This window comes from Lynx canadensis, chromosome B3 (assembly GCF_007474595.2).
Source record: "Lynx canadensis isolate LIC74 chromosome B3, mLynCan4.pri.v2, whole genome shotgun sequence".
Lineage (NCBI taxonomy): Eukaryota > Metazoa > Chordata > Mammalia > Carnivora > Felidae > Lynx > Lynx canadensis.
The window spans coordinates 120,971,123-121,258,719 of record NC_044308.2 but is presented as its reverse complement, the minus strand read 5'-3'; the positions used below and the strand labels follow the sequence as shown (position 1 = coordinate 121,258,719).

The following is a 287,597-nucleotide window of genomic DNA, read 5'->3' as shown; positions in this document are numbered from 1 at the left end:
TTCCAATTATGTATTTATATGAGGCCAAGTTATCCTCAAAAATTTCAACACAAACAATATAGTTTTTGTAGATTTATAAAAATGAAGAACGTCATTCATCTTACTATATTTATCTTCCTGCACTTATTTTCTATAAAAATATGGTATTTATATTGATATAATGGGTTTGTAATTATTTTAAATTAATTAATAAATAATTATCTTTAAAATTCATTTTAATCTATAAAATGTTAACTATGATACCCTACTGATAGATATAATTCCCTGAAACAAAAGCTCTTTGAGGTCCTCCATAGTTTTTAAGACTGTAAAGGAGTTCTGAGATAAAAAAGTTGAGAGGTGCTGCTTTAGAAATCACTCTTACAAGGAAAAGTATATAAGGAAGTTCACATGGCATTGCTTGAAATAGTGGGAAAACTGGAAAGAACCTGTTTTTCAGCAAGAGAATGGAGGAACTGTCCGGTGATATAATGTCATATAAATTTATTTTAATGTATTAAAATTTACATGTATTAAAAAATATGCATGGGGGGGCATCTGACTGGCTCAGTCAGTGGAACACGTGACTCTTGATCTTGGGGTTGTGAGTTTGAGCCCCATGTTGGGTGTGGAGCCTACTTTAAAAAAAATGCACGGGGATGATTTATATCACTTTCAAGATAAAGATTCCTCTGAGTACAAGTAAGAGAGAAAAAGATGAGAGAGTGAGGCTTAGACTATATAACGTTATAACATTTCTTAAAAACTCAAAGTTCTAAAGCAAATGAGCTAAGGTACATAAGAATTCAGGGTGCCTGGGTGGCTCAGTTGGTTGAGCGTCCAACTTCGGCTCAGGTCATGATCTCGTGGTCTGTGGGTTCAAGCCCCGCGTTGGGCTCTGTGCTGACAGCTCAGAGCCTGGAGCCTGTTTCAGATTCTGTGTCTCCCTCTTTCTCTGACCCTCCCCTGTTCATGCTCTCTCTCTGTCTCAAAAATAAATAAATGTTAAAAAAAAAAAGAATTTGTTTATATTGTTTTCTATAATTTTCTGTATGTTTCAAATCTTTTGCAGCTGAAAACAAAGAATCTTTCTCCTTTTCAGTAAATGATTTATTTCAGAATAGAGGTGTATAATTTTGTTCAGTAGTAAGTACCAGCTGCTCTCTGCTTACACTAAATCAGGGTTAAATGTGTACTTATGGGGCGCCTGGGTGGCGCAGTCGGTTAAGCATCCGACTTCAGCCAGGTCGCGATCTCGCGGTCCGTGAGTTCGAGCCCCGCGTCAGGCTCTGGGCTGATGGCTCAGAGCCTGGAGCCTGTTTCCGATTCTGTGTCTCCCTCTCTCTCTCTGCCCCTCCCCCGTTCATGCTCTGTCTCTCTCTGTCCCAAAAATAAATAAACGTTGGAAAAAAAAAATGTGTACTTAAAGATTGTCAGCATAACCCGTGTTAATTCTTTCTTTGCCTGGGGAACCCTTACATATTTGTGTGGCCTTATGATCGGAGAGAAGAATGTATAGGGGAAACTTTCACTTTCATTGTTTTGTTTTTTTTTTAATTAAACTCTGTACCCAGCATGGGACTCGAACTCACGACCCTGAGATCAAGTCACATGCTCTACTGACTGAGCCAGTCAGATGCTTCAGTCTGTATTGTTTGAACTTTGTACTACAATTATATTTTTCAGGAAAAACAATTAAATAAGTTTCCACTGGAAAATAGTAAAAAGTTGTGTCTGTATTCAACTTTAAAATAGTACTGAGAAGGGCGCCTGGGTGGCTCAGTCAGTTGAGCGTCCAACTTCAGGTCATGATCTCATGGTTCATGGGTTCATGCCCCGCATCAGGCTCTGCACTGACAGCTCAGAGCCTGGAGCCTGATATGGAAACTGCTTTTTCTCATTAAACCTGGAATGATTTTTTTATGTCATTAGTTAATTTTCAATATCACTATTTTCCTGCGTACCTAATATTCCACCATACAAAGTGCAGTAAGTTTTGAAAAATCATTCTTGTGTTTTTATTCACTTTGGCTGCTTCCAGTTTTTTGGTATTATAAACAATATTGTGATGCATCTCCGTTGTATACAATAGTCATCTTGACTTTTGATTATGAAGGAGTTCAGAACCTATCACTCCAAAATATACCACTCTGGCATAGCGACTATTTTGAGTCAAAGGCACTTGAAAAACAGCAAATGTAAGAAACACATTCTGACTTTCCCTCTTTTTCTTAAAAGCAGGAGATGAATTCCCATAGGAAAGATGTCTTTCCAATACCAGTAGAAAAGTAACATTCTTATCATCAAGGACAAGAAATTGAGACCCAGAGAATTCTATCCAAACAGACCTTGTTAAAATAATTCCACTTTCTTTAGCCTGCCCACATAGTTGTGGCCTCATATAAAGCAAGTAAGTTTCAACATTTCTTTGGGCTTTCACTCCTGATGGGGGCTCCCATGTCACGTAACATGTGCATTAAATAATTGTATGCTTTTCTCCTGTTGACCTGTCTTATGTCAACTTAATTCTCGGGGCCAGTGGAAAAGAACCCAAAATAAAGGTTAAAGTTGCTTGCTCTACAATTATTTCCTGAAATCTTAGCTGTGTAACTTCCCTTGGGCAAAGAATTTAGCCTCTCTGAGCCCCAGGCAGGGTCAGAATCATTTCTAACCAGGGGCGATTTCTTCCCCCTGGGAACACATGGCAATATCTGGAGACATTTTTGTTGTCACAACTGGAGGAGGGAGAGGCTGGCCCAGTGGGCCAGGATGATGCTGAACATATCATACACAGGACAGTCCCTACAATAGAGAATGATCTGATCCAAAAAGTCAGTGGTGGCAAAGATTGGAAACCCTGGAACAGAATGATCCCTAATGTGCCTTTCTGCCCAGGGTGAGTCTAATGAAGACTCAGGTTAGAGGGGTGGGTCCTACCAGCTCCACTATAGAATCCCAAAGGGGCTTTCTAAGCAAGGTTGGGGGTGGGGTTCTGGAATCTGGGTAGTTTTGTTGTTCAAGTTCCAAAAGTGATTTTGATGAAAGCGGCTTAAAAGTTTGCACCAGCTTTGGGGCGCCCGGGTGGCTCAGTTGGTTAAGCCTACAACTTTGGCTCAGGTCATGATCTCATGGTTCACAAGTTTGAGCCCCGTGTTGGGCTCTGTGCCGACAGCTCAGAGCCTGGAGCCTGCTTCCGATTCTGTGTCTCCCTCTCTGCCTCTCCCTTGCTCATGCTCTGTGTCTCTCTCTCAAAAATAAATAAACATTAAAAAAGAATTTTTTTAAAAGTTTACACCAGCTTTGGGAGATATCTGTGGGAGTTTCCTGGGCACTCATTCATTCATTCATTCATATTCAAGGTGCTAGGATTAAAGAGAGGAGTTTGGGTTTCCTGGGTGGTTAGTCGGTTAAGCGTCCGACTTCAGCTCAGGTCATGATCTCATGGTTCGTGAGTTCGAGCCCCGTGTCGGGCTCTGTGCTGGCAGCTCAGAGCCTGGACCCTGCTTCAGATTCTATGGCTCCCTCTCTCTCTGCCCCTCCCCCACTCTCTCTCCCTCTCAAAATAAACATTAAAAAAATAAAAATAAAAAATAAAGAGATGAGTTAGACACAGAGTCCACCTTTAAGGACTCAAGATCTAGTAAGGAAGGTAGACCCACTAGCAACTCATTAGCAATTCAACTGCTAATGTGACAAAAGTACAAGCAAAATTCTTTGAGCACAGAGGAGGGAGGGACCTACCGTGCCTGAGGACTTCAAGGAGGAGGCTGACCTTTTGGGTCTTAAAGGAGAAGAAGGGAACCATAGGGAGGAAACCGTGCACTTTTTTTTTTTTTTAAGAATATCACTTTTTTTTTTTTAGTTTATTTATTTTGAAAGAGAGAGAGAGAGAAAGAGAGAGAGCATGAACAGGGGAAGGGTAGAGAGAGAGGGAGAGAGAGAGAATCCCAAGCAGTCTGCACTGTCAGCGCAGAACCTGATGTGGGGCTCAAACCCTCGAACCTCGAGGTCATGACCTGGGCCAAAACCAAGAGTTGGACGATTAACCAACTGAGCCACCCGGGGGGCCCCAGAAGACATACATTCTTGACTGCACCAACAGTGGAAGGAGATCCCTTAGCAGAGAGAAGAGACAGCAGGTCCAGAAAGGACGGGAGGGAACTTGCCCCCTTTTGACTCAACATTTGCCAGAGCTACACAGCACGGCTGCATTTTCAAGCAACTGGGTAATACAAACAATGCGAAGTCTTGTTTGTCCAAAATTTGAAATAATGCAGATCCTACTTTATGTCTATTTCTGTAGGAAAATTAGTCCTGAATGCACCTCTCACATAAAAACTGGCCTGCTGGGAAGCGAGCACCGGCTCAGGGTTCCAGAGAAGCGTGAGGCCCTGCCCCATCCTGGAGGAGCTCACGGCCAGGTGCACAGCCCCCGTCCTCCTCCCCACCGGTGGCGACCTGTGATGCGAGTCAGGTGGGTGGAAAGGCAGGTAGAGGAAGCTGGGAGGAGTCTAGCAAAGAGAGGCGGACGGGGGCCAGGTGGAGACAGTATGGATTGCTGAGGGAGCTACATGGGCATTTTAGAGCAAGGGCATTTAGAGCTCTGTCCTCCAGAGCAAGGACAATGGGCAGAAGAGTTGGAGTGACCTGCCGCTGGAAGCCACAATCATCCCTTCCCGTCCCACTGTACCATAATACCTCTGTTCTTGTCCTCTCAGCTTGACTGTTGGTTGCTTAATTCGGTCAGGAAGTATCTATTGAGGATTGTTCTATGTACTAAGGCCACACCAGGGAACAAAGTATACCAAAATTCCTGCCCTCATGATGCCTACATTCTCGAAGGAGACAGATCATAAGCAAAATAAACAGACAGTTTACATAGTATAGCAGGTGATAAGTACACTGTGGGAAAGCACAGCAGCAAAGGTGACAGTGCATGTTGGATGTCTGCGCATGCATGAATTAAAAAAAATTTTTTTTAACGTTTATTCATTTTTGAGAGACAGCGGGAGACAGAGCATGAGCGGGAAAGGGGCAGAGAGAGAGGGAGACACAGAATCTGAAGCAGGCTCCAGGCTCTGAGTTGCCAACACAGAGCCCGACGCGGGGCTCAAACTCATGAACTGTGAGATGATGACCTGAGCCAAAGTCGGATGCTCAACCGACTGAGCCACCCAGGTGCCCCCCCTTTTTTTAATTTTTAATTTTTAATTTATTATTGTTTTTTTGCACATGCACGAATTTTATTTTTTTTCAATATATGAAGTTTATTGCCAAATTGGTTTCCATACAACACCCAGTGCTCATCCCAAAAGGTGCCCTCCTCAATACCCATCACCCACCCTCCCCTCCCTCCCACACCCCATCAACCCTCAGTTTGTTCTCAGTTTTTAAGAGTCTCTTATGCTTTGGCTCTCTCCCACTGTAACCTCCTTTTTTCTTTTTCTTCCCCTCCCCCATGGGTTTCTGTTAAGTTTCTCAGGATCCACATAAGAGTGAAACCATATGGTATCTGTCTTTCTCTGTATGGCCTATTTCACTTAGCATAACACTCTCCAGTTCCATCCACATTGCGACAAAGGGCCATATTTCATTCTTTCTCACTGCCACCTAGTACTCCATTGTGTATATAAACCACAATTTTTTTATCCATTCATCAGTTGATGGACATTTAGGCTTTTTCTACAATTTGGCTATTGTTGAGAGTGCTGCTATAAACATTGGGGTACAAGTGCCCCTCTGCATCAGTACTCCTGTATCCCTTGGGTAAATTCTTAGCAGTGCTATTGCTGGGTCATAGGGTAGGTCTATTTTTAATTTTTTGAGGAACCTCCACACTGTTTTCCAGAGTGGCTGCACCAATTTGCATTCCCACCAACAGTGCAAGAGGGTTCCCATTTCTCCACATCCTCTCCAGCATCTATAGTCTCCTGATTTGTTCGTTTTGGCCACTCTGACTGGCGTGAGGTGATATCTGAGTGTGGTTTTGATTTGTATTTCCCTGATGAGGAGCGACGTTGAGCATCTTTTCATGTGCCACACATGCACGAATTTTAAAAGGCTGTCCGGGAGGGATCCTCTTTGAAATCTCACATAATTGTCTCAAGTCACATTTACGCATGTATATTTGTATAAGTGACTTTTTTTGCCAACAAAACCATAAACTTTGCTAGGGGCAGAAACTATCTTGCTTGTCTCTAACATTGTCCACGGGACCTAGGACAGAGGTGAGCCCTTCATGAGTACTTAAAAATACTTTCTGGAGAGACGGATGAAAAAGAAATTAATAAATAAACAAAAATGGAATGAAGGAATGAATGAGTGAAATAGAAAGAGTCCTGCTGTCCCGCTGTCTTGAATTTGGGCATCAAGCCCAGATGTCACAGAGTCTTTGCTTATGTCATCCTGGCCCTCCCTCTTCTGGTGGAAGGAAAGGAGGTACCGAGGGAAGGGGAGAGCCCAGGGTGGGGGAGGGGAAGGGTTGGGCTGGGCTGGAGGGTACGGTGGGATGGGGTGGAGTGAGGTGGAGGGGTGGAGAGGAGACAGTAGAGCCCAGTAGAGCTGGAAGAACAGGAGGGGAGAAAACAAAAGATCAATAAGGACCATCAGGGGGTGACAGCCGCCAGCCAGGGAGCGCTCCTCCCTTGATTAGAATTCATGAACTCCCCTCTTACATTAAGTCTTTATATGACACCTGGCCTTTAATGCAAAGCTGGCTGCGAACATTAAAAATTAAAAGCCGAAGGTAGGCTACATCCATCTCTGATAGCGCAGCTCCCCTCCTATCTGAGGTCTGCACAAAGCTATTACACATTGATAAATTATTTTGGGTAATAGCCGAGATATTACATTGTTTCTGAGTGAAGGTAAAATCTCTCCCTGACACGGGCATTTATCAGGAGTGCCTTTCATCTTATTTATTATGGGCCAGGTGAGCATGGGACTGTGGCCAGCTGGGGTGTGGGCTGGACCCCCTTTCCCTCCCCTACCTCTCCTCCCTCTCCCTCTGTCTCTCCCTCTGTGGGGTATTGGTGAGCTCGTGACAAGTTAATTATTAACTAGAGATATGAAGTTCACCTGAAAAGGGGCAGGGGCTCCTGGGGAAGAGGGAAGTTGGTTACTGAATGATCACAGCCTGGTCTCGACCCACCCTGATCCCACCTAGTAAACCTGACTCTAGGCCCATCCCTATGCTGGGCCGGCACCTTACCTGGGAGGAAACTACCTCCCTTCCATCTTGTCACACCCCCAGGCCCTCTCCACCCATTCTGACAGCGGGCAACCGGTCAGAGTTGCTGACCACGTTGGCTCTGTGAAGGGACAGAAGCCTTGGAAGTCTTCACCTGCAAGGCTCCTCCCAAAACTCGCACACCAGAGGTACATCCTGAGAAGCCACTGCCTCCTGTTGTGGAGCTCCCAAACTGGTAATATCTGCTCCTCCTGCCCTTCCTTCCCCTTGCCAGCCTCCACACCCTCACCCCAAACTCCTTCATTGTGCCCTCCATGCTAACAGTTCAAGGAAGATAGCCTTTGGAACCTGCTTTGATTGTAGTCTAGTCATTCAAACTTTCTGAGTCTCCATGTCCCCAGCTGTCATAGGAGTGTAACACTAATGCCGACTTCTCTGGGTTGCCATTGTAAAAGGTCAGGTCGGGACTGGAAGGACGTCAGTGTAGGGGGCCTAGTGGCTGGTGTGTGTGAAGTTGTGGGTTGACATACGTGGTGGACGCCATGCCATGGAGAGTAATAGCTAACTATGTGGACCGTTTGGTTTGGGGCACTCAGGGGTCATCTACCCACATTCCCTTTTGGAAAAAGCGTTTGTTCTAGAAACGACTGCCAAGTGCCTTCTGTTTTCTAGGCACTGTGCTAAGTGCTGACTAGACCAGAATGAACATAACAGACCCAGCCCTTGGTGTCCAGCTGTTGGCATCTCCCGGAATTGGCCTGCTGTTCTCCAGAGGGGAAAAGCAGGTGCCCGGGATGATTTTGTCCCCAAGGGATAAGCTGGCTCGCTGGACTTCCAGCCTTGGGTCTGTTAGCTCCGTCAAGTGCTTGGCACACAATCAGTGCTCAATAACCATCTTTGGAACAGATGAATGGATGGCTGAGAAGGCCAATGTCGAGTCCCAGGTGGACAGCTGTAGCCTGCTGAGCCTCACTGGGCCAGAGATGTACAGACAGCTCTGCTTTCTAGCAAACAAAGACTGCCAGCTCTGCTCAGGGGAACTGGCCATCTCAGAGCCCCAGGCAGGTAAGACAACCTCCAGCAAAAAGGAAATTGCCCATTGTTGTTGGGTGTAAGCTACGCACTAAAGTCCCTACTGCTGCAGGGGGAACAAGAGTGATTGTCTTCTTTCTGGAATTTCTGCCTGGGGACCAGACATCCAAGGTACCCACCAACACACCAGAGGAGTAGGGAAAGGTCACCCCAGGACACACACACCCTCTGGGCCCCACTTCCCACTCAACCTGGGAGGTAGCCCAGTGTGCAGGACAGGGGGGTGCTGGAGGAGGCCTGGCGCAAGGTGTAGCTCACTGGCTTGCTCTGCCAGCCTGGCCAGTGCCTCTCTAGTTGCTCTGTGTCCCTAGCCCACTCTCTCTCTTTTTTTTTTTTAACGTTTATTTATTTTTGAGACAGAGAGAGAGCATGAACGGGGGAGGGGCAGAGAGAGGGAGACACAGAATCTGAAACAGGCTCCAGGCTCTGAGCTGTCAGCACAGAACCCGACGCGGGGCTCGAACTCACGGACCGCGAGATCATGACCTGAGCCGAAGTCGGCCGCTTAACCTACTGAGTCACCCAGGTGCCCCCCTAGCCCACCCTCTTGAACTTGGGTGGGACCATCTGACTGCTTCTCAGTTTTGGCTTCAGCCTTGCTGGCTGTCCTTCCAGTCTCCCAATTCCATCCCTCCAGCTCCACCCCTACACCCAGCCATGCTTCTCAAAATCCAGGAAGGATGCCTGGACCCCGAAGGTGGATGCACTTGGGCATCGCCAAGAATATGCACACCTGTTTGGCTTCTTTGGGGATTTGGTTGTCAGGCTGAACCACCTTCTTCTCGACAGGTGTTTTCTTATTAGGGGAACCACGAGTCTGAAATGATGATTCCCAGCCACTGTTGCGAGTTGTTTTCCCTTCTTCCCCACGCAATGTACCCTGCTGGCCAAACTGTGAGTCACGGCTGGCTACTGCTGAGAGTGGGTCTTATTCAACAAGTGCGATGAGGCAGAATAAAGGCTGAGAGTCTGCTCTAAAGACAAGATTGTGTAAAGTGAAATGGAAAGAAACACCTTCTAAGATACGCCCAATGATAGAGTGATTGTTATCGTGATTATCGTCATCATCATGATCATATTAGCAGCGAACACTGAGTACACACTACATGCCAGGCCCTGTAATAAGGATTTTGTGTGCAATCTCTCATTTAGTCTTCATAAAAACCCAGGAAGTTGGTTCCAGGGGCTCAGAGGGATCAACAGTGAGAGGCAGAAACGAGATTGGAGCATTCTAGACCGCATGCTCTTAACCATTACTCTGGAAAGGATCTTCGTGACCAGCCACCCCATCTCTTACACAGAGAAACTTTATTTCCTTACTCTCTAGAGAGGGAAACCCATTGCCTGGAATCTGGCAGAGCAGGGACTGAATTCTGAGTACCCTAATTCCAAATCCAAAGCTTTTCTCTACTGCGCCACACCGTTCACTAGGATTGGCTCTCCCTTCCTGTCTCCTGTCCCTTCAAGACTGAGGGGGGTCATAAAGACAGAGAGAACCCAACGCCAGGAGAGCTGGGCACTGCCTGGAGTGTCTGGGAGCTCCAGGAAGCTGGTTTGAGGGACAAAAGCCAGAGTCAAGCCAGAAGAGCAGCTGGAGGTAGAGAGTATACAGCGACAGGAGGGCCCAGGTAGGTCAGGGTTCAAGAAATCCATGAAGGCAGTGGCCATGAGGCTTGCATATTGAGGGCACTTTGGAACAGAATCTGGTAGAGCCAAGGGTTTGCTGAGGCAGGAAAGATCTCAACAGGCTTGAGTTAGAACCACCAAAGAAAAAAGGTGTCGGCAATAGGCACAGGCAGAGATTTGGGGGCCGTGAGGCTCCGTGGTGAAAGGAGGCAAGTGTCCTAGTTACTAAGAGGAGAAACCATGGAGGCAGCCACGTTTGTGGGATGGGTGGCAGTCACAGGAGTGGTGAGCCCGGGGTGGCGGGCTGGGGTCTGTGCAGCAACCTGAGCCTTGCTCCCAGGCTTGGAGGGCTTCTTGGTTTAGACTTGAAAGTTAGGGAAGGACGACGATGTCCAGAGCATCTCAGAGGTCTTTCCTGAGTGTCAGACAAATATTTTCCCTTTGTTATTTTCACAAGTAACTGCTATAAATATTTAACTTGTATTGATCACTTTTTTGTCAGACTGTTTTTTTTTTTAAATGGAAATTTGTGTTGAGACTAGATCACACCGGAGCTTGAATTTTTAAGGGCTGTATTTGAAATCAAGAAAAAAAAAAAAAATCAAAGGTAATAAAAGGACGTGGTAATCGTATAGCTACTGCTCCCTCTCTGCATGATGTAAATTTAAAACTGATTTTTTTTTAATGTTGGTAAGGAGGGGTGCCTGGTGTAGGACATCATTTCTCTTGAATTTGCCTCTCATTGGGGCTTGCCAGGGTCCTCAAAAATCTTTCCATCTCCAGAAGGAGTGCTACAGCCAGGTAGAAAGTGAGTTCCCCGCTTCCCACCTTTAAGAATGCACAGACTGGCTTGGAGAGGGAGATCCCTCATCAGATTGGCAAATGAATTGCAACCACTCTGGATGCATAAGCAGGCTGGTCTTGCATCTACAGTCTTCACTAATTCTGCACATTCCTAATCTTGGCAATATTTCAAGCAGCTGGGCTTTAGACTTGGCTATTTAGAGTTAATGTTGCTGGGGGGGAGGAGGGGGGGTCGAGGAGGGGTGACGAGTTCCTACAAACCCAGTGCCTCTGCACCCAGATCCTGGTAAGGGGGCAGTGGTCAGAGGGAAACAGAGGGAGAGAAAGATATCAAGTGTAGTAATCAGAATGAAAAATGGAGCCGCGGTTACTTTAAACAAGAGCTAATTCATCACAAGAACGAGTGGATAAGTAGCTGAGTTTCAGGCGTTCAGTAAGTTCCCCGTTCTGCTCCAAAAATTATTCCACCCCTGTCTGCATGCTCCCATAAATCATCCCTTCTTCACATCAGCTCCGATTACCAATTACTCCTGCCTGTAACACGCTTTCCTTGCCCAACACCATCTGATGGGGCCTTGCCTTTTAATTTTACAAATGCCTTTTTTCCCTACTTTTTCTTTCCTCTTTCTCCTCCAGTCTCTCCCCTCCCCCAGCCTTCCGTTCTCTCCCTCTCTCCTCCTCTCCCTCTCCTCTGTCATCTCTTCTTTGCACAAGGTCCCTCCCCCTCCCCGGGCCCCAGCCCTCCTGGCCATCTGCAGTGGTCCCCCGGGAAGGGAGGGAAAGCCACCTTGGGTAGCAGTGGCCCCAGGAAGGTCTGGGACGAGGCGTGGGAAGGGGACAGGTCACACCCATCCCGGCCTGCTTCTTGGTCTGCAGACCCTGATGGAGTTTGAGTCTACAGTTCTGACAACCTGTTGGAAAGGGCTATCGATGGATCGTCCTTCCATCGTGGGGACTCTCCAGCTATCGTGGGGAGCTTTACACTCCCCCAGGCACCTGGCATGATGACAATGGTCTCTGTAAATATGTACTGCAATTTGTATTGGCTCCTGGCTATGTTGGAGCACAGAGGTAGAGTCTGCAGGGCTGAGGTCCCTTAGAAGAAACTCTGCCTTCTTGTTTCTTTTTTTAAATAAAGTTGATTTATTTATTTTGAGAGACAGAGAGCATGAGCAGGGGAAGGGCAGAGAGAAAGGGAGACAGAGAATCCCAAGTGGGCCCTGCTCTGACAGTGTGGAGCCCTACATGGGGCTTGATCTCATGACCTGAATTCTGCCTTCTGCCCCACCTTCCGCTCCTGACCCAGAACCGCCCAGCCCTGGGATTCCCAGGCTTCATTACGACTGTGTCGCTTTCACGTTCTTGGCCACACTCCGGTGCCACATGGCTCGTGTGTTCTTAAACTCAACTGTCAATTGATTTTGAAACTTAACTTTGACCTGAGCAAAGATTCACAAGCTCGTGTGTATGAAGGGATCGGTCTATTTTCCCCAGGACCTATGAAAGTAAATGCTTAGCTACTAACCAACGAACGTGACCATACCAAGCAGCACCCGGTGCATGCACATTATGCGTTGTTACAGCTTCATTCTCTCCTGTATGCTCAGATACGTGCCATGATGGCTGACACAGGACGAAGACACAGAAGTCAAAGCAGCTCAGACCTTGGAGAATGTCACTGCCCATTCCGGGCCCACCTCCAGAGACTGAATCAGGAGGCAGGGCACAGGCCCAGAAATCTGGAGTGGGAAAAGTGCCCCTGGGGGCCTCTGCCCCTGCTTTTAGAAATACTGGTCTAGCCTGTACTTCAAGCCTAATTTGCTTTGTGGCCTTAGGAAAATCACTTCTTTCTCCATATCCTCATTGCTTAAGCTGGGAGAACCCTAGCTGTCCTTCCTACCTTACAGAGGTCAGAGAAGACCCAAACCTGACAAACTAAATACAGGATGGATTTTGCAAGGTGCCCAGCTCTGTTCAGGTGGGACAGGGAGGCATGGCTTGCTTCCTGCAGCAGCTGCATGGGGACAGGGACTCAGTCCCACCTGCCATGGACTTCTGTGTGCTGGCCTTGTATCCCCACTTTGCCATCTGTTTTGATTGGCTTTGAAAACTACGGATTCCTGGAGGTTTGAGGACCCCAAAAGTGGATTCCATGCCAGTTTCATGGTGGTCATTTAAGTATAATTGGGTGTGGGGTATGGAAATATGAAAAATCACCCAGAGGCCCAAGGTAGGCAGCAGAGTGCTACAATCAAAGTATCTAATGAGCGACATTCAAAGAGGCACCTACTCTCAGGGGCTGACCCTGCTCTTGCACAAACCTGGGAGTGAGGGCCTCCTTAAATTTGGTCCTCTGGTTGTCTGCCTGCCTCCCCCTAGGGCTGGCTCTGCAGAAGTCACGGTGTTGCTGGACCTGAGTCCTTGCAAGGCAGGGTGAAGTCAAGAGAAAGAGCCTAGAACTAACTGAACATCCACGGGAAAAGGCACTATGCCAGGTGTGTCCACACATGTCACCTCCTTCAGTCTCTCAGGGCCCACAGTGGGGACATCATTAATTTCATCTTACACCTGAGGGCCTCAAGGCTTAGCGAGGTGGAGGAACCTGCCCAAGAAAAAGAAAGGAAGGAAGGAACCGACAGATCTGGAATTTGAATTCAGAACTACCTGTATTCTTTCTACTTTCCCTTTCTCACCCAGTGTTAGTTAAAATGGGATTGATTCCACCTCACAAATGAGTCTGATGAGACCCAGACCACTCATGTCTTCTATGCATTTAATAATTGATCACTTCTTTTTAAGTTTATTTATTTATTTTGAGACAGCATAAATAGGGGAGGGACAGAGAGAGAGAGGGAGGGAGAGAGAGAAAGAGAGAGAGAGAGAGAGAGAGAGAGAGAGAGAGAGAGAATCCCAAGCAGGCTCCATGCCATCAGCACTAAGCCCGGTGCTGGGCTTGAACCCACCAACCGTGAGATTGTGACCTGAGCCGAAGCCAAGAACCAGACACTTAACTGACTGAGCCACTCAGGCGCCCCAATAATTGATCACTTTTAAATCACTCATTGCCCCATAGGGCTTTAGATCACTGGTGCTCGTTTAGACGTCTCACATCCGTCCACGCATGGAACACGACTGAATAAGCACGCACACACAGATGCAGCAGGGAATTCAAGCTTCTTTTTGGGGACCCGAGAAACCAGTTGGGGGACCAAATTAGCTAGTGATAATAAATGAGACCGAAGAAAGTAAAGAAAGAAGTGTCTCATGTATAATCAATGGTAGAGAGACTTACTCCGGAAAACTCAGGCTGAAGATGATTGTCAGCAGACGACAGAATTCAACCCTGAGCTTCCCTGGCAAATATGGCGGCTCCTGTTAACCAGCGAGAGCACCCCCGCTAATCGGATGAGAGATGCTTTCTCTACACTAAACCATAAGCATAATTTGTTGCTGAGCCTCTCCACACAGGGGGCACTGACAGCAGCAAAGCCAAAAATAATAATGTAGCAATGATAATGGCCACCACTTATTGAGCAGGCGCTTCCAAATGTTACTGAATCGAATCCTCAACAGCTACACCATGGGCGTTATTATAACCCCGTGAGAGTGGGAAACGGAGCCATCAAGCAACTTGGCCACCGTCCCACGGTCAGAAGTGGCAGGTAGGATGGAGAGCAGGTTTTCCCAAAGTGGCTCCTTCTACACTGTGTCCCTCAGCTGCTCCTTCTACGAGGCCAAAGCCTCCGGTCACAGGAGGAAAATCACCTCTTCCTACTGAAGGGACGTATTAAATAAGTGACACAGACATGGCTAATTAACTGTTCAGCCCCCTGCCCTTTTATTTCATAATCAACCTTGGCTTATAGAAGGCAGAGTTTCTTCATGCCCACTGTTTTATTCAGGCCCTCTCTTCCTGCATGTTTGGGATCGCGTAGGGCTGTGTGGGGAGAGCTCCCACGAGGGAGGGGTGAGGAGAGACACAGAGGATCCAGGTATCCTGGAGCATCTGCATGATGAGGTGAGGCTTGAGGGAAGCTGCCTAGGGCAGAGGTTCTCAAAGTATGTTTGAGCGGCAGGACCTGGGAGCTCATCAGATACGTAAGCCTCGGGCCCCATCCCCAGACCTGCTGAGGAAACTGGGGTGCAGCCCAGCCATGTGAGGATTAACTGGGTTAAGTCAGTCGTTTTGAACTGTGGCTGAGCACCACATCACGTGGAAAGCTTTAAGAAATACCAGTGCCTGTGTCCTACCCCAGGGTAAGGGATGTAGCCAGGCCCTGGGAGATTTTAAGTTCCCCAGGTGATTCTAGAGTGCAGCCAAGGTTGAAAAGCCCTGGCTTAGAGGTCAGAGGACCCTAGACTTCACCTCGGATTGGTGACCCTCAATGACAGGATGGGGGTAGGCTATCCCAGGGTCTCAAGACTTCCAAGTGTCACTTTGCTCTGAAACTCTTCTCAGCTTGAAGGTTGAAAATTAGGCACTGGGAGCAGGGAGGTAGGGTGCTATCAAGAAAAGAATCTGGAATTGGAAAGACTTTGGAGCCTTTTGAAAATGAACATACACCAAAGATTAGCTGTGTGGTCTCTCCCAGCCTGACTGTGACCTGCTTCCACTGCTGTTCATAAAACACGAAGGGCAGTGACTGTCGGTGGGGTTGTAACTCATTAAACAGAAGGCATGTTTTTCTTTTTTAATTTTTTTAATGTTTATTTATTTTTAAGAGAGAGAGAGTGTGAGCAAGGGAGGGGCAGAGAGAGGGAGACACAGAATCTGAAACAAGCTCCAGGTTCTGAGCTGTCAGCACAGAGCCTGACGTGGAGCTCGAACTCACAAGCTGTGAGATCATGACCTGAGCTGACTTTGGACGCTTAACCGACTAAGCCACCCAGGTGCCCCCAGAAGACGGTTTTTAAAAAATGGGAAGTGGCCAAAGGGAATCATGAACGTAGGGGATTCTGCTATGACCCACAAGGTCAGGGAAAAGGAGAAAACTGAATGGTGATGTTACAAGTAGGGAAGAGGCTACCTAAAAGGATGAGAGGAAGGTAGACTTGCCTCTGTCCTGTGGTGGTAGAAGGGTTCAGGGGAGAAGGGGTCCCCTGGAAACTAGACTCAGTCCTTGGCAAGGTGAGGGTTGGAGACAAGACCAAGCAACAAGCAGTGTATGAAAATGTGCATCCTGGCAGGAAGAGGAAGATGTAGCAAAGGGACCATTGGGATGTCCCCTCCGGGGATGGGGATCCCAGTGGGAGGGATCTGGGGATCTCCGCGGATGGGGATCCCAGTGGGAGGCAGCCAGGGTCTGTCTGCATCCTGAGATGCAGGAAGAGGGCTGTCAGCACCCGGAAGACACAGTGACCAGGAATGGACTCCAGAGCTGCCAAACTAGGGTTTTCGATAAAGCTCTAGTCTGTCAATAAAGGCAAGACAAGACCCTAGTGCAATGGCATCGGGAACCCAGCCAAGAGCCTGTGCCCTTGGGAGCATTTGCAGAAGAAGAATATGACACTGTAACCTTGGTTCAGTTTGCCCACCACACTTGTTAGGTTAGTTTGGGGTGAAGCAACACATGTCTTAGCAGGCTTACCTTGAGCCCGACTCAACCCTTCTCTCTCCTGCTCTCTCTCTCTCTCTCTCTCTCCTTTCCCCAGGAGGCCAGCGTGAGCCCAAACTGATGTGAGGTTGGGGGTCAAACCTGTCCTCTTCTTTAACACAACTGATGCCCCTGTGAAGGGATTCAGCCTCCCATGCCTTGCTCCCTGTGTGACTGCACCCCTGGCTGCCCCACCCCCACGGGGCCACTTAGCTGTGCCCTGGGCTCTGGTGGTACCAAGACCGTCTCTGGGCAGGGCCAATGTCAGGGGCCCACAGCTCAGGTGGTCAGCTGCTGCTACAAAAGACAGTCCTGCTGCCGACCTGGCCTTACCAGACCAAGGCCCCAGCGACACCCACTCCAAGCCTCCTCCATGCTGCAGAGCCTGACGGAGCCATGGAGATGTGTAGTGACCGTGAGCCCGGCTCTTTTCCGTGGCTCCCAAGGCCCACGTCCACCTCTCCCACCATCTGCCTTGGGAAGTCAGACTTCCTGGGGTTCTTGGCTCATTCCATGCCCTTCCCATCTCTATTCCTTTGTTTGGGGTGTCTCAGCCACATGATATGCCTTCCCACCCCACCCACTGCTTCCTACCTCTTCTTCCAATCGATTCCTGCCATTTTAAAGAGTCTGCTCAAACCCCACCAGGAGCTCTCCTTGACTCTTCCATATTGTGTCCTTGGCATTTCCCAAAAACCCTTGCAAAAATAGACCATAAGATACGGATACAAATTACCAAATCATGGCAGTTCATTAGAGCTGGTGACAATCATTCTGAACCTGGCAGGTGTAAATGGTGGCTGGGAAAGGATGGAGGTATTGGGTCTTGGGTGATCTGGGAGGGAAATGCTCTTCCTCAGAGATGGAAGGCAAACCAGAAATGGACAGGAAAGACACAGGTGTCCTGCGGGTTCAAGGGGTGCTCCGGGCATGGATGGGGAATTGGGAGGCTCAGCCCCTCACGCAGGCCACTTGTGCTCAGAGCAGTGGAACCTGGGGGAAGAGTCAGGTCATCGACGTTTCCAAATGCTTTTCCAAGGGAAATGTTAGGGAAGCCTTACACTCCCTGCCCCCTTCTTTCCATTCCCATTTCGGATGTCAAGTTCAGGCTCTTGTCATTCATTGAATGACCTATTTATAGCCTTCCTGTGAGTATCATCCCTGTGCTATTTGAGTTCACCACAAGCCTGGTTTGTTCTATTGGCTTTACGTGTATTAATGTGCTTAATCCTTACAAAACCTTTGTGCGTAAGCACTGTTATTATGCCCATTTTACAGAGAAGGAAACTGAGGCACAGAGAGATTAAATAACTGCCCAGGATTTCACAGCTGGGTAGAGCAGAGATTCCGATGCAGACTCTCTGGCTTTGGAGCTTAGTTGTTAACCACTCAACTAAACCTCCTTCAACCACCCATTCATTTCTGCCAGGCAGAGCACTTGGCACAGGGCTGTAGCAGACACTAATAGCTGTCCACCTGGTATCTAGTCTCCATTTCATCCTGGCCACTAAAGCCCTGATTTTATTGAGGACTGCAACTTATCACATTAAAAATACTCATTTTCCCAGATTTCTTTGCAGCTAGAGCGATCACGTGACCAGGTTCTAAGTAGTGAGAAGTAAGCTGCAGAATAGGGCTTTGAGGGGGACTATTTCCATCCAAAAAGATGCCCGGCAAGACTAAATGGGAACAGAGTCAGCTGGCACAAGCCTTCATGCCTTTGTTCTTTCTGCCTGGAACATGGTAGAGAAATCTGGAGGTGCAGCAGCCATTTTACAACCATGAGGATGAAAGTCACATGTCAAGAGGATTGGAGCCTGGGTTTTGGTGATGTCCTTGGAAGGTGCACTAGCTAGCCCTGACAACCCTTCTCTGAACTTCTTGTTACAAGAGGAAGATAAAAGCCTGAACTGGCTGAGCAATTGCATTTCGGCTTATAGGCTTATAGTCTATAGGCTCCCCTTAATGGTCAGTCTTTTATTATTTTAAGTTTATTTATTTATTTTGAGAGAGAGAGAGAGAACCAGTGGGAGAGGGGCAGAGAGAGGGAGAGAGAGAATCCCAAGCAGGCTCCACACTCTCAGAGCAGAGCCTGATGTAGGGCTTGGACCCATGACCTGAGATCATGACCTGAGATGGCATCAAGAGTCGGACGTTAACTGACTGAGCCCCCCAGGTGCCCCAATGGTCAGTCTCAATATTATCGACAGCAGTGTCCTTAAACTTGAGCATGCATCAGAATCACCTGGAAGGCTTACAAGAAACTTGGTTGCCGGGCTCCACCCCCAGAGATTCTGATTCAGCAGGACTGGCACAGGGCCTGGGGATTTGCATTGCATTTCTAACAAAGCCCCCAGGTGATGCTGATGCTGCTAGTGCAGGGACCCCACCTTGAAAACCACCACCCTGCAGAATGGGGCTCAAACCACCACTTTAGGGCCCTTAACAATCTGACCCCAACTGTTCTTCCAGCCCTGTCCCTGACTCCCCATCTCCCAGTGCCCAAAGCACCCTATTCTCCAGCCACGCCAGGCTGGACAGTTCCCCCAGCACCCCCACACATGCTCACCCCTCCAAGCCTCTGCCGACGCCAGTCCCTCACCTTGCAAAGCTCAGTCTTCTCCATGACTTGCTCTCCACCTTCTCCCGAGGATGAAATATTCTTCCCACGGAGTCCCCCAGCACTTTGCTTTTATCCGTTCTAGCATTTGCTTTCATTCTGCCTGGAATTATAGGCACGTGCTGCTTGCATGTTGCTTGCTGGCTCTCCCCAAGATGAGAGTTCCATGAGGCGGGGACCAGATAATAGTACTCAGCCCTGTAACCATCCCCTTTGACCTGGCTCCGTGCTATGCACATAAAAGTTACTCAGAAAATAATCGGTAACATGAGAGCATTTGGATGGAAAAGAGCCTTTCCCCAAGCATAGTTAGTGCTTACAAAGCACAATAAATGTTTCCTAAGCACTTGCTGGACCTAGTCTACTTGCACTGTCTCACTGAGTCCCACCATGCGGTGTTAGAATAGATTCTATCGTCCTCCTTCTAGATGAGGAAACTGAGGCACAGGGAATTTAAGAAACGTCCTGCAACTAGAAAGTGGTGGAGGCGGGATTTGAACCAAAGCCCGTGCATTTAACCAGGCATTCACCTGCCTCTCAAGTACAAACTCCAGACCCGTCAGGTCAGAGACAAAGAAATATTAGCGAGAAAGGTGATCCATTCCTGAATGACTAGGAGGTGAGTGACATTAATCAGGGTCCTTAAGTGGCAGAGAAATGAACTACCTATTAAAACCTGTCTTTAATAAGAAAAATAAAGTTAGGAAATGGGTGCAATTAGTAAGTCATAATAAAAAACAGGTAAAGGGTCACTTAGAAAAATTAAATGCTAGGGAGATACATAAATCAAGGGGTCCTATGGCATGCAAACCGAAAGGTCTGGCCAGAATTAGCTAATGAACTTGAGGGACCCTTGACGTCTACTTTCAGAAGTGAGGGTGAACCACGGGGGGCGGCACAGAGAAGAAACAGAGAAGAAAAACGTGGGACTGTACTTGAAAAACAGGAAGAAAGCCGATTCCAGCAATTTCCCCCCAGGGAAGCCATAAGTTCCGTTTGTAGGCGAGCCATAGAACAAATTTTATGATTAAAAATTTACGATAAATCTTATGAGTAGAAAATCCAGTAAGCGGCTGGAGGGCAACAGAGGCCTGAGCCATAAACTGAACTGGCAGGTTTACGCAGAAGTCATGCCGGGAAACCATAACGCTGTTTTATTCTAGCTAATTTGTAATATTAGTGGGAAGAGGGTCCACCGAAGATTTAGTGCTTTTTGATTTTTAGAAAAGCCTTTGATTCAGTGTCTCATGAAATCTGACTGGCAAAATTAATTTAAATTGGCATGGACAGGGACCGTCTCAGGGATGGGGTTCGGCTGAAAGGCTATAAACAAAGGTGTGATGAATGGGAGTCACAAACTGAAGGGGCGAAGGGGCGGGCCCAGCCACTGTTGGCAGCATGAGTGGAGCAGAAGCAGGTACCCCATCACGCTGATGGTCTCCCTGGAGATGAGGTTAATGACTGATCAATTAAGTCTGCATGTATAATTTAACCAGGGTGACACAAACGGGGCATTGGCAGCCGGGGGGCTGGGGCGGGGGGGGGGGGGATACTGAGAGACATGAGAAGGACAGAATTATTCCCAGGAAACAAGTGTGTGCCATGTAGCAGTTACCTGAGACCTGAAGACCCAAGGCCCACCTTGCAGGAGAAATCTACATCCAGGTAAGTTTCTAGCAAGATCCCCAAGGGGTGAGGGCACACACAAGTGGTCAAAGCTGGAAGGGGGTGCAAGTCACAGAAAATCTGCCTTGAGCAACAAAGAAATTCATCTCGCATGTAGGAATTAGAGACATGGCGTCAGCTTCAGGCACAGGATGATCAAGGCTCTGACTTAGTTCCTTTGCCATTTTCTGACTCTGTCCTCATGTTAGCGTTATCCTCAGGCTGGCTTTGTTCAAGACGCTGCGAGGTGAGTGGTGCTTCCCAAAAAGATACGTTCATGCCCTGGTACCTGTGAATATAATCTTATTTGGGAAAGAGGTCTTTTCAGATGTAATTAAGCTAAGGATCTTGAGATGAGATCATCCTGGATTGGCTGGGTAGGCCCTAAATCCAATGACAACCGTCCTTATGACAGAAAAGGAGAAGGCATAGGTGTGGAGGAGGAGACCACGCAAAGACAGAGGCAGAGCTTGGAGTCACGTGGCCACAATTTGAGGAGCGCCTGGAACCACCAGAAGGAGGGAGGGGTCCTCTCCTCGAGCCTTCGGAGAGAGGGTAACCCTGCCAGTACCTTGATTTCGGACTTCGGGCCTCCGAACTGTAAGAGAATACACTTCTGTTCTTTTAGCCCACCAGTTTGTGGTAATTTGCTACAGAAGTTTCAGGAAATGAATACAAGGCATGCTAGGAAGCTGTGTGCTTTCTCGGGCTCGGGCAGACTAGGGCTGTGCGGCTCTCTGGTAAGAGTGAAGAATTTACTTTCCCATAAGCGCCCGGCAAGCCTCTCGTCACCTCTCATTGGCTAACCTCATTGGCAAGCCCCGCGTTGCCCCTGAATCCGTCACAGACGAGGGGGTGGAGACGCTACCGTGGGGCTTCCACTCACTTCCTGGGTGAAATGGGGTGGCAGCCTGTGGCTACCTTCTAGGAAGCCGAGCCTCACAGCCTCCATCTCTTGTGAGAGTGGGGTGGGGCAGGAGACCACCAGCCTCTGTGGCAAACACGCAACGTGAGTGAGAAAGGATCCCTTCCTCTGTACCTGGGTACCGCTGAGCCCTGGGGGCTGGTTGTTACTGAGGCCTCCCTGACTGATGCAGAGGGGGAGATCACTGCATTACCTGGAAGGACTGGCAGAATTTGGACAGGAAGATGAGAAAGACGGTCCAGGCAGGCAGAGCTGCATGAGCAAGAGACGTGGAGACAGGCTGTTCTGGGAAAGGCGTGGCAGGGAATGAGGGAACCATTCCCCGGAATGGAAAGGAAGGACAGGGCCCGGCCAGCCAGCGAGAAACAAGGACTCTCCAGTACAGTTTGCGTGTGAAGCAGAGGGAATACAGGTGACAAGATAAATCTAGAAGGCGGTTGCCAAAGTCCACGTAAGAATGAACAGGACCTGAGCCAAGGGGGGCAGTGAAAATAATGATAGTGATAGTGATAGCTACCATTTATTAAAGCCTCGTGATGTGCCAGGGACTGGGCACGCTTCTGTGGCCGGAGAGAGAGCCTTCTGGCAGGTGTTCACAGTAGGAAGTCACTGACGTGCTTGGAGACTGTGAGTGCAGGGGGAAATGGGCAGGCTGTTGACAGGCTTCTGCTGTGGACAGTCCCCAAGGGACAATGTGAGGCTGTTACCGCCGCAGAGGACGGGAATGCAGGGCAGGCAGAGAGAGCCGACATCTTCTGTAGCCAAGCTCCTGACGGAATGCACCCTCGGCAAGACAGGGAAGAGGACTTCGGATGCCACCCGCCCCCAAATTCATGCATGTTTCTGGACAGAACATGTCTAAGTTTCACTGGACTCCCAGACAAGATTGGATCTTAATTCTGGAAATATTAAGAACCATTTCTCTAAGGCATCGACAGAGAAAACTGAAGGATTCACCCTAATGAAGATCGATGATAGATCCAAACACCAATCGCTAATCACTAATGGTAGAATTTCAGGCTCCACGAGAGTTGTTCCCAGGGTAGAGATCCTTGGGAAGAGGCACCTTACCTGTCTTTGGCGCCCCACAGAGAGTCAGTCATCCTCGATGACTAATCACATATAAGAATCATTACCAACTTTGGATCTTTTAATCAATAATTTGTAAGGCAGGTTAGATGAATAAGTATCGTCTCACTTTAAAGAAGAGAAGACTGAAGCTCACAGTGGCCACACAGCAGAGCCAGACTCTAACCCCACTTACCTGACTGCAGCGAGATTCCCCTGTTGCTGTCCCACATGTGACAAAAGAAACTGGCAAAAAAAGTGCCTGGCGATGGGACTTGATCCCTCCAACTCAGGGCGCATTCCTTCAAGACTTTTCCCGTTGCCTAAGCCTTCCCCTAAATCCAGACCCCACCCAGGGCTGCCGTCAGAATGGTAAGGGGCAGGGTAGGAGGAAAGCTTGGGGCCCCCAGGAGCCCCTATTACTAACAGAACACTGTTAGTAATAATGGCCACCCAGTCATGAGGAAAACAGGAGAACATATGTCTCACAGAGTCTCTAAACGCATCCAATTATTGATTTTGCAGTCACCTGGTCGAGCATTTTTGTCTCTCTGTGTCCACTTCTATACACACAAGGCAAAGTTCCCACATGTCCCAGAAGACGGGATCTTTCTGGGTAACAGGTGCACCTCCGGGCACTCATGCTGGCATGCTGTGCCTACCCTAGATCAAACCACCCAGTTAGTTCAACTCAGTTCTCCAACCACCCAGTTAGCTCAACTCAGTTCTCCAACCACCCAGTTAGCTCACCTCAGTTCTCCAACCACCCAGTTAGCTCACCTCAGTTCTCCAATGTCAACGTTCAGAGGACAGCTGCATCTGAGGCCAGGCTCTCTGAGGATGAGTCCTGGCTCTGGGCTCCCAAGTTTTATGATCTTGGGCAAGATTCTTAGCCTCCCTCGCGCCTTTGTTTCCTCATCTGTAAAAGGCAGACGGTAACGGTACCTAGCTCTCGGATTGTTTTGAGAATTCAATGAATATGAATAAAGTGCTTAACACTGGCACACAGGAAGTATTCCATAAATGTTAGCTATCTGGATGATTAACAAACGCTCTAGAGGAGAGGCCACTTAAGACTCGTCTTTATTCCTGTGCCATCAACACTTGGTGAGCAGACTCACCATGTCACCACGGTTCTCCTACCCAGCTGTGGGTGAGAGATGCCAGGCTGGGGAGTGAGTGTCCTGCATAGAGAAGTTTTAGACTTGCTTACATGTCACTCCCCAAAGGGGGGAGTGTGGGCAGACTCCTTTAGTTCAGCTGGGCTCCTGGGACAGAAGACAACAGCCAGCGACCCCTGCCCCCCACCTCCAAGAATTCCTCAAGAGGAAACTGCCCTGAGCTGACGACAGGACTTAGGTTAGTGATCTGTCGGGTGTGCTTTGAAGCGTCCTTCCCTGAGAGTCTTGAAGATGAGCATGGAGGTCGCCTACCCCCACTGGGGACAGCCAGTTATATTGGGGGGTCATCACCCTTCCTACCTCTACCCATCCTCCCGAATCTTGCCTGGCCTGTTTTCTTTCAGGGCAGAAGAATCTCACTATTTTACTTGGTCTTTACAATAGCCCTCATGAGGTGGGTACTGTTTTATCCCCATTCCAGAGTTATAGGAACGGGAACACAGAGAAGTTAAATAACTTGCCCAAGGTCACACAGCTATTAAGTAGAAAAGTCGGGCTGCAAACCCAGGTCTGTACATCCAGTGCCAGAACCCACGGCTAACCAGTAGCCAAAGAAAAGAGTGTCTGCAATGCCCTTGGGGGGCTTCAGTGGTCTGCTCATGAGCAATCAGGACATGAGCTTCCTCATTCAGATCCCGAACTCAGCTGCTCTGATTCTGCCTTGTGTGATTGCTATCACGTAGGAAGCCCCAGGAGAGCGGGAGCTCCAAGCTTCCTGAATTTTGTTAATGGGAGAAGAGATCACAGGAGTTCCCAAAAAGGTTCCCACTGAGATGACCCAGAGATGGTGGTGATGCCATGGAGGAGAGAATCAAATGCAGAAAGAGGAAGCCAGATCCAAGAGCAAACTTCCCACAAATTGTGTTTGCCAAAGACTGGCTAAGACTGGCTCTGCCGGGGCCCCTTCCTTCCCAGGCATCCCCTTCCCAGCCTCCCCAGCCTCCCCGCCCCCAGCGCCTGACCAGGATGCAGCATCACAATGGGCTGTTTTTAATCCTTGCTAGATCTCTTTTATTTTTTTCCCCCTTTGCTGGGCTTCCTGGGCTGTAATTTTTCCCTCTGTGTCATCCATCACAGACACAACGTCGCTTGTGCAAATTAAAATGCACCTCAGAATAATAAAAAAGGGGCCTTCTTCCCCCTCCTTTTCCTTCCCAGCAGCAACTTCTCAACACAAAACATTTGTCTCTGGGCAAGAGCAGGAGCATTAACCCTGCATGTGCCATCACCAGGCCCATACGGTCCTTGCAGCCACATGCAGTCAGTGATCAGGGCCAGGGAGCAGCTGGAGAAAGGCAGAGGCATGACCCCACCGTGTGCTGACTGTGTGCCGGGCATTGTTCATACATGGCCTCTTCTGTCCTCTCTATACCCTGCCCGGTGGGGGTGGGGAGGCAGGAACTACTATTGTCTTCGTTTTACGAATGTAGAAACTAAGGGTGGTCAAGTGACTTTCCCATCTAGTTGGTCCCTGAGCTGGGATTTGAACACTGTCTCACTCCAAAGTCCATACCCTACTCTTGCTACTCAGAGTGTGGTCCACAGACTAGCCGCATCATGGGCATCACCTGGGAGCTTGTTGGACCTACAGAATCTTGAGCTCCAGCTCAGACCTACTGAATTAAGCCCACATTTTTAACAAGAGACCCAGGTGATTCTTGTGTACAGTAAAGTTTAAGAAGTGATGCTCTAAACCACCAAGCTATAGCTACTCTCTTCTGCTCTCCATTCCTACCGCCTTGATGTCCTCACCTTGACGTGCTAAAAAAGGGCCTTTTCTGGGGATGCGTTGGGAACTCCAGTGGACTCCTTTCCTCCTCCACGAAGCTGGGCTCCAGGAGCATCTGACCAAGTGTAGCACAACAAGCATTAACAGGTAAAATAAGTATAATTGCACTATTTACCTACCTGCCTACTTTCTCTCTCCAGGGTGAACTTCCCAGGGCTGGATTTGTGCCTTATTTTGTTTTGTGTCTACACTTCCAGTACAGTGTAACCAAAAGGCTGACAGCCATGATGTGCCTATATCTTTTTTTTTTTTAAGTATATTTATTTTGAGAGAGAGAGAGAAAAAGCACGAGTGGGGAGGGGCAGAGAGGGAGAGAGAGAGAATCCCAAGCAGGCTCCGTGCTGGCAGCACAGAGCCCAATGTGGGGCTTGAACTCACAAACCATGAGATCATGACCTGAGCCAAAGTTGGATGCTTAACCCACTGAGTCACCCAGGCTCCCCACAACATGCCTATATCTCAATGCTCCCAAACACACACACACACACACACACACACACACACACACACCCATATACATTCTCACTTTTTTCCTAGTTTGCTTCTGGGAAGATTGACTAGACATACATTCCCCTAGCACTTCCACTAAGAATAACTAGAAACTCTGGACATTATACACAAAACAAAAAAGATTCTGAAATGTGGAAGAAGTCACCAGGGAGGGATGTTTAGACCCTAAGAATGACATAGTGGTGAGTTCAGTGAGTTTTCTTTTTGCTTCATATGCCCCACACTTGAAGCTGATGCAGCTGGCAACCTGGAAACACCAATGGGCACAGATTTCAAAAAGCCCAAAGAAAAGACTGCTCTTTCCAGCTGAAGGATCAGGAAAGGGGAGCCTTGCAAGACAGAAAGATTTTAGACTATAACTGCTCTATTCTAGCCAAATGCTACAGGAAAAAACTGAGGCTGCACACCCCCAGCAGCGAAGACCCAGTGGGGAGTCTAGGTTTCCATCCTTGCCAGGTTATGACAAGGCACCCTAACCCCTCCACGAGGGTGGTGTCAGAGAAGGCCACATAGGGATCGGGGACTTTCATCCCCACCGGTCAGTAATGAGACCCCTCATCCATAGTGTCAGTGGAGTCAACCTGAAGAGCAGTAGTGGGGTACTCCTACCCTCGTGGCCAGGGAGGGACCGGTGGAGGCTTGTGGGATGCCAAGCTCCCATCCCCACTCAGTTGTAAGGGAGAGCACCATCTCCCACCCACATTTGGCAGTATAAGGCAGCATCTCCTCTCCCCCTGCCAGAGTAGAGTCAGAAAAAAGTAGCTAAAAGAGATAAATAAGATCCAGAGTCTTATAATACCAACAATGTCCAGGTTTCAATAAAAAATTATCATACCAAGATCCAGGAAGATCTCAAACTGAAAAGAAACAAAACAATCAATAGATGCCAACACCAAAATGACAGAGATGTTAGAATTAGCTCACAAAGATTTTAAAGGAGCCATCATAAAAAAAAAAAAAAACCACCTCAACAAGCAACAAACCTTCTTGAAACAAATGGGGGGGGGGCAGGGAAGAAAGAAAGAAATGAAGGAGAAGGTCTCGGCTAAAAAAAAATAGAAAGTCTCAATAAAGTCTTAGTAAAAATAGCAAGGAAAACAAAGTAGAAATTTTAGAACCCAAAGGTACAATAACAGCAGCAATAACAAACCACTCAACAGAAGGGAGGGGACAGACAAAAGAACCAATAAACTTGAGGATAAAACAAGGAAAATCACCCAGTCTGAACAATTGTCCTAAAAAAAAAAAATGAACAGCCTCAAGGACTTTGGGGACTATAACAAAAGAGTTGACATTTGTGTCATCAGAGTTCTAGAAGGAGAGATGAAGGGGAGTGGGGCTGAGAAAGTACTTGGAGAAATAAGGAGTGAAAGCTCCCCAAATTTGGCAAAAGACATAAACCTACAGATTCAAAAGTTAACCAAACCACAAACAGGATGAACCCAAAGAAATTCGTATCAATACAACACAGTCAACTTCTGAAAACTAAAGACAAAGAAAAAATCTTGCAACCAAGGATAGAGAAATAGCACCTTAATAGGGGAAAAACAGCTTAAATGACAGCAGATTTCTCATCAGAAACCCTGGGGCCAAAGGAGGTGATACAACAGTTTTCAAGTGCTCAAGGAAAAGAACAATTGATATAGAATCCTAGTTCCAGCAAAAATAAAAGGGGAAGTCAAGATACTTGAAGATGAAGGAATGCTGAGATATCTTCTTGCCATTAGACCTATCCTACAAGAATGGCTAAGAAAAGTTCTCTAAACGGAAAAGAATAAAAGAAGGAATTCTGGAACATCAGGAAGAAAGAACACAGTATGCAGAATTGTGGGTCAATAGCACAGACTTTGCTTCTCCTCTTGGGTTTCCTAAATTATGTTTGATATTTGAAACAAAATTTATAACATGCTCTGATGTGGCTCATTTAAGACAATTATAAATTATATAATAAATAATGGAGGGTAAAGGAACAGAAAGGGAGGTAAAGTTTTTACACTTTGAACTGATAAAATGATGACACCAGTAAACTGTGATAAGTTATGTATATATAATATAACTAGAGCAACCACTAACAAAGCTATACTAAGAGATACACTTAAAAAAATTATAGAGAAATAAAAATGAAAAATTTGTTCAAGTAACCCACAGGAGGGCAGGAAAAGGAGAACAGAGAAACAAAACCCAGAGAGAGCAAAGAAAACAAAAACTTAAGCCCTCACACATCAATAATAACATTAAATGCTCCACAGCACCACTTAAAAGACCGAGTAGATTTTTTGAAATGACCCAACTATCTTATTTCAGGTTACTATAACAAAATGCCATAAACCTGGCAGCTTAGACAATAGAAATGTATTCCTCACAGTTCCGGAGGTAGGAAGTCCAGATCAGGTGCCAGCATGGTCCTGTTCTAGTGAAGCCCCTCTTCTGAGTTGTGGACAGCTGACTGTTTATATTTCCACATGGTGGAAACAGAGTCAGCTCACTCTCGGGCTTCTTTCCTAAGGATACTAATCAAATTCATGAGGGCTCCACCCTCATGACCTAATTACCTCCTAAAGGCCCCACCTCCAAATACCATCACATTGGGATTAGGATTTCAACATATGAATTTGGGAGGGGACACATACATTCAGTCCCTATCGCTAACTATGTGCTATCTACAAGAAATTGGGCTTCTATATAACAGTATAGGGAGGTTGAAAATAAAAGGGTGGAAAAGATGTGCCTTACAAATATTAATCTGAAGAAAACAGAAGTATCTATATTAATATCAGATAAATTAGATTTGAAAGCAAAGAAAATTACCAGACAAAAGTGGCACATTACAAAATGACAATGTTAATCTACTAAGACATGGCAATCCTAAATGTGTAAGGACCAAACAACAGGGCTACAAAATGCATAAAGCAAAATTAGACAAAAATGAGCAGCGAACAGGAAAATTCATAATCTGCTTGGAGACTTCAACACCCCTCTCTCAACAATTGATAGAACAAGTAAAGAGAAACCCAAGCAAACAGAATCTAACCAACATTTATAGAACACTCCACAAAGCAGAATACACATTCTTCTCAAGTGCCCATGGAACATATACCAAGAGAGATCATCCTGGACCATAAAATGAATCTTAACAAATTGACAAGAGTTGGGATCATTCAGAAGGTACCTGATGAAAATGGAATCAAGCTAGAAATAAAAACAGAAACATAACGACAAAAAAATCTCCAACAATTTGGAAACTAAACAATATACTTCTACATGATCTATGGGTCAAAAGAGAAAATTTCAAGGGAATGTAAAAAATATATGGAACTGGGCACCTGGGTGGCTCAGTTGGTTGAGTGTCTGACTTCAGCTCAAGTCATGAGCTCATGGTTCCTCATTTAAGCCCCGCATCTGGCACACTGCTGTCAGCACAGAGTCTGCTTCGGATCCTCTGTCTCCCTCTCTCTCTGCCCTTCCCCCGCTCACACTGTCTCAAAAATAAATAAACATTAAAATATATATATGGAACTGAATTAAAATGAAAAAAAATAGTATATTAAAATTTGTGGTTTCGTAGCTAAAGCCATGCCAAGAGGGAAATGTGTAGCATTAATGGTTACATTAGAAAAGAGGAAAGTCTTAAATCCATCATCTAAGCTCCTACCTCAAGATCTTAGAAAAATAAGATCAGAATTAATTCAAAGCAAGCATAAAGAAGGAAATCAGAAAGATAAGAACAGAAATTAGTGAAATTGAAAACAGACAAAAATTTTTTTAATCATTGGAAAAAAGCTAATTCTTTGAAAATATCAATAAAATTGACAAATATCTAGCAAGACTGACAAAGAAAAAGAGAGAGAAAATGCAAAGTACCAATACAGGAATGAAACAAGAAATATCACTGTAGATGCTGCAGATGTCAACAGCATAATGAGAATACAACAAACAACTCTACACACATAAATTTGACAACTTAGATGAGATGAATCCATTCTTTTAAAAAACACAAACCACCACAAATCACCCAATATGAAATCATTTGAAAAGCTCTAGACCGTTTTCTTTTTTTTTTTTTTTTGAGGTATAATTAATATGCGGTGTTATATTAGTTTCAGATGTACAATATAATGATGCAACAATTTTATACATTTATTCAGTGTACTCTTAATTCCTTTTATTTCACCCATCCCTCCACCCACCTCCCCTCTGGCAACTACCAGTTTGTTCTCTGTATTTTTTTTTTAAGTTTTATTTATTTTGAGAGCGAGAGAGAGAGAGACTGTGAGCAGGGGAGGAGAATAAAGAGAGGGAGGAAGAGAGAGAATCCTAAGCAGGCTCCAAGCTGTCAGTGCAGAGCTGATGTAGGGCTCAATCCCAGGAACCATGAGATAGTGACCTGAGCCGAATTCAAGAGTCAGGTGCTTAACCCACCGAGTTATTTGTATTTAAGTGTTTGTTGTTTTGTCTTCTTTCCCTTTGTTTCGTTTCTTAAATTCCTTATATGAGTGAGATCATATGGTATTTGTCTTTTCTTTATGACTTATTTTACTTAGCATAATACCCTCTAGGTCCATACATGTTGCTGCAAATGGCAAAATTAAAGATAGAATTGACATATTATCTAGTAATTCCATTACTGGGTCTTTACCCAAAGAAAACAAAAACACTAATTCAAAAAGATATATACACCCATATGTTTATTGCAGCATTATTTACAATAGCCAAGATATGAATAGTCCTATAACTTTTGAGGAAATTGACATTGTAATTTAAAAACTCCAAAAACAGGGGCATCTGGATGGCTCAGTCGGTTAAGCGTCCAACTCTTGATTTCGGCTCAGGTCATTATCTCAGTTTCGTGAGTCTGAGCCCCACATGGGCTCTGCACTGATAGCAGGGAGTCTGCTGGAGATTCTCCCTCTTTCTCTGCCCTTCTCTGCTCACACTCTCTCTGTCTCTCTCAAAATAAATAAATAAATAAACTTTAAATAATAAATAAATAAAAACTCCCAAAATAGAACTCTCCAGGCCCAGATAGCTTAACTAGAGAATTCTACCAAATGTTTAAAGAAGAATTAACACCAATTCTATAGTAATCAAAACTGTGGAAATGGCAGAACGATAGAGACATAGGTCAACATAAAAGAATTAAAAAAAAACATAAATAGAACTCCCACAAACACACCCAACCTTAATTCCCTTTTGTTATGTAATCTAACATATTCTAGGTGCCAGGGTTTAGGACATAGACACCTTTGGGAAGAATTATTCTGCCTGCACAAATATATTTAAAGAAGTCAAAGTTTTAAAATAAGACCAAGGGGGAAGTGAAGGCCATCTGGATGTGACATCTATCACCCCGTTGATCACCAGCGTTGATTCAGCTGATCAGGCTGGCTTAAGCAGGTGTCCCCTTCCTTCCTCACCACTCTATGTGCATCCCCCCTGAAGCTGCGTCCTCCATCGAAGAGGATGACCTTCCCTGACAGAGGACCATTCTTGGGTCAAGGCTATATGAGTAGCTGTGCTCTCCTGCTAGAACCAAACAAGCTCTCAGGGTCCACTGGTAGGAGAATGTAGGGTAGTCAAACTTCCAAGGCTCTGGACACATCCAAATGAGGTGCTGCATGTGGCAGTCTACCTTTCTTTAAAATAATAATAATAATAAAATAAGACCAAGGAATATGAGAGCATAAAGAACAATTAAGTGGATGAAGAGAAAACAAATGGAAGTTGTAAAAATAGAAAGCATTGTAATTAAAGTCTCAATGGAAGGATTAAACAAAAGGTTAGATGCAACTGAGGAGAAAAATATTAATAATAGGAAAGACAGAGTCAAATATTTCCCAGAATTTAGTTCAAACAGACAAAGACAGAAAATATGAAAGAGATGTTACAGAAGCACAGAGAGCAGAGTGAGAGGGTCTGAAATAAACCTGACTTGGAGTCAAAAAGGAGAGAAGGGGGAAGGGGAAGAGGCAATGTTTGAAGAGATCATGCCTGAAGATTTCCCAGAGTTGTTACAAGGCATCAAGCCTACATCCTGGAGGTCCAATAAATTCTAAGTATCATAAATTTAAAAAAATTCATATATGGGAATGCAAGCTGGTGCAGCCACTCTGGAAAACAATATGGAGGTTCCTCAAAAAACTAAAAATAGAACTACCCTACAACCCAACAATTGCACTACGAGGCATTTATCCAAGGGATACCAGTGGACACATGCACTCCCATGTTTATAGCGGCACTATCAATGATAGCCAAAGTATGGAAAGAGCCCAAATGTCCGTCGATGGATGAATGGATAAAGAAGATGTGGTATATGTATACAGTGGAGTATTACTCAGCAATCAAAAAGAATGAAATCTTGCCATTTGCAACTACATGGATGCAACTGGAGGGTATTATGCTAAGTGAAATTAGTGAGAGAAAGACAAAAATCATATGACTTCACTCACATGAGGACTTTAAGAGACAAAACAGATGAAGATAAGGGAAGGAAAACAAAAATAATATAAAAACAGGAAGGGGGACAAAACAGAAGAGACTCATAAATATGGAGAACAAACTGAGGGTTACTGGAGGGGTTGTGGGAGGGGGGATGGGCTAAATGGGTGAGAGGCACTAAGGAATCTACTCCAGAAATTATTGTTGCACTATATGCTAACTAATTTGGATGTAAATTTAAAAAAATAAAAAGTAAAACAAGTTAAAAAAATTCATATGTAAGAGATGAATCACTGGGTTCTATTCCTAAATCCAAGACTACACTGTATGTTAACTAACTTGATTTTCAATTAAAAAAAAAATTCATACCAAATGCATCACAATAAGATTGCAAAACATCAGCAAAAAAGAGATTTTTAAAAAGAGTCAGCAAGAAGGCATCACTTACAGAGGAACAGCAACTGTGATGGTTCACTTACCAGTAGCAATAATGGAAGCTAGAACACAGTGATGTTTTATCTTCAATATGTCAACCTAAAATCTATATGCAGTGAAACTATCTTTTCAGAGCTCAAGTTAAGTAATTCATTTTCACATGATTAAAGACTGAGTTTACTTCCAGTAAATATTTTATTAAGTGCCTTCTATAGGCTAGGCATGCTATCTGAACCACCACAGTCTTACGAGGAAGGATCATAATTCCCATTTTATACATGGGAAAATGGAGGCTCAGCGACACTAAGAGACTTGCCTGGATCTCTCTGATTCCAGAGTCCATGCCCTTTACCCTATATCAAGGAGGTGCATCTTAGATTGACAGTGGAACTTCCAGGATCCTTCTGTTCCAAGGTTGAATTCAGGATGGACATTTTGAAGTCAAGAGGCTCTCTATTTGAGGAGAGGGAGATTCAAACTTTTAGATCTCAAGAGTTTACCACTTCCATCCAGAAAATTTGGATAAGTCTGTGTAAACAAGTGATTAGGGCTTGGGGAGGAGCTTTCTACACATGGTGATGTTCTGTGCAATGCCATGGGGGCAGGGTACGGGGAAGACCAGCCCAGTCCATTCTTCTGCCTTTTCTCTCCTTCTGCTTTGCCCTCCTACACCCACCTTGACCTTGTAGGTCCCATGCTCTCTAGCTTGGACAGTCCTTCCATGGTAGTCGTCATTATTTAGCCTGCATTGTTGTCATGAAAACTAAGTGAACAAACATCCAGGAGAGCATCCTCCAATGTGTACATCCCATCACGGTTACTCTTCTCCTGTCTGTTTGATGCCCATCTCCATTGGCAAATTTGATGACATGTTCCATAACTGGCACTAAGAATCCAGTGACAAAAATGTCAGAATGGGATGACCATCATGGTCTTACCAAGACAAACATCTTCCCAGTCCCTAATGGAAGAAATAGTCAAGGAAAACACCATAAAGAAGCAAACATGTAGCTTTTCTGTGGGAAGACAGAAAAAGAAAGTAGGGGGAGAGATGGGAAGAGAAATGGAAATATTCATTATTCTTAATCATTACATGGTGCATTAGAATAATATGAGTATTCGTTGGCATTCTAATTAGGCTTAATGAAGAATAATGGGTGGGAGAAAAAGCCTGGAACATATATAGTTTTATACGGTATATGTACCACTCTCCTCAGCCCCCAGCAGGGAAGCACAAGGACCCCATATCAGGGCCCCAGGGCTCAGAGACTAGAGCAAGAAGCAACCTGGGCCAGCAGGTATCCAACCATAACTTATAATGGGTTCGGTTGACAGGATTGGTATCCAGGGAGCCACGTTTACTCAGTATGTCAAAGAATAAACAGTCCTTGGCAGGTGACTAGCAGAGGGACATTTTGTGAGCCGTTAGTAGTATGGACTCTTGCTGTAGAAGGCAACAGACAGGAGGCACAGGTGTGATATTGTGTGAGTTGTGACCCTTTCCCCCCATGAGATGTGTATACCTACCTATAAAGGGTATCTCAGGATACATATGAGCTAGGAATGGGGCAAGGGTCATATTCAATAGGTAAATGCCCTAGGAGTTTTCAGGATCCCCAAACAACTGACTACATAGAAGACAGAGGGGAAAACTACTCAGCCCTCCCTTTGCTATCTGAGGTAGTGCTGGTCTGCTTTCATGATGATGAACTCACCATGGACTTCACAGTTTTTGAGGCCATGTCTAAGAGCTGTTCAGCTGGATTCCTGGTTACTAGTATGATGGTCTTCCTTCCTTCTCTCTGTCTTCCCTCTCTCCCTCCCTTCGTTCCTTCGTTCCTTCGTTCCTTCGTTCCTTCCTTCCTTCCTTCCTTCCTTCCTTCATTCCTCTCCTTCCTTCCCTTCTTCCTTCCTTCCCCTCCTTCCTTCCCCTCCTTCCTTCCCCTCCTTCCTTCCCCTCCTTCCTTCCCCTCCTTCCTTCCCCTCCTTCCTTCCCCTCCTTCCTTCCCCTCCTTCCTTCCCCTCCTTCCTTCCCCTCCTTCTGTCCTTCCTTCCCCTCCTTCCTTCCTCCACTCCTCCCTCCTTTCTCCTCTCCCCTCCATTTCCTTCCTTACTTCCTTCCTTCCCCTCCTTCCTTCCTTCCTCCCCTCCCCCCCTTCCCTCCCCTTCCCTCCTCCCTCCTTTCCCCTCTCCCCTCCACTTCCTTCTTTCCTTTCTGGGTGAAAAGGGGACTGTTCAGACTAAGGGCAACATGGGCCAAGAACCAGGCCAGAATGACGACAGAAGGGTAGAATATAGTTTAAGCACGGTCTTTTAAGCCCTGAGGGGCTGCATGAGTTCAGATGGCCTAAGTTATGTCAGATGAAAACATTCAGGAGCTGACTATAACAAAGGCTTATTCTCATTTATCTTACATATTATTCACAGGTCAGCTGGGGGCTCTACTCAGTGTTGTCGTCACTCCAGGACCCCAGTTGATAGAGAAGCTGCCATCTGGATTATTGCAGGTTGTCAAAGCAGAGGGAGAGAGAACTCTGGCAATTAGATGCTTCAGCTTAAAAATGACACGTGGTAATTCTGTTCATAACTCATTGACCAGAATGATCACATGGTCCTTACCCAACCACAAGGAGGCCAGGAAGTGCAAACCTACTGTGTGCCAAGCAGGTGGGAAGTCAGAAATATGCAAAGAACAGCACTAATGAGTTGAAGAGGCCCATGGTCCCAAGCCCATTGGTCATACAGTTTCCCAGACCTGTGGCCATCAGCTACTCAGTCATTAAATGTTTGCTGAGGGCCTATTCTCATTCCAGCACTGGGCTGGGGTCCTGGGGCTACAAAGGTGAGTAAGTATGGCCTCTGCCTTCAAAGACCATAAGGACAGATTTGGCAGGTAGACAGGTAAACAAACAACTGGGACCCATTATTGTAAATGCTATGATAAGTAAAGTCAGGTGCTGTGGGAACATAAGACCTAGACTGAGAAGTCTGGGCTGGCTTCTTGAAGGAGATGACGCTTGAAGATCCTGAGGAGTAAGGAGGAGGGAGACAGAAGAAGAAAGGGAAAGGCATTTCAAGCAGCAGGTATGGTATGTGCAAAAGCCCAGAGGCAAGAGGCTTTCGGGAAAAGAACAAAATATGGCTGGCATGTAGGGTATGGAATATAATTGGTAAGAGATGATGTTGGAGAGGCAGGCAGAGGCCAAGTCATGAAAGTACTTTTCTGCCATTCTGGACTGTGGACTTCACTCTGTGTACAGCCAGAAGACATCAGACATGGAGCTGCATTTTGGAGAGCCCTTTGGCTGTTTACGTGGAAAAAAAAAAAAATCACTTAGCTGGGACGAGACCAGAGTCAGGGAGAACAGTTAGGAGATGACGGCGGACAGTAGGTCAGGTGAGAGATACTGATGGCCTGACCCAGGCAGTAGCAATGGCGATGTGCGATGGGAGACAGAAATGGGTAGCTTTAAGCTACCTGTCAAGTGGGTAGGATTGGTTGACCAGTGGCACAGGGTAAGCCCGTTGTGAAAGAAGGGCCACAACTCTTTTTGTGCAGGTCTGCTCTGTGTTGTCTGCTTTATTTTCTAGAACAAGGCAGGGGATAAAATTATTATTTAATCTGTCAGGACTTCCTATTTGCTGGCGGTGCCCTAGACATTCTCCGCGCCTGGAGAACCTCACTGCCTCGTGACAGGTCCTCACGCAGCCATGCTGCGCAGGGACAGGGCTAGCCTGCAGCAGTTGTGGGGGGCAGGTTCTAGACTTCCTTGCACAGGTGCTGTCCAACTTCATTTATCCCAGATCCACCTTCACAAAGTTCCCCAAACCCACGTCCCACTTATACTGTTATTTCCCTAATGTCTTCGTGGAAGCCAACTCACTCTTTTAGCCCTATGCATCTACTTTAGTTTCTTCCCAAGCAAAATACCTGTAGATCATATATTTGGATACATCAGTGACATATCATCTAACATACATTGAAATAAAACAAAATGGAATTTAAAAGTAAAAATGTTTAAATGTCCAAGTGCCACCAGAAAACATCTTGCAACCATACCTTGAGAAACACTGTCCTATAAGGAAGGGCCTAGATAAGTCCAAAGTGGTGATTTTTTTTTTTTTTTTCCAGACTTACTCCCTACGTGGCCAGATGACTCCCTTCAGCATTGTTATACTCAAATCGTTTCGGCAAAGATGCAGTCCCTGGCCTAGCTCTAGCTCAAGTTCTGTCCAGCTGCCCAAGGCTGCAGACATTCAACAATGCAGGTGCTAAGGGCTTCCTGGGGGCAAGGCCCACTCTGCAAACCCAAGGAGGGCACCGATGGCTGCTGCTTTGCTGACTCGTTAAATGCTCTTGGACAGTATTCAGTCAAGGGCAGTTGCTGAGGTTTTGTGCCCTGCTGATTTACCTGGCCCCATGCTGAGACAGGGAGCATCATTCAGGTCGCAGGGGTACCCACGTTTGGGCGTGGGCCTGGAGGAATTCACTTGGCGCGAAGTGCCAGGAGTCACTGACCTATATGGCATGCTCTCGGCGGGCCTCGAAGTTCTGTTCTCCGAGAGCTTCCCAATTGTGGGACATGTGCCTTTTTCTCTCAGGAGGCAGGCAGTGAAGCTCAGCGAGGTTATGCCCTATTTCTCTATTAAAAGGCTCCTTAGAGGGCGCCTGGGTGGCTCAGTTGGTTGGGCGTCCGACTTCCATGCAGGTCATGATTTCTCAACTCGTGGGTTCGAGTCCTCGCCTGGGGCTCTGGTGCTGATAGTTCAGAGCCTGGAACGTGCTTCAGATCCTGTGTCTCCCTCCCTCTTTCTCTCTCTCTCTCTCTCTCTCTCTGCTCCTCCCCCGCTCACACTCTGCCTTTCTCCCTCTCAAAAATAAAATAAACATTAAAAAAAAAAAAAAAAAGACTCCTTAGGAGTCAAGAGGCAGCTTCACTGACAAGTTGGCCTGTGTCCTCTGCAGTCTCTTTCTGATCCTGGATTCAGGACTCTAACAATCTATCATTGCAAACTCCAGGTACTAATCCTGGAAAAAAGGGGATTTTATTACAGCAACACTGGAGAGTTTGCAGAGCTAGGGAGGAGATGGGCAATGCGACTTCAGGTGGGCAGGAACCTGCAATAGGTAGGGAACCACAGCAGATTCCTTAGGGTGCTGCCGTCATGTGACCCTGTCTCAGAGTCTGATTGGCTGAGCTCAGATCCTGGTCCCGCCCCTTGTGGGGGGAGGACAGCATGGTTGAGGGGGCCCCGTGGAAAGGGAACAGAGAAGTGGGGTGCTGTTATTATAAAGAGAAAAAAGGAATGCTAAATTGAGAAAATCCAGATGTCCATTTCCAAGTTGCATGAGGTACAACAGAATGAGAAAACTGGAAGGTGACTTAAGGCTCATTTACTCAATCCAACAAGTTGGAAATTAGGAAATCAAGACCCAGAGAGGTTACATAACTTGCTCGGGGTCCCTGGCTCTTTCCGTGGCAAACTGGGCCCCAAATCCAGACTTTCGGTGCAAGGCTTCTACTTCACACTGTGTGGACAAAGACAGAAAATGTGTGGCAGTTAAGTCTCTGAGATCTTATCACCCTCAGCAGGTATGTTTCCATCTGCTCATTCTTAGAGCGCCTTTACTTTAATATTTAGTGCTCTATAAAAGAGGGCAGGACAAATGCCCCACAACGTAAATGGAAGGCAACACCATCTAGTTGACCCCAGGCATGGAAGAGTCCAGTAGGGTCACATGAGACCGCTACTGCCCTAGGAAGGGGACACTGAGGAGGACAGATGGCTCAGGTTGACTTCCTGCCTTCTCGCTAACCCCAGGATACCCATCTCCCCCAGTTGCGGAAGACACCCCAAGGAAGATGAATTGGGCTGTTGACTGAGCAGAAGGAGACCAGGAGCCTGTGCCTCTTCCAAAAGCAAGGCACTGCCTGGTGCCTGCATCTTGGAATGTGCTGGCTTCATTGCTCTGACAGCATGAAGGATGTTTGGTTTTGTTCCCAGCGCTGTTATCATTTATCATCCTTTTGTAAAAGCTGGCACCCTCCACCTGTCCCCTCTTCCTTCTTACTCTCTCCCAACCCCCACCTCCAATCCAATCTCCCCATTCTGCCTGGACCCCCTGCCACTGAGGGGAGCCCTCTCGCATTTACCCCGGGGAGAACGCTCCCGTATTGGTTCCTAGAAGCCCAAGAGACACCCCCAATTGAATTCAACTCAAACATTTGCTGAGCAATTCCTGTGAGCACTGTAATGGGCCTTAGATGGTGAAAGACAAGTCCTTGACTTCAGGCACCTCGCATTCCAGTAAGGAAATCACGATGAAGTCCCCGGCATGCACAGGGAGTGAGGGAGGAGAGCCACACGTCTGGAAAGTCTGGGAAAGGCAGCACCAAGAGCCTTTCAAAGAGCAGAGGCAGCTGGGTGGAGGATGTTGGAAGACGAAAGGCAGGGATAGAGGCTGAGTGGGGAAGAAAGCGGCAAATGCATCGAATATCTTTGGGAAAAGATGGCTGAGAACCCAAAGAAGAGATGAAGTCCCAGCCAGAAGAGGAACTGTCCTATGTGAGCTGGTTTGAAGGTCGGGGAGGAGGAACCGGTGGAATGAATGCGCAAGGTTGAGGATCAAATAACTGATGGTGCAAAGGCCCAAAAGCGGCTGGTGAGGCAGGGCCGAGACAGGCTGGCCACGGAGGGAAACACCCGATTTCAAGAAATAAGAAAACATCTTATTTCAAGGGCAAAGGAAAGGAAGAATTGGTATGTGACCATGGCGGGGGAGGGCAGTGGGGGGGGGGCAACTTGGTGGTAGAAGGAAGAAAGTAGTGGCTGCATCTTCGTAGTGAATCAGGAGGTGATGTCACCTTCTAAGGATGGGCTTGGTTTGAGGCGTTAAGAATGCTGGAAGCTGGACTCTCCGCTGAGGATAAAATAAAAATGTAGATGAAAATCTAAAATAAAAATTCTGAGCAACAGAAGAGCTGTTTAACATTAGGGCTGCTGCAGAGATTTATTTTCACCCCCTGGGCCTTTGCACATGCTGTTTCCTCTACTGGGAGCGTGCTGCCAGCCATTCTTTACACGGTTAGCATGGTCTCATCTTTCAGATCTTGGCTTTAAGGTTGCCTCTTCAGAGCAGCCTTCCCCACCCCATTCTTCTCCATCTCGGTTCCTTTATCCCTTTCTAGCGCTCACGCTTGTAATTACTTTATTAGCTGCTGCTGCTTTTTCTTAAATATGTCTCACCCGACTTGTACGTAAGCCCCAGGGGAGCAGAGACCACACCTGTCTGGTTCACTACTGTATCCTCAGTGTCTAGCCATGGGCCAGACACATAGCAGGGACTCAACAGATACCTGTTGAGCACAGGAATGAATATCAAAGAACGTGTGTTTGCTAAAGGAGCTAACAGCCAGGCTGAGGGGGGCTCCCCAGGGTGGAAGTCTGCAGGCAGAAGCTAAGGAGATTTGGGAGTGCAAGAAACTTATTGGTGGCGAGAGGTAGGGGGTGATCTGTGAAAGATAAAAGAGACAAAATCATAGCTTGTGGCCCAGAAGGCGAACCGGGATGGAGTTGGGGAGGGGGGGAGTGGAGGTGGGGGAGAACTGGGTGGAAACAAAAGGAAAGCGGAGGTAGGCTCAACTCAGGAGTCAGGGATTCGATGTTTGCAGAAAATAGAATGGGTTGTTCAGGATGCGGGCAGGCCACAGTTTGCAAATAAAAATACAGGGCACCCGGCGAACTTCAAATTTCGACAACAAATTATCCCATGTAATATTTGGGACGTGCTTATACTACGAGATCATTCCTTGTTTATCTGACATTCAGATTTAAGTGGCCATCTTAGATTTTTTTTCTGGGACTCCTACCAGGATGATAAGTTTCTGTCACTGAAGGTGTCCAAGCCGAGTCTGGAACACCACACAGAAGGCTCTGGTCTGGTGGGTGGGCTTGGGTTTAAGAGCCCCCCCCCCCCCCCGGGCATTCAATTTCTGCAGTCTCCCTGGGGCGGAATGTTCAGGCAAGGAGTGTCCTCCTGGCTCCCCGAGAGGATTGAATTCTCTGTCCCTGGGCCTGGCAGCTCCTTGTTGAGAGCTCTGTCTTTCAGTGGCCTGCATCCCACACCCCACACCCCGCATCCATGAGCAGCCTGGGGAGGGAGGGGGTGGTGGTGCCGGTGGCCGAGCTCATCCCTACCGCTGGGCTGGGTGCAGATGGGGACCCACTGACCCGACCCCGGGGCTGGGCTCCTGCCCCCACTGCCCCTCACCAAGCCCCTCTCCTGGGTGGTGAGCTGTCACCCGCCCCTGCGCTGCTCCCTCGGCCTGCCATCATCACACACACTCGATTAGGGGATGGGATCGAGTGACTTACAGGGGCTCCTTCTCCCCAGGGTCGGCATTTGCATAGGGTGATGGATGCAGAGATGTCATCTAAACACATCTGCACTTTGCATTTTAAACAAAGCAATTTCCAGAGGAAGCTGGGGGAGCTTTGTCTCCTTCCAGGAACATTTCCTCTGAGCCAAATTCTCTTTCCTTTGGCCGGCACTTTCCACATCTGTCCTGGCTCGGTCCCTCTCCTACTGGCCTCCTGCTCATTCCCGGCATCCCACCCCACCCCACCCCCACAGTAGTGACCCCAGTGTGGAACAGGGGGTGGGGTTGCACGTTCCATAGGATGAAGAAGGACGTAGGTCCCTGGCCAGGGCCAAACAGACATCGCCTGGCCCCCTCTTCTGTGCCTGACACCGGCACCCCCCCCCCCACCCCCCCACCCCCGCCCCTGCCAGGCCCACTCTGCAGGAGTCCTGTGACTTGGAGAGTAACCTTAGCCAGGACCAACCACCTGTGCAACATGATTTGAAAGACACAAAATACCTGCTCCACCTCTCCCCCCACTCCGCCCCCGTCCACCTCCTCCTCCCAAGATGCAAGCTAAGGGTCGCCCCTAATGTCCTCAGTGTTCTGTCTGGGGACACAGGATTCCTTCTCGAAGCTCTGACCTCTGATACCCTACAGCTGAGACCTTTCCTCTCAAGGAGTCTAAGCCTTCTCCCCCAGAGACCTTTAATGTGGATGATAAAAACGTCACCATAATATTGGTCCACAATGTGAGGCTGATTTTTTTTTTTCCCTCCAAAGACAAGCAGGAAAGAGTAAGGCAGGAAGTCCCTGGAATCTTGTCCCCAGTAACATGGTCTGAGGGCCAGCAGCGTCATGCCAGCTCAGTCACTTATGAGCTGACCTGGATGGACAACAAGCTGTCCTTGGCAGGGGTGAAGGCGGACATCTGGGGCTGGAGATGGCCCTGTGAGGCCGTGGGGTTCGGGTGGGGGGAGGGGAGGGAAAGGAATGGACACGTGTTGAGTATCAACGGACACCGTGTGTCGGGCCCTTTAGATGGCTGGTCTGAGATACGGCATGGCAGTTAAGAGAGGGGACTTTGAGCCTGTACAGGTCTGGATTCGAATCTGAGCTCTATGACTTGGGGGCATGGTGGTTAAGCTTTCTGAAGCTTTAGGCTCCCATAAAATGAAGACCGTAGCGTTTACGTCAAACGCTTGCGAATGGAACGGAACGATATGTGTTAAGCATCAGGGATATAGCTAGCATCCCGCTAATGTAAACTTTCAGCCTCTTTTGCAGGGTGTGATCGGCCCCACTGTGCAGATGGGAAGGGAGGTGGCGGGCCCAGGCCCACACTGTCAGTGAGGGCAGAGCAGGGACTTCTGAGCCGAGGCCAGTCTGACTCCAAAGCTCATGCTTGGCCAGGTAGCCAATCCGCTGAGGACAGAAAGCTTGAACCACTGCATCTCAGTGGGAGACAGACCTGACGATGTTCCTCCCTCACTTACAACGCTGCCAGAGTTTCCCCTTTGTTCTGAGACAGAGAGCAATGTCCTGAATAAGGCTGACCAAGCCCAGTGCAGTCGGGTCCCTCTGCCTCTCCTCTGCCACCCACCAACCCAATCGGGCGGTCTTTTCTTCCCGTCTCTTGAGCAAGCCCCTCTGTCTCTTTCTGTCTGGGCCTGGGCCCGGACAGCTTCTTCTCTCCCTGAAACACCCCCCACGGCCTCCCCTGGCTCCCTCCGTTTCTTCAGATCTCAGCCTCCACCTGCTTCTGCAGGACGATTGCCGTGGCCAACCCTCCCCCATCAAAAGGCTGCGTCGCTTCCCTGTTACCGACTCCCGCTCCCATAAGTTGCTGAAAGTCTCCTGTGTAAGCCGCTAGTTCAAAGTTTATCTTCTCCACGAAAGCAGGAGCCCTCGCCACGCTCCCCAGATCTCGCCCCCCTGCCAGGTGATGAACGAATGAACAAAGAGAGTCGGCCCAAGTGACCGGAATCCATCAGGAAAAACGAGGGCAGCACACCCTGGATCGGGAAAGAGTCGCCTCTCGGTGTCTGCTGAAATAAGACTTCACGGCAACTGCCAGCCTGTGAGCCTGGCGGTGGGTCCCCACAAGGGCACGTCCTGATTCTGTGGAACTGCCAATGTGCCTGGCAGAGCCTGAGGGCAGGGGAAGGACGGCTCCCTGGGATTCCGGGAGCCTCTGTTCTTGGGGAGCTAAGTGAATCTATACCGGAGACAGAAGAAAATAGCCGAGGTGGCGAGGTTTTCCGTCTTCCTCCGCGGCCCCCACCCCACCCCTGCGCGAGAGAGGAGATTTCGCCTCTTGGACCCGCTTTTGGCTCCTCTCTAGCTTGTGCAGAAGAGTGGAAGGAAGCTGGAGAGGCTTGGCGGGGCCAGCCTGGGTAGTGAAGAGAAGAACCCAGGAGAGGAGGGCTGAGAAGGGGTGTCTGGGAGGCCGAGCTGGGGAGGCTGGGGCGATTCGGCGGTGCGCAAGAGAGCTTTGCGGGGGCGGCTCTGCATGGGAGAGGAGAGAAAGAGGTGTCTGACAAAGTGTTGCAATGCGTTACTAATGTGACACCCCGCGGATGGCGTGGACAACGCTGAAGGTAAAAATGTGGCTCCATTCTGGTTATTTTGTGGCTTGCTGGACTGTTTCTTTGGCAGTGACCGGGCGCTGGGGCTCTGTCCAGGACTTGCATTTAATGGGGGGCCTTGGGAATGGGCCCGGGTTGGAAGGGCAGTCCATGTGGCCGCTGGGTCCTTCTCAAGTCTTCCTGGGAGCCTGGCCGCCCCCACCCCCCCTTCTGCCCTCTACTGGCCTCGCTCCAAGCTTGATCATGTCTGCCTGTGGGAAGGGTGGACGGGAGGGTCTGGCTGTCCCTGTTCTCCACAGGGGGGTTGGGGAGAGACTCTGCAGCATCCAAGTGAGAGGCCCAGTGCCTTCCCTTTGCCTTGTGACAGCCGCCAAAGGGATCTTTGCACAGATGGGCTGGGCGTTTGGCTGACAACGGAGGGAATGTCTGCAGAAGTGAGACCAATTTCCCAGAAAAACTAAGTAGGAGAAAAGGTCTCTAAAGACTCCTCCCCCCTAGAGAGGAAGGCTGGCTTCTGACCACCAGACCCTGGGGTCTGAATAACTGAGCCACGGGCCCTCCAGCCCAGCCGGGCTAGGAAAGGAAGTAATGAGAAAATGCACGGAAGGAGCAGAATGTGGGGACAGTCGTGGGTGTGGGCCACGGGGGACGAGGAGGAGGTGAATGCGGAGTCACCTTTGTTCTTAGCACCCCTAAACGGGGAGCACGCAGGTCTGCCAGAGGGGTCCCCGGGAAGCCACAGGTGCTTTCCCAAACCTCAAGTTTCTCTGTAAAAGGAAACGGATTGTGACCTGACCGCTGAGGGACGGTAGGAGCGGGCGCTCCCCTCTTGGGCTCGCTTGGATCTGAACAGGAGCCACTCATGGAGGGCACGGATGTTTGCCCTGGATGCATGTGCTGGGGTCAGAGGAAGACCAGGCGGGACAGAGATGGCATCTGGGAGCGGGAAGAGCTTAGTAATATGAGTGGAAACGCCCAAATTCTGTTCTGTGGAACCCTGAGTGTTTTTATCTTGATGCCCAGAATGTGTGTAAATCAGGATTTCTCAGCCTCAGTCCTTCGTTGTGAGGGCTGTCCTGTGCCCTGTGGAGCGTCCCTGGCCTCCACCCACTAGATGCCAGGAGCACCCCCAGTGGGACATCTCCAGACACTGCCAAGTGTGCCCTGGGGGGCACAGTCACCCCATTTGAGAACCGGTGGTCCAAACCAAGAAAGCACCTGTGCACCTTCCAGGCTAGCGCCCCACACTGTTCTTGAGAATCGAGGGCAAGGTTAGAGTCTAGGCTCATTTCTCTCAACTGTCAAATGATAACGTAAAAAGGTGACCGCTGAGCCCCTTCTGCTCCAAAAGCCTGTCTCCAAGCTGAGTTTTACCGCCTCTGAGGCTAGAAAGCAACAGAGGGGGTTGGCTGGGTATGAGAAGGAATTCACGGCTGGTAAAGATCCTCAGGGTGAACATCTATTACCAACGAAGTTCATACCCCGATCCCTACCTGGCCGACCCTATGGCCTGTCGCCTTCTTGGCATCTCCCCCTGGACATTCAGTAGCCTCTCCAACAGTGTGGTTGGTTCTCCCACCCGGCCCCCAGACTCTGGCCTTCTGGGGCCTTCTCTGGGTCTTTCCACCTCAGCGGATGACAACCCTTCTCTTCCAGCTGCTCGGGCCAGAATCTTTGAGATTGCTCAGGTGTCTTCTCGTTCTTTCACATCCCACTTCCAATGTGTCAGTGAATCCTAGTGGCCTCCGACTGGGGCCAGGACCCGAGGGCTTAATACCTGTTCTCCTCTGACTCTGGCCCAAACCAGTCACCTCCTCAGTGGTCTCCGAGTTAGTCTTGCACCCTGGCCCTCCTACAGCTTAATACAGCAGGCAAAGGCTCCTGTTGAGACGTGCAATCGTGTGTCCCTTTATTCAAAGTCTTCCACTTAGAGCGAAAGCCTCACTTCCCATGGCCTCACGTCCCTACATGACTTGCCCCACTCGCTCCACTTCAGCCACACTTGTTTCCTTGATGTTCACTGAACACACCTGACACACTGCTACCTCAGGGCCTTTGCACATGCTGGTCCTGCTGCTCGGAGAGCTTTTTCTCCAGACACCCACATTGGCCCTCACTTTCAATAAATGTAACATTCTCTCGGAGGCTTCTCTGACCATTCCTTTTAAAATTATATCCTACCTCCCCATCCCTGATCCCCCATACCCTGCTTTTCCCCTCCTAGAACTTACCTATGTAATTTGATTTATTGTGCTCATTCCCTCTCTTCCTCCCACTAGACTGTGTGCCTAGAACAGTGCCTGGCACAGGCCAGACCCTCATTAGATCTTTGTTGAACGACTGAGTGAGTGAATGACCTTTAGTTGTGTTTCCCCCTTTCACTTTTTTGGTAACAAAAAGGGGAGAATATTCGGAGAGTGGATGAAGAGACAGACAGCTATCAATGAGGTTTAAGTCTTTTTGAAAATGAGCTATTAGCTAGTCTGATCACAATTACCTGCACAAACTAGTACAGAAAATCCTAAAATACAGATGTCCAGTAAGTCTTTCTGTTTCGATTACGTTACCTGATGTTATGGTTGATTCTCTTTCCTGATTATTAAGGTGGCAGCTGTGTGTGTGTGTGTGTGCACACGCACGTATACACGTGCCAGAGGTAATGAGGGTAAATTGGGAAATTACCTAAAAATAATCTACAAACTGGGTAGTTTCATTCCCACAAAACATCCCCTTAATACGTTTCGTGCAGAAGGCTTGCTAAGTATGGAGTTCAAAGACTGTGAATGTGATCTTCCAAGAGCTTCAGGAAAACTTATAAATAGCTCAGTGAAAGTTGACCAGAGCCTGGGCTGTCCATGTACATGAATTCTGTGGGCGCCATGGTTGATTGGTTGTAGTCCAGTCTTCCAAGCCAACCCTTTATAGCAGCTGGACAGTTACATGGGACTAGTCCCCCCTGATGGTCACAGTGGTCCCTTTAGGGATAAGCAAAAAGCCACTGAGGTCTAGAACAAAGCTATTTTCTATGGTTGTAAGAAGAGATGCTTCTTCTCTCCTTACAATGTGAAGATAAAAAGCTGGCAGCCTTCTTGCTACTATGCAAGAGGTTGAGGACAAAGCAGACAGCAGAGGGCAGAACTAAGAGGAGCAGAGCCATGGCCCTACTGACTTTGTGAACCTCCGGATCAAACCCTACCTGATGCTTGCCCCACTTCTAGACCTCACATAAATCCAAGACAATCCATTAAGCTGATATAAACCGGGCTTTTACTTGCAATGAAAGGCATCCTGATAAGGTGTTCTTTTTTTCCGGCCATCCCATCTGCTTCTCACTGGTCCCGAGTGTGGATGACACATGGGCCCTCTGTGCGGTCAGCACTATGCGCCTGCATTTCAGGATCCTAAGGCAGTGAACGATTTTTGGTTCCCATACATGTGATGTTCCATTTCTCTGGCATCGGTGAAGATTAGAGTGCTTCACATTAATGTCAAAAAGTAGCAGGGGGCTTCTCAGAGCTGTATCCTACTTCTCAAGTGGCCCTCCTGAAGTTTTGCTGCTGAACATGCTAAAATGACTACTTGAACGCCCAGAAAACTCTGAGGCTGGGCTGGTGCTCCCGACAGCCAGGCTTGGCCATCGGCCATCGGCCTGAGGGCAATGCTGTCCGGGGGACAGCAAGCCCGGAAAGGTAACGTGAAGAAACTCTCCAATGGGCTGTTCCTTATTTATTAGATTCCAGATACATGGGACCAGGACGGAAGAATCCTAGCGCATTTGATTTACATGGGGTGGGTGGGGGCTTGGGGGAGAACACGTACAGAGGCGGAAATGCGTACAGGTGGACAATGCCATGAGGGACTACCATTTTAAAAAATATATACATCTTAAGAAGCCATTCCAGCCTTTTAATCATTATTCGAAAATAAAACATTCTTTCCACATAGTGCTTTTCTTTGGTGCTGTTCCGCGGGCATGGGCCCCTCTGTCTTCTTGTCACCAGTTTGTCACTGCTCCCCCCCACCCTTGACTTCTCCCATCTGCACAGGGGGAGGGGAGAGTCTGGAGGAGCGGAGAGTCTGGAGGAGGGAAGGGTGGCCCCTGACACAGAGGCGGGTGCAGATTCTGGGTCCTAAAGCCCTGCCTGGCCTCCCAACCAATGCCCCGTCTGGTCTCGAGATCCTCCTACTTGGTTTCTTCAATTGTGGCCTGGGAAACAATCCAAGTTTCCCGTGTGCAAAACCTGGGTGCCACTACCAAGGTTCACATCGTGACAAAAAACAGTCTAGAAGCTTTAAAAGGGTCAGGACACGGGGACCAAACAAAACCCAGCCAATACCACCTTCTCCGTGGTTGGATTTTCACATTTTATTTCTTGGTTCATTTCAATGACCTGTATCATGAGAATACAAGTGGGAAGGGTGATTTCCTCTTTACAGATTTTCCAGGAACAGCAGATTTGGGGGCAAACTTGAGTTCCATCAAGTACCCCGTCTGGGGTACGGGGCATCCTAAACTCTCCTCACTTCACCATCCCCCACCAAGTCAGGGCCCCCTCCCCCCGCCTCCCACGGAGGCCCCAAAGCTGGCAAGGCCTCCAGCTAAGAAGCTGGCCTAGACTTTTTCTCTGAATGCCCGTTGGTACACACCAGGGCCTTTCCCACCGGATGAGTTCCCGTCGGACCACTTCCTGTCGCCACTGGAGCTCAAGTGTGAGAGTAGTGCACACCTCGCCGACACAGAGCCCCTGGGATCACCAGCTCCCCTCGCTGCTAGAGAGAGGCTCTAGAGGCAGGACCCTTGCAGGGGCACCAGATCCATCCCAACACCCACCCACCCCAAACCAGTTGTACCGTTAGCTGAGATCCTTCCCCCTAAAAAGGATGGGCTGCAAACCCCAGCTGGGGCGCAGCCCCCTGCCGTGGCGGACAGCTCAGGTCCTCGTGCTTGAGCAGGAAGGGACACCCGGGTGACGAGATGCCACCCTCAGCCCCACCTCCTCAAGCACACAGCACGATGAAAGGCTAGGGGAGGCACCCACGGAGCAGACCCCAACTTCTCTCACCGTGAGGTCCCTCGGGTTCGGACCTTAGGGTGTGGTTGTCAGACTTGGGTCTTTGCCCGGGTCCCTTGATGCTGAGGTGTGGGTGTGTCCACCCAGATTGGGACTTCCCAGAGACCTAGGGATGAAGCATCTCGGATGATCATTACAATGCTGACTGTCCCCTGGCTTTGGCCTTGGATTTCCCACCGGCTAACAGGAGAGGAGCGCAAGTCACTGGGCCATGAAGCCTCCTGGAACCCGTGGTATTTTCTACATGAGGACATCAGACAGCCACTCTGCAGCTGCTGGGTCTCGGCCAGCCCTCCTGCCTGGGGTGACCTCAGCAGGTCCCAGCACAGAAATTCAGGAGCGTCTGGGGTGGAGAAGGTGGCAAGATGACATCAGCCGCAGCCGCCTTACGCGGAGAGCTGCGGGGCTTGGGAGCGAGCACCCGCCCCCCCCCCCCGGGTGTCCCAGTGATGGGTGAGCCGCCCCGCCTGCCTGTGCACGTGTGCGTTCCCCACAAGTGTCCCCGGTAGGGCTGCCCCGAACCCTGCTTCACAAGGCAGCTGCGTAGGAGGGGCTTTTCCCATCACACTGAACCCTCCCCCCCCCACTCCATCCCTGGGGGATCGTCTGAGCAGCCACCCGCTAACCCGTGTGCAACCACACGAGGTGCTCAGGGCTGCCCTGAGCGGGTTACAACCGACTTTTGAGGCCACCCACAGAAATCAGAAGACAGACCGTCCCCATCTGCCTGGGACTGAAGGGTTTCCCAGGACACGGCCTTCAGTGCTAACACCAGGAATGTTCAGGGCCAACCAGGGTGGTTGGTCAGTCTACACAGCAGCCAGGAAAACCGGGGGCTCCTACACAGCAGCCAGGAAGACCGGGGGCTCCCGCCAGAGAGCTGGGCCTTCTCAGTGTCCCCAGGGACCTACGTCGCACCTTAGTCCAGGGTGACAGGAGCACCCCTCCTGTGGCACTGATTCGCCCAACCCTTTGGAATGCAGGGAACGGGGAGTCCTGGTGTCCACGTCCCCAGAAGCCAGGACGTAGCAGGCTGGCAACCTCCCCTGAGCTCCCTGTCTTTGGGGATCCCCTGCCTGCTTACTTCTAGGCCTTTCTGTGTTCGGCAAAGATTGGTTCGAGCCTCCCCCATCTTGCCCCAATCCTCCCAGGACCGCCAGCCTGAAATCAGTGCCCAGGGTGCCCTCAGATGGGGCCAGGTCCCTACACTCCCTGCCTTGCCACAGGCCCACCTGCTCCAGATCTGCCCTGAAGGCTGAAAGGGCGGGAGGTGAGAAGCAGGCAAGAAGCAGGAGCTCTGGGGAGTATCGCCTGGACCCTGCTCTTTTCTGAGCCAGTGCGGTTCCCAGCTGTGGACCCGGAAGTCACCTTGGCTGGCTGAACCCACTGAGTGAGCTCTGAGGTAGGGGCAGGAAGTAGCAGGGATTTCCCGGGACAGGAGGGGAGGAGGGCAGGTGGGCCCCAGCACAGCGGGGACAGGCAGGTGGGAGCACCCAAGGGCGTGTGCCCGGGAAAACGCACGAGCTCTGCCAGCTGCTCCCTCCACGGCGAGTCCCTAACGGGAGCGGAGTGTGCCAAACTGAGAGGAAGGACGGAGGGTGGGAGCCGTCTGGGTCTGGACCGGGGAAGGTACGCAGCCTCCTGAGGGGCCCCAGAGAACCTCAGAGTAGGCGGAGCCTCTGGAAGAAAGCACCTGCCGTCTGGGGAGGGAAAACTTCCAGGTGGCACCTAGCCTGGGCCGGGGGACTCCTAGGCACTGAGCACCGGCCGCCCAGTCCACGAGGTGGGGAGGGGGGGTGGGGGGGTAGGAAATACGCTGCTGTCTCTTGGTGGTTTGGTGGGAAAGACGGGGCTTCCTCCACGGTCTCTAGTCTCAAGGGAGTCAGCCCTGGGCCCGGGCGTCAGCACTGCCCGTGGAGAAGGAAAAACATACCAGAGGAAAAGCCAGTCACAGGTGAGCCCACGCCCTGCCCTCCCATCCCTGTTCCCCGGCCCCGCTGCACCCAGGACTCTGCACGCAGCCGGGAGGCGAGAAGCCCCTTCCTCGGGGACTGCTCGTGGCCATGATACAGGGCTTGAAGGTCGAGGCTGGTGGCTGTGGAGGTCTCCGCGTCGGGTCGGTCGGTCTGTCCGCGGGTGGGAGTCGGTCCATGTGCCGGGCCATCAGACCTTGGCCTCCAGCATCTCCAGGAAGAGTTTGTGCATGGGCACCTTGCCCTGCAGTTTGATGCTGTAGAAGTGCTGCACGGCCTTGGCAGCCGTCTGCCGCAGCAGGGGCAGCGTCAGCAGCAGCTTGCCCGTCCTCCGCGGCTCCTCGTGGCGCTGGCTCAGCTCGTAGTCCTGCAGAGCCTCGTGCAGCAGGTCCTGGAGCTTCTGCACTGCCTCCAGATCCTCGATGTACATGGAATCTGTGGGCACAGGGCTCGCGTCAGCGGGTGTGGCCGGACGCCCCGGGGGATGGGCTCCACCCTGGGGCCCCTGGGCCTCTGCGGGGTGGCCTTCCAAATCCTCACTCTACAAAGAAGGAGACTTGAGGCTCACAGAGCATAAGCGGCCAGCCCGAGGTCACGGAGGCCAATGACACAGCGGAGGCTTGGACCCCGGGAGCGATCTGTATCTAGGAAGGTCATCTCTCGAGAAACCACCAGGAGGTGGCGGCGGAGACCCTGAAGGACTTGAATGTGAGCCGACCCGTCACTGCCCTGGAGGTGCCAGGAGGATTCTGGAGCCAGCCTGGTGGGTTGGAATCCTGCGTCCGTCACTTGCCAAGCTGTGTGACTTTAGGCAAGTCATTTAACTTCTCTGTGCCCTGTTTTTCTCATTCGTTAAATGACGTAACAGCCATACCTACCTCAAGAGGTTGAATGAGTTAAATACAGGTCAAGGGCTGAAAACAGTTCTTGTCCCGAAGGAAATGCCCAGCCGGGGGCATCATCACCAGCTCATCTTCAAGGACATCACTAACCTGACAGAATGCCGGGTACGGAATCCACACACAGAGAAAGGGGCTGGGCTCTGCGTGGAGGTGCCCTGTGCTGGGGGACCGAGATGGCCTGGCCGGACGCATGGGGCACAGTGACGGAGGGTGCCGTGGGGAGCTCTCCAAAAATCCTGAGGAGGGCTTTGGATTCAGGCAGGCACTGGGGGTCCAAACACAAGTTACCTAAATCCCAGCAGGGCAGGTGCTGACAGCTGGGTTACAGCGGGGTCGGGGCTGAAGCAAAGGCAACGTACTGGAACTCATTCCCCAGCCTCGGGGAAAACACCTAGCCTTCTTCAGACACTCCTTAAAGCCACCACACTGAACCGCAGTGTCTGATGCCTGCCAGAGGCGGGAAGTAAGGGTGCATCTGGGTCAAGTGAGCCGAAGGCTCTGGGGAGGCTGCCAGGAAGGCGGGGCGAGGCCCCAGAGTTCCTCAAGAGAGCAGGGCGATTCGTGCGCGTGCTGGGTTAGTTTAGGTACCAGACTGCCAAGGGCAGCTGTTCCAACTGGCTGACCCCAGTGACTCCTTCTGACCTCCTGGATCCACACTCAGCCCATGCCTCCAGGGTCCTGCCTTCTCTTGGGAGAAAAGCAGAATGAGGAAGGCGAGAGTCTCAAGTCCTAGATGCTGTGTTATTTGGGCCAAGTTAGGCTCTCTGAGACTGTTTCTTCATCTGTAAAATGGAGCAAATACCTCCTACCTCATAGGGTCGTGGTGAGGGTTAAAAGAGATAGCACATTACCAGGCACTTAGAAACCACCTAATGAACGTAATACCGTCATCACGGTGAGGACTCAGCCGGGGGGCAAGTGCCTTTAGTGCGCTGGGGCGTTACTGGCCCCATACCCTCCACCTTGTTGGAGCAGCGAGGACTCCTTCTCCACTTGGAAATGGAGCGTGGCTCCATTCCTACACTCTCAGCTGTTTCCAGAATGTGCACTCGAGATGCGCTGGTCCCTGTAAGGCTGGGACGTGGCCATCCAGACTCCCTGCCTCCCTCCCGCCAGCTTCCTCTCCCCATCCCCCCACCCTCCCCAAGGAGGCCAAAATTGGCAGCTGCCTTCGACCAAAAATGAAATAAAATAACATTGCAAGATTAATTTCTCTGCAATCCATCAGTGAGTCTGTATCGATGGCATTGATAAACTGTTAATTACAAAATCAATGGCTATGAATTTTTTCTGCTGTCAAGGAGCCTTGGAGATGGGACTTGGGGTGAAAGATGGCCGGCAGGCTCCCGAGGGGCTGTGGTTTGGGGGCCCCGGCCTGTCTCTGATGTGCGTCACTCTTCTGCCTGGAGCCAGCCCCCGAGCCCCACGTGAGTGGTCCCATCCCATGCCCTCAGCCTGAGCAGTGGCACCGTGGGCCACCACCAGGACCACTCCAGCCACCTCCTGGCACCTGTCTCTCCTCCAGCTAACACACTGTTTGGGGGATTTTCCTACCTTGTTGTACAACCTTTCGTGGCTCCCTGGACCGACCCTGTTGCACCCCAATCCCTTCCTACCCCCTGCCTAGCCCTAGAGCCTCTGGTCTGACCCCAACCTACTTTTCTGGCCTTACTCATAGCAGGCCTAGGCTTTCCCCCATTTCCTGCCCACAGCTGACTGCTCGACTATGCAGCCAGGGCTGTGAGCATCACAAACTCCTCCTTCTCTGTTCTGAACTGCTTGGACCGGCACGTAAGCCACAGGATGGCCTGGGAGGTGCCACCAGGCCAGAAGCGCAGGTTCCTGGAACTTTGTCCCCCATGACATGACAGTGCGTACTCAGGCGAAGCTTGATCCAGCTGAATCTCCTGATGGGCTCGTGTCACTAAACCACTGTCAGTCCCCAGGTGCTGTGTGCGCATGTGTGCTTATGTGTGTGCCTGCGTGTGCACATCTGCATGTGTGTGCACGCGTGTGTGTCGTATTTGTGAACATGTGTATGAGTGCATGTGTCTGTATGCATGCATGTGTGTTCGTGTGTGTGTAACTGTATGTGCATGTATGTGTACCTAAGCCTGTGTGTATGTCTGTGTGTGCATGTGTGTCCATATATGTATGTGTGCATGTGTGTGCATGTGTATGCATCTGTATTTGCACGCACACGTATGTGTGCATGAGTGTATGCATGTGTGTGTGCATGTATGTGTGTGCACGTGTAGGTGTATTTGCATGCATGCCTGTCTTCACACGCATGTGTATGTCTCTGAGACTGTGTGTGTGCACGCACGTGCCTGTGAGATCAGGACGAGAGCCGAGCTACGGAGCCATCTGAATGCCGTCACAGCCTGACATTGAGGGGTGGCATAGACGTGACAGCGGCACCCCACCTCTTCACCCTCCTCCTCCCCGCATGGGCCAGCCCGAGCTCGAGGTCAGGGATGAAGTGTCAGGAGAGTCTAAAAGCAAAGACGTGCCCTCCAAGGCCCGGCAGCCTTGCGGGCCTCGCTGTCCCCACACTGTGTCCTCTGCGTTCACCGAGTCCCCTCCGCCCACACAGACCCCCAGCCCCCTGCAACGGCTGGCTGAGGTGCTTCCCTCTCAGTAGGTGGCACAGGCTCACGAGGGGTGGGGCCACTGTGTACAGTAGGGACCGGCGGGGGGCGGGGGGCAGGGGCTGTCACTGCCCATTTGTCAAATCTATAGACCCACACAACACAAAGAGTAAAACCTGGATGGCAACCAGGGACTTTTGTTAATAATAATGTATCAATAGTGGCTCATTAATTGTAACAAATTGCCACACCAGTACAAGATGTGAACGACAGAGGAACCCGTGCGGGGGTGGGGGATGAGGGTGGGATGGGTGCCTACACCGTAGTGCCACCTGCTCAGTCGTTCTGGAAATTGAAAACTACTTTTAAAAAACCCAACAGCCCCGGCATTCTCTAACAAAGAACACACTACCATTTTGGAATCTTAATACGTAAACGGTCTGGGCGCCTGGGTGGCTTAGCCGGTTAAGCGTCCGACTCTTGTTTTCTGCTGAGGTCATGAGCTCACGGTTCACGGGATTGAGCCCTGAGTCAGACTCTGCGAGGCCAGCACGGAGCCTGCTTGGGATTCTCTCTCTCTGCCCGTCCCCGCCCCCACTTGCCTACTTCTCTCTCTCCAAATAAATATTAAAAACAAATTTTTAAAAGATGTATAGGTTACGTATAGAAGCATGTAAAAGCTTAATCATTCTCTTGCATTTGTTTATTAATAAAAGGGAGTTGCACTAAAGGAAATGCTTCCCTCTCTACACTAGATCAGGATCCCCAAGAGCAGAGCCCAAGGCCAGGGTCTGGGTGCACAGATTTTCTGGAGGGTGTGCTCTCAGGAGAAAGGGAGGGAGGGAGGCAGGACAGGGTGAGGGTGGGAACAAGCAAGGTGAGGACGTGGCCTCCGCTTTGGCCTGATTCACTAGGGCTCTGATCTCGCCCTGCCAAGAGTCCACCCTTTTGTTCCCCTGTGTGGGTCGCCATTAGTTGATGGTGCCAAGGTGCCTGACTCTCCGGGCACGGCGGGTGAGGGCAGATCTTGGCCGAGGGGGCAGCTGTGAGCTATCAGCAGCACAACTCAACAGCTGGGGCAGGGGAGCACGAGCCCAGTAAAGGGGGGCTGAGCAGGGCAGCGGCAGCACCACTGCATTCTCTTTGAAAACATTTGTTAGGGGGACCACGGTCTCGGTTCGCCAGGGACTGAGGTTTCCTGGGACACGGAACTTACTAAAAGCTGAACCGTATCCCTGCAAACCGGTCGCTTACCCTGTTTGTACTGTCTCCGCCTGGGAACCAGCTGTCCCTCTTCCCTGTGCGGATAACACTCTGTTTCCTCTAATATTAATAATAATGATAATAATTAATATTTATTGAACATTTGCTCTAGGCCAGGCACTGGTCTAAGTGCTGTATCTTCAGTCGGTCATTCAAGACCAAAGTGCTTGGAGAAGGTACTGGAATGTCCCCATTGTACACACAAGGACAGGGCTAAGGAAGGTTGCCAACCTGCCCAGGCCACACTGCTACTAAGTGTCAGAGCTAAAATTTAAACTTGGGTCCATGTGACCAGACTTGAGCAAGGCACACACACTGCCCTGGGGAACCGTGTGTGCCTGCCTGACAGTCTCTCTTTAGGACAGGGAGCCTGATTTTCTCCTGCATTCTCCACCCCCTGCCTGGCACAGTACCCCGCATACGGTGGGTGCTCCCCAAGTGTGGACACAGATGACAGTCCAGCTCGCTCACCTGCATCACGAGCGCCCAGCCCCTGTCCCCAGAGATTCCAGCCAGGAGCTGCAAGGGGCTGAAGGAAGGGAGGCGAAGCCTCCTTTTTAAAGAGTTTTATTTTACTTTTATTTATTTTTTATTTTTGAGAGCGAGCGAGTGTGCACAAGCTGAGGAGGGGTAGAAGGAGAGGGAGAGAGAGAATCCCAAGCAGGCCCCCTGCCCAGTGCGGAGCCCGACACGGGGCTCGATCTCACGACCCTGAGATCATTGACCCGAGCCAAAATCAAGAGTGGGACGTGAAGCCCTCCTTCTTTTTTTTTTTTTTTTTTTTTTTAATTTTTTTTTTCCAACGTTTATTTATTTTTGGGACAGAGAGAGACAGAGCATGAACGGGGGAGGGGCAGAGAGAGAGGGAGACACAGAATCGGAAACAGGCTCCAGGCTCTGAGCCATCAGCCCAGAGCCCGACGCGGGGCTCGAACTCACGGACCGCGAGATCGTGACCTGGCTGAAGTCGGACGCTTAACCGACTGCGCCACCCAGGCGCCCCGAAGCCCTCCTTCTTAACGACAGACCAGACCACTCAGCTGGGAAGGTTTTCTCTCTCGTGCCTGAGCGATCTGACTGGCAGATTCAAGGAGTGGCTACAAGCTGGGGGTTGATTTTGCAACGAGAGGGCCTTGGTTTGAGTCCTAGCTCTGACACCCTTTGACAGTGTGGCCCTGGGCAATTTTCTCCAAGCCTCAGTTCCCCCGTCTATAAAATGGGGTAAAAATCATGAGCCCCTTGCTCACAGGGTTGTTAAGAATTAAGTAAGTTCACAGCTAATTTATTTAGCAGGTTCAACGCTTACTGTAAGCCCAGCGTGTTGTGAGTGTAACATAATGATGTACAAATAAACCTCCTCCACTGTCTGGTGGGGGAGGGACTCTGCATTGTTCCCCTTTTACTGATAAAGAATAGGAGGCACAGAAGGAAGCGACTTGCCCAAGTAGCAGAAGCAGGATTTGACTCTCAGCGACTGCAGAGCCTCTGTCCTTAACCGGTGTGCTGGGCTAGATAGCAGAGGCTCAGTTCGTAGAATGCCCTGCAAATCAAGGGCTCAGGAAGCACCTATTGCGGGCCTTGGTCACCGCCCTTTTCTTTTAGCTCCAGGCCAACCCCTTGCACAACCGTTGGTGACAAGAACCTCGGGCATCTTCACGCCACCCTGCCTCTCACGGTGGCCCCGCTCACGAGCTCCGGGGCTGTGCCCCCCGGGGCCCAAGGTCCCACCGTGGGGCCCGTGCCCGCCCTTACCTGAGTTGGCCAGAGCCAGGGCCTTGAGTGTCACAAACTCCTCCTTCTCCACCTTGAGCTTCTTGTACCTGCGCACCAGCTGCAGGATGGCCCGGTAGAGCTCCAGCAGCCCCGCGAGGCGGGAGTGTTCCTCGTCCATGATGTAGTCCTCAGCATACACCAGCTTGTCCTCGTAGGGCAGCGAGCGGTACACGATGCCCAGGATGAGGATCTCCATCCAGGCGCTCTGCAGCAGGCTCATCTGGTCCCCGAGAGAGAGGTTCGAGAAGCCTGCGGGAAGAGGGGGCAAGGAGGGCAGCAGCAGTCAGGAGGGCTGGCTGGAGGAGGTGGTCCCGGGCCCCGATCCTGCCCCTCTCTCCGTACCTGTGAACTCCTCGTCCTTCCCTTGGCCAGTGAGTCAGACGGGGAATTCACGGAAAAGACTTATGTAATGAGAGCTCGGTCAATGTTGACAATTGTTATTATCACTCTTGTTGTTAGTTCTGTGCTATTTTCAAATGTCTGGAGAGGTTTTTTTTTTTTGGTTAATTAAATGTGTTTGTAATTGAAGGGGTTTTTAAATTCATAATAGGATCAAAAGGCGGCAGTACTGGGTCCCCTTCCCTCTGGGGACTTTCCAGATCCCTCTCTCTGCTCAACCAGGGGACATTTTGGCGTTTTAACGTTGCAGAGTCTCAGCTGTGTGTGCCGACCCAGGGGCCCAACCGGGAGAGAGGAATCAGCTGTTCCCAGCCAGTGACCCCCTAGTGACCACAGCCCGGGCTGCTAAGAGCTCAAGAGCCCCCAGGGTCAGGGGGCACTTTCTCACAGAGCAGCCTCTCCTCCAGGGGTCAGACCCCTGCCGTCCTGGCCATCACTCTCCACCTAACGATGACCCTAGCCGTCCTGCATTCCGAGAGCTTAGAATCATGGGAGTTTCCCCCTCCCTGCTAGTAAGGAGGCTGACCCCAGCGCAAAAGGAGGTCGGGATGGGGATGGCTCCTGAATTATGACATGGTCTTGTCCAATGTGCTCAGGAGATTGCCTGGGCCTGAACCCTGACTCCCCATTTCCTAGCTGCAGGCTGACCGTGTGAAAGTTGTAACTGCCCCAAACCTCAGCATCCCCTTCTGTGAAATGGGTATAACTGTTAACACCTGGTTCAGACTCTCCACGAGGTCTGAATAAGACAATGATTATGGGACATACAACACGTTCACTGAGCTCGTACTATTGCTATTAACAATGAGATGAAAAGTCTTCATGTGCAAAATGAGAAGTGTCTGGAATTGCTTTATACATGTACTTAACTCAGGCATGGAACAATGAACATCTTTTTTTTTTTTTTTAAACTCTTGCCCATCGCGGGGCTCTAACTCACAAACTGTGAGATGATGACCTGAGCCAAAACCAAGAAGCAGATGCTTAACCAACGGAGCCAGGCATCCCGGAACAATTAACATTTTGATCTGAGAGGAGGGTAGAGAAGAAGGAGCGGGAGGAGGAGGAGGAGGAGGAAGGAGAAGGGAGGGAGGGAAGAAGTATTTTCAAACTTCTCGGTCACTAAACACAAGGTGGTAACTTCGGCCAGAAATTCCAAGATTGGCTCCCAGACGGACGCCGCCAGACTGACGGAAAGAAGGAAGAGTACCCACACAGCCATCTGTATGTACCATGCATCCCGGGCGGCCGGGTCTGAGTTTGCCCATGTGGGTCTCCGCTGCATTGGCGCCCTGGCCCTCACCCCGTGTGGGTGCGGTGCTGCTGCGGGGGCTTCGAGGGTGAAGAGGTGGCTTTCAGACAGGCTCCCTCTGTTCCCTACACCGGCGGTACCCGGCGAGCCTGACCGAGGGGTGATGCCCGTGGCTGTCGTTACTGTTTTTGTTGTTATTAGCACACTACTGGCATGACTCTCTTCTTCCTTCTGGGCACAGCTGGAGGCCCGGGGTGGTCCTGAGCTTCTCGACAGGCCCATCGCTCTGGGTTTCCGTGGAGTCTGTCCCACCCCTCACCTGCGGTCCCCCGAGTCTAAAACCCACGGTCCCTCTCCATTTTCCAACCAGTGCGCGAATGTTCAACCTTAGGGGGCACTCCTGGCTCACCACCTGGCTGCTGGCACCCATCAAAAGAGCTGAGCGATGACACTGATGGACGGGGCAGGCCTGGATTGACATACCTCCTTGGGGAGAGGGGTCAGGTGTATGCGTGCTGTCTGGATCCCAGCGTGAGAGGGGGTGTGTGGCAGCCTGTGGTGGCAGGGAGAGCCGGGAGGTAATAAAAGGCAGATAGAACGGACATCCAATTTCCCTTATCGGGCCTCTGAGCGGGAGAGGGCTTGGGCGACATTAATTAACAGATCCCAATCAGCCAGCTCATGAGGGTGTGTGCACGCAGGGACGTGGGGGCTGCACTGGAAGCAGACAGACCGGGAGGGAAGATGTAGGAGGTGGACGGGGCAAAATTAACAGACAATTGCAAAAAGGGAGGTGAGGTAAGAGCGAGACTTCTGGAAACGAAAGAGAAGGGACCCCTGTGACGCCCATCACGAAGGTACCATCACCAGAGGCAGGTTAACAGCATCTTTGGTCTCTTCCTTCATCCAGCACCTCCTCACTGGGCACCTGCTAAATGCCAGGCCCTGTGGGCAGAACGGTGAGCTTCAACCAGAAGGGGTCCCTGAGTGCAAGCGCTCGCGGTCAGGAGGGAAAGGCATGCCCCGAGCACCGAGCTCTGCCGTGACCCTGAAATTGGGGCAGTGAGAAGAACAAGGGGGGTGGAGGGCTCTGAGAACTTGGCCCAAACAAGAACGTGCCGAAGGCTTTGCAGAAGGAGACTTGGGGCTGAACCCTGCAGGGTAGGAGGGGCTCTAAAGAGGGTGGCGAGGGCCCCACTGGCGAGCACACCCCAGGGTGCGGGAATGAGCTGCTGTCCCTCTCCCCACCCCCACTGCCAAGCGCCGGCTGGGACAAGGGAGATGAGCAGTGCATATTCCCAGCACAGAGCACAAGAAATGCCATTGGACCCTGACTCCTAGGTGACAAGAAAATGGGCCCAAAGAACTCGCTGAGACCCTCTCAGTCCTTCAGCCACGAGTTTGAATTTTGGCACCTTTTCCCATCGTGCAGAAGCCAGAGACACAGGCCTGCCCTCTGGGAGGAGGGGAGCAGGTGGTGGGAGAAAGGGGACAGCGCCTTTGAGAGTTTGGGCCACCATCTGAGGATAGACCTAGGCCTGTGTGCGGACCTCTCTGCAGTGGACTTGGCCCTCAGCCCCTGACCTCTCTCCTCCTTGAGTGGCTCCGAAAGGAGCTGGAAGGGGCTTTGAAAATCCAAATGTACTCTCCAAAGTGCTGAATGGTATACAGAGGCTGCTTCTCTTTGTGCAAGGTAGGGGGGGAAATATGTGGTATGTCCTAATATTTTAAAAAGTTCAAATACTTTCTAGTACTTCAAAAAAAGACACACTAGAAGGAAGAACGAAATATAAAAACAGCTCTAGGAGGAAGGAGGGGAGCGACAGGGCTGGAGGGGAAGGCTCTGTGTGCACATTTCTACCTAGTTTTGGTCTTTGAACCTGTCCATATTTAAGATGTCCCAAAATAAAACTAAATCCAGCATAAAACAAAAGGCATGCTTCCTTCAACCTGGAAATTCCACTGCTAGGAATTTCTCCCAGAAAGAAAAGGATGCACAAATACACACAGATAAATGTGAAAGGGTGTTTTGTTCCATCAGTCTATAATGGCCTCAAGCAGGAAACAACCTAAATGTAACTAATGTGATTCGTGTAATTACTATATAAACATAATTATTAGCTAAACGAATGGCACGTTAGAAGCCACCAGAAAGAATGAGGTAGAACTATTTTTGTGGGTGTGGAAAGACACCCATGAATATAAGGAGGACTTAACTATTAAGGACACAGATGCCACGATCAGACCCTAGAATCCTAGCTCTGCTGACCACTGGCTGTGACGCTGGGTATGTCCACTTCTGTGTGCCTCAGTTTCCTCATCTGTAAAACGGGAATAATAATAACACTTCCCTAACGGGACTGTGTGGATTGAATGAGCTAACGTGTGGAGTACTCGGTACACTGCCTAGCACAAGGGAAGTGCTACCATGTTATAGAATTCAATGAAAAAAAGCAAGACGTAGAGCAGTTGTTCTAAATGGTCTCATGGTGGGGAGAGAACATACACACACACACGTACACACAGAGTGGCTGTACGTGCACAGGAAATTCCCAGAAGGATGTTTAAGAAAGATGAGGGATTTGGAACTCCTAATTTCCAGCCCTCTGTCCCTGCCCGTCATCTTTGGTAAAAGCACATACTCTTTCTTTTATTTAAACCCAGACCAAGGGCTGAAGCACTCCTCCCTGTCCTTCGGCCAAGCACCCTCCACATCTGCTTTTCTGTGCTGGGCTGGGTCTCCTCCTCCATCGAGCAATTAGCAATTCTAGGACAGGGTGGCTTCCGGGAGAGGCTGGTGTGGCCCAGGCCCCTGGGCGAGAGCACTGCCTGCTGGAGGTCCTGCCCTGCCCCAGCTGGCTGTCCCTGCCCGCCTCCCCTCCTGGGGCCCTGCTGCCCACCCCCACAAAGTTGCTTTATCTGCACCAACTGATCTGATAACAGTCAGGATCTTCCCAAGCCCCCATCCCCCAGTGGTTTGACAGCATGAGCTCCTAGAATTTAAGGGAAAAAAAAAAAAAAGAGCACATAATTTGTGGCAAGTGGAGTTCATAATCTGTTAATTTATTATCGTTTCTGTCGACCTGGAGGGCCATTAGCAGAGGTAATAAAGGGAGATGTAATTATAGGATCTGAGGCCACTCCAGACACAGCTGCTGTCACTCGGCAGCCCATATTTCATCGGCCGCTGGCATTCTTCTCTCCCCAGCGAGAGCCAGACGGTGGCTACCTGGGAGCAGGGCCGCTGAGGAGCCCTCCGTGAGGAGGCCTCTGGGGGGTCCCCCCCGCAGAGGTGTGCACGTGTCACCCTGGCCTGGGAGGGCTCCCCTGGCTGGCGGAGCCTCCAGGCCACCTGGGGTGACAGGACAATTCATCAAGCGATACCCACTGCCTCTTAAATGCTGCTGCCCCTTGCTCGAACCTGTCGCTCCCGGGGAACGAGGGGTGGGTGCTCTAAAGACTCGGGCTTATCCTCTGGGCAACCCAGGACTTGGAAAGTTCAACTCCAGGTAAAAGCCTGCATGTGTGCGGGGTAAGGCCACTGCAGACGGACTGAAACAAAGGAATGGCTGCTATTCTGAGTGAGCCGCAATCAGCCCGAGCTCCCTAGGGAGCTCACCCGTGTGAAAGTGTCCTGTGTGTTCAAACATGTGAGTGAAAGCCGGGGGTGGGGGGAGGGGGGCCTGCTGAGAAATGAGTTTTGTGCTCAAACGATCCTTCCTACTGGCCAAGCGGGTCGCTCAGCGCCTGTGTACATATGTTAGCTTCTGGCCTGCAGCCTGAAAACTTGTGTTCGTGGCGCCCTGCTGCCCTTCTGGGCTTTTCCTCCATGGCCACTGCCCATCAGTCCTGAAGGCCTAGCTCAGCGTCTGCCCTCTGCCCCCGCAACCCATGGCATCCCTCTGTCCCGTGGTTCTCCTTGCTGCCTCCTAAGTGTGCAGGAGATGGGAAACAGGGTAGAGGTAAAGGGAAACAGGCAGTGGGGTGGTAATATTGAAGCAAGTGTCATGGAGGTTCCTCATGGAGGTCTGGTCTATTTTTGTACGTTTAGAATTTCTCATGAGCAAGTATTTTGTTGGGGGCACCTGGGTGGCTCAGCCGCTGAAGAGTCCGACTTCGGCTCAGGTCATGATCTCACGGTTTGTGAGTTCAAGCCCCATGTCGGGCTCTGTGCTGACAGCTCAGAGCCTGGAGCCTGCTTCCGGTTCTGTGTCTCCCCCTCTCTCTGCCCCTCCCTGCCCTGCTCATATTCTGTCTCTGTCTCTCTCTCTCAAAAATAAATAAACGTTAAAAAAAATTCTTTTTAAGGAAAAAGTATTGGGGCGCCTGGTGGCTCTGTCAGTGAAGCGTCCAACTTCAGCTCAGGTCATGATCTCACTGTTCCGAGTTCGAGCCCCGCGTCGGGCTCTGTGCTGACAGCTCAGAGCCTGGAGCCTGTTTCAAATTCTGTGTCTCCCTCTCTATCTCTGCCCACCCCCCACTCGTGCTCCCTCTCTCTCTCTCTCTCTCTCTCACACACACACACACACACACACTCACAAACATTAAAAAAAATTTAAAAAGGAGTATTTTACTAAAAACAAAATTATCCACCTTATTTATAAATGAGATCCTTGGGGCAGAAATTAATCTACTTCTTTGTATCAGCCACAACTCCTAGCAAGAGACCTTACTCAATAAATGCATGCAAAGGCAAGTATGAGGTGCCCTCTGTATGCCAGGCTATGGACAGATACTGAGAGGTTAGCTCGTACTGAGTCATGAGACGTGGTCTCCCGTGCTTAAGGAAAGTGGGCTGGGCTCTGCTTCAGAGTGCTAACCTGAGCGGTCTTAAGGAACCTTCTGCTGTCCAGGAACCAGGATGGACAGGAGCTGACGTCAGTCCCAGGGTGGGACCCTGGCTTGCATCTACCCTGCTAAGAAAACTGGTCTCTTTCTGGCTCTCTCTCTCTCTCTCTCTCTCTCTAAAGGCCAGTGAGCAGGTCTTCAGGGGAGTTTTCTGTCTAATCTGAGATGGGATTAAGTCGATTAGTTTAAACATATCAGGCACTTGATATGTCATCGCCCCTAATATGAGGTTTACATGCAGTGGCAGGAGACGCTATTAATTAATTTTACCTTAAACACTAGAAGGTCAGGCCCAAATAATTCAGCATGCAAATTTATGCAAAATAGGCAAATTAGTGTTTCAGACAGACAAATGAGCCCCTGTGTTTATTTTATTTTTTAATCAAAAAGAATCCAGCTCTGGACAAGGGAAAAGGAAGATGTGAAAGGAAGCTTTTAATACTATTAGCAAAGACAATGACACAGTCACGGTCCCTGCCACTTATCAAGCACCCACTGTGTGCGGGGGCTGGGCTGATGGCCCTGTACCATCTATTACGATTCCTAATTCACAGGCAAGGACACTGAAGCTCAGAAAAATGAGATCTCTTCACAAGGCCAGTAAGGACAGAACTTGGATCAGGGCTCGGGTCTGTCTGGATCCAAAGTCTGGGCCCCTAACAGCCACTCTGCTCGGCCCACCTCCCTCGTGGTCGGGCACAGATGGGAGATGGCGCTGGAGGGAGGGGAGACAGGAGAGAGGAACGGATGCAAGGGAGACAGCGCCTCCTGGTTCTACGCCTCCCCTTAGAGGTGGCAGGAGAAGGAAGCGGTGACCTGGGGGACCGCCAGGCGCCACCCCTGAGCCATCGCTGGGATGCGATGGAAGAGGAGCGTGTGATGGCGGGGAGGGCAGGATGTGAGGGGCAGGGGGAGCTGTACCGGATTCGGCCCCGGGTCAGTGGAGCAATCCGGGCTGAGGTGTCTTACGCAGTGGCCTGACCCCACGTCTGTGCTAAATCAGCACAGGCCAGATTCAAAATTACTGAGTGTGTAATCCCAAGAGGCTGAGCTCCTTAGTAAGGGCGTCCAGCTCAGATCCCCGGTGAGGCCCTCCCCGAGTCGGAACGCCAGGGGCCATCTGCGCAAGGAATGCTACGCTTCCTGCCAGCTAAGTGATACCAGCATCAGCTCCCGAGCCCTCGTCCGCAGGAAGACTCCTTCATCTAGGTTGTGCACACATGCGTGTCTTCTATACAAACATTCTGACTCCCCCCAGTCAACTGCGGGCCTTGGCATCTAAAGTCTCAGACACCTTTGCTACACCACCGTGCGTGCTACATTCATTTTTCAGAGCCCGCGACACACACAAAGAGGACCTACAGACAGGAAGATAAACTGCCCCGTGTCACATCGCTAGTAAGAATCCGAGTCCGTGGTGGATGACTGCCAGAGGAAAACAGGATGTCCCCACCACACTATGAGACAAGCTGTAGAAACCTTACGAGGCACAAACTGCACAGGCTTTCGAAAGCTCCCCAACACGTGTGTAATGCAAAACACGTGGGTATCGGCGTCTACAAAAATAAAATTAAAAACCAGCTTCCACTGTCTGTCCAGACGGAGGATGCTGAAGGAAGGGTGTGGGCCACACGCAGCGAACAGCCGTATCCGGAGTCCATTATCACCTGAAACGTATTTATTACATGCACCTTCCACGCCACCTATTAAGAGATGGGCCTCCCGTAAGATCAGGCAAGTGGCAATAGTGAGCTGGCAGTGAACGTGAACATGGACCACACATCACACTCATCCTTGCATTTCATCCTCACGGCAAAGCCCACGAAGGAGGTACTGCTATTATTCTCTGTTCACAGAGGGGCCGGGTGACCTGCCCAGGGTGACACAGCTAGTGAGCCGCAGACCCAGATGTTGAATCCTTTGAATCCCAGACTTTGACTCCCCAGCCCATGTTCTTAACCACTCCAGTCCACCAGCCGCTAAAGGAAGCAAGAGACTCAAATTCTCTGCTGCATTTTCCCAGCACATTTCCAATAAGGTCCACAAGAAAACCCTTTGGCCTTGAAGGACTCAGAGAACTTACTCTTTGAATCTCACCTATTGTAAGAAGCAATCAGCAACCCTCGAGAGTGATCACTGATTCTGAAGAGCCCCCAGCAGTTCAGGAATGTTACTGGACCTCCCAACACCTGCTTACCTCCAATCCCACGAAGAGAAAAGGAGCCCAGAAGAAAACACGGCTCCTGGGTCCCGGGGCTCCCATGCATCAGAGCCACGGTGGTGGGGACAGTGGCTGAGAGTCCCTGGCTATACCACCCCTGCCCGGTCCTACAGGACTCACCTGGGATGTGCTTGGCCCAGCCAATGATGACCACGAGCTCCCTGTCTGCCAGGTCACAGAGAGTGGTCAGGGCCTTGATGTCGCCCTCCGGCATGCCAGGGGGAGGCATGGCATAGAGCTTGTCCGGCTCGGCCACCAGCAGGTAGGAGACAATCTTGGTCACTGCCAACAACCAGAGGAGGAATGTGAACGTTGGGGGAGGAGGAGGGGCCGGGGTGGAGCCTGCAGTGGCTCAGAAAGAAAAGTTGGGTTCTGAGGAGTCTCTCCCCTCCCCCTCCCCTTCTCACTCCACAAACTTGCTGGCCGTGTTGATTTGGGCTATTAAAAAATAGCCCTCCAAGGGAAGTTGCTGGTGACTTCTCTTGAGAGGAACCTGCTTTGAGTGGCAGGTGAGGGCGACACGTTCCGGATGCCGGGGCCCATGCCTTCTTAGGATCATGCTTCATTTGGAACCACATTCTGTAAATCCCACATGGAAAGGCCTTCCGAATGAAGCCTGAAGCACCCGACACCCAGCCGGCCACCAATGCCACCTCCCCAGGATCCACACTGTCTCTAGCCAGCAGCGGGAAGGTGGCATCTCCCCAAGGGGGCCAGATGTCCCAGGTACCCATGCTGGCAGAAGGAGCATGGACTGCCCTGACACTCACATGGCTTTTTAGCGGGTGGAGAAATCTGTAAGCTCAGGTACGGGCTGCTCTCAGAGTCCAGCCGTCGCTTGTATTTCTGGCGGCCTCCACGCACTCGGTCAAGGCGCACACCTGTTGGGGAAGAAAGGGGCAAAGTGTCAGGCTGTTCAGCATCAGGGGTGTTAGCACTAACTCTGGAATCGCAACACTGGCTTCGGCCCCCACGACTAGATGGGTTTCCAGCTGCCCCATGGCCAGCTCAGCCAGGGAGTCCTGCAATCCTAAAACAACTAACGGTAATGACCCATCCCAGCTGCCCCGGGCCCGGCCCTGCCTCTGGATTCAGCATCCTCCTGACATCTATCCTGAGCAACCCACAGCTTGAGTCTTTTGTCTCCAAAGGGAAAGCACAACGTAAGCACTCCTCTAGACGTTAGGGAAGGAAGACTCATTATTTTAGATCTGCTGTGAATCTAGGGAGGGTTGAGTTGGCTTGCAAGACGGGAAAGGACCTCTCTGCCACTGGCAGGCACCTCCAAAGAACAAGAACAAGAATGTTCAGCCTTTTCACGTAAGCAGCATCTGAATGGGTGTTCATTACAGATGTCAATTTCTGGGTCCCACTTTCAGAGACCGTAGGATGGAGTTCTACGGTCTGTCTTCTAGACTAAAGGGAGTGTGAGGACTGGTCCGGGCAGTGGTAGTACCCTCAGCAGCAGGGGCGTGGGTAGCCGTGGACCAGACTCTCCTGGATGGGGACGCAGGTGGTCCTGGCCACACCTGGAAAATGAACTCCTCAAAGTCTCCCAGCAGCAGGTGCAAAAGCAGGTGTGGCCACTCCACACTGACATCCCTTCCCAGGATGAGGCCCGATCCTACAGAGATCTGTTATTTCCCTGCGTCGATACGGCCTCCCAGGAACCCACCCCACCCTCAGCAACTGCAGTCTAGACAGACATGTTCGTACCATTTGACATCCCTCACCAGCCTGCAGGGTGGACAGGACCTCAAATAGGTTCCTCATCCAAAGGCACACAAGCACAGACTGGACACCAACCTATGTGGCCTGCCCTGAAAAACGGGTGGGATCCAACAAATTAGCTCCAAAGTATGCACTATTACAGGAAACAGAGCGGCTCCCTTAAGCTTACCATGAAATGGGCCTTGGTTAAAATGCATAAAAACTGAGAGAAAGTGGGGCGCCTGGGTGGCTCAGTCGGTTAAGCCTCCGACTTTGGCTTAGGTCATGATCTCACAGCTCATGGGTTCGAGCCCCACGTTGGACTCTGTGCTGACAGCTCAGAGCCTGGAGCCTGCTTCGGACTCTGTGTCTCCCTCTCTCTCTTCCCCTCCCCTGCTCACACTCTGTCTCTCTCTCTCAAAAATAAGTAAACATAAAAAAAAATTTTTTTAATAAAAAATAAAAGTAAAAAAGTAAGAGACAGAGTCCTGAGAGGAAGAGAGCTCAGTGGCCACCTTAGCCTCTGAGGTGACAGGTCAAGTTCAACTTCCTGTTCCTTTCCCCGAAGGTCAACAGCATCACCCTCAGAGTCCTAGTAGTTGATCTTCAAGGCACTTTCTCGCTGCCACCTCCTCCTGCCTGTCCTCCTAGCTTGGCAGTGGCGGCAGCTCAGGCCCTTCCTGGGGAGAGGCCAGAAGGCAGCAATATGGGTGACCGAATGGAACGAGGATTTAGATCCCGTTCAGGCCAAGAGTGATTTGCTGGCTGTTTCTGAGGATGTACAGCTACTACGGTTAATTCCCTGGGACGCGAGAGGAAGTTTCCGGGGCAATGAGAGCCATAGAAAGTGAAATCACTTTGTTTGCTGAATAAGAGGGACCAGCCTTTCAACTGCTAGTTGCCCTAAGGGAACTGGGGTGGGGAACTGGCATGGTACCGTGCCCACGTGCTCCCAGTCAAGGGCTCAGACCTCCTCCTCCTTCAGGGCAGAGGGCAGGGAGGATGTTGTGAGCCACCAAGACAGATGGCCCAGGGGGACTCTATGTGGGGCCAGTCACTGCTCTGCATTTTCATCAGCAGCGTCCTTTTCACCGCCCCCCCCCCCCCGGTCTGACATTCCTGTACTTGATGCTGAACATGGCTGCAGTAAACTTTTCTGGGGGGAGACGGTCTACCCAGCATCCCACCCCTGTTTCCCGCTTGAAGGTAATTCCCCTATTGTGGGTCATCTCACAGTGGGGGGGCCTGTGCCCACTCCAAGTCTGGGTATCTAACTCGACCCTCTGGAGGCTGAAGCATGGGCTGGTGACTCAGGAACAGCTAACGGGAAGCTTTGATCAAATGGCACCAGAACGGAGGGGGGGAGCTGCTCAGGGCTGCAGCGGTGGTCAGCAGCGGGGGTGTGGGCACCCTGGGCCACACTCTCCTGGCTACTGCATCTCTCGTGCCTAGGCTTTCTGGAGCTTCCCTTGGTCCTTGTCTGGCTTCTAAGTGTGGTCCTTGAGCCTCCTGAGAAGCTTCCAGTGAACTCCCCTGCCGCTTTGAGGGGTAGAGCGGATTGCAACTGACCACGCCTACAGTTGGGTTGCCTTGGACCAGACCCTGTGACAAGGAGAGTTTATCTGGAAGGTGAACCCAGGAAGAAAGCCAATCACGAGTGTGTTCCTGAGTAGGTGAGCAGGTTATTGCCGTTGCTAGCTGAGGCTCAGCCTCCCTGAAGACCCTGGGAGACAGGGCAGGACACTCCCCGGTTACCCTGCTGCAGATGAGGGCCTTGGGGCATCCAACCGCCCCTCCTGGCAGTCACCAGCCCTTCCCCGACCGGGGCTGGGCGGGCTGTGGGGCCCAAAGCAAGCCCTGGGCACAGCTGCGGTCACCAGGAGGCAGTTCAGTCAGCATGCATGTGACAGAGCGCGGAGTGAAGGCAGGTGGGACACCGGCCACTGCCCTCCTTCTCAAAGGGTGGTCCAGGCCAGGCATCATCCGGGAGCTTGTCTGAAATGCAAATATGTCAGGCTGCCCCCTAGGAACGGGAGTCAGCACTTCAACAAGGTGACTCGGAGGCACAACGGTGTTTGGAAAGGGCTGCAATATAGCATCCTACAGACCGGCAGTGGCCCGGACCTTGAAGGGGACAGAGGAGGCCCATCCGGTGCAGGAGCTAAACCCACATGCTGGTGGGGCTCTGGCTCCCAAACGCCACCCCTCCCTTCTGGCCCCCTCAGTGAGGGCAGAAGGAGCAGGCACACAAAGGCAGGAAGGATGGCTCCTCCTTTGAAGGTTTTGTGGGGAAAGTCCTGTTTTCCTGACACCCTCTAGTGATACAGCTACAAAGCAGCTCCCCCCCCCCCCCCCCCCCCCCCCCGCCTATAACACCGACACCGGACGTCGTGAGCCAAACCCTCCACCAGGCTCTGCTTTGTCTTAGAAAGCTGGTAAGACTAAAAGTGAGAATGCCCGACTTCATTCACACAGGATGAGGAGGGGGCCCATTTCCTGTGCACCTACTGTGTGCCGGGGTCAGACCAGAGTCCAGGATGAGCCCTTCCCCACTTCACTGACTTTTCTCTCCTGAGGCCAGTCTCACAAGCTCTCCCCTACACCCACCCCGGGTGGTGTAGCAGGAGTGGGAACTGCTCAACAAAACCCTGAAAGAGGCATGGGTCCCTTAGCAAGGCAAGGAGATGGGCAGTTGCCACTTCTGTCACAACCTCCATCTAGAATTTTCTTTGTCCTGATATAGGGCCTGGCCTGTAGTGGGTGTTCAAGAAAGTCTTGATGCATACAGGAACGGCTGGGCCTCCTTCCCTTGGGGGCTGGGTGCTTCTTCCAGACATCCAAGCTCCAACAGCATCACTACAACCAGGGGCTGCTCCCCGTCCCATTACAGGGTCTGTCATGGTGCCCAATGCCCAACGGATGCTTAGAAAGCCAGAGCTGGGGGCGCCTGGGTGGCTCAGTTGGTTGAGCATCTGACTTCAGCTCAGGTCATGATCTCACAGTTCATGGGTTCAAGCCCCACATCAGGCTCTGCCCTAACAGCGTAGAGACTGCTTCAGATCTTTTGTCTCCCTCTCTGTGCCCCCCCAACCCCCTCAAAAATTAACATTAAAAAAAAAAAAAAGCTGGAGCTTTTACTATCACCATCATCATCACCATTATTATAACCATTTTTCCCCAACAAGTATATACAATTCTCTGGTAAATCACAGTAATAACAAACATGAGAACAGCCTAATTTGTGGAGGACTTTCTCTGTGTTGCCCTTTGTAATCTACAGCATATAAAGCAGTCACAATTATCCCCATTTTACAAACGAGAACAACCGAGGCTCGGGTGACTGAGTAATCTGCCCAGTAAAAGAGCCAGTACCTACACTCTCTGCTACTCCAGGGTACAGCTCCCCTGGGCCCGGTGGGTGTAATCTCTCCTCTAAATTTTCTCCTTCAGATCTTCACAGCAGGATGGTCAATGGCTCCAATCAATACATGCATCAGTTATCAGCTTATTCTGTTTTCTTAAGAAAAGTAGACTGCTGGGTTCGATTATGCCTCAATTGATGTCTGGTATGAGCCAGGTTTGCATCCTGGCTTCCTGCCTGCTTTCCCAGATCTTCCCCCAGCCACAAGCCCATAAGCACTCCACCCCATGGGATCCCCTGGTCAAGGTCCCAGACCCGTCTCAACGGCCTCGGCCCAGTTGGCTCTCATAGCCTTGGTCTCGTTATCACCAGGTACGGGGAAGGAGGCAATGGTAATATCAACTCTGCTCACCGAATATGGCTCTTGTGACACCAGAATGACACAACAGCAGGGAAAGGCTTGGTAAGTTGGCAGTGGTTCAACAGGCCAAGGGAGGCCGTCACTGCCACTGCCCCACACGGCAGCATTCACTGCACTCTGTGTGCCACCTCGCACTTTTTTCCCTCTGTACCTATCCGCTTTTCAGTTCCTAAGGGAAAGGGCCCAAGTCAGCTCCATTTTCACCCAGCCGGTGGTAGGCAGTCAAGTGTCTGAGTGAAACGATGCACCAGTTCAAATGAAGCCCTGCAGGCTTAGGAAACAAAAGACTCTCAGGGTCTTATCCTTTTCCCAGCTTCCATCTGTTCCCTCCAGCCTCTAGAAATTCACTCCCTTAGGACAGCCCATTCCTCATCAAAGTTTCCCCTTGTATTGAGCTAAATTCTCTGTCTCTAGGTCACTTTCTACCTACCCTCCACCCCATCCAATGAGACTACCCCCTTTCACAAGACAACCCCTCATGGACTTGAACATCCTTGGGCACCCTCCTTCTGTGGCCAAGCACTCCTTATTTTCTATATTCGTACAGTGTTTTCAGGCCAATCACCTCCCTGCCTTCTACGCATTTGTCTTTATTGATGTGGTCTGCTCTGAACTGAGAATGGTCAGCTTCTTCAACACAGAGACAGGGGACAGAGGTCTGAATTCCTCTGCCCTCTGCCTAAACAGACGCTGGTCAACTGTGTTTGTACGTATTATCTGCCAATGTGTTTTTATACTTTATCTAGAGTACACTGCTCACAATTTTAGTAAATGAGATAATGGCATGGACTGGGTTCTCATCCTGAGCGCTGCAGCAAGATGCTGTACCATGAATCCTTTAAAAACAAATCACCAGATTCTAACGGTTGGGTCTGGCAGACATTATTAGTTGTCTACCCAACTAACTTTTCATTCCCTCTCTTTCATGCTAACAGAACCTGGGTTTTGTTTATAGAAACATCCTACCCCTAGCACTATAGTCCTACCAATCCTGGTTCCTACTTTCCCAGTTTCTGTGGTAGCAAGTGCTGGTCATATGACCTGGTTCCAGACAATGGGCTGTAAGGGGAAGTCCATGTTGGGGGCTTCCGGGAATGGTTTTGCTTTTCTGGTAGGAAATACAGATATGTTTGGTGCAACTCTGTTGCCTTTCTCCTGCCCTGACCTGGAAGGTGAAGGTTAGAGCTGTGGCAGCCAAGTGAGGACGTCAAAGAACACCAAAAAAAGACAGAAAGAGCCTGGGAAATGCCAGCAACTGCTGATCTCCAGAATCCCTGGTAGGTAGGGAAATCAATCTCCTTTATCGATGCTTAAGCTACTAGCAGTCAAGTTCTCCGTAACTTGCAGCAGAAAGCAGTTTTAACTAATAAAATGGACAATTACTTCTTAAATTAGGATGCTTAAGTCTTACAAACACCAAATGGGAAAAAAAAGAGAGAGAGAAAGAGAAGGCAACTTGAACTTGAAGAGTTGGCTTATTGTTTGTGTTCTCAGAGTTTTAGCAAACTATCTAAAAAAGTAGGCTCAGGGAGTATATTAAAATACTAATTAATTTATAATCGCTGTCTGGGATTATTAGATTCCATCATCTTATTGATACTTTCTGAATTTAAAGCATTCATAACACTTACACGTGAGCTATTCCAGATGTCTAAATACCGTAATGAATACACACCCTTTGTTGAACCACCGTTCAACACTGTTAATCCCTTAACACGTGCAGGCCAAAATTTAAGCATTCACAAATTTGGTAAGAATACAAAAAGATCAATAATCCCTGGAATCCTGTGCAGGATGTTCCTGTGCAGACTGAGTCCTGTAGTTGACCTCAGGACTAGACAGGGAGCCAACATGACAACACCCCTAAATCTTGTAGACAAGAATGTAAGGAGAAGGTCACATCTACCGAGCAGCCGTTACTTGGTGCTGCCCTCTGCTCTGAGCATTTCACGTAGGGACTGCAACAACCCTAGAGGGAGATTCTATTAGCCCGTTTTACAGATGGAGAAATTGAGGCGAAGCGAGGGTGAGTAACTTGCCAAGACCACACAGGTAGGAATGCAGTCTGACTTTGACCTCTGAGAACAGCTACAATTCCCACCTTCTCGTTCAGGCAATTCCTGCCAGATCTTTTCAGGCTGGCACTGTTAAAGGCTCCCCACTGTTGCTAGTCCTGGGGTCCATCACCACTTCTGACTGGTTCCCACGATCACACTCACCCCTCTGTAAATAGTGCCTTCGTTAAATCCTCTTTGGTGGCCTGTGAGGGGACATCGGCTCCTGCCCAGCCCTGACCAAGACAATGGGGAGGTGAGATGTGCTCAGTCACCCTTGCAAGGAACAGGGGGAAAGGGAGTGTGAACGGGAGAAGGAGCCAAGTCCATGCTGAGATGTTTCATCACAAGGCCTGAAAGCAAAGACCCAGAACCTTCCTGGCTGCAGCTTGCCGGGCATGCCTGGTGACTCTGTTTGGAGGGTAGCAACTGTATGGGGGTGCACAGAGGTCTGTGCCTCTAAAGCAGAAGAAAGAAGCCCTCGCCTCAGGGTCAGACCTGGATGGAATCGCTGATTCTACCCCCCCAGTACCTGAATGACCTGGAACAAGTTTCTTCACCCTTCTGGGCCTCAGTTTCTACACCTGTACTAAAATAACAGTGTGGCACCTCATAGGATTGTCGTTCAGGATTGAATGAGTTAATACACGTACAGCACCGAAGGTGGTGCCTGGGTGGCTCGTCAGTTAAGTGACTGACTTTGGCTCAAGTCATGATCTCCCTGTTCATAAGTTTGAGCCCCGCCTCAGACTTGCTGCTGTCAGCACAGAGACCCCTTCACGCCCTCTGTTCCCCTCTCTGTCTGCCCCTCCCCTGCTCATGCTCTCTCTCCCGCTCTCTCAAAAGTAAATAAACATTAAAAAAAAAAAAGTTTAACTAAAAAACTAAAACTAAAATAATAAAGCACTTAAAATATTGTAAATGGCACCTAGTAAGTGACCATTAAGTGTCAGTTAATATTCTTATTATTAAAAATACTTTGGGGCGCCTGGGTGGCGCAGTCGGTTAAGCGTCCGACTTCAGCCAGGTCACGATCTCGCGGTCCGTGAGTTTGAGCCCCGCGTCAGGCTCTGGGCTGATGGCTCAGAGCCTGGAGCCTGTTTCCGATTCTGTGTCTCCCTCTCTCTCTGCCCCTCCCCCGTTCATGCTCTGTCTCTGTCTCAAAAATAAATAAACGTTAAAAAAAAAAAAAAAATACTTTGCCCTTGAAACTGTTCCCTGTCGTGACTGTATCAATATCAACATCCTGGCTGTGATACCACACCAGTTTTCCAAGCTGCTACCACTGGGAGAAACGGTATTACTTCTGACAACTACATGTGAATCTACAATTATCTCAAAAATAAAAAGATTAATTAAAAAAAATTTTTAGCTGCTTGCGGAGATACGAAATGGTGCAGCTGTTGTAGAGAACAGCTGGGCAGTTCCTCCAAAAGTTAAACTGAATTATCAGCCGTGTCTTATGATCCAGCAACTTCATTCCTAGGTATGTCCCCAAAAGAACTGAAATCAGGAAACTCTAACAGGTTATTTGTATTTCAGTGCTCATGGCAGTAATACTCACAGCAGCCAAAAGGTGGAAGCAACCCAACGATCTATCGACAGACGAATGGATAAGCAAAATGCGGGGTCAAACATATAAGGGAATATTACTCAGTCGTAATAAAAAGGAATGAACTCTCGACACCTGCTACAGGATGGAGGAAACCTGAATACATTACACTAAGTGAAGGAAGCCAGACACAAAAGGAGAGATGTTGTAGGATTCCACTTATAAGAAATATCTAGAATAGACAGAGAGCCGATTGGAGGTTACCAGGGCCTGGGGGGGGGGGGGTGGTGAAGAGACTGGGGGTTACCGTTTAATGAGTACAGGGTTTTCTGATTGGGATGATGAAGAAGTCTGGGAAATGGAATCGCTGTGAATGTGCTTAGTGCCACTGAATTGTGTACTTAAAAATGGTCTTCGAAACGGCAATGCACTTTAATAAGCAGTGAATTGTATCTCAACTAAGTTATTAAAATTTTGTAAAATACTTCTCCCTTCTCAGGTGAGTAGAATTAAGTAACGTAAAATGCGTGAAAGTAACAAAGTGCTTGGTACACAGTAGGAGCTTCATAATTTCTTTCCTTTCTTCTGCCTATGGAAGGTGGTAGGGTCTGGCAGGAACCGACTGCCTTCTTGGAAAGAGAGAGAAACACACCCCCTTAGTTATAACAGCATGAATCAGGTTCGTTAAACAAAACCCTTAAGGAACTTAAGGAACCCTTAAGGTTCAGAGAGGTTGAATAATATACCCAGGGGCACACAGCTCCCCGCGTTCTCTCTTGAATATGCCCACAGGGTGGAGCGCTGCCTCTGTCCAACCCGGGACACAGGTTCTGCCTTGGCTGCAGCTGTAAGGCTCCCAGCCCCCACCAGGCTCGTCACCAGGCTGGGATCCCTCCACCCGCCGTGTCCCATTACTTCCCAACTCAGGGCACAGGAAATATTAAAGAAGCCGCAGGGCCACTCTGGGGCCTAAAGTCCTTGCAAGGAGGGATGGCAGGCCCCCAGACCTCCTGATCCCATGCCCATCTGCTGACCTCTCCCACCCACCGCAGGTGCATCAGCGTCCAGAGGCAGCGGCTGCCACGTCCTGGATCAGATGTCCACTTGCTGACTTGGTAAGATCAGCCTTCTGGCTTTTTTCTTAATGGAAGTAAAATAATTCCTGCTTCCCTCCACCTCCCTCCTTTCTTCTCATTTTCCCTCCCTAAGCTGGACAAGATCCCAGTCTTTCGGAAGTAAAAATAGCCACGTGTGCAGGGGGCACAGCAGCCAGGGACAGTTCAAGTTTCTTTCTTTTCTAGCCAGGCACTAAAAATAACCAGCTGAAGCTCTGAAAAGCGTGGCCCTCTGCACCTGGCCCAGAGCCTGGCCCAGGCAATGCCCCTGTCACATTTCTCCTCCCACAAGAAAGGCTCACACCAGGCTGAAGAGAGAAAGGCCCCCAAGCCTGTGTCCTCTGGCCTCCTCTGCAGAGCTGCTATCCATGTCTAAGGGCAGGATCTCTCCTGACATGGCCAAGTTTTTCATGGTCAGGACCCTTCCCCTCGCCTTACCCAGAAATCCCACCCTCCCAGTCCACCCCACCTCAATTCAGTGTCCCTGGTTTATGAATGATGTAAACAGGTGCACATTTGTGCAATGCTTCACAGTTTACAAAGCTATTTCCAAATCTCATTAACTCTGCATAACAATATTGAGGGGGGAGAATTATTATGTGGAATATTATTATTGTTATTATTCCCATGTGAAAACTGAGGCTCAGAAAAGAGGGGTAACTTGCTCAGGGTCACACAACCAGGAAATTTTGGAGGGAGGATCTGAATCTTGACCTCCAAATCCTATCTCCTTTGCTTTGAACTTGAGGCCACCAGTCTGTGGGATCACTGGGATGCCCTGAAAAGCCCTGGAACAATACAGACTTTGACTACTTACTGCTTTGAGGTTCTGAGTCAGTAGGTCTGGCATGATGTCCAGGAATGGGTAATTTTTCAATGCTCCTCCAGTGGTTCTGATGACTTTCCAGATCTGGGAGCACTACACTAAACCTGTTTTAGTCAATACTTGATCTGACCAATATTCTTCCTTGGGGACTTAAGGGTTGACTCTGCCTACAAGTTCTACAAAATGACAGCTGACTCGTCTCTAACAGGGAAAACCACCGAGAAGGTGATGTGGGTATCCAGAAGCTGCAGGTCATGGGGGCATGCTGACGGGTGCCCCAGCAGAGCAGACGAGTACCCTAAGCACTCGTCTACACCCCTTGCATATGGGGGGGCTTCCTTTAGCTACCTGTCCTGCGGGGAGTTCTGGGTGACGGGTGAGCTCACCTTGCTGCCTAGGACAGGATGGCTATTTGGGGCTGCCTCTTACCCTGGTGCCAGATCATAATGGTGACAGCCTCACGCCTGACTCACTAAAAGTCAAGAGAGCCTCGTGAGTGGGTAAACCCACGTGCTACCTAATGTTCTGGGATTTGTGCCAACGGTCCCTGGTGGGTACCATGGCACTGAGCGAGGAGCCCCGGCCTCCTGTCTATTAAAGTATTCATCTCCTGCTGCTCTCTCCCCTGGACCCTTCTCACTCGGGCCATCATGGGCCCAAGGACATTTCAGCAAGCCTGGGGTGGTCCTGCATTCCGAGCCACCAAAAAGTCTCCAACACCGTACATGTGACAGGGCCAGGCTATTTAGACTCAGTCTCTCTTTCCTTCCTTTCCCTTTCTTTTTCCCTTTGAGGAAAAGCTATAGGCTTTGCTACTGGCCAAACCATCAATTTTGAGTTGGGATGGGCTTCTTACAAGGAATTCTCACATAACCAAGGAGACTAAATACCACCCAGCTCTGTTATTTACTAGCTGCGTGGCCTTGGACAAATTAAACTCAGTTGCACCGTATCAGACATGGCAAATAGCTGTTGGCTGTGCCGCTGCCTTCCGTTTCCTAGTCTGTGGCAGACATTGCTAATAGGTCACAGCCCTCTTGCCTACTGATCCCAACTGTGCCTAAGCCTTTGGATGACGTATCTAGGTGGCCACTCCCCCCGCCACAGCTGTCAGTCTAATGGTAAAGGCAATTTACCATCCGGGAGACTGAATTGTTTCTCAGGTTCTTTCTACCTCTAAAACTCTGATTCTGTAATAACAGGTCTTAATCTGACTCCGGGAACCTCTGAGGTGGGCTTCAGGGGTCCTGCGAAGCTCCTAAAATCGTCTGCAAAATTTTATGTGCAAGTACTTGCGTATGTTTTATGGTAGAATTCCCACCGGATTTTCAGAAGAATTCATGAGCCCCTAAGTCAATAACCACTGGGTTAGAGGCTGTCACAGTAAACATCATGCAAACGAATGACTAAATAAGATAATTTCAGATTGGGAGAAGTTCAGTGAGGAAGTAAACAAAGGGGTATGATAGAAACGAAGTGGGAAGAGAAGCCTTTCCGAGATGACATTTAAGTTAGATCTGCAAATATGAGGGGACAGCGTTCCAGGCAGGAGGAACAGTTCAGAGCTCCTAGGGTAAGCAAGAGCCCATCATGCTTGAGGATCGAAAGTCAGCCAGTGAGGCTGGAGGAGAGTGGGCAGGAGTGAGGGGGCAGGAAAGGAAGGGGACGAGATGACACTGAAAAGGTAGGGAGGGGCTAGACCATGCAGGAAGGATCTTGAAGATCAGACTACAGTGCTTAGACTTTATTCTAAGTACAATGGAAAGTCTTTGAATGACGTGAAGCAAAGTGACAGAATCATATTAGTGCTTTAAAAAGATCCCTCTGGCTGCTACGGGGATTGGATTCAACACGAAGTGGAATCGGAAGTCCAGTTAGGAAAGTGTTGCGATGGTCCAGGAAGAAGATGGCACTTCCCTGGATCAGGGTCATGGCCATGGAGATGAAGAAAAGGGGGAGGATCTCAAATACAGTTTAGACACTGACTCCAAAGGAGTCCAGGATGACTTCTAGGTTTTGCTTGAGCAAGGAGTAAATAGGGGTGCCGTTCCTGAGATGGGGAAGACTAGGGTTTTGGGGGAGGGGTGGGGCACAGCTAGATGTACCCTCTGGGTGTGTTGAGTCTGAGATGCCTCATAAGCACGCCAAGTGGGCATGCCAGCAGGGCAGTCAGGCACTAGCATCAGAATGCACGGCAGGAGGTGGAACTGCAGGTCTAAGACTGAGAGTCAATCTGTATCAAGTCTTGGACCTAGAAGGGATTGCCTGCAGGGTGCCGGTGAAGAAGACCTTGGTTCCAAGTCCCAAATAACACCAACATGTAAAAAGCAGGAAAGAGAAGCATTTGCAAAGAAGACTAGATAAACAGCACAGTGAGAGAGGTAAGGAGAAAACCAGGCAAACAGGAGGGCAGAGAAGCCAAGAGAAAAGGGCACAAAGGCTGGCCACGTGTTTGGAATATCGCCGAGAGGCTGAGTCAGGGAAGACGGGACAGGTTCGGCCACCCAGGGGGTATGGGGGCAGGCTCAGGGCTGTGGTCAGGGGTTCGGTGTGACCAGGGCAGACTGAGGGTAAAAAGCTCATCGTACTCAAAAATTGATCCCAGGGGCGCCTGGGTGGCTCAGTCGGTTAAGAGTCCGACTTCTGCCCAGATCTTGATCTCATGGTACGTGGGTTCGAGCCCCACATCAGGCTCTGTGCTGATAGCTCAGAGCTTGGAGCCTGCTTTGGGTTCTGGGTCTCTCTCTCTCTCTCTCTCTCTCTCTCTCTCTCTCTCTCTCAAAAATGAATAAATATTAAAAAGAAAATTAAAAAAAATTGGTTCCAGCAGGGTCTGAGATCTAACAGGTAAGGCAGATGAGGAAAGCATCTTTAAGAAAGCAGGCCAGGAAAATAACTTTTTGAATAACGTAAAAGTGCAAACCACAAAGGAAAAAACAGATAAATTCAATTTATTAAAATTACTAACTTCTGGGGGCGCCTGGGTGGTGGCTCAGTCGGTTAAGCGGCCGACTTCGGCTCAGGTCATGATCTCACGGTCCGTGAGTTCGAGCCCCGCGTCGGGCTCTGTGCTGACAGCTCAGAACCTGAAGCCTGTTTCAGATTCTGTGTCTCCCTCTCTCTGACCCTCCCCCGTTCATGCTCTGTCTCTCTCTGTCTCAAAAATAAATAAACGTTAAAAAAAAATTAAAAAAAACTTACTAACTTCTTTTTTATTTTTTTTTTCAACGTTTATTTATTTTTGGGACAGAGAGAGACAGAGCATGAACGGGGGAGGGGCAGAGAGAGAGGGAGACACAGAATCGGAAACAGGCTCCAGGCTCCGAGCCATCGGCCCAGAGCCCGACGCGGGGCTCGAACTCACGGACCGCGAGATCGTGACCTGGCTGAAGTCGGACGCTTAACCGACTGCGCCACCCAGGCGCCCCAAAAAAAACTTACTAACTTCTGATCATCAAAAGACTCCATCAAGAGAAGGAAGCCACAAATGGGGAGCATTTTACAACACCAACAACTGAAAAGTGACTAATAAAATGACCAGAACATATACAGGTTTCTACAACCAATGAGAAAAAAATAAAGGAGAAAAACAGGGAAAAGACTCAGACAAGCATCTCACAGGAAAGGAATCCCAAGTGGCTAGACCACATATGGAATATGCTTATCTGACAGTGAAGAGAATACATACCAAAGCGATAAGAAAATACTAGTTTACACACACTAAATAAGTGTTGGCGAGGATGGGGCAGCTGGGTGGCTCAGCTGGTTGAGCATCCTGCTCTTGATTTTGACTCAGGTCATGATCTCCACGGTTCGTGAGATTAAGCCTCGCCTCAGGCTCTGCGTTGAAAGCACAGAACCTGCTTGGGATTCTCTCTCTCCTCTCTCTGCCCCTCACCCTGCTCTCTCTCTCTCTGTCAAAAATATTAAAAAAAAAAAAAAAGTGTTGGTGAGGATATGGGACAACCAGGACATCCGAGCACCAGTAGTGAGTCAGTATAACGAAATAAAAAACAACTTCCTATCATCTCATAAAGCTGAAGACGCACATACCTGTGGCCCTTCTACCCCCTGCCTGAAACCCCTTATGCATGTGCACTGGGACTCAAGGCAGCACTGTTCCCTCAGCACTAGAAAGGAAAAACAGACTCTCCCAAACTCATCCAGTGATACTCTAGTTCAGGAGTTTGCAAACTAAGGGCTGTGGGCTAAACCCAGTCCTTTGTCTGTTCATCAGAACACAGCCCTGTTCCTACATTTCTATACTGTCTGTGGCTGCTTTCCCACAGTGGTGCGAGTTACATAGCTGCAACAGAGACGTTCGGCTCCCAGAGCCTAAAATATTTATTTTCTGGTGGACTCCTGCTATAAAGAAATGGAAATGAATGGATTATAGCACTGTGCAACAAGAGCATTCACCTCAGAAAAATAATTTAAGTAGGTTCCATGCCCAACATGGAGCCCAACACGGGGCCTGAACTCACGACCCTGAGATCAAGACCTGAGCTGAGATCGAGTCGGATGCTTAACCAACTGAGCCACTCAGATGCCCCTCATTTCAGCAATAAATATACACAGTATAATTTCATTTAAAACAACAACCCCCCCCCAAGATATTAATAGAGATATAAACACATGCTAAAACTATTAGGGGCACCTGGGTGGCTCAGTGGTTAAGCGTCCAGCTCTTGACTTCAGCTCAGGTCATGCTCTGCCCCACATCTGGCTCAGCGCTGACATCGCAGAGCCTGCTTGGGATTCGCTCTTTCTCTCCTTCTCTCTATGTCCCTCCCCCCCCCCCCACCACTTGCTCTCTCAAGATAAATAAACTTTAAAAAAAAAAAAACAGTACTACATTAAAAAAAAAAAAGCTATTTGAAAAAAGCAAAGGCAAAATAATGTGAAACCAGAGTAAGTTACCTCTGAGGATAAAGTTACCTCTGAGGGCACAAACAGAACCTGAAAAGGATAGTTTTTTTTTTTCCTTACATTGGATGGAAGGTACCAGTATTCTTTATACTTTACGTATATTTTTGGCATGTAACAGTGTCTGCCCACTTAAATACATTTTTTCATTTTTCCATACCAGTAGAGTTTTAGCTGGACAAATGGCATCCCAGCTAAAGACTACAATTCCCAGACTTCCTTGTACAGGTGTCGCCATATGACCAGATTCCACCAATGGGCTGTGAATGGGAGGAACAGGTTCCGTTTCTGGGTCCCATCTTTCCAATGATCTGGCTAGGCTACACTTCCTCTTGGCTGCCTGAAAAGATGCTGATAACTGGGTCCACCTTCTATAAGAATGGCCAAGCTGCCAACCAGTCCCAGATCACCTTTGACCTGTGGACTGTTACATGAGAGATGAGAGAGGAGTACACTTCCATCCCGCTTAAGCTTCTGCTTTTTGTTTGTTTTGAGAGGGGAAGAGAATCTTTTTTTTTTTTTTTAAAGAAGCTTAGCCTTATCCTAACTAATATACTCTAAATATTTTTGTGAATCTACTCGATGTTTGCTTTTTAAAAAAAAACATTTATTTTTAAGACAGAGAGAGACAGAGTGCGAGCAGGGGAGGGGCAGAGAGAGAGGATGACACAGAATCGGAAGCAGGTTCCAGGCTCTGAGCCGTCAGCACAGAGCCTGACATGGGGCTCGTGAACCGTGACATCATGACCTGAGCCCAAGTCAGATGCTTAACCGGCTGAGCCATCCGGGTGCCCCGATGTTTACTTTTTAAGGAAAAAAAAAAATTTTTTTTTAAGCAGGTGGGGTAAAGAAGTGGATGTAATAAGTGGGGAAATTTTGTTGAAAAGGGGAGCAACGGAAAAGTAGCAGTGAAGGGTCAATATATAGTTGTGGATTTTTTAAAATTTTATTTTATTTTTATAAAGGGAGAACAAAAGTAGGTTTGGTGTGTGCGATGAAAATGATCCAGTAGTGAGGAAGCGACTGATGATGCTGGAAGCAGAAATGATACTCCAGGACTGAAGTCCCTGATAAAGAAGGAGAAAGAGTCAGAGCACAGGTCAGGAGACTGGCTTTTGACAGGAGCAGAGATCGCTCTCACAGGGGTGAAGACCGAAAACAACAAGTAGATTTGTGGATCCAGCAGCAGGTGGATGAGAAACTCCCCCACTTGCTTGTTTCTACTTTTTCAAGAAAATGGAAAGCAAGGTCATCAGCCAAGGATTGGGAAGAGAGGCTATGGGAGATTCAAAACTCCCTTCTGGATCACAGAAGAAAATCAATTATATCACATGATGCAGAATATCCATCTCCAATCCTACTTTGTGGTACCACTCCAAGGGCCTTCCCTGAAGAGTAGAGAGCATGATGAAAATGGCTATGATTATGATTCCCATTTTACAGAGGAGAAAAGCAGGCTTACAGAGGTTTAAGTAAGGCACCCAAGGAGCTGATTAGCAGTGACACTGGGGACTCACCGGGTCTGTATGACCACTGAACCAATTATTCAACGTTCTGGCACACCCAAAGTCCTGAATGAACAGTAGTAAGATTTGGCACAGACAAGATCATCCTCTATGACTTCATTCAGTCAACATTTCCCCAGCCAGAGGTCATCGGGTCATCGTGCCTGAGTGGCCTAGACGCTTCAAGGCCACACGGGAAGATCTCGTGAACTGTCAGACGTGTGCGTGCGTATGCATCTGTGTGCACGCGTATGAGTCGGAAAGCGGTCCGAGGGAGATACAGATACATATCGGCATTCTTGGGCTCTAGTTCAAACTATTCTCCGAAGTGCTGGAGAGTTGGTTTGTCTCAGAGCACTAATGCATTTTGGAAAAGAGAAATAATTTTTAAAGGCAAGCCATCTCTCATCCTCTTTCTTCATTCACAGGGCCAGAAAAGTGGTATTTCTGGCAGGGGCTAGAGGCAGAATACTCTATAAATACAAAGCCATTAAATCCCATGCAGCGGGAACCTGATCGGAGCCTCCTTTTAATTTCCTGACATGAGCTGGCCACTAACCCAATTACCCAGAATCCCCGGAGGAGCCCTCCGCCCTCTCAACAAGCACAAAGAGAGTGAGAGCATATTGCATGGATGTCGGCCCAGCTTTCACTGAAATCAAATATCTTTTAGAAAACACTTGGGGAAAAGGCAGGCAAGGGCTGAGGGGAGGAGGAAGTGGAGCGGGACAGGGAGGCTGCTGGCCCGAGGCAGGTGAAGTGAGGTGAGGAGAAGGTGATGTTCGCAGGACAGGCCTTCCAGGGAGAGCTGCTGAAAGCCCAGAGCGGTGCTGAAGCGTGTGGGCTTCCTGTGAAAGGCAGCAAATGGTTTTCCAGGTTCTTCGGCTCAGAGGCTGGCAGGCCACACCCCAGCCAGGCGGGGAAGCCCAACTATCGGGGGAGAGCCGCTCCGCTGCTGTCCCGAGGGGACCTCTCATCCTGACTTTACACCCCAGACAGGGGGCCAGCCCCAGACGGAGGTCACCCCTGAGATGCCCACCAGCGAATCCAGGAGGAAGATCAGGGCGGCCAGTATGTCTCACCTCAAGCGAGACCGCCTTTGAACCAACTACTCTAATAACACGCCCAGAAAGGTGACGGCTTAAAGCAATCCCACGGTGGATTTCACCAAGGAGTCATTCCACGTGGTCCCCCCGCCCCACGTGACCTGCAGGTGTCAACACCCCTGCTCCCCAGGTGAAGACATGGAGGCCCAGGAGTGTGACCCAGAGAGAGAACGCACACGGCAGGATTCCCTCAGAGCCAGGAGCGAGGGCGCGGGCCCCAACCCTCAACCCAGTGTGGATTTTGTGTCTGATTTCTTATGAAGAGAAAAGTCACTTTTTTTCTCTGAAAAAGCAGACTTTCACACACTGGATTTGCTTAAAGTGAGACAGACCTGGGTACTGCCTACGTGGAACAGTCGATGATGATGATTCCAGAGCCGACGGCGGCCCCAAGGCAGGGGGGAGGCTGAGTCGCAAGAAGTCCCATCACCAGAGTTTCCCCTCTCTCCCCCACCCCCACAGGTGCTGGCCCCCAAATTACGAAGCAGTGTCTAAGGTGTTTTACTTGCGAAAAGAAAAACTGTAAAAGACAGGGGCGCCTAGGTGGCTCAGCGGGTTAAGCATCTGACTTTGGCTCAGGTCACGGTATCACGGTCTGTGGGTTTGAGCCCCGTGGCAGGCTCTGTGCTGACAGCCTGCTTTGGATTCCGTCTCCCTTTCTCTCTGGCCCTCCCGCCCCCCCCCACCGTACACACGCTCTCTAGAGCTGCTGGACAGAAGATAGGAAACAGCTTAAGATGTGCAGGTGAGGTAGGGAGGAGGGGGAGCGGACATTCGCATCCCTTCTCCAGCCTCCTGCCACCCCCACACTTCTGCACAAGACCCAAGACCCGGGACCCCGGCCCCTGGTTCCTCCAAGCGAGGCCCACCCCAGATCCTTCAGGAGGAGTGGCTCCCAGGGAGGCTGCAGCCTGCATCTCAGAGTCGGGCCAGAGTCTGGGGGAAAGCAGAGGGAGGGCAGGGAGCCTGTGCCCGCCCCAGGGGCCCAGGCTCCTGCTCACGAGGTGGTGGGGGGACAACCAAACAAAAGCAGGAGCCGGGGCAGCTGCCAAGAGCCCCCACCTGGCAGGGGCCCAGGCTCCTCAATGAGGCATGCTCCTCCTCAGGGGGCTGGTCCCCGTGGAGCTTCTGATGGCAGGATCCCGCCAAGGCTCTGCACTGCAGGGGACAGAAACTAAATGGAGGCACTCGGCTTTGTCCGCTCCGGGAGCCTTTGTGTCATCCTGTCCCCTCTGGATTTAGAACTGCCAGCACTGGGGCGGCGTGGCGGAGGGGAGGGTTCTGCAGACGGCCCCTCCTCCTCCAGTCAGAGCTCTGGAAAGGGCCTCTCCAGGCTGGGCCCAAGGGGTGTCAGATGCCCCTTGCTGCCACCCTAGAGAGAAACCATGCAGGGGTTTCAAGTGGTGGTCCCTCCCTTTTCCCTCATCTCTCCTTCCCCTTCCCACGCTCTTCAGCTCACAATCCCGGGGTGAGGGTGGGGTGGCCTGGGGTTGGGGCAGACATGGCACAGAGCATGGGGAAACTCCAGGCTCTGGGCCCAGCTCCCCACACAACGGCAGAGACTGAGGGTGGGAAAGACCTTGAGCCCCAAGCCCTACAGGACTCAATTCTGTCATCGTTAAAATTCAGGAGCATACTAATAGCACGGCAGCTCCCCTCTGCTCCAAGTTCCCCAGATGCTGTGAAGTAAGTAATGAGAGTCCACAAACTACAACAGAAAAGGCCAATGCACCGCTGGCCCCCGGCCTGACCCAGTGCCCTCACGCCCAACTTCCAGAACAAGGCGGTAGCCCCCGTCCCCAGGATTTATGAGCTAGCTTCTCTAAGACTTAGAAACCCTTAGGCTGGCTTCCAGCAGCCCTCGGAGGAGGAAGTCTAGAGGCCAGCACTGAAGCATACTGCTGAGGACCTCTGTGCCTCAGTTTCCTCATCTGTGAACCCCAGGATGCTCTGGAGGAGCAGAAAGAGCCTGGTGTAGCAATCAGGGGACCCTGGTCAGTCACTAACTCGGGTCACACCCTACACAAGGGTATGACTCAAATCGTGTAGAATCAAAATGAACTCACAATCTTTCAGGAGGTCTAACACAACCCACTTTTAGTCTAGAAAGAAGACTGTTCTTACTTGACCACCCCTCCCCCCCAACGAAGCAGCTGGCATGTTTCTAAATAACTGAGTGGCTTCACCATCTCAAAGGTGTTAAATGAAGAGGCTAACGAGAAATGTGGTTTAAAGGGCAACATGCTATGTAGACACCGGGGTAGTTGAGGAACTGCTTCAGGAGCATGTTTAGAGGTGGGCACGCTGGGCCAGCTGGGGTGGTGCACGCGACGGAGACCAGAGGTCTCTTATTTCCCCAACACGGCAAGGTCCAAGTTGTCCTACTGACAAAGCATCAATTAAATTAGCGCCTTCTTCCCCAGGGATGCAAGGAGAGGAGGATGAGAGGAGCGCTGGGCTTCCAGAAGCTCCCTCTCAGGAAGGGACTACATTCGAGACCAGCCCATTCCTTTTCACTCCCAGCCCCTCCCCCATCACACAATCTTCAACACGCACCTCTTTTCCTGCCTCCTCCCCCTTCTGGAAAGGTTCCAGGGCCCAGAACCATAAAAGGGGATGTGTAAGAACTTCCACCAGCTCCCTCGAAAGTTGCAGAAGGGGAGAAACACACACACACACACGCACACACACATGTCCCCCAAGATGGACCTGGGCAAGGGTCATCAATCTGAGCAGATCAAGAAGGAAGGGGATGAAGGGGAGCCCAGAGAAGTGTTGCCCAAAAAATGAGAAGCCTACCCTCCCAGGGTGGACCAGGGGCCTCGCCCCAAAAGGAGGGCCTTCCCCAGAGGGCCAAGCCAGCTTTCTAGGGCCCAAGTGGGGTCAGGATTTTCCAGAGGCTCCTTAATGCGGAACTTCTGATGCCTGCCCCGTGTCCCCCTCAGCAGTGGAGCTGTGAGGCGGCCGTAAACCCGTGTTCAGGGTGCGTGTGAGAGAGGAAAGGGGGGCGTCCCAGGGAGCAGGGGCCCCACCTGGGATGCGTGCAGAGACTTTCCGGTCTGTGCCGCCCGGGGGGCAGGGACACAGGGGTCCGAGACGCCCAGTGAGAAGGGACCCCGGGCCTTGGTCGGAGCACGGCGTGGCCGTGCGGGCCTCTTACCTTCCTTCAGCATCCCCACTTTGAGGCATTTCATGAAGCGGCAGGCCTGGCAGGACTTGCGCCTCCGTTTCGTGATCTCACACTCATTGGTGGCCGGGCAGCTGTACTCGATGTTTCCTGTAACCAGACACAGACAGGCTTGCCACGTGCCCTCCCGGAGCCCCGCCCACCAGCCAAAGGCCGGATGGAGATGGACCAGCGGGACCTCCGACTGCCCCTTATCCCGAGGTTTCCGTAGGGCAGTGGCTCCCACGGTGGGTGCTCGGAGGTCCCCGCCACGATGTTCCCGACCCTCTTAAATGCTTAGATCCTAGACCCGGAGGGCGGGGTGGGCCAGGCAGCCACAGCTTTGAAGAAGGGGAGCCCACGGCTTTGAAGGCCCCACTGAGCTGGCATTTTACCCCAGGCACAGAACACCTCCTTGCGCTGACCAGAATGTCAGTGCAGGCCACCAGCCCCTATGCCCTCCAGCCGGGGGCCCCAAAGCACGGGCAAAGCCTCCTGGAAGCTCTGCCCCCCCCCCCCCCGGGCCCAGGGCCTGTGTTCCGTGTCCCTCTCTGCACACCCGGGCCACCGCTTGCTGACCTTGAGAGAAATCACTTTCCTCTGAGTCTCAGTCTCCTCGTCTGCAAAGCGGTGTGTAGGATCTCCCACGTGAAAGCAGGAGCAAGGGCATTAAAAATGCTAAAGCACTGGGGCGCCTGGCTGGTTCAGCTGCCAGAGCACGGGACCCCTGATCTCAGGGTGGTTGGGTTCAGGCCCCTTGTTGGGCACAGAGCTCACTTTAAAAAAAAAAAAAAGTAAAGCACTACTCAACGTAGCCGATTACATAACCATGGCCCTACTACAGAGGGAATTGGTGACCGTTTTCTGGTCTCGCCCCTTGAATGCATTCTAATAATGGCTGCCATGAACCTGACCCATGCTCCCAGGAGGCTGTCAGCCCCTCGAAGGCAAACGCTTGTGCTGTTCACCACTCAGTCTCCCAGATACACCGAGATCAGCCCCTGCCATGCAGAAGCCATGCAAGAAAAACTTGTGGAATGAGTCACCGACAGAATCCTCATGGCAATCACGCGAGGTCGGTATTGACACTGCCCCCATTTTACAGGAAAGGCTGTGGCTGCCTTTCTAACACAGGGCATAGCGTCTCTCCCACGTCCTCTTACCTGCCTATAATTACTTAACAAATAGGCGTTGTGTAGCTATAAATGTGAAGAGAAAGGCAATGGGAAGGAAAGGGAGGTCCAGTGGAGTAGAGGAGAGAAAGGCAATTGGAAGGTAAAATGCAGCAGTGACCCAGTGCTGTTCTGTTTTTATCTGGTCTTCTCAGCCCCTGTCCCAACTCTGGGAGGCCTGCCAGAGCCTGCGGTTTTCAGAGAACAGACTCTGGACTAGTGCAAACTCCCCTTGCCCACCCCCATCAGATGCCCACCTGAGGGAGCAGGGAGAAGGCTGCCCTCCTAACCCTCTCGTCAGGCCCAGGGACACTCCTCCGAAGCAGGGGTGCTTGTGGGCCCACCTCGCCTGGCAAGGACACTGCTCGGCATGGAGCACCCTCTGAAAGGTCACTCCTGGCCTGAGACAGAGCTTGAAAGGTTAGTTCCAGACCTGCCTGGCCTCCGAATCCCCCCTCTCCCCCCAGCCCCATCCACATTAGCAGTTCCAACAGCTGCCTTTACTGCGCACCTGCTCCTGTGCATGATCCACACGGGTGGTCACTCCTCACAAGGCCCCTCGGAGGTGGGCCCACCAGTGCCCCATTTCACAGGCCCAGCAACGAGACTAGGGGGTGCTGAAATGAGTTACTGAAGGCCACAGAGCCCCTGTGCCGCCCCTGCACTCCACAAGAAGCTTGGGGAAACCAGACAGGCCCCTCCCTGTTGCCACCCCAGCAGCTGAGGTGGTCTGGAGGAAGTTGGGAGGGTGCTGTCTTTCAGAATCCCTGTGCCTCAGCCTCCCCCTGTGGCCTATGGAAAATACTGACCGTTGGATTTTCTGAGAGCCAGCAGGAACCAAGCTGTGCCCCTGACAAAGGGCTCTGAAGTCATAAAATTGTAGCGCCCCCGATTACAAGGTGAGGGCTCACAAGAGCTTGCTGAGTATTCTCAGCCTCATTTAGTACTGGGGAGGAGACATGACTTGCCTGGGGCACCATAGATCTCCATCTCTCTACGCACCTCTCTCTGAATTCCAGCCGCCATCACCTTATCACCTTTCTCCCTCCCATTTCTTGCTGGGCAGGGAGGAGGGTCTAAAAGTCCCCCTCGGTGCAGCAGGGTGGGAGAGGGCAGGAAGGGGAAGGGATAAGGATTCTGTGAGCCCCTCCCCTCTTATCCAGCCCTAACCATTTCTTAGGTCACTCTGGCTTGTGTGGCTTCTTGGCAAATAATTTCAGTATTTCCAGAAGCACAGTAAACAGGAGAAAAACACAAATATGAATTAATTCATCCAAGTCTATCTTGGCTTAGGAGGCTCTGTAGAGTTTGGTCCCTGCCACCATCCCACCCCCACCCCTCTCTCTCCAGCCTCAATATCCCCCCCCCCCCCCACTGTCCCGCATAATCATCAGTTCCTGGAACTCAGTGATAACACAGGCTTCCAGGCCTTTGTTCCAGCTGCTTAGAGCAACCCCAGTAAGCTCCCTCCACCACCTCACCTGGCCCGTCTACACCTCCAGGTCCCATGGATACAGGTGCTACTCCTCACCGTCACCTGACTCCTAGACCAGCTCCTCTGGAGTCCAGGCGCTCGGCACACACAGGAGGCGCTCAGTACACGCCGAGAGCCAACACTAACAGGTGCTTCCCATGAAGCAGCTATTGGTGTGCTTTTCACATACTGCACCTTTAATTTTCCCAACAACTCTGGGAGGTAAACATCTTTTCCTCCACCTTATAGATGAGAGCAGAGTCCAGGATGAGTCAGAGCAAGGACTTGAACCCAGATGGTCTGGCTCCAGTCTTGCTCGGAACCACTGTGCAGTGAGCTCACAGGGCCCGTGGCGGCCCTGCGTTCACCTGGCAAGGCAACTCACGCAGCCTCGGGACGCCACTTGCATGCTGCTAGCCGTTCACCTTCACTGGTCTCGGCTGCACAGCCAACCTGTCATCCCTTGAAGGAGGACCGATCCCGGGTTTGGAGGGGCTGTCGCTCCAGCGGGGGGTCAAGAAATGCCTGCGATTTGGCACTGGTGCTCTCCCAGGACAAGAGGGTTGAGCATTAACAACAAGGATAGAACGGTGTTCCTGACCCTGCGCGTGCGCGTGCAAGAGAGAGAGTTCTGATTTTATTTATTTATTTTTGTTCCTTTCAATTTGTTTTATGGCCCTAGCGGCTGGCCGCCAGAAAGCCAGGCTGTTGGCCTTGCCTTGTAATTTCTGTAAGTGCCTCCTTGATAAAGTGATGAGATTAATTCATCAGAATTTCTGTGGTCTCTGGAGGGCAGTCTAGGAGAGCTCAGGAGCCAGGGAGGGGCATCTGTGGAACACACACACACACACACACTCACCACCAGCTGAAGCATGGCAGGTTTGGAGGTGGGCCCTCATAGGACAAGGACCTAGCCAATGACTAGCATCAACTCAGAGTTCTAACACAGGAGTGTGCCCAGGACAGGCACAGGCAGACACTACTTCAGGTCACCTAACCTCTCTGGGCCCACTTCCTCATCTGTAAAATGGGCATATAGCACATGCCCGTCTTACAAAGTTGCGTGATACAGGGACAGAAAGCACGCACAGGGCTCAGCAGAGTCAATGTGTGGGCAAGCAAGGACTCAAGGCTGCGGTGCTTATTTGTACACGCAGGCAGTGCTGCCAGGGTAAATTCAGCAGAAGACTCCGGGTACGTCTTTGACGTGAGGCCAGCCACCCATTCTGACATTTAAGAACACTAAGACTGGCGACCTCCGAGTTGGTGCCTCCGCACTTGTGGTACGGAAGGGAGGAAGGAATGCTCAGAGCCTGACCTGGACTTCTGCGTGACCTCTGGCCTCGAGGCAGAGGGGAAATCCCCACCATCAGCTCCTTTGATCCTGTGCCCCAGGAAGGAAACCCCAAGGGCGTCACCATCAGCTGTCTCTGAACAGCTGCAGGGAGTGGGCAGTCCTCTCCCGGGGCTCAGGGGCTCAGGGCTGGGGCCGCAGAGCTTAGACAGGGGGCTCCTGGGGGACGCATGTCTCAGAGGCCGCTGGCTAACATCGGAGCCCGAATGCCCGCCATTTTAGGTCACTGCCGTGGAAGGGCTGGGCCAGCAGTCACTTGGCTCCACTTCCCTATCTATCTCACTTCTGGGGGACACAGGCCATCTCCTTCTGTGGGGCCCACTGTCCTCAACTGTCCACCCTTCCCTCTTCCTTACCTCCTAGCTCCATGATCTCATTCGTGCCACTGGCCTGGGCTATCACGTACTTGGTAAGGATGAGCAGCAAGAGGCAGGGCCTGTGCTCACACCCTTTCATCCATCTGCCTGCTGGATATTTCCACCTGCAAGTCCCTACGGTTCCTCACACCTCCTCAGCTGAACCCATCCTTACCCAGCCGACTCCTCTCATTGTGCTCCTTGTCTCAGCAAAACAATCACTAAACCGCCCCTACCCCCATCCCCACCTAGATCAGAAACTGAGGCGCATCCTGGATTCTTCCCTCTCCTTTATTCCTTTAAGGTCCTTCTCATCCTACTTCATTCACATTTTGTCCCTCCTTCCCCTATGGCCACAGCTCATCAGTCCCCACACTCACCTCCAGGCACTAGCCTCCTCTGTCTCTAGTTCCCTTTCCAGTCTGACCCCCACACTGCCCCTGGAGGGACGTTAATAATCTTTCTGTGCAAAACTCCATCATGGCACACCCCCTGTCTGCACACACATCCCACAGCCGGATAAATGGCAGCATGGGGCGGGAAGTGCCACAGGAGAATGGACAAAGTAAAACCCAGAATAGCCAAAGATGACAAGCCATCGCTTCTCCGCCTTTGGGCTAAGATCAAGTGTAGTATCTAGATGACAAGCCATTTGTACTGCAGAGCCTCAGAAAGCCTCAGGCACCGAAGGCTCGAGATACGGCAGAAGATGTGGTGGGCTTTGGGGCCACAAACTGGGGAATTTGCTGGGAGGACTTGGCTACCATTCCACGCGGCCATCTAGGAGTCCTCCACAACCCACCCAAGAGAAGCCAGCTTCATCTCTGGAGGCTGTGAGCAAGTTAAGTTCTGGACTCAAGGACCCACTCTACTTCAGGCAGAAGGGAAGCTGAAGCTAAAACTAGGATGCCTGAACAGTGGGACCACCCAGCCCACCCCAAGCCCACTCCCTGAATCCTAGCAGTCTGCACACTCCACACCCCACCCCAAGATAGGAATTTGTAGGGTTCTTCTCTGGGAGAATGCACAGCATCAGAAAGAAGTCCAGCAGATGAAGATCAACAGAAGGAATGCTCCTTCTACCCTCTTTATCCCTATTTGCATTTAAGACAGACAGCCGAGGATTACAAATACATTTTTAAACCTCACAAAGCAATAATCAACATACTATCAACTTGAGAAGAAAAAAAAAAAACACACTGCATTCATGAAACAAGAACAGCATGCAATAAAAAGTTTAAAATGTATAAAATGGAGCTCCTAGAAATGAAAAATATGAAAGTCACAAAAGATTCAGAAGAGCTGAGGAGCTGCTACTCCAGAACAGAACAAAAAAATCCAAGAAATGGACGAGAGACTAGAAAAGATGTAAGAATTAGACAACGGATGCTAGAAGCTCCGCATCAACCATCACAAGTTTTTAAAAGAGAAAAAGGTGGGACAGGAGGTCGTCATGAAGGCAGAAACTGAAGAAGGGAGGGAGGGGGTGGAGGGTGGAAATTTCTAAGACCTGAAGAATATGAGTTTACAGACAAAAAGTCCTGCTGAAAGCCCAGCAGAATAAGTGAATAAAGATCTGGATAAAATTACAGAGGTGAAGAACAAATGAGTAGCTGCCAGGGGTCAGGGAGAGGAGAGCAGGGGCGGTGGTCATGGTATAAAAGGGTAAAACCAAAGCTCTTCTGTATCTTGACTGTGGGATGGTCACAGGCGTCCATGAAGTGATACAACTGCATAAACTACACACACACACACTCAGAGTGTGTACAACCGGTAAAATCTGAATAAGGTGGGCAGATTCCATCAATGGCAATTGCTGATTGTGATACTGTACTGTAGTTACGCAAGATGTTACCTTCAGGGCAAACTGGGTGAAAGGTATTCGGGATCTCTCTGCATCATTTCTTAAAACTGGGTGTGACTCTTCAATGATCTCAAAACAAAAACATGAAAAAATAAATAATAAAAAGACCTACAACACACAACAGAGGCTTGCGTCGTAAAATTTCAACCAGAGAGGGCAAAGAAAGAAAAGAGTCTAAAATTTTTCCGGGAGAGTAACAAAAAACAAGTCAAATACGGAGGATCGAGAATAAGACCGGCCACCATATCTGAAACCATAAGGGGAAAAAGTCCGAAACACACACACACACACACACACACACACACACCCCTGTGCGCATCGCCACTTTTTTTCGCTTTGGCACTCATCATGTGACTTCATTTATTTATCTGCTTTGTTCACTGAAGTTTCCCCAGCACCCAGAACCGTGTGCGGAAGTATGAGGTCTCTATATACAGTCTCTAAATGACTCCAACTTCTTGACGACAGCACCAGAAACTAAGAAAAGGAGCAACACTGTCATGGGGGAGGGCGGGGGTGGTGGGGTGGAATCACTTAAAGCCAGAATTTTATACCAAGCCAAGATAGAAATCTCGGGGGTGAGGTGAAGGAATGAGTAAGGATATTTCCCTGCTTCCAAGGCATCAACAATTTTACCTCCCCTGCGCCTTTCCAGCACGTGCTCCCCCCAAAATGGAGGAAGCAAAAAGAGGAAGAGGCAGAACCCAGAAAACAGGGGATCCAACCCAGGGGAAGAGTCAAGGACAAATGGAGAAAGGACTAGCAGGAAGCAAAGACATTTAACCAAAAATTGTGAGGTAACCGTATTCTGACAATGGGAAGATTGGAAATGTGTGTGGTTGGATGGGTTGTATAATTGGAACAAATTCTTCATTGTCCATAACAGGAAGTCAAGAAATAATGCCCAAATTGCCAACTCAGTAAACATGGCTGTAAAATCACATTAGCAACTAAGAAGATAAACGCTAGAAGAAAGTTTTTCTTAAAGGGCTAACTTTGGATCATGAAGGGAGGAAAGAGAATATATGTGAAGGGCCAAGGACTGTCACTTTTCATTAGGAGACTTACTTACATTTCCATCATACTTTTTTAAACTGCGTGCACACATTGCTTTGATAAAAAGCTAAAAGTTACCTTAAGAATTAAGTTTAAGAAATTGTCCAACAGCTCCTTATCACATAAAGAATGAAATCTAACCTCCAGGGCAAAGCCTACCAGGCTCGTTATGATCTGGCCAACTCTGACCTGTCTGTCCTCATTTTCCTCAACCTGGGCCCTAAGGTGGTAGGTTCCACTAATACCTTTGGGGCCTCCGATCCCTCGCCTACCTCCCTCCACCTGAAACCCTTCCTGGTAAATTCTCCCACAACCTTGAACCTCAGCTCATGATACCCTCTTCCCTTCTGCCCTGGGTAGGTTCACAAGCTCCTTCCTGTTTGCCCTCATAGGTCACACCCGCCACCTTCCACTTGAAGCAGCCAGCTGGGTGTTGCAGAATCAGGATTTTGTGTGTTGTCCTCCTTCTGAGCTACGTGCTTCCTGGGGATAGAGGTTACTGGGTCTCTCTCACTTTTGTATCTCAAGTACAAAGCAAATAAATTGATGGGGTGCCCAGGTGGCTCAGGTGGTTGAGCATCCAACTCTTGATTTCGGCTCACGTTGTGATCTTCTGGTTTGTGGGTTCAAGCCCTGCGTCAGGCTCCTTGCTGATGCAAAGCCTGCTTGGGATCCTCTCTCTCCTTCTCTCTCTCTCTCTCTCTGCCCCTCCAGTGCACGAGTGTGCTCTCTCTCTCTCTCTCCCAAAATGAATAAAGAAACTTAAAAAAAAAAAAAAAAAGCAAATAAATTGAAAGCAAAACCTCCACTTAGAGAATCCTAGAACTCAGCAGTGATCCGTCAGTTGTCAAATCCAACAGCCTGTTCCAGGCCCCCTATCCTGGTCCTTCCCAATGCAGAGAACACCTAGCTCTTAAGATTTCATCTCCCTTCCCTCTGCAGGGACTCTTACGAGGTCTCGGATCAGTTCTCTATTCACCACATTGACGCCAAGGTGCTTCTGGTGGTAAGAGTGCATCATTATTCTATGTAGCATCAAGAAAGGAAGCAATTCTGCCAATCAAACTACAACTGTGCTTCCTTGCCACTAGCATTTCCGTGTGTGTTCGCATGAAAAGATCTCTTTGAGATATACTTAGAGATATGATCGTACAGCATCCTTGTGCATACACGGAAGAGAAAATAGAAGAAAAACAAATCAAAGGTGTCACTAAAACTTCTCCAAGTGCAATTCTCCTGAAAGATTCTTGATCAAAGTCATTGTTTTTGTGTTTTCCCACAGAATCGTCCTCTCTGCCAATAAGGGAGCCAACCATGCTGTGCTTCTGAAGAATGTCCATTATCATCTCGGGGGTTACCTCCCAGGTCACTGGCCCCTTTCTGCAAGTTCTGATGTGCATGTGAGGGCAGGGTCAACCACATGGAGTAACCAGCACATAGCCCAATTCAGAGAGGTTGGGGCGGGGGGGGGGGGGGGGGGGGAGCAGTGCATGTTGAAACCGACGCAAGATGGTACTTCTCAGTCTCCTTCCAAGGCTCTTACTTCCTTTCCCTTCACTAGGTCCTTCCTCTTGCCCCCACCCCCACCCCCACCCCTGGCCCCTCTCCTTCAGAAAAGCTTTCTCTAGAAAAAACTCCCCTGGAGGGCATGTTGCATCAGATGGCTTTGCCCCACCCCCCACAGTCTCAGATTAGCAACCTGGGTGGGGCTGGAAATTTGCATTTCCAGCAGGCTCCCAGGTGCTTCTCCTCTGGGGACCACACTTTGAGAGCCACTGCTCTAGAGGATCTCATTAGATCCCCAAACCCCACTCAGCTAACACTCTGGAGCCCTAGGCCCAGAGTTCCAACTCTCTAGAGTAAAACCTGTGAACTGATCAAACTCAACATGTCCCAAACTTTGTCCATTGTCCCAACCCCTTGCTCCCGGCCTATCCTTCTCCCACTAGGAATATTCTTCTTTCTTGGTTTCCTTGCCGTCAAATAACCTCGCCAGCCCCCTAGCAGCCTAAATTTGAAACCTAAGGGGCAGTCTCAATCCAGCCACTGTTCATTTTATACTGAATCCACTTCCAGAAGTTTCTCAAGTCCAACCTCTCCTTTTAACCCTTCTGCCACTGCTGGCTTGGATGCCTCCAAATGGATGGGCTATGAGAATCCGCTTCCTAACCGGACTGCCTGCCCCTAGACTCTCCCACGTCCAGACCATCTTCCCCGAATTACCTTGCCAGAATTAACTTGCTAAAATGAGATCTCATTAATTCTCTGCTCAAAAACCTTCACTGGCTTCCTGTTGCCAAGCACAAGCAGCAAAAACAATTATTATCTATTTAAGAGTTATATGCCAGGCACTAAACTAAAAACTTCACGTGCATGACTCATTTGATGTCTGCAATCTGCAATGACGTTCCGGCACCAGAACTGCTTATCAGCCCCATTACTCCCATTTCATTGACTGGGAAATTAAAGCCCAGAGAAACTATGTAACTTTACCAAGAAGACCAAGAAAGAAATTGTCAAATTGGGATTCTAAGACCGGTCACACACCCTCGAATCTTGGTGTTACTCCATACTCTTCCTTCACAAAGCCTCCGAAGCCTGTGCCATCCAGCCTCCCGCTGCTTTCCCCACCAGCCCGTCCTCTGCCACAGAGCCCCCCCCCCGCCCCGCCCCCCAGCAGAGCACATCTGCTCCTCTGGGCCCCCGACTCCTGTTCTTTCTGCCAGGCATGCTCACCTTTCCCTCCTGTTTGCATGGAATTCGTAGGAGATGCCCTCCACCCACCCACCCACCCCCAGGCTCTGTCTCACCTGACTTGCACTCTGGCTGTGATGTGGTCTTTCTCTCATTTCCCCCAGTGCCCTGCAGACAGCAAACTGTTTGCAGGTTTCATTGACTCTTTTCGTACAGATGAGGAAACTGAGACCAGACGACACAAGTCCCTGCCCAAGGTCAGCCGGCTGGTCAGTAGCCGGGCTGGAATAGCGACCTGGTCCCGACCCCCACTCACTCCTAGCTCTGTCTCTGCAGCCCCCTTGCCTCGTGTCCCGTGGGATCCCCAGCCTCATTCTCCAGGACAAAAGGCCTGGAGGTGGTCCAAGGCAGGATAACCCATCAATCATCTCCCTGCCCCTTCCTTGGGGAGTTTCCTTCCAAGTCTGCATCTGGGCCCCTGGTGAACAAACAGAAGCAGCGCCTGCCAGGCCTTCTTTCTTACTTGCTCTCATCTGAAGTCACAGACCCAGGAGCTGCTCCAGGGGCCTCCTGGTGACCTGCTAAGTTGGCCTCATGCCCTGGGGGCGTAGGGAGGGCTACAGGGTGGCTTTACCCTCCCCTCAGCAATGTGCGTTCACTTATTCATCAGTGGCTTCCACTCCCAGAAGAAAATCCAAGTACAGCATGCACCAAGCCTCCCCCCACCACCCAGACCCGGGACTTGGCCAGCCTCCCCTCCCCAGCCCCATCTCCTTCCCTGTCTCCCTCACTCTCACCAGCCACACTGGCTCTCTTTCTGGTCCTTAAGCACATCAGCTGTTTCCTCCACCTGGAGCGCTGGCCCCAGGATTCTTCCACATGCTTTGCCTTATCTTAGAAGTCATCTTCTCAGCATGGCCTTCCCGATCTTCTGTCTAAATTAGACCCCTCTCGTCTCATCATTGGCTCTTCTCTTTCACAGCACCTGCCTCAAGTCTGTCATGATGCATCTTTACCCACTATCGTGTTTTCTGTCTGTCTTCCCCCAGACAGCAACCCCACGGGGTAGGGGCCCTTGATCCACTCTCAACCCAGCTCCCAATACGGTGGTTGCGACTCAACCAATATTCAACAAAGAACTGAGTTAACGGCTTCATAAGCTCAAGCGTAAGGCAGGCGTGTCCCCCAAACACTGTCCTTTAGAAAAGAAGTCACTTAATATCTGAGACTTTGTGACATCTCAGAACAGAGGTGCTATGTCCACCACCTTATATCGACCAACTGCTCCAAGACCTCAATCAATGCTCATCATTCAACTGAATCAGTAACAAGGGGGTAAAGAGACTTCACACAAATTTAGTTATTCCCGGGAATCTGACCTCACATGTTGAGTGTCAAAAGCAGTCGAGTACCTCATACACTGTGGAAATCGTGCTTATACATCGACACAAATAGAAAAGAACTGCTCTGATGGTCTAGCAACTATACTTACAGCTCCAAAATGACATTTTTAGAAGCACACACATACTCCTAAAGTTTTAAGTAACTAAGACAGGAGTAAAGACAGGGTGCTCTGAAACACTGTTGAATGACTCAGGAAGTGGCCCTAGAAAAGGCAAAGACAGTTTAGTCAAAGGTCTGTGTGACAAGTTTGATAACTTCGCTTCACAAAATGTGAACAGAGGGGTGCCTGGGTGGCTCAGTCAGTTAAGCGTCCGACTTAGGCTTAGGTCATGATCTCGCTGTCTGTGAGTTCAAGCTGTGTCGGGCTCTGTGCTGACACGTCAGAGCCTGGAGCCTGCTTCAGATTCTGTATCGCCTTGTCTCTCTGCCTCTCCCCTGCTCATGCTGTCTCTCTCAAAAATAAAAAATGAACATTAAAAAAAATAATAAAATATTTAAAAAAGCAAAACGTGAGTAGAAAAAAGTTTTTCAAAAATTACGGTATTTTTACATAATGTGATTTTTTTTTTTTTTTTTTTTAATTTTTTTTTTCAACATTTATTTATTTTTGGGACAGAGAGAGACAGAGCATGAACGGGGGAGGGGCAGAGAGAGAGGGAGACACAGAATTGGAAACAGGCTCCAGGCTCTGAGCCATCAGCCCAGAGCCTGACGCGGGGCTCGAACTCACGGACTGCGAGATCGTGACCTGGCTGAAGTCGGACGCTTAACCGACTGCGCCACCCAGGCGCCCCTTACATAATGTGATTTGAAGTATACAAGTATAACTAAAATTAACACATTGTTTTAAGTAGACATTTGACTATTTTATCTAGGTCCCTGCAAGTTTCCATAGGCAAACTGGCCAAACTAGTTTGTCCTTGTGGGGAATACGGGGGATCGCTTTGGGGGGACCACCTTCCATGTGGACACACGGAGAACTTCCACCAGGCACTGTGGGAGAACATGGGGTTTGGTGAAAATCAAAGAAAACGTAACCCCTGTTCCCTAGGAACTTAGCGTCTCCTTGGGGACCCAGTCAGATCATAGCAAGAACCATGCAGTATGGTAACTGTTGTCGATGTGCTGGCAGAAGGTATCCAGGAGCACCCAGGAGGGGCACTATCTATGTCAGATGAGAGGGCTCGGAAGTGGAAAAAGGCTTCCCCAGAGGAAACGCCAGCTATCTGGAGACCTAAGGACAAAAGTAGGGCCTGGAGGTTCGGGGAGGCAGAGTAAGGAGAAGAATGTATACAAAGTCTAGAAAGTGATGGTGTGTGACGAGGTCTGGGAACTGGAAAACAGAGCAGTCAGGCGGACCCGCAGCCCACTAGGGAGCATGGCAGGGGATAAAGTTACCAGGACAATGTGGGGCAATCCCCGAGGACATCCTCAATCACGCTCTGGAGCCATGGCTTACCCATAAGCAAGACAGGAGACGGACACGTTCAGACATTGGTTCAGAAAGGTCTCCCAGGCAGCACAGAAGAAAACAGACTGGGAAGGGGCGATCCTGGCAGCCAGGAGACCAGACTAGAAGCCACAGTGGTCGGTGGTGGCCCGGAACAGAGCAAGGCGAACAGAGAGACGCATTAGGCCAACGGACATGAAGGAAGGAGATGGAACTGGACACGACTGTGGGGACGTTGGTCTGGGATGGGGGGCAGGAAGTCGAGTTCCGGGTTAAGACCCACTTCTGGCCTGCACACCAGGGAACCGACAACTGGGACACAAGGAGAGACGTCTAAGGGCAGGTAGGACTTGTTGCGTTTGGGTGCTTCCAGAACATCCAAGTGGAAATGTTTTGTAGGTGCTGAAGGCTCTGGAGCGCAACGGGGAGGCTGAACTGGGACTCATTCATCACAAGCCCAGGCAGGAGCAGATACAGATACAGGGCAGTAAAGCGGGTCATGAACTGAGAAGAGAAAGGGAAAGGGGGGCTGGAAGCTGGAAGTTGAGAGGGTGTGGGTATCGTTTTGTTTTCTTTGTCTTAGATTGCAGATACCACAAGTATTTCAATGCAGAAGGGAGGAGGCTAGGAAGTGAGAGGGTAAAAGAGAGGAGATAGTGGGTAGGAGGGTCTCCAGAAGTGGGGCGGGGATGGATTCACCCAGAGCCTGGGGCAGGAGACCATCCCTTGCAAGGGGCAGTGGGTAGTTCGGCTGGCAACAACTGAGGACATTCCCATCGAGGGCTTCCAGTTTCCCAATGGAACAGGAGGCAGGGTGACAGGGTCAAGGTTTGGGGATATGTCTTGGAAAAGTCCCCCAGGTGGCTCCCTAAAAGGCCACTTCATCAGTTTGGTACTCATTACAAAGGTTTTCATTACTGTGAGGTCAGTATCATAGTCCAGAAAGGAGCTCCATCTCTCAGGGCCAGACTCACATTGGCCAAATTCCAAAACCTGACATATAAGCCCAGGGATACACATTCAAGTACAAAGGGAAACTGATGTGCCTAACCTACAAGATCACTCTAAGCAGAAGACCTGGGGGGGCGGGGAGGGGGGGTGACTAGATCATAATCAGAAAGATGTTAATCACATCAACTGAATGTTTAATGACATCAGTCTGTCCCCAGGCTGACTCCCTTTTGGTAGGAGTGGTGCCTTTGTCAAAGTCTGCCTCCTTTTTCCACGCCTGGGGGGGGGGGTGGGTAGGGGGCTGATCAATCCTCTTTGATGAGCACATTTTTTTTCCCCCTTAGATATGCTAGTAAATTCGGTCAGGTTGAGGATTATCTCCTTAGCTGTGGAGCCACTGGGTCCCTTCGGGAAGGTGCCTTTTTTGCGTCTAAGCTCATCTGTTCTTGGTGTCCTCACCATCTCCAGCATGGACGACAAACTCCCTTTCACACAGAATCGGGCAGGCAAAGTTGCACTAAACACTGAACGTGCACTACTAGGGGTTTGATCCTAAGCCCCAGAAGGACAGAGGGACTGTACCTACCTTGTTCAATGCTGTAGTGCAGGAGAGCACACATTTTTTCTGTAAAGGGCCAGACAGGAAATGTTTTAGGCTTTGTGGCATCCTGCTGTTGGAGCACCAAAGCAGCCAGGTTCTACGTGAACGAATAGGTGTGGCAGTGTCCTAATCCAACTTGATTGACAAAAGCAGGCTTCAGCCTGTAGGCTATTCTCAGCCCACCTCTCCCGGACCCTTCCCCCAGCCCCACAGTGCTCCCACCTAGCACAGCCAAGCACGCAGAGCGTACTCAATAAATGTTTATAGAAAAGAAATGGCTGGGGGTCCCTGGCTGGCTCAGTCGGTGGAGTGTGCGACTCTTGATCTTGGGGTTGTGGGTTCGAGCCCCACTCTGAGTGTAAAGGTTAAAAATAAAATCTTAAAAAAAAAGAACAGCTGTCTGAGGGTTTTTTCCTCAAGTCTACCATGACATCCTTGTTTCTATAAACTTCTTTCCATATTGATGTAAGCATGGAATTGAGAGACTGAAGGGATCTAAGGAGACAGAATATGAGCTAGCATGACTTTAGAGCTTTGTCCAAGCATTTATATCAATTAGTGAATGGATCGGATCGTTCTGTGATGAGAGGCCCTCAGTCCAAGTTATCAGGCTTTTAAAACATGGCCTGAATATCCTCTTTATTTTTTTTTTTTCAGGTTTATTTAGAGAGAGAGTGGGGGAGGGGCAGAAAGAGAGGAAGAGAGAAAGAATCCCAACCAGGCTCTGCGCTGTCGGCCAGGAGCCTGACGTGGGGTTCTCACTCACAAACTGTGAGATCATGACCTCAGCTGAAGTCAGACACTTAACCGACTGAGCCACCCAGGATGCGCAGACGCTTAGGGGACTGCACCCTGATTTGGAGCCTTAGGCTAGGCCTGCAAACTCACTCAGCTCTAAGCTTTAGACGCCAGGGTCTGGAGGGCAGGTGCTATGGTCTTTCTCTCCTGCCCCCCACCAGTACCTCTCTCAGAACACTCACACGGTACCCGCTGGTCTTTGTGAGGCTGTCCAATTATTGGTCTTCCTCTTTATTCTTTAACTATGTTTCCACATTTTCTACAACCATTATGTCCAGAAACAACAAAGTCAAAATCCACGTTAGAACAAAACCAAAGACTTAATGAAATGACTAGAGCAAACCATCAGCTTTACAGTGTACTTTTCCGGGTTCTAAACAGAAACCTCTTCCCGGTTCTAAAGGAGAACCAGAACTTGTGACAAAGAGACAAGAGCAGCTGAGCTCTGAATGCACGAAATGCTGCTCTTTGTCCTCTGACTTCTAGGAAAAGATCATTATCCTCTTTGTGGAGCAAATAATTAAGACTGTTTACAAATCCTTCAAGTGGGCTTTTGAAGTGCTGAGGGCACTCTCAGCGCCCGGGCCTCTGCGGAGGGAGAGCAGGGTTTCTGAGTCTGCCCCAGCCTCTACTTTCAGAAAATCTGATCCAGAACCCTCCAGAACCCTCAGTGAAGAACCACATGGAGTGAAGAAAACAGGATTGTCTCCTAAAAAGCAATTTTTCAAAAGCTGACCTCAAAGAATCTAAAAAATCTTACCGAGACCATTTCCTGATCTGGGAAGAAAACAGTTGCCGTCTCAGTGACTTAAATTGGTGGAAACATGTCATGTTTATTGGTCAGATATCCAATGATACAGACTGGCTCTCAGACTGGAGGTTTTCAACCCTGGCTGAGGCCGGAGACTCACAATTAATCACACAGTGCTTTTCAAATTCCAAGATTCCAGGGTGTCCTCCCAGACTCAGGAGTGTGAAGCTGGCAGGGACTGAAATGTGTGCGCGCACCGTGCTAGAGTCTAGCACAGTGCCTGATGTGAACACAATCCGTAAACACTCGCTAAAAGCAGTGCGTATCATGGCTCCTTCTCAGGAAGGTGTAAAGAACCCGAGTCTGGGGTTCTAGGAAAATGTAATTTTAACTGCTTCACTCTTTGGTACTGGTTGAATTTTTACCTTTTTTTTTAAGGGTTCACTTAAAAAAATAACTATTATCTGTAACTAAGATAGCCAAAATAATTTAAATCCTAAATCAAAATATACCGTTTTACTTACATCTATGTAATTACAAAAGCCTACCATGTACGATAAAACAAAGTGTGTGTGTCTTAGTAATAATACCGTCGTAAGTAATATGGTAAAAGTGAAAATCATACCTGCAAGCATTTATTTAGCACTTACAAAGCACCAGGAAATATTATAAGTGCTTTGTACATACCAACTCACTCTTCTTTTAACATCTCTATGTGAAGAAGGAATGAGAGCATCGCACCTTACCGAGAAGGACATGAACCCAGAGGGAAACCGAGGCAGCATGCCCAGGGGCATCTAGCCGTAACGGATGGTGCTGTCTGATCCAGGAACCTGCTGGACAACCACTACACCACAACGTCTCAACTAACAGGGAGAACTGGAAACACGGCCAATCTTAAGGCCCTCAACTAATTTAATGAATAAATAGTCACAAGAAATTTAAACAAATATTTGTTGAACGAAGACACGGAGAGTCATCCCAGGAAAGCTCAACCTGACTCTTCCAAAAATGAAATGGGAAAGGGGGGGAGGGAAGACACCCTGAGGACAGCCAGGCAGGGCCAAGGGACGGGACAGGTGTCCCTGGGTTTGGTCCAGTCTGGCTGCAGTTTCTGTCCCAGTGGAATGGCATCACCCCACTTCAGTTCCATGCACGAGGGGGGCTGTTTGTCCATCCACAATCAACAGCACCTACAGCAATGGCTGGTGCTTAGTGGGTGCTCAGTGGACTCCTGACGAAACGAATGGCCCAAGTGCTCTGCCCATGGCCTCCTGCAGTAACACCCTTGGCTACCATGTGCCAGGTTCATTCCTCTGGCTGGACCCTGTGCCATGAACTTGATAACAGCTCTGGGAGAGTGTTCTCATCATCATCCCCCATTTAACTCAGGGTGACTTTCCAGAGGCTACCCACCAAGGCTCTTGCACACCTTCATAGGAATCAATCACTCACATACCCTCTGAAAGAGGCTGCCACCCTCGCTTGTGGCCATCAGAACACGATTCAGCTGCCACACAGGCGCACTGCAACAGCCCTTGAAGACAGGCCATGCGGCGATCAGACAGGGTGAGTGGGTTTCCCTTGCTCTGATGGCCTGGCTCTTTCCCAATTGAGAAAATATTTGTGTTTCATTTGTGCCCTTAAAAGATCAAAACAACAACTCTTTCTATAGCAAGGAGTCTGGAACTGCAGGGTAAAATAACAGATTTTCTCCCCCAAAAAGCAGCTCGTTAGGGACACGCTCTTGACCGTGTTCCCCACACCAGTGAGAGGCCCATGCACAGTGCATTTGTGTGGGGTTTCCCGGGGTTTTCTGGGGCACCACAGGGGAGTACCTGCGTGTCAAGACAGTGCTGGAGTTACAGTCTCCTGGGGAATCCCGAATGAGAAACCCTGAGAGGCAGGAAAGGGGCTCTAACAAACCCCTGCTGTAGCCACGCGGGGACCGACCCGGCAGCTGACGGGAATCACCGGGTTTCCCCGCTGCACCTGCAGGCAAGGGCGCCCCTGCCCGCGCCCACCCAGCCCCTGCCCTGCCTTCACGCACCTTGGATGGTCCTCTTGAAGAAGGCCTTGCAGGCCTCGCAGGAGGCCACGCCGTAGTGGTAGCCGGAGGCAATGTCCCCGCACACGAGGCACAGGCGCTTGGGGATGGCGTTGAGCATGTACTCGCACTTGATGGCCGAGTCCTCCATGAGGCCGCTGGCACAGTCCTCGTAGCTCTTGCGGCACGGGGTGCCGCCCAGCCCGGCGCCTGCGAACATGGGCGGCGAGTCCAGACCGTTGGCGTGGGCGCCCAGGGCCAGGCCGAAGCCCCCGCTGGCGTCGGACGAGCCGCTGGGGCTGTGGTGGCTGAGGGCGTCGATGCCCGAGGACGGGCTGGACGGCTCTGTCTTGATGAAGGAGCCGCAGCTGGAGCCCAGGTGCCGGTCGTCCGCGGACATTCTGTTCAGCAGCCTGCGGACACAGAGCACGGACAAGTCAGCTCGGCGGAGGGTGCGGTGGGTGTGACGCCGGACCCAGGAATTAGCTCTGGGCTCCGGGCACCGAGTGGGCGGGGCGGCTGGGAGGGGCTCAACGCTAAGGCGTTGGTGAGATAAAATGCTGGCCCAGAAGGTCAACTGGTCAGGACACTGCACAGCCCAGAGCAAGTTTCTGGCATTACCCCCCAGAACCTTCTGAGTCCTCAAAGAGAAAACTAGGGTTTTATTTTATTTTACTTTATTTTATTTATTATTATTATTATTATTAATTTTTTTGAGAGAGAGAGAGCACAAATGAGGCAGAAGGAGAGGGAGACAGAATCCCAAGCAGGCTTCACACCCAGGGTGCAGCCTAACGCGGGGCTTGATCCCCTGACCGCTGAGATCATGGCCTGAGCCACAATCAAGAGTCTGACATTCAACCCACTGAACCACCCAGGCGTCCTTTAAAAAACTACGTCTGTTGGGGTGCCTGGGTGGCTTAGTCGGTTGAGCGTCCGACTTCAGCTCAGGTCATGATCTTGCAGTCTGTGAGTTCGAGCCCCATGTCGGGCTCTGTGCTGACAGCTCGGAGCCTGGAGCCTGCTTCGGATTCTGTGTCTCCCGCTCTCTCTGCCCCTTCCCCGTTCATGCTCTGTCTCTCTCTGTCTCAAAAATAAATTAAAAAAAAAAATTTTTTTTAATAAAAATTAAAAAAAAATAAAAAACTACATCTGATCGATAAACTTTAGATTAGGCACCCCAGCTTCTCTGCAAATTGCTGGCATAAGGGTGACAGACAAAATAGCTGGCCAATCTTCCTGCACAACAAAAGTACGTGGTGGCCGTGGCTGGAAGTCTGAGCGTGCTAGGCCCTGGCCCAGACCCCCTCAATACTGTGACCTGATAACCCCTTTCACCCAGCTCCACCGAGGCATTGGGTAAGTCCAAGCTTGGTGCTTCCCCAACATGCCGCCATCACTGAGACTGGGACCAGACACACCACCAAGGCACCTGGCCAGGGCAAGAGGCAGGGCTGGTGGCAAAAGCTGCTCTCTGGGGTTTGCCTCTGGCCCGGGGCACATCTGGAAGGTGGCTCCAGGCCCCCTCCCCCTCCCCGTCCCTAACCCTTCAGCAGGCTGGCTTCCCAGCCCCACCCGGCCCCAGAGACTGTGTCTCCAGGAAGTGACATGAGGGGGCCCCTTCCAGCCTTAGGTCCTCGCATCCCCAGCAGTTTCTTCACCCTAAACTTCAAGCTCTGAGCGTTCCTACCTCACCCACAGAGGCAAGGGAGCATTACCAACATGACAAGGTCACTGTGAAGGGTCCTAAAGGTTACCTAAAATGAAAGTCCCTTCTCCCAGAACCATGCTGGGTCCACCTGTCCTTGACCTGGCCTGGCTGTGTGGAGGCAAGGAGCTGGCCAAGGCTTATGCCCGTGGAGCAGGTGAAAGGAAAGAGAGAAAGATCTTGGAGAAGGAAAAGGGCTGAATGATCAGTGGTATGGCCGCATTAGCAGAAAGATGGAGGGGTCTCAGTACCGGAGGGTCCGCTGGGTAGCAGCCATGGTCCAGCTCTAATAATGCCCAGAGGGAGCCCCTGTTTCCTGAACGGCCCTTTGAGGAAAGGACTGGTCACCACCAGGGAAAGGGCTGCTTTGCAGCACCCACAAAGCTCACCCCCACACCACCAAATGCAATCTCACGATGGGAGGGGCCGCCGTCCCCGGTGTCACTAATGATTTCATAGTACACCTCCCGAGGGGTTGTCCCATCCATCTACATTTGAACATCTGCAGGGACAGGGAACTCATTGCCCCACAGGTGGTTCTAATCAGAAACCGGGAGCTGCAGATAGAAAGATAAAAGATCCATGTGAGGTTACTACTCTCAAGTTTATCTACTGGAATGCAGCGTCTAAAGATAGAGGCTCTCAGGTCTCTTCTGTTCCGAATGTAACGTTCCCAAGTCCCCTGAGACGCCCTCCCACAAGCACCGTGTTTCCCTTAGACCGGCAGAGGGTGCCCTAGTTGAGGGTCTCCTCTGGGTCCTTTTATAGCTCTGGCTGGTGCGCTGTGATCGTCCTGGGTTCCATATGACCACCTGCCTCCCCTCCATCCACCAGCAGGTCCCTGGTATGTCCACAGGAAACGCCATCAGCCTGGCAAGGCACAATCCAAGCAGAAAATCTGCCCCGGTAGGCACCTTTGGGTTACCTCCCCACAGCGTCTCTGCACAGGGCAGGCAGGGAAAGCTGACCAGGGGTCCTTCCACCTGTAATTCTCTCCTGCCCACTGCTTTAGGCTCTGCGGGTCACAGGAACACCCCAGGCCCACAGTGACGAATCCTGCCGAGGAGATGGCTCCCAGACTCCAGCCCTCCCCCCCCACCCCTCCCTGAAACTCAAAAGAACTCCAGAGGTTTTGGGAGATACACTTGACATTAATGGTAATTACAGCAACAGCAGTAGTCCCCCTACCCCCTTATCTGCAGTGTCAGTTACCCGAGGTATCACCAGGTCAACAGAAGCCTAACACCACGTCACAACGCCGACGTCATCCACCTCATTTGGTCTCTCTCTAAAAGTAGGCCTTTTATCATCTCATCCTCGGAGACTCCAGGGCTGAAGGAAGCAAACTTGACCCTGGCCTCTGAGCGGCACAGAAGTCCAGCCACTACTTTACTGCCCGCATCCCAGTTGTGTGTGTTTGGACAGGGGCAGGGTCCGAGGACTTCATTCCTCTTCTCTTTCCCACGACCAGGATTTTGGCACCCCATCCCCACCCTGCCCAGGATGTCTTATCTAGGGAGAGGCCACACCTATTCCAGCCACCTGCTGTGTGCCAAGTGCTGGCCAGAGGACAGGAAAGGTCACGACACACACAGCCCACAATCTCAAGAACTTTGTTCTCAGGGTGCCTGGGTGGCTCAGTTGGTTAAGCGGCCGACTTTGGCTCAGGTCATGATCTCACAGTCCGTGTGTTTGAGCCCCGCATTGGGCTGTCTGCTGACAGCTCAGAGCCTGGAGCTGCTTGGGATTCTGTGTCTCCCTCTCTCTCTGCCCGCCTCCACTCACGCTCTGTCTCTTTCCACCAAAAAAATGAATAAACGTTAAAAAAAAATCTTAAAAAAAAAGCTCATTCTGTCTCAGGAAGAGCAGACTAAACAAACACAAGTGTGCAGAGCACCAGAAAGAGCCAGGGGGTACTACCCTCACAGGGGCGTCCTTCCCCCCCGGCTCCCGCCGCTGGCCCCACCAGTCTTCATTCATTCACTTGTTCATTCATTCATATTTGCGGACTGAATGAACACCCCCTCCAGGGGGGGCACAGCTTCTTTTCTGTGTGGAAGATTCCTTCCAAACTTTTCTGTTTTTTCAAGCTTAGGAGTTGCCGGGTCTGTCCTCTGCCCCAGAGGCTGGCCTAGACCAGTTTAGTGGCCATCCACCAAGGGCGGTCACACTCTGGATGCCTCCTTTTCTACCACAGCCTTTTAGTCCTCACAGCCTGTCTGCCAGACATTATCATCCCCACTTTACAGAAGAGAAAAGCTGGAGCTTGAAGCTTGTCCCAGGTCACCTGAGGGACAGGAGAAGCTTGGACCTGAACCGGCCCTGTCTGACTACAGATGCAAGCTCTTTCTTCTGTGGTGCTCTGCCTCCCGTCAAACCAGGCCTCTGAAGGACCTGCCTCCAGCAAGAGCCTCAAGCTTAAAGCCCTCAAAACCTGCAGAGAAGAGCTCCAAAGCCCAGAACCTTCCTCACGGCCATTTCTTGACCTGCAGTGTGACAGTCGAGAACTCTCTGGGGGCACAGAACCCTTCTAGGCTACCGGGTCCTCGATGCACCAGGCAAGGGACAAAATTTGCTGGAGAGGCCAGACCCTCCACAAAAACCTTGTGTCCAACTCTCCTGACCTCCGGCACATCGTTCATGCATTCCAAAGCAAAATTTAAAGGATGGGAAAGAAAGAAGCCCAGGAGGTGGGGGGAGAAGAACCAGCCAGAGGAGCTAAAGAATATAAAAAGCATTTTTTTTTAATGTTTATTTATTTTTTGAGAGAGAGAGAGAGAGAGAGAGAGAGTGTAAGAGTGCAAGCAAGGGAGGGGCAGAGATAAAGGGAGACAAAGAATCTGAAGCAGGCTCCAGGCTCCGAGCTGCCAGCACAAAGCCCAATGCGGGGCTTGAACCCTTGAACCGTGAGATCATGACCTGAGCCAAAGTCAAGACGTTCAACCAACTGAGCTACCCTGGAGCCCCTATAAAAGGCATCCTTTAAAACGCTTTTTAGGGGCGCCTGGATGGCTCAGTTGGTTAAGTGCATCCTACTTCAGCTCAGGCCATGATCTCATGGTTTGTGAGTTTGAGCCCCATATCAGGCTCTCTGCTGTCAGCACAGAGCTCCCTCTCTGCCTCGTTCCCCTCCCCCTCCCCCTTTCTCAAAAATAAACATTTAAAACAAATAAACTGCTCTTTAAAGCATGCTTTAAAAAGAGTGTGTGTGTTGGAAATGCAATGAGGAGGGGTGGCAGCAGGTCATGTGTGGCTACAAGGTCAGCGGAGATCAGAATGGGCAAGCGTCCACTGCAGCGAGCAGTCAGGAGGAGGCAGGTGATGTCGCCAGGGAGTGTCAAGGCTCAGTGGGGATGGAGACCACTGTACCGTGGCTGGAGGAGGTCGTGAATGCAACAATTCTTTCCAGAAGTTTGGCTGCAAAGGGTAGAAAAGGATGTGAGAGTGGGGTGCCTCCTGGCACACCTTCAGACCTTCAGGCAGCACCATTCTCTTGAACTTGGGATCATGGGGGCAGATAAAGAATGTTTTGTTGTTATTGTGGGTAATTGTTGGTTTTCTTTGATGAGGAGGGGCATGTGTTAAGAACACAACCAACAAAACTAAAAGGAAACCTTTGTATGGGAGAAGATATTTGCAAATGACATTATCAGATAAAGGGTTAGTATCCAAAATCTATAAAGAACTTATCAAACTCAATACCCAAAAAACAAATAATCCAATGGAGAAATGGGCAGAAGATATGAACAGACACTTTTCCAAAGAAGACATCCAGATGGCTAACGGACACATGACAAGATGCTCAACATCACTGATCATCAGGGAAATACAAATCAAAACCACAATGGGAGATCACCTCACACCCATCAGAATGGCTAAAATTAACTCAGGAAAAAACAAATGTTGGTGAGGATGCGAAGAAAGGGGAATGAACCCTTCTGCACTGCCGATGAGAATGCAAACTGGTGCAGCCACTCTGGAAAACAGCATGGAGATTCCTCAAAAAATTAAAAATAGAACTACCCCAAGATCCAGCAATTACACTACTAGGCATTTATCCAAGGGATACAGGTGTGCTGTTTCAAAGGGGCGCGCGCACCCCAATGTTTTTAGTAGCACTATCGACATAGCCAAAGTATGGAAAGAGCCCAAATGTCCATCGATGGATGAATGGATAAAGAAGATGTGGTGTATATATTCAATGGGATACTACTCAGCAATCAAAAAGAATGAAATCCTGCCATTTGCGACAACACTAGAGTGTATTATGCTAAGCGACATAAGTCAATCAGAGAAAGACAAAAATCATATGACGTCACTGATACATGGAATTTAAGAAACACAACAGACGAACATAGGTGAAGGGAAGGAAAAATAAGGTAAAAACAGAGGGAGGCAAACCATAAGAGACTCTTAAACACAGAGAACAAACAGGGGGTTGCTGGACGGGAGGTGGGGGGGATTAGCTAAATGACTGGTGGGCATTAGGGAGGGCACTTGTTGGGATGAGCACTGGGTATTAGATGTAAGAGATGAATCACTAGGTTCTACTCCTGAAACCATTACTATACTATATGTTAACTAACTTGAATTTAAATAAATATATTTAATTTTTTTAAAAAAAGAATGGAAGGAACTTAAGGTTTTTTTGTTTTTTTTTTAAATTTTTTTTTTTTCAACGTTTATTTATTTTTGGGACAGAGAGAGACAGAGCATGAACGGGGGAGGGGCAGAGAGAGAGGGAGACACAGAATCGGAAACAGGCTCCAGGCTCTGAGCCATCAGCCCAGAGCCTGACGCGGGGCTCGAACTCCCGGACCGCGAGATCGTGACCTGGCTGAAGTCGGATGCTTAACCGACTGCGCCACCCAGGTGCCCCGAACTTAAGGTTTTTAAAAATTATGGGATCCACACTTTGCAGTTTGCCTTGGGCGATCCTGATCCTACCTGCTAAGTACCCATCGCCCCCGCTTTACTCCCCAAAGTGGGCAATGAATTGCATGGTGACTCTACGTTCAATGCTGATGGTAAAGAACAGATCAAGATGCACAGACTGAAGATATAAAAGGTAAAAAATGTCCGCTTTTCCCAAATTCCAGTTCAATCTTCACCAGAGTCAACTGAGGTGCTTGCTGAACAGGTGGCTGCCTGGGCCTGACCTGACCACAGTCATAATTTGTACATGCATCTCTGCAAGGGGGGCCCAGAAGTCTGCATTTTCAGGTTGGCTTGTTTCAGCAGCCCAGTTGTGACTTTAGGGGCATCAGGTTTGAGTGCCATAGGAATGATGTGGCCAGGGGGCCTGGCAGAGGTCTGACGTGAATCTGGAATGCAGGAAGAGAAAGGAGCTGAAGCAGTAAGGGGGGTGGGGGGGAGGTTGGCCGTGCACAGGGGAAGTCTGTGGGTGGTAGGGGGAGACCTGAGAGCCCTCGCCTCTCTGTCCCCTCCACTCAGTCTGTGAAGGGAGGCACAGGGAGTGAAGGCTACGGGCAGGAAGTCTAGGAAAAGGAAGAGAGTTTGCAATAGCAACTGGGAGGGGGGTGGTGGTGGGAGGAGAGAGCAGAAATCAGGGCCTCCAGGGTTCACCAGGCCCCTTCGCTCACATTGCAGGGGCACCAACGCAGGGGGAGCCCCGTCTCCTCCAGCAGCTCAGATCTGGGTTTCTCAACCTGGGCGTTACTGACATCTGGGGGAAAGGACTTCTTGGTTGTGGGGCCATCCTGTGCACCGCAGGGTGTTTAAGAGCATCCCCGGCCTCTACCCACTAGATGCCCCAGCCAGGGCAACCCAACCCTGGAAGAGACATTGCCAAATGTTCCCTGGGGAAAAAAATCACCCCAGAATGAGAACCACCGCCATAGATGTATGAGGAAAGAGGGAGCGCGGGGCGGGCCACAGTGGGGGGTTGGGTGGATGAATGGTGCAGGTCTGGGACAGAGGGGGTGAAAGCAGAAAGTGCAGAAGTGGAAGGAAACAGGGGGAGGGACCAGGAACAGGGTGGACTCCGGGACTTCAGGCTGAGGGAGAGCAGAGGAAGGAGCGAGAAAGTCGGGGGATTGCAGATGGGGTCAGGGAAGATGTCAGAGGTGGAGGCTGCGGGCCAAGGCACGGGTGGGGGGAGGTGGCCACAGGGTGGGTGCCGCGATGGCGTGCAGGGAGGGTGCAGCCTCGCGATGAGGGGACGTGGCAGACGCTTCAATCTGGGGAGGAGGGGGTCACACGGAGTCCATCATCTGTGGTTGGCTGGGACCCAGTTCCCGACTGGGTCAATGACTATTGACTGTATGGGAGGGACAGAGGCCCCGTGGAAGCAGCCTCTGCAAGAGCAGAAGTCAGTGGCTGCAGGCCCTCGAGGCATCATTCCCCGCCCCCCCCCCCCCCCCCCCGCGCGATCCATGAGGAACAGGAGCACAGCTAGAGCTGCCCTGGCCTCAATTTCACCACCATCTGATTCGGCATGGCCTCCCTCCCACCCCAGCGCGCTCTCTGCCCCTGGCCCTCTTCACATCCAGCGTGGAGCCTTGTGCCTCAGAGTGGCCTGGCCTCCAGGGGTGCCTGAGCTCACTGGAGGAGCGGGGTGCGTGGTGTCTCTGCTTCTGCTGGACAACGGAGTGGGTTGAAGATTTTCTTCATATGGAGACCAAAAAATCTTGGGGAACTCTGAGTGAAACCCAAACAGTTGAGCTATTTTGCCACACATCTGTCGAGGAAGAGAAACTCCCGCGTGCCAGCAAGAGACAACTCCCAGGGACCTGGCCCCCTGAGGACGGCCTGCTGGGCAGACAGCAGGAGGGAAGCTTCCAGAGGGAACAGCTCAAGGAGGGAAGCGTGTTTTGAACTGGCCTGGCTTGCTTTCCTCTGTGGGACAAAGCCCACCTCACCGCGCACAACACAGCAATCCGGGAGGCCTGCAGAGGGCTGCGCCCACAGCCCCCTTTTGGCTCTGTGCTGAGGCCACACTTGTAAGAGCAAAACCAGTAACTGTCACGTAAGGGTTACAAGCCTGCACGCTGGCATCAGATGAGCCAGTTCTGCCACGTATCAGCTGCTGACTCTGAGGCCAGCCTCAGAGTGCCCATCTGTAAAATGGGCCCAATCACCTCCTTCATAGGATTGTTCTGCGTGAGCATAAACTAGTGTATGCAAAATGTGTAGCCCGAGCTGGTGCCCAGCAAAGCACTCTGCAGACGCTGGCTTACTGTTGTGATTCTCCCCGGAAGCCCCTTCCAGAAAACTCATCATCTGGCCGCCTGTGGTCAAACCCAGCAAAGCTCTTCCCTCAACTAAGTCCCCAGATATAGAATGCAGGATGATTCCACATGGAACTTGCCATTTACCAGGAGGGAAAGTGGTTGGTTAGGCAAATTAAGAGGATAAATAAGCCTAAAAATGGCAATCCACTATACAGAAGAAAAATGGTTTCTGAACACTTGAGAGACTCTTATGTACATTTCTATAATTAATTCGTTAGCCAGGGGCCACCAGAGCGATTCATTATAGCAGACCCTCAGACCCTCCAGCAAAGCTTTATTTGTTATGAATCAGCCCCTCAGGGAACCTCAAAGTAGCCCAGCTAAACTTCCTTTAAAAGTCTCCGGGTGCCGGTGTGGCTCAGTCAGTTGAGTGTCTGACTTCAGTTCAGGTCATGATCTCACGGTTCATGGGTTTGAGCCCCGCATCAGGCTCTGAGAGGCTCTGTGCTGACAGCTCAGAGCCTGAAGCCTACTTTGAATTCTGTCTCCCTCTCTCCCAGCCCCTCCCCTGCCTGTGCTCGCTCTCTCTCTCTCTCTCTCTCTCTCTCTCTCTCTCAAAAATAAGTAAACAAAAAAACCCTTTTTAAGAATACAGGGGCGCCTGGGTGGCTCAGTTGGTTAAGTGTATGATTCTTTGTTTCAGCTCAGGTCATGATCTCACAGTTCATGGGATGGAGCCCCGAGTCAGGCTCTGTGCTGACAGTATGGAGCCTGCTTGGGATTCTCTTTCCTTCTCTCTCTGCCCCTCCCTGGCTTGCGCTCTCTCTCTCTCTCTCTCTCTCTCTCTCTCTCTCTCTCCCCCTCAAAATAAATAAATAAATAAACAAACATAAAAATTTGTTTTAAACATTAAAGAATATAGAAGGAGCCCTTAATAGGGGATGGGATGCAGAGGACCACATGGCTAAATGTGAATAATGTCCCCGCCTCCTGTTGGGATAGGGATTCAGGCGCACTTACTACACAGGAGGAAGGGAGGAAGCAGGGAAGGGAGGGAGAGAGGGTGAGGTGGCCAATGATGACAAGTATTAGGAAGCAAGGATTATAATTAATCCAATCCTATACATATGAGGTCCAGTAATTATATAATTTTTTCTTAAACTCACGTATTTAATTCAAATGGACTTTCCCCCTGAGTAGTCTAAATCACCTATTTTAATATGTGAAGTTCTTATCAGTTGTATGTGATTGAAACCTTACATATGTGTATCTTTCAACAGTAGGTCTGTTTTCCTGGACAGACACACTAGCACAGCTGGGATCAGTGGCCTGTAAGTTACAGATTCTGCTGTCCACCCTGGCGACCTACAGATGAGGGACTAAAGCCCCGAGAAGCTGGGACTCACTCCAAGTTACTAACTAGAGAGCCAGGCTGGTTGGGGTTGAGAGACATAGTGAGTAGTGGTGACCCCCCCACCCCGGGAGAAGGGGCTTACTCTGGCAGGGCCCCACCTGCCACCCTCCATTGCCAGGATGCTACCACAGCACCGCTCTTCTGGTGGCTCGATTTTATCTGGTCCCCTCAGAATACTTTTCCTAACACTCCTCTTTCTCCCCTTGGGGCCCTCTCTGGGACCGAGGACTGCAAAATGACCCAAAACCAAACTGGCTTCAGCCAAGAGCCTGCCTCCCCCTGTGTGCTGAAGCTATGGCAAAAATCTGTAATTAAGCATCTTGTCTTAGAGAGATTAGTCAAAACCAGACTGGTCCCGGACAACTGATTGAAATCTCGTTCCACACAAATTACGGCATGGAAAATAATGATGGGTAATTAGTGCCTTTCAATCGGGGCTTTTTATCCATGATTTTCCAGGCCGCATCCATCATAATGAGAAGAGAGAAGTTCTGCCGAAGCAGGGGGAGATGAGCGGATGCAGAGTGGGAGTGCCCCGGGACAGCTCGGAGTGTCCATCGACCAGCCGAGCTCTGGCCCGCAGCGGACAGCCTCTGTGGCTCTTACCGTGGCTCTCCGCAAATTAGACTAAGGGGCCCCTCTGGAGAGACTGATCCCAAACCTCGGCCTTCACCTGGGTCCTCTTAGTGGAGTCCCCTCAAACAAGACCCAGAGGTGCCTCGTGGCTCTTCCGTGAGTCCCCTTGGCCAACTCTGGGCTCCGAACACCACAAAAGGGAGTGTTTAGAGAAAGGGCAACATCGAAAATTCAGAATATGCCCCCAAACACACCGCAAGGATTCTTCCTTTCAATAGCTACCGGAGATCTGACATCTACGAATTGATCTTAACTCTTGTGGAATCTGGTCTTATTTTCACCTTGCATCAAGCCGCGATGTGGTATAAACATCCCACCTACTGTCACTGAATACACCTGGCAATTTCTAGATGGTACTTGATTCTCACAGCAGCCACGGTGCTGGGCCACAGATCTTAGTGGTTGGAGCTGGACTGCCTGAGTCTGAATTCCAGTTCTGCCTCTTCCAGGGTATTTAACCCTTCTGTGCTTCAGTTTCCTCATCTGCAAAATGGGGGTGCTGATTATAGTGCACACCTCAGAGGGTGGTCTTGAGGATTAGCGAGTTACTACAGAAAAGGGCTTAGAACAGTGCCTGGCACACAGTACGTGCTCAATAAGTAAATGCTGCCGGTTATGACAGCAGCCCTTTCTGGGTAATGACATGGCTTCCAATAGGTGCCCCTTAAACATCAATCTCACCGCAAGCAAGACTGTTTACTCTCTGTCTCCCAGCGTTCATCCATCCGGGCACTTTCCTATCTACCATTCAATCACGAATCTGTGTACCTCTCAGTGTGCTGGAACTTCCACCAAGAAAGTCCCTTTTTAGGACATGGGTCTCCTTATTCAGGTACTACCGGAACCAATTGTCAGAACTAACTAGCCTCTCTCCTGGGAGCTGACACCTCACTCCAACACTCCGTCTCTCACATGCATGCTCATGCATGCACACACACACACACACACACACACACACACACACACAGAGCTCCATCCCGCGGGAACTGCCACATTCTCACAGACCTCCACCCCACTGGCCCAGCTGATTGACCCAGGGGTGTGCAGCCGACTGGCTGGGCCAGTGAGTCTCTCCCATGAGACATGTGGTGATGGGGCTGCCTCTCCAGGGACAGATGCAGGAAGAGGGACAGCTCAAGAAATGAGCAAGGTCACACTTTGCATCAGTGTGCAGCAAGGGAGGAAGAACTTGCAGCTGGCAGCGGAGAAGGGTGCTGGCCAGGGGCAGAATCCCCAGGGTCTTAGTCATTGTTGGAAGCTGTTCCGAAACGCAGGAGCACTCTGCTCAGGTGAGCGAGCACAGCTTGACCCCCTGACGCAACCTCGCACAAGGGGCATTCTGATACTTAACCAAAAGGGCAACTCATTCATTCATCCACCCCTCCTCATTCGTTCATCCACTCCCTCCCTCACTCAGACATTCCGTCACGATCCCTTGAAGATCTACAGTGTGCCGGCCACTATCCTAGCCCTGGGGATGGATCGGCACGCCAGGTGGACAGTTTCCTGCCCTCAAGGAGTGACAATACCATATCTCACTGACCATCTTTTCGTATTTTAGCATCTTGGCAATCGGAATGCATCTTGAATCGATGGCATGCTATAGTTTAATCTGATTAGCGGTTCCAAGAATAATGGTGTCTTGAACAATAGATGATGACATAGATTAATGAAATATGATGAACAAGTCTAGCTGAGGCTGCTAGGAGTTCACCGAGAGCAATTTCATTTCTTCCTAGACATCAGGGAGACTACATTTCCCAGCCTCCTTTATGGGGAGCTGTGGCCATCAGCGAGGTGCTGGCTAATGGAATGCTGGCTAGTGGAATGTGAAATGATGTAAGTCACTTTCTCTCTGGCCCAGAAGAATCTCCCACGGTACTCCCCACGCTGCACCCCCTGCTCTCTCTGTCTCCCCCCACGGGTGGGCCACACAGGATCCAGGCAGAGGATCCAGGAGAGAGCCCCAGGGCCCTGGGGGAATGGTAGAACCACACACCAGAAGGAGCCCGAGCCCATGAATGACCTCATGAAAGGCTACCTGTCGAACGCCCTCCCCAAAATGTCATATGGACAAGATGGAAACTTCTGTTGTGTTAAGCCACTGAAACTCTGGGGTTGTACGTAATAATAACTAGTGGTATCCAGCCTAATACAATAATTAAATGACCAAAATAGTATCCATTCAGTTAGTGATTAGTGCAGGGGAAGGGGGTATAAGGGAGGATGAAGCAGGGCCAGATAGTGTGGCCAAAGAAGGCTTCTCAGAGGAGGTGACATTTCAGCAGAGGCCTGGAGAAAGAGAGGGAGGGAGGCATGTGGGGAAAGCGCTGAGTTGGAGGAACAGCAGGGAGGCAGGGAGAGGCAGGCAGGGCCCTCTTCCAGCAAGAGAATTCTGACCAGGCCAGGACCTCAAAGTGCCTCTGATCTGTCCTTGGCTGCCTGCCTTTGCTAGAGACCCCAGGGATGGGGAGAGTCCCAGTTCAGGAAGCAGCCATTCCCATCCTTTGGCCACTCAGAGTAGTTTTTTTAAAAAGTTATTTGTGGGGTTCCTGGGTGACTCAGTCAGTTGGGCGTCCGACTTTAGCTCAGGTCATGATCTTGTAGTCTGTGAGTTCAAGTCCCAGGTCGGGCTCTGTGCTGACAGCTCTGAGCCTGGAGCCTGCTTCAGATTCTGTCTCCATCTCTCTCTGCCTCACCCCTGCTCTCACTGTCTCTCTCTCTCTCTCTCTCTCTCTCTCAAAAATAAAATAAAAACATTAAAAAGAATTTTTTTAAAGTTATTTGTGAAGAGTCAAAATACTTCTTCTCTCTGCAACTTCCAGTTATAGTTTATACAACTCTTTCCCTCAGGACGTACAGAACAAGTCTATACAACAGCCCTCTTGATTGCTGAAGGCGGCCTGCCTTCTGCTCCCTGGTGGCCCTGTCCTCACCAGGATCAGCATATCCCCTGGTCCTGGGGTCGCTCCTCCTCACACTTTGTCCTTCTTTCAGAATAACTCATCTGCTCTGTTTACTTCTCACAAAGACGAACATCAGAACAGAGCACAGCCTTTCAGGTACGTTCGGGCAGGTGCTGAGCAGAGCAGTATTGACACCCTTCTCCCCCTTAGACACTATACCTCTGTTGATGCGACCCGAGACTGAATCAGCACATAAGGTGTGTGGCTCACACTGCCGACCTCCCCTCTGCTCCTTGTACAATCACACACCTGGGTCTCTTGTGTGTGTGTGCTATTGCTGGGCCTAAGTCCCATTTCCCTCTGTGTGTTCCTACAGGGCAGTGTGCAGACCCAGTGAGGGGGACGATGCTTCCATCCACCACCCGGTCAAGGCAGCGGTCCTTCCTGTGTGATCTTGTGCACAGAGAGGATGACACAGGAGGCTTGGGGCTCCCAGCACCCTTTTCTCTTCCTGACTCAAGTTTTCAGTCTCTGTGCTAATGGGCGGTCTGGGCAGATGACAAAGACAAACATCTTAACTCAGGTGGGCAGGTGGGGACCTGGCTCTGAAGCCAACTGGGAACCTGCTTCCCACCTGTGTCGTGACAATGAGAGTGCCCGCTGGCCAAGGGCTTACTCCCTGCGGGGCTCAGGGCCACATGCATCCTGTCACTGGCAACAACCTGTTGAGATAAGTACTATCGTTTCCCCCATTTTGCTAAATACCTCGGCAGGGGTCACACCCAGAAAGTGCTGGAGTGAGTTACAAATAAAGGGGAGTAAGTCACAATAGTCCTCTGCTCAAAGCAGCCAGGGGCCCTCAGGGTCTGACCCCACCAGCAGAGATGCTATCCCCTGCCCACTCTGCCCCGTGGTCACTCTGTGCCAGCCACACTGGCCTCCTGACCATTTCTTGATGACACCCCCATGCTCCGACCACGGGGCCTCTGCCCCCTGTACTTGAGGGCAGGGTTGTGTCTTTCTTTCCCGCTGTTTCCTGTGTCTAGAACACTATAAACACAGGCTCCATAAACATTGGTTCATGAACAAATGAATGAGGAGGTCTGAGAGTTGGGTGGAACAAGAATTCTCAAGGCCTGCACTCTCTTCAGGATGGGACGGTCCCAGGCCTGAGCCCGGGACAGGACCGCAGTCAGAGTGAGGAATCCAGCCGGCAGCGTACGAGCAGAGCCCAGAGACCCAAGTCCAACAATTCCCAATGAAAGGACCCTAAAAGATCAACCTTGCCACCGGTTCCCATAGAATTCTGCTGATCCTGGCTTTAAGACTTTACAAATGACATACGGGTTTTTCTTACTTTCTGGGGGGGTTTTTGTTTTTGTTTTTTTAAGCACCCAAAATCATACGAAGTGTTTCGAAGAAACGTAGAGAAGCTAACATCTCAGACCCACTCATCGAGAAATCTGGGTTCAAACTGTTCAAAAAAAGGTATTTTCATACAAAAAAAAAATCAATGTAATTTATAAAGCCTTCAGGAACTGGGGCTGCAAAAAGCTTGCTTTGACTTCAGAACCCTGACTCTGTACAACTGGAAAGGGTTCACTGCCACTCCCCGACCTCGGGGCCCAGGCGCAAGGATTCTGGGCCCAGACCATCTGGGTTTGGATCCTGGCTTTGTCACTTACTGGCTCTGCCACCAGCCGCTTAGCTTCTCCGTATCTCAGTTTCCTCATCTGCAAAATGGGTCACATAAAGACACCTATCTCGTAGAGTTTCTCTGAGGGGTAAAAGACACAATCAATGTAGAGCACCCACCGCGGCACCTGCTCACGGTAAAGTGCTCAGTAAACACAAGGTGTTACTGTTAGCTCCTCTGCTCTCTTGGGTGCAGGTCCTTCCAGGCACAGCAAGAAAGTTCTGACAGTTTGGGTCTCAGTCGTCTCCTCTATCAACTGGACATAAGAAGAAAATGGGGAAAAGGGAAAGCAGAGGTGGGGGTCACTCCCAGGCTCCTCGGCCCGCCCCTAAGCTGAGCTGTTGGGGGTCAGGTGGATTCACCAGGCTTGCCCTTGGAAATGCTGTCACTTATCACACTGACTTCTCCAGATGGGGCATTTTGACTATTGATCTGATAAATAAACAGCCTGCTGGCTCGATCAAAATGTTATTTTGCATTTCAATCACTGCTCACTAATGCAACCTTCATCCCGCCAAGATGCTGCTGGCAATGACACCAGCCCCGTCACTGGCTTGAGAGGTGGAGCCACCCCCTACCAGTACCCAACCCGACTGGGAAGTCTGATCAGGGGTGGGGGGCACAGCTGTTCTTGGGGAGAGGGGGGAGAGGATGGAAAGAAACGTCCTTGTTGAGCGGGGATCCGGAGGGCCAGGTGCTGCCGTCAGGCCCGTGAGAAAGCTCTTATGGCTGCAGGTGTGTGCCAGACTGGGACATACCTGAGCGAGCCAGCAGCCCCCTGGGACCTCAGGGTCAGGCCTCGACGTGCCCCCCCCCCCCGCTTTGTCGGATGGCGTTGGCATACTACTACCCTTGTCTGCATCTCAGCGGCTGCCCTGGTAAACTGGATCCAAGAAAACTACCCTGCTTGGCTTGGGTTATTGTAAAGACTCGGTGAGAAAACAGATGCGGAAGGAAGGCCTTTGGAGAAAAAGAGGACGTTAACGCTGCCGTATTATTTAATGGAACCGGAAGACTAAATGTCCTTTCTGTGCTAAACGCCTACTACGTGCAAAGTGCTCTACACACACAAGCTTACTGAATCCTCGCAATAACTCTGGATGTTTAGTCCACTTTTACAGACGGGAAGACCCGTCGAAGCATGAGGATGTTGAGGCACACAGCTTCTAGACTCAGGTCTCGAGCTCTAATCCACCCTCACACCCATGTCTGGGGATTCAGCCAGCCCGGGGGCCCTCACCCGAGGGAAGATCAAGGCCAGCCACTGGGACCAAAAGGAAAGGGGGCAGGTGAACACTCTACCTGCTCAGCAAGACACGAGGCTGTTCAGAAACCTGAAAACCCGGGCGATGGGGAGTAGGCAGAAGAGGTGTCACCGAGAACTAGAAGCATTACCAGGGCCCCGTCATCTCTGTGCAGAGCTCTGAGGGGCAGGGAGAGGCCTGGGAGTCCTGAATACAAAGTTCAAAGCAGATGGAACTGGAACCCCCAATATCAAGGGGATGAATGGCAGCTACAGGCCCCAGGGTCCCTTTTGGAAAAGACTAGCCACCTCTCCAATGTGTGTGTGCCTTGGTGGAATTAAGGGTAAATTTCAGCCTTTTGGTCTAGGTGCCAAAACTGCTTTGTATTTTCTTCTTTATAATACACACACACACACACACACACACACACACACACACACACAACCCTCTCAAGAGTAGAACTACATATTTATAGTTTATATTTCTGGGTTTTTTTTTTTTTTTTTTTAATAAATAGCACAAAGGTCTCCTGAGTTCTTATGATACTTTGTAAACAAAACAAACAAACAAAAAAAGCCCGGAGACTAACTGGTATGGCTTCTGTCCCAGCTCTGAGGCTATGTGTCCTTGGGACAGTTACTTGCCTTGTCTGGGCTCAGTTCTATTTCCTTTTCAGGAAAATGGAGACAGCTTTAGCGATCTGCCAGAGAGGGACGACATATGACACAGGAGGTAACACAGTGGGCCCTGAGATTTCCCTGGGAAGCTGGACGCCAGTCATGAGCTTTTTGCTCATGTTGGTTTCACAGATAACTCAAGGGTTAAAAATGAAATCACCTAAAGAAAAAAAAATCCACATTACAAAATGAAACACTGCCTCTAATACAATGGCCTGAGATCAATATGACACATAAAGACTGGGAATCCATAACTCTCCAGTCTCCTGCCCTGATGTGTCTACCAAACCAAATGCCAACCCTCCTACCCCCACGACAGTACCTTCCAGACCACAATCAGAAAAGGGGGGCTTCTCCATGCACATCCCCCTGAGAGCTGCCTGCCCATCTGCTAGCCAGCTCAGCCAGGCTATGCTGGGAGGAGCACCAGATCTGGGTTCTCCCATGTCCAAGTTCAAGTCTCTGCTCTGCCCCTTCCTCCATGACCTTCAGCAGGTTCTTGACTTTCTCTGGGCCTTAGTTTCTTCACCTCTAAAGCAGAGAAAACCCATCTTTGCTGCCTCAGGGAGTTAATGTAAGGATCAAATTAAGATCTTATTTTCAAAAGCTTTTGCAAAGTGTCAGCCTCCTACAAAGTTGTCACACCCTGTGACATTTCACAACCTGGCTCATGGAGAGGAAGGGAACGAGGTCTTTAGGACAATGAGTCCCACCAGGTACCCCACCCACTAATGGAAGTAAAAATGAAACCTAGTTGAGCAGCACTTACTCATCTACCCAGTTAACCTTCATCAGGCCCCAGAGGACAGTATTCTCACCCCCACTGTAAGGGCAGAAGGTTTCCTCGTTAGATGTTGCTTCATGGGTCGGGGACCGAGGCTGAACCCAGGCCCCCGGACTCCTGAGTTCTGAGCTGGACCTCAACATTTCACAGCCTCTCAACATCCGGATTCCAAATGGAAACAGAAAGTTTAAAAGTGCAAAAGCAAAATATCTGACCAGCCTGCCTCAAAACCGTCAAGGTCACAAAAACTAAGGAAGGTCTGAGAAACTGTCACAGACCAAAGGAGATTAAAGACCCAGGACAACGAAATGCAGTGCAGGATTGTGGGCTGGATCCTGGAAGACAGAAAGGACATCAGTGGGAAAGGGAATAAAGTCTGGATAAAATACAGAATTTAGTTCATAGCGATGCACCAACATCAAGTGTCTGCATCGTGACAAACGCACCATGGTGACCTGAGAGCGGAGGGGAAACTGCACGGGGGCATATACGATCTCTCTGCACGACCTTTGTGATTTCTCTGCAAATGCAAAACTATTCTAATAAAAAGTTTTTAAAAACTGGAAGACAAAAAAGGGAAAGCTCCAACTTTGCCTCTTGAAAAGAAGGCGCACCACGCATGCTGACCTGTTTTCCGACCCCCGGCTCCTCCTTCACGGCCAGCGGCCTCTGGACAAGCTTCGCTCCTCCTTAGCTCCGCTCCTCTGCGCACACAAGTCCACTGCCTGGAACACCTTGTCCTTCTCTCGATCACAGTGGGGCCTTCTTGGCCTCGAGCCACACAAATGATCAAACACTGAACCAGTTACCTCATTCCTACTGACGTAGACTAACACGGTTCGGCAGCAGCACAAGGTCACGTGCCCGAAACGTGACCTGTAGTATTTCCTTCAAACACACACACACGCGTGTGTGCACACACGTGCACACACAGACAAACACCACTGGAAACAGCCTCAACGTTGATAAATAATGCCACAACCACTGGCTTGAATTGCAGAGTTGTTGGTACAACAGGAACTGGAAGTCAATGGCAGAACATGATGAGAATAAAATCCAATCCCAACCCTAGTCTGCAAAGTCCCCCGAGCGCTAGCCCTGCGTCCCCCTTTCCAACTTCACCTTCCACTCTTCTCCCCATGTTCCAGCCACATGGACCTCCTACTCTTCTCCAAATACTCCACGGGCATTACTACCTCAGGGCCTTTGCACCGGCTACACACATATGCAATATGAAAAGGGGATACGTGGAAAATAGTGTGCAAAAATGAAAAGATAAGTGCTATTTGGGGAAATCAGCTGAACTTTTTGTCAAACTTTCTCAAATTATTGGATATTGTCACATGGTGTGAAACTGTAGAAAGAAGACGTTCTTTGATGCCATTCGGGTTCATTTCAAGGTCTACTTCTCTCAGTCACTTGCTGTGTGACTTCAGGCAGGACCCTTAGCCTCTCTGAGCTTCAGGTGGATTCATCTGTAGAACTGCTATCCAATTCCCTCATTCAGAGGGCTGCTGTGAGGATTAAAGAGGATTAAAGAGGAAATGAGAAGAAAGCGTTTAGCACAGTACTTGGCTCACAGAGGTGGCCTCCATAAAGGTCCCCCCCCCCCACCCCTGGTCTCTTCAGTTTTGTTTTGTACGGTTTGTTTTTGTTTGGGGCTGAACCCACATACCACCCTGTCTACAACTTTCCAGAGTTAGAGACTCCCTTCTGAAACCCTGTTCAACTCAGGACACAGTTATAAACACTAGACTTGCTGCCTGTGGGGCTCCCCCACCCCCCGACCAGCACCTAGAAGGCAAGGCCCTTGCCTTGCTCACAGCTGGATTCCACATACCCGGCTAAGGGCTGGGCACAGGGTGGGCTCTTACTGACGTTGAACACATGAATGAACGATTCACAGACCAGGTCTGAGCAGGGAGCTTAGATGCAGAGTTTCCTTAGAATTTTGGGGTAGGAAGGATAAGAAGGTTCATTTCAGTTCAATCTCCCTTTTACAGATGTGAAGAACCTGAGGCTCAGAGAGGGTAAGAAACTCACCCCAGATCACTCGGCCAGACAAGGTCAGGTGGCTGGCTCCCAACCCACCAAGCCATGCCACTGCACCTCTGGGTAGCAGCCCTGAGGTAGGCTGAGCCCTGGACCCCAGCAGTCAGCCCTGGTCCTCTCTGGGGTAAGACACAGGCATGGGGAGGAGAGGGTTACAGAGTATCTCCTTCCAGTTGGTGATTGTGCTAATCAATCAACTCAATTAAATCTAGAATGTTTTTTTTTTTTTTTAAAAGTAATAAACAAAAACAGCAGCAGAAAGTAATGACTAATAATCAAGTAAAATTGGATTATTTCTGTGCTGACTGGTTGGGGTGGGTGGGGAAGTGAGAAAGTTCACCGGAGTGAGGAAAGAGAAACCGCGAGCTCAGCAACCAGGGGATGCTGGGGGCCTAGGGAGGACCCACAGGGGCCGAATTCCAGACACACAAATCCACCCTCAAACATGGAAAACACAGAACTACATCCGGGCACTGTTCTAAGTGCAACACACACATATTAACTTGCTTAGTCTTCAAAGCAACCTTTAGAGGTCAGAACTATTATGATCCCATTTTGCAGATGGGGAAACTGAGGGGCAAAGTAACTTGGTCACACGGTTGGGGTAGAGCCAGAATTTATTTGGGACTCGTATTGTCTAATACCAAGGTTTTACCCTTAAGGACAGGCTGTATGCTTCCTGGGATGGGTATGTATATTTTTAAACATTTTTAAAGTACTCTCTACCCCCAACAGGGCTGGAACTAATGACCCTCAGAGATCCAGAGTCGCATGCTCTACGGACGGGGCCAGCCAGGCACTCTCCATCTACCTCATACAGAAAGCAGTTAGTACTTGTTTATTTATTTAATTTCTTTTCCCACATGTTTACTGGGTCAAAGACAAGAGGGATACTGCCCTTAAGCTCAGAAGCTCACGGTAGGGACAAAAGTGAACCATGACGGCAGTGTGTTCAAAAGTGTGATGGCAGAGGCACAAACTCATATTCATGCAACTCTTAAAGCAAAGAAGGGAGTCAGGGAAGGCTTCCTGGAGGAGGAGCCATCTAGGCTGTTTTGAAAGACAAGTAAGGTGTCAGCCAGGCCAAGAGGGGAGCAGGTGTGGAATGGCCTCCCAGGCAGAGCAGGGCGGGACTGGACCGGCTCGTCCAAGTCACAGAGATGGAAAGCTGCAGTACACATCCAGGGAACAGTAGTACCTCGGGAGTCTGGCCCCAAGGTGTGTGGCAGAGGGCGGGGCCAGGAAGACGGCAGGTGAGGGCAGAGCCGAATCTGCGATCCGGATGGAGAGGTGGGCAGGGGCCAGTTCCAGAAAATCCCCGGTGCTGGATTAAAGGGTTTGGGCACCGGGACCCCTGCGGGGCCGGCTGCGGCGATCCTAGAGGGTCTGCTGGGCTAACCGCATCACATCGCACACCAGGCGTGCGCGGGTCGGCCCCACCTGATGCGTAAAGGCGCCGCCCTGGCAGCGGCCACCTCGGATCTGCAGGGCAGCGGGTTACACACGGCGCGTTCGCGGTCCCCGCCGGCAACGCGGAGGCTGGGCAGGGCTGCCGCATCTCACTTTCACCAGCAAGGAGACGGAGGCTCCAAGAGGTAAAATGACCATCACACAGATGGCTTAGAACTCAGGCCTTCGGCTTCACAGTCCTGTCCCCCGTTCCCCCCATGCACCCTTTCTTTGCAGTACAAATGCATTAGCAAAGCTAGCTATTTAAAGGAACCCTGCGGCTAATCCTTGTGTAAACGGAAAATCTTTAAGCAAAGCTAATAATCACCCGTAATCCAGCTGTTACATAATTCTAGATTTTACGGCACAGCACTGGGGCCGAGGTATTGTGGGCCCTGCAAAACCTTCCTCGGTGGGGACAGGTTGGGGTTGGGATAAGGAGCTTGTAGGGCGAGGGGCAGTGGGTTGTCAGGAGCATGTGGGGGACTTGTTAACATTCACAGGCTGAAAGAAGTGGGGACAGAAGGATTCAGGTCCGCAGCCCGTGCACTCCTGCAGCCCTGCAAATGAGCCACAGCCCAATGTTTCCAGCAGAGGTTGGGGGGCAGGGTATGGAGTACTTGGTGTTGGGGAGAGGTGGTGGAAGAAGAAGGGGGCTCAGCCCGCTGGCCTCTGGAAGACGTGAAACCACATCAGTCAGGCCGTTTGACATCTTCTAAATACCAAAACAACAAGAAAGAAAAGTAGCTCCACTTCTCAGAAGGGGAAACTAAGGTCGTGGGGAGCATGAAGTCAGTAAACCTATCCCTTTACCCCACAGCGCTCCCCAATCCCCCCAAACAGCTTAGAGCCCAGTTGATTCCCCTGTTCTGGGTCAGTCTCCCTATCTGATTATTAGCCTCTCGCTGGCTAATATTCGCCTTTGTGCCCCAGCACAAAGTGCCAAACAAATAGGAGGTGCTCAATAAATGCGTTGAGTGGAAATTAAAACTGGCTCACTTTACAGAAATTTGGTACCAACGGTTACCTTGGGGAGACTATAGGGAACCAACGGTGAGGGGAGAAAGAATAACACACCAGTCATTGCCTGTACTCTCATACTGGTTTTTTTTTTTTTAATTATACATGTGAATATTACTTTTTTAGAAAGACCAAAAAATGAAGAAAAACATATACGCAGGGACTCACTGAATGGCAAGCAATACAGTAACAAGTCTCCTTCAAAGTTTGCATCATTCTCCTGGACAGGGTAAACCCATCAGAAATGCACACCCTCGGTAATCTCAGATACAGTTTATATTCCAGCCCTTAGGCAGAAAGACCCCCTTCTTCATTCCCTCAGCCTTCCCACCGTCTTCCTGCCCCATCCCCCAAAAAAGCGTCTTCCTAAAGGAGCCCCTCAGCTTGTGTGGCTAATGTATTCGCAAACCAAATTAGGGGCCCTGGCTCCCAGGGAGGTCCCCCAGACAGTTGCTAGATGCGGGGGAATTAGATACCATCTAGCGCTCAAATCCGATTAGGTCCCACCCCCACCCCCCACCCCACATGCAAAAGCCCACTTTCTAATCAATTTTACAAAGGGCCCTCTGCAGATATACACTAATGGTATTGAGCTGAGATCTTTAAACTAAGTCTGCAAGAAGTCTGCAGAGATAAAACGTACATACTGTATAAAGGAGGAAGCCTGTCGCCAGGGTGTCCTTCCCCTCCAAGAGAGACAGGGGTGGGGGCGCAGGGGAAGCGTCCACTACAGACAGATGCCAGCCCTTCTCCAGGAACACCGGCCTCAACTTCTTTCTCCTTTCAAACTGAACCCCCACCCAGACACCGTCCCCTTAAGGTTCCTTGGCATTTAACTTTTCCACCCTAGACGCCGCACTAAGTGATTCAGTGATTGGTAGGTTACTCTTTCTCCTCTAATCCTTGGTTCCCTAGACAGCCTCCCCAAAGGCAACCGCTGCTTACCAGGTGTTTCGAGAATCCTGTGACCTTTCCACAGATTTTCCATCTGCATTCATGCACAATTTTCTTAATCTGTCCAAGAAATCTACAAGAGAAGCCTGAGTGTTCCATTTTGCAGATGAAGAAACTGAGGCTCAGGTTGTTGGTTTAACACCTGGCCCTACTTACAGGCCTAGAGCATTAACTTAACCTCTTTGGGCCTCAGGCTATGCAACTATAAAAAGGGAATGATATCGGGGCGCCTGGGGGGCTCAGTCAGTTGGGCGGCCGACTTCGGCTCAGGTCATGATCTCACGGCTTGTGAGTTTGAGTCCCGCGGCGGGCTCTGTGCTGACAGCTCAGAGCCTGGAACCTGCTTCAGATTCTGTGTCTCCCTCTCTCTCTGCCCCTCCCCCACTCGTGCTCTGTCTCTCTCTGTCTCAGAAATAAATAAACATAAAAAATTTTAGAAAAAAAAAAAAGGGAATGATATCAACAGGTCCCATGTCAAAGGGTTAAGGAGATGATGTGTATAAAAAGCTTACCGGGACGCCTGGGTGGCTCAGTCGGGACTTCAGCTCAGGGCATGATCTCACGGTTTGTGAGTTCTAGCTCTGCATCAGGCTCTCTGCTGACACCTCAGAGCCTGGAGCCTGCTTAGGATTGTGTCTCCCTCTCTCTCTGCCCCTAACCCACTCGCATTCTGTCTCTGTCTCTCTCAAAAATAAATAAACATTTAAAAAAAAAAAAAAAGCTTACCATTGCCTGGTTGGCACACTGCTCAATAAAAGCTATCTCTTACTTCTCTTCTCTACACTGCCGCTCCCACAAAATTTCTCGCCACTCCCCAATTATTCTACAACTTTCACACCTTTTACCTGGAATGCCTCCCCCGCTTCCTTCTTAAAGAATCCTTCCCCTGGTGCTTTTCTCATTCTCTCCCCTATGCTCTCACCTTGCTCATTCCACAGAGATTTACGAGTGCCTAAAGTGGTGGGGGGCGGGGTGCCTGCTGCTCTATATACATCTTGTGCCTTGGGGCATATTTTATCCAGTTAAGTTCCTTGAGGACAGGGGCTGTCTTACTCATCTCTGTGTCCTCACAGAAAATGCCTACTACGTTTTTGTGGAATGAACAAAAGAACGAATCTGTGAGTAGGGCCAGATGCCCCAAGGCAACCAGGAACCTGGTTTTTTGCACTTTTGGGGGGCCAAGGCCCAATGGCCCCTCAAACCTGCCTGGTGACTCAGGGTCCCCCTAGCCTTACCTCCTGTCTTGGAGGATTGTTGGTGCCACGTGGGACCTGCAGGCTGTGTACCACTCCGTGTCTGTCAGAGCCTGGACAGCCAGGACCCGCAGTCCAGCATCAGCTGTCACCACCCAGGGCTGCACCAGAGGAATTCACAGGCCACTTGGCACAAGCAGATCCGACTGGGAGAACCTTTCCTGCTTTGGGGAAGTAGCAAATTGGCTGCTTCCACCCACGCGGCTTCCTAGCTTGCACTGCTGAGCGTCCACTGCCAGCACCTCTGCGCCCCATTCCAAGATCACCAGGCGGCAATACGGTCCTCGTGCCCTCCTGGAGGCACCCAGGCCCTCCAGCTGCCCACCCAGATCGTGTCTTTATCTGCAAAACGAAGCCAAATTTACAGCCAGTTCTCCTTGAGGGCTTCTTCCAGTACAGTCTGGTGACCAGGAGCATCATACACCCAGAGGGTGCGGTAACTTCCGATGCCCGGGCTCTGCCCCAGACCCACGGAAGCAGAATCTCTGGGTGCGAGGCTTCGATCTGCACTTTCACATGCTTTCCAAGCGACTTACCAAGACGGAAGTGTGAGAACCGGTGTTCTGTGAGCCACGCAATGAACACCTGGCCGGCCCTTTGCAAACAGAAAACGTGTTCTGACTCCTGGGGCCACTGGCACATTAGTTTACCATTGAACAGCGCGTCTCCTCTTGCCTGATTCTCCCAACAGCACCGGAGGCAGTGGGGCAAAGATTCGTTCATTCGCTCATTCATGGAGCTGACAGCTATTTATTGTGTGAAGTTGGGTACCAGACGCTGTTCTAGGTGCTGGAGACGCTGCCGTGAACAAAACACAATCCCTGCCCTCAGGAAGAGGGTCCAGATAGCCCACGTGCAAAGAAACCAACTAATACATGACAGAGGACCTTCCTTACCCCACTGGCCCCCTCTATTAATGGCTTCTTAACACTACATCATGTATGGCGGAAGGATGGAAAAACATTTTAACTAAGATGCTGTTTGAGTAGAGTCTTGAATGAAGAGGGGGAGGGGGCTGAATGGGTCTATGGAGAGTTAGGGGACAGGAACCTCAGGCAACAGAACAAGGTTCAACAGCCCTTTTACAGATTAAGTTCACTAAATATCAGAAAAGAGACAGGAACCTAGCCCCATCCACCACCCCAGCTGGTTCTCAGAGACCAGTGACTTCTCCAGCCAACACCTTTCTTCTCCACTTCTCTCCCCTGCACCTTCCCTACCCTGTAACTCGCCAGGGCTGGAACAGGGTTGGTGTATTCACCGGGCTCTATATACGCAGGGCCTCTGGCTAGTGAATTTTTTTCAATTTTTTCAAACTTGTTTCAAGTTTTCAGATGTTTTCACCTTTATGTGTATGAAATATGCAAAAAAATTATTAATCCCCAAACATGTAAAAGAAATAATGCAAAATCAAAAAAAAAAAAAAAAACTTGGATGTTTAATTAAACGTCCATGAAGGGGCACCTGGGTGGCTCAGTCGGTTAAGCGGCCGACTTCGGCTCAGGTCATGATCTCGCGGTCTGTGGTTTCGACCCCCACGTCAGGCTCTGTGCTGACGGCTCAGAGCCTGGAGCCTGTTTCAGATTCTGTGTCTCCCTCTTTCTCTGACCCTCCCCTGTTCATGCTCTCTCTCTGTCTCAAAAATAAATAAATGTTAAAAAAAATTAAAAAAAAAATACATTTAAACGTCCATGAAGCATAACACAATGTCAACTTGTTTTGCTAATGGTATATTCATAAACATTTGGTCCCATCTGAAAATAATTGGTAGGTTACAGTTTCTTAATAAGAGTGGGCTTGATAATTTCCAAGAGATTAGAACCTATTTTAAATTCAATGTTATTTGCATCCAAAGAATCCCAAATAATTTTTAATCCTTCCCAATAATGTTTGCAATAAAAAATTTATATATGAGGACTTTAATAGATATGCTATGCTATGGATTTGAGAGGATCCCAAGACGGCCTTGGCTGGGAGTGTGAGCAGCTCTGTGCTAAAACATGAAGGAGCAGCAGGGGCAATGCCTCCAAACCAGGCTCAGCACCCAGTGTGCAGGGATCAGTGCCCCTGGAGCTTAGGCAGGGAGTGTGGCAATGCAGCCCAGGGGCCAGCGCTGTGGACAGATGAGGGGCCTGCCCAGCTGTGGGTGGTCTGTGAGGGGGGGCACAGCCACCCTGTCGCGTTCCACCTCCATGCCTAGTGGGGGGCGGGGAGCAAGGCCAGCCCCTGCAGAGGCCAGGGCAGCGGCTCTCCCAGGCAGGCAACAGGCACAGGGTAGAATAAGACGCCCACCGAAGGGCAGGGCTGGGCCTGAGCACAGGAGAGGGGAAATCACAGTGTGTGTGGTGGGGCAACGCCTGCCACGGTCCCACAGTGACACTGTGAAGCCAGAGAGAAGGCTTAGCCCAGGAGAAGAGCTAAACCCTAGGGGTGGCTTACCAACATGACCACAGCAAGTGCTTGAAGATTCCAGGCTCTGTCCACTTCCTTCTCGGACCAGCCTGCAGAGATTCACTGACGCCCCGACCCAAGCTCACCCAGAGAGACTGCAGGGCACATTCTACCCTCCTGTGATCATCCCTGTCAATCACTGTCCAAGGTGAACCTTCCATAGCACCTCATGAGGAAGCGCAGGAGGCAATCTACCCCACCCTCTGGGCACCGGGCCTCCTTCAAAAAAATATTTAAAAAATATTGGCCTGATTACTACACTTCATTTATCATCTCTGGGTTAGTTGACCAACTTGGCCAACAAAGTAGCTCATATGCTTGGTTCCAAATGCCTTCTGTTTCTTAGGGGAAAAAAAAAAGTCAAAATCATCATTAAGGATATTCAAGAGGCTGGGCCGGACCCACAGATGACTATGAACACCAAGGTGCAGAGAGGATACTAAGTGTGCAGGGGAGGGAGGAGAAGGGGAGATGGGGAAGAGGACAGAGGAGGCAAGAGGGGAGAGGGAAAAAGAGGCGGGGGGGGGGGAAGAGGAGAAGGATGGGAAGAGGAAGAGGGAGCTGAGGGGAAGAGGAAGAGAGAGGAAGAGGAGGAGGGGGAGGAGGAGGAAAGAGAAGAGGAGAGGGGGAGGAAGGGGGAAGGGTGGAGGAGGAGGGGAGGAAGGAGAATTGAGGAGAAGAGGAAGCGAGGATGTGAGGGGGGGGGAGGGAGGGTAAAAGGAAAAAGGAGAGGAGGGAGGGAAAGGAGGAGGGGATTCCTCTCCTTTTTATGCTAGCCCTTCTTTTCTTTCAAGGGAGGGGGAGGGGGGAGGAGAGGGAGGGGATGGAGCTGGACGCACCAGCAGTTTCCCGAGGCTCTAGTGACGGGGTGCAGTTTCTATGAAGGTGTAAATTTCAGGGTACTTCCTAAAAGATCACACCTAGTAGCCTGTCCATTCATTTAGTCATTCATAATATTTATTGGGTTTTGCAATGTTCTGGACAGTGTCTGGCATTAAAAATGAGGTCCTTGATGCCAGGCAGCTTTTGTTCCAGGGAGAGAGACAGATGATTAACAAGGAGATTATATTATACCGTATTATATTGTATTACAATGCAATACATTATAAATAGTTTAAAAGCACTGTCATGCACATCCACACATGTGCAGACACACTGCTCCCGGGTACTCGCCTCTGGCAGGGGCAGGGACCCTGAGGAGCACAGGCTGCTGAGGACTCTAGACGCGGTCACACGCGTGTGCACGCACATACCACTCTTCCTCAATGGAACATCCTCATGCACGACAGGACACGGCACCTTCACTCACTCAGCAGACGGGCGGCCGTCACGCCAGATATTTGCACCCAGACCTGTCCAAGTCATGCCAATTACTGGACCAGAAGTCCTGCTCCAGATCGGCACATTCTTGGGGCCTGTTCCGGCCTCCACCTGCCTGGTGCTCCCAGGGATCACTTCCAGGGGGCACCCCGCCATTCATGCACCACCAAGTGAAGCACAGAGCTGAGCAGGGATTGTCACTGCAAGGGGACAATGGCCCAGGACATTCCAAGCCAGTGTTCTGCTTTTCCCTCTGAAATGTGACCATATTTTACAAACACAAAGCCTCTCTTCCCTAACTGGCATTATGCTTCCCCCCCCCCCCCCACCATTCCATAACATCTCCCAATATTCCCTTTTGCCATCGTATGTTACGTGCTTTCAGATAAACGGCTCAATTTCAAACTGTGCCTGCTGAGGCCTCTGCTTCCTTTGCTCCTGAGGGCTTCCTAGCCACACAGAGGGAGTCAGTATGGCAGTGGTAAAGGGCATGGGGAAAGAACACAGGCCTGGGTTCAAATCCTGGCTTCCCACTCACTAGAAAGTCACAGAAACCCTCTCTACTTATTTCTTTTATCTATAAAGTGACATACCAGTTCCTAATTCAAAGGGTGATAGGAAAGATTAAATGAGATCATGCATATGCATCACTCAGCACCGTGCCAGCACAAAGTAAGCACCCAATAAAGCAGCCTAATTCAGAACTCTCAGAAAGTTCTCTCTTGAGTCCTTTTACTTTTGGATGCAGCTGGACCATGACAGTGCATGACAGCTTCAAAATGCACAAAAGGCCCAATCATGGGCAGGCCACCGTCTTGCAGCCAGCAAGATATCAGGGAAAAGAGAGGCCCAAGAAGCCAAAATCAAGTATTTGCAGGGACGGAGGTTATGACACAGGAAGTTCTGAGGACCAGTGATGTCTCCATGGCAGTGTTTCCCAGTGTATGATCCACAGAATCCAGTTCCATGGGATTTTAATAGCTATCTTGCCCCTTCACTACACCCCCTGCACAAAAAAATAAACACAATAATAATAAAAAAGTACCATTGCCAAATAGATAAGGAAAACACTTGGGTGAACAAGTCAAATAGGTTTCTTTACTGCAGACCTTCTCAGTACCTTTTAACACACTAGCATGCACTAGAAGGTCTAAGACCAGGCTACGTATACAGAATTCCCCAAATTCGTTTCATCACTGTGATGATTAATTTTATGTGTCAACTTGACTGGGCCATGAGGTCCCCTGATATTTAGTCAAACATTGTTCTGGCTGTTTCTGTGAGGGCGTTTCCAGATGACATTAACATTTAAATTGGTAGACTGAAGAAAGCAGACTGCTTTCCCAAATGTGGGTGGGGCTCATCTAATCTGTTGAATGCCTACATAGAACAAAAAGGCCAACTCTGTCCCAAGTAAGAGAGAATTCCTCCTGTGTGACTGCCTTCACATTGGGACACTGATTTTCTCCTGCCTTTGGACTCAAACTGAAACACCATTTTATCCTGGGTCTTGAGCCGGATGGTCTTTGGACTGGCGCTAATAAAGACACACGCACACGTACATATACACGTACGCACATTCTTTTTTTTTTTTTTTTTTTCAACGTTTATTTATTTTTGGGACAGAGAGAGACAGAGCATGAACGGGGGAGGGGCAGAGAGAGAGGGAGACACAGAATCAGAAACAGGCTCCAGGCTCTGAGCCATCAGCCCAGAGCCTGACGCGGGGCTCGAACTCACGGACCGTGAGATCGTGACCTGGCTGAAGTCGGACGCTTAACCGACTGCGCCACCCAGGCGCCCTACACATACGCACATTCTATTCGCTGTTTCTCTGGAACTCTGACAAATCAAACACAGAAACCTTTCCCCACAGAAGACACCTTGCAGTCACTAAGTTCATGAGTGCTTCTGGGGACACCGCACTTGAGTGTCAGAATCTAAGAGGGCTGCAGGCCTCTGCCCCCACCCACTGCCCAGAAAACGGGGCTGCCCCAGCCTCTTTAGCAGTGTATCACTGGGGTCCCCACTCCTTGTGGTCTCTTTAATCTGAAATCCTCCAGGCTGAAAAGACCAGAATGGAGATTAAGAAGGCATGTTCTTTCATGAATGAAATTCCCAGTCTGTCTGAGATTTTCCTTTCTTGTCCCCTTCTGCTTTGACACAGTGCTTTACTCCTCTCCTCAAATCCTCCCCCGTGAGTATCTAGGGTTGGGCCTGGACCTGAACGGCTGTCACCACAAAGGGTACCTGGAGCCTTTCTTCTCAGACAGGCAGTTGGCAGCTCCCTGCAGGAGGCCACACCAAAACTCAGGGCCGGTGAGGTCAGCGCTGTGTATAGTGCTTGGCCAAAGCAGAGAAGAAGTGAATGTCCCCTCTCTGCAACTTTGAATTAGCCGCTCTCTGAAGGGCCCCAAGAGCAGAGCTCCATGGAGGAGGGGGCCCCGGGTGGACAAAGCCCCATCTCATGGGCGTCTCCCCCTTAAAGGACAGCAGGTGGGAACGCCTGTTTCCCGTGTCTACGCTTTCTGTCCCCGAGTTCCCTACAGAGCCCGTGGTCCAGCTTGAGGACACCTACCTGGGCTCTGGGTTCTAGACCAGTGGTTCGCCCACTTTTCTATTTCGCAGGATAAAGCCCACTCCACCCAACACCACTGAATCTGCAAACCGACAGAAGGTTGACTGTTTGGTCAAGTAAGGATGTTAAAGGAAGAAAAAAAAAAAAGAACCTAGTATAACTATCATTTCACAAAAGAAAAGCCACGTGAACACCCCACATAATCTCAGAATAAAGGGCAATCTTCCACTTGAAGTGAGTCCTTCTGGAAGGTTCCCCATGTGGCTCTCACTCTCTTCACTGTGTTCTAATCTCTAGCAGTCTTCAGGCTGGCATATCAGGTCCGTCTGCCACCGTTTAGAGTTCTCTGCCCCTGGGCTCTGCCTGTCTCCCCACATTATGTTCTCCACTTTGCTACTCGCTTATTCAAAACTTCTAACTCTCGGGCACCTGGTGGCTCAGCTGGTTGAGCTTCCAATTCTTGGTTTCACCTCAGGTCATGATCCCAGGGTCGTGGGATTGAGCCCCACCTCGGGCTCTGTGCTGAATGTGGAGCCTGCTTGGGATTCTCCCTCCCTCTATCTCCTTCCCTCTCCCCCTCTTCTCAGCTTGTGCATGGGCTCTCTCTCTCTCAAATTCAAACAAACAAACAAACAAACAAACAAACAAACCCTTCTAAATCTCTACCTGGAGCAGCGTCTCCAAAAGTTTCGCCAGAAGCAAATGCTAGAGGATGGGAGTACGAGAAAGGGTAATTAAGTGCCCACTCTTGGGGTGCCCGTCGCCAGGCTAATTCTCAAAAGCAAATGATGCACCAGCGATCAGAAGGGGTATGTGTCCCTCCTCCCTTCTGCCTCCGGCTAGACTCTCAAAAGCTCCGGCTCATTTGGTGCTCCTGGCCGAAGCAGCAGCATGGCTTCTGCTGGATAACGTGCAGGTTTGGCCAGTAAGACAAGAAAGCTATAGGCATCTTGCTGGGCCCTTACTTGTTCTGTGTGGAGCAGGGACTGTGCCTGACCCGTGGCTGCTGCCACGAGGACCCAGGTTCCCTGGGATACCCACATGAGCTCCCACCCAGTTTGCTCCATGAAGTGGGGGCAGCTGGTCAGGGGCAGAGGAGTGTAACTGTCAAGTCAGGAGACCAATTGTGACCAACCGGTATTTATATACCCTGATGAGTGCTGTCCCCTTCAATGTGGTCACCTTGGGCATCTCTTCCCAATGCCCAGGGATGCTGTCTTTGGTCAAAGCTTTTTGGAGCTCCTCTGGGGACCTGCCTTTAGAGCCAGATTATCTGGGAAATGGAGTCACGTCCTCACTTTCCTTTGTAATCAAAACTTGCTTTGCTCAGCTCTGTCACCCAACTGATTCCCTCCAGTTGTCTCCAAATGACCTTGGCTGCATGAAAATTAAATCCACCCCCAGCGGAAGAAGATTGACCCCCAGGGAGCACGTTCAGAGAAGATGATGCACACTCGGACAGCCCACCGAGGGGGTGTGGGGCATGGAGGGGCTGCCTCCCAGGAGTCAGATCCTACCTTTACGGGAGACCTGATCTCACCTAACGCCCGCACGTCCCCAGTGAGGTGGGATGCTATTATCCCCATTATGCAGATGAGAAAATGGAGGCTCGGGTGCTAAGTGGCAGGTCTAAGATCACAGACCTACCGGACGGGCCATGCCCTCCACAAGGGCCTCAGACTCCACGATACAGAGCTTCCTGTTGGGTTGGTCAAAGCACTCCATGGGCACTGGTTTAAAAAACCAACCAGCCGGCCACCAGATCACCCAGCCACGTGACCATTTCCTCCCAAATGATCAGCTTCTGCTGTTGGGGCCCATTTGGAAAGAAGGCAGACTGGAGCCGGACATGGAAGGGGCCTGGTCTCCAACTTCTGAGGTCAACAAGACACTCTGAGGCCTTAGGCTCTTCCATCTGGAAAATGAGAATTTTTACGCAACTGCCTCCTTTCTGTTTCCCCTACATCCCCTCAACAAAACAGCAGAGGCTGAACCGGTAACATGCAGGTGGTGAGATTGCACTGAGGAGTCAGATGGACCCCGACTGGATTCTGACTCCACTGTCCACGAGCTGAACAATGATGCCGACTCTCTGGGCCTCAGTTTCAACATCTGTACAAGGAGGTGCAGAAGAACTCCACCACGGAAGGCTGTTCCCAGGACTCTGTGAGCACGTGTATCGGGTGCCGAGAAAGGCGGACTCTGGATGAGACGCTGACACTCACCCTTCCCTGCCCCAGATGACTGCCCCCTTCCTGCCTCGGGCGGTGCCCCTGAGAGCCCTTCTCCCCCACGGCCACCCACCGGATCTGCCAAGGCAGTAAGCAACAAAGTGGAGACCGCCCGGTTCCTCGATTGCCTTTGAACTCTGATGGCATCAGCAGGCAAAAAGACCCAAACGATTCCAACAGAGAGAGGAAAGAATACGGGAGTGGACTCTGAAGGTGGATCTGTGTTCAAAGTCTGGCTTTGCTTATTAGCTCTGTGACTTTGGGGCTGCTACTCAACCGCCCTGAACCCCCGTCTGCTCATCTTTAAAATGAGGAAAACTGGGACACCTGGGTGGCTCAGTCGGTGAAGCGTCTGACTTCGGCTCAGGTCATGATCTCACGGTTCGTGGGTTCGAGCCCCGCATTGGGCTCTGTACAGACGGCTCAGAGCCTGGAGCCTGCTTCGGATTCTGTGTCTCCCCCTCTCTCTGCTCTTCCCCCGCTCATGCTCTGTCTCTCTCTTTCCTTCAAAAAACAAATAAAAACATTAAAAAAAATTAAAGTGAGGAAAATTGTGTGTGCCTACTCTGCAGTACGGAGGAATTCAAAAAACAGAAAAATAGGTAGAAGCACGTGATGCAGTGCCTGGCACGTAAGCCATGTAGATATGCGTTAGCTGTGAGGGTTATTGAGCCAATTTTCTAACAAGGACAGGCTAGCTTGGGAGGCACTGCCCTGCGTCAGAAAGGTCAGAAGGGAAAAAGTGAGATTTTCCCAATGCAGCCGGGCACAGGCCCACCGTCTGCTCCCCGCTGGTATGACACGCAGGGACTTATTCTAAAGAGCAAACTGTACCATAGAAAGCTCAATCCCTTGCCGGATGTCGTATCCTCTAAAACATTCCAAACAGGCCCCCTTTCCACTTACATACCTCTAGCGATGGACTACTCACTGCTCAGGACAGGGTCCGCTCCTTCTAAGTACTGAATATCCACATTATTACAGACCTTCTGTTCGGCACAAAATTACTTCAGCCCCAATCATTCTGTTTTGGAATTATTTTAAAGCCAACCTGTGTCTTCTTAAAGACAGGCAACCTCTGTCTTCTTAAAGAAAATATGATCGAGACTAAAGCCAAGATTCCTAGGGCCAAGGTCAAACTCTACACATTTGCTAACGCCCCAGATTGGGTACCTGGCTCTCTGGCTGTTTTGCGTGCGAACAGTCAGACCGCAGGGAAGGAAACGCAGAATGCTGCCTGGCTTTGCCCCGTGGGACTGGCCTGCCCTGTGCGGTGAATAGGGTCCTGCCCTCTGGGAGGTCTTGGGTCACCCTCTGCAAGCCCTCTCCTCAGGCATCCATAGGAAAGGGAGGCACCAGACCCCACAGCCAGCCTCTGGAGGCTTGAGTTTACCTGTGACCTTGAATCTGAAGGCCGTGCCAAAGGAATAACAATGAGAAATGTCACCAGACACACACAGCTCTCTTTGATGTGTCCCGACCTGGGGAATTGGTGTCAGAAGACACACAGAAAAGCCAGATGGCACTTTCCAGGGTCACGGTCCACCATGGAGAGAAGCCCAGGGCCCCTTTCATGTCCTTTCTGGAGTCGGTCGGTGCCAGGGCGGCTGGGGTAGGAGGACAAGCAGCAGAGGAGACACGAGATTAATGGCTTCCCAGGCAGGGGAGCAGCCGCCCACTCGCCCCGTCACGATCCCCCAGTGACTCCCTCAGCCTAGCTCTGTGAGGCGTGAAGTGTAGAAAGAATGTGCTGGAGAGGCCAACCCTTGCCAAGCCGGCAGGGCCCGGGCTGCCTGCTCCACCGTCGGTGCCAACACACAGCCCCGCCACGGGGAGCCCAGCCTGCGGGCTGACCCCCACCACCGGGTCTGTCTCTGTCACTGCTTCTAGCAGAGGTATGACCTGGCTTGGTGAGGGGTGCACATCAGGAGACAAGGGGGGAGCAGGTGGGCAGGAGCCCCGGCAAGGACAACCCAGGTTCTGGAAGTTCGTCTGCCCTGAGCACTGTGCTTCTGAGCTTGTGGAAGGGCCCTCTTTTATTCCCAAGTTTCTCTTAGGAGGGTTTGTTAGTTTGCGTGCATGCCTTGGCTTCCTAAACTTTTAAATTAATGTTGTTTTCATTACAGAATACCTACTCGTGTACGATCAAAAGGGCAAAGTCAAAAGTAAAAATCGCTCCTCGTTCCAGGACTTCCAAGCAGATTCCCCAGAGGTAACTCAAATGACAGCTTTTTCTGTCTCCTTCCAGAAGTTTTCAAAGCATTTGCCCAGCATTTGGAATTTAAAAAACCATACATGTGATTTTACTCTACCGTTGGCCCTTGAACAGCACGGGTTTGAACTGTGTGGGTCCATGTATATATGAAGTTTTTCAATAAATACAGTACACTACTGTAAGTGTATTTTTTCATGCTTGGGATTTTCTTAATAACATGTTCTTTGCTTACTTTGTTGTAAAAAAACAGTATATAAAACCATATATAAAGTGACAGTTTACATTATCGGTAAGGCTTCCTGTCCATAGCAGGCTGTTAGTAGTTAAGTTTTGGGGGAGTCAGGAGTTAGTTATACGTGGGTTTGCTACTGCACAGGGGTCAGTGTCCCTGAATCCAAGGTTGTTCAAGGGTCAAGTGTATATTCTGTGCGGCACTTAACTCCATGCTGCCTGTATTTCCTATCAGTTCATATAGACCTAGGAGGGTCTCTTTTTAATACCAAAACGTTGTTCATTCCCCTGTATCACCATCTTAGTCTTTTATTCTTCATTACTTGGAAAAATAACATAATAAACTCACAACTCAGGGGGTGCCTGGGCGATGCAGTCAGTTGAGCGGCCGACTCCTGATCTCGGCTCGGGGCACAATCTCATGGTTCCACGGGTTCGAGCCCCACATCGAGCCTCTGCGCTGATGGCTCAGAGACTGCTTGGGATTCTGTCTTTCCTTCTCTCCGTCCCTTCCCCGCTTCTACGTGCATTCTCTCTCTCTCTCTCAAAATAAATAAACTTAAAAAAAGAAATTAAAAAAAAAAACACCTCACAATTCAGTAACACTTTCACATAAATTTCCATTTTTCCCTTCAATGACCACAGCAACGTTTACAGAGGCTTGGGGCAGGACTGACTCAGAGAGATCCTGACAGTATCCTTGGGCGAACATTTTTACATCCGTTATTTTATCACATCTTCCCACAACCCCGTAAGGGAAGGATCAGTATTGCACTATTCAGATGAGTCCAGCACGGCACAGGGAGGTTAGGTGGCTGGCCCAAGGCTACGCAGCAAGAGGGTCTGAGGTGCCAGGTGATTCCAGGCCTGTAGGACATCAAAGGCCCGCCCCTCCCCCACACCACACAGGGCCTGTCTATGCCCGCATGTCCACCTAGTGTGAGTCATGACTCAGGAGACTCCCGCTCTTTCCTCCAGGGAGGCTTTTCTAGCCCTGCCAGCTCAGTCAGCTGTTTATATACACAGGATACTGCCAGACCCTGATGACGACCTCGGATCAGGGATTAGGTGCTGACCTTGGACGAGGGCTGCAGTCCCTGGGATGCTGCCTGGAAGTGCTACAGGGTTGGCAGCAGGGCGGTGCCCTCCTCTTTCGATCCAACCATGGGGTGAGGCATCACGAAGGCCAGCGTGAGCCACACAGAAGGCACGGTCTTCACTGTCACCTGGCTCATGTCTCCCACCCTCTCCTCCACACACACCCCCTGGGAGAGGAGCTCCCAGTGGTCACCAAGCACAGAGAACAGCCTAAAGAGACGGCCCAGGGAGGGAAGTGTGAAGGGGCCCGCAGACCTGCGTCGGGAGACAGATGGCGGAGGAACCAGGCAAGGGTCGAGGCCAACTTGCCCAGAAGAATCAATCAGTTCATCTTTCATCCTGCCAGTTTCCATCTATTGAGGCTCTTCCAATTTCTTGATTTTTAAAAAACTTTTTTAACGTTTATTTTTGAGAGAGACGGAGCACGAGCAGGGGAGGGGCAGAGAGAGAGAGGGAGACACAGAATCCGAAGCAGGCTCCAGGCTGTAAGCTGTCAGCACAGAGCCCGACGTGGGGCTCAAACTCACAAACTGTCAAGATCATGACCTGAGCTGAAGTCGGACGCTTAACCGACTGAGCCACCCAAGCACCCCTCAATTCCTTGATTTTTTAAAAACTCAGAATTGTTTGTGTCCATCTGCCCAGCCCTCCTTTGGTTCTCTGTCTGGCTCCTGAAGTCTCATGGCCTGGCCTGGCCTACGGCAGGTGCACAGCATGACAGTGGAATGTGAAATTGGTGGTCTATACTACTTAGCCCAGAGGCTCACAGTTCACGTCCTCATGACCACGCACGGAGGCCCTTACAGAGCTGAGGGTTAAATAGAATGTACAGCCGGAAAGCCAGGAAGGCAGGACAACGTGCTGGCTTCGGGCCAAGAGGCTGGGGCCTGGGCTTAGTTCTGCACATGAGCTGCAAGACCGTGTTCAGGGCCTCACACACTCAGGGCCTCATTTCCCCATCTGTACACTGAGAGCTGAGGTGCCAATGAGCCTGACGGGTCTTCCCCAGCCCCCACATTCTGCCTTCTCCCTTTGGGAAGTAGGAAGTCGCACCTACCAGCCATGCAGGGCAGTCAGCAGTTCCCAGGGTAAGTCTTTAGAACACAAGTCCCAGAAAGCAAGGACAGAAAGGTGGGGACAGCTGCAGGAGGCACTGTGCAGGTGCCTGGCTCACAACAGGCAGGTAGTAGATGTTGGCAATTGCTACCGCTGTCATTGACAGCAGGAAGAGGAAACTACAGGGAAACTGGCTAGGGTGACAGAGGCAGAAACACAGGGTGAGGAAGAAAGTATGATGGAGAGAAAGAAAAGGGGTGCAGTATCGGATGGAAACTGGTTTCTATTAGCCTGACGTGGCCAAGCCTACCTGTCGCGGGTATGATCTCTGGCCTCACCTGAGTGGCCAGGAGCTGGGATCACTGCCTAGACCAGCATCTGAAGGGTTCCCCCCAGTAGGACTGCAGGTATGGATCCCTTGCCTGAGCCTACCTGGGCACCCCTAGCTCTTCTGCCCTCTGTGGACAGGCTTCTGGTTCAGATCCTGCAGGTGCGTGCAGGACGTGGGCACCGGCTGCCGGCCCACCCCTGCTCGGAAACGCCGTGCACTCACCCGCGTGCAGCTGCCCACACCGGCCACACCCCCAACATGGGCACTGCCCAGGGACCCACCTCCTGGCCTGCCCTCTGCTCCCCCAGGGGGTGTGGCTGGGCTGCCAGGGATCCCTATTTTCTTGGACTGCTCTTATCCCGGGGAACTTTTTTCTTTGCAGTAAAGGTATCGCAGGCAATATGTAAATGTCATAAAATGCAAAATGTTAAAAATACATTTATAGACCAAAAAAACCCACAAGACACAGAGCGAGGTCCACTGCCGGACTGCACGTACCTATTCTTATTACTCTTACCACAAGAAAAGAACTGGCAAAGTGTCAGGATGTTGGGGTGGGAGGAAGGGGTAGCCAGGCTGAAAGCCACAAGCACGCTGGGAAAGTCTGACGGAGCCAGGCGGGAGGCACTTCCCATGGTGACGGTGACGACGGCCTTTTTGCTGAGGGCTGCCTGTCCGTAGGAGGGCAGGGCAGGTCCCCTACTGGCTCCAAGTCAAACCTACAGGGTCTCAGGGAACCGCTCTGCTGGTCAGGTGTGGAGCTGGGGGGCTCAGGGTACACAGAGGAGGTGAAATCTCAAACCCAAAGCCAGGCCTGCTACATACCGGCCACAGTGCCACCCAGACCAAAGCAGGCCTCCCTCTGCACTGGGCCCCGAAGGCCACATGCAGCAAATGGGCCTGTGGCGCTTCCCTGTCCCGCAGACCCGCACAGGGGCCCGCAGAGGTGCCGACCCCAGACGGGTTCCAGCTCAAACACGCTGGCCCCTGTGAAGCGGCTGCTCTCCACCAAGGTCAACGCCATCCAGAGCAGCTGGCCCGGCAGCAGTGACAGGGTGGGCCTGGGCTTCACTCCGTCCCCTTCCTTCCTGGCGAAGGGCAGGGCACTTCCCTCAACACGGCACAGACGTGGACATTTCCAGATGCCGTGCCTTTTGCCCAGCTCTCCTGGGAGGAGGAGCTGGTGGCAGCCTCATGAGCCACATGCCCTTCTCAGGAGCTGTGCTCCCCCTTCCTGAGCCCAGGGTTGGTGGAGAGATTCGCCTGGGACCATGTAAATGTGCCAGGAAACGTGTCAGAGAGCTGGTCCCGAACCACAGGGGTCTAGGAGCGAAACGGGGGGTTCTCCAGGTCCCTGGATTTCTGAGCTATTTCGAGCAGACTTGGATTTGCATCCTGGCTAAGTAGACCCACGGTGCCACCTTGGGCAAGTCAGTCGGCACTTCTGGACCTCAGGCTCTTCCTCCATAAGGTAGGAATAAGACCCCTACTTAAGTGTTACTGTAAACGGATCATGCCTGGAGCTCTCCTCCCCCTCTAGTGCGCCTCCAAGCTGCTAAGCTCCTGCCCAGCCGAGAATCTACTCACAGAAGCCCTTGGAACGCAGGGCCCCTCTGACACTTTCCCTCCAACGTGGCCCTGCCGGCCAGGGCCCCTGGCATGCCCCCCTCCACACCCACACACACCTGGCACATTAGTCTGGGAACACAGGGTCCCAGCACGTCTCTGTTCCCACGGGCATCCTCAATTATCAGCCGCAGCCAGAGCAGGGCCTGGGTGCCCCTTCCTGCCTCATGCCTGCTGTGAGCTGTGGGGGTCCCACTGAGAACTGTAGTTAAACAAAACAGAAAACCCTCTGAAGAGTTATCAAGCTCTCAATTCAGGCTGCAGGGGTGGTGCCGGGCAGACAGAAACACAGCGGCCTTTAGAGAACCAGGGCATTTGTTAGTCGGGGGTGGGGGTGCTTGCCCCCAGTGTGAGTCTGGGCCCAGGACTCCTCATCTTCCTCTAGGTCTTGAACCCCTTGGATACTCACCCCCTTTCCTCCCTGCCATGAGTGCCCAGGTGGGAATTAGAAAAACGAGGTTCAGACCTCACCTACCCTTTAACCACAAACTCTTGTTCAGTGTATAATCTGTACGACTGTACAGGCGGCTCACCAGCAGCTCAGCCGATGCACACATTTCTCAAGCTTTTACCTTGTATTTACTGAAAGTTCCTCCATGTGTGACTCCGTGTTACAGATTCACAAATGATTCAGACCCAGCCCTCGAGCAGCTCAAGATAAAGGGCAGAGTCTCACGGAGAGGTGTGAAGGAGGGTTTAATTCTCAAGGCTGCCTCCTCCTTGGCAAGGCCATTTCCAATGGCATTTCTCTACAGACCAGGGATTCAAAGAATGAAATGAGACCCCAGTGAGGAGACAAGCCTTCCAGCCTATAAAGCTGTGCAGACCTAGCTACTAGCTAGTGTCTGAAGGCTTGTAGTTCACTTACCATTGAAAGTGGGCTGGGCCGGCCCAGGAGCTGGGTGTCACTGAGTCACTGAGCTGGGCCTCCTGACGCTAGAGGTCTGAGCCTGAAGACACTTCCAGGTAACTGCCCACGCAAAAACCTCTTCCGGGACTCAAGGAGCCTGCATGCTGGGGGGAGAGGGGGGCATCTAGGATGGCCCTAGTGCACCCTGGCCCTCTCCTGGGCCTCTGCGGTTCTGAGAGCCACAGACTAGATGCTCTCAACTTCCCACTTTCCTGTGGTGGCCCCAGAAACTGCAGCACAGCCAATGCAAACTTGACTCAAGCTGTTTACAAGACGGTGCGCTAACCTGTGAGTGGTCCCGGGTAGTCCCTCGACTCCCAAAGCCACAGGGGCCCTTGCCTTTGTGGGCGTGGCAGCACGCTCCAGCATTTCCAGGGAGAGGAGCTGCCCCTCACGTGGTCTTAGGGGGCCCCTGCAGCCACCTGCAGAGCCTCCCTTCACCCTGAAGCTTGGCTGTTCTTGGCATCCGCTCCGTGTCTCTCCTGACCTCGCCTGTGCCTGCCTCACCCGTCGGCCATGTTGGCAGCTGCTATGGACCCAGTTCCTCACAGGGCCCGTGGCCCAGTCGTCTCCTGCCTTGGAGGACTGAGCATACCTCTCCGTCAGGGCCTTTCCCCGTAGAAAGAAAACTAGTGTTTTCTGCTCCCTGCGTTAGCTACCACGGTCAACCCCCGAGTAAGACTCCAGCAGGGAAAAGCAATACCCTTACGCTCCAGATATAAAGCTCACGTTCCGCTACAAACGTTCTCCATTGCAGTAGAATCCGGATAGGGCTATGCCTGGAACAGTGAGGGAGAAATACTAAGAGCCAAAATGCACGGAGCACTTACTGTGTGCCAGTCTCTGCTCTGAGCAGTTTATGTTGGTCCATTTTTCATCTTTGCAGCAACCCAACAAGGGGATGGCTGCGGATGAACACTCTGAGGCACAGAGAGATGGAGTCAGTGGTCCAGGGGCCCAGAGAGGAGATGTCCCGCAGCCAGGCAGGGGTGTGGTGGTAGATGTTTAACTCCCGGCGGGAAGAAGGGGCTGCCTTAGAGCGGCTCCCCATCTCCATGGGGGAGATACTCCCCTCATAGCCAACGGCAGGCCACCCAGGTGACCTCACTGACACGGCTGCTTGCGAGGACACAGTCAGGAACGAACGATCACGTCAGGTCTCCACTGTGCCGATGTGTTACTTGCAAATATACTTCAAGAACATAAAAAGGTGGTAGGATACTAGGGAGAAATGAGTTTGGAGTACTTATTACCTTTGTCTTTAATATGACGTATTTACTTGAAAGTTGACGTAATTTGATTTTTTGGAACAGTCACGCTTAACAATCAGCTCACGAAACTCCTGTAAATGTAATCACCTCTCCCAAGCCATTGGCTCTCCCAGGCCAGTGTGAGCCGGTTCCAGCTCACCCCCCCCCCCCCCCCGGGGCCAGGATTTAGGAAAAGACGGAGCTTTTCCTCCCAACCACTAGTGGGCCCGGATGCCCAGCTAGCCAGCGAGATCTGCCGGGTGATCGACAAGGGCCCAGGCCTGGGGAACCAGACCCTTCCCGGCCACTTTACCCATGGCCTTCTACCTCACTCTCAGGCCCCCAGAACTCGCCTTTATCCACCTGCCATCTCCGTAGGTTAGCGCCACCAACGTGCACCAAGCACCTACTCTGTACCGCATGCTGCTGCAGGCACTGGGGACACAGAGGGAAGCTTACACCCTGGAGGCTCACGGTCTAGTGGGGCAAGATAAGCATGCATTGAAATCCAACAGACTACAACCCAGTCGAGGGCACAGGTCAGTCCAGAGCTGCAAGGAGAGACGCCAACTCCCCCCTAGGAGGGGTCAGGGCTGGCTTCTCCCAGAGGGGAATACGTGAGCAGGTTTGAAAGGATAAACAGAAGTCTGCCGGGCAGGCTGGGGGCTGGCGGGTAACCAGCATGAATAGGAAAGAACAGAGTAAAGGACATATTTAGGTAAAATGTGTCCATCTGAAGTGGGCATTGGCCACTGAGGAGAGAGGGCAGAAATGAAGCCATGCTCGTTATGTTGGCTGGGGGTCCCTGCGTCAAGGGAGGGAGGGAGAGGAGGAGGACCCGGGGAGAAGCAGGCTTGACTGCCACTGCCGTGATGCTCTTTTACAGGTGCCGGTGTGCAGTGTCCCCGAGAGCCCAAGGTGGACATGAGAGTCCGTCACCGAGATTCAGACCCAGGGGCCGGAGAGCTGGTGGTGACAGAACAGGGGAGGGCATGAGACGGGAGAAAACACAGGTGGAAAAGAGAGGATTCAGCAGTAAAATGTGTTATGACACACTTAGAGGGAGGCACAAGGTGGGGGGTCAGTAATTACCTGCTTCTGGGGCCTGGGAGGATGATGTCAGGAAGACAAAAAGCTCCTTTCTCCAGCCCTTCCCTGTGCCAGGCTGGGGGGGGGAGGGCGGGGGGGAGAGGGATCTAATATCCCGTCGCGATTCCTCCATTTGCCTTTTTAGGAACAAAGACACGGAGCCCAATTTTCCCCTTCTCCCTCCACTGTAAACTTTACCCACGTGTCCAACCCCCATAGCTGAGAGGGGTGTTCTCAAAATTCTGCACAATGAGCGACACATAACGTAGTGGTGAGGAGTGTAGGCGCGCAGCCAGGGCGCCCCTGAGCAAATCCCAGCTTTGCCAGCTGTGTGACCTTGGGCAAGTGACCTAACATCTCTGTTCCTCAGTCTCCTTACCCGTGGAATGGGGATGGCAATGGGACCTCCTTCACAAGGTGGTTGTGAGGAAGCAGTAAGTTAATACATCAAATGTTCTTAGGCAAGGCCTGGCACACAGTTAAGTGCTCACGAAGAGAATCTCAATGTCAGTATCAGGCTCTGAAAAAACAGTGCTAGCCGCGTCGCTTCTGATATCCACCAGCCAGAGGGCTTTCCTCAGACTGAATGAGGCCTGGCCCTTTTCCAGCCCGTCTGGAGGTCAGGCAAGCCACAGAGACAGTGAATGTGTCATGCGTGTGTGCGTGTGCAGGTGTGCATGTGTGCATGCATTGGGAGGAGGCTGGCACACCACCCTAGGAGGCAGCTGCGGTGCTAAAGAGCACAGAGCAGAGCTGCTTGCTGGAGCTGGAATCAGGGGTTCACTTCTCCTGGATCCTGAGTTTCTGTAGGCTCACTCGCTGGGGTCCTCCGCACTCCTTCCCACCCTGGGAAGGAAGGCTCTGTAGTGGGACTGGCACCCATGAGGTGCAGTGCCACTGAGGGCCTGTAGGGGGCTCTAGAGCTCTTCCATTTCCCATACTCTGGGCTGCGAGGGTACTACGTTTAAAACAATGGTGTGTTTACCCAGGCTACGTGACCGTGCTGCTCTGAGAGGGGAGTGAAAAGAAGCTGGGGCTCGCTGGTCCCCCATTGGTGCGCCTCAGTTCATCCATGCTTCCAGTTGGCTGTTTTGAGTGCAACCCCTTTTCCTCCCTCCTCCACTGCCTGGCAATGATGCGGGTGGTTTCCCCCACAGCCTCCTAGGGGATGCCTTCAAAGGGTCAGCCTCCTGTCCTTGGGTAGGAAGGCAGAGAGAGATCGAAGATTTTGGCATCCAAGTGCAGCAAGGATAGCTTCCAGTTGCCAGGATCTCAGGTTCTAGCAGCCCAGCCCCTCAACCTGCTTGTCGGGGAAACGTGAAGAGGCAGGTTTCCAAAAAGACGCTGCTTACCCTGTTCCTCCTTAAAGCAAAATTCAGTAGCTCTGGGTGCTATGTTAGGAGACCCATTCTGCAGATTTACTTACCTAATTGCAACTCTATCACTATATCTGGATGATGGACACTACTTGTTCCCACTAACTTCTAATGTGATGTGGCCAACCTAACAAGTTAATGTGGGCAAAATGTTAAAGATAGACATTTAAAAAACAATTTGAAAAAAAACTAAACATACAATTGTTCTCTTGGCCTTTGTCAAAAGGGAAAAAAATAAGGAGATGGATTTTTTAATCCGACCAATTTAAGAAAAACACCCGTGGGTAGGGTTGCCAGATTGAGCAAATACTGCATGGACCATACTTACAGTAAAAAATTATTTGTTGTTTATCTAATATCCAAATCTCACCGGATATCCTATATCTTATTGGGCAATTCTACCCACAGGTTGGAGGATTCAGAAATTCATTAAGAGAATATTTCCTATTCATCGTCCAGTTCCATACCATAATTCCCTCCCTAATCCCCTTGTGTTACATATGGAAACCCAAGCCACATTGATCGCATCAAACAAGTAATCAGTCCAAGCACCCCAATCTCACTGCCAAGGACTATCACTGTGAGGTTATGTCAAAGGAATGAAAAGCCACTTCCAAAAGATAACATCAAAAAATTAGTACACCCACTATGTGCCCAACACTTGTAAATTACCTGTTTCATCTTCACAACAACCCTGGGAGGTAGATACTATTAATGGAAACTAAAAAGAGTATCTACCAGTCTAATGCCTGTAGTTCCTGCAAAGGCATGTAAATTCCTGGTCAATTACTTCCCCCGGGGGAGAGAAAGGGGAGGGAAACCAAGAAGGACTCCATTGCATCCACAAACAGGCTTATTCACAATGTAATGCCAGCTCTGTTGCTATTTGGTTACATGACACTTACACAGGAAACTGTCTTAATGCCAATGAATTATCATGGGGTTTGGGGTATGGGATTGTGGGAGAGAAGTGGGTGGGATACCCTTAATAATCTTCAGTAAGTTGGCCTTACAACTGAGAAAGATGTGCTACACCTTGGGATAATAAATAGCTCATTTGCTGTGAAGAAAGGCCCGCTCAAGCTACTCGGAACAGTCGTGACAATGACATGCAGATTCCAAATGTTCTCTGTAAGAAAAAACACCCTTTCTCCTAATCCTTCTTAAACTCAACAAGACTGATTGGTTTTTATTATTCATGAATTAATTTTTTACTCAGGGTCCAACAAGGGAATTGAAGCTATAACGTTTCTCACCGACTGAGGGGAAAAGGCAGCTCTTGACCTGAGCGGCACAGCCAGACTCTTGCTGGGATTCCTCGGGGGTAGGATGTTTTTTGTTTGTTAAATCAGTTAATAATCAATTAATAACCCAAAGCCCAGAGCTTTGAGTTTGTTTTCCAAGAAAAAAAAATTGAGTAAGAACATAAGTAAGAATACTAAAGTAAAAAAAAAAAAATATATATATATATATATATATAGAGAGAGAGAGAGAGAGAGAGAGAGAGAGAGAGAATGAGAGAGAGAGAGAGAGAGAGACAGCTGTGGGACCCTGGTTTATTAGGCACTTCCTATTATACTATGCTGGTGTATTAGGCAGGTATATTAGGCTGCCTTCTATTTCCAAGGCACACATATAAAAAAGGAGAGGCAGCAGCAGCAGAAGGAGGAATGAGAGAGGACATAACAAAGGCAGCACCGATTTCAAAAGTAACGCACAGATGAGCAGAGTGTGCAGATGAGCCGGTCTGGGTCTGGGAGTCGGCATGGGGAGTCACGAGAGGGGTCACAGGGATCCAGAGGGTCAGTTCCCTGGTGCCCTCCCTCTAATCTCTGCCTCCAGAGGGCAGGTCGAGGTGCCCAGGAGCAGGGAACGACAGCCTCAGAGAAGCTGAATGGCCAGAAAGGCGATCAAGGGTGGCGAGGTGACTCTCCCTCTCTCCATGCAGTTCTCTTCCCATCTATTCACATGCACCAAGCCATAACCCCCTTGGCCTCTGTGTGCCTTTGGTCTAAAACCTCTCCCGAGGTTGCCGCCAGAAGAACCGAGGAAGGTGGGGGGACCGAGAGGCAGAGCGTGGCGTGAGCCTCAGAAGCTCGTGGCGGTGGGGTCAGACCTGACACAGCGTCCCTTGCAAGAAAACGCTTCTCCCTTCCCAGTTCAAAGGCAACATACCCAGCATTTCTCAGGGGGACCATGTGCCTAACACTGTATTCTCCTCTACCCGTCTGTTCGTATTTCAGAGACCAGGCAGTTTTAGCTCCTGAATCAATGTAGACATGCAAACCAGAAGCCTTTGCATGTTTTTGTTTGCAAGAAAACATTTCATGTTTGGGGGCAACACACAGAAACCCTCACCCGGTTACTATGAGAAAACCCGTTATGAGAATTGCTTTGCGCTTTTGGGGAAGAAAAAGCTGCAAGCTGTTATTACCGTTGTCATAATTATTGCAACCATCGCATTATTGCTATTATTTCTGTAAAAGCAGTGTTCTTTCTGCCAAAGCTTGTTAGCTTGACTGCTTAGGTAGACAATGTCAACACACCCAAGAGACAGATGACAAAGCGTGAGGAGAAAAGGCAAAGGATAAATACCGCACTCTGCATGTGTGCTGAGGGGATGTTTCACCATCAAAAAGGAATGTTTTCTGCTGATCGATTAGGGAGGCAAAAACAAAAGCATACACCAGCTCATTCACTCTGCATCACCAAGATCCCAAACTCGAGCTCAAAGCGCTAGGAAGAGGAGATGAAAGATATAAAAATTGGTTCTGAATAAAGTTTAGAGCTTCCCGATACCCTCACCCACACCTCCAGTCCCTACCGCCTTGTTCCCCATGTTAATAGACACCAATACCCTGGAATTTTCCTGTGAACAAGAGGTCTTTACCCTTCTTGCGGTCTCTCCCAAAACATGAGAGCAGGAGACTGACAGTGGATAAAGGTATTGAGGGCCGAATTGGAACAGGGTGGACAACAGGGTGTTCCACTTTGGGACATCCCCTGAGTAATCATGTTTAGCACCTGAAAACAGCACGAACACACCCACACACTCTACACGCACAGACGCACATGTGCACACGCTCACGGAGGTAGAGACAGACAGACGCGTGGAACCTGCGCTCCTTCCCTGGAACGTATACGATCGGAGAGAGACAAAAAGGGCAGAGGGCAAAGCACTGCAGGTTGGAATGAAAATAGAGGGAAAAAATAAGTAAAGACAAAGGAATATGTTCCACTGTAAGACACGAGAGAGATCTCCTCCAAAAAACATCAGCTTTCCGCACCCACCACCCTGCCCTACAGCATTGCCCTCTGTATTTCCTTGTTCTCTGCCCTTCGGAAACCAAGAACACAGAAAGACCTGTGACTCGCAAAACCCCTTTTCCAGGTATCTTTTTTTAAAAAACTAGGAACCCAGTGAAAATACCTAAAACGTGAATCTAAATACAATAACAGTTTAAAACTTAACAAGAAAACAAAAAATAATTTATGAATTCAAGTTAACTCAAACAGTAAAAAAAAAAAGGGCCAAGTTAAAATAACACTTAGCGAGGAAAAGCTTGACTCTAATTGGCCACTTCACATCCATACAGTTTTCAATGCAGCGTCTCAGTAAACACAGACAGCCAGGCATGAGGCTGACTGTTGCCGTCAGTGGCAGGAGAAGACCCTGATATAGTTTTAAATGAAAATTGATCACATCTGAAACCAGAAGATAAAAACAAAACCTTGTCGGAGTTTGTTTAACTGCCTTTTGACCTCTGGATGAAATGACATTGAAAATAAAATAACATTATCCAGAAAACCATTCCCAGAAAAGGCTCAATCCCGGGGACACTCAATGACAATGTTGAATAGAATATTTTAAAGTCCTAAGGAACAGAAGAGAGAAACTTAAAGGCAGGGGGCGGAGAGGCTCTTCGGGGACTAAAAATATGTATCGTTAAAAAGCACAGCAAAATAAGGATGAAAAAAATTATGCCTCTAATCGGCAGGAAAACTTTTGTTTGGGGTTAATTTTAACTCAAGCTCATATAACTCTGAATTTAAGACATTTAGCCAGGAGATTTATTTTCACCTTGGCCAACTCCATATTGAAAGTCCCACCATGGGCTGATCAACGGGTATGACTTTCCTCAATTTAGGAAAACATTTGACCCATTAGGCTATCAACTGTCAATGGCTAGATCCAGGAAGAGAAGGGGAAATTGGGAAACTGGAACAGAATTGCCCAAATGCTCTTTTGAGCGTAGCCATCTGGTATTCCAGGGAGTACAGCACTGCCTTTTCATCCTCTCCGGGGTCTGCCCAGCCTTACCCAGGCCAGAAAACTGAAGAGAACTCTTAACAAGAGTAAACTCCTCTGTCTGTATGGACAGCCAGCCCTTGGGTCCTATGGAGTTCCCTTTCACTCCATGGAAAAACCCCAAGGCCCAGCAGCCCCCACTGGAATGTGGCCATAGCCTGACCTCAGCCCAGGCCAGGGGTATGGCAGGCAGCAGGGGCTGTGTTTAAACAGCAGAGCCCCTTGCCCCCCGTTACTCCCATGTTCAAGGGAAATTCCACTGTAACACACTCTCACACGTGTGCACACGGTGGGAGCTCCCCTAGGAACGGAGGCGACCTTTGGCGTTTCGGGGTTCAGAGTTAGCTTCTAGAAGAGGGGCTTTAACAGCAATCGGAAAGGGCTCAACACTTCCTTAAGCCGTTGCTTTATAAATAAAGGTGCTGTTAAGATCCTTTCTATTCTAATCCTGATCCGTACAGAAAGGTGCTCTAGGTAGACAGATGCCAAAAAAAAAAAAAAAACCCCAAAAAGACCATGGGGCTCTATGTTTCCCTTCTTGTCTGGTTTTCTGAGGTCTTCTGTCAGATGGTTGGTTGGGGGTCTCTGGGCCACACTAAAACCCATGCCCTCCTATGGCCTGCTCCCCACGTGTCCTGAATGGGACTGGCTGTGGCTGTCCAGTTGTGTGGAATACCCCGCAGAAACAGACAGCCAGCAGGCAGTCACTGCCCCCTGTCTGCTGAGCCCCAGGGGCACTCGCCGAAAGTCATCATGTGTCCGGTCTGGAGCCCTACTTTTTCCCACAAGGCCTCCAGAGCCACAGACCAGCATGCACCCAAAGTCTTCTGGGCACATCCTTCTAGTGCTGCCAGGAAAGTGAGGGAGACAACATCCCAGAGCAGCCTGCTATGCAGGGTCACCCTGTCACAAGAGGCAAGGATCACTTGCCCAGTGGCCTAGGGAAGAAATAACCCCTCCAACTTTGGACCTCTCCCACTCACTGCCCTGACATCCCCTCTGAGGAAGGAGTCTGACCCTGCCACCAGTTACCTAGGACGCTCTGCCATCATCAGTGAAAGGTCGGTGGCCTCACCAGAAGCAGGGGACAGGCCAGACCAGTGAGGGTTAATCTGCCCGGCCAGCCATCACAGGGGTCACCGTGATGCGCACCGAAGTTGAGCATCCCAGTCCCCCAGAGCTGGTCTGCTAATTACATTTGCAATTATAAACACCACAACCTCCCTGCACAGGGACCAGGCCGCACCAGCCGATGGGGTAACCACAATGTAATCCCACCCCAGGCCACCCCAGCCATGCCAGGGGACGCCAGGCCCGGCAGAAGCCTAGGGGCTCCTCCTCTGAGGAATGGCCATGAATTTGACAGCTCCCTGGAGGTACGAGACTGCTGGGACCAAGAAAGGAAGACTCACCAGAGTGGAAGCCCAGTCAGGGGTCACCAGCAGTTGTAGTGCTGAAAAAGATCTTTGATTATCCCTAGAAATCAGCAAATGGCCTCAAGGGCAAACAGGAGGGAGTCGCACCCTTGATGGCTTCCTGGCAGGGTGCGTGGACTCTTTACTCAAAGCCCTCTCATGGGCCCACGCTCCCTCTAGGAACGACAGTGGCTGCAGAGGACATTAGAGGTTGAGCACTCAAGCCATGCTGGGCTCTCCCACAGGAACATTCAGTCAAGAGCCACCAGACCCCAAGACAGAAGCTCCCAGCGGAGCTGTGAGGAGTTCTGGCAGATTCTGGGCCGGCCTCCTGCTCAAGCTGGAAGAGCACGCAGAGGGGCTCACTTGGGGAGAGATGGACAGAGACAGATGATGGCCGGTAGGTGTGGGAAGGCATCGGCATGGGGTACTGAGGGTGTGGGTTGGACATCACTTTGAAGGACTGGATTATGGTCTAAATAATGCTATTCCTTCCCCTTAAATTCAAACCACAAGTAATTTCAGTCATGTTGGGGAAGCCACTTCAAGCATCTGGGAAGACAAGTTCTAGAGAAGGGCACTGCAGAACTGCGTCAAAAGCATCCTGTGTCTTGTGTAACTGCTTGCCTGTCTTCTGAATTCTCTCTCCTGAATCGGCTCGTTCACACAGCCAACTCCACGGCCCATCCCAATGTACACATTCCCAGTCTCTCTCTCTCTCTCACACACACACAGCGTTCCTTTGGCCTGCTAGACTCGCGCTGATCTTCCCAGATCCAAGTGCTCCAAAGAAACAAGGCATTTTGCAGAGGACCAAAGAAGGAGACAAACTTTTTTCCATGAGTTTAGATTATCTTTAAAAAACGAGTTGGCCAGAGGTAGTTATCAGGAACATGAATCCTGCATGCAGGGCAAAGTTGCAAGGGCCGGGGTCCACCCTGAAAAGGCAGGGAGGTGACTCAAAATCTCTATAACGGCCACCTCCCTGGCAGCACTTTCCCCGAAAGTCCCCTCTGTCCCTCCTATCTCAAGCTAAATGGAATATTTATTGATTGCTCCAGATCAACAGAAAGGAAAGTTCCTGTTTGGTGGTTCAGGTTGTTTCTTCATACATATATTTTTAAAGAAACATCTTTTCCTTAAATTTTGGTAAAACAGAGGATTGTTCCTAAAATGGAGTTGGGGAAATCATAAGCTCCAAGAGGAAATTTCCAGTTGGTGTCAGGATCTCACTGAGCTGGAAAGGGCCTTCCCTGCGACTGGGGCCCTCCACACCAACCTGTTTCCGCCTAACTCACTGCCTTCAGACCTGAACAAGTCCAGCCTCCCATCACCCCATCATCCTCTCCCACAGCAGCCCACACCTCCAGGAGGGTGGCGGGCACATCCAGGTTTATTTCCTAAGGCCCCTCCCTTGGAAAACCAAGACTAATGTCCTCATTCTGATTTATTTTTAAATGTACCATTAAAAATTAATTTCCCCTTTGTTTTTCTCTGGGTCACTGATTCTGAATTACCATGTGGCATTTCTTCCTACGTGTGAACCCACATATTTTACCTTCAGGACAGTTTGTTCTTTGTTTCTTTAACAACAGCAAAGTGGTCATTGGAAGGTGGGTGAGGCAACCCGCCAACCCCCCCCCCCCCCCGGCCCCCACCTCTGCTCCCTGGGTTTCCAAGCCGAGGGTCTCCAGCCAGTCAGGTCACAGACACATTTGTACACAGGCACATGCAGGCCAGCACACCCACTCCTACCCTGGCTGATTATATATGTACATAAAATATTGATTAGAAATGGTAATGGAGTCACCTACAGGAAAATGAAAATGAAGGAGAGAAAGGTATGAAGGTATGATGTATCTGTGTGGTGTGTGTGTGTGTGTGTGTGTGTGTGTGTGTGTGTGTGTTAATTTCTCACCTGGGAAAGTGAGAATAACACTAACGCATTAAAAATGCTCTCTGTATGTTAGCAAGTGAGAAGAAGGGCTGGGGAGTTCTTTCTCGCTGAACTGTGGTCCCTGTGCCCTTGGGTTTTCTTAAGTCCGGGAATGTCGACTAAGCCACATGGGTGGAAACCACGTACAGAGCATACGAACCCATTCACGCATATGTTCCCCGAGAAATACCAGCACTATTGGCAATGAACGGATTCATCCTACTGTCCTTCCAACACACCAAAGAACGCAGTCCCCGGTTTTGTTACTTTGCTACCAGTGGCTCTAAAGCTACTTGACATGAAGCCCGGGTGGCGTTGGGGGGGGGGGGGGGCTGAGGTCAGAAAGATGCCTCCTCTACACTCCAGCCTCTGACCTCCACAAGCTCGACCTTGGAAATTCCGTGTCCCTGCACCACAGCAGATGCAAACGCTCGCCCAGAGGCACACATCTGTACACGGGGCCAGCTCCCCAGTGCTCGGGCTGCCACCCAGCAAGCACGTCCTGGGCTTTGAGAAATGGCATCTCACACGGATCCTTAGTTCCTCAGTGGAGTTGCCGGGTATGTTTCTGGCTTTTCCGGTGCCCCATGGAGTGAGAAGTGAATTCTTTGCAAAGAAACCAGGAAGGCTAGGGAGCCCAAACTACTGTCAGGCTTACTTTATGAATGATTTCCACTTCAAACCCGTCCCAGACACCCAGGACCTCGGCTTCCTCATCCCCCCTTTCTGCTTCCCTGACATTCCCTCTTTGCCCATATTTCTCCTCAAACTCAAGCCAGGGTTGCCGTCACCTCGATGAATTACCCAGCTGCTAAACCCTCCATTTCTCCTTGCTTTTCTGGTCAACGTAATCAAAGGATGTACTTCCCCCGTTCGAATTTTCATATTTACTGGCTATGACTCGAGCCAGGGACAAATACATAGATATTTCCAGCTCAGCTAAAGAAGTCACCTCTGAAGAGAGGGAGCCTAAATAATTTAAAGATCCAATATTTGTCGTACTTGGTAATTTTATGTGAGGAAATGCCCCACGAGCATCAAACATTGTTCACAGCCTCACTTACCCACCCAGAGGTTTCTTTGACGGCTCCCACCCCCTGCTTTAGGAGGGAGCGTCTTAGGGCACTACCCCCATCCTCACCCCACCGGCCTCATGACCCGGGATCAGTGTAACCTTTAAAGAGAACGAAGAGACACTTTTCGAGCAGATGGAAATCTGAATCCATTGTAATTAAAGATCGCTCGCCTCTCCCATCCCAAATCATCTTCTTCCGACACTCTGGCGGCACCTAAAGGACCCACTGCCCAGGGAAATCCTAAAACTAGAACCAAAAAGGTCAGCGTGGAGACTGGGACAGTCTGGTCATCGACAGGAGACACTGCTGTGAAGTTGCCTCCTCTCTTCCGCGTGGTCCACCGGGGGTGGAGGCGGTCTGTGCAGCGAAGAGGGGTCTAAGCACACTTCCTGGAACCCCACATTATCCAGTGAATTTATTTCAGGGATGTCGCGGTTCTCGGGATGGGGTACAAAAATGAAAGCACGGTGGAGCGGGCACTGACTTTGGTAGTTTAGTTCGCTTCAGAGAAAAAAGAGGAAGAGGAGCACCAAGTTAAGCAGGTCCGCGAAGAACCCAGAGTTTCCATTTTATTATTCTTTTAAGCCTTCCGAGGGACCACTCTGCGCGCGCCCACACGCAGACGCCGGGACACCAGCCGCGAGCGCGGCGGGACGCGGGGCGCGGGAGGGGAGAGCCGGGCGGGTACCGAGCAGGTGGGGGCAAGTGCGCGGAGGGCCCTCGAAGGGAAACCGCGGGTGGCCAGAGCAGGACCCCGGAGAACCCGGGCTGGACACGCCGCTCCGGGGGATCAGGTCCCCGCCTGCCCACTCTGCGCGCTTGGCGCACCGCCCAAGCGCGGGGCCAGTGGGAGTCCGGTCCCGCAGCCCCCTCCGCTGCCCACGCCCGCGCCGCTCGGACAACCCCGGGATCCCGAAAGGCGAGCGCGAAGCCGCCCCGGGGCACGGAAATCGCGCCCGCCAGTTCCATCGCCCGCAGCCTCCCGCAAAGCCGCGAACCAACTTTGCCTCCGCCGCGGCACCCCCGGGCCGGCCGTCCCCACCCTTGGCGGGATGCGGGATCCCCCTCGCAGGGCGTGCGGGACGCAGTGCGCCCGGGGCCGCGCCGCCCACACCGCTGGAGCGCCCCGGATCCACCGCGCCCCGTGCGCGCCCTCGGGGCGCCCCAGCGGGACCGCCGGGCAAGGCAGCGCTGGGCGCCAGCAGTTCCCAAACCCGCGCGGCACGTTCGATTTCGCCCCCTTGCCGGGATCATTTCTGCTCTTCAGTACGGAAATAAATCTTAAAGTCAAAGGGCCCCCCGGGGGAGGCTTTCTCAGACGGGCCAGAACATCCTTGCGACATTCCCGCACCTGTTCTGGGCTGCTCCTCCCTAATCCACAGAAACTCAAATATTTTCTCGCCGCGGGGGCAGATCAGCGAGAAAGAGTGAGCGAGAAAGAGCTGCTCTTACTTAAAAGTAAGGGTTTGGAAAAGGGGGTGCGGGAAAAGTTAGAGGCGGTTTACCCCCGCCCCAGAAGGAAACCCAGGAAGTGTGCGGCTTTCCCCCTCCGACGTCCCCCAAGCGCCCCCGGGGTTCCTGCCACTTCAAAAATGCCTGGAAGGAGAACTGCGACACCCAGGACAGAGGCAGCCGGACTGGCAGAAGGGCAGACAGATCGACCGACCGACCAACCGAGAAACAGAGCACCTACTGGTTGTGGTAGCCGAGGGGGTCCGGGATGCAGAGTTCTGACACGTCCATCAGTCCCGTTTTAGCATTCCCAGTTGGTAGAGAAAGGCGGCGGGGAAATCACGCGGAAGAGCGAGTGAAGGGCACAGGCGAGGTGCGAGTCCGGGCAGGGGCACAGTGAGCGGGAGAAGGCAGAGTGGGAGGAAGCGCCGTGGCGGGGCGAGAGGGAGGCAGAGAGCCGTGCGCGCACAGCCCAGCGCTCCCACTCGTGCACACACTCCAGCGGGCAGAGGGGACGGGCAGCCGCGGAGGAGGCTCGGGCACCAGAGACTTGGAGCCCACTAACCCTACTGTAGCTTTAAGGCTGGGAGACTGATGTATGGTTTGGCTCCTATTGGCTATCTCTCAGGGGCTGGACTTAAAGTGACAGAATCGAGCTGGGGTGGGGGGAGGGGGGTGAGCCAGAGAGACTTCAATGGAAATCAGACGCTCAGGCGAGGTCCCCACCTCCTGAGGAGTGAGAGGACTGAGCTGTAGAGCGGCAAGGCCTGTCCTCTGGCCATTAAAGAAAAAAAAATTGTCCAACTGGCTGGTGGGATTGGGGGGTTGACAGATGTGCTGTTTATGTATCCCCCCCACCGGCATCCTATCCTTTAACTGGCAGGCCTAGCCAAACTCCCCCCGCCCCCCCCCCCTCAGCCTTTTAGAATGGGTCTGTTTTACAAATTAAAAATGAGTCACAGTGCTCCACTCTCACACCCAGAAGAGGCCAAGGCCCTAGAAATTCACAGCCTCAAGACCTGTGTTTGGTGCACAAAAGTGCAAAGGGTCAGGTCCGCAGGTGAGGCACGAAGGAGAGAAGCAGATTCCCTTCCCAGCTCTCATCACCTGGGCCGGCTGGTTCTGAACCGCTCTCATATGGCTAGATGCAGGGTGTGCATCTGTAAAATGCTCTCTCGATGTACAAAATGATGCTCTTCGTTGGCAACTCTCAGAAATGTACCTGGGACGCAGACGGGAGCAAATAAATCCCTGCCTGCTTAGGAAAACACAGTTGTGGTTAGAACCACCAACTTAACCTGCCACGTGGTACTTCGAGGCACGCAAGTAGATGCTTCAGCACACACACCTGAATCCCCAGCTACGAACACACCTGCATCCCTGTCTGCTGCTCCATCCATGAACCCGAATATTACGGGCTGCCTCTGTACTAAAACAAGCTATAAGTCATGCCCCAATCCTTCTTCTCGGGCTTTTCATCTTTTGAGATGTGCCAGCCACAGAGAGATAATAATGTGAGAATTCAAACGAGTGTGGGAGGGGATAGGTATAGAATTACTTAAAAGGGGGGGAAGCCCCCAGGAGAGACCACCACCTTGTTCTCCTATATTCTACAGCAGACAATTTGGGGGGGAGGAGACATAATTTTATCATCCAAATAAGGTCTAAATGGAGTGTAACTGCAGGCAGTATTCAAGCACTTCAGGAGTAAAAGCAGGGAAGGTGGTGAGAAACCCCAGGAGGGGCCAGGCGCTCCGGAGGGGCCGGGGAATGGGCAGCGGGACCACAGATGATACTTGACTTGGATAAATGTAAGCGCGTGCAGGCTGGGAAACAGAGCTGAGATTTTTCATATGTGCTGAAGTGGAGGAACGCATGGGATTCTCCGGGCTCGGGGCTCAGGCAGGCATCTCGCGGAGAGATGGATGAAGATGTCTGCTCTGTCAGCAGAACCCCCAGCAGCCCCGGATTTTTTTTTAATCACATCGGTACTTGGTTGTATTAGAGATGGAAGCAGGGTGTAGAGCCTCTGTCCTTAACCAGGGCCTCTACACAACGACCACCTCTTGCCAAGACCTCAGTGACCGGTTTCTCCGTGTCCTTTCCAGCCCCCTGAAATACCTTTTCCAAGCGCCCGGCTGCCAGGGAGCTCACTGGAAAATGCACACGGTCCCGGTCCTTCCCTTGGCCCCACAAGGAAGCCTCACAGGACAGACTCCTATGTGTCTCTCTGTACCCCTCCGTATCCCGTGCCATACTGCCCTGTCTTTGCACCTGCTACCTAGAATTCCCCACCTTCTGGGCGGCACCAGAACCTTTGCTACTCAGTTTGCAATTATATATATATTGGTATAATACCCCCCCACACACACACACACTAAATTATAAGCCCTATGAGGGTAGGGACCATGTCTGTTTTTGTTTCCCAGAGAATCCCCAGTGAGTAATGGTGCCTGATACAGAGAAGTTACTTGAGAAATATTTTGTTGAACAAATCGAAGCATGGCAATTTGGGGTGGGCCTGCTGAGGGACAGGCTGGCTGTCCCAGAAGGGGGGTTAGGTTGTGTGGGATCAGTGGCTCCTTGCTCTGTGTGGGCACACCAATTTTAACTGGAGACAGAACACACTTGGTAGAACATGAAAAGAAAGACAACTTCACAGCCCCGGGCAGTGGATTCAAAGCCACCAGGGGCAAAAGAGGGAAAATACTGAGTTTCGTTGGTGAAAAAGCGAGGCTAATGCCCACGCACAATCACTGTCTGCATCTAAGGTATGAGGAGGAAGTAGCTAAAGGCCTCTCTCTGGATACTGGATGATTGCCCTCCAGGGAGGGAATGAGGTCCTGGGGACCCCGCTTCCTCCTCCTTCTCCTCCTCCTCCTCCCCCCCCCCCCCCCCCACCCCGTGCCTGTCCAGCCACCTCACCTACAGCCCTGAGGTGAGGCCAGGGAGCCCGTAGACCAGCAAGGACACCCTGGTGACCTGATGTAGCCTGGCAGGTCCAGCTTTTCCTGTGGTTCTCCAGGCAAACTTGGTGGTGGGTCCTACATTGTTCCTGGGACCAGCCTCTCTCCACTCTGCCCTCACCCAGCTCACAGAGGAAGGTATTTCCTCCCAAAGCCAGGGTCTGGTCCCACGCCTCTAGCTGGACAGATGGCAGTGCTGGAGAGTGCAGCAGACTCCAGGATCTGCTCCTGACATCTCCATGTGACCTTATCAAGGTCTCTCTCCTCCAGAACACAAAGGTGGGGGGCAGGGGGAAGTGGAATGAGTGGACAGGGCTCTTGGGTTCCATCAACCCTGAAATTCATTCAACCAGTTATCATTTCATTCTTGCACCGTTCACCTAGAGCAGGTGCAATTTGTAACCCATCCCTAGCACCAAGGTCTAAGCCACCCACCCCTTCGCTACCTTGCGTCCCAATCCTGGCGCCCCCAGATGGGCATGTCAGCCAAAGGGGACTCTGGGACAGAAGGCATTAGAAACAGTAATTGTGGATGGTGTAAGGGGACAGCAGCTCACTTAGTTCTTGTGACAAACTCCTCTAAATAGATATTTATTACATTTACAGAACCGTACAGCTGAGAGGGACTTGGAGAATCATTTAGAATCACCACCAGACTTTACAGATAAGGAAACTCAGACATTTCCCCGTGTGGAGAAGTGACCTACACAAGGTCACACCGTGAATGACGGGCAAAGCATGCCGTCTTTGGTGCCTGGATTTCTACTTATTCAACTCCTAAACCTTTGTTCACGTGTCTCTTCACTTTCTCTCCCTACTCCTTCCCTGAGTCCAAGCTCGTTGCTAAGGAATATGAGGCCAAATCAGAACAGTGCCACTGGCATCACCTTCCACACACACTTCTCCGCCGGGTAGGTGGTGGGGACCAGGCTGATGTGTCCACACCCTTCCCCACCTGGTTTCCTGGGAGAAAAAGGAAGCACTGATTGGTGGGACACCAATTTCCTGACCTGCTGTCCTGCCGTGAGAAATGCTCCAGCTGGCAGGTTAAGTAGGAAAACGTACCCAGACACAGCCTGGCCCACCCTGTTCCTCAAACCGGTGTTCCCCCAGGCACAGAAGGCACCAAGTGGAACACGGATCCACGCTGACCAGCCACTCTTACCCATCCCAGTCTGGCTAAGTCCTGAAAAGGGGCCGTCCGAATACCTGCACCTGGAGCCCAAAGGCCACCTGAGTGACCTCGATCGCTTGCCATGATCTCTGCAGCTGACCCCCGCATGGCACCCCCTGCCACGGGTCTGGTGGAAATCCCCACCTTTGGTGGAGCCTAGTCTTGGGGTGTCTCTTCCCGCTCTTGCGGCAGCCCCCCCCCTCACCCGTCATCTCTGCACACGTGAGGCAGCAGCCGGCAGTACCTCTCGGGTTCTTGAATCCCCTCCCTGTGCTGTACTGCTCTGAGCCCACAACAAGAGGCTGCTTTTCCCATCTTCAAGCAGGGTAACTTAGCAGGAGCTGGTGAACTCAGCTTGGGCCCTGGGGGAGCAGAGGGCTTGATGGCTTCATCACTAAAAGATACGAGCCAACAAGAGGTTTTGGAGTCTGCCACACGCTCCCTAAGTCCAGTGAATGGGGGACACTGTTTGGGTTACTCCATCCCTGTCCCCCACCCTCACATTCCCTGAACCCGCATTTCCAGGCGGGATGACGCCTCAGGAAACACACAAGGTGCATAAGCACTTCTTACCAACAGCCCGGGAAGGAGGAGAGGACTCCGTGGAACCGTCTGAATCACAGTCCGAGCTTGTTTCTGATCCACCCCAGGGTAAGGGCCGGGGGAGGCGAGTCCAGAAAGTGCATCCATTGACCATCCACGAGGTCTAAGGTGGGCCCGGCCTAGACAGTGAGCCTAACTTGTGCGTCTCTGGGGACAGTACTGACCGGGCCAGGGCTCCATGGACTCCTGGCCAGGGAAAATGTCCCCAACCACACACCTCTTTGGGTCCCTTCCCTTCTCACATGCTTGAATTTGGGGTGTGGAGTTATATTCCTGAGTGGTGGTCAGCAGACTGTCAGCCCATTGGCTGGCACATGTCCCACGGATCATAATTAACTGATAACGCTAATACAATGTGAGTTTGTGCTCCCATAATAGTCTCCTGCTGACAGATAAATGCTGCGGAAACATGATGGCTTTTCCTGAAGCTGTAATGGCCCATTATTGGGGCAAGAAGGCTCGTGTATATTAGCACTGCCGCCATGACACCGAAGATAAAATATGAAGGGGCGTCTTGAGTGAGTAAATGCTTGGGTTCCCGCCTACGACCGCCATCCATTTCATTATCAGAAATCCCTACTGGGGGTCTTGGAATAGCTTCCAGATACTTCAAAGTTCCCGTGGGTTTTTTTGTTTGTTTGTTTGTTTGTTTTCCTGAGCCTCAAGATACCATTCTCACTAACACGGCTAAATAGTATATTAAAGTTCTCTATCAAAAAGATTCCTTCTTCCGGCAGGTCCTATGCAAGATGGTAACTGCAGTGAACAGGTGGGCTGGTGAGATGAGGAAGGTGAGATACATCTCTCCACAGAAACAAAGATCTTTTTCCCTTCTAATGGGCAGCAGAATAGGAACACATCAGGAATGTAATAGCTTTATCCTCTGCCAAATTTCTGGGGTGGGGGGGAGGAGGAAGAGGAGGAGGAGGACGAGGAGGAGGAGGATGAGGAGGAGGAGGACGAGGAGGAGGAGGGGAGAAGAAGAATATGCCTTGATAGTACCTGGGACCTAAGAGGCATTGAATAACTAGCTATTGATTAAACAAACGATCTAATTAAATATTTTCTATTACAGTGGATTGTGGGTTTTTCCTTATAACAAAGAACTTTGACCTTATTTCGTCTGTGTCACATATTAATTTATCATCCAATTTCTTGTGACTTTTGCATCAATTTAAGTATAAAACATAGTTGGTTTCGAATAGTAGGACATACAGTTTGTTTCTAAGGTGTCATCACTGGGAAAAGGAAAACTGTGGTTGATGACAGTTTTAACTGAAAAAAAAACTCATGGTCAACACGAGCCACAGAAAGAATGAACAGTTTGCTTTGCAAATTCACAAATTATGCCTGTGTGTACGTTTGTATTTATTTATTTATTTATTTATTTATTTATTTATTTATTATTTTTATTTATTTGTTTGTATGTAATCTCTATCCCCAGTGTGGGGCTTGAACTCACAACCCTGAGACCAAGAGTCGCAGGCTCTACCGACTGAGCTAGCCAGGGGCCATGTACATTTTTCTCTTCTCACAGGTAATTCTCTTAGAGAAATCATAAGACACATGAAACTTTTGGAAAATTAATTCTAAAGCACCACACACATAAAGTGTTATTAAGTGGGAACAAAAAAACATGTTGGCTTGAGCTGGTCTCCCCAGCATTAATGACACAAATTCAAAACTGGGAACACTCAAGCCATGTTTTCATTTCCTAATGGCTCGATTAAGGTGGAGCTTCTGATTTCATTATTTTTTCAGAATAAAATGCATTTTGTTTTTGCTCTAACAAAATGCTTTACAGAGAGGGGAGAAAAAAACAGCCAATGCTTTTAGGTTTGAGAAAAAAAATCAAACATACATGGTGTATAATAAACTGTAAAGTGCTCTACCTATATAAAACATGATTGAGATGATGAGGGCTTTTACCCATGTCCTTCCATGAGAAAAGGACGGCCCAACCACTCCCTGCACAAATGTATATTGTAATGACACCGGTCCCATTGGTGAACTCCCCACAGCTCTGAACGACGCAATTACAAACGGGTCAGTACCAGTTCCAGAGGAGGACTCAAGCTTTGTAGCAGGATCATCTCTAACACTTTCATTTTTCATCAACAGTTGGGAACGTGACCCTTTGGTAGAATTCCTGACTTAGCAGGGTTTGCCTTCCCAAGAAGGACAAGACAAGGCAAGAAGGGAAACTGCAGAAGAACTAAATAGAGTTTACGGGAGTGGGTAAAAGGCAGTCAACGATACAAGATTTAATATGGATAAACACCGGTAACACACTTGTCAGCAGTGACCCTAGAGTGAGCCAGCCTGCAGGAGAGCTGGCGGGAGGGCAGCGATGCAGAGAGACATCTGGGGTCAGAACAGATAGCACATTAAGCATGGGCCTCCAGCTCAATGGCATGACAAACACTGCTTTGGGGTAATTCTACAAAACCCAGCCGAGCAAGGAGCAGCAATAATTTCTCTTTACTCTCCCTTACTAGAAGCACAGATGGAATTTTATGCTCAGCCCTGAGGGACTTGCTTCGAAGGCAGACTGGAAAGGTGATGTGGAAAGGACTTGGAGAAGGCTGGAAAAGGTGTTGAAGGCCTCCTGGAGGGTGCCTGGGCCCCGTAAGGAGAGGGACAAGCATGGGACAGGAAGGGATAGGTTGTCCCTGTGTGCAGGACAAATGCTTGGGTCCAGACACCATGTGTCTCTCTCTCTCTCTCTCTCTCTCTCTCTCTCTCTCACACACACACACACACACACACACACACGCACACACACTGTAGGGATTGTCTCAGTCTCCTCTGACCATCTCCTTTTCTCTCTCTTGGTCAGCAGGCCACTCAGGTGTCTCCCCTGTACTTCCAGTGCCTGAGGCCTGGGTTACTAAGGGGCTGGATAATGCACCCTAGAGGTGCAGGAGGGTAGCTCTCCGATTTCCTCCCTTTTCCTGCCTTCTGTGCACTGTTTCATACTGTAATTCTTTGCATAAACCTTCCAGAAAAGACACGCGTGCCAAGCGGCACACTAAGTCTCTTTGAGGCTGGGTAGGAAATGGGGGCCGCACATCATGTCACACGGCTTGGCATCGGTCCTCACCCCAATCCCTCTTTTTTATCCCTGGGCTTACACCTCCCAAAGAAAGTATCAGCAGCTTAACGCTTGCCTCAGGCTCTGCTTCCGAGGGGACTGGGGCTATAAGATAAAGACAGTCAGCAAATGGTTTAGGGTCACCCACTTTCTCTCAATTGAAACTGTTTTATTATCTACTACCCCCTTCCTTGGTTAGAGGAGGGGGAGCATGATGGGTACAAGGATCAATGGATTACCGTGGCTCTTCACTACCCACGTTACAGACTCACTGTTTTACAAAGGCCCACATGGACCCCGCCCCACCTACCCACTCACATCCACTCAGACGCTATGGTTCCCATGCAGCAGCCAAAGTGTTCAGATCCATGGTATCATCTGGAACTTCCTTCTCCTTCCCCATTCGCCTTTCATTCTACTCCCTCCATACCTGGGAAGCCCAGTACGTATTTTGCTCTCCCTCCTCCGGTTTTCTTCATACTGAGCTCAGCTACTTCCTCAGGTGACCACCCTCTCCCCTCATGCACACCCCTAACTCTAAGGTACTTTTGGCTCCCAGCACCAGGAGAGTCTAGTGGCTTTAGGAGGAGGGGTCTACACAGCAAGATTCCAGGAGCAGGTGGTTTTACCTTTTTTGGCCTGCCATCTTTAGCATACCGGCTTTCCCCTTCACCTTGCCCCCTCGAAGTTAAAGGATGGTTCTTGGGGCGTCCGTATCACTTTCTCACCCAGCTGTGTTCCAATCCAGGAAGGGTGTGTATATATGTGTGCTTCCGCTGGGGAAAGTGTTCTTTAGTTTTGTGTGTGTGTGTGTGTGCGTGTGTGTGTGTGTGTGTTTAATCTTTATGTTTTTAGTTTGTTTTTCATGTTGATTTGGATTTAATTTTAATCCAGAGGAAGATCTCTCCTAAGAATTCCCCATCCCTATCCTGGCGGACTTATCCTCACATCTCTTGGCCAGAATCCAGTCATATGCTCACCCCAAACCAATCACTCTCAGAGGAGAAATGGATCACCGTGATTGCTTTCAAATACATGGACTCCCTGAAGCTGAGGGGAGGCTCACTTTTCCTGAGTTACATTAGTATTCAATGACAAACGAATCCACTTCTGTTAGAAGAGGAAGCAGGAATGGCTGTGGGGTTAGCAATGGTCTCTGCCAAGCCTGGTGGTGCTGAATCAGAACCACAGTGTCTGAGTGGATGGTGAGAGGGATGGTGGCAATTGGCCACCATGGATGCAAACAGTAAGAGGGTCATCACCTGTACAGACAGAAACACAGTAATAAAGCTGACTGAACATGGCTTTGTGTTACCACCTTACTCCAGTGAGTCAAAGTAATCAGTGATAAAATATTTTCTCCCCAAGAAAATTTCCTGTTGGTCTGAGTTGTGATTGCTGTTGAATTTGAATAATATACGTAAATTCCAAATTAGCATGTTTTCATGACCTATTCTTTAGTACAAATTGCATCCCGCGTGGGAATTACAAAGTCAACCACACACGCACTAATTTAGCTCTACTTAGCTGCAGGGGGGTCTCAAGAGTGGATTCCTAGCGGTGCGGAATTGTCCATGCTCAGGTAAGGTGCAGCGTGTCCGAGTCCCTGGGGTGCTATGTAGATCCTGTGTTCAGTTGGTGGATTTAAAATAAACAGTGACAGCACAGAGATTCTAAAGATGGAGAAGGCACTTGAGGTGCTTCAGTCTTGTTCTTCTATGTGACCTCTTGGAGTTTTCATTTGCATTTAAAATTTAAAGCAATGGAAGGGGCAGGACTCTGAGCTGTGATATTTGTTAGTTCAATAACGGTTCCCACGTGAAAAGTTTCAAAGTTTGCATGATCTCTTTTTTAATAAAGACTTGTAATAGATTTTTTTTTTAGAAAGAAAGTGAGTGCAAGAGGGGAGAGGGGCAGAGGGGGAGAGAGAGAAAGAGACAGAGAAAGAGAATCTTAATGATGCCCAGTGCAGAGCCCAACGTGGGGCTCGATCTCATGACCCTGGGACCATGACCTGAGCCAAAATCAAGAGTCAGACACTCAAATGACTGAGCCACCCAGGTGCTCCTACAACATATCTTTAATGTAGAAATTTACTCTTTGTTCTGTAGTGTTATGGATGGCTTTTAAGTTAACCAACAAATCAGGAAAATAATGTTGACTATTAACTATTCCATGATTATACTAAGTATAATTTTGTTGCACAGAAGACCGTGGGTCTGGGTATCAAATATTCAAGGTCTGCCCACCATCCCTCCTTTTGCTTGGTCCCTTGTCTTGGCCCACCCCCAGCTGGGCCGGTGGTCCTGAGAAACAGACAAAGGAAAATGTCTACATTTCCTTAAGATATGTTTAAAGGACCTCATCTCCAAACAGACCAATGAGAATCCGAGCCCCCAAATCCCCTTGGCATCTTCACCAAGCTCCCATCCACTCCATTCCCCTCCAGTTGAATAAGTCTGCCTTTTATCAAACCCCAGCAATGAAGACAGAAACCCTATTTCTTGTTCATCATTCCCTGGTCAATCCTCTGTCTTGCTCCATCACCCGTATCGTATCATTTTTATTTTCTCCCCCCCTCCATTGTTCAGTGGAGAATACCAACTGTAGTATGAGTCTTCAGACTCAACGACGAGAGTTGGAGAGGGTGGTAGGGAAGTACACTTCCTGGGCACCCACGCCGGGCAGGGCACTTAGTGTTGTTCTGCCACTTAGCCCTCACACAGGGCCTGCTTTATACCTGTGGTGGGTACCATCCCTCTCATTTTTGCTGTTGAAGAGAAAATTGAAGTTCTGAGGGTAAGAAAGGCCAGAAGACAAGCTGAGATTTGAACCCATTTCTGGCTCGCCCTGAAACCTGTGCTCTCTGGCCATTCCATGTCACCTTAATGGAGTCCATACCAACACTGCATCCTATGACAAAAGAAGAGGCCCTCATGGGCTAGCCCAGGAACCTAAGCGCAACGGGTCACTGGAAAATATGTGCTTAGGTCCAATCAACTGATTTGTAAGAGGACTTTAGGAACATAGCCCCTGGAAAGTCAGTACGGGCCAGACCCATCCCCACGCTCGTCTATTGAGCAAGACATGTTCGTTCCTAACAGAGAAGTTCTTTCAAATCAGAACGAGTGTGTTCTCAGCACTGGAGGGGGAGAATGTGAGAAGGAGGGTACCGTTGGGGGAGAAACCAACTGATCTTGTGGAGTGATGCCAAAGAGGAAATTGTAACTTTCTATGGCTTAGAGAAGGTGAACGGCAGCCGGAAGAAGGAGGAGGTGACGAAAAGGAAGACAATCTACTGCCAAGCAAAATCTCTCGGATGCACTTCAGTGATTTCTGCAGACACACCCAAGAAATCTGGAGGTAGAATAAACTCCCTACTAAACGAAGGAGATCTAATTCCCTTGTTTGCCTTCCCCTCCCTGTTCCTGGTGGTTTGAAAGGCCACGGAGAGATGGAACAGGTGGTTTTCTTTCCCTGTCTCTTCCAACATCAACAAATACACATTTCCTTTCGTTCCTTGGGTCTTAGCTATCCTAGCCATTCAACCAAGGGAGACTCGTTTCTCGCCTCAGTATCAAAGGATGGGCCAGAGGATGGGTCTTTCCGGAGATTTGGTTCCTTAACAACTCCTCAGTGGCAGCCAACCAAGTGGTCCACTGGAGAGACTCACCCACAAGCAGGCATGCTTTTTACTTACGGGATCACAGAAACATCATTCTAAAGCAGTGGTTTTCAAGCTTAAAAAAAAAAGAGCCCTGAAGAGTCTTTCTTTCGGTGGAACTGTACGTAGAACTTTGTTATATGAAACAGAAAAGAGTAGCTTTTCTGGTTTAGGCAAGTGGGTCCTTCACCCACACCCCCCAGGGAGTCCACAAGCTACCTCTATAGAATCCCTAGGCTCCCCTGGAGCACACTTTGAAAGTAAGAAGGATATGTCTAAAATCAGGGTTCTCTAAACAGCATCGACTCAAACAACTTGACCAGCCTTCCAAGATTAAGAAAGGGCAGTAACATGCACACCTGTGAGGGTTTTCTGGACAACACCTATTTGGAGGCCAGGAGGCCATGTTAGAAGAAGCCATGGTTAAAAAAGGAGCAGTGCGCCCAAACACTCCAGCTTTTCGCATCAATGTCCTTTGCTATTCAGAATGAGGCCAGCCCCATGTAGGTGGCTGGCCTTGCGGTGCCCTTGCGAGCGAGGACCAAACTCATCATCACGGGCAGGGCTGCGTGGTGGTTCTCAGCATCATGATGTACACAGGTGTATTTCCTATCAAGTGTGAAGACAGCTGCTAGGAATATTAACATTGGTAAAGTCCCAACATTCGTGAGCTCCAATTCTTTCTCATGTAGCACTCCATGATGTGACTTTTGCTCACTTACACGGGACATGCTTTCTTGAGTGGGCGCGTTAGGGGTGAATCAAGACACAAACTAACGCTTTGTGAGTTACAAGAAGGACTCTGTGTGCTGATGGGAGAGTGCCTCCGGGGAAACGTTTCCTGTTGCAAGTATCTGAGGGAAACAGTTGGGAAGGACTGCTAGAGTAAAGAAGAGAAGTCCAGCTCTAAATCCTCACTCTGCCCGTCATTAGCTTTAGGATTCTGGGACATGTTTCCCCGCTTGTCCAGGCCTCCTCAAATCTTTACAATGGTTTGTCGCAGGGCAGTGTGTATACAGCACTTTGCACATAGTATTTGGTCGGCAGACACTGGTTCCACTCCATCCCTTCCTAAAAGGAGGTCTGCTTCTCACAGCGATCTTCCCTGTAACACATCCATCGTCCACATTACCCTCAGCTTCCGGGAGCGGAGTACAACTGAGGCATTAGCCGGTGGCTGACTCTGTTCACTGTGACAGCCCATATACGTCCTATTTGCCTGCCCCCTCTCTGTCCCGTCTTATCTCCAACCCCCCGAGGATGTGGAACAGCACCTTCTCAGTCATAACTGGAGCATAGCTCCTTAGAGCCCAGCCACCTTCTGCCCACCTCATCATTAGCTCCCCAACCACATAACCCAAGTGCTGAACTCCTGGCCCGTCATGGTGAGCTGCAGGTGCTCGTGCAACATTAGGGTCAAGGCCGCAGTCAAGACCACCCACTAGAGATGCCCTTGGGTGTGCTTTGAGTCTTTGTTACAATTCAAACATGGAATCTCATGCTGATCTCTAACACCTCACTGGGATCTGAGTTCTTCAACAGGACTTAGAAGAACTGTCACTCTCGGAGCCTCAGGCTCATTCTACCCTTGGAAACCCTCCCTTCTACACACCTGTTAATAACACCCGGTGTTACCCAACAGCCCTCAGAAGTGTGCATATTACTCCCATTTCTTTGTTTCTTTTTTTTAAATAGGCTCCGCTCCCAGTGTGGAGCCCAACATGGGGCTTGAACTCACGACCCTGAGATGAAGACCTGAGCTGAGCTGAGATCAAGAGTCAGACACTTAACCCACGGAGCCACCCAGGTGCCCCACACCCATTTCTTAATCTTGGAGGAAGAGTCATCACTATGTAAAAATACAAACACTGATTACTTCTTCCCCCAAAGAACCTTTTCAAAGTCATAGAGATATAAGGGCTATTTAATCTCCCACAGCCGAGCTCACCTCACCTCACCTCACTGCTGTGGCAGAGAGGAAGCCGACCACCTTGAGGTCCTTTTTACACCCCAGCCTCTCATCTCAGGGGCCCTTTCAATGCAGCCACCTGGAATGGCATCAGGCAACAGCCCAGGCAGAGAGGCATATGAGCTCTGACCCCACCTGTCCGGCAGCCAGGTCATCTGGAATGTGTTGGGACCGTCTCTAATGGAGGAATGTGCAGTGTAATGAAAACACAGGGGTGGCTTCTCAAAGTGTCCTTTCACGATTCCATGAGCAATAGTGTGAGAGGGCTCCCTGTCCAACCTCTGCGGGAGGAGCCAGGTGGCATCCCCCCCAAACAGGGTGCAAGCTGTATGTGCATCAGGCACCTTGCCATTGCAAAGCCCTTGCTGCATACCGTCCCATGGATCTTGTTAGCTCACAATCAGAGGCAGAACAGTGCCTTCCATCTCGCAAGGGGGAAATAAATAAAGTCAACCCACCCTCTGCGTGACACTCCTGGGTCCCTTCTTCGTGGGGGGAGTTCGTGGAATGAAAAGATAGTGAAGATTAATAACATGTCCTTGGAGTCTGAGGTGGGACAGCCCAAGAAGGTAGGCAGATGCCTGGTCTCAGGGGGACAGAGCAGGAGCACAACGTTATAACCCGTTAAGTCTTGTTCTACTCAATGCCCACTAATATGATAGAGCCTCACGATAAAGCAGTCTGCAGAGCAGGAGGCTTGGGGAGGGGCCCTGACTAAGAAGATGGGATATGCTCAAGAGAAAGGGAGACTCTCAACCCCTCGCCCCACACTGCTACCTCTGCCCACGAGAAAGAAAGGAAGAGTTGTTAATCTGATCGGTCAGCGCCCAAGACATGCTCCACGCACACTCTGCTAGAGGCAGGGCCGTGCCCTGTTAAAGGTTTGCAAGGCTGCTCAGGACCCTCTCTTGCTCTCATGATCTTCAGAGCTTCCAGCCTCCTACGGCCAAAGCTGCTCCCGCTTTCTTCTTCCAGATGCTCTGTCTGCCGCTGAGCAGGTCAGGGTCTGCTGCAAAGACAAGGGGCAGCTTGGCGTCGTGGGGAGGGAGCAGGAGTGGAAAGCAAGCAGGTCTGGGAAGGAAATCCCACGGTTCCAGCAGGAGCCCTACTGTGCGGCACAGGATAGACTGCCGCCCTCACACCAGGGCCCAAAGGCAGAGCAGCGCGATGGGACGGAGGGTGCAACGGGGGTACAAGCTGCTGGCCGGGCCCGCTCCCCCAGGGAAGGGAGGAAGAGCAACCTCTGGCAGGTGCGCAAGCGTGCCACCCAGGGGCTCAGACACTGTAGCAGCACCCTCAGGTGGCCAAAAGCCAGCCTCCCGGCTGCCTCAGGGGCGCTTTGGGCCACTTTGTTTTTTTCTATAACGTCTCTTGTAGAAAGTCAAAAATAAGGAGAGGTGGAGCTCTGATGGCCGTGGATCAGGCCACTCCTGAGGACAGGATCTGCACACAAGTGAGCCTTTGGGGCTTCTGCTTCTGTGGGCGCCATTTCTTACCCTTGGGGATACTGGCATATCCAGCCCAGGTTGCCTTGCTTCCTGGATCTTTTCCCTGCACATTATTTCCTCCTCCTCCCTTCTCATGCCTACCTTCCCCCAAGCCTGCCTCCTCCCCTGTGTCTTCCCATAGAAGCCATCCTCTCCCTGGTCTGCTCACGCAGACAGCCCTGGCCTCCCTCCTTCCCTGGCCACTTCCACAGGCGGTTCCAGGAGGAAGTGACTGTGTGTCCACTGGCTCTGGCTGGACGGGGCCACAGGCCTAGAGCGGTCCTTCCATCCTGATTCCTCCGTGTATGAGTAGACTTTACAGACTTAACTCTCTGAGTCTCTGGGCCATGGAGATGATGATGGCACCGGGCCCTCAGAGGGTGGTTCTAAGGATGAGCCGAGACAAGGTGTATAAAGCTCTCAGTATAGTGCCTGGCCCGGGGTAATTGCTCAATAAATGTTTATTGCTTTTCCACGTCTAAAAACAAAACACTCGCTATAGGTAACAAAACACTACATATAGGTATGATGCCAAGAGTTTTGCTTTGTACATTCCCCACGCTTGAGTAATTTTGCCTCTATGTCCCTTTCACACCTGGCAATACCAATACCAGCTTCGGCTATGGTTTTTGGAAGGCATCAACAGGGCCAGTCAAAGTCAATCCATTCTGCACAGAGCAGGGTGCCAGATGATCACAGACACTTCCATCTTCTTGGATGATAGGACTGTTATCAGCAAGACCTAGCACCTGTTTTGGTTTTGCAGAAGGAAGAATATGCCTTGAGATTCATCGGCAGTGGTCCTACCCTACCATCATGCGTGGGATTCTAGAGGGTTATTTCAGAGCAGCGGTTCTCAAAGCGGGTCCCAAAGATCAACAGCATTGGCATCGCCTGGGAATTTGTTAAAAATGCTAAGTCTTGGGCCCGCCTGGTGGGGCCCAGCAATCTGTACTTGAACACGTGGCCAAGTCACCCAGAAGATGTGGATGCAGGCACAGGTTTGGAAACTACTACGTTCAAGGTTTCCCGAACATTAAGTATTTGAAGCTCTCAAGTCTACCTTCTCGCAGACCACGTCTTCAGCTTCAAACAAGCCAGACAAAAGCACTTTTGAAAATAGTCATTACTAATTTTTAATAAGAGTACATTTTAGGGACAAAAACGACCTTCACTGGAGGTGCCTGGGTGGCTCAGTTGGTTAAGCCTCCAACTTCGGCTCAGGTCATGATCTCACAGTTCATGGGTTCGAGCCCCACGTCAGGCTCTGTGCTGACAGCTCACAGCCTGGAGCCTGCTTTGGATTCTGTGTCTCCCTCTCTCTCTGCCCCTCCCCCACTCACACTCTGTGTCTGTCCCTCAGTAATAAATAAAACGTTAAAAAAAATTCTTTTAAAGAAAAGACCTTTACTAATCATAAAGGCTGCAGTTCATAGTGAAGACACGGTGATCACTTTTCTGTTTTTAAGATCTCATTTTTTTTCTTTTCTTTTTCAATTTTTCATTGAAGTACACAAACAGAAATGTTCACATATCTAAGGGTACAGTTCACTGAATTTTCATAAAATGAACACATCTATGTGTGTTCATGACAATGAACAATGCCAGCACTCAGTGTCCCCCTTCTGGTCACTATCCCTGCCCCCATGCATTTCTTTTTTTTAATTGTAGGAGTATTTTAAACAAGGAAAATTATTATTATCTTTTCTATTTAATTTTTTTATTTTTTTTAAATTTATTTTTGAAGAAGAGAGAGAGATAGAGCATGAGCAGGGGAGGGGCAGAGAGAGAGGGAGACACAGAATCCGAGGCAGGCTCCAGGCTCCGAGCTGTCAGTACGGAACCTGATGCGGGGCTCGAACGCACAAACTGTGAGATCATGACCTGAGCTGAAGCCGGACGCTCAACTGACTGAGCCATCCGGGTGCCCCTATCTTTTTCATTTTAGAGAGCGCGCACACTGGGCGGGGGGTGGGGGGGTGGGGGAGAGACTCTTAAGCAGGCTCCACACCCATTGTGTGGTCCCGATGCGGGGCTCAATCCGTTGACCCAGGGATCAGGACCCGAACTGAATTCAAGAGTCAGACACTCAACCCACTGAGTCACCCAGGTGCTCCAAGGAAAATTATTTTAAAGAAGAAATTCCTAATTACCTCATTTTAACCGAAATTATTTTAAGTGTCCTCATGCCCTTGTACACATATATTTTATGTAGTTTTGGACACACATATGATTATGTAGTTAAAACATACACGTGTTCCATGTTGTTAATTCTCTTCATAACCATCCTTGAAAATGACCCCCCATCACATCACTGCACCAGAGCATCCACTGATTTCACTACATCCCCATATTTAGGCTGCTTCTCATTTTTCACTTCTGCAGTGAACCTCCTTGGACCTCATGCTTCCTTCTTTCTCTCTGGAATGATCTTAGAATCAGCTCTTGGAAGTGAAATTACTGAGTCAAAGTCCCTGAACATTTTATTATTTACACTGTTTTTTTTTAAATGCATATCCCATCACATATTGATAATACTTTGTACATTTCTGAGTTTTCCCAGCATCTGAGAATTATGAATATAGACTCTTCTCTCCCGTCCTCCTGTGAGCTCAGAAAAATACTTCTGGCGACACTGGGTAGGAGTGGAGAATGCTGGTAACTTAGCCCCATGAGCTCGGCTGCGGTGTGGCTGGAGAACAGGCGGGAGCTGGGAGTCAGGACAACTCTCCCCCCGGGTGGGGTGGTTCAAGTAGAGTGTAAACCTTCCCTGGAGACCCCCTTAAGAAGCTCTTAGTGGCCATCCAAAGGCTCACCAAAGACCTCTCGTGTCCTCAGCAGAGACGGAAATCATGGCAGAGGAATGCAGTGAGGGAGCATAAAGGTGGACAAGAGTAAGATAGTCCGAAGCTACAGAAAGAGTCCAGGTCCCCAGGCATGGGGCAGGACCGGAGCGGGTACTTATCCAAGTGCTGCTTGTTCTCCAGCCCCATCTCTATCTCCTTTCCTCCTAGAAAGGTAGGCAGTGGCAAGGTGCCTGGGGGACTCAGTCGGTTGAGCGTCCAACTTTAGCTCAGGTCAGGATCTCACGGCTCCCGAGTTTGAGCCCCACATCAGGCTCTATGCTGACAGCTCAGAGCCTGGAGCCTGCTCTGATTCTGTGTCTCTGTTTCTCTCTGTCCCTCCCCTCTCACACTCTGTCTCTCTCTCTTAAATAAACATTTTTTAAAAGTTTTAAAAAAAGAAAAAAGAAAAAAAGAAAGAAAGGTGGGCAGTGCTCTGAGCAGCGAGCTCAGAGCTGGGAGGTCTGAGGTGGGAGCACTCACATGGGCCACGTGAGACTGACAGGCCCACTTGGACAGGGGCCAGAAAGACAGGCTGGGACTGGAAGAAATCAGGCTGCGGGGTTTATACGAAAATGGTTGCCTGTCATCCTGGGGACAGGATAGCAGCAGTAGAGGGCACAGCTTCCAGAGCTAGCTTCTCTCCGTTTCTTTATCTGTAAACGGTGGGGAACACTGTACATAGCCCATAGGGTTATAGTGAAGATTAAGTGAGTTACTGCAGGAAAACACTTGGGAAATCACATTCAGTAAACCTGCCCCCACGCACACTGTGGAACCACTGCTGTGGCTTGAAGACACAGCCAGGTGCAAGAAGGGTCTGCTCTCGCTCTCGTGCCATTGCTCACAAATACAGCGAGCGCCCGGTCAGAAATGCCGGCCCCGTCCCCAACCCCTCTGCTCCTGCGTTAAAGGATCTGCCTGTGGAGAAGGTGAGAAGGGGCCCTGCAACAGATCAAGTCAATGACAGCCACGCCCACGACGTCTACGTCCAGCTCCTCAGGGCTCCAGCGGGGCACCAACCTCCACCTTGCTGGAGCCCACTGAGGCCCCTGCTCCTCACCGCCGGTCCCCCGAGGTGGGGGAGGGGCACTACAGAGGAGAAGGCCTTGGACCTCGGAACACCAGTCACCTGGGTCTGGGGAGGAGGGAGAGAGCATGAGTGCTACCCACCACGGGTCATTCCAGGTCAGAGCAGGAAGTCGGGGGCTGAGGCGGCCTGTGTTGACAGGCAAGATTTGGAACTATCACTGAGTAACTGCCTCCCGGGTGCTCCACCCTGTGCTAGCTACTCTGAGGTACAGTCTCCCACATGTGGATATATTATCCCCATTTTACAGAGGGGGAGACTAAGGCTCAGAGAGGCTAAGTAACTGCCCCCTCTTGAGCATCAACTAGTGCCCACCATTGCGCGGGCCACTGAGGGAGAGGCGGACAGCACAGGAGACCTGATGGTTCCCCTTAAGAGCCCACTATCACAGGAGAAAGTGGGCCGGCCTGGGAAATGCTGGCGGTGCTCCACAGGGATGCAGACGCGAGTGCTCAGTGACCTGGCCCAGTGGAGTGCGGCGGAGGTGGACCAGAAGGGGAATGGAAGGCTTGCACTGGACCCTGAAGGCTGGGAACCCCCGGGGTGGGAGTGGGGGGTGAGGCAAGCACCGTAGTCATTAAGCAAAAAGGGGTGAGGGCACACACTGTGCGTTCTAGGCCCCCAGCTGCCCCAGGTAGGATGTCCACTGCCCCGACTGCAGAGAAAGCTGCCTGGAAAGGAGATACACCCGGGAGGAAAATGCACCCCCGGGATGAGGTCTTTCAAGGGGAGACCCTGGAGGAGAAAAGCAATGTCGATTTCAAATTCTCTCCTCCATGGCCTGTGCAGATAGAGTCCAGGACCTCCCTGCACAAACACCCCTACTCCTCCATCCCAGTGACCCCAGGGTCACTTGTGGGGTGTCTTTCACAAGTCTCTAGCCTGAGCAGCCGAGCACAGAACAAGGGACTGTGTAAGGACATCTGTTTGGCTCACTCTGTGGAGCCGGAGGAAGCTTTTACCCCCCTGACCTTGGCATTTCCACCTCTACGATGGGACTGATGTACTTTTCCTACCCACTTCAGAAGGCAACGGTCAGAGATGTCCCTGGAAAAAGGCAGCTGCTGCTTGAGCCTGGCTCCGTCCAGTGAGCAGGGAGCGTGCCCGGCGCCGTGCTAGGCAGGGGGACAGCAGAGACAGCTAGCAAGTGGCCCCAGCTGTCAGCAACTCCACAGCCTAGCAGTGGAGGCTAACCAGGTACCATGGGTGACAGGCACATGGAGAGATGGGGTGGGAGTGGGGTCCTGGAGGCCACAGAGAGGCAGGGAGGAGCTCACAGAAGAGTCTGCCAAGCAGATGTCCTGGGCATGATGAGGAAGAGCATCCTAGACGGGGAGGTCAGGGTACACATATACGAGGACAGGCGAGCAAGACCGCAGAGCTCAGTCTGGGTCTGACCGTGTGCCCCACTCTGCGTGGTCTTGCACAAGTCACTAACCTCTCTGAGCCTCAGTTTCCTCATAGGTCCTACTGCTGTCGGAGCAAAAAGAGGTGTGCACGTCAAGCACTTAGAATCGCATCTGGCCCTGGCTTAGTGCTAGATAACGTTAGAGCTGCCGCTGCTGCTGAAGGTGCCAGAATAGGTCCTGGCAGGAATGGACACAGCCAGAACCCTCATTCTCTAGTCTCAGAAGCTGGAAAGAACTGGTGAGCCCAAGATAATATGGTGTGAACCTTAAAACAGGCAAATTTGCGGACACCAGGCCCTTACAGCCGCGCAGTCGGTTTCGGCATCAAGCTAAGGAAGAAAGTAGCTGGGGGTGGGCTGTGAAAGAGCCGCTCCACAGCCCTGTTCCCTCCTTGGGGCTGGCCCTGGGAGGGCTGACCCTGACACCCCAGAGGAGGCGGTGCCCTCTGTCCTCCTGCTCTCTCTGGGACAGCAGCACGCTCGCAAGGAAGGCGGCAGAGAGAGACAGCTTCTCCTATAGACCGCATGCCACAGTCAAGGGCGCCTTGGATCAGGATGCGCGTCGGGGCCGCGGGACTGCACAGTGGGGGACCCTCGCTGTTGGCCTGCCGGCCACGGGGCCCCCGGCGCAGCCGCGTCTCGGCCGAGCGCCACCAGAGGGCGCGCTGAATCTCGGAGTGCGCGGAGCTCCTCGGGGCGCGGGTACCAGGGTGCACGTCCCCGTGTGCGCGCTGGGCGGCCCAGAAAGTAGAGCGAGAATCGAGAATCGGTGTTCACAGGAGTCAGCCTGCAACACGAGGGGTAGGTTTTCCAACGATCCAGCTCCGCGCAGTCAGGGCAGAGGACTCACAAAAGCGATCCTAATAATACCAAACTTACCTATCTGTCAGCATGTACCACACGCTGTAATTCAATCCTCATGAAAACCCCTCCTGGTAGACGCTATTATTGCCCCACTTTGCAGTCGGAGAAACTGAGCCTCAGTGCCCCAGAGACCGCACAACTGGCAAGAGCCAAAGCTGGAATTTGAACCCCCAGGGACGGGCCCCAGGACCTGTGCCTTCATCCAGCACAATAAGATAACCCCTCTCTAGTGATCCGTTCTCTTCCTTCCACCTGCGGGTTAATCACTTTCTCACGAGCAGATCCCTGGTTAAAACAGCTCAAGCCTTCCCTGCAGAAAAGAAGTTGTGTAGCTACATTTCCCCTCAGCAGGCTGGCATCACTCCAGCTGTAAAACTCAAAGACCAAACCACGGCCCCCGACAGATTCTGATTTAATCAGCATTTACTGAATATTTGCTATGTGCCAGGAACTGAGTTAATGTATTACATAGTTTCTCATGCAATAGTCCCAATAATGTGTGAATTATGCGTGCCCATTCTGATTTCCAGTTTACGTACGGAAACAAAGTCAGGGCGGTAAGTGATTTTCCTTGGGTCACATCGTTAAAACCTGACAGCTTCTGGAGCTCCCACCATTAAACTCATTCATTCTTCCTTTCTTCCATTTATTCATTCATTCATTCATTCCTTCAGCAAACCTTTGTGCCAGGCTTAGATGCTGGGGATTCCACAGTCAACAGGACAAACAAAAACCCTTCCTTTCTTAGCATACATTCTTTATCAGTTTATAGGGAGCGCCCTGCTGACATGAACCCAATTCTTGTTTCTCAATGGCTTATGAGAAGAAGCCATGTGTACTGAACAGAAAGGAAAACCAGCTGTTTGCATATCATTCCGTACATGAGAGAATATCCCTGACCTCCACCCAGAAGACATCGGTCGTTGCTATGGGTAGAATTGTGTACCCCCAAATTCGTGAAAGCTTAACCCCTAGTACCTGTGAACGTGACCTCATTTGGAACTATGGTGTTTGCAGATGTAATCAAGTTAAGATGCTGTCATATTAGAGTAGGGTGGGCCCTAATCCACTGTCACTAGCTCCTCATAGGAACAGAACGCACACCTGTGCGTGCGGAGAACGTCATATGACAATGGAAGCAGAAATTAAGGAGCTGCCTCTGTGAGCCACAGAGCTCCAAGGACCGCCATCCACCATCAGAAGGTAGGAAGAAGCAAGGAAGGATTCTCCCCTACAGGTTCCAGAGACAGCATCGTCCTGTGGGTACCCTGATATCGGGATTCTAGGCTCCAGAACTTTGAGACAAGAAGTTTCTGTCATTATAAGCCACCCAGTGTGTGTGGTACTTTGTTACAGCCGCCCTAGGAAAACTACCATCATTAACTTTCATTTTTTTCCCATTAATGGGGATGAACCTGGCCTGTCCACCTACTGTTTCTCTCACCTGATCCCCACACTGGTCACGGCCAGGGGGACCGCTGTGACCGTGCCTTGGCACAAAGCTCACTGGCCAAGTGACATCCATCCCAAGCCCGTGGTCTCAGCATCGCTGTCCTCTACCTGTCTGAACTAGCCCGTGGTTCCCAGGCAGGATGACAAAGGTGCATCCAGTAGGCAGCGGCAGGGCAGCCAGCAGGCAGGTGTGCCTGGGCCCCCGTACCTCACCTGTCAGCTTCCCTCTGCCAGCCTCACTCAGCACTGCCAAAGCTCCGTGTGGCTGATGTACTGCTCATGGGTTCCTGGAGAGGGGAGGGGCGGAGGGAGAGGCAGCATCATGCTAGTCCGTCCAGCTGTGTTCAGGTGGCCCACCACAGTGGCAGACAGAGGGCATCAGCCCCGTGGGGAGTCAGGCATGGCCCGGTCCCTCTCAGCAACAGTCACCCCACAAAGTGCCTCGATACACCTGCCATCGTGCCTATTTCCTCTGAGGGCTTGTTCTGGAAGGCAGAATATTGACTCACTTGGCTTAGGATATTCTAGTTTGGAAATGCACACCGTGCCAAAACTGGAAACTGAGGAATGGCCCAGTCCTTCACTGTGAAGCTGTGGATACGTATGGCGCTTGGCTTGTAATATGCTGGGAGGTTGGGGGCCCTGCAGTGCTCACTTTGAATCTCCTGGGCAGCCTTGAAAGCCTCTCTATAACGGCTTCAGCTAACTGGAATTCTTCTGGGCACTCAGGCTTTCCTATGCAGATCCCCTGTCTCTCCAGGAAGACAGCGAACTTTGCAGAGGGCAGGGCTATTCTGAATTAGCCCTGGGTCTAGCCCACAGCCTTCCCGCACAATCAAAGGAAGCTGGGCATGTGGCCTGCCCCATCCACAGCCCTAGCTGGCTTGAGAGAGGACAGGCCTTCGGGGAGAAGCAAAGATTCCTTCTGGATTGTCCGGCCCAGTTTATGAAGGAGGGAAAGAAGCAGAAATTCCATTTAGATGTCCCGTCTGGGACTGGAGACAGCTCTTGACGGAAACCTCTTTTGGAGTGGATATTTCAGAAACTGGAGCAGGCTGGTAGGTGGCAGGAAGGGTGTGGAGGAAGCAAAGAAACCTCCAGTATCACTAAGAGAATATTTATCTTCCCCATGAAATGGGTGAGAAAGGGAGGGCAGTATGGAGAACAGTACTGCTCTCACTGAACCTCCCTGGTTTTCATTAGGCCTGCCCCAGTTGCTTCAATCCTCTCTCCCTCCCTTTCTTTTTCTTCCGTCCCCTCATCATTTATTTTATTTTATTTTTAAACTTTTTTAGTGTTTTTTTTTTTTGAGACAGAGAGAGACAGAGCATGAACGGGGGAGGGGCAGAGAGAGAGGGAGACACAGAATCAGAAGCAGGCTCCAGGCTCCGAGCCATCAGCCCAGAGCCCGACGCGGGGCTCGAACTCACGGACCACGAGATCGTGACCCGAGCTGAAGTCAGACACTCAACCGACTGAGCCACCCAGGCGCCCCCCCCCCCCATCATTTAACAAACCTTTAATGGGCATCCCTCTGAGCCAGGTGTCGTTCTAGGTGCCGGGGACCCAGCAGGGAGAAAACAGACCAAAGTCCTGCCTTTGTGGATCTACATTCCAGTAGACCCATCTCCCTCTTTCTCTTTTCACAACTTACTTCTTTTCTTCTCCTGCTGCCCACTCAGCTATTAGTAGCCAGGATAAACCCACCTGGAGTCTGAACCTCAGTCATTCATTCAAAGCTGTCAGTTCAGTGCCTACCATGTGCTGGGCACCACTCTAGGCTCTGGACATCTTGGGCACCCATCATGAGGGCAGGCCTTCCTGGGGGAATAGCAATCTAAGAGAATTACCCCCCGGCCGCCATGCCAGTCCATCTCACTGGGCACAGAGAAGTCACAGAAAACTCTCGATGGTTTGTGAATACTGTATACAGAATCCAAAGGAAAGTGGAAATAGCCAACATTAAGCCAAAGTGTTGAGCTAATTTGGGGAGCTCCCTCCTTGTTCCCACCTACCTGCCTAGACCCAGACCACCCCTCTCATGACCACAGCCTCTCCTGTATCCTTTGGAGCCCAGCAGGCCCCAGCCAGAAGCTCTGGCCCACACCGGACCCCTTTCCTGATGGGAGTCATCTCGTGCCCGGCGGCCAGGCTGCTCTGGACTCCAGCTGCCCCCCGAGCCCTTGCACTTTATTATTTTTTTTTTAATTTTTTTTTTTAACGTTTATTTATTTTTGGGACAGAGAGAGACAGAGCATGAACGGGGGAGGGGCAGAGAGAGAGGGAGACACAGAATCGGAAACAGGCTCCAGGCTCCGAGCCATCAGCCCAGAGCCCGACGCGGGGCTCGAACTCACGCACCGCGAGATCGTGACCTGAGCTGAAGTCGGACGCTTAACCGACTGCGCCACCCAGGCGCCCCCCTTGCACTTTATTTAATTAACTCAGCCCGCATGCGCTGACTCACTCGTGGGCTCCGTGACCCGCCTGGTCGCAGAGGACACCTCCTCAGACACAATTACATTTGAGGATGAAGCATTTCCTCTGGGCACAGAACAAGCCAGTGAAAGCTTTTCTGGGGGGAGCAGCGAGGGGCTCTGTTTGGAGATGACTCACGCAACAGGCCTTGAGGTTGGTGGTTCCCCGAGGGCAGGTGTGGCTCACTGTGTCTACCTTCCCAGAGAAAAGGGGCCTAATGCACACAGCAACATGGGTCACATCAGGCCCTGGGGAAAGCGCTCAAGCTTAGAATCCCTGAAGCTCCAGGTGACAACCCAAAGTTTGACGATCAATCACACATGTGCATTTAACTCACTCTATGCGCCTGTGAAGACATAGAAGAAATGAAATAAGGCCCTTCATCCTAGACTTGGCAGCCGGGGGGGGGGGGGGAGGGTGGTGGGGTGGGGACTCAAAGACCCCAAGCTCCATAATGTCCCTGTGAGACAGGTGTCCTTAGTCCCATTTTATGGATCAGGAAATCACAGCTTGGAGAGATGAGGTGACCCACTTTCCAGCAACCACACTGCCTTCAAGAATGAAGTTAGTCAAAAGTGATTCTGAGGTCTGCACAGGTGGCTGGGGAACAGCCCAGAAAAGATCGAAGCCTTAGTCCCCTTTCCTGACTTCATTTTGAAGATGCCAGGAGAGAAACGTAAGAAATCAAGTGATGGTGGCTGTGAAGGAACAGTTTCCAGGCGGGAAAAGGTCTGCTATCTGCCAAGGCCGGCCCCCCACCACAAGTCTCAGGGGAGGAGGGCAGCTGCATCAAGCCGCGGACCCCCATCCCTGGGCTGGGGTCTGGCCCTGAACCCAGGGCAGAAAGGTCATTGGTGTTTCCTCTTCTGGGAGTCAGCATCTCTGTTTAAACTGAGGCAAAGGAATTTGCATTTTAATGATGATTTTCCTAGGTTTGTGCCACCTGGAAGTGGCTGTTATTAAGGAGACTGGGCAAGAGAGGTTCCATGGGAAATGTGGCATGTCTTTCGTTTAAAATGCACCCAGATACTTTTCTTATGGAGCTGGGAGGGACAAACCCATCCATCCAACCGTCTGTTCGTCCATCCATCCAGATACCTCCTGTCCAGCTGTCAGACGTGGGGAGACCTGGACACATGTGGCACATACCCTCAGCAGCTCAGTCAGTGTACCTGCTACAAGTGACAGAGATGCTCTATACAGACAGACACACGTCTCATAAGCTCCACCCCTGACCCTCACCAGCCCTGAGCAACAGGAACAGCGCTGAAACTCCACAAGGGGTACAATGTCCGTCAGAGCAGCTCCTGCATGGGCAGCAGAAAGAAAGCAAAGGGCTGAAGACTGGGTAACTGGACTGGTTGGGGGGGGGGGGCGGGCGAGGCGGGGAAAGAGACTCCTTCTGAATTGTCTGCCTGGAGTCTTCGACCTCAAAGTGGGCCTGACGGAGATACCTTGGACCTTAGGGTCAGACAGAGCTGGATTTGATACCTTGGACCTTAGGGTCACTTCAGAGCTGGGCAACTTTGAACAAATTACTTAACCCCTCTGAGCCTGGGGCTCTTTATATGAAAAATGGAGCCACAGCCCCTCCCCCCCCACCCCCCCAGCAGTCGCTGGGCAGATTGGTGAGCTAGCTCAGTACCTATGGTGGGTCCCGCGCAGACAATGCACTTAGCCCCATGCTAGGTGCTCCCGCGAGTTCTCATTATTCTCCCCTCGCCCCCCATCTCCTTGTTCTCCCTCCTACACACACATACATGTGTGTGCATTCACGGATGAATACTGTTATTACTTCATTTTACAGATGAGGAAACTCAGGGAACGTGTGACCAGCCCAGGGGTACGTAGGTAGGAATCAAGAAGCCTTGCTGGGATTTGAGCCACATCTCTCCGGCCCCAGAGCCGGGGCACAATAGGAATCTTTCCTCGCTGCCCACATAGGTGTAAGCCGACGGCAGGCCAGTCTAGGGTCTGGACTCCCCCTTAAGCTCACAGAGAGTAACTCCAAGTAGGACGCAGAGAAACGGAGTCTGCGTGAAGCCTTCTCCCTACGGAGTGGAGCGACAGCCCGGATGGACTGTCCAGGCCTCTGGCTTGCTCGGGAGGCCGGAGCCGGGGAGGAGGAAGTGTGGGGAACCTCACCGGCTGCTACCTCCCAGCAGCGGTGTCTGCAGACCCAGCAGGGCCTGGCTCTGCGGGCGGTGTTTGCACAGGCACGTGCCTGTGCGCGTGTGTGTTGGAGCGCTGTTATTCACAGCCGCCGGCGAACAGTAAATAAGACAGTGGGGCTTGATTCATGAGGTCTGACAGGAAATCTATAGCGTGTGGTGTCTATAATCCGCACGCTACGACGTGGCAAAATGAAAGAACAACAGTCCAATTACGGAATCCTGGTTGATCCCGGGCATACTCCTCAGATTCTGCAGGGGCCCTGGCTCCACCTAGCTGGGGGACAGCTCGCCGGGAGTGTCTGGGGCAGATGCCCCACGGGGCCGGGTGGAGAGTGGGCTCCCCCCCCCCCCCCCCGAGGCCCAGTGGAGGCTCGTGGACAAAGCCGGCTGCCTGGGAAACGGGAAGGAGGGGTGTGGTGGCCGGCATCCCCAGCCAGCTCCGCCAGGCTCGGGCCAGCTCAACCGGCACCCAGCCCCCCGGGGCATCTTGAGGCCTAGTCCCCAGAGGAGTCCCTCTGGCTGACGAAGCGGCCTGTACACTCCCATCCTCTCCGTCTCCTGCTTTAGAACCCAGGAAGCCAAGCATGTTGCCCTGGCCAGGTAGGGCCATCTCAGGGTCTGGCCTTTGAGGCGTTTAAAGAAGGCCAGATTCCGGGCAGCTCGCTGGATTAGGGACGTTCGCTTTCCCGTCGGGGCACGTCGTTTCCTAGCAGACGTCGCAGCAGCCAATGCAGCAGTTCTCCTCCATCTGACGGGCAGGATCCTCCCAGCCCCAGTGACGGCCCTGATGGTGAACTGGATTGAATACTCTGCCGCAAAAGTCACGGCCACCCTGTGAAGGTGACTTTTCTTAGGAATACGGCTTTTGCGGATGTCATCCAGGTAAGGTGAGGCCATGCTGGAGGGCCCTGGTGTCCTTATAAGAAGAGGGAAATTTGGACTCAGAGACAGAGACACGCAGAGAAGAAGGTCATGTGAACACACAGGCAGAGACTGGAGCAGTACATCGATGAGCTGATGGTGTGCCAAGGGTTTCTGGCAACCACCGGAAGCTAAGAGAAGAGACACGGACCTGATCTTCCTTAAAGCCTACGGAGGGGGCACGGCCCCGGCAGTCACCTTGACTTTGGCCTCTAGCCTCCAGAATCGTGGGAGAATAAACTTCTGTTTTAACCCACCCAATTTGTGGTAATTTGTCAGAATGGCCCCAGGAAACGAACACCGACGAGCATCTCAATACCTAGTCAAAAGAAAGCGTGCAGAGTGCCGGGAAGGTCTGCATTTAGGTCTTCCCTCTACCATTTAATTCAGCCTCCCTGGTCCCATTCTAGTTGCCCTACAATGCCTTCTCTACCCGGCAGCCAGAACGAGTGCTTCAAAGCAAACATCTCACAGCAATAGAAAACCTTTTGAGCGCCTAACATGTGCCAGGCATGGTTCCAGTCCTTTATAAGAATTAAATTGATTCCCTTACAACGACAATCTGTGGCAGGTACATTACTAATCCCATTTCACAGATGAGGAGACCAAGCCCAGAGACGTTATGAAACATTCCAAAGTCACACAGCTAATACATAGTACAGGCACCATTGAAATCAGGCGGCTTAATTCAAGACTCCATATTGTTACCCATTACACCTGCCATCACCTCCATTTAAAATCATCCAATGACTTCAAACTGCACTTAGAATAAGGTAAAAACTCCTTAGCATGACTGACAAGGTTTTGCCTGATCTGTCTCTGACCTAACCTCTGACCTACCTCTCCCAGCTCCTTAGTACCTGGCTACAAATTCTTGACCACTCCTATTTTGACACGGAGCCTAATTCCTGTGCCCTTGAATTTGGGCTGGACCTAGTCACCAGCTTAATCAATAGAGGCACAAGTGAAGACGTATGATTTCCAAGGCTAGAGCAGCTTGGAACATTCACTCTTGGAACCCAGCCACTATGCTGTGAGAAAACCAGGCGGCCCACTTGGAGAGGAACTGAGGCCCGTGGCTGACAGTCCCCTCGCCCGGGCTCCTGGTCACATAGCACCACCTGCCAGACGTGCAAGGCGGATCTCCACGCCAGCCTGAGCGGAGGAGAACCACTGTCCCCAAGCTCCACCCACGTTCCAGACTTGTTTGTTGTTGTTGTTTTTGAAAGTTTGAGAGAGAGAGAGAGAGACAGAGAGACAGAGAGAAAACCAGTGGGGAGAGGGGCAGAAGAAGAGGGAGAGAAGATCTTAAGCGGGCTCCATGCTCAGCATAAAGCCCGATGAGGGGCTCGATCCCCTGACCCTGGGATCGTGACCTGAGCCAAAATCAAGAGTCAGACGCTCTACCGACTGAGCCACCTACCACATTTCAGATCTGTGAGGAAAATTAATGAGTTCTGCTGCTTTAAGACACAAGTTCCAGGAAGGTTTGGTTCCACAGGACTGAAATCCAGACAACCTGGCTTCAGATCCCATGCCCTCAAGCACTGCAAAATGCCCTCACTCCCCTACTCAAAACGATGCAAGGACTATCTCACTGCGCTTAGAATAAACTATGACTTACAAGGCCCTACCTGGTCTGTCTGTCCAACTTCTCTAGGAACCGCCTTCCCTGAGATCACCTCACTGGGCTCACTCATGTCTGGTCCTCAAATATTCTAAAGACCCCCGGCTTCACACTCGTGTTCTTCCCTCTACCTGAGCCGCTCTTCCCATGACTGACTCGTTCTTATACTTCAGGCCTGAGGCCAGAAAGTTCTGCGAGGCCTTCCCTCGTCTAGAAGATTCCCCCATCGCCCCCACCCCTGCCACCCCCTCCACCACCTTGTTTTTTCCTTCATCACTGCTTACTCCATTTCGTAGTTATCTCCTTCTTTGTGTACTTGGTCATTGCCTATCTTCCCACTAGCACATAAGTACCTCAAGAGGAGGACCTGGCTGTCATTTACTGCAGTGATCCCAGGATGTGGCCCCACGCCTGGCATGGAATAGCTGCCCGACAAGTATTTTCTCCTTGAAGCCATGAATTAACGAATGAGCAAATGAATGAATGAATGAAAAACCTAAGCAGTTAGTGTTTACCGAGTTTTAACTCTGTTGCAGGAAACAGACTCTGTGGCATGAACATCACTATTCCCATGTTAGACAGGAGAAGATCAAAGCTCAAGTTGACCCAGTTCAAACCAGAACTCTTGGGCTCCCATAGACCACGTTCTTACCCACCCGTGCCCCCGCCCCCTGCCTCGTCACTTGCCTTGGTGTCCTCATCGGGATTAATGGGGTTGATCTTACCACCTACCTCTCAAGGCGGCCAGCGCCTGGGGAAGACTGCAAGTGGAAGTGTGTGTAGCGTGTTACGTATCAGGTGAAGAAGCACCTTTACTGTGGTCCGCGGGATTTCCCTGGGAAGGTCCTGGAGCTCAGGGGGCTTTGCCCACAGCCTCGTCTAGTGCTCTCACCAAGTTCGCTGCCGACCGCCCAACTGTGCTCATCATGTTCCTTCTCTCCTGCTAGAATGCCACCTCTTCTGGAGGGTGTGTGATCTAGAGAGGCAGAGGAGAGAAGGTAGCTCACACCGACCCCACGGTGCCCACTCCTTCCTGTGAGCTCTCATTCTGCCACCCAGCGAGCCCTTCGTTGTTCTCTCGCGGGGTCTTGTGTGAGCTCTGTGTCCCCACTCACATCCTGAGGTCTCCAAGGTGAGACCGTACCCCAGCCTTCTGTACGCTCCCATCGCCACGTCCACCGCCTGTCCTCCCATGCCCCGACCAGCCTGTCCTTCTGAACCTCCACTCTAGGGTCTCCATCAGCCCAAGTCCAGGGCCAGTGGCCTCAGAGGCACTCTCAGCGGCACAGCAACCCTCGCCTCCCGGAGCACCGCGTTCTCGTGCCATTCTCCGACAGATAGTGCGCCGTCAGCGTGGAGAAGTGTGAGCACAGGCTTATCAAAACTTGTCACAAGGATTCTCATCCAGGGACATTCTCAGCTACCCCCGAGCCTATGTTCTCACTTCCCTAAGTAGTTTAAAGAACACCAACTTGACCACTAGAACTAGGTTCGAATTACGGCTGTCGATTTATGTCTCTGAGCAGGGATCAGGATCTCTGTTTAGCAAGACTGTTTTGACAGATTCAACAACCCATATGGAACTAGCACTTAGTCTTTGTTTCCCCGCTCCGCCCCTGGGACCCCCAGGATCCATTCCTCCCTGGGACTTGGGCTGAGACCCTGAAGGCCAGAAGCACGTAAAGCCTTCAAGCCAAGTCTCTCCCTCAAGAGAAATGCTGGACCCAGGGGCCTGGGACCAAGGGCTCTGATGGTGTCAAGGAAACCAGGAGGCTTCAGGGCGCAGGAGGCCATGGGGAGTAAGCACAGGAACTGGTGATTGGAGGCCCAACCAAAGGGGTGTGCTTCTGAGGTGTCTGTGCAAGAGATCAGAGTGGCTGGGTGGCTAGGGAGGGGACAGCAGGACACAAGGGCCCTGCCTGAGAGCCGGTACACAAAGAGCTGGGATGGGGTCTAGACAGGTCTCGTGCCATGCAGGCCTCTCTTGGAGAAATGGCAGGTCCTAGGTCCAGAGAGGGTGGAGCCCAGGAGCAGAGCCAACCCCTGGAGAGAGAAGGGAAAATTCTACATGCAGGGGCCTGGAGTGTGTGCATTAGAACTGGGTCCGAAACAGCCCAGTCTCGCTTAACCCACTGGTGCAGGGCTGAGCCTGGTCTGGGGACTTCATGTGCTCCCACGTGTGCTGGCCCTGAGAGGAAGGATGATCACACCCATTCTGCTCATGAGGAAACTGAGGCTGAGAGAGAATAAATGACTGAACTCATTCAGTTAACAAAGCGTGAACATTCCAATTCAGGCCGACGCCTCTGTACGTGTTATTTCCATCACCTCTAAGCCAGTGGATGTCACCCAAATCAGTTTGTTAACCTGTGGTCTGGGCCTCATTTGCCACTCCTGGACCCACTGTCTGTGATGATCGGTCTGCTCTGCTGAGTAGAAAACTCACCCCAGAAAGGTAGGGCCCTTTGTCTTTAGCCTTTGATTATCTAAACTGTCCCCTAGATCCCTAAATAAAACTGTTCGGCAGACAGGACAGAGAGGGAAAGGCAGAGAAGAACCTCCATATTTGCACACACCTCATGTCCATTCATGGCCACAGCAATCCTACGAGTAGGAGTGACTATCCCCATTTACCAGGAAGGCAACTGAGCCCAGAGAGGTTAAGCTACTTGTCTAAGGTCACACAGACAGGTTGACATGGAGTCAAGCCATAGGATTCAACTCAGAACTTCCTCGCTTTTTCTACGATGTCATTCACAACACTGAGCAAAACTGAAATTCAGAGCTAAAGAAAGAATTGTGTGTCAGGAGCACAGGAACTGGGGGCAGGGGATCCTTACATCTGTCCATCTCCCGACCCGACCGGCCGGCCGTTCTCCATGCCGCATTCCTGCAATCACTCTGAGGGCTCTTATCTGAGGCCTCATCCCCTGCCCCTGGGTATCAGAGCCAGAGTGATTCCTTCCAGGTTGCTTAGGAAGGACGCTCTCTTTGGGTGAATGGCCACTCTCTGGGCCCTGCTGTCCTTTCTCTGCCTCCTGGGCTCCCCACCCTGCCCCCCAATTGTTATCTGTCAGTACACAGTAATTAGAGATGTGGCATGCTTGATAAAGATTGCCGCCCGCCCCAAGATGGAACTGCCCTCTCGGACGTGTCTAATTAAAGTCCTGATTGATAAGATGAAGAAATCCCACCCGGATGGATGTGTGCTGGCCTATCCCCTCCTCTGTGCTCTCAGCCTCTTCATTACGGCAACAAGGGAGAGAGATATAAAGGACCCCAGGAAATACTCCTACAAACCAATCAATATGTCCTTTTGTGCGACGTGATGGGGCATGCGGCACAGCCTTTTGAACCTTTCCCAGGGCCACGAAGGCCGCCGTGCAGCTGGAAGAGCCCCTTGCCTCGGGCTGGCCAGGCTTGGGGGGGGGGGGGGCGGGGCGGCGCTGCTCCTCTGCTCCAGCCTGGGTCTGCCCAGGGGATGCTAGGATTCTCCCACCCAGCCTGCTTTCTCCGTACAGTGAATCGTAGAATTCCAGAACTCCTTGACAAGCTGGGCCCGTCTGGACCCTGCACACCAACATCCTTAGGCAGCCTAGGGCTGGGTGAGCGTGAACGTGCGCATTTGAGACGGAGCCCAGACGCCTCATGGGCCTCCCAAGAGGTACAGGTGGAAGGGGGACAGGGGGTGGCACGTGTGAGCATCACCCGTGCCAGGCGCTTTGCGAAGGACTTAGGCCATCTCGTTTCATCCTCATAACAAATCCTAGGGGGGTATTGCTGTTATTGTCCCCATTGTGGAGGTGGGGAAACTGAGGCATGGGGAAGTCAGATTACTTGCCCAAGGGCACAGAGCTGCACCCTGCGGTTTGATGCCATGCTGACAGCTGTAATGCTACAGAGTGGAGGTGGGCAACTGTGCCCGGTTGATTATACGATCCTGGGATATATATGCTATTTAGAAGAATTTTTAAGGGCCTAGAAAATACATAATCAATTCATGATACTTGTCTCTGGGAAGGGGAGAGAAATAACGCACCCGGGGGACAGGCACAAGGAGTCTCTAGCTCGCCTGCAATATTAATTCCGTTATTAAAACATGAAACAAAAATAGCAGCATATTACCAACTGTCAATTTGGGGTGGTAGATACATACTATTTTCTGTAGTTTCTTCCTTAAAAACACTACTTGCTTTCAACTTAAAAACCAAAATAAACTAAAAAAAAATTTTAATTCGATGAAAAACCTATGCCTCAAAGGAAAACAAAATAGTCCATATTCTTTTCTCCCCGAGTGGGGGAGAATATGTGTGTTCTTATAAATGCACCGCGACTGCCTTCCCGGCTCTGCCAAGGACAGGCAGGCTGGGACTGAGATGCGCCCTCTGGCTAGGAGACCACGCAGGTACCTGTACGGAGCCGTCACTGACGAGGAGGAACAGATAACCGCAGCCACAGCTCAGTCCTGCCCTGCGGGCGGGCAGGGCCGCTGCGAAGATGCCAGCCGGGCGCTGAGAGGCTGGGCAGCCGGCCGGCCGGCCAGCCCTGCCCTCCCCTCCGCCAGCGGGCAGGGCGCTCTGTTCACGCCCTCCCCGGGCTGAAGCCAGGACCCCGGCTTGATGGAATGACACGCTGCTGTACCAGCTAATAAATAGAAGTAATTTGATTAGCTTTTCTCTAACTGGTGATAAGATCCTGACAAACCCTTTTTAATGCGTTTCTGGAGCAGGATGAAATTGTTTCATTCGGAGAGTAGGGCCCCCCCGGGAGTCGCCTTGAAGCTCCTTTAGTGAGAGGTAAAAATATGCCAATCATTAATGAGGGGAGAATTACGGAGACTTTAATACAATCAGAAAGAGGAGCCCTCAGGCGGCTCGGGAATAAAACCTGCCCTTAAATCAGGGAGAGGCGGCTGGAGGCAGGAAGGAGGAGACAACATAAGCAAAGAAAGCAAAAGCCTCAGGCTGCATGGGCAAAATAGCCTTAGCCCTGTGGCTTCTGTCCCCATGAGACCCTAAGGGCCAAAGTGGCATTCAAGGCTGGGAGCAGGAGGCTGTGTTCCTGGAGTGAGCCCCTCCGTTCAGCAGCCCCCCCACCTTAGAACAATGACCAGGATCGCCTTCCTAAGTTCTAGGAAAGTCAGGGATTGACTGAGGCCGCCTTCCTCAGGAAGCAGCTGTGGGAACAAGAGCTTTGCACAGTCCTTTTCTGGAGCAAAGAGAATGTGCCTTGGAAAGAACTCCAGGTGATGGAGTTCAGCCAGATGAAACACCAAGCACGTGCCCCCCACCCCACCCCACCCCACCCCCATCACCTAGTCCTAGAAAGTTCTATGGATCCCACCTGCAGAACCAAGGAAGGTGAGAGGAGGGCGGGCGTGTAAGTGGACTAGCCTTTTTCTGACATTCCTTTGGTGACAAGACAGGGCTTGGAAAGAACAGAAACATCAACCACCACGCGCACTTTCACCCTGTCGGTTAGTTTCCACAAACCCCTCGTCTACATCCTGAGCCAACCAGGGCGGCCCAGGGAGACCGACTGCATGGGGAAAGTGCTCTGCCTCCACTGAGTTTGCTGCCAGAGGCCTTCCTCTCTTGCTGGGACAGAAGCCTCAGCCCAGGCAGAGCCTGGGCCGCCGCAAGTGATTTCTGCTGGTCTCTGGCACCTTTGGTTAGTGACATTAGACGGTATCCATCTTCAGACGTTCACTGCATTTTCTTTCTATGCTTCTCATTTGTTCCACACCAGCTACTGGCCTCCTTGCTGTGCCTTGGACACACTGAGCCTGTTTCTAACCTCAGGACCTTTGCACTTGCTGTGTGTTCCCTGTGCCTGAAAGGCTCTCCCCCAGGTTTCTGCAGGGCTCTCCTCCTCGCCTCCTTGCCTCCTCCAGGTCTTTACTCGGCTGCAGTGAGGCTCCCCTGCTCCCTGCTTTCCTATTTCTCCATGACACTTACCTATCTCATATACTAAATGCACTTATCATCCTGGGTTTTGTTTTGTCTTGCTTTTATCTGCCTGCCGACCCCCCCCCCCCAACACCCAAATGTATGTAAGATCCGTGAAGGCAGGAAGTTTTGCCTATCTTGCTCACTGTTGAGTTCCCCACACCCAGAACATGCTAGCACATTACAAGCTGGAATGGATGCTGAGTGAGGAGATCCCCTGGGGCGGACTCACCTTGTGAGGCAGCTGGCCCTATTCCCACTCCTGAAACACAGGAGCCGCTGTCCTGCCTTCTCAGGGTGATGACAATGGAAAAGGAAGAAAGGAGTGGGGAGGGCCTGCTGTGGAGTAGATGGCACAGAACAAGAAGGGCAGGAAGCAGTGGCCCCAGAGAACCCAGGAATAAGGCTTCCTGGAGTTTCAAGGACTGCTGGGAAGCAGGTGCAGGCTCAGGATGTCAGGGGCAACTCATAGGCCTTTCTGTCCCCTCCACATGAGACCAGCTGTCTGCTGCCCAGTCTCTATTAACCCATGCAAAACAATGCTCAGGAAGTCGACCGGGGGGCTGTGGATGGTCTGGGCCAGGAAAGTCGCTCAGACAAGACTTGGTTTTGAGACCTTGGACCAGTCCCTCCCCATCTCTGGGCCTTGGCTGTCTTGGCTGAAACACGAGAAGGATGCAGGCCCCTCTGAGGGCCCCCTAGCATCACAATGCCACGATTTCCTGGAGGGTGCGGTACGGAGCCTAGATGTATTCAGCAATGGCTGTCAACTAAAAGGCAGCAAGTTTCTGTAAACGGGGTGAAAATAGGTCTTTCTGACCTGTTTTCTATATGAGAGGAGGCAGCTGCAGAATGATACAGTGTGGTTTAGAGCGGACTCTGGAGCCAGACTGCTTAGGTTTATATCCCAGTTCTGCCCACTACTTGCTGTGCAACCTCAGACAAGTGACTTAACCTCTCTGCGCCTGATTTTCCTCTTTGGTAAAATAGACTAAATTGTAGGACCTCTTCCATGGGGTTGCCGCGAAGACTAAGGATTGTATTACCTATATTACCTGTATTGGTCAAGTGTTTAGCACCTGACACGTAACAAACACCTAATAAATGTTGGTGGTTGCTGTGGTTGCTATCAATAATTTATTACTCCTGAGAGCAGAGCTAACCAAATCAAGACAGGGACTTTCTGGTGGGAAATACGTAAAAGCCCAACCTAGGAACCAGCCTCACGAACATACATCATGGGGGAAGAAAGTAGCACAGTCAGAGAATTAGGCAACTTGGAACCAACCAGCCAGCAAGCATTTATTGAGCACCTGCTGTGTATAAGACACAAGGGAGGATATAAGAAGGAGCATGGGGCACCTGTTGGTTTGTTTACTCTCCTCCACCTAACTGTAAACTGTGAAGGTGGAGAGCGCCTTCTTCGCCACTGTAGCTGCAGCACCTAGCACGGTGCCTGGGACGTAGGAAGTGCTTCCTAAATGTTGGTGGAATAAACAGTATGACACATTTAAGCGTACTGGGCCCTGTGCCCCTGTAGCTCCGTTACACCCCCTGGTACAGTACTTTCCACATGATGAAAAGGTTTCTGGGTTGTTTGCCTTTCCCACTATGCTGAGCGAGTAGGCATAGCCCCAGGTACATACTGGGTGCTCTGAGATTGGAAAAGTGGACAGAGTGATGGTCAGAGGGCAGCAAAAGTACCAAGAGAGTAGTGCAGACGTGGGGAAGGGGGTTGGAGAGGAGAGATTCGTTGGTGGAGATTGTTGTTGTGGCTGGGTAGTCAGGGAAGGCTCACAGACATGGGATTCCAGCTGGGCCCTCAGGGATAACAGGAAGACTAAAAGATTGACTCAGTGCAAAGCTAGTCACCCCCCAACAGGATGGGCCAGGACCCAGGAGCCCACAGGATGTCATCCAGTTGGGAACTAAAGTGCCCCTCCCATCAGAAGGGGCTAGCCAATCACTAGCGAGCACCAAGGTGAGGTCAGCTCAGAGGGTACCGGCCGGCCCTGGTGTATCCAACCCCAAGCCCCACAGAAGCTCAGAGAAAGAAGAATGGCTCCAGGCTTTGGAGGACGAGTAGGTAGAATCCTCTACAACCCCCATATCCACGTGGCCCCTCATCACCCCCAGGGCTCCTCGACCCTGCTGTGGATCAGCCGGAACCCTGGGGTAGATGGTCGGTCTCTGCTTACCTCCAGCTTAGCCAGTGTAGTCCATGGGCACCCAACTGTTTCTGCTTCCCCCAACCCGGTAACTCCCTTCTGGAAGACAGTCACAGCCCAGAGAGAATGACTTGTATGGTATGGCGGGACCAGAGGCTGGGCCCACAGCCAGACCCTCTCTGAAGTTGGGCACCAGAATGAGGAATGTCTTGTGGGCTGGGAAGCCAGCTCCTCCTCCCCCCAAGCAGACCCTTCAGGGGGGCCAGCCAGCAGGGGCCGCCTGGCTGCAAATGACTCCCTTTGTCATTCTGTTTTGTTATGATTAAAAATGCATGTCGCAGGCGAGGCCCTGGAGTGGAACCCGGTTGAAAATTGAATCATTAATATTCCCCCTCCAGCTGATGCCCCGGCCTCTCAGTCGGCTTTGGGGGGGGGGGGGCGCGGAGAAATGCAACAGTTTTGGAGAGCAGGATGAGGAGGACCGAGGGGGTGCACCAGCACCCCCCGCCCCCCCCCCCATCGCCCCCTACTCAGGGATCACACCCCATCCGTTGAGATGGCAACAGGTGCCAGACAGTCTCGGCCCCTAGAATTTTCTCTGGTTTCTCAGGCTCTGCTCACAGAACTGAAAACCAAGCTCTTCAAGGCTGGGTGTGATGGGCATCGCCCCGCCGGTGCCCCCCCGTGCCCTTCGCCACCTCTGCCCCAGCGCCGCCCCCCACCCCGTCCACCGTCCAGGTCTTCTTTCTGCTGTCTGTTGTCTGTCGTGGCTGCTCTTTCTTCAGAGATTTATTATTCTCGTTTTTCTAATTCTTCTTATTAATAGCTAACATTTCAACAGCACTTTCCGCCTGCCAGGCACTACTTTAGCTCTTTATGTTTATGAGTTTATTTAATTCTCCTAACAGATCTAAGAGGCAGGTTCTATTACTACCCCATTTTATAGATAAAGAAACCAAGGCACAGAGTGGTTCAGCAACTTGCCCAAGGTCACACAGCACGGATTGGTGCTCTTAACTTCTAGACTTGTGCTGTCAAATAGAGGAGCCACCAGCCACACGGAGCTACTGAGCACTTGAAACGCGACTTGTCTGAGTTGAAAAGTGCTGTGAGTGTAAAACAGACACTAGAGTTCAAAGATTCAGTACAAGAAAAAGAATGTAAAAATCTCGGTAATAATTTTTATATTGAGTCCATGTTGAAATAATATTTTGATACACTGTGTTAATTAAATATATTATTAAAATTAGTTTTACCTGTTTCTTTTGGCTTTTTAAAAATGTGGCTACTAGAAAACTTAAAATTATCCACGTGCCTCCCATTTGTGGCTTGCATTATACTTCCATCAGACAGCATTACCCTGGCCTGTACAGATGCTAAGCTGGCTGAAGTTTCATTGAGGCTGAAACTTAAATGTCACCTCTTCAGATTGGCCTTCTCGGTCCCCAGAGAGAAGGGGATCCCCAGCTATTCCCTCGTTCACTTGTCAGCATTGGATTCTCCTGCTCAGCACATAATAGATGCTTCATAAATAATGGTTGAAAGAAGGGGCAACCTGGGTGGCTCAGTCGGTTAAGCATCCGACTTCGGCTCAGGTCACGATCTTGAGGATTGTGGATTCGAGCCCCGTGTTGGTCTCTGCGCTGACAGCTCTGAGTCTGGAGCCTGCTTCGGATTCCGTGTCTCCCTCTCTCTGCCCCTCCCCCGTTCCCCTTCTGCCTCTCAAGAATAAATAAACATTAAACAAAATTAAAAAATAACTGCTGAAAGGCTGTTGTAGAATGATCTGTAAACTGGGGGTGGGGGAAGAAGGCTGGCTTTTTGTTTTTCGGGATTCTGCAGCTAGTGTGTGAGGCAGGGATCAAAGCCAGAGCAAATGTCCATTGAGAGGGCTGGGAGCTGGACACCGGGCCTCCCAGACTCTGTTTTATGGGCCAGACCAGGCCCGAGGCCAGGAGGACAGCCCTCTACCCCCACCCCCATCACACAGGTGAGGGAGCCAGGAGCTAGCCTCAGGGCCTCCCCACCAGAACCACACAGACAGGGGCCGGGCTGGGCCTCATCCTCCAGATGGATGTAGAGATCTCGTTAGCCCACAGCCCTCCCTGCCGTGGCTCCTCCCGGCGTTCTTCAACCTGAGAACCTCAGAGCATCCAAGTTCAGCCTCCCGGTCCCACCTCACAGATGAGCAACACAATAGGTGAAAGAAGGAGCAGTGAATACCCCCTCCCCGTGTCCCTCCCCCCCGCCCCCATTCCCATGTCTTTAAGAGCAGAAGCCCTCACTACCAGCCAGCACCGTGGTGTCGTGTGGTAGGAACACATCACCCCCATTTTACAGACAGATGAGGAAGCCGCCGAGGCACAAAGTGGTGAATTAGCTGAAGGAGCCAGGATTCGATCACAGGTTTTCTGATTCTAGAGCCCACTACCCTAACCACTGTGCACCACGGCTGGGGGAAACACTCCGGGCTCCTCGCCAGGCTGGTCAGTAACCCACTTCCAATGTCCCATGGCAAGTACCACGGGCAGGGATTTGAGGCTGCAGCTGCAGGGGGAGCGGGAGGAGTCCGGGGAACAAATTCTTTTCCCTGTGTCCCCCTGGAGGGTCCCTGGCCAGGTCCAGGACTTTTCTTTTCAGTAAACTCCATGTCCAACATGGGGCTCGAACTCACGACCCCAAGATCAAGAGTCCCATGCTCTACTGACAGAGCCAGTCAAGCGCCCCATGCCCAGGCCTTTTCTAACCCATGACTGCTGCCATGGACAGCCAAGAGTTTTCCCTAATGCCTTCCCTCCAGGGCAGGGCAAGCCCATCCACGGGCTCTCTAACAGGGGCTGTGCTGCTCTTGACTTGGGGGCACAAGAGATAAAGGCTGTCTGTCAGTCCATGGGCCAACCTCACCCTCCATCCCCAAATCTCCTGTGAGTCCTTGGCACACCCCCCACCCCTGCCTGCCCCCCCCCAGGACCTGCCTCCTTTCAACCCCAATCCCGGGATTCACCCTCTGCCTTCGCCCCTGCTGTTTCCTCCCCTAGGACACCCTCCCCGCCTGCCTCTGTACCTGCATTTCATTTTTGGATGGAGACTCAGACGGGGTCCCAAACCCTCCACAAAGCCACGTGGGAGGACCCAGCCCACGGCTGCCACGCGGGGCTTCTCCCACATTTTACTCACAAGGCCCCCGCTCACTGTGGGAGAAATGGTTCAGGGAGAGTGCACCTGGACAGAGTAAGAGGGTGGCCGGGCCAGCCCCACCTCAGCCTTATCTGACGGATGCACTCAGCCACCTCTGTAGCCCCATAGACTCGGTCTGTCACCTATGTTGTTCTGCCAACAGAAGTGTAAGGCAGCCCTTTGAGGCATTCTAATTAGTGACCCTCGGCCACCACCGTGCCCAGGCAGGATGACACTCAGAGTCCAGGAGTCGACAGGACTCGAGCCCTTGGTAAGACAGAGGGCTGGCTCCCGGGACCCCACCACACAGCCCTGACCCCGACTTCTTCGGGATCGCAGCCCCGGGGTGGGGGTGGCGGGGGGGGGGGGGTGACTGAGCAGCGGCTTCCCAGAGCCTCCTTCAGGACCCAGGCTCCTCCCCAGACCGTGCAAAGTCCGGCCTCCGGGCCACTCGGGGGCTGCGGCAGAGGGCTGGCAAGCCAAGTCACTTACCCGCAGCGGGAAGTGGGTGCAGAGCCAGTGGCGAGAAGGGGAGCCAGCCTGTGCCGGTTCATTCGCTCGTCTGTTTCCCACCCCTTTGCCCCAGACCCTCACCCCGCCCCACCCTCAGCCACTCGGTCCCCTCCCCCCTCCCCCTTCCCTCCCCCACCTCCCCAAGGACAAGCAAAGTTATTACAATAATGAATTAGCCAGCCCGCTTACTGCCGCCACTGGCGAAGACAATTATCCCCCCGCACATCCCTAGCCGCTGCTGGCTCCCTCATAAAGACAGGCTTTTGGGGCCGCTTTGTGCTTTGATTGGAAATGAAGAGATTGCTAATTAGGGAACACCTGCTGGGACCCGGGCTGGCAGGAACAACGGCAGGACGGACTGAGTGGCCACCGAAGGCGGGGCCGTGAGCCGGAGAGTGCGCCCCGGTCTGTGCGCCCCTAAGGCTGGGGACAGGCGAGGGGAAGGAAGGAGAGCCAGCGCCGCGCGGGCACCCCGGCGATTTAATCCAAGGCTCTGTCACCCCCACCTACAAGCCGTAAACAAAACCCAGACATTTTATGGAGCTTTTCACCTTTTAAAGGATGCTAATTTGTTTATGGGTGGCTATAATTCTGCTTGTGTTTGCATAGGTCAGTGCCTGGCTTGTGACATGTAGCGTCTGTGCTGTGCACAGCTGCTTCCAGCTGGGCCAGCCAGTGTTGGGGTGCACAGAGCCTCCAGCTCCCTGCGGGGGCCCGGGATAGGGAACAGGGGTGACCTGCTGGCACCTGGACCAGCTGGTGGCAGTGACAGTCGGGGGCATGAGGCAGAAGGGGAATTAAACCTGAGATGGACTTGATTATTTTATTCTTGGACCAGACACCACCCCCTCTCCCCACTCCTTCCTGAGCCCTGGGAAAACCAGTTCATTGGTGGCCCCTTTCCCAGAATGAAAATCTAATTTTACACTAAAGTTAGTGGGGCATGGTGGCCAGAAAGATACCCAGTCGCTTTTTCCTAACTACCATAAAGTACTGGCTGATGAGCCCGCACCTCACTCTCCCACCCCACCCCACCCCCAGTCCATGCTAAGTGCTCAACTCTCTTGATACCTGGCTTTTTAGCCACCGTTCCCTTTCTGAACTGGATTCACAAGTGTATTGAGCAGCTATTGCGTGCACTGAGGATTACACACACACACACACATTCTTCAGGGCATTCTTTTCAATACTTGCAACACAATTTCTGGCTCAAGAGATCCCGGTCCTGATGGGAAGACAGACATGTGGCGGTAACTCGGGGGCTACTGTGGAAGGGGCCCAGAGTACATGCATAGACCAGGGCTGGAGAGAGGACTTCTACAAGAGGAGAGACAGTGAAGCCGGCTCTGAGAAGGACAGCCCAGCAGAGTTGTAAAGGCATCTATGTGAGCAGGGACACAGGAGTGTGACCCAGCCTGGCCCTTGTTCAGGGAAATTGGGTGTTTCAGCACAGCAGGAGCATGGGACTCAAGGATAGTGACAGGCAGGAAAGAGGTAAAGGTGGGCAGGGAGCATAGGACAGGTGTTGGGGGCCCATGGGGACCCTGGCCACGGAGGAGCAGTACTCCTTGTCCCACGCACATGCTTTTTAAGGCTGCCTGCTGCACATGTGGGGGGAGGGGCGAGGGGAGGGGCGTCACCCAGAGCCACCCAGAAGATGGTGGTCCTGGAGCCTGACTCGAGGCATTTAAGTGGCCTCCCAACCAGCACATCTCACCCCTGTCTAGTTGCTTCCTCTCTCTCCTCCATCTTCTACACTTTAGGTTTCCAAAAACACACAAGTGCATTTGCCCACAGAATGGACCACTTGCTAAAATGCAAGAAAAGCATCCCACGAACCCCTCAATTTGCTCCAGGAGGTGAGGACCCTCACAGTATCCTGTACTGGCACGAGCACTGTACTGAGAGTGCTCTGTCCACCGGCCTGTTTTTCCACCTGCGGATTGGGGAAGTGCTCCTGACTTGTTTGGGGTCTCCAGCAGCTCTGATATTCCACCATTCTCCTGAGCATTGCACAGTGTTGAGACGCAGTACAAGAAAGCGGTTCAGGGGCTCCTGGGTAGCTCAGTCGGTTAAGTGTATGAGTCTTGATTTTGATCTAAGTCATGATTCCACAGTTCCTGGGTCTGAACCCTGCCTCGGGCTCTGTGCTGGGAGAGCCTGTGGAGCCTGCCTGCGGAGCCTACTTGGGATTCTCTCTCTCTCCCTCTCTCCGTGTTTCTCCCCCACTTGTGCTCTCTCTCTCTGTCTCAAAATAAATAAACTTGAAAAAATTTGTTTAAAAAAGTGGTTAAATGTATAGGTATGCCAGAAACAAACCCTTGTACATAGGGTCAGATGATTTTTGACAAGGGTGTTGAGACCATTCAACAAAGAATGTATAGTCTTTGCAACGAATGGTGTTGGGAAAACTGGATATCCACATGCTGAAAAACGAAGCTGGACCCTTACCTAGCACCATTCAAAAAAATTAACTCAAAATGTGTCAAATCCTAAATGTAAGAGCTAAAATGATAGAACTCTTGGAAGAAAACAGGGCAAATCTTCATGATATTGGATTTGGCAATGACCTCTTGACAAGAACACCAAAGGCAGACGTCAAGATAAAAAAGGAGACACGTTGGATTTCATAACAATTAAAAACTTCTGTGCATAAAAGGATACCATCAACAGAGTGAAAGTCAATGGACAGCATGAAAGAAACTATTTTCAAATCATACCTCTGATAAGAGATTAACATCCAGAATATATAGAAAACTCTAAAACTCAAAAGCCTAAGAAACCAAACAACCTGATTAGAAAGTGGGAAAAGGAATTAAATAGACATTTCTCCAAAGAAGATAAATGAATGGCCAATAACATGTGGAAAGATGCCCGACATCACTGATCAGGGAAATACAAATCAAAGCCACAGTGAGATACCACCTCACACCCACTAGGGTGGCTACGATCAAAAAACCAGAAAATAATGAATGTTGGTGAGGACATGGAGAAATTGGAACCCTTGTGCCCTACTGGTGGGAATGCAATATGGTGCAGCCACTGTGGAGACCAGTACGGTGGTTCCTCAAAAAGTCAGTAATAGACTTACCATACAATCCAGCAATTCCACTGTGGGTATAGACCCAAAGGGATTGACAGCAGGGTCTTGAAGAGATATCTACACACCCATGTTCATGGCAGCATTATTCAAAAAGCTAAAATGTAGAAGCAACTCAAGCATCCATTGGCAGATGAACTGATGAGCAAAAGGAAGTCTACACCTACAATGGAACGTTATTCAGCCTTAAAAAAGAAGGCAATTCTGACACATGCTACAACACGGATGAAACCTGAGGATATTATGCTAAGTGAAATAAGCCAGTTGTAAGAAGACAGGTGCTGTAGGGTTCCATTCACATGAGGTCCCTAGAGCAGTCAGATTCATAGAGACAGGCAGTAGGTGGCCGTTGTCAGAGGCTGGGGGTGAGGCAGAACGGCAAGTTAGCGTTCGATGGGGACACTTTCAGGTTTACAAGACAAGAGGTACCCTGGCGATGGATGGCGATGATAGTCACACAGTATAAATGAACTTGGCATCTCTGAGCTGTAGCCTTAAAAACGATTAAGATGGTGAATCTTGTGTTGTGTGTATTTTGTCACAATAAAAACAACCTGCAACATAAACTCAACCACTTAACTTAAAAAGATTCTGTAAGTTTTTGAATATATTGTTGTGGTTCAACTATTAAAATGTATGTAAAAGTGTGTTAAAAAAAAAAGAAAAGAAAGAAAGCAAGCAAGCAAGCATGTGTGTTAGAGAGAGACCAGGTTCAAATCCCCTGCAGCCACTCGGCAGCTGTGTGGCCTCGGGCAAATCATTGACTTCTTCTGACCCTCATCTTTCTCATCTGTAAAATGGGGGGAAATCACAGCACCCACTTTCTATGGTTGTTGAGGAGGAATGACAGGAGTGGGGCACCAAACGGGGCACCTGCTTCATGGTGTGTGTTCCATAATGGGGGTGCCTCCCCCTCCTCTCTCCTCCCTCCTCCTCGTCCCTCCTCCTCCCCCCTTTCTTTTCCCTCCTCCTCTCCCCCTCCCTTCTCTTCCTGACTCTCTCCTCCTCTCCCCCATTTCCCCCTCCTCATCCACCACCCCCACCCCCACCCCCACCCCCATCACAAGCCATATACTCTTCCATAGAGTCAGGTTAGAAAACTCACATCTTGCTTAGTGTCAGTATCTTTTCACTACAATTTAACAAGTGTTTCTGTTTTCAGAGCCACCTGCATGATTTTCCCCCTCGACTCATGTGAAACTAGATATCTTTCAAAGAGTTTCCAGACCTGTCAAAGAGAAATGGAAAAGCTGGCAAAGCCCCACCCCCACTTGGGGTCCATGCCTCTGGTGGGACAAGCAGGCAGCCACGGATGCAAGAGAAACGGGGCCTCTTGGTTGAAAATCCTTTGCCAACTGCTGGCACAGGCCAGGCAACGTGAGCCTCTGGTACTGAAGGACAGTGGGCCCTCTGCCCAGCAGCCGGGATGGGCCCCTGAGAGAGACAGAAACACAAGCCCCCGAGGGGCGGAAGGCACAGCTGTGAGGTCATGCAGCCCGGGCCAGGGCTCCCCTGGCCCAGGCAACTGCCAAAAGCTGGGGCTGGGGTCCTCTTGGAGGCTGGGCTGGTGCTGGGCCCAGGCATGGCGGCTCCAGCAGATGGTGGCCCGGGCACCCCAGAGCCTCCCCGTACCCAGGGAAGCAAACATGCCAGACACTGGAAAAAGCTGTTGGCAGGAAGGTGCTTTCTTCCCCACTCTGTGCTTGGCACAGCCAGAGAAGAAAGCAGTGTGGCTTTTCAAGAGTGTCCTGGGGTCCTGAACGGAGAGAAGGAGCGGGTAATTGTACGGCACCAAATATCTTCCAAGGCAAACCTCATTCCCACCCTCTTCCCGTGTCTACAGTAAAATTCTTGAGTCGGCAGCTAATACTCTCACCCCGAGAACCCCACCGCCCAGATTTGTGTCCCTAGCAACTCTATGGCACTCATTGTCTGTGAGTTTCAGCCACCTTGTCACAAGGAGAGCAGAGCTCCTGAGCCAAGTCCCCGGGTCATGCTTCCTCCTGCCTCACCTCACTTACCCCTCACCAACGAACCCAGGAGACTGGATGTGACCATCATCCCTGTGCACAGGAGAGGAAACTGAGCGCAGAGGAGCAGATTAACGTCCCGGGACCATAAAGAGAAGCAGCAGAACCAGAACCGGAAACAGATCTGCCCCAGTCCAAAGCCAGAACTTTTTCCTTTGGCAGCAAGCCAGGAGGTTTCTATGTGCACGTGTAGGCTCCTTCCACATGGGGACAGCTTTGTGTCTTGACGTTGCTTTTTAGTTGGTGTTGACGGTGCAGAGCACAGATCGGGTGAGGAGCAGTCCGAGTGAGTACATGAAGGTCTGAGCAGCTGGCACACGAGAGTGAATGCACATTTCCAAGAGCACGGATGTGAGTGGTTAGGTGCCTTCGGTAGGTGGGCATCTGGCAGGAGTCAGCGATGGGCTCTGACATGCAGAATGGGGGTGCTTTACTCTCGGGCTGCCTATCACTAGCGCAGCCTCAGGGAGAAAGTATCTTACGATAACATAGAGAGGATGTGGTTTGGCTTGGGGCTGGGGAAGGGGCTTCAGTGGGGTGAGGAGCATACCTTGGGAGAAGCCTCAAGCCCTCGGGGACAGGGATGAGGGGGGCAACCTGGACTTATCAGGCCGGCAGGCCCTCAGGGACCTGACCCCAGTGTTCCCCGAACGAGCCTTACTGGTTTTGTGCTAAGATGGCATGGAGCTATGCAGGCAATTAATCAGGCTGGAGTACAAAACTCAACTTTACCATTTTGTAGGTCTGCAGTGCCCCCAGGTAGGCTGATGTGGGAGCCTCTGTTCTTCAGCTATAATCGGAGATCCCAAGCCCCTCAGGGTTTGCTGTGGCCCTCGGGTGCAATAATGCAGTCTCTGGCATCGGCATTTTCAGGGCTCCTGTCTTTGTAACCTGCCATCTTCCATCTGCAGGGTCCATATGCAGGGCTCTTCCCTGGGCTCAGCCTGGAGAGTGATGGGAGCTCATCGTCAAATTCCAGAGGGCTCGCATGGAGACGGAGAGAGACAGAAGCCCGCACCAGGATCCTGGCTCGTGTAAGCTCTGTGAGGTAGGTGCTGGTGGTGCTCTGCTTAGATCCCTCTGCACCCATCCCCAGCTGCGGAGGGCTGCAGCCTTCCCCTGAGAGTTGTCCTTGACCAGTGGGAGCCCTCTTCTTCCAGAAGAGCCTAGGAAGTTACTCCTTCCCCTTAGGGCAGTTTGCAGACAATGACTGGCCAATATGGGGGTACAGGTGGCATTTATGGTCCAGAGCTCCTCATGGGAATCCATGTCCTTCCTTAGCCCCTCCTCCACCCAATCTCTCTCCCCTTGCTCTGCTACAGGTTTCTCCAGACAGCACTCCCTCAGTACATCTCTTGCAGAGAATCCCCATTTCAGGCTCTGCTTTTAGGGACACTGACCGGGAACACTCCCTTCCCCACCTCTCAGGAGTCTCCCCCAAACAGCCAGGGTGTCGGCTGAACACACAAACAGGAGAAATGCCAAAACCATCTAGCAGAGACACTTGCATGCCCGTCAGATGAAAAGGCAAAGATTAAGGAACAGACTCACCCAATCTGGGGGGTCTGTCTGATTTGCAAAGGCCCCAAGAATAGGGGAGAACACTGGTCTCCAATCTGGAGAACCAGAGCCTGGATCAAGACCATGATGCGGGAAACCAACAGATCCTACAGGCCACCCTAATACCCTGTCCCACGCAGCTGCGGACCCAGTGGCCTCCATGGAGAGCAACCACCGTTACATCGAACTAGCTCCCCTCCCCCTCCGGAGAACTTCCATCTTCTCCCCACAAAAAAGAGATGGAAGAATTGGAGACCCTAAGAACCTCAGACACGGTGAGAAACAGAGTCCCCAAGGAATGTGGGTACTTCAGAGACAGAAAATTCCCCACTAGGGGCGCCTGGGGGGGCTCAGTCGGTAAGCATCTGACTTGGGCTCAGGTCATGATCTCGGGTTCTTGAGTTTGAGCCCCGCATCGGGCTCTGTGCTGACAGCTCAGAGCCTGGAGCCTGCTTCGGATTCTGGGTCTCCCTCTCTCTCTGCCCCTCCCCCACTCCCTCCCCCCCACTCTCAAAATAAACATTTAAAAAAAGAAAAAGAAAAAAAGAAAACTTCGCCACTAAATTGTGTAAGGAACTTCAGTGACCTAACAGAGGTTGTCAATGTGACCCTGGGGCTCAGGGATAAGAGGGAATGTAGGAAATATTGGGAATCATATCAGTGACTATCAAACATCCATTAGCATTTCATTGTGAAGGCCAGGCCAGTGACTCCTGGCTGCCTCCACCCACCGTATTCAGGAGGCAGACTGCAGGCTACGAGGGCCACTTAAGAGAAAGGGAAGCCAGAGGAAAGGTAGAAGCCTGATGAACATGTCTCCATGGAAGGTCACGGACAGGGAGATGACAAAAACCCTGTCCCAAACAGTGAGTGCATGCTGGACTCCACCCAAGGTGGGAAATATTATAACTGTCCTCAGGGATGTGATGAGCATCCCAAGAACCCAGTTGGGTGAATCAAGAGGAGACAAACGTCACAGGAGATTGGGCAAGGAGTCCAGCTCTGAGGTGATGGCATTGGCGACAGACCCCTCCTGCCTCCCCTCGCTCCCTCAGTAAGAAAACCATGCAGTAGACTACGGCTGGGGGGGGGAGAGACAAAGTAGGAAACAAAGGCAACAAGAACACTGTCCATGGGTTAACTGAAGGGAGGATTAAACATCAGAAGAAGGAATGGGAAGAAGGAGCCATAACAACACAGGAGAAAACAGGGACGCACTTTCTGAAAGAGGACCCTGCACCGGGAGCTCTTAAAGTCTACCCATTGTAGCCACAGAGGGATATCCATCTTACCAATATGGTTGCCAGCTCCTCCCGAGAGAATTCTAACATTTGTTTAGGAGAAGCAAGACTGTTAGCAGTGGTAAAGGAGAGGTAAGGGTGATTAACGGAGGTCTCACTTGATGGAAGTGTGTGTGTGTGTGTGTGTGTGTGTGTGTGTGTGTGGTGATATTTACAAGGACGCAGGGATCCAGGAACTGGGGGTTGGAAGCAAGAGCTGTAACATCTCTCATACGGTCCGTGAAGGGGGCACCTGACACTTTCCAAGAAAGTAAATAGAACACTAAAACTTTGGAACTGTGGGCCAAGTTCAATGTTTATGTAAATGATACCAAAGGGTACTGGTATGGTTTTTATTGGCTGCCTTCTTGCATTTTGCTCTGTGGTATATACTGTGGAAGATGATGTCAGACCATACTTCCTACCACCTGGGTGACCTTCAGCAAGGTCCATAACCTCTGTGTCTCTGTTTCCTTTTCTGTAAAATGGGAAGAAGAAGAAGAATACTCCCATCTTTCGGTCATCAAAAGGGTCAGTGAAAGTGAACTATTCCAAGTTTCCAGCGCATAACACGACCTCGATAGATGCCTCTTTCCTTTTCCCACACTCAGAAGAGTAGTTGCAGAGGGAGGACGCAGGAAAACGTCAAGAAACTAGGCAAGCACTACATAACAATGTAAGATGCAACGGTAAAGAAATGTCTCGAGGAGGGTATTATGCCAGGGGAAATATGTCAGACAGAGAAAGGCAAATACCAAATGATTTCACTCATAGGTCAAATCTAAAAAACGAAACAATGACTTTAAAAAACTGCAAGCAAAAATGTTTTGTATTTATGTTACGGAATATTATTTGACAATAAAAGGAATGAAGTCCTGAGAAAGAGAGAGGAAATGGCTTGAGGAGGAAATGTCATGCTTAGGTACCAGGTAATGGTGCATTTAATGTGTGTGAGATTATTGTCAGGGGGAGGGAAGGTGGAATCTTTCACAATAGAGTGCAAAAGAGAGGTACTGAAGAATTTTTCAGGCTTTCAATTCATAATGTGGTTCATCGGCAGTGTGGAAGGTGCTGGTTAAAGGGAACAGGAGGTTTTAGGCGGTAGAGAACAAAGCATATCCCCAGGCTCAGTATGGAAATAACAGAGACCCAGGACCACCTGAACTGTGAAAGTCCAACTGTAAGAATCATTCTTCTGGGAAATTTTGGTGCGGGGCTAGGAAAGGCCCGGGATCAAGGGTCCAACGTACAAGGAGTCACTTTCTAAGTTCCTGAAATGGCAAAGACAGAAGTGAAAAGTGGCTTGAAGGATCAATCGAAGCAGAGTAAAGACTTGTGGGAGAATATTTTAGACATAAGCTAGATGCAGTAAAAGGAATGGCCACGCAGCATTAATGATAAAAATCAAGGCCATTAGTAAAAAATAAGAAAGAAATCTTTACAAGGGAAGCACACGAGGACCCAGAAAATGGATAAGGACACTTAGTGCTCCGAGGTCTCCTTATTTAGCAAGCCTCCAAATGTAATATTTTAAATTAATAGAATATGATGGGGGGGGGGGAGAGAACAGAAACAGACAGTAGAATAGTTAAGTAAGCAGTAGTCGTGGCAGTTGGGAAATAGTGTCCCTCCTTAAAGGTGTTTTCAGTGGGTTGGTTTTCAGGGAGGCTCAATTTATATATTGTGAAAGGTTTTCCAATTCACACCATGGAGGCATGAGGGGGACACAATGAGGGGGGCACAGAGGGTAGAAACTGAGGCCATTAAGAGAATCAGCCAGGCCTGCGGCATTGTTTTGAAACAGCGAAGTCCATACTGGGTTGGGGGCCTGGCATTGAGGACATTCAAAGGCATGTTGGGTGACTCCTGTCGAGGCCTGCCCGGGGAATGGGGACACCAGTCCCTGCCAGAGAGCCTAACTCTGGAGGGGAAACCACCAGGCAAGAGTAGCAATGCAAGATGATCACTGCCCAGGTGGGGCACAGGAGAAGGTTCAGGATCGGGAAGAGGTCAGCTAGTCCGCCCATTCACTTTATCAGCAAAGAAAACAGAGCAGAGAGACATCAAGTGGCTCGTATGAAGTTATCAGGCAGTGTCAGAGCTAGGCGAGAACGGGGGCCTTCTGGAAGTTCATCTAAAGGCTTGCTCAATGTGCTGCCATAAAAATCAGTTTTGTTTCCGTAAACAGTTTGGTAGCCTCCACAACAGTGTCCAGCTGCATCAGTAGAGTGTCATTTTCAAGGTAATATTTCTGATATTTTTAGCAATTAGAGTCCACAGCCTTCATTATAATGCATCCACTTGCCTTACCCCTCTCCCATTCCCCCACACAAATTCATTCCCCCAAATAAATGGGGAAAGAAAGCAAGACGAGCCCAAGGAAGCCCAAGCAAACGTGTGTGCTTGGCAAACGGGTATAGAGAACACACGCTAATAAGCACGTAGCCCTCCTCTCCTGGAGTTGCTGTCTCTCATTCTCATGCATGTCTATGTCTGATTCCTAGGCAATACATAGAATCTCTGCATGTTTTAAAACTTCATATAAATGCTACAGTCCTGCCTCTAGAATCTTTCTGAATTCCCTTCCCTTGTCAATGTTGCTGACTGTTCCAAATCCACCAAGACTGCTCATTAGATTAACGGTTGATTCTGCTTTGAAATTTCTATCACTAAGCGCAGAAATCTGGTGTGAAAATTCTGCATGAGAAAGATGCTACCACCAATATTTCTGTGCCCAAGAGTAAAGCCTGAAACTTACAGGGACTAATATCCATCTCGTTGATCTTCTCCCCTGGGCTAAAAAGTGGTGCTTGGTTCCCACTGGTTTCCAAAGAAGCAATAGCAGATGGGCATCTGAAGACAGAATTAACTCAAGAGTCATTACATGAGGGTGTTCTCAGTTGAGTGCCCTGGAGTAAACAGTAATTACATGTTCCTTCCAGATGACTCTCAGCCCGAGATGGGGAAGGAAGAGAGTCATGGATGGCTGACCACGATACCCTTAACGTACACGTGTGCACAAAAACACAGGCTGGCCACAAGTCTGGATTAGGAATTTCCCCCTAAGAGTGATGTTGGTTCTACAAGTCCCTTGAAATATACGAATCAGACCACCTTGGTGGAAATTATCCTTACCTACTCCCATTCTTCTCTCCTCGGTAAGTATTCCCTAAGACGTACCATCAACTAAGGGCAAATAAGCCATCCTTGCTTAGTCACACTGTACGAGGAGGAGGAATTAGCCCCGGGCAGAAAATACACTCCAGTGACTCTGCACCACTTGCAGGCGCACGAGACCATCTGCACCATTTCCAGCTTTCCTGCCTGGACTGTGCTGGGCCATGGAGAGCACATTTCCCTGAGGGCTGAAAGGCTTGGTCAGACCTCTCCAGACCCCAGGCCGGCGCTGGGAAGACGCTCACTTGGGCCCGGGATATGAGAGAATTGTGGAGACCAGGGCGTGTCTCTGAACCACCTCTAGAGTAGCACTTTCTGCCGTATCTATAAGCCGTCCAGGGGGAGGAACGTAGCGACTTTGAAATTTCCCTCTCCTTGGCCTTTTTGGCATGGGTCCTAGAAAATGATCCAACAGCCGAAATGCCACCATCATCCCAGCAACGGCTCTGAGAGCTTATCACCTAGGAGCCACTGCTCCAAGGGCCTCTGTGTGGGTCGTCTTTAATCTACACAACTCCACGGAGGAGATGCTCTCATTATGCCCATTATACAGATGAGGAAGTCGGGTGTGGAGTGGAGAGGCTGGGAAACTTGCTCAAGGTCACAGCTAGGACAAGGTGGATGTGAGTCCAGTGTGGCTCTAAAGCCTGTGTGGTCACCACATGAACCACTTTGTGGAGATCACCCAAAGGGGAATAAGTTAATCTAAGACTGGTAAGCACTTCCCATGTTAAAGGAATGTTGATGCTCTGACTCGTATTTTAGCTTCACACCCATCTTGTGAGGCACTCAGAGCACGTTTCCACCCCCTTTCCCATGGGTGAAGAAACAAAGGCAGGGAGGGGTGAGCTACATGCAGAGGCCGCCGTGACTCGGAACCCTCTTCCAGGTCCCAAGCATGCTTCCCTCTCCAGAGGCTGCCAAAGGACTTTGAGCAAACCCTGAGGAGCAGGTGCCCTGGTACGGGGCTTCTCCAGACGTGTGGAAGCCTAGATGCAACTTCGGCGGCGGAGGATTGTGGGGGCAGAATATTAGGACCGCAGAGGCATGAAACAATGGTCTGTACAAATGAAAAACAAAATGCAGAATTTACAGGTTGTTTTTGAACCAGTAGGCCTGGCCAGTTTTCTGCTCACGGCCCAGGCATCCTTATAGAGGAGGAGCTGAGGAGCAAAAACAAATTGAGGACAATGATAATAGGAATTGAGTGAGGACGGTAAAGGCATGAAGCCAGAGAAAAGGCTTGGACCCATGGCCTTGCAGTAAAGGGACACAGGCGGGCTGACCTGTGGTTATCAGTTAAGTTAGGAGCACACTGTATCTCTCCATTGTGAGCAACAGTTCTAAATATCAACTTCTAGAGGGGTGCCTGGGTGGCTTATTCGGGTTAAGCGCCCAACTTCGGCTCAGGTCACGATCTCACGGTCTGTGAGTTCAAGCCCCGCATCGAGCCCCACACCGCCCAGAGCCTGCTTGGGATTCTCTCCCTCTCCCTCTCTCTCCCTGCCCTTCCCTCTCCCCCATTCAGGCTCTCTCTCAAAATGAATAAACTTAAAAAAAAAATGTCAACTTTTAGAATGGGAGGGCCTAAGAGACCTCCTCCAATCCACCATTTTATGATCAGGGAACTGAGGCCCTGACAGCATGTGCACTTTAATTATCGCTGCTGGCTGGGCCACCTGGCCCCAGCCTCTATCCATGGCACTTGACTGTCCCTCTGTCCATAGATGCTGCAGGTGCAAGTGGCCTTCAACGTTTGAGCTCCCCCCTACTGACTTTGTCTTTTAACTTGTTATGTCAAAATACTTCTAGCTTTGCAAGGAGTTGCCCCTCCCCGGCTCACTTGTACACACACAAAGCCCTAATGTAACTGCAGATATACATGGGGTGACAGGTCAGTTTTGAGGCCGACTGAGGAGCAAACAATCTATGACATTTCTTTCTCAGATCTTATCCTACCCCATCACTTCCCTGAGTCCACACACACATACACACACACACACGCACACACATACACGCACACACACACAGACACACACAAGCACACACACCACACACCACACACGGCCTAATCAGCAATAATTTCACTCCTGAACATTGCTGGAAAGATCACTAAGCCAAGCTAATCCAATCGTCTCAGCCAGCCACCAGTCCCCCAGAGATGCCTAGACTTTTCATTGCTATCACTTAACCCTCAGCAGCCTGAGTTTTTATCCACTGCCTTCCAAAAGAGAGCAGAAATACTGTTCTGGGGAGACTCCGGGACCTAAGACGATGTTCCTATCTTGCCACCTTTCAAAAGCCTTGTCCTGTGCTAATGGAAGCAGACACTCTGGAACGCTTCAGAAGGAAGGTCTCCCTCTTACACGTGCTACCCGGGACAGCGTGGTTTAAAGCAGGAAGGGAACAACAGCTCCATGGAGTGTCAGCAGTCAGAGGAGGCAGGCAGGTACAGCCCAGAAGGGGAGAGGAGAGGGCATGACAAGTGAGGGAAACAGTCACAGGAGAGATACCAGTTTAGCAATTAAATTTGACATCGGCCTTAGACAAAGCTTCTTTACAGACAGAAATAAAATTCCTAGGAAGGTTTGTGCACATCTAAATAAAAGACACTCCTTTTTTTTTTTTTTTTTTTCCCAGACAGAGGAACACGAAAGCAGGAGGGACAGAGGGGAGAGGGCCCAGGGCTAAGACCACGATCAATGGGTCACAGGCTGATGTAGTTAAGGCAGCTGGACATTCATGACTTCCAATCACTCCCTCCCAGGATTAAGGGATCAGAGGTGCCCCCTCGAGAGAAGGGACTCCAAGCAACTCACTTTACATGTGTTGATGGAACACACACTATGTGCCAGGCACTATACCAGGCACGGTTGGAAATCAAAGGTGAATAGTGAGGAGGCAAAGGGGAGGCAGGATGATTCAGGGTTTAGTAGTGGTACCCCCAAATCTAGGAGGGAGAGCAGAGAGGGGGCAGCGAGGACAATATGGGCACTTCGTAAGTTTGGGTGGCATGAGGATTCACATTCTAGATCCTGCTTCAGTCAGGAAATAGAGGCTTATCTGGGGAAAGAACAGGAGTAGGGCTTATTGCCTGGCCAGCAGAGGAGGGCCCTACACAGAGACACAGAGGGAGTGTTGAGGACGCTGGGACCAGGGCATCCCATGAGAGGACACCTCTCAGGAACTGTGGTGAGGCCCTCTTGGCTTGTGGATTCACTTGTCAAGCGATCATGTTGAGAGAGAGGACAGAGCAGCACCTGCCTCCCTGAGAACACAGCCTGGCTTTACAAGCCTGGCTTGGCCTGCTCTGTAGGTAGAGCCCAAACTTCCCCCCTGCAAATGTACGGTGGAGAGCAGTGGGGCAGGAGTGGCCTGGGGACCCTAAGAACAAAACTGCTTGTGGGATGTGAGCAAGGGCCAGGAGAGCTGACCAAACTCTGTATGGAGCAGAAAAGAATTGGGGCTTTCTCTCTCACTTAGGACTGCTATCCAAAGCCTGGTTCCCAACCTCTGCTCTCCCGCAGTAGTTTAAAAGCCCTAAGCTCTTTTTAAATTGGGGGGGTGGGTGTCCTGATAGGCCCTGACCTCTGGTTTCCTAATGGAATAGCTCATTGGACAATGAGGATAGAAGTCTCACTGCTCCAGGATTCTGCTCGCCAATATTCAGGAAAATAGCCTGTTACAAATGCAATGTTTGTATTCCCTCAAAATTTGTATGTTGAAGCTCTAATGTCTAGTGTGATGGTATTAGGAGGTGGGGCATTTGGGAGGGAATTAGGTTTAGATGAAGTCATGAGGGTGGGGCCCCCAAGATGGGATTAGTGCCCTTCTACAAAGAGGAAGAGGCCAACGCTCTTGCTCTCTCCTCCATGTAAAGAGGCAATGAGAATATGGCCATCAACACATGAAGAAGAGGGACCTCACCGAAGCAAGTCATCCCAGCACCTTGATCTTGGACTTCCAGGCTCCAGAACCAGGAGAAGTAAACTTCTGTTGTTGAAAGTCACCTGGCCTGTGGTAGTTTGTCATAGCAGCCCAAGCTGATTAGGACATAGCTCCTTAGAGGGAGGCATGGGAGCCTGTCTTTAGCGGCGTGGCATGATGTGTACAGAAGAGACAGCTCCATGCTGAGCAGTAAAAGTGCTACCACGTACTGGGGAAAGGGCTTCCACTTTACGTGCATTTCATCTTCCCAACAACCCTGTGAGGTAGGCTCTATGATTATGCCCAGTTAGCAGAGGGGAAAACAGGCCTTCAGGGTTAATTAGCTCAAGTCTCAGAGCTGAGAAGAGGTGGTGCCAGGATTCAAGCCCCGGGGCCTACTAAGAGTACGTGTCATGTGCCATCCACGAGAGGCACCTGGTAGAGAACAGGCAGGAATGATCAATGATGAGCTGGACGTACAAAGGGGAGTGAAATGTTGTCCCTGCCCTTGGGCAGAATCTGGTGCAATGAGGGGGACCCAAAAACAATCACACCCTAGGGATGAATGCGACGCTGGTGGGAGATCTGTTGGGGGCTCCAAAAAGTGGGGGAGGCCACCCACACGAGGAAGGCTTCATGGCAAAGCTGATGTGGATGTGCTATAAATGTAATGAAAGAGGACTCACGGGCCACTGAGCATGAAGCATTAAGAGAAAGAATAATGCTCAGAGAGGGGGCAAGAAGCCAGAGGTTTCCACTGATAGCAAGTCGGCTGTCTGGAGCCTCTGTTCATCTCATGAAGCAGGAAAACAGGCCCAAGTGAAAGGACTAGAAATTGCCCACTTCGTCAGTGGCAGAAAAGCAAGGCAAGTGTCCACAGAGCATTCAGAATCCTCTTGTATCGGGATTCCTGCCTTTCCTTCCCAAGCAGGAGACCACACTCTAGGAGAGTCAGGCATGTTTGGCAGCCATATGGCTCTGACTTTCCCCTCTCCTCTACTGTACCCTAGAGAATGAGGGGAGAGAGCGGCCAGAAAAGCGTTGTGGAGAACTTAAGACTCCTGACCTCAGCTTTGCCTTGACATTGCTTGACCTTGGCCAGGTTGCTCTTTGCCTTCTCTGGCCGAAGATCAGAAAGATCTCAACTTGCTTTCTCCTTGGACACAGGGAACCAGATGGGCTTGGAGGTCCTTGTATCTAGACAGCAGGGCAGGGGGGACCAGGGATGTGGACCCACTCACAGAGCAAAGGGGAAAAGAGGGGCTGGTAGAGATGTGAATTGGCTCAGGAGGGGAGACAGCCCACAGCATTTCAGCCACAGGACTTGAAGGTGGGGGGGCGGTTGAGAATCCTCTCCACCTGCTCCACGAGACAGCATGGGAACTCTCAGTTGCTGGAAATGAGCCATACTCCGTCTCCATGTTCTCACCTCTGGACCAGAGGAGGAGAATTGATTTGGGGAGTGGGAGGCACGCATTCCCCTCCAGACCCTGGTGAACCGACCATGAGCCACCAGGATTCGTGTCTGCTGTGCGCAAGGGACTTTTTTTCTGAACGCACCAGCTGACTCTGGCTTCAGAGCGCCCCTGCCACAGTTTCCATTCTTGCTTTGTGGACCGATTCATCTCTCTGTTCCCCATCTTCCACTTTGCTGAAAGTTGTTACAGCAGCCTAAAATGCTGATGGCTTAACTGGTTTAATTTTTTTTTTTTTCCCCAGCAGCCCTGAGGGGTTTTAAACTCTTCCTCCTGCAGAAACCCTGCTTTTGGAGTTGAATGTTTAAACTCTCACTGGGAGACTCATAAATATTCGGAGTCACTCCTCTCCCTCTCTGTTTGATTAGGAAATGAGGCCTTTAACTCAATGTAATCCCCAAGCCATTAACAAAAAAGCCCTCAACAGCTCTACTATAGAATTTCACTCTTAAACCGCTGAGGATTGAATTAGATTAACATAACTACCCACAATCTGAGTTTATTTCTGTGCCAGATAGAAATGTGTTTTTCAGGAAGGCGAGAAGGGGGAGGAAGAGAGGAGGGAGGGAGGGAGGGAGAGAGAGAGAGAGAGAGCAGGAGGGTAATGAAATGTAAAAATAGAGATAAGAAAAAGATGGACAGATACACTGTAGAAATGAAGTGATGGGGAGAAAGAGCAGTGCATGGTCTTTGGTTTAAAAATCCTGCCAGCTGCCATCTTTTATTTACGGGGTATTTGGAGAGGCCTCCGCTATGTGAAATTGTTTGAATTAGGGGAGCGCTTTCCAGGTATTTGTGATTCCTTCTTCCTGGAGATTGATGGTCCTGCACCTGAGTCTGCTGCATTCCAAAGCACCTGTTCATTGGCCCCACTGTCCCCAATTTGGGAGGAGGTCGGCTGGGTTTCCATGTGCTCAGGGGAGGCAGGGGGCACTCATAAAACAACAGTTCATGCACACGGGCGACTGCATGCTCACATTCAGAGAAATAAAACAACGACAAGGATGGAATGGGTTAGATTCTGCAGACATGAAGTCGCAGACAGCCCCGTGACCAATTGCATTTAAGAAATCAGTGTGAAAAAAAAAATGAGTTTGACGGGAGCTCGGTCCACATAAAATTAATCGTTACTGAAGCAGAAACTAAGTAATCAGAAGCTGCCTTAGGCAAATGCATTGAAGTTTCCCCCAACTGCCTCTCCAGAAATAAGCCCAAAGGGAAAAACCGCATCCTGAACTTGAGAGTGAAAGCTAGGCCCTCCATCCCACTGCCAAACAAAGCCCCATCCTCCTCCCACCCCCCCACCCCCCACTAAAAGCATCCACAAGTAGCCAAAAGAAGGAGTGGTTCTTGCCTAAATGTTCCAACAAACATTTTCTCTCCACTCTTCATGCTCAGAGAACATAGCACTTGTTCAGAGATGAGGGGCTCTCTCCTACTGCATTTAATCCTGGGCCAGCAGGCTTCGGGGTGCGTGTTGAGGCGGGGAGAGAATGGCGTGCTCTCGCATTCAAAGATTAAAAAATGTCACACTTTCTCTAAAAAGCCTTTGAGATCCGCAAGTCCTCAGCTAGAAGTTCAGTTTTTGCGAACAGCTGACTGCTGCAATTTCTGAACACAGTGTCTTTCTCACTGGACTCATCTGAGCTTTCCTTAACAATAACCCACCGACTCTCACTTCAGCATTATCGTGGGGGACCTTAGCAGGGTATGTTCAGCAAAGTGGAGTCCTTGGAATAGAAAAAAATAATATTGCCACATAGAGAGTACATCCAACTCCTGTTTTTTTATTGTTTTCTTGATTTCTTGGGCTTTACCTTCCACACTAAGTTTTAAATAGTGACACTCCCCCCCCAAGAGCCCCCCATTTTATACCAAACTCCTTATTCTGAATTTTTCCACCCATACGTGTGTTCTTACTACCTGAACGCGTGAAGTTGACCCTCTAACTTCTTGTTCCTTCCTGATCCCCCACTCTCGCCTCCAAAATAATAATGAATGGATTAAAGACATTAGTAACCCTAAATAAAATAGTCGAAAGTAAAGAACCCAAAGAAAAGTTTTAGAAAGGTCAGAAGTAAAACAAGATCAAGTGGTCTCTCTAAACATACGTGTCTATATACTTGACTTTTGCCAACTTAGATTTGTTGTTAAAACCATTTATTTTTAATCAAAAATAATCCAGGACCCATCTGTTTTGCTTAATGTTTTTAAATTGTTGAAAGGATTATTATTTTTTGGTTAGGATACTGTTTTCCCAAACAAATCAAGAAGTAGTCCTTAGCAATACAGTATGGTAACCATTGTTTTTAGTAAACAGAAACCCAGAAACTTTAAAAGTGCATATAATATACATTAAACATCATCACATTCCTCCCCCCACCAAATTTAGGGCTACTATTCCTTTGTAAATAATATATGGCAAACTTCCCCAAGTGCAGGATTTTTAGTTAATAATCTGCATTATCCAAAATCTAAAGTCCCCAATTTTCGACAGGAAGCTTGTGGTGTGTGGGCCCTGTGGATTCCTGACAATGTCTGGGGGACTGTCACCCCTGGGAGCCACTGATGTGCTCCCAGAGCTTGCACCCCGATTGTCTAAAGCAAGCAGGGCTCTGACAAGAGTCATGATACTAAGTTTCTCCCTTTTCGGGAAGGATGCAGAGCAAAATGCATCCACAGCCACACCTGGCTTCCTCCTTCCCCAGACTCCTCCTCCCCACCCCCACCAAGTTCCCCTTTCAGGGTGAAGGAAAGCCACCAAACGTGTGAGCTAACAAAAGCCTGTAAGGCAAGACAAATCATCCGCTCTCATCTCGACTCCTCAAAGCAAACTCACTCCGTGGAGCAAAATAAATAAATAAAAAGAAAGAAAGAAGAAAGAAAAAAAAGTCATTTTCCTTTCAGCTGCTATTGAAAAGCTGGTCCCTGGGACCGCCCTGGGTCCCCCCCCCCCTCCCCGAAGCCCCCGGAGCCCTCCATCATCACCTGTCCTGTGTGAACTAGCTCTTTCTCTGTAACCTTCTCAGCTCACCCAACGCCGGAGCTGCCAGCAAATAAAAGTTTTCACGCTGGGAGACATAACCACCCCGCCGAGCCGCATGTAAACTTTCCCTTGCCCTTTTGATTTACTTACTTTTTCTCAGCGAAAACAAATAAAAATAAAAGGGAACCTACGGATTCCGAATGAGTTTGGGTAGCCGGCCCACCCAGCCGTTCCGGTCCCTCTGACCTTCCCGTGACAGTCTGCGAGAGGGGACATTTTCCGCCGCCCCCCCCCGCCCCCCCCAAGCCACGGCCACGGCCAGGCAGAGATGCTTTCCAGTGCCGAAAACCAGGAAGAAAGAGCAGGCACTGGGAGATATTTTTATCCATAAAAAGAGAGACAGAGAGAGAAGGAGAGAGAAGGAGAGAGAGAAGGGGGGTGTGGGGGAAAGGACAGGATGCCCGGGTAGCGCAGGGCAGAGAGAAGGGAGAAGTTCCCGTACTCACATGCTTGGGGCCGGGCGGAGGACAGGGGCTGGCGGGGAGCGGTCTACCCCTCAGGTGTTTCCACTTGCTGATGACTCGGTGCTCAGCTCCTCCGGCACAGCTGACAGTCCCCTGTCTGTGTCTCTTTGTGACTAAGGACACAGTACTCCCAACCTATAATAGATCCCGACTCCGTGATTGATATAACAGGCAGCTGACAAAAAAAAAAAAAAAAAAAAAAAAAAAAATCCCACAACCATAACCAGGTCTTAAACAAAACAGCAAAAAGCTCTGGGCTTTCAACTTCACCGAGCCCCATGCGGACTCCACAGCCACACGGACCGGCGCTGGAAAGCTGGGAAGAAAAATCTACAGTAAAAGGGCGGCGGAAATGGGGGAGGACACACCAAAGGGGGCAAGTGTAAAAGTTCCTTCTCTAGGGGTGGAGCGGTCACTTGGGGTGGGGGGGGGGAGCCGATGAGTGACGGTGGGCAGGGAGAGCAAGGGGAGGAGCCGGTGGGAGGTCTCGACCCTCTGAAGGAGAGGCCCCATCCCCAGCCCTGGGCCCTATCAGGGCCCAAGTCAAAGTCCAGACTTGGGAGATGTCGTCAGTGCAAGTGCTTTCCACGAAAGTTTCCATTCTTGCTGCCAGATCAGGAGGAAAGGAGGGAACAGAGTTTTCCTAGCTCAGGGGCTAGACTGGCTTCTTGGGGGACCCGGGGGCTCCTGGAGTGTGAGGGAAGATGTGCTGGAGAGGGGTTAGGACAGAGTCAGGAGTCACCTGGGCCTAGTTGGCACATTATAGATTGCAGCACATAATAGGTTTTTAAAAGGCCAGGGGACCACATTCCTGACTGAAGAATTGCCCAAGGTTGAAAGGCCTTGGGGATGTTGTTGTCTCTACTTTTTCCAGAAAGACTTCCTAGAAGAACAAATTTGTTTGAAAAAGTTTCCCCTTGGGGAACCCTCTTGCACTCTTGGTGGAAATGCAAACTGGTGCAGCCGCTCTGGAAAATGGTATGCAGGTTCCTCAAAAAATTAAAAATAGAACTTCCCTATGACCCAGCGATAGCACTGCTAGGAATTTGCCCAAGGGATACAGGGGTGCTGATGCATAGGGGCACATGGACCCCAAAGTTTACAGCAGCACTTTCAACAATAGCCAAATTATGGAAAGAGCTTAAATGTCCATCAACTGACGAATGGATAAAGAAGATGTGGTTTATACCTACAATGGAATACTACTTGGCAATGAGAAAGAATAAAATCATGCCATTTGCAGCAACATGGATAGAACTGGAGGGTATTATGCTAGTGAAATAAGTCAGTCAGCGAAAGACAGATATCATATGTTTTCACTCATATGTGGATCTTGAGAAACTTAACAGAAGACCATGGGGGAAAGGAAGGGGAAAAAATAGTTACAGAGAGGGAGGGAGGCAAATCATAAGAGACTCTTAAATACAGAGAACAAACTGAGGGTGATGGGGGGTGCGGAGAGGGGAAAATGGCTGATGGGCATTGAGGAGGGCTCTTGTTGGGATGAGCACTGGGTGTTGTATGTGAGCCAATTTGACAATAAATTATATTTAAAAAAAAAGAGGAGGTGAAAAATTACCCATATTAAAAACATTGAAAATAAGCATCATTAATAAAACACCATTAAATGATGAAAAAAAAAAAAAAGAAAAAGAAAAAGTTTCTCCTTGGGGAAATGGACCCCACTCTTTGAGATACAGAAGGACCTCTTAAGAAACAAAGTTCTGCAAAAGTCCCGTAAAGGTGGGATGGCCTCCCTGGGGCAGGCCAGTCCAACTCGGAGAGCGGGGCCACTGAAGCAAAGTTTCCAGAAGACAGAAGAGTTACAGAGAAATGACAGAAGTGTGAGCCATCCAACAATTAACCAGGTGAGCTCGTGATCACCTGGGGACTCCCATCCTGCCACACAAGGGTCACCCGCCTGGATGATCTGCTTACTTGGGTACACTGATGTAGGTGAAATTTCAGGTGAGATTCCCCTTCTGGAGAGATCATGAGACAGGCCCCTTGCTGGTGTGGTAAGGAATAAGCACTTTATAATCCTTTTTTTTTTTTTTTAACGTTTATTCATTTTTAGAGACAGAGTGTGAGCAGGGGAGGGGCAGAGAGAGAGTGAGACACAGAATCCAGAATCTGAAGCAGGCTTCAGGCTCTGAGCTGTCAGCACAGAGCCGATGCGGGGGCTCTAACTCAACAGTCCGTGAGATCATGACCTGAGCCGAAGTCAGACGCCCAACCCATAACTGAGCCACTCCAGGTGCCCCACTTTATAATCCTTGAAACTTCCTGATCCCCATTAAAAAAAAAATGAAGCTAAATATCCTCTTCACATGAGATCTGATCCTTTACTCTCCAGGTTAACAGATACTGAGGACGGGCAGTACTCAAACTATTGAAGTAAAAGCCCATTTAATATTGTAGGACCTCAATCATTCCCACGAGTAGCCTGCCATCGGAAGATAAGCTCCAAGAGGGTTAAGACCGTGTGTTTGTCTTAGTCACCACTGTTCTCCAGTGCTGCCATGACACCTGACATAAGACCTTCCTGAGTATGGACTGACTGAATGAATGAATGAGTGCATGAATGTATGATGCCTAAGATACCCACCACTTAAGTTACTCCTTTGGACTAAGACACTCTCTCTAGAATGTCTGTTTTATGGGAGTGTCCTTAGGAAGGTAAAGTATTGGAGCTGGGACCTCAGCCAGCTGTGGTCTGACTGACTTCATTTACCCATAATTTCATCTGAGAACCACTGTGCTCTGGGTACCAGGCCAGCGTGGTCACCAAGTGCCTCCCTCCAATGGGACCTGACAGCACATGGGATTCTCGGTGCATTTAGCTGCTCAAAAGGCAGAGATCCTTGCCAAGAGGCAGGGCTCTGAAGAATTCCCATGTCGTGGCTGGAGTTAGAGCCACTTCAGCACACATTGACCACCAGGCTCCTGTTTTGGGGGCAAACCTTTCACTTCTGATGCACACTGGGGACTTCCCTTCATTATTTGCTTTCTCCTCAAATTCTCCAGCTGGCCCTCCCTGATTTCTGACAGAAATCGCACATGGCTGCAGCCTCTCCTAGAGGTGTAGAGTCCAATCTGCAGAAAGCGCTCAGTGAATGGGTTGTCCCAAGCCACTTCTCCTGGAAGGCACCCTCCTTAGAGAGCCTGGTGGGACCCTGGCTTTGACTTTTTACCTCCAGGCTTATCTCTGAATTACTCCAGAATTTCAATCACAGTTCTTTCAACTGAACTAAGCCTTGGTATCTGCTCCCTCTTAAGTGGCCCTGAGAGTCTGCTGGGGGCGGGGGGTGGCGCCGGGGGGGGGGGCAGCTGATAACCAGTGGGCATCCCTCTGACCACACAGGGCTCCCTTGAAATGCTGGTCATCATCTTGGAAGAGCACAGGCCTTTGTTTTCAGGATCTTCAACGGCCAGGCCCCCTGGGTCACTGGGAGCACAGAGGTACATAGACATACACCCCTGGCAGTTAAAGCACACACTCTGGACTGGGACTCCCTGGGCTGGAATCTTGCCTCTTCCACTGGCTCTTTGGAAACTAGTGAAATCCTTCACTTCGCTGTGCTGCAGTTTGCCCACCTGCAAAGTGGAAATTCTAAGGGTCTACCTCCTAAGACTGTCAGGATGACAAAATGACTCAATGTCAAGAGTTGCTCAGAGACTAGACATGGAGAGTCCTAATAAATGCTCCAGGTAGCCCAGCATGTGGAGAGTCCTAATAAATACTCCAGGTAGCAATACCGGGCCCCATGCATGCCCCTGCACCCATTCTGAGGGCCACCCCCCATCGCCCACCTTAGCCACATTACTGGAACTGGCTTTGGTTCTTCCCCCAGAGCTAGAGCCTCTTAGCCTAAAGAGCTGATGACAATTTGTGAGCACGCACGATGTGCCAGCTGCTTCACATGGTTTCCTTGTTGCATCCTTATTGTAAACCCTGGGGAGGGTCATCATTCCCCTGTATTAGTTTGCTAGGGCTGTCATAACAAAGTACCAAACCTGGGTGGCTCAGAACAACAGAAATGTATTGTCTCACAGTTCTGGAAGCTAGAAGTTCAAGATGTTGATCAGGGCTGTTTCCATCTGAGGGAAGGAGGGAGAATCTGTTCTCGTGCTCTCTCCTAGTTTTTGGTGATTTTCTAGGAAAACTGGTGCCCCTTGGCTTGCAGAAGCCCTTTAACTTCTCTGCCCATCAACTTCACATGGCATTCTCCCTGTACATGTGTGCTTTTGTGTCTAAATTTCTTCTTTTTATAAGAACACAGTCATATTGGATTAGGACCTACCCTAATGACCGCTTTGTAAGTTGATCATTTGCAAAGACCATATTTCCAGATAAGTTCACATTCATAGGTACTGGGGGTTAGGATTTCAACATCATTTGGGGAGGAAGACACAATTCATCCATAATATCCCCTTTCATAGAGGAGGCAACTGAAAGTTCAGGAGGTCTTACACTCAGTATGAGACACAGCTGAGTGAGTGTCACCACGGAAAAGACACAGGGAGAGGAAGGTGAAGCCCCAACAACGCCTTTCCATGCCATAGGGACACTGGCTCCTACATTGGCTTGGTGCCACCGGACTCCTTTTGGCTTGCTTCGGCGTCATTAGTCCTGCACATCAAGGTGACTTTACACTGTTTACAAGGGCCACTGAAGGTACAGCCGTCCCTGCCCCCACCAGCTTATCAACTCATTTACCTTTCAGAGTTCCCTAACAGACTGCAACTGGGAGGGGGTGGGCAGGGACCCGCACACAACCCAGGAAGGGCCTGCATTCATTTTATCTGGGAAGAAAAATCTATCTGCTTGGGAATAGACCTAAATACAACACATCAGTGCAGCTAGACCATTAATCATCTGCCAGGACACAGGAGACCTGAGAGTGGCCATCATGGGCGCCGCTTTACATGCAAGGGCCAGCTGGAACTGGGGACACTTCTGGCTCTTCCCTCCAGAGGGCATTCTACAGGGATTGGGGAGGGGGGTAACATAGCTCGCAGGTGAAAGAGGAGATGGGGGGGCAGTCCAACCCCATCCTAGGTGGTTGGGCCTGAAAGCAAGGGTTCCTACTGAAGCAAATACCACCCTCCCCCCAACCAGGAACTCAGTTTGCCAGGAACTGCCGGACCCAGCAGTGTGACACATGCTGCAACTCCCCCCCGCCCCCAACCAAACCAGGAGCCCCTATACTTTTCTTAGAGGAAGGGGAGGTGCCAGAACAGGGGAAAACAGGGGACCTAAGGTGGGGCCAAGTCAACAAATCAAAGGCCCTAGCCGCCCAAGCTTCATGTCTTCATCCCTTTACCCCAAGAGACCCCCACATGCTGCCCAACCAGCCTACACAGCATCCCATAAACCAGCTGTCCCTGCTGGGTGCATTCCCTGCTCTTCTGCCTGCCCTCTCTCTCTTACCTACTTTCTATTCATTCTTCCGTCCAACTTGAGTGTGATGCCCTACCTGAGCACTCCCTGCCCACAGGGGCCCTGACTGCAGCTCCACCCCACTGCCCGCAGAACAGCTCATGTGAGTCACCTACACATCCCATTTTGTCTTGAGTCACGTGCTGAAGTCTCCTGGGTGTTTGCCTCATGTTACAACGAGCAGTCATTGGCCACACTGTACTGGAATGGCATATGGAAACAATATGGAAATAGGCCACATTGTACTGAGCACCTACCAGGTGCCACACTCCGTGTAAGGCCCTGATCTACGTTGCTTTACTTAATCCTTACCACTACCCTCATGGGCAGGGATTATTTTTCCCCATTTGTCAGCCAGGAAGCTGGCAGTCAGAGACGTAAACTGACTTGCCCAAGATTGGGTAGTGGGTAAGTGGTGGAGTCAGGATTTGGACCCACATCTGTCTGCCTGAATGGAAAGCCTGTGTTCCTACTCACTATGCCCATTTCTGCTACACCCCCAGCACGGCCCCCTATGTTCCATGGCATAAAATTCAATGCCTTGCCCTAGCTTATATTTAATAATTCCTCTCTAGCCTATATTCCTGGTCACATCCTCTCCCCATGGCCTGGCACGCGGAGCCTTTTCCTTGGCAACATTGCATTCTCTTCCATTCCTCTGCCTGGAACATACCATCTGGACTTCAAGACCCAATTCCATGGTCACCTCTCTGCAAGCCTTTCCCTATTTCCACTGTACTCTTGCAGGACGCTATGTCACGCAGTATTATCAATATTTGCGCACATATCGATCTCCATCGCCAGGATGTCACTATCCTGGCATGTATTAGGTGACCAATAAGTGTTCATTAATGAATGCTAACAAATTAGGAAATATAAAGTGAGAGGGTAAAGAGTGATCGTATAGGGTGAGCGAGAAACGGTCCAGAGGGCTGCTGGTTAAGAAGGTTGTGCACTACACAACGCCAGGAGGAACGGTTCACGTTCCCCAGGAACTCCCTAGAACCATGTGGATGACACCATGCGTCGGTGTACGAAGGCACAGGGCCTCTTCCAGCAGGTTACTGTGAGCTGGAAGGGACCTGGGAGAAGGGAACATATATGAGAAGTACAAAAGAGGTGTTTGAGCAGGTTAGGCAGACATTACGGGTTGTCTATCCTACAGTCTTTCCCCGCTGCGTGTCCTGGGCCCGTCACAAGCTATAGATGCTGAAAACCCCCCACTCGTTCTCAGCCTTCCTTACAGTTAGAGGTTGCCATGTGTCCCAGTCAGACAGTGAGACTTAGGGGGCAGTCTGTTGGGGGGAGAGGGCATTTGAGCAATGTTGTCCTCCATGAACAGAGAGAGAGAGGTGGGGAAAGAGCTGCAGAAACCACCTGGTAAGTGTGATGAAAGAAGCGTGGAGGAGAAAAGCCAGTATGCTGAGGCTGGCGGAGCACAAGCAGGGAACAGGTGTGAGTCCTTGATGGCATTGGTGAGCTGCTGAACCGAAACCGACCCTGGAGCCAGGGCCATAAACTTCTTGTTGTAAGAGAAGATGCAAGATGCGTGTTTTTATTGCCTAAGTCACTATTAGTTGTTTCCATTCCTTACATCCTGAAGCATCCTAACTGATACATTAGGGGGTGGGGGTCGTGCCAAATACGGCAGCACAAGCTGGGAGCCAGCCAGTTTCTGTAAATTAGTAGGGAAGCCCCGGGACGTCACAGGTTGCGTCCAAGTGCAAACACTGGTAGAATAATGTCAATGGTGCGAACTCAATTTAGTATTTTTGGTGATTCCATTTCTCTTTCTTACATATGACAAGTTGGCACTGTCTCCCTTTAGCTGTAATCCAAGCCCCGCCCCCATCCAAAAAAGTTAAGTCTTTGAGACAGAAAAAAAAGAAAACCCCCTCCATATTTTTGTAGCACTTTACAAAGTGATTTTCCATTGGTTAAGTCACAGTAGCCCCCACACAGATGGGACAGGGGTGAGGAAGCAGCCAAAGGACAAGTGGCAACAGCAAAGATCACCTCCTTTCTCTAAATCAGTTGAGATGCATGAGGGACTTTCTTAGAGAGCTCCTTGTGCACCTGAGCACTTACTATGTGCCCTGTTCTAAGCACTCTGTGTGTGTTAAGTCATCCAATTCTCACAGCAACTCCACGAAGTGGAGGTGTCTTTCTCATCCCCATTTTACAGATGCAGAAACTGAGGCAGAGGGAGGTCCTAGAATCTTCCCACCTTGAAAGAGGCAGAACTGGGATATGACCCAAGTCAGTCCCACTCCAGACCTACACTTCTCCCCCAACAATGATTCCCCAATGATGGTGGCAACTCCTTCCTGAAAGAAAAGAAAGTGGTTCTATGTTTATGAACCCGTGTCCCTCCAGGAAGAACCCCAGAGTTTTGGGAGGAGCTAAGCAGCACTGTGTCTTGACTTTTGTTTCTATAAGGTTCTATGGTCCTCCCACTGGATAACTCCAAGATCTAAACTTTCTAATTGGGCTTCCCTCCTAGCACTAACATCCACAGACAGGGTGGGGTGGCCATCAACGCCATGAGGACTACCTGAGGCTTACTTAATAAATAATCTGCAACTCCATAATCTCTCCCCATAGATTGCTTGGTATTTGCCTTCAGTAGATTTAGAAGTAATTAAATTACCGTGCAACCAGCCTGCAAGTCTCAGAAAAAGACCTGAAGTAAAGTAAAGCCTTACTAATTCAGACAAATAGGGGAAGGGTAGCGAAAAACCAGAGGGAACTGTGGCTTTCCTTTTAGAAGAACCACATTTTTTACATTTCTAGTACTTATAGTAAATCACACTAAACATTAATAGCAGCCAAATGGAGTTCTTGCTGAGTTTGTGTGAATGAATAAATAAAACTAATTTTAATTAGCATATTCCTTGTATACAAATATCTTCTATTAATACTCTTTTGAGAGCTTGTTGCTTGAAGGTTAAACATTCATTCATTCATCTAACAAGCATCATGGAGAATCATTACTGAGAATCTACAACGTGCTGCTGTGCGCTCTGTGCTAGAAGCCGAGGATAGAGAGATAAACAAGATTCAGAGGATGCCTTGGAAGAATCTATATATGCAAACAAATAAACTATGAGGAAGCTAAGATTTACTAGAAATATATCAGCAATGTACTGAGCGACCACAATCAGGAATAACTGACTCTCCCTAAGAGGAGGTAAAGGAAAGCTTCACTGGGATGGTGATATCTGAGCTGGGTTTTTGAAGGTAGAATAAGAGTCTGACAGAAAGAGACAAGGTGAAAGGCAAGGATGGCCACAAGACAAGGGCCAGAGAGTGACTGATGCTCCACGGTGGCTGCTCGCCATTCATATGAGCTATGGCTCATGCGTTACAAGTTATGGATTGTTGAAATGGAAGCTTTCAATTAGATGATTTCATGCAGAAAACATTTATATATACACATATTTTTAATGTTTATTTATTTTGAGAGAGAGAGAGAGAAAGAACATGAGCAGGGGAGGGGCAGAGAGAGAGGGAGAAAGAGAATCCCAAGCAGGCTCTGCACCATCAGTGCAGAGCCCAACATAGGGCTTGATCCCATGAACCTCGAGATCATGACCTGAGCTGAAAATAAGTCAGACACTTAACTGCCTGAGCCACCCAGGTGCCCCAGAGAACATTTTTAATACAGAGAAGTGTGAAAGGTAACAAATACCAACGTTCTTGCCACCAAAACAAACAAATGGTAAACCTTATATCATTAGCTACTGATTTTTTTTTTTTCAAGAAACAAAATTTTACATCAAGACATCGATACTACTCATCACGGCTCTGTCACCTCCTCTGAAGTGCTTTCCCTGACTGTCCTTGCCCAGAAGATCCCTCTCCTTTTCTTTCTGGGGCCTCTGCTTACTTCCCTTATAGTATCTCCCACAATTTGCGGTCACCTTGTTGATTTGTTGATTTGTCCCCCATTGTAAGGTCATCTCTGTAAAACAGACACTTAGGATTCTTTTTACCCTGGGCTCCCTGTCTCTGACATATATTAGGTGCCCAATATGTATCTGTAGAAGAGAGAGGGGAAGGAAGAGGGAGGAGGGGAAGGAGGGAGAGCTTATAGGTTAGTATGAACTTCTTCTAAGGAAATGAAAACAGTCTTCAAATAAAGGGATCCCAGCAGGGGAAGGGGACAGCGACTGGGTTCAATTCCACAAATACTCTCTGAGCATCTCCAAAGGACAAGGCTCCGTGGGAGGCACGTGACAGGTCCTGGCCCCAGGGATCTTACTCTCAAGGAAAAACCCAACTGCTAATAGCCGGCCCTGGGGTGAGGGTGGTTTGGGGAATGTCTGGTGGATTTAGGAAGTCTAGCCCTGGTCAGGCCCCTGGGGCTGGAGACAAGGGTGTCAAAGCCCCTGTCAGTCAGTGTGGAGCAGAGGTGGCTGAGTTGTGACAGGTCTGCAGTGGGACTGGAACTGTAACCAAGGAGACAAAGCAAGGTGAAAGTGTTACCAGCAAATAAAAGAAATTGACATTCAGGAAAGGTGACAAGTTACACATTAAACCACGGAATGGGAGAGGGCCGAACAGCATATCCCCAAAGACCTGCCTTTGTGCTCAGCAGGAAGAAGAAAGCCTCTCCCTTTCAGACATTATTAACGTTTCCCTTCCTGGTACTACTGGGGATGAGCCTCTGGGCAGGGATGTGAGGATTGGTAGCAAGTGACTAGGTAGAGGAGCCAACCCTGGCTCATCATCCTAACTGCCCCTCTCCCTGCCAAGCACCCGATACCATTTGTTGAGCAAATGTTTATTGAGCAGCTACTATAAGCCAGGCATTGGGCTAAGGACCAGGGATACAGAAATAAACAAGCCTTCCTAAGAAGGCAAATACAGAAAGAAAAAATACAATACAACACAGCAGAGGTAGGATCGAGTGCCTTGGGTGCTCAGAGAACTCCGGTGAAGTTGTGGGAAGAGAGTTTATGAGGAGATATTTGAGCTAGGCTTTGAAGCCTGAAGAGGAGGATGCAGGCATAGAAGCAGGTGAGAGTTGTGTTCCAGGTAGACAAACAAAAGCAAAAAAGGCAAGGCCTGGAGAAGGAGGGGGAAGGGGAGGGAGTGGCAGGAGCTAGTTTCTGTGCCTAGAATGTTCAACATTGCCTGGCAGGCTCCTTCTCGTCGTTCAGACCTGAGCTTCCATGGTCACCTCCTCTGAGAGGCCTTCCATAGCCACCCGTTGGTCAGAGTGTCTGTACCTTACTTTAAGAGACCCCAGCCTATAACAGCGTGGTATTATGTGTGTGTGGCTTAGGTTAAGCTATAACCCAGGGGCAGCTAGCATTTCAATCAAGAATGCACAGTGCAGGGTGAAGGCTGGTAATTAGCCACGAGGCCTGTGTCTGGAGCGTCTGGTATTTGTGTCTAGATCAGTGAGCAACACTTGGCTAAGTAGCCTAGAAAATGTCAGAAGTGGCTTTTTACTGTTAAATTAGACATGAGGTCTGCGAAATTTTCAAGATCTACATGAGACGGTGCCCGCCCCAACCTCAAATCCCTCTGCCCATTGGGGTTCAGCTACTTCTGAGATGCTCAGTATCCAACAGTGTGGCCACTTCCCACCTCAAACATCCTTGTCTTTTCTTTTTTCTGTCTCTTTTCTCTGCCACCACTGTAGCTGGCTCTGCTTAAAGCAGGTCCAATGAGGAGAGCTAACGCCCCCAGGGTCGATCTTCAACTGATAGGACGTGGGAGTCATTGGATAAATACCCCAGTCTCCCAGTCCTTTGGTGGGAAGATTCTGCAGTTTGCCTCACATGGTGTCTCGGAGGGTCTGCAGATGGGTTAAGGTGCAGCCACTCACAGCAATAACTCTCCTTAGCAAACCTTTTGATGTCTCCCTTTGCTGTCTTTTTTCTTTCTTGTTTCATTTTCCCTACTCCCTCACTTATACTTCCTGAACTCATCCATGAAATAACATAGTTATACTCATGCTCTTGTCTCGGGGTCTGCTTATGGGGGGCCCCTAGGTAAGACAATAGATTGGCCCCCTAAAATGCACTGAAAACATTCACCTGCCTTTGTATGCAGAGTATAAGAAACCAGTAGAGTCCGTAGGCTTTACCCAATTGGGGTGATGCTCTAAGCCAATTCCCAAGTGGTGCTATCAGCCAGTAAATTCTAGAAGATTCTGGTTGCTGGTGGGCTATCAGGGTAGTAAGAATCCTACCTCTGGAATCTTGGTGTTTGTTGGAGCACTTGAAAGGCCAGAGAGCTGGGATTTCCTTGAGCCTACAGAATAGGTGTATGAATTGGTTTTGTGCTTGCCTCTTGGAGAAGTTTACTTGATGAATATCTCCGTGAGGGCATAATTTGGCCTGCAACTGCCTCTCTTATGACATTGTTGTGAAATCATGGGGAGTAGTCAATTAGAAAGAACCTAAGAGTGTCGTTGACCAAATTGGCTAATCCATTTACAACACCACTTAGGGTAACCTTCCAAAAGCATTTGTATAATCTTACTTTAATTTTCCAAACGGGACTTATTGTTTTTTTTTTTATATTCTTTTTATTGGGGCAGTTGGGTGGCTCAGTTGGTTAAGCGTCCGACTTTGGCTCAGGTCACGATCTCACGGTTCATGGGTTTGAGCCCCTCATCGGGCTCTGTGTGGATAGTTCAGAGCCTGGAGCCTGATTCAGATTCTGTGTGTGTGTCTCTCTCTCAAAAATAAATAAACATTAAAAAATATTCTTTTTAATTATCTACCTCCATATCCTCTCTAATCCCATCCCTTAATGAAAGGTAAGCTCCATATCTTGTTAGTCTCTGTCTTCTCCAGCACACACAACAATACCCAGCACTTAGTACAACAATGCCTGGCTCAACAAATGTTCTGTTAAATGTTGAAGAGTGACAGCAGGTACAGCTGAGGACAAATAATGGGGAGCCTTGCACTCTCTCAAGCAGAGAGTTTGCACATTACCTTTTGAGCCTATAATTAGGCTGTTGAGGTCATGGACATGTCTGAGAATCTGAACAAAGTATGAGCCACTGGCCTTCCCCAGAAAATATGCACACATAGTGATACACATAAAATTATACCTGTGATTTCAGGGAATGTATAGACCACAGGTTCAAAATTCCTGCTTGTAGCCATGTGCAAGCCAGAAAAGGCTTTTGAACACATATGTGACAAATACAGCTTTGTGTTGTAAGATAATAACTCTCATGGTCATACAACGATGGAAGAGGAAGGACTAGGAAGCTGGGGTACCGGTAGAAGGCCTTGAGACAGGCCAAGAGGAAGAGCATGTGGGTGTCAATTTAGGCAGTGTCAAGCAAATGGAGAGGAGTGGGGGTTTGGGGAAAACATTTCTAAAATAGCAACTATAAGATTTAATCATTGACCAGTTGGTGGAAGTGAGAGACAGAGAAGAGGCAAGGTAGCTGTGAAAGTTCTGGCCCAGGACCCTCATGGATGACGACAACCTGAATCACGGAAGGGATGGTGTGTCCCCTCCTGTGGTGAGCCCGAAGTGAAAGCCTGACCTTCAGGGCTGGGTCCTAACCACAGACTTCGGTCTGCCCTCAGGCTGCCCTGCAGTTTCTAGGAAATAGCCTGAACCAAAGGGCATGGGTAGGAGGGAAAAACCTGCTTCTTCTGCTTTCCCCCTTTGCTGAATCTTTGTTGGAGGAATCAACTCTCTAGTATTGAAGTGCATGTAAATATAGAAGTCATAGGGTGAACAGGTCAGAAAGCTTAGCCTTTTCTTAGACATCTGTGGCTTAAAGCAGTCTTTGGCTCATGCCAACCGCATAGCTATTGTTGAACTCTTGGTGCAACTATGAGGCAGCCCCAGTGGGTGCACTGGATCCTAGTCCTTCTCACCCATTCAAAGACATTGCACCTGTAATTCTATACCTCTTTCTCCTGCATCTTCAATTTTTGCCCTCCACTGGACTATTTCAACCATCACAGCAAACATGCTATTGTTTTTCCAACTTGAAAATATTCTCTGTTCTTCTCAACGCAGCTTCTGCCCCTCTTTTTTATTCTGCTTTATTGCAATGTTCCTTGAAAGAGTTGCCCATATTTACTGTATGTGATTTCTTTTCTGCCATCACTCTTGAACCCAAATATAACAGACTTTCATTCCTACCATGACACCCAAGGCCCTTAGCAGAATCACTGATGGTCTCTACATCACTAAATCCCTTGGTCAGTTGCCCCTCATTGTATAATTGGGCCTCTCTGCAGCACACCTGACATAATTACTCATTCTTTCCTGGACATCACTCACTTCTCATTTTCCTGCTATCTCTGGATGTTTCTTCCTAGTCTCCTTTGCTGGTTTTCCCTTATTTCCTGGACCTCTAAATGTTGGAGAATCCTGGGGATCAGTCCCAGTACTCACCTCTTTTCTACCTGTATCTCCCCTGAAGATCCTCAGGCCTCAAAGCTTTAAATACTTTCAGTGTGCTCATGCCTCCTAAATTTACATTTCTAGCCAAGCCTTCTCCCTTGAATTTCATATTTTTGTATCCAACCATCTGATTCCACTTGAGTATCTACTAAACATTTCCAATTATCATGTTCAAAGTGAGCTACTACAACCTCCTTTCCTGCCTCTACAAACCTGCTCTTCTCATCTTAGTAAATGGGTTTCCCATTGTTCCAGTTGCTCAGGACAAAAACCTTTGAGTATCCTTGACCTTCTTTCTCACCCCATATCTGATCCTTTGGGCTCCGTCTTAGCACTTCCTCTTTTACATGCTGAGCCTTTCCTAGTGGGATCCTTGTCTTCTAACAAGTCTCTTTGCTTCTTCCATTGCCTTCTTCTATCTATCTACTACATAGTAACTAGAGGGAACCTGGTAAATCATAAGTCAGTCATGTCACTCTTATTGTTTAAACCCTCCTATGGCTTCCCATCTTATTCAGAGTAAAAGCTAAAGTCCTTACAATGACCTCCAAAGTCCTTCATAAACTGCCCCCAATTTCCTCTCTGACCTCATCTTCTACTATTCTCCCATCACTCATCTGCTCTAGCTCCACTGGCCTCCTTCCTCTTCCTTAAACGTACTGGGTGTGTCTCTGCCTCATGGCTTTGCATTTACTGTTCCATTCACCTAGAATGCTCTTCCTCTGGATATCTGTACGACTTGCTCTCTCACCTCCTTCACGTCTTTATGCATATGTCACTTTCCCTTTGAGACTTTAGCTGGATATCTTATATAAAATTATAACCCTCTCCCCTAAAGAGTCTCTATTCCTCTTTCTTCATGTATTTTCTCTAACATTTTTCATTATTAAACACATAATATGTTTTACTTAGTCATTTTGCCAATTTTCTATCTTTCCCACTAAGATATAAGCACCACACATACAGTGATTTTTGCTCTTTGTTTACTGCTATATCTCTAGTGCCAAGAAAGTGCCTCAAATTATTAGTGGATCCTTAATAAATATTTTTCAGAAAATGTATACATTATAGTTCTAGATCAGAGCCTAAATGACAGTTCTAAAAATTATTAAAATATGTATATATATGTGTGTATATATACATATATACATATTTTAATAATTTTTAGAACTGTCATTTAGCATATATAGCATATAATGTCATTTAGCATTTAGCATAATGTAGCATATATAATGTAGCATATATATATGTGTGTATATATATATGTATATATACACACATATATATATGCTACATTATATATGCTACATTATACATATATATACATATATGTATATATATATACACGTATATATATATGCTACACATATATATATCATATATATATATATATATATATATATATATATATATATGTTACATTCTGCCTCTCCCTTCAACGAAGTGGCTTGTATGAGATCTGTGTACCCACAAGACCAAAAAGAAAATCTAGATAAAATATAATATTCTGGTTGAGGGCATTGGAGAGCTTCAAAAATAGCCAGACATTGAGAGGATGTCTTGAAAATACCTTGACCTCCTAGTTAGAACTTTTGGGGGTCTATACCCTAAGAGTAAGAACATTAGGGGTGGATCAAGACTTAAAAAGTCTCAAGCTACCTTTGAGTCATCTCAGTCCCTAACTGGATTGAGGTGATCTGCCCTGCTCTCACTGCCTTCCAGAGAATAGACTAAAACTTTTCTGCAGGAAGATAACTTTGTCCAGAGCCTCTGTAATTGTTCTTACACAGATCTGGTACAGAATAAAATTTCCTAGCACACAAAGGAAGAGGACAAAGATAACAGAAACAAATCCACGGATGAGCCAGATATTAGCATTATTAGACATGGATTTTAAAATAAACGTGATAAAATGTTCAAGAAAATAATTGTCAAGATGGAGAATTTCATCAGAGAATTTGAACGTATTACTAACATTGAAGATTCTACCACTGGAAAAATAATGTCAAATAAACAGCATAATGGATGAAAGTGAGGAGAGGGTTATTTTACTGGAATATAGGCCAAAGTGGAGATGCAAAGTAGGAAAAAAAAAAAAGGCAAAGGGTCATGAGTACGGTGAAAAGTTCTAAAATGTGTAGGTTTGTAGTCCCAGAAGTTGAGAATAGAGGGAATTAGTGGAAGGATTATTTGAAAAAATAAAGGCCTAGAATTTTCAAAATTGGTGAATATCACACCAAATATTCAAGCAACACTACAAACCCCAAGCAATATAAATACAAATGAAATAACACCCAACCACATTCTACTCAAACATCTGAAAGTTAAAAACAAAGAGAACATCTTAAACGCAGCCATAGTAAAAAAAAGAGACATTATACTTAAAAGACCACCAATAAGTCTGAGAGCTGACTTCTTAACATAAATGATGGAAGGAAGAAGACAAGGAATGCCATCTTTAAAGTGCTTAAAGAATATAACAACCAACCTAGGATACTCCTTAAAAATATGCTTCAAGGTGAAGGAAAAATAAAGATGTTTTTAGGAAAATAAGTATTTCACTGCAATCAGACCCACAGTAAAAAACTTAAGGCAGCTCTTCTCAGGAAGAAGGAAATGAAGGAAAGAAATATTAAAAATGGAAAAGGTGGATAAATCTAAAAAACTTGAATATAAAAAACAACACTTATGATAGAACAGCAGACAAAAAAAATCAGTAAGAATATGGAAGCTCTGCCATCATGATGAACAAACTTGAACTAATTGACATATATTGGACATTTCATCCAAGACTTCAGAATATACCATTTTCTAAAATACCATGAAATGTCTACAGAATTACCATAGGCTAACCTATAAAAGCAACTCACAAAAAATTCTAAAAGATTAAAATAAATCAGAATCTTTTCTCTGATCACATTGTAAGCCAGAAATCAATAACACAAAGATAACTAGATAACCCCCACATGTTTAGAAATGAAGTACATTAAGTAAAACACTATAAACAACCAATAAGTGAAAGAAGAATCTGCAATAGAAATTAGAAAATATTGATAATTAAATGATAATAAAATGTGGTAAATCAAAAATTATAAGGTGTTTAGAGGAAAATTTGTATCCTTGATTGTATGTATTATAAAATAAGAAAGACTGAAAGCAAATGATCTAGAATTCATTTCAAGATTTTAAAAATCAAGTGTAATTAAGTCCTAAGAAAGTAGAGGAATGAAATAATGGAGATTGGAGTAGAAATTCTTTAATAGGAAATAAATGTGGATAAGAGAAAATCAACAAAGCTAAAAATTGGTTCTCAAACAGACTAATAAATTTTAGCAAGATATATATATATATATATATATATATATATATACACACACACACACACACACCACACACACAATATATATATACAAGATTTGTGTATATATATATATATATATATATATATATTTGTATATACATTTGTATATATTTCATGAATAAAATGAATTTCATGTATAAAATGAGGAACACCATTATAGATCCTACAGATTTTAAAAAGATGAGAGATTATAATCTTTGTGCTCATATAGTAGAAAATTTAAATGAAATGAACAAATTCTTTAAAAATAAAATTTTTAAGTTCAACAAAAATGGAAAATCTGAATAATTCTCTTTATATATTAAGGAATTTAAATCTGTAATTTCCAGGCCTAAATGGCTTTGTTGTTGAATGCTATCAAAGATTTAAGGAAGAAATTAAAATACCAATCTTACCTAAACTCTCCCAGGGAACAGAAAAAGGGTAAACACTGCCCAACCTTTTAGTTACAATTTCAGATACAAAATATAATAAGGAAATTATAAAAAATAAAAATACAGGCCCATATCTCTCACAAATACATGTACAAAAAGTCTTAAATAAATACTAGCCAAATCGAACCCAGAACTACACTGGGGTACTGGTCAGAGTAGTAAGGCCATGGAAAGAAATAGAAAATGTAAGAATTAAAAGTGAAATAAAATTGCCACTATTGGCAGGAATCATGACTTTCTAAGTAGAAAATACAAAACATACACACAAATAAACTATTAGAACTAATAAGTGAATTTAGTAAGATCTCTGGATATAAAGCCAATATATAAACCAAATGTACCTCTCTTACATTAGAACCAAACAATTAGAAAACGTACTTTTTAAAAAGATATCATTTATAATCACATTCCTGGGGCACCTGGGTGGCTCAGTCGGTTGAGCATCTGACTTCAGCTCAGGTCATAATCTCACAGTCCGTGAGTTCGAGCCCTCTGTTGGGCTCTGTGCTGTCAGTTCAGAGCCTGGAGCTTGCTTTGGATTCTGTGTCTCCCTCTCTCTCTGCCCTCCCCAACTCACGCTCTGTCTCTATCAAAAATTAGTAATGTTAAAAAAATTACATTCCTAAAACTAAATATAGCAAAAGATGTGCAAAAAATCTTTACATAGAAAATTACACAAGTTATGAGGGAAAATAAAATCCAAATAATGGAGGATATACAATGTATATAAATTATAAGAGTCAATATTGTAAAGAGGTCGATTATTCATGAAGTGATCTATATTTTCAGTGTCATTCCAGTCAGATACCCAGCAGGTTTTTAAAGAAATTGACAAGCTGATTCTAAAATTTATATGGAAATGCAAAGGCTCAATAAAAGCCAAACAATACTGAAGTAGAAAAACCAAACTTGAGGACTTATAAGCAGGTGTCAAGAGTTTTCATAAATTTCAAGTAATTAAGACTGTATACTCACTTCTTTTTTAAAAAAATGTTTGAAAGTGCATGCATGTGAGTGGGGGAGGGGCAGAGAGAGAGGGAGAAAGAGAATCCCAAGCAGACCCCATGCTGTCAGTGCAGAGCCCAAAGTGGGGTTCAGTCCCACAAACTGTGAGATCATGCCCTGAGCCAAAATCAAGAGTCGGATGCTTAACTGACTGAGTCACTCAGGTGCCCCAGAGAGCAAGTACACTTCCAAATAACACATGAGTCGGGGCGCCTGGGTGGCTCAGTCAGTTGGGCGTCCGACTTCGGCTCAGGTCATGATCTCGCGGTCCGTGAGTTTGAGCCCCGCGTCGGGCTCTGTGCTGACAGCTCAGAGCCTGGAGCCTGTTTCCGATTCTGTGTCTCCATCTCTCTCTGACCTTCCCCCATTCGTGCTCTGTCTCTCTCTGTCTCAAAAATGAATAAACGTTAAAAAAATTTTTTTTAAAAAAGAAAACAAATAACACATGGGTCAAAGAAGAAATCTCAAAAGAAATTTTAAACTGTGTTGAATGAAATGAAAATGAAGACACAGCTTATCATAATTTGTGGGATGCAATGAAAGCAGTGCTCAGAGGGATATTTATAACATTGAATGCACATACTAGAAAAAAAAAGAAACATCTAAAATCAATAATCTAAATTTTCACATTAGGAAGCTAGACAAAGAAGTGCAAATCAAATCCAAAGTAAGCAGAAGAAAAGAAATAATAAAAATTAGAGCAGAAATAAATGACATTGGAAACAGAATATCAAGAGAACATCAATAAAACCAAAAGCTGGTTCTTGGACAAGATCAATAAAATCAATACGCCAAGCTAACTAAGAAAAAAGAGAGAGAGAGGACACAAATTACTAATATCAGAAATGAAAAAGGATACATTACTACAGGTCCTATGGACATTAAAAGAATAATCAAGGAATACTATGAACAACTAACTCCATGCACCAATTCCTAGAAAAAACACAATCTGCCAGAACTCACACAATAAAAAGTAGACAATCCGAATAGGCCTATATCTATTAAGGAAAACTAATCGATAATTAATAACTCTCCAAAACAGAAAACACCAGGTCCAGATGAGTTCACTGGTGAATTTTACCAAACATTTAAGGAAGAAATAATATCAGTTCTCTAAAATTTCTTTCAGAAGATAGAAGCAGAGGGAATACATCCTAATTCATTCTATGAAGTCAGCATTAAACTAATATCAAAATCAGACAAAGACATTATAAGAAAACACAGTATGGTATTGGTACAAGAACAGAAAACTAGAGCAATGGAACAGTACAGAGAAACAGACCACACACATGAGGTTACTTGATTTATGATGATGTAACTTCCATGAAGTAGGAGACAGTTGCCTTTCCAGTATATAGGACTGGGTCAATTGGATATCCATTCACAGAAAGCATTTCCAGCTTGAATAACTAAATGTGAAAGGTAAAATAATAAATATTTTCCAAGGAAACAGGGGAATATTTTTATAACCTTGGAGTAGGCAAATATTTCTCAAACACATCATAGAACTAACCATAAAGAAAAATATTTATAAATTAGACTGCATTAAAGTTAAGGGCTTCTGTTCATCAAAAGACACCATTAAGAGAGTGTAAAGTCAACGAAGAACATATTTTCAATACCCATATCCAACAGGGACTTACATCCAGAATATATAAAGGCACTGTAGAAAAAGTGCTTAATATCAGTTGTCATCAGGAAATACAAATTAACCACAATGGAGATACTATTCCGCACCTACCAGAATGACTAAAATTAAAATTCATCAAGCTCTATACATATGCCTTGTACATTTTCTGTATATAGCTTTCAAAAAAATCAACTTCAAAATTAGCTACATATTATTTTTGTGTTATTTTTATCAACATTATTAAGGTAAAATTCATGTATAATAAAATGCATCCATTTTAAGAGTATAGTTTGATGAGTCTAGACCAGGGTCAGGAAACTATGGCTCTTGAGCCAAATCCAGCCACATCCATTTGCATACATATAATTTATGTCTGTTTTCATGTTATAGTGATAAAATTGAGTAGTTGTAACAGAGACTATGAGGTCCTCAAATCATAAAACATTTCTTTTCTGAACCTTTATAGAAAAGTTTGCTGGACTCCAGCCACCACCACAATTCTGTCATCCCCAAAAGCTCCTCCTTATCTCTTTACTTCAACTCCCACCTAATTGAGTCCCTAATTAACATTTACTGAGCACCTACTATGTGTGCCTGGTGTTGGGCTAGGTGATTTATGCGCCTCATCTACTCCCTCAGAGAGATACACATTCGTAATATCTATGTGCAGCTGCATGTAAATACGTGCCTTTTCCACAGAAGTCGCCCATGACCAGGGTGAGGTTCTGTCCACCATCCACTGTACCGTGAAGGCAGAGACCAGCTGAGGGCGAGCTGCTAGGCACACCTACCTCCCTCACAACCAGCCCCAGGCCTCCAGGGTTTCAGGAGCTTCTCACTCAGCTCACCTGTCTGCTTGCTCACTGAAGAACGGGTTGCAGATTTCCATCTTAGGGTAAATGATTTGATCCTTTTCTCTGACTCTCAACAAATAAGCAAACTTGCACAAACCAGCCAAGACGAATCGCAGAGGACCCATCTCTAAACGTGGGAAATCAGCACTGCTATTTTTAGGTAACCCACTTGCTCTGCTATCTCACCCCTCTGTGGATAGATTCCTTCTGCTTGCACAGGACTTGCTGGGAGGAAGCAGGCTTCCCGGGCACTCTTTCCTTCCCAGCCACTCTGGTATATGTCCCCATATCACCCCTTGGTATCCCCCCCGCCCAGGCCTTCAGGTCTCTGTCCAGCTTTCAAAGGCGTGTGAGATGGAAAGCAGCAATACCTGACCTCCAATCTGCATCTGGAGCAGAAGCAACACCTTCTGTAGTCTCCACTTGCTTAATGTCAAAAAGGAACCTGGATACATGCAGGGTAAAATGGCACCTTGAGGGCACTGCCATTCTTCTGCCATACTTAGCACGGAATACTTAGATACCCCAGTACTCTAGTGGTGCACTATTAAAAATTAGAGAAACATTTAGAGGCAGGCTGGATGCCAGCCAAAGAGAGTTGTTTGGGTATACATTTCCTCATTCAGCATATATTCATAGAACACTCATCAGTAGGTCCCCGGTACCCTATTAAGTGCAGGGGACACAAAGATAAGGAAGACATGGTCCTTGGCCTCAAGAAACTCACAAGCTAGTACACAGGCTACAAATCACTACTTTAACAGCAGGAAGAGCAACAACAAAGAGCTTTGAGGAAAGAAACAACAGTGAAGAACAGGCCTCAGCAGGCAGGAGGCTCCCACAGGGCAAGGGAGCACCCTGCGGTCCAACTCTGCTTACCAGGAGAAGGTGGAGGGAGGTGGGTGGGTCTGCCCAGGAGGAGGCATGGCCGTGAGCCCCTGCACGCAGCCGCTGATTGACTGCCCTGTCTCTAATGAAGACAGACCTAAGGAAGTGGGCAAACTCTACACAAGCACAATGTGGATGGCTTAGCGGTGTCCGCCAGGGAATGGGTTGCCCAACCTTCCTTTGTGGGGTCTCTAAGATAGGAAATGAGATGACAGCCTCAAAGTCTCAGATCTCGGGAAAAATGGTGGTACCCTTCCTGCAGAATAGTTAAAGCTCCCGCATGTGACATACTGAAGAATATGCCTTGAGAATCTTAGGGCAGAATTAGGGAACTTAGGCAAAGGAACACACAAGAAGACAATATATATTGTCCAATGTGCATTATCCATTTAACAGTGGTTAAGGACAGGCAGAGCTGGAATCAGGCCAACCTTGGGTTCAAAACTTAGCTTTACCACTTTTTACTTGCTGTGTGACTATGGGCAAGTTATTAAACCTCTCTGGGCCCCAATCTCCTTATCCATAAAAAAAGGGGGCTAAAATACCTTTCCTAAAGTTATAAGAATCAATAAGGCAAATGTGTGTTAATCTCCTTGCCCCTGTCTCACACTTGTGGAGTGAATGAATGAATCGGTGAGTGAAGTGCTATTGACAGGTGGTAAACACTCAAAAAGTGCTCCTTGTCATTATTACCACCACTCAAATTCCTACCCATTGACCTCTGTCCCACCCAGGGCTTACCCATGACTGGCTACACTATACATGTTTCAGAGCACTGTTCATGGACTGTCTGCTAATCAGCACGTTTCTTCTCTTGTGTCCTTTCCCCTTGGACTTTGGACCCAGGCCTCCTTCCTAATTCCAGCCAACAATTTTCTGCGATGAGCAGGAAGGATCCTGGCCTGTACCTCTATCTCCATCTCTGTTCCTCTCCCCTCCTCCCTGCTTTATTTTGGCCCAGGAATGTGTCCCCAGCATGTCAACAGCAGTGGGAAGTAACCTAATTAGTAGTTATTTGATAGACTGCCCACCCTCATGTCCCACTGGCAATCCAGCAGCCTTTTTCTGCAGACAGGAAAATATTTCCTTGCTAATTAATCTGAGCACAGGGATTTGAGTTTGGACCAAGGCAGGGAAATCCATCTCCACGAGTCTTGTTCAATTGCATCTGTTTCCCTGCAATCATTTCCTTCCCCTGACTCCCCCTGCTCCAACCCACCCCTCTCGCATCTCATCTTCTACCTTTATTAAGGCTGGTTACCCTGATGACTTTTCCACATGCCCCTGGTGGCCCTTCTCATGAAAAGGCTGCTCTCAGAAGACTTGCTTTGGGTTGATTTTCCTCCAGCATCAGGAGCTGCCCAAGGATAGGCGAGTTCATGCCCCTCAGCTCAGGCTGGATGAGACACCAATGGCCCTGTGTGTTCTGCTCCCAGGTCCCATCAGAATAGCACACACCTCACTGCAGTGCCCCCTGCCCCCGCAATCCACACTCCCAAACAAATACAGACATCTCACTGTCGTTTTAAATAAGGTTCAGCTTCTGTCCCTAGGCCCTGCCCCGGTCCTCTGAAGAATTGTCTATTTGCATCCGAAGAGGTTCCTAAGAAAGGGGCAACCATCTACATTATTTCACACATGTTTTCTTCCTAGTAGCTTCTGCCCTGTCTGCTTATGACCCCAGTATGCACACTGGACAAGGGCAGCAGAAAGGGGGACTTTGTGTTGATGGGTGTCTGTGAAGGAAAGGAGGGTCATCCACAACAAGGTGGTGATGAATTCCTTTCTGTTGGATGAGCCTGGGATCAATGGAAAGAAAGCTGTCTTTGCCCAGTATTAACTTATTAGACAAACATGAAGATTTCACATGAGTGTGTTGTAATGCAGCAAATGACCTATTGTTTTTGCTTGCCCAACATACCCTTTTCTGGTAACTGCACTCCCATGTTGCATTGGAGAACTGTCTCACGCCTATTAGTTGCAGCCTTGGTACTGTCAGTAACATGACTTAAGCCACCTAAAGCCAACAGGATGCTCTCTCCATGGTGCTGAGTCTTTGGTGTCCCAAAGACTGAAAACAGCTAACCATGCAGATCTTTGGCTGCCCTAGCCTTTGGCCTGAGGTTTGGCCCTTCCCATGAGCAACCCATCTTTCCAGTACATTCCAGTTTTGCTTGAGTTTGTTCAGTTTCTATTGTTTGCAACCAGACAATGATGGACATGAGGATTAGATGGCCTGGACAGTCTAACCCTCCTCTCCCCCTCTTATCTCCTAAGACCAGGTTGGTGGGGATGCTCTTTATTCAGAGATTGAGAAGTTTTAGAAGGAAATGATGAAATAGGAGGCTAGAGTTTAACATTCTCCTTCCATTATCATGTCCCTGAATCTCTTCCTTCCCAGACTATTTCTCAGAAATTTTCTCCACCTCCCTTGGAAACCACAGCCCACACAGGAGGGGTTCCCTCTCTCTCTCTGGCTCCATCCTTCCTGCCACTGTGCAGTGTCCCCCCCCCCCCCATCTGAGCCTATCATTCTGGAGTGGTAGACCACTGACAAGACGGTCAGGAGGGACTTGAATCCACCCAAATGCAATCCACCCAAACTGGGAGGACAAAGGGACTCTGGGCCCTGTGGTGGATGCAGGTCCTTCTGGATGGAGCCCCTCTTAAGCAGGTAAATCAGTGTAAGCTGCAGGGAAGGCAGCTGATTCATCTACTGGCCCATTAAAGTAGACACATATATAACTCCCCAAAAGTTATTAATTCGGGGGATAACACAATCTAAACCCAACTTGAAAATAGTAATGTCTTCTCATTTATCATGGTATCTTGCCCTTCCCTCCAATGGTGCTTTCTAGTATTTGAATGTAGGATTTGTCTTCTTTTTTTTTTACTCTATCTGGGTCCCACCTATAAAACAAATGCACCACACTGGCCTTAACATTGGTTTTCATTGTTCTCAAGGATGAGCTCTGGACTCTACTAAATTCTAAAGGTTCCACGGTCTCCCTCTGGGAGACTTTGCCAATTCTTCCAGAGCTGGAGGAAGGATTCATTAAAAGGGAGGAACAATTTCCTAACGACAAATTTATGTTATCCCTACTTCCAGGAGAGAAACGGCAGAATTTCACTATTTTTTTTTTTTTTTTTGAGAGAGAGAGAACGAGCACGCACGCGTGCACAGGATAGAGGAGCAGAGGGAGAGGGAGAGAATCTTAAGCAGGCTTCATGCTCAGAGCAGAGCCCAGTGCAGGGCTCAGCCCCACAACCCTGGGATCATGACCCGAGCTGAAATCAAGAGATAAACATTCAACCGACTGAGCCACCCAGGTGCCCCTTAAGAATTCCACTATTTAAAGAGCATGCTAATAAATCCAGATTGGTTCCACTTATTTCCAGTGCTAGTGAGGTAAAATCTGGATCATTTTCCTGTCCTTGAGGCAGGGCCACGTGAGGCTTCCCTGACTTGGAAGTATTTCCTGAGGACACCTTCAGAGACTATTCTCACCTGCTCAAGACCCATGACTCCCTTGATGACACTGCTTTCCTTGCGTACCAGCTACCTAAAGAATAAAGCTCCTCTAGACCTAAACAACATACAGTTCTCATTGTTCTCTTGGTCAGGGCTAAATTCCTCCTAAGGGGGAAGAGACATTTTCCAGGTGGTGTTTGCGAATCTCTTTTCACCAAGATGTTAACTTTAATTTCAGTCTGAATCTCTGTCTGAGGTGACAGCATGATAAAGCCATGAGAGCTCATTTGATGAACTAAGAACTTGAGTGGCTCACCCCTGAGGTGCCATTAGCAAAGAGGTCAAGGGCACAGGCTCCAGAGTCTAACCGCCTAGGTCCAAATCCCGGCTCAGCTACTACTTGCTGCATGGGTTATCTGTTGCAGCATGACCGACTATCCCCACACTCAGCAGCTTCAAACAACACTATCTCTTAGTTCCGTGGATCTGGGACCCACCTAGCTGGGTCCTCTGGCTCAGCATCACTCAAAAGCCTGCGGGTGAGGTGTCCAACCAGCTGTAGCGGTCATGTCAGGTCTCCGCTGGGGGTGATTCACCTCCCAACTCGCTCACATGGTTGTCAGCAGGTTTCCGTTCATTGTGGGCTGTTGGCCAGAGGCCACCCTAAGTCCCTGAGGCTTCTCCATTGGGCAGCTCGCAATATGGCAGCTTGCTTTGTCAGAGCAAGTGACCCAAGAAGAGCTGGGAAGAGAGAAGTGGAAGGAGTGAGCATGACAAAGGTCACAGTCTTCTGTGACCTAATTTCTGAAGTGACATCCCATCACTTTTGTCACATTCTGTTCATCAGAAGTCACTAGACCCAGCCCACACCCAAGGCGTGAATACCAGAGGTGGAGATTAGTGAGGGCATCTCAGAGGCTGCCTACTCAACTAGTCATTTGACTTGAGCAAATTATCCAACTGCTCAGTGCCTCAGTCTCTCCAGCTGTAAAATGGGGAGGTTGAGAATTAATAGTACGTAGCCTCTAGGGATAGTGTATGGATTAAGTATATGAATGCAGGTAAGGAACGAAGAACAGTGCCTGGGCAGAGTATGTGCTCAACACCTGCCAGCAACTGCAAGTATCAGAGGACAGGAGAAGTAACAGAGAGTGGGCTTGAGATCCTAGTGTGCACCCATCAGACTAGGTTCCTACCTGCTCTGCTGCTGCTGCTGCAGATGGCATTCCGGTAGCACAGAGCGGGAGGGGAGGGGGGGCTGCAGGTTGATAGGTCATCAGGATGAGGATGGGGGGCAGAGGGGGAGGAGGACCCTGGCAAGCTTGGGCTACTGCTGGAGCCCAGGTCTTTGCCTCCTAAATGGGCCCAGTGTTCAGGTTTACCTCCCCTGTGGGATCTACGTAGTTGGAGCCATCCCTGGGTCCTAAGAACGGTGCAAAGTGCCCCGCATGCGTTATCTCATTTAATTTTCACAACATCCCTGTCAAGTAGGACTCTTACTACCCTCAGTGTACAGACGGTGCAACTCCTCTGGGGGAGGATCGTAAACTGGGGATTTAGAGATTGCAAACTGAAGCTCAGATAGGTTAAAAAACTTGCCCGGGGTCACACAGCTCTGAAGTTGCATAATGAGGGCTCTAACTGAGGTCTGTCTGACTCAAAGCTTGTTTCCACCAGGCGAATAGGCAGGGGCCAGCAGAGCACAGAGAACGCATTCACAGCATCTCCATTCCCTCACACTTTGAATCCCATGGCCTGGCCTCCTCAGTGTGACAAGCAGATTCTGTGGCCTCTCTGGATCTGCACACGCCCTTACCCATCTCCCCTGTTCCACTCCTGCAATCCAAATGTGGCCTTTACTAGGGTCGGGATCCGTACGACCTGTCTCAGCCCCCTCAGCCCCTCACACCACCTATCTTAATAGCAATCTCAACATCGCTCCAAAAACCTTATTCTGGTCCTTTAGATTTCTCGCAGTGGGCACAATCTGACTCCACATGCTTCCCAAAGTCACCTTTTTTCTCCACCCTCGCATTAAACCTCCTTCTTGAGATTATATTCATCTATCTTGAGCTCATGAGCTGGCCCTGCTGACCCCCCATCCTTCGAACATCACTGAGATCCTCCCTCCCACTGACCACTAAGTCTAGCCCCCGTATCATGAACCCCCACACCACACCAAAGGGATGGTGGGTCCCTGACAAGAGGCCCTCCTGGAGGAGAGGAGAATTTTCTCTGCCCCATCACCAAGATGGAAGAGAAGGCCAAAGGCCCAGAGGAGGGACAAGAGAATGATGGAGACCTCGGTATAGACAGGAGGGGAGAGAGTGTGCTCCAGGGGGGCTATAAATTCCCTTCTAATTCCAAATAATTCCGATTACACGGATGAGTAGTTTTCAATCAGGAAGATAATCTCAGAGATAGATGGCGGGATAATTGTTCGTAGCGCCGACGTAAATATTGTGTCGTTTCTATTAATCTCCGCGAATCGGCTGTCAGAGGTGTCACTCATTCATCACAACAAATTAAAAATAAAATTTTAAGAGAGAAAGTCACGCCTGGGGGTGGGGAGGAAGAGGCTGGAGTCACTGCGGGAACTGTGAATAAGAGGGGGAGGTGCAGCCAGCAAGCTGTTGCCGGAAATAAATTTGGCTTACCTATTTAATATATTTATTTATGAAAGCAAATGGTAACAAGGGCTGTAGATCTCTATTAACCTCCCTATAGGGTGTGCACACATGTGAGCATGTGCGTGCGTGCACATGCACGGGGGGCCGTCCTGCTAACACTGCCCTGAAGTGAGACAGATCTTCAGACCTGTGTGGACCAGAGCACGTGCATCCTGGAGGCAGGTCACCTGGGTTCTGCACACCCTGGCCTCACACAGCCAAAAAAGGGTGGTGGGGCAGGGGGAGATCTGGGCAGTGAGACCCCCATTCATAGCAGAGATCAACATGGAGAGGGGTGCCTGGGTGGCTCAGTCAGTTAATATCTGAGTCTTGATTTCAGCTCAGGTCATGCTCTCGTGGACATAGGGTCAAGCCCCATGTCGAGCTCTGCACTGGGTGTGGAGCCTGCTTGAGATTCTGTCTCTTCCTCTCCCTCTGCCCCTTCCTTTCTTACAGCCTCTTTCTCTCTAAAAAAACAAAACAAAACAAAACAAAAAAACAAACAAAAAACAACAAACCCAAAAAACAAAACATGGAGAGAAGCAGTAACTGGACCCAAGGTGGTATTCCTAAAACTGGCTAGGGATGTTCTGCAATGTTGTGGTCTTGCAGGGTTACTCAGGCATCTAGGGGCATAAATCCAGAGTGAAGACTCTTGGCAGGTATCCCCAAGAGGCAAGAATAAGAGCTCACTCCTTTGTTTTTCTCTTATTAGATTCCTCGAGGTATGGGAAGGCATACTAGTCCCAGAACTTTCCCTTCTACACCATGCCCCCTCCAGGCCTAAACATCATGGCAGCAGATACGTTAAGACACCAGCAGAATTTTGCCCCTGCCAGGAGGCACATAATCATGGAGAAATGATTCTCTATTCTTCACATATGTACTTATTTATAATGGTTATATGCTCACACATACTTCCAAGATGAATTTGAGAACACTTACCAAATGCATACAATGCCAGTGTATAAGGTCCTTGAGAGCAAGTCCATAGACCCCAACACCGAGCCTATTGTCAGGTACACAAAATGCATTCAGTTCACCCATGTTTGTTGAATGAGTGAGTCAGTGGATCAGTGGATGGAAATCAGGATGAAACTAAGATCTGGTGGCAGAGCAAAGTCTGGAATAAATTTAGTGTCCAGAAATCTATACCAGAATGTCATATGCAACTGTTTGAGCTGGGTAGAAAATTTGGAGTTAAGCTTCCTAGAGACAAAGCGAAGAAGGAAAGCCCCTTCATTACAAAATTCACCATGTTCCTAAGATGGTGTTCCTCAGCTGTTCAATAGAAGCACCACTAGGGTTTGAGAGAAACTTCTCCTGAGGTCCACCATGAGGGCACCAAGCAGTAAAGGAAATATCATGCTTGTGTGGGTCTTTTCCCTTGGTTTCATGGGTTCCCTCCAAGGGAACTCTTCTACTCTCAGCTTGACTTGTGTAAGATCTGATGGCTGGAGTCCTGGGAGCCAAATGGGGAAGGGGCATAGGGATTAACTTTCAGTGTGCAGATCTGCATGTGACGCTCTTGTCATTCACATGGAGGCCCTGCTCCATGCATGAGAGTTTCAGGGCCTTTCTGGCTCAGTTTCCCTAGAAAATAGTCCTCTCTTCTTTTTCCGGTGTGGGGAGAGTAATCTGTTGTCCTGCCCATCCAGATGGGTGGTCTAAAGATTACTCTTCCACATTTAAAGCTGTCTTCTGTTTTTAGTATCATCTCTCTTCTCATTTTCAAAATACCTGGTGCCTCTAATACTTAAGTTTTTCTGGGCCATTTTCAAAATACCTGGTGCCTCTAATACTTAAGCTTTTCTGGGTCTCTGCCTAACCTGCCTCTGGGCTCCTCTCTCGAACCTCTACCTCAACCATCACTCTTGACTTAGGCTTCAGGCTCCCCTGAAGTGGTATCCACTGTGCACTTGTTTTCCAGCTTCTAATATTTAATTGCTATCATGTCCTCCTCATTCTCTTTATCCTTATGGATCCATGCCTCTTGCAAATCCATTTACCACACATCTAGCTAGGTTTGGGGAAGGACTGGTAATAAATGTATGTGTTTCAGTTTGCTATACTCACTCCTGGGTCTCGACAGCCTTCTTATAATAAGTTTGCTTGTGTTTTCCTAAAACTAAGATGGCACACAGTGCTGTGCCTTCACCAGCCTGTTTTCTCTTCTTGGGCACACAAGGAGACTAGACTTCGCAGCCTGCCTGGTAGTTTGGGATCATGTAGCTGAGTTCTCCGGAATGGGAATGCAAGGTCAATGAATTCTGCTCACTTGTTCCCTTCCCCCCAGCCCCCTTCACCTTCAAGAATAAAAGAAGTCAGAGATGGCTGAGGAGCCAGGTGGAAGCAGCCTGGATCCCTGCGTCTGTTTTGGAGGAGAACCACCTGACCCACAGCAGACTGTGAGGGGAACACAAAGTTAAGCTTTACTGTGTTAAATTCCCAACAATTTAGGGTTACTTGTTGTTGCATCATGGACTGGGATATCCTAATACAGCTGTTTTTTTATAGCATTCTGCAGTGAAAGACAAGAGCACATTCCCAAGAGATGGCTGATGGGGGTGGGGGCAGGGAGGGGGTAGTACGAGGCCATTCAAAGTACACAGTTCTCAGGAAGTTCTGGCTTGACCCAGGGATACAGTTTGGAATACTTGGAGAAACTACTGGACTGTAGATGTTCCAGATAGTTCTCCATGAGATTTACATTTTGAAATAAAAAATTTTATAACAGTTGGCCAGTTAAATCTTTGAGGTTATAGGGGCAAACTGGCTGGCTCAGTCAGTGGAGCATGTGACTCTTGATCTTGGGGTTGTGAATTCGAGCCCCATGTTGGGTGCAGAGATTACTTAAAATCTTCAAAAAAAATCTTTGACATTATATTGCTTATCAAGAACGTGTAATGGAGATACCGTGTTTCTAGTTAAGCACTGAAACACACGCTTTGAAAATGAGCCAGATGGGAGATGGGATTAACATTCTTTTATGAAAATAAAGTTGTTAAACTAGTACTCACGCTTGAACAGAAGGGCAGCTTTGGGGCTTCTGGAAAACAGCAGACGAAGGGAACCCATCAAACAGAGCCAATGTGTTGTCCTCAAACGACAGTTCTAGTATTTCTCCAAAACCTGCACAGGAAGGTGGAAGCTCCACTGGATGGTCACGGAGGACATCTATGTTTTATCTGCCCATTGACTATTCCTTCTTCCTCTAGCAAGACTCTCAAGTTTCCTTTGAGGACCTCCCCTCCTCTTTCTATCAATGTGGGTTATGTGGGACTGACTCCGGCTACCCATGGACATGTGACCCAGGTCTGGCCAATCAGCATGGCGGGTTCTCTAGGCCACCATGATTGATTCAGAACAAGTGAGAGATCTTGGTACACTTAAGGATGAGTAAACCCTGGGGATTTTTGCTGAAACTATTGAGAAAAAAACTCATTTCCCTGAGGTTGTTAGGCTGAATGAACATGAGCCTGGGGTTGCTGAAAACCCTATTGTCACCACTAGCGGAGCAGTTTCCTGGGAATGAAACTTAACCCAGAGGAAAGCAGGGCCAAGAGATGGAGGGGCCAGAATCAACCGCATTTGAGACCCTAGATTCAAACTTAAAGTCCTTTCTTTCTAGATCTAGGGGCTACATTTCTTCCTTCCTTCCTTCCCTCCTTCCTTCCTTTCCTTTCTTTCCTTCCTTCCCTCCCTTCCTCCCTTCCTTCCTCCTTTTCTTTCTTTCTTTCCTTCCTTATTTCTTTCCTTTCCTTTCTGTCTTTCTATCTGTCTTTATTTCTTTCTCTCCTTCTTTCCTTCCCCTTCTTTCCCTTCTTTCCTTCCTTCCCTTCCTTCCTTTGTTCACTTCTTTCCTTCCCTTCCTTCCTTCCCTTTCCTTCCTTCCTTTCTCTCCTTATTTATTTATTTATTTATTTATTTATTTATTTATGCCTTGGCCAGTCTGGGTTGTGTTTCTGCATTTCCAGTGAGAAGGGTCTTGATCCAGAAAGTTCTTTCAGCCCACCTGTGGCTTATAGTAAACTCCAAATACATTTCTGGATTCATAAATAAAAATGAAAAGCTGGAATAAAAAGGAGCACCGATACCACTTGAACCACAAAGGTTGCCTTCTCTGTCCCTTCAGCATAATTCACTTCCCTTGCTGACAATATTGATATAAGATCTATATCTCCATTATGCTTCTGGCTGGGATGAGTTTGGTTTTGTCTTCAGTTTTAAACAGACTCCTCAGCATTCAGAGAAACATTCAGAAATGCATATGGAGGCAGACCTTTAAAAAAATCTACCTAGTACAAGGAGAGGAGGTCACATCTTGCAAGCCCTTAAACCCTGTAATATAATTTCACTACTACCCATGAGTCTTGGTATCTCTCTTTCTCTTTTTATAAATATCTCCTTTTCTCTTTTTCTTTAAAAAAACACAGAAGTTGTAGCAATAGCTGCTATCATTTATTGAGCACCATGAATCAGGCCCCTTAACTTTCACAATGGACCTGGGAAGTAAATATCATTATCCTCATTTTACAGGTGGGGACACTCGGTAGTTAAGTAACTTGGCATAATTAGGATTTTAAAAGCTGATTTTGAAGTATAATTTACATACCAGAAGATTTACCCATTTTAAGTATACAAATCGGTGATTTCTAGTAAGTTTACCAAGTTGTGCAACCCTCCCAACTAGTTTTAGAACACTTCCATCCTCCCCAAAAAGATCACCTTTGTGTCCATTTGTAGTCACTTCCTGCCCGCCCTCTACCCCCTACCCCCAGCCCCAGGCAGCCATTCATGTACTTTCTATATCTTGAAATTTGCCTTTTCTGGACCTTTGACAGAAAGAGAATCATACAGAATATGAACTTTTGCACCTGGCTTCTTCTGCTTAGCAGAAAGGCTCACCCGTGTTATAGCATGTCAGCACTTCATGACTGTTTGTGGTTGAATCGTATAGTCCACTGTACATATGTATAAGACTGTATGCGTCCATTCATCAGTTGATGGGCATTTGGACCATTTCCACTCTTTGGCTATTGTGAATAATGCCGCTATCCATACTTGCATACATGTTCTTGTATGGACAAATGTTTTCATTTCTTTTGGGTAGACAGAAAACTAAGAGTGGAAATGCTGGATCATATTTTGGACTTGAGTCTAAGTTTGTCTGAACCCAAAGCTTTAACTTACTACCCTATGCTCATTTTGTTCCCCTTCCCTTAAAATCAGTCTCTGGCAGCTCAAACCCTTAGCCAGGACATTCCCTTCCACTTATCACCCTTCTCCTATGCAGAGAAATATGATTTCCACTGGGTAAGACCCAGAGAAGGTGTACTCTGATGATAGCCGCATGGAAGAAAACCCCCTCTTCAAAAGCATAGGCAGAGAAAAGAGCTGTGGCTGACCCCAGCTGTGATCCCAGCTGCCTTCATCCTCAAGGGTGGAGGGCTGTATCACACACCTGGGATGTTTCAGCACAGCTGCCTTTGTCCTCTGGCCACACCTTCCCTCCGTCCCCGGTCAGTGGGCAGAGTGATGACCAGTTCCTCTCTCCACCTTGCTTCTTCCATGCCTTCCAAATGGAAGTGACACTTTGAGCCTGCGGGGTGGGGTGGGGGTGGAGGGAGGAATAGAGGGCTGACAGACACCTGCTGTCAAGGGCTGTCAAAACAATACTGACAATAGCTGTGCTCCCCAGCTCAGGTTCAGGACTAACACTGCCGCTTTCTCCATGCGGTGACCAGCTCTCAATAGAGTCTTTGATGAGCAGCCCAGAGTTTGTCATCTTGTTGCCTAACCTGCGACCCAGGAGCTGTAAGCATGGAGGTATGTGGGAGAGAAGAGCATGGATGATAGGTGGGGGAGGCTCCAGAAGAGAATGGTTTGTCTTCCCCACTGGGCTGTAAGTTTCTTGAGAGCAAGGACTGCTTGCCATACTCATGGGGCTGCACAGTATCTGGCATGTAGCAGGTGCTTAGTAAGTATTTGTGGGAAGAAGGAATGGGTGAGGGAATGAATGATTATTTGGACAGTTTCCGCAAAAGCAAGTTCCAGGAAGTTCAACAGAGGAGGCAGTTATTAACCCAATAATCACGGCCACTCTCCAGCTATTGGGGGTGTCCTAGCATTGGGATGGGGTGTCTCTTCAGAACACACGTTCTGACCTGAGAAGCGTGGGGTGGAAGGATCAGCCACTTCAGTTCACAGCACCTATGATGAAAGTAGGAGTGCAGCCTGGGGCACCACTGAAATCCAAGCCTCTCTGTGGCTCTGCTGGGGCTGTTTGCTTAGAGAAAAGAGCCTCGGTGGCCTGAGTACCTATCAGCTCTCACCTTTCCTCCCTCCTCCGTCTTCCGCCTCTCCTTAACAAGCAGCAGCTGGACCATCCGTGTAGAAGCAGCATCAGTGGTGGGGAGGAGGCTCTATGCCCTCTCCTGCCATCGAGGGAGATCTGCCCTGAGAACCTGTGTGCTGAGGGCCACTGGGGCATGTTAATGACCATGAACAGTCATCAAAATGCAGAGGTGAGTGATGAGGGCGTCTTACTTCTGGCTGATGTGGCAGTTTAGAATATCCTTTCCTCCCACTGATTCCAGATCTAAATCATGTGGCAGTGTTCTAAGACTTCTTTTACAACTTCTAGCCACATACTACTCCATGTGAATCAGACCATTCTGCAACTTACATGACCTCTCTGAGCTTCAGTTTCCTCATATGTGTAACGGGAATAATAATACCTACTATACCCAGTTGTTGCAAGGATTAAATGAGCTGACATGGGTGAAGTGTGAGGCACAATGGCCGACTATTACCAGCACTTTCTCCTCCCCTGCTCCACAAAGCTGGCTTTCTTTTTCTAGGAACTGAGACCACGAAGCTCACCCTACCCTTATCCTCTTACCCCACTACACTGTCGCCCCACCATAGAATGTATAATACGTTATCCTTGGCATCTGTGCCCTTCCAAAAACTTAGTCATCTTGCAGCCTTCTGGATGCAAGAACCGCACCCCCCTGCCCTATGGTTAGTATCAGGTGCCAGTGTGATACTTGTGACTCCTTGATGCTGAAGCTATAAATCAAAGTTTCAACTCTCCCCAAGAGCATTCGTTGATCAGCCTTGATCACCACCATGATCATTACTATTTTCACAGCTTCCCAGGCACATTTCACTCTGCTATGCTAACAGTCATTAATGTGAGGTATAAATCTTCTGGAAGTCAGCAGGCATCTCTCCCAGAACTCAAATGGTATCTCTTCAGGTGATCCTGCCTTTTTTTTTTTTTTAATAACAATGAATGAGTATGTTTTCCAAAAATGAAAGTGGAAAGGCTGAGGCATTGTGCCCTGTTCTGTCTGAGGGTCATTGTCCTTCCATCAGCTTAGGAGAAGACTTGGCTTAATGAGAGCCTGCATTTTTAAGGCTTGGTTTACCGAGTGATGACAACTCCTGGCAATAAATCAGAACATCTTCCATTCCTCAAAATGTACCTAAGTGGTGGATTCATCATTTTGTTAGCTGACCAGCATATAATCCCCTACCTATTACCATCCCAATGTGGAAAGTCCTCCTTGGGTGCCTTCTTCAGAGCATCTTCCTATCATTTACAGGGAATCCCCCCTGGGGTGCCTTCTTGGGAAAGAGAGCTCCCACCCGTCCCAAGGCAGACTCCTCCATGGGGTGACAACTTGGGAAAGAGACAGCCTGTACACCATTATGGAGAATCCCCCATGGGGTGACACCTTGGGGGTAGGGAGCACCTATGGGGATTTCCCATGGGGTGATGGGAAACAAAAGGTAGTGAAACAAAAGGTTTGTCTGTTATTAAGGAAGCTGGAGTTCAATCCTGATTCTCCCAGCCCATCCCCAACACTGGGCAAGACTGGGAGTCCGAATTGGCCAATCAGACACTCTCTCCCCACAGCAAGTAAGACAAAGATGTAGGACAGTTGGAGGCCATATTTATCTCAGCAAACACTGCAGGGCACAGACCAGCCAGCTCCTGCTTACGTGGCTCTGGCTGAAGTTCCTGCTGCTCAACTCTCAACACAGCCTCCTGCCCCTGGTTCCTGACATTCCCAAGCCCGGCTCTCCTTTCTCCCAACAAGTTTGTGAGCTTTCAATATCCCTTTAGAAAATTCTCTTCTATCTGTAAGAGAGCCAGAGCCAATGTCTATTGCTTGCAACTAAGAATCCTGCTTGATACAATTTGCATTATAATGGCTACCGTTTATTCAGTACTTTCTGAATGTGGCACATTGTACACCTCGTGGTAGGACCACAGCTGCCTTTGTATAAATTACAACAAGACATCCCATCTGGGCGGAAAAATTTGAAAAAGGTTCCCCCTCTGGCAGATAAATTATAAAAGATGCCCCTTCCTGTATGCTGACACAGCCACGTATACAGGCACAGGGCTCAGCAGCAGAGCGTGTGGTGGGTCCTTTGGGCAAAAGCAACCTGCGTAATCATACTGGAAGCCTTGATGCAATTCCTAGAACTACTCTTCAGAGCAGTTGTTCTCCACAATTTCTAGGAAACCAAGGCCCAGAGACATTAAGTAACTTACTCATTTCACTCAGAGCCAGGAGACAGTCCAAAGCTTTCCAGGGATACAGCACTGCCTTCCTGGAGCAAGAAGAGCAGGCACATGGACATGGGCCTCGCTGTTGGGGTTAGAGAACCAAGAGTGGACAGAGAGCTAAAGCAAGGAAAGACGAGTTTAGGGCGAGAGCCAGCCCTTCCGCTCAGCGGCACCTGCTGACCAGCGTCCACAGGCTTTTGTTCAGGGCTGTCTGATCAGCATCCGAGCGGGAGGTGGACATAAATACGCTGTGCCCATAGATAAGACAGCAAAGCCATGAGCACAAGAGACCCATCTTCCTGCTGCTTCTCTTTCCGATGTGAGCTAAAGGCACATAAAATACAACTTCCCTATGACCCAGCAACTCCGCTCCTAGATTACCCAAGAGAACTAAAAATATATGTCTCTAAAAAGATTTCAACACAAATGTTCATAGCAGTTTTTGTAAATTAATTAATTAATTAATTATTTTTTTTTAATTTTTTTTTCAACGTTTATTTATTTTTGGGACAGAGAGAGACAGAGCATGAACGGGGGAGGGGCAGAGAGAGAGGGAGACACAGAATCGGAAACAGGCTCCAGGCTGTGAGCCATCAGCCCAGAGCCTGACGCGGGGCTCAAACTCACGGACCGCGAGATCGTGACCTGGCTGAAGTCGGACGCTTAACCGACTGCGCCACCCAGGCGCCCCCAATTAATTAATTAATTTTAATGTTGATTTATTTTTGAGAGAGACAGAGACAGAGCGTGAGCGGGGGAGGGGCAGAGAGAGAGGGAGACACAGAATCCGAAGCAGGCTCCAGGCTGTAAGCTGTCAGCACAGAGCCCGAGGCGGGGCTTGAACTCACAAACTGCGAGATCATGACCTGAGCTGAAGTCGGACGCTTAACCGACTGAGCCACCCAGGTGCCCCTAAATTTTTGTAAATGTTTGTTTATTTTTGAGAGAGAGAGGGAGAGAGAGCACAAGCAGGGGAGGGGTGGAGAGACAGGGAGACACAGGATCCAAAACACGTTCCAGCCTCCGAGCTGTCAGCCACCCAGGTGCCCTGGCAGTTTTACTCGTAACAACCCCAAACCAGAAACAATCCAAATATCCAGCAATCAAAATTGGATAAACAAATGATGGTATACCAATACCATGGAATTTTACTTGGCAATAAAAAAGGACAAGCTACTGATACGGGCAACAAGGTGGCAGAATCCCAGAACCATCAGGGGAGCAACAGCAGCCAGCCACCGAAGACTACGTCGTGTGTAATTCTGCGTGAGATTCAAGACCAGACCATAGAAGTCTGAATACTGGTTGTCTATGGTAGGGAGAAGCCAGAGACTGACTGGAAAGGGGGACAAGAGACATTTCTGGGGTGATGGAAATATTCTATACCTTGTCTGGGGTGGCGATTTCACATGTGTATTGTTATCATCTTGGAACTGACCTGATCTGTGCAGTGTATTATGAATATATTATAACTGATTATTATTTTTTTGTACATGTCAGTTTAAAAAGAAAAGAAAAAGAAGTCCAAAAGCTGCTCTTCTCTTGGGCTAAGAATGTCACGTGTTTCCCCTCGCCCACAGGTGTGGCCAACTTACAGGTGACACTTGGGGCTCCCCAGGCCTGCTCTCTGCCTTTGGGCAAGTCCAGTTCTCCTGAGGCTCCACTCTTATCACCCTGACTGGTCTAATTATCTCCGCAGGCTTCTAACTGGGAAGAACAGGACTACAGAAACCTCTCAACATCCAAAGGAGCTCCTTGGCTTTGGTGACAATTTTTCCGTGTAGGCTGCCCGCCCGTCCGGACCACAAGGACAGATGCTGCCTCAGAGGGTGAGACCACAGCTCGGGTCCTCTGGTCCAGGGCAGCCCTCTGGGCGGCGGGGGGGGGGGGGGAGAGACACATTTGTCTCCATCTAAACTGAAGAAGGCAGCTGAAATTCCAACCGCCTGCCCGCAGGGAAGCACTCAATGAAGCATTTGGAATTTATGGGGAAGGGGAGGGACTCCTTTCTCCTGAGAGGCCTTGTCTTGTAAGAAAAAGAACACGCGCTTTGAGACAGAGACATGAGTTCAGATGCCAGCTGTGCCACCTCCCAGGAATGTGGCTGGGATCAGGTGACAGCCTCTCTGAACTGGGGATGATGCCCACTTAGACTCCTACCTGTGAAGTCCCTACCCAGCCTCACCCTGAGCTAACACACGGAATGCTGAGCGTCCTTCCAAACCTCCTGCTGTGTTTCCACAGACATCTAGCAACATACATGTGTAGATGGGGCCTGTGTGATGTGTGAACGGCAGAGTCCTCGCCTTTGCATCTCAGGCTAAATGTCAGGCTTTCCCAGACCTGACAAACTAAATAAAATGTCCCTCCCATATTTGATCTCAAGCATGCTTATCCCAAACTATTATCATATTTTCATTTGGGCTCATTTATCTCATGGCTCCCTGGTCCCCCGGCTGCTAGTTCCATGAAGGCAGAGACCACATCTGCTCTCTGTACCCACTTTTTTCAGTTAACACATAACATAGCCAGGGCACATAGTGAGTGCTCGATCCACATTTGAGAATGAACAAATTCATAATCACAAGATGGTTTGTAACTTATTCTCCCCAGAACCAGGAATATGATAAAACCTGGTATGCAGCTATATATTGCCAAAGATATGAGATGTTTCTCCACAAAGACATGTGTTCTTACACTTTATCATTACAGTGAGACCTACAGAACCTTATTTCTAGTTGGGATCCAGACATAAACTGGCATCTGGCAAAAGCATTATTTTTCACTTAAACAACCTGCATCTCAAGTGGCACGTGCCCATAACACAGCATATGCCTTTTTTACTTTTAAAAGCTCAATAAATCATTTGTGATATCTTTAATGGAGATGAAATTAAATTAATACTATCAGCTTTTATTTTTTATGCAGTTCACATGTTCAACATTTATTTTAAAGTAGTTCAAGGTCTGCTTTGAAATGGTCTGGGGTTTCAGGGTTAATTTCCATACTAATTCAAGCTATAAACATGATTAGGAAGTAGATCTACTGCCAAAAAAATGTATCAATGTATTCTGAAATCCAAGGTGCATTTGGGATTATCAGTGGATATAGATTTCCATGGCAAAGGGGCCCTCAATTAATATGGGGGGTGTAAAATTGCTCTGTTTGTACTGGCTACATTTTTATGGAGGTCAGCTTTTGAAGTTTCATGCCCCTCCATTCATCAGCACCTCCCCTTTCTTAAAATCATTTCCTATGACTCACTTCTTCTGAGAAGTCTATTCTAAGCCTTCTTCAAGGAAAGCAAACTCAGATGTAACCCTGCCTGCCTGCCTGCCTGCCTATGAGCTCTCTCTCAAAGGATGCTGTAACTCTGAGTTGAGTTTGCGGTAACATGCTGAACAAGGAGCCAGCTCACCTCTGCTCAGGGTCTTTGCTCTGGGCCGAGCAGCCGCCGTCTGCCAAGGCTTCTCAGACTTGAGTCAGTAATGCCTGACATTTTTAGTTCTGGGCATATAATAGTGAGTGGGACACGGTCCCGAGAAATTTTGGTAGATCACCTCTGCCCTACAAGGCCAATCTCTTCCTATCCCTATCTTTACACATACAGAAACTGAAGCCCAGAGAGTTGAATAACTTGTTCAACAACTTGCTCAAGGTCACACAACACCAAAGTGGCAGAGCCAGGCAGACCACCTCCAGGCTGGTCTCTTACTCCATGCCACTGTAATGAACTGAGCAATCTCTGAATTTAATGTTCTTGTGTTTGGAATTCCGGAAAGGTGTCTGCAAAGAAAAAGAACAAAGGGAAAGATCTGAAGGAGCCCGGTAAGACCCACCCTCACGGATGCAGCTAAACTCAAGTCTTAGAAGGGAGAAAGGGGACATAGAAGGGGAGTCTCCCAGAACAGGCAAAACTGTAGGAAGTAAACTGTACCTGCTCCATCCACCGACTTGCTATCTATATGTCCTTCCCAGTTCTCTCTTCCCCATTCCTCCTACTGTCTCATTCCAGAGTTTCTTGTTTACACACCCTCTATACCCAGCCCTGAGCCCTATCTGCCCCCACCTCAGCCCCTGAGGCTTAACATACTTCGCAGCATGTCCAGTATGCAACCAACTATAATCAACCTCTGGCCTCTATCGTCTTTTGAGCTCCTATGATTTCTTACAGCTGAGCCAGTCGTTGGTGAAGCTGGAAGTTAAATCCCTGCCTAGAAGTAGTTGAAGGAGATACTATAGTAGAGGAAAGGATGTGGGTTTTGGAGTCACATAGATAGACCAGTACTTAAATCCAGCTCTCGGGGCGCCTGTGTGGCTCAGTTGGTTGAGTGTCTGACTTCCGCTCAGGTCATGACCTTGCCGTTTGTGAGTTTGAGCCCGCATCGGGCTGTGTGCTGACAGCTCAGAGCCTGGAGCCTGCTTCGGGTTCTGTGTCTCCCTCTCTCTCTGCCCCTTCCCTGCTCGTGTTCCGTCTGTCTCTCTCTTTCTCTCTCTCTCAAAAATAAATAAAAATTTTAAAAGAAATCTAGCTCTCAATCTAGCTATTTGATGGATTTACCCTCTCTGAGCCTCCATTTCTTTATTATGAAATGAAAATAACAAAACCTACCTCACAGGTTAACACATGCATCAAAATAAGATGAACAGGGAAGCACCTGGAATGGGCATTTTCCTTGCTCTGCTTCCTGTCCCCCTTCTTCTATAACAATACCTTGATTTTTCTATAAGGAACCACTGTCCCCACTCAGTCTATGTGGTTGATCAAGCTGACTCTACCTTTTGTCTGGAGTGGGCAGTGAGGTGGGGGGTGTTATAGGCCAAGGTCCAGCTAATTAGAATTTCAGTGATCAGTTCAGTGATGGGCACATGACTGAGTCTTGGTCAATGAGAATTGGCCCCAGAATTTTTCCTGGTATCATTGCAATAGAAGCTTTCTTTTTCCTAGAGTTGATGAGTTGGTATAATAACCAGCCAAGAGCTATGGCAGCCATCTTGCCACAACTGAAAGAAAGCCTGTTTGAGAACGATTTCAACACAGAAGAAAAAGGAGAGGAGTGAGAGAGAGCACAAGGTCCTAGACAACATGGGGTACCCGGATCCAGCTCTAATGATTTGGTCAACCTCAACTTTTCAGATACTGAAGATGATAAATTCTCTCTTTGGCTTTATCCACTGTGAGTTGGCCACTGTTATGGACAGAAATGTGTCCCTCCTAAATTCATATGTTGAACCCCTAACCCCCAGTGCCTCTGAATATGACTGGATTTAGAGATAAGGACTTTTAAAGAGGTAATAATGTTAAGATGGAGCCATTAGGATAGGCCCTAATCCAACATGATTGATATCCTCATAAGAGAAAATTGGACATAGGGAGAGATGCCACAGGCATGTGCAAAGGAAAGGCCATGTGAGAACACAGAGCGAAGGTGATCATCTGCAAGTCAAGGACAAAGGCTTCAGAAGAACCAAATCTGCTGACACCTTGACCTTAGACTTCTAGCTGCCAGAACTATAAGAAAATAAATTTCTGTTGTTTAAGCCACCAGTCTGTGGTATTTTGTTATGTCAGCTGTGATAGTTAATTTTATGTGTTGACTTGACTGGCCTACAGGACACTCAGATAGTTGGTGAAACATAATTTCTGGGCATGTCTGGAAGGGTGTTTCTGGAAGAGATTAGTATTTGATTCAGTGTACTGAGTAAAGAGATCTGCCCTCACCAATGTGGGCAGCACATTCAAATCTTTTGGGGGCCTGAATGAAACAAAAAGGCAAAAGAAGGTAAATTCTGTCTTCTTGAGCTGGGACACCCATCACTTTATGCCCTCAGACAGCAGAGCTCCTGGTTTTCAGGACTTCAGATACCAGGGCTTTAGGTATCTTGGGACTGGGGGTTACACCATTAGCTCCCCTGGTTCTCAGGCCTGTGGACCTAGACTGAGTTACCACCAGCTTTCCTGGTTCTATGGCTTGCAGATGGCAGACTGTGGGACTTCTTGGTTTCCCTATGTGAACCAATTCCTATAATAGATCTCTTTATCTATCTATCTATCTATCTTTCTATTCTATTCTATTCTATTCTATTCTATTCTATTCTATTCTATTGATTCTGTTTCTCTGGACAACCCTGATTAATACGGTAGCCCTACCAAACGAATACAGCTACCAGAAGAATCTTGACTACAGCTTTCCTTTCTTGCAATCTATGAAGGGAACCATAAATAGCAATCTTTCAATAGTGAATATTAATACACCAAGAGTTTCAGAGATGGGAGAGAATAGGGTGCTAAAAGTCAGAAAAGAACTTGAGGAGGGAAAAGATAAAACCTGGGTTGGACTTTAAAGAATCACTAGAAGAAAACAGAAGAAAAGATAAAGGCATTTAAGTAGAAGGAACGACTCAGCCGGGAATGAGCATTTCATTTATGGGAAATAAGGCAAGTAAAATAACCAGGGAGTGGTTGGGAGAGAAAAGGAAGACTGAGTATTTGGGGTTAGATTATGGAGGGTCTTAAAGTCCAAACTGAGGAGTTTGAAATGTATGTGGCAAATGACAGAGTTCATTGTTGGTCTTGGGATAGAGAGGTGACAGCTTGAAGGTGGTGCTTGTGGAAGCTTAGCTGTCTATGGTAACAGAGAGAGAACAGAGTCAGAAAAACCATTTCTGAAATATGGATCCCTGCCAGAATCCCACTGGGAGATGAAGAGAGGAGGAGGCAACCCATCTATTTGCTTGAGACAAGGTCAAGTTCCAGTCACAGGAGCAGTCTCACTGGGTGGGAGGGAAGCTGAAGGAAAGCTTTGGGGTTAGATTTGGTGGAAGTTTCAGTTTGCTAATGCTCCCTGCATTTCCCACATAAGCCTCTGCCTCCCCCCAAGGACATAGGTGGATGCCATTGTCACCACCAAGGGTATCCAGCTAACCCATCTCACCATTTCTGCCCCACCCCAATGTCAATCTCTGTCAGAGCTTCCCAGCTCTGTTAACCCCCATGCCTCTTTGAACATATGTGTTGTTTATTTACAACAAAAGTGACACCGAAGAGCAGCAGGGGAAAGAAGGTTATTTGAATAAATGGTGCTGGGTCAATTCAATAACAATAAAGAAAAGAAAAAGAAAGAAAGACAACCCCTTTCTCATACCATACACAAAAATCAATTCCAAATAGACTATAGCTCTATAAAGAAAATAGACAATAAAACTTGTAGAGGATAACAAGACAAAAAGCACTACCCACAAAGGAAGAGATCGATATATTTAACTTCACTAAAATTAAGAACCTCAGTCCATCAAAAGACGCCATCAAGAGAGTGAAAAGCAAGCAATGGATTAAGAGAAGATTATGTGCCAAACATATAACCAGCATAAGATTTGTATTCAGAATATATAACACCCTCAAATCAGTTTTTTTTTTAAAAAAGCAAACATGAAAAAGAAAAATGGGTAAGAGGCTTGAACAGGCAATTCAAAAAGAGGAGTCAAAAGAGCCAATAAACATATGGAAATATCCATCTCATTACAAATCAGGAAGATGTGAATTAAGGTCACAATGTGTTACCACTATCTACTTTAAAAACCTGACATCCTTAGTGCTAACGAGGTGTGAAGCAATAGGGACTCTCATGTGCTGCTGAGAGAAATTTGTTTTTTTTCTTCTGAAATTTGTTGTCAAATTGGTTTCCATACAACACCCAGTGCTCATCCCAATAGGTGCCCTCATCAATGCCCATCATCCACTTTCCCCTCCCTTCCACCTCCCACCAACCCTCAGTTTATTCTCAGTTTTTAAGAGTCTCCTATGGTTTGGCTCCCTCCGCCTCTAACTTTTTTTTTCCTCCCCTCCCCCATGGTCTTGTACCCCAATGTTTATAGCAGCACTTTCAACAATAGCCAAATTATGGAAAGAGCCTAAATGTCCATCAACTGATGAATGGATAAAGAAATTGTGGTTTATATACACAATGGAATACTACTTGGCAGTGAGAAAGAATGAAATATGGCCTTTTGTAGCAACATGGATGGAAATGGAGAGTGTTATACTAAGTGAAATAAGTCATACAGAGAAAGACAGATACCATATGTTTTCACTCTTACGTGGATCCTGAGGGAGAGAAATTTGTAAAAACCGGAGTGAACATTGGGATACACTTTGACCCAGAAAGTCCACTTTTAGGTCAACATCCAAGAGAAATATGTGTACAGGAACACCAAAAGACATGGTGTTTCATAATACCCTAAAGCTAGAAACCACCCCAATGTCCCTCAACAATGCACTCAGCAAATCAACTGTGATATGTTCCCACAATGGAGTACTACACCAAAATGAAAACGAAAACAAATTACAGCTACATATGACAACATCAAGTTGAGCAAAAGAGGCCAGACACAAAAGAGAATCTGCATTACGGTCCCATGTAGCTCTAGTTCAGAAACAGACATTAACTGTGGTGACAGAGAGCAGGGAAGCTGCTACTTGGCGGGGAAGTGGAGGGGTCATGATCAAGAGGGGTACTGGGATGTTTTGGGGGTGCTGATCATGTGTGGACAGTGAATACACAGAAGGGTGTTTCACAGATAGTTACTGAGCTTTACACTTTATGTTCTGTGCAATTTTCTGTATATGTGCTTCATTTTACAATATGAATTAGAGACAAAAAGTTTAGGGGTACCTGGGTGGCTCAGTTGGTTAAGTGTCCGAATCTTGGTTTCAGCTCAGGTCATGATCTCATGGTTTATGGGTTTAAGCCCCACGCTGGGTTTGGGTTCTGTGCTGATGGTGCAGAGCCTGCTTGGGATTCTTTCTCTCCCTCTCTCTCTCTCTCCCCCCCCCCCCTTACTCTCTGCCCCTCCCCTGCTCATGCTCTCTATCTCGAAATAAATAAATAAACTTAAAAAAATTTTTAAAGGTTAATGCTCACACCACCAACAGACTCATGGTCACATTGGGGAAGCAGAAACAAACAGGTGCTTATGGCCCAGTGAAATAAATGTGATGGCGAGCCAGACTGCCTGGCTTCCCCTCCCAGTGCTGCCACTGCCTAGTCATGTGATGGCAAGTGCCTTCAACTCTGTCAGCCTTTTCCTCTTGTAGAAAATGGGAATGATAACCATACTTGCCTATGGGGTTGCTGTGAGAATTGGATGAGAAAATAGAGGTAATAAGGCTAGACTATACCTCGTATGTAGCCAATGATCACTATTTTTGTCACTTCTTACCATCACTGCTAGTAGCACCTCTGCTGGTACCACAGGAGCTCAAGTGGGGGCACACAACCCACACAAAAGGCAGTAGTTTCCTGTGTCTCTTCTGCCTGCTCATGACCACTCTCCAGCCAGCTAGTGTACCCAGGAAGGTGAAAGAGGAAGGCATTGGGTTACTCTCCCCTCTCTTTCCCCATAGCATCTTGGAACCCACCATAGCAATCAATTCTCAAGCTCATTTTGCTCAGAATCAGGCAAAGAAACACTAGAGCTACTATGGTACCCAAGTTATCATGTCAGTGTCCTATACACAGTAGGTGCTCAATAAATATGTATCAAATGGCTATAAAATAAGGAAATGAGGATAAATGAGAAATGGGTAAGTAGAGCAAACTGAAAAGCTGGGGGGGGGCAACCATGGGCACCAACAACTATGACTAGAAACTGAGGTACCAGCTGTCCTTTGGCCGTCTCCCCTTCTCTCCTTGTGGCCAGCATCTTTGTTCTCTCTGTCCCTCATCCTGCTCAAACCTGCTGCTCACCCAGATTAGAGGTCATGTCGTGATCCGCTGAGCCACCTACTGCTCAGATGGCAATGTGAGGGAGTCGCTATTTATCTTTGTTACTGCTGCAAGTGTCCGAGAAAAAACAGCTTCAAAGATCACGTCTGTTGGGATAACCTATTGATTTGTGTCACGTTTCTCCCAATCCCCATTTTATTGTTGTTCAAGACAGGGTCAGGGTAGGTCAAAAATAACTCTTTCCAATGGAGGCAACAGACTGAGGAATTCTAACAGGAATTCTAAACTCTCTAAAAGGCGTGGGCCAGGGAAGTAACGGAAGACCAAGGTAGCCCAATGCCAAATTGGAGACTTTGGGGAAGGAGGGTAGGATGAGGTCTGTGACACACAAGCTTAGTGAGAAAAGAAACAATTAACTAGGAAGATAAAATGTATTACAACAAATGACAGACACTCAGTACAACTTGTAGAAGATTTTTAAAAATTAGTTTTTCATACTGGACAGACTCGTTTGCTGATTACAATCTAAGTAATAGCCAAATATTCTACAATCAGTGAAAGGGAAGGCATTTCATATTTGTGAATACCAGATCATCTGCCGAACACTTCATCTATAGCAGGGGTCAGTGAACTATGACCAAATCCAACCACTGGCTGTTTTTGTAAATAAAGTTTTACTGGAACACAGTCATACCTGCTCATTTAGGTATTGTCTATAACTATTTTGCTACAGTGGTTGAGTCAGTGACTGTATGGCCTGCAAAGCTATACTTACTATCTGGCCTAGGATCGTAGTTAATTCTCACATCTCCATTTTACATAAGTAAATTCTAATTCTTGAGGGTTAAACAACTTGCTTATGATTAGATTTAAAAATGGTGCTGGGATTTAAATACAAGTCTGCTTGATGCACAAAATCTTCCCCTAGATATGGGCTAGGAGAAGAAGATACTGTGTTCATTCTGAATAATGCCATCAGTGCAAGTCAAATATCTAATTAAATCGTATATCTATGCAGGTCAAATATGGCCCAAGGATTGTTCAACCCCCCACTGCATCACTAGAATGTCATCAGTGGAGTCATTGTTGATGTTAAGGATGATATCATCTTAGGTTTAGAAACCTGGGGATTGTACCGAGATTTTGGGTGATGGCCCTTGTCATTGAGTTCGTGCTTGGTCCATAACATTTTCAAACCTCCAACTCCCTCCTTTGTCTTGACCAACACTGACAATTTGGATGGGGAACAAATATGAACCCTCTCTTACAGGGGGCTTGGTAGAGGCATGAAAAAGCAGTGATAAGCATAACCAGTAGTGGTTGAAGGGTAGAAACCATGTCTTCTATGCTTTGTGTTTCATCTCACTCCCTTCCTTATAAGCAGAGTCATCCCCTGTAAGCAGAGCACAGATTACATGATACTCAGGATGAGGGAGGTAGGAAACTAGAAATATTCAGAAGGTGGTACTTTCCAAAGAACCTCTGGTTCTCTCAGATAACTGACAGAAATAGATAGGATAATTGCTAAGAACAGGTAACTGATAACTCAGAGGGAAGAAAAAACTCATTGTGGTCAGAAGAGAATGAGGAAATATGCTACTCTTTGATTTCAGGAAAAAATAATTACTAAGTCAGGGTTGGGGAGGCAGATAAACACAGAGGGAATCACAAAGGAGATGACATTACATCAGCATCTTGAGAGAGAGTGCTTAAGGATAACTAGAAAAGGAGCAATCCACAGCATGTAATTTTTGAATAGCTACTAGTTCCAAAGAATTCCACCATAAGTCTCTGGTCCCAGGTGCTCTGTAGGCTCTGTTATTTTTGGAGCCATTTGTACATGCTGCAAGTAGCATGGTGATGGGAGCTTGTAAAAAACAGTGCCTGGGAATTGCAAAAGGATCGCAAAGGCCAGGAGAGAATAACTATGGGGGTATTTTAATTGGATAATGTGGAATAATATCCACTAATGCAACTCCCCATCAGCACCAACCCTAATTCTGCAGCAAAATACCTTCGGGAATGTGACTCTGTTCAGAGTCAACCTGGGGACCCCAAGAGACACTAACCTTACCTATCTTCAGAGTCAGGATGTCCTCAGGGCAAGCCATCCCTCTTTCAGCTCTCCCAGACATCCTTGATCTTCTCCCACAATTTGATCCCTCCCTTAGATGATCCTGGAACAAGGCTTCTCTTCCTACCTCCTCGCTAGCTTGAGGGCATGGACCATGGGACCTTGTGCACACCTGCTCTTGCCACACAGCTGCCCTACATAGGACTGCTTGCTTGGAGAACAGTCCTTCCACGCTTACCCTATTGAGACCCCGGGCAAAGTTTAGTTTTACTGATGGGAAAACAGGGAGGCCCAGCCATGGGCAACGCCCATGAAACTGACAAATACAAAAGGAAAGACACGGGGATGGGACAGTGAAGCCACTGCTGAAAAATCTCAATTTCCTTTGTTTCTTCAAATTTCCCACCTTAATACTAAAAGTCAAATGAGAAGAAACAAACCAAATACACAATAAAAATGGAAAATGATATGTGTCTTCAACATCAAACCTAATCCTGTTTTCCCTGCTCAACAAGACAACACTTTTCAGTAGAAAAAACTAAACCACATTGGTCTTTAAATGCTGCTGGGGGTGCACACGTTCAGGTCAGAAGTGGCTCTGGTCTCAGGCAGAGGCATCTCAGGAGTTAACTAGGGTATTTATTTACAGGTTAAAGAGGCAAGCTCCAGAGTGAACGTTGTGCTGAGGAGATGCCGAGCGTGAGCTAACAAGACGCTCTCTCTAGCGGCATTCTGGGCGATTACTCCCGAGCACCCAGCCATACCAAAATCAATAAACAATTTCAGCGCAGCCCAGGGAACTTTGCCACACTTAATAAAAGTCTCCAGCTGCAGTTATGGCTTCATTTCACCTTAACGTCTTCTTTAACTGTCCCTTCTTTTCAAGATCAATTAGAGGTACATGCAAAGAGAATAAAGAAATACGCACGTACAGGTGCACACACACTAACACATACACCATAAGCAAACAAGGTCAAAACTAGTTATGTGTGCAGGTGCGCTCTCTCCTCCCCACTCATAATTTCTACTTTAAGATGACCAACAGTGAATAAGTCTGGGAATGGGGTTGAGAGAGTGGAATTGGATTTAGGGGAGAAAGGAGAAGGAGGGAGGTGAGAGATTGGCCCCATATTTCCTAAGTACATGTAACTAATTCCAATATAAAAGGCACTCCCACTCTGTTTATACACTTCCAAGGATCTTTTTCTCTCCAAAAAAATCACCCACGATATTTTTGTTTTTGACCGTTTGCCTACTCCCCAGAATATCCATTTAAGAATGGATAGAAAAAGAGAGAGGAAATGAGGCCAAAATGTGTTAATGTTACTGTTAGTGCCTTGAATTAAAGAGCTGGGAGAGGTTGCCTAGGCTAGGGAGGTTGGCGGGAGAAGAAAAGGTTCAGTGTGTTAGCTAAAATGATGTGTGTTGCTGGATTGTTTGTGTGTTTGTCTCACATACACTAGAAGCCCACCATAACATTGGCCCTGGAACCAGGACAAGTGCTTGCCTAAATGACCAGTCACGTCAGCCATTTTCCAGGCTTGACTGGATATATGACAAAACTAAATGAGAATCTGTTTAATTTTTTAAGAATGATTCCAGTGTGTGTTACATTCTATACATCTGAAAGTTCATTATATATGCACATCTCTATGTGCATAAACCCTTTCCTCTCACTTTAGAAAATTACTGGACTCTAAGATGAACTGCTCATCCTTTTAGGAAGTCAATAACACTAATTAATTCATCATCTTTCTTGGATTCTTTGCCACTAAAGTGTGGTTAGAAACAAGTAGAAAGCTCTATCTGCAAGGGGCATGAAGATAAAGACCTTCCGTGAAACAAACACACTTTACAAAAACAAAAGGAGTCACTCAGATGACGGGAACAGAGATGGTATTAGGACATTTGGGGTGAATATAGAAACAGTGACACTCTCTCCCTTCCTCTTTCCCAACCATAATCAACTGTGAGCAGTGAGCTCTAAGAACCATAAAGGTTATCTTCCTTCTGGTACGAATGTCCCTTTGGAAGAGGAGACAATGACTCTGATTGCTTACCCGATGATCTCTCCTTTCCTTACACCACAAAGGCACCCTGGCCATTAGGTATGTGAAATTACATACGCAAGGGGAAGGCTTTTACCAAGGGCTTTAGTCCCAGCATCCTCCCTGCCCCAAGATGTCTCACTACATTGTTGCTCGTCTGAGCTACAGTCTTTCTCCAGTTTTCTGAGGACCTGACTCCAACACTGAGACAGCTATATCCTCTATTCAATTCTCTGTCTTCCTTTTCCAACTCCAAACATTCTCATTCCCACCTGTCATTCCCAGTGGACTCTCACATTCACCAAGTGTATCTTTCAATCAAGCTTTGGGTGACCTCAAATAGTTAGGAGGGTAGAAGATATTAGAGCAGTAATTATAGTCAAGTTCACATTTCCCCCTGACAGTATAGAAAGTGGCTCTGTTTAAAAGTTCTATTCATAGGAGTAGAAAGAATGCTTGTGTGGTATTTGGCAATCTCTAATGCCTCTACCACAGGCTGGAATGCTAAAAATTGTGTTTGGTAGAATATTCTTTAGCAGTTTAAAGAATACCAACCACAGAAGTAAAGTGGACTTTCTAAAGTTGTCTACTTTTGATCCAAGACCAAACTAGATATGTCAATTATGATCTATGCATTAGGTATTTCCTCAGGTTCTGGTGGCCTTTTATTGCTTACTGGGCATGGCAGGTTCATGACACCTAGTTAACACATTAGGCAGGAAATCCTAAACCTACTGGTAGCTACCATAGGATAAACCACAGGTATACCTACCTTTCTAAAACTCAGTCAGTAAACACATTTGTAAAAATATTCCACAAAATGAAGACTGATCTGCAGGTTCCAGTGGAAAAACCCAACTACAAAGGTGTGTGTTCCTGCGCCTTCCTCATGCCTCTATCCTATTTAATATTTTCATGGTGAGCACAGAAGGGGAGGCTCATGTCTAATTCTGTCTTTTGATGCCCTGCAGGAGTTCAGGATGTGTAACTACCTTTATAAGCAACCTTCACAACTACACTTGTTTAAAAAATAATCAACTGGGACCCTGGTTAGAGTAATGCTTAGCTATTGAGGACTAAGAAAGGCAAGGTAGAGATTAATACAAAATATATTAAGTAGTTAAAACGAAGAGGCAACTGGATACCTGGGTTATCTGAAGACTGCCTTTATTTTGAGAAATGCATAAGATTTGTAGGACAACATACTTTCAAGTGGTGACTCAAATGGCATAATTCACCAAATTCACAAATGACAAGATCTGATCTTTATATGTTTTCTGATCTCTGTATGGTTCTATAATATCACACAGAGCTTTGAAATATATATTTGGAACCAAGCAACATTCATAGAAACTGACTTCAGCTATAAATCAATTCCTGGCTTACTGATTACTTTTTAAGGAAATTATCTGACAAGTGTGTATATATATAAGCTGTACAAGGTGATTGAAAATCTTTCTGTAGTAAAAGAGAAGATGAGAAATAACAAAACAATGTTTGACCTGGGCTTTTTCCAACCTTGGCCACCTCCAACACCCACACCTAGCCGCCACCACAACATACTTGGTACTTGATAGTCTCAACCAAACTCACTCCACTACTCATACTCCCAGTTCTGCACAGCCATGGCTAGCGCTGTGCTCAATGGTTGCTCCTTCAGGGCATGTCTTTACCTCATACCATGTAACACAAGGCCTGCAGGAAGATTTAAATATCTGCACAAAGAGGATTAGGGCTTCCACTCCTATTTACTCTAGTAGCGTAGGACTCTGCTTCTTAGCAACTATAGTCCCACTGTTGGGCTGTGTGGGATCGTTGGGCCAAGAACTAGCTAGCATGGGTCCTTTCTTGGTCCTTCAGGGCAAATGATGAGTAACTACAAAGAATTTTTTTCATACGACCAGTATTAAAAATGCTGACCGACTCAAGATAACACTGATGACTGATGGCACACTGATCATAAATTGTCCTTTTCAAAAGCTGTGGGAATCTTGACTCTATGTATATATGTCCAGGGCTACTCTGCAATGTGACCAAGGACTGTGCAGATTCCAGATGGCTTAGCAGACCCCGGACTAGAAGTCCCAGTGAACCCTGGGAATACGCCAATGGAACCTTACGAATATGAAATTTCAGTAACTCTTAGTAACCATCTTAGGACAAATCAAGATGGAAACAAACTGCAATACACACACTAGTGTGTACTCCTTTGATTTAAAAAAAAAAAAAAAAACCCTCCCCTGGGGCACCTGGCTGCCTCAGTTGGTGGAACACAGGACTCTCGATCTCTTGAGTTCAAGTACCACAGTGGGTATGGAACCTAGCTTAAAACAAACAAACAAACAAACAAACAAACAAATAAATAATTTAAAACTGAAAAAACAAACAACCAAACAAAATAAATTTCCCACCAGTGTAATATTTGCCTTTATAGAAATTTTGAAACTTGTTCCTAGTTTGGGGAGACAGTTCACAGAAGAGCAGCATTAATATCACTTTGCAAACCAAGTTCTTTCTAAAGATTGAATGAGAAAAATCATTGAGGGAAAGGTAGTTTGTTGACAACAAAAATGATTCTAAGAAAATCGATACTACATCTAAGAGCCTTGGCCTGGCAGCTTTTACTGGACTGTTCTCACACCAACAATCTTGTTTTTCTTCTCCAAGCATCCTAACCTGGCTCATCTTCTTCCATTCCAGCACTATGGAAAAAGAAACACCTTTCTTTATTAAGGACTCTTCCTTACAAAGACCTACTTCCATTTTGTCAACTACCACAAGAAAGAAGTTGTAGCAACTTCCAGAATTCAGACCAAGGGCAACTGAACTACACCTATGGATGAATCCATTGCTGATTCAAATTCCAAATGGGAGTGGGGATCTCCAGCTACCTCCAACTGACCTCATATCTTTCATGACCCCAGCCTTGCATGCTTGACAGTTGGCTGGCTAGGGTAGGCTTGCTATATTTAATTCTATTATATAAAGTATGGAGATAAATATGTACGTACACAAAAGTGTATATGTGTATGTATACACATATAATTATATAATGATTATTTGTTAAGTACCCATTATGTGCACAGTATGTTGTCTGAGAGGACAGGGACAAGAGAGTATACAAGAGAATGTGAGCATAAGAGTGGGGATACGGGGCGCCTGGGTGGCTCAGTTGTTAAGCATCTGACTTTGGCTCAGGTCATGATTTGTGGTTCGTGAGTTCAAGTCCCCATTGGGTGAGCACGGGCCCCGCACTGGGTGACACGAGCCCACTCTGGGTGAGCTCGAGCATGAGCCCCACTTCGGGTAAAACACGAGCCCCGCTTCAGGTGAACCCCGCTTCTCTCTTCTCCCTCTCTCTCTGCCCCTCATGGGATTCTCTCTCTCTCTCTCTCTCTCTCTCTCTCTCTGCCCCTTGCTCACTTGTGCCCCCGCCCCTCTCTCTCAAAAAAAAAAAAAAAGAGTGGGGGATACAAAGATGAATTTAAAGGACAATAGCTGAAAAGTCATTTGGCAATATATACATCAAAACTGAGTACACACCTACTCTGTGACCCGTTAATCAGCCCCTAGATATGTGTACATATATTCACTAAAAAAAGAAATATACAAGAATATTCATAGCTATACTATTTGTAATAGCCACAAGCTGAATACAACCTAGATGTCCATCACAGTATAATAATATATACATTGTGGGATATTTATTCAATGGAATATGTATCTCCGTAAGAATGAACAGCCAATACATACAACAAATTGGATGAATCTCACGGACATAACAAGCAAAAGAAGCCAGACTCAAGGAGTACACGCTATATGTTTCCATTTATGCCAAGTTTAAAAACAGGCAAAACTGTTCATTGTTGTTAGAAATAATGACAGTGGTTACCCTTGGGAGGAAGGGATGGGTGATTAAATTGAAGCAGGTACAAGAATGGCTTCTGGGGCACTGATAACATACTGTTTCTTGATCTGGATGCTGGTTATTTAGATGTGTTACTTTGTGAACATTTATCAAGTTAGAACTTGGATTTTCTGTATTTTTCTCTTTTAAAACCTTTATTTTCTTACTGCTTAAAATAAATATTGTATATACCTAAGATGTACAACATGATGTTTGATATACATATACATAGTGAAATGATTATTAGTCAAGCTCATTCACATACCCATCTCCTCACGTAGTTACTATTTTTTAATGTGTAGTAAAAGTACCTGAAATCTCCAATATACAATACAGTATTATTAAGTATAGTCATCATGCTGTACCTTAGATCTCTAAACCTATTCATCTTTTATAACTGAAACTTTGTATCCTTTGATCAACGTCTCCCCATTTCCCCGATCTTCCCACTCCCAATAACCATGGTTCTACTCTCTGCTTCAATATATTTGAATCAAAAGATTCCACTTAGAAGTGAGATCATAAGGCATTTGTCTTTCTGTGTCTGGCTTATTTCAATTAGCATAATGTCCTCTGGTTTCATACATGTTGTTGCAAATGTTGTAAAAGAAAAATCTTCTTTTTCAGGCTAAATAATATTCCATTGTGTGTGTGTGTGTGTGTGTGTGTGTGTGTGTGTATACACATACATATACATGCCACAATTTCTTTATCCACTCATCTGTTGAGAGACACTTATGTTGCTTCCATATCTTGACTATTGTGAATAATGCAATAAACACGGGGGTTCAGATATCTCTTCAAGGTATTGATTTCATTTCCTTTTGGTAGATGCTCTGAAGAGGAATTGCTGATCATATCATAGATCTATTTTTAAATTTTTGAGGACTCTCCATACTGTTTTCCATAATGGCTCTACCAATTTACATTCATACCAACAGTGTATAAGCATTTAGTTTTCTCCACATCTTCACCAGTACTTTATCTTTTTTTTTCCTAACAGCCTTCCTAACAGATGTGAGGTGATATTTCATTGTGGTTTTTATTTGCATTTCCCTGATGATTAGTGATGCTGAGAACCTTTTCATGTATCTGCTGACCATTTGCATGTCTTCTTTGGAAAAGGGTCTATTAAAGTCCTTTGCTCATTTTCTAATCAAGTTGATTTTTTTGCTATTGAGTTGTAGGAATTCTTTATAAATTTGAGATATTAACCCCTTATTATATATACGATTTGCAAATATTTTCTTTCACTTATAGCTTGCCTTTTCATTTTGTTGATTGTTTCCTTTGCTGTGCAGATACTTTTTAGTGTGATATAGTCCCACTTGTTTATTGTTGCCTGTGTTACCTGAGCTTTATGTGTCATATCCAAAAATCATCACCAAGGCCAATGTCAAGGAAAATTTCCCCTGTATTTTCTTCTAGGAGTATTACGGTTTCAGGTCTTACACTTAAGTCCTTAATCTATTTTGAGTTTACTTTTGTGTATGGTGTAAGATGAGGGTCCAATTTCATCCTTTAGCATGTGGGTATCCAGTCTTCCCAACACCATTTGTTGAAGAAACTATCCTTTCCCTGTTGTGTCCTTGTCAAAAATTAGTTGACCATAAAACTTGGGTTTATTTCTGGGCTCTCTAGTCTGTTCCATCAGTCTACATGTCTGGTGTTATGCCGATAACATATTGTCTGGATTACTATATCTTGTAGTATAATTTGAAATCAGGAAGTGTGATTCCTCCAATTTAGTTCTTCTGTCTTAAGATTGTTTCAGCTATTCAGGGCCTTTTGTGATTTTATACAAATTCTAGAATTGTTTTCCTATTTCCGTGAAAAATTTTGATACAGATTGCATTGAATCTTTATATCGCTTTCAGTAGCATGGGTATTTTAACAAAATTAATTCTTCCATTCTATGAACCCAGGATAGCTTTCCGTTTCTTTCATCGATGTTTTATAGTTTTCAGTGTACAGATCTTCTACTACCTTGGTTAAATTTGTTGCTAAGTATTTTACTCTTGTTTTACTCTTGATATTATCATAAATGGGATTATTTTCTTGATTTCCCTTTGGGATAGATCATTATTGGTGTAAATAAACACAACTGATTTTTGTATGTTGATGTTGTATTCTGTAATTTTTACTGAATTTATGTTTTAGTTCTAGCAGTATTTTATGGGCTTTTTAGAGTTTTTTATATATAGAGTCATGTTGTCTGCAAATAAAGGCAGCTTTACTTTTTTCTTTCTGATCTAGATGACTTTTATTTCTCTTTCTTGTTTGATTGGCATGTGGTAATACTTCCAGTGTTATGTTGAGTAAAAATGGTAAGAGTGGGCATCCTTGCCTTATACTGGAACTTAGAGGAAAAGATTTCAGTTTTCCCCATTGCTTATAATGTTAGCTGTGGGCTTTTCATAAGTGGCCTTTTTTATGTGGAGGAAATTTCCTTCTATATCTATTTTGTTGAGAGTTTTATCACAAATGGATGTTGACTTTTGTCAAATGCTTTTTATCTATTGAGATGACCACGTGGATTTATCTTTCATTCTGTTAATGTGGTATATCACATTGCTTGATGTTAAACAAATCTTGCATCCCAGGGATAAACCTCATTTGTTCATGTGTATAATATTTTTGATGTGTTGTTAAATTCCATTTGCTAGTATTTTATTGAGGACTTTGCGTCTCTATTCATCAGAGATAGTGGTCTATTGTGCTCTTTTCTTGTGGTGTCTTTGTCTGGCTTTGGTATTAGAGTGATGCTGGCCTCACAAAATAAGTTTGGAAGTATTATCTCTACTCCTATTTTTTGGAAGAGTTTAAGAAGGATTAGTATTAATTCTTACTTGAATGTTTGGTAGAATTCAGCCATGAAGCCATCTGGCCCTGGGCTTTTCTTCGTTGGGGGCAGGAATGTGTATTCTGCTACTGGGAGAAAAGTTCTGTATATGTCTATTGGGTCCATTTGGTCTACAGTGTTGTTCAAGTCCACTGTTTCATTCTTTATTTTCTATCTTGATATTCTATGCATTACTAAAAGGGGGGTATTAAAGTCTCAGTATTATTGTACTGCTGTCAATTTCCCTTTCCAGATCTGTCAGTATTTGTTTTATACACTTAGGTGCTCTGATGTCGGGTGTGTGTATGTGTGTGTGTGTGTGTGTGTGTGTGTGTGTGTATATACATTACAATTCTTATATCTTCCTGAATTGATCCCTTTATCATTATGTAATGACTTTCTTTGTCTTTAGAGACAATTTTTGACTTAAACTATACTTTGTCTGATATAAATATAGCCACTCCTGCTTGTTTTGGTTACCATTGCTTGCAATATCCTGTATATTCCTTCACTTTCAGTTTATGTGGGTCTTTAGATCTAAAGTGAAGTTTCTTATAAACAGCATACAGTTGGATATTGGGTTTTTTATCTATTCAAACATCTGTATCTTTTTTTATTGAGGAGTTTAGTCCATTTCCATTTAAAGTAATTAGGGAAGGATTTACTATTGCTATTTTTATTTATTTACTTATTTATTTACTTACTTACTTACTTACTTATTTTTTAAAGAAAGGCAGACTGCCACATTCAGCGCCTCCTTTGGATGTGTCTGAAGCTTTGGAAGCTTGACTACCCTATATTCTCCTACAAATGGACCTTGATAGTTTGTTGGGAGGTTCTAGCAGGGGAGTGCAGCTGCTCACGCACTCTTGACTGAAGAATGGTCCTCCTCTATCAGGGAAGGTCGTCCTCTCCAACCAAGCTCGCAGCTTTGGGAGGGATGCACATGGAGCGGTAAGGGAGGAAGGAGACACCTGCCTAGCCTGCCAGATCAGCTGAATCAACACTGATGATCACTGGGGTGACAGATGTCGTAGCCAGATCTCCCTCACATCCTACCATTGCTATTTTTAAAACAGGTTTTTTGTTTGTCTTATAGTGCTTCTGTCCCTCTTTCTCTCATGCTGCCTTCCTTTTAAAACAAAATCTTTATTATTATTATTATTATTATTATTATTATTGATAGTTTTCAATTCTTTTCCCTTTTTCTTTTCTGTAACTTCTATGGGTATTTTCTCTGTGACTACCAAGAGGCTATTTATCTTTTTCTGTATGTATGTCTTACCTCAATAAAAGTAAACTCCCTGCCCTCCAGATATAACAGAATATAAGGAAAAACGAGTATGGTGATAATTTTAAATCTTAAAAAGTACCATCATCGGGTTTTTGTGCTAATCAGGACATTTTCAGCTGCAAGTAACAACAAACCAAACTAATTGGCTTAATATAGAATTTCTAAAAAAGGACTTCACATAGGAGGAAGCCCAGAGGTAGAGCAATAACATGATTGGCCAATTCATGGTCTGACAAAATCATAAAGAACCCAGGTTCTTCCTATCTTGTGTTCATCCATCCTTGGGCTAACTCCCTTCATAAGATGGTTGCCATGATTCTAGAAATCACCCCCACGCAGATAATATTCAGCAGAACTGTTTCGCCCATGATATCTTTTTATTTAAAAATATTTATTTTAATCTTTACTTGAAAAAGCCTCTACCAGAATGCAGACATTTCCTCATAATTCATTGGCCAGAACTGTATCACATGACCATTCCTGCACCAATCACTGCAAAGGGCACTGGGACCACTATGGGTGGCTTCAACTAATCAAAATTTGCCCCTAGTCAAAATGAGGAATGATCACCCAAATTAAACCAGGGCTCTGCCGGCATGAGTCAAGAGGAAAGGCTGCTGGGTAGGCAGCAGACAGAGGCACAAAATACAAGGGGGGGTTGGACAAAGAGAGAAATACCTGGTTGAGAGACTAAGAAATAGTTTCAAGAAGAAGGCGGATTTAGGGATAGGACCTGGAGGATAACAAGGATTTCTAAAAATCAATCAATTAATTAATTAATTAAAATTCAAGTTAGTTAACATACATAAGGTGGAGATGAGAGCTGGGAAATAATTTCAGACTACTCGGCAAAGGTATGAAAGTCTGAGGGGTATCTGGGGCACACCGAATAGTTCAGTTGAATCTGTGTAGGAAAGTTGTGGGAGATAATGGAGAGGGTCTTGCTCGCCTAACTGAGCAGTGGGAAAGTAATGTGAGGTAATGAAGAGTCACTGAAAGTTTCTTTGAAAGAATGTGACAGGATCAGAATTTCAGCAGTGGTGTTTTAAAGGTCTGTCTTATTGTAATGGATTAGCTTTACATTATTGTGTAACAAATTATCCCATATCTTAGTGCCTTAAAATAACAAACTTTTCCATACTACCCAAAGCAATCTATAGATTCAATACAAAATGCCAATATCAAAGTACCAACAGCATTTTTCACAGAACGAGAACAAATAATGCTAAAATTTGTACGGAACCACAAAAGACTCCAAATAGCCAAAGCAACCTTGAGAAAGAAGGACAAACTGGAAGCATCACAAGCCCCGATTTCAAGATCTACTGCAAAGCTGTTGTGGTCAAAACAGTGTGGTACCGGCATAAAAATAGACACACAGATCAATGGAACAGAACAGACAGCCCAGAAACAAACCCACGCTTATATGGCCAATTAATCTGTGACAAAAGGGGCAAGAATACACAATGGGGAAAAGGCAGTATCTTCAATAAATAGTGTTGGGAAAACTGAACAGTGAAAAAGAATGAAACTGGACCGCTTTCTTACACCACACACAAAAATGAACTCAAAATGGATTAGAGGCCTAAACTGAGACAGGAAGTCATAAAACTCCTAGAAGAAAACATAGGCAGGGGCACCTAGGTGACTCAGTTGGTTAAGCGTCTGACTCCTGATTTTGGCCCAGGTCATGATCGTAGAGTTTGCGCGTTCAAGTCCTGTGTCAGGCTCTATGCTGACAGTGCAGAGCCTGCTTCCAATTCCCTCTCTCTCTCTCTGCCCCTCCCCACTCATGTGCACTTGCTCGTGCACTTCTCTCTCTCAAAAATAAATACGTTAAAAAAAACTTTAAAAAAGAAAAGAAAAAGAAAACATAGGCAGTAATTTCTCAGACATTGGCCTTAGTAACATTTTTCTAGGTATGTCTCTTTGGGCAAGGGAAACAAAAGCAAAAATAAACTATGGGACTACACCAAAATAAAAAGCGTTTGCACAGCAAAGGAAACCATCAACAAAATGAAAGGCAATCGACTAAAGGGGGGAAGATATTCACAAACTTTTATTATATCACGGTTTCTGTGGGTCAATAATCTGGGAATGGCTTACCTGGGCAGTGGTGTCTCCTGGTCTCTCATGAGGTTGCAGTCAAAACGTTTTTCAGAATTGCAGTCATTTGAAGGTCTGACTGGGGCTGAAGGGCCCATTTCCACGGTGACTCACTCACGGGCTGTTGGCAGGAGGCTTGAGCTCCTTGCCACGTGGGCCTTTCTGCAGGGCTGCTGGAGGGTCCTCACAACATGGCAGCTGGCTCCCTCCGGACTGAACTATCCTAGGAGGTGGGGAAGGAGGAAGGACGCTGCAATGCTTTTATGACCTACCTTCAATAGTGATCAAGTTTCAGGTAAAATATTACTTCTGCCATATTCTGCTCATTATAAGAAAGTCACTAACTAGAGCCTACAGCCAAAGAATGGGAAATTAAGCTTCACTTTCTGAAGGGAGGAGTATCAGAGAATTTAGTGGACATATTGTAGAACCGGCACAGGGAGGTATTGATTCCTTGCTCTTGACTTGACTGGCACCAGCAGCAGAACCCTGGAAGATGTATCAGCAAAGATGGCCAAGTAGTCCAAAGAATGCAAGGTGTTATGAGGTTAAGAAATTTTATCCCTGCTTGTTCTTTGTCCTCCCGAAACCCTATTTGGTTGGTGACAGTGGGCAGACTCTGGCCAAAATGGACTCTGACTAGCAAGTGATTTTAGTTTCAGATGACAGTGCTGGGAAAGGAACCTGAATCTTTACCCACCAAAATAGATTTTTTAGTCTGCCACCTGTCTTGATATATAGTACTTATATTTGACACACACGAATAATGTTCTCTCTCTAAATTTTCAGGATATTCTCAAGCATCTGAGTGGCACTACGTGGTACTTTGCCCAAATGAGAACTGTGGAAAAGCTCAATAGTCAGTAGTCAGTATAGAATAGTGTGGTATAGTGTAGTATAGTATAGTTTAGAATAGAGTGATATGGTATGGTATGGTGTAGTATAGTATAATTTACTATAGTATAGTTTAGTATAGCATAGAATAGTATAGTGTGGTATGATACGGTATAGTATAGTTTACACAGCTTAGTACAGTATAGATGGTATGGTGTGGTATAACATAGTATAACTAGTATAGTTTAGTATAGTATAGAATGGTACAGCATGGTATGGTACAGCATAGTTTAGTATAGAATGTTATAGTGTGATACAGAATGGGATGGGATGGGATGGAATGGGATGGGATGGAATGGAATAGGATAGGATGGAATGGAATAGGATAGGATGGAATGGAATGGAATGAAATGGAATGGAATGGAACAGAATGGAACGGAACGGAACAGAACAGAATAGAATAGAAAGAATATGTATGCTCACAGTCTAAACTTTTGCTTCGTTCTGACTCCAGTGTGAGTTGCTGTGAACCTTGCCCAGCCAGATTTCTACTTTGGGTTCAGATTATTCAGATTACTACCCAAAAGACAAAGGCTATATTTTCCTGGCTTGAGATGAAAAATCAGACTGGGAACTCCCACATGGACCACCACTGATTACTCAACCTAGGACTCTTTAGGGGAGGGGAGGGGAGGGGAGAGGAGGAGAGGAGGGGAGGGGAGAGGAGAGGAGAGGGGAGGGGAAGGGAGGGGAGAGGAGGAGAGGAGGGGAGGGGAGAGGAGAGGAGAGGAGAGGGGAGGGGAGGGGAGGGGAGGGGAGGGGAGGAGAGGAGAGGAGAGGAGAGGAGAGGAGAGGAGAGGAGAGGAGAGAAGAGAGGAAGTTTCTTTAAAACAGTGATTTTCAAAATGTGCTTCCTGGACAAACAGCAGCACGCCACCTAGAAACCTGTAAGAAACACAGATTCTCAGACCCACCCTGAACCTGCTGAGTCAGAAACCCTGGAGGTGGGGTCCAGCTGTTTTAACAAGGCTTTTAGGAGATTCTCATGCATGCTCAAGTTTGAAAATAACCGCTTAGAAAAATCCTAGGCCCAACTCACTGCATTTAATTTAATAATAACTTGGTACGAAAACGAATAAAGAAAACCTGATTTAAAATGGAGTCGGGAGGCCATGAAGGGAGAGGGGTCATGCACACACCGCTCAAGGAAGTTTCCGCATTCCTCAGTAACAGCCACCTGCCCATCACTTGCAGCTGACAGAAACCACCACCACCTCAAACTCATTCTCCTCCAGCGAACTTATGTTCAAAACAGCCCTTCCCAGTCTCCTTCTAGAACCTAAAGAAAAGCTAGCTTCCCTTTTGCCTCTTTGGACATGTCTATGGTTCGCCATAGTTTTCTTGTCCTGAATTGCAATTCCCCTATTCCCAAATAAACTCATCTTTGTTTAATTAAATTACTCTTTGTTTGATTTAAGGTTGACGTTGGTAAAGTAGCTGGGCTGGATACTTACATTTATTCTTGTTCATGCACAAACAAACAATCTCAGAAACACGCACAGAGGGATCAGAACACACACAGCACAATGATGCAGATAACTCCTGAGTCGGCTACAGAGCCCGGGCTCCCTGGCTCCAGAAAGTAGAAAATGTCTAGAGTCCTTTCAAGAAGAATAAGAAGGGTGACAGAGAAGGGAGAGGAAGAGGGGAAGGAGGGGGAAAAATGTGTATTTTTAAACTTGAGTCCATAAGATATCAATTCTTTCTACAGACCATCACAGAATGCAAACTCCAGTGCTCTTCACAGCGACCTCAGAAAGTTAAGCATTTTAAATAAGTTTATGCCCCATAAAACTCAGCATTATTAATTGGCGTTGTTCGGATATTTAAAAGAATAAACATCCAGCAGAGATGTGTCTGGTGCTTCAAAACTTTCTCCCAAACCACAGATAGATGGTACCCAACTAATGATGGCTCAACTTACAATTTTTTGACAATGGTGAGAAAGTGATGCACGTTCAATAGAAACCCTACTTCAAATTTTGAATTTTGATTTTTTCCTGGGCCAGCAACACAGTGGCAGCAAGCCATGGCTCCCCGTCAGCCACAGGAGCATCGGCGTTACAACCAACGTACTTAACAATATTCTATAACCACACAATCATTCTGTTTTTCACTTGCACCACAGTGCTTGATAAATCACGTGACCTATTCAACACCTTGTTATAAAATACGCTTTGTGTTATATGATTTTGCCCAACTGTAGACTACTATAATTGTTCAGATCACCTTTAAGGTAGGCTAGGCTGAACTACAACGTTTAGGAGGTCGAGTGGATTAAATGCATTTTCAATTGACCATATTTTGAATTTAGGATGGGTTTATTGGGACGTAACCCCACTGTAAGTTGAGGGATATCTGTGGTTTGCTTTTTACCTTGTACACACTGTGAAGGGAGTTGTTGACTACGCCTCCTTCTTCCAGAAAACTCGGAGCCAACTTAGCAAATGGACATCAATTGGCCTTCAGCATAAGAGCCTCACTGGAATGTCTTATTTTCCCTGCCTTTATTTCCTCTGCCTGGTGTTCTTTCTTACTCTCTACCTTGCTGTACCATTCATATTTTTGTCAGACATTTCAAATCCTTTTAGGAATGAGGCCGGCAATGGGAAAATAAATGTAAAGGATCGGGGTGGGGGCGCGTAGTTTCTTTCTCCAAGCAAACTGAAAACCTGAGGGGAGAGGCAGAGCCACAGCCATCGGTCCAGCACAACACAGCCTTCCCTCCCTGATCCACTGCAGCAGCGGCGGGGTGGGCACCGCCAGCTTCGGGAAGAGAGGGGAAGAAGAGCTGTTCGTGGCAGAAAAGCTCTTTGTACAAGTTGTTTCCTGAGGTTAGGAAAGGGGGTGGGGAGAGGATACTGAGGTCTGGCTTCTCTGTCTTACAAGATGGACCTATTTCTGTCTTCCTTAGTTTTCTCATTTTAAGATTAAAGCAGCATCCACACTGGATTGGCAAACCTGATGCAGGCCACCCAGAAGCCAGGCAGCTCTCCCTTTAAGTGCAATGCGCAGGCTACAGACAGAAACCACGCTGATTCCACTCTGCTCAGGGTCCCAGGGAGACAGGCCAGCAGTTTGGGGACAGGAAAGGAGAGACAATTACGGGCATCTGGTGCAGGCTCACTGCCAAACTCAGAGAATGCTTACTGTTGTGATCTGCTGTCTATCTAGTTTGGAACAGATCAAGGGGTATTTTTCTTAGGTAGCTACCTTGGAGGACCTCATGTCAGCTTCAAGGCAGGCTGATGGGAAAGGAATCGGGAATCAGCCACATAGCAGGGGCTGTTTGGAGCTGCCCACCCCACCAGCCAGCAGGGTTTCCCAGGAAAATTCCCATCAACAGCTCCGTCAGGACTACAGTGTCAACCTTGACCAGTCACTTCTGAGCCCAGTGACATCCATAATGACACTTCTCCACCTTCCCCTTCCCCTCAGAACATGACAGATGAGGGATTTCATGGAACAAGTCTCTGGG

The 287,597-nt window shown here is 49.0% G+C and overlaps 1 protein-coding gene and 1 long non-coding RNA gene across 2 annotated transcripts; both read right to left on the bottom strand.

The window, feature by feature from the left end:
• Window positions 1-49,392: 49,392 nt before the first annotated feature.
• Window positions 49,393-222,776, bottom strand: ESRRB (estrogen related receptor beta). The gene is made up of 7 exons (XM_030319636.1): window positions 222,469-222,776; window positions 105,875-106,284; window positions 87,894-88,010; window positions 66,928-67,038; window positions 66,278-66,439; window positions 57,417-57,686; window positions 49,393-51,343 (listed from the first exon to the last, which is right to left on the bottom strand). Coding segments are annotated over exons 1-7 (1,317 nt in total). The 5' UTR covers window positions 222,471-222,776; the 3' UTR covers window positions 49,393-51,098.
• On the bottom strand, window positions 126,673-142,013 carry LOC115516713. The gene is made up of 3 exons (XR_003969623.1): window positions 141,928-142,013; window positions 133,385-133,389; window positions 126,673-126,683 (listed from the first exon to the last, which is right to left on the bottom strand). It is a non-coding gene; the product is annotated as an uncharacterized LOC115516713 (long non-coding RNA).
• Window positions 222,777-287,597: the final 64,821 nt, after the last annotated feature.

Excerpts from the sequence above, each read along its gene's own strand:
- ESRRB (XM_030319636.1), bottom strand. Across the intron at positions 67,039-87,893 it reads AGTGGGGATGCTGAAGGAAG|GTGTGCGCCTTGACCGAGTG; the intron begins GTAAGAGGCCCG and ends CTTCCCCAACAG. Across the intron at positions 66,440-66,927 it reads TCCACCCGCTAAAAAGCCAT|TGACCAAGATTGTCTCCTAC; the intron begins GTGAGTGTCAGG and ends GGTTGTTGGCAG.